The 286,401-nt window shown below is 46.2% G+C and overlaps 6 protein-coding genes, 2 long non-coding RNA genes, 3 other non-coding genes and 2 pseudogenes across 16 annotated transcripts; 3 read left to right on the forward strand and 10 right to left on the reverse strand.

Annotated features, from left to right (window-relative positions):
* Positions 1-5,892: 5,892 nt before the first annotated feature.
* HNRNPR (heterogeneous nuclear ribonucleoprotein R) lies at positions 5,893-52,405 on the reverse strand. 2 transcript variants are annotated; one of them, XM_066375398.1, is made up of 11 exons: positions 52,274-52,405; positions 48,931-49,096; positions 46,581-46,699; positions 45,530-45,637; positions 38,851-38,964; positions 22,125-22,301; positions 19,425-19,560; positions 15,769-15,974; positions 9,558-9,707; positions 7,303-7,424; positions 5,893-7,163 (listed from the first exon to the last, which is right to left on the reverse strand). In XM_066375398.1, the coding sequence occupies exons 2-11, from the start codon at positions 49,085-49,087 to the stop codon at positions 6,551-6,553; spliced, it is 1,902 nt and encodes a 633-aa protein (XP_066231495.1). In that variant the 5' UTR covers positions 49,088-49,096; positions 52,274-52,405; the 3' UTR covers positions 5,893-6,550. The 2 variants fall into 2 exon arrangements, with proteins under 2 accessions (XP_066231495.1, XP_066231496.1); XM_066375399.1 differs by lacking the exon at positions 48,931-49,096 and having other exon boundaries at positions 52,274-52,362.
* On the forward strand, positions 41,271-41,363 carry LOC136401945 (U6 spliceosomal RNA; annotated as a pseudogene).
* A 3,816-nt stretch (positions 52,406-56,221) lies between the features above and the next one.
* Positions 56,222-56,478, reverse strand: LOC136398279 (small ribosomal subunit protein eS27-like; annotated as a pseudogene).
* Positions 56,479-61,827: 5,349 nt separating this feature from the next.
* TRNAI-GAU (transfer RNA isoleucine (anticodon GAU)) lies at positions 61,828-61,903 on the reverse strand. Its single transcript has one exon. It is a non-coding gene; the product is annotated as a tRNA-Ile (tRNA).
* A 752-nt stretch (positions 61,904-62,655) lies between these two features.
* On the reverse strand, positions 62,656-62,731 carry TRNAT-GGU (transfer RNA threonine (anticodon GGU)). The gene has a single exon. It is a non-coding gene; the product is annotated as a tRNA-Thr (tRNA).
* An 8,751-nt stretch (positions 62,732-71,482) lies between these two features.
* On the reverse strand, positions 71,483-85,393 carry ZNF436 (zinc finger protein 436). 3 transcript variants are annotated; one of them, XM_066375401.1, is made up of 4 exons: positions 82,986-85,392; positions 81,633-81,725; positions 79,759-79,885; positions 71,483-76,183 (listed from the first exon to the last, which is right to left on the reverse strand). In XM_066375401.1, the coding sequence occupies exons 2-4, from the start codon at positions 81,663-81,665 to the stop codon at positions 74,931-74,933; spliced, it is 1,413 nt and encodes a 470-aa protein (XP_066231498.1). In that variant the 5' UTR covers positions 81,666-81,725; positions 82,986-85,392; the 3' UTR covers positions 71,483-74,930. The 3 variants fall into 3 exon arrangements, with proteins under 3 accessions (XP_066231498.1, XP_066231499.1, XP_066231497.1); XM_066375402.1 differs by lacking the exon at positions 81,633-81,725 and having other exon boundaries at positions 82,986-85,393; XM_066375400.1 differs by lacking the exon at positions 82,986-85,392 and having other exon boundaries at positions 81,633-82,022.
* Positions 85,394-92,632: 7,239 nt separating this feature from the next.
* On the reverse strand, positions 92,633-140,131 carry TCEA3 (transcription elongation factor A3). The gene is made up of 11 exons (XM_066375408.1): positions 139,999-140,131; positions 134,314-134,376; positions 133,448-133,553; positions 132,849-132,990; positions 120,872-120,934; positions 107,466-107,632; positions 107,191-107,252; positions 104,512-104,661; positions 97,146-97,292; positions 95,000-95,071; positions 92,633-92,745 (listed from the first exon to the last, which is right to left on the reverse strand). Exons 1-11 carry the CDS (start codon positions 140,065-140,067, stop codon positions 92,737-92,739), a joined length of 1,050 nt encoding a protein of 349 aa, XP_066231505.1. The 5' UTR covers positions 140,068-140,131; the 3' UTR covers positions 92,633-92,736.
* Positions 98,410-98,573, reverse strand: LOC136401695 (small Cajal body-specific RNA 2). The gene has a single exon (XR_010750703.1). It is a non-coding gene; the product is annotated as a small Cajal body-specific RNA 2 (non-coding RNA).
* On the forward strand, positions 115,348-118,299 carry LOC136399767 (uncharacterized). Its single transcript, XR_010750203.1, has 3 exons — positions 115,348-115,417; positions 117,720-117,789; positions 118,169-118,299. It is a non-coding gene; the product is annotated as an uncharacterized lncRNA (long non-coding RNA).
* Positions 138,130-139,251, forward strand: LOC136399768 (uncharacterized). Its single transcript, XR_010750204.1, has 3 exons — positions 138,130-138,202; positions 138,693-138,789; positions 139,119-139,251. It is a non-coding gene; the product is annotated as an uncharacterized lncRNA (long non-coding RNA).
* Positions 140,132-143,225: 3,094 nt separating the features above from the next.
* ASAP3 (ArfGAP with SH3 domain, ankyrin repeat and PH domain 3) lies at positions 143,226-199,961 on the reverse strand. The gene is given in 28 exon segments (XM_066375407.1): positions 143,226-145,172; positions 145,175-145,208; positions 146,116-146,172; positions 146,174-146,207; positions 146,760-146,985; positions 148,861-149,056; positions 149,183-149,290; positions 149,381-149,448; positions 150,577-150,692; positions 150,851-150,936; positions 151,864-152,041; positions 152,271-152,365; positions 152,593-152,726; positions 152,888-153,078; positions 153,185-153,233; positions 154,604-154,691; positions 154,979-155,048; positions 155,931-156,040; positions 156,208-156,294; positions 156,455-156,530; positions 157,341-157,426; positions 157,657-157,768; positions 157,995-158,153; positions 166,012-166,061; positions 167,208-167,282; positions 169,788-169,933; positions 170,028-170,100; positions 199,725-199,961. Coding segments are annotated over 28 exon segments (2,871 nt in total). The 5' UTR covers positions 199,854-199,961; the 3' UTR covers positions 143,226-145,134.
* A 15,892-nt stretch (positions 199,962-215,853) lies between these two features.
* On the reverse strand, positions 215,854-240,208 carry E2F2 (E2F transcription factor 2). Of its 3 annotated transcripts, none has more exons than XM_066375405.1 (7): positions 239,554-240,208; positions 233,854-233,959; positions 229,240-229,459; positions 228,258-228,411; positions 226,549-226,662; positions 224,078-224,273; positions 215,854-219,140 (listed from the first exon to the last, which is right to left on the reverse strand). In XM_066375405.1, the coding sequence occupies exons 1-7, from the start codon at positions 239,803-239,805 to the stop codon at positions 218,875-218,877; spliced, it is 1,308 nt and encodes a 435-aa protein (XP_066231502.1). In that variant the 5' UTR covers positions 239,806-240,208; the 3' UTR covers positions 215,854-218,874. The 3 variants fall into 3 exon arrangements, with proteins under 3 accessions (XP_066231502.1, XP_066231500.1, XP_066231503.1); XM_066375403.1 differs by having other exon boundaries at positions 228,258-228,417; positions 239,554-240,207; XM_066375406.1 differs by lacking the exon at positions 239,554-240,208 and adding an exon at positions 235,656-235,795 and having other exon boundaries at positions 228,258-228,417.
* A 28,190-nt stretch (positions 240,209-268,398) lies between these two features.
* ID3 (inhibitor of DNA binding 3) lies at positions 268,399-270,018 on the reverse strand. The gene is made up of 3 exons (XM_066372051.1): positions 269,632-270,018; positions 269,435-269,517; positions 268,399-268,887 (listed from the first exon to the last, which is right to left on the reverse strand). The coding sequence occupies exons 1-2, from the start codon at positions 269,929-269,931 to the stop codon at positions 269,458-269,460; spliced, it is 360 nt and encodes a 119-aa protein (XP_066228148.1). The 5' UTR covers positions 269,932-270,018; the 3' UTR covers positions 268,399-268,887; positions 269,435-269,457.
* Between the last annotated feature and the right edge of the window lie 16,383 nt (positions 270,019-286,401).

A 286,401-nucleotide genomic window follows, 5' to 3' on the forward strand; every position in this document is an offset into this window, starting at 1 on the left:
CCCAACTCTAACTCCTCCAGTAAAGCTACTTTCTGACACTTTAACAAACCCTCTTGAGTTCAGTCCTTTTTATTTTTTACTATCTTACTCCTTTTTACTACCTTCCCTTTAATAGATACCCAACTGAGTACTAAATTTGAGGATAGGAATTCCATTTGACTACAAAAGTTTCAATTACAGAATTACTGAATCTGATTTGCACAATTGAACCATCAAACCCCACCCAAAATCACCAACACAACATTTTGAACATGTTAAGTTTTATTAAAAATATTTAACATTGTACAAATATTCCAATACAGTTATGGTACCTGAACGCTGTACCAAAAACATGACTTTTATTAAACTGCTGATTAAATGATCTCGCAAATGTTCCTATTGTAATACTCTCATGTTACTGTATGCATATCAGCAATGTAATGTTTGCAGGAGCTTTCAGCTCAATTACAGAAACAGCCTTGAAACACAGTGCTAAAACATCGTAATAGGAATCATTAAAGTACAATTCTACCTATGTTAACGCACAGGCTACAGAAGTCCCTTTTATCCAATCATCGTAAAAGAGAAATATCAAGATAAGCAATGTTCACGGGATCCTGACAAAGTTACTATATAAAAGGAAAGCCCTTATTTATATTTGAGAAATGTAAATTTTCTCCCACAATGCCTTCTTCTTTTCTGGACCCATGAAATGTATTTTGTTGCTGGTGTATAATAGCCCAACAAATTTGCACTGCATTTTCCTTAACTTATATGAACTGCTCAAAACTACTTGAGTGTTCCTACTACTTACTTACTATAGAACTTGCCAAGCAGCATTAATAATTATTAAGTGCAATCTTTAAAGTTCTATACTCTGACCTTTCCTATTACTGATACATGCATAAAACATGTCAGGAGAGTAATTACCTGAACATAATGACACAATCTCTAAAATTCTTCAAGTATTTCACCGCAGTGATGTTCAGCTAGTCTACAGCAAACTTACAAATAAGGTGTTATACTCATGACATCAACTAGCACATGTTTAACACCTAGGAGATTCTTCCTAGACTGATACATGCAACCAGCAAAGAAGGTACAGGAATACTGAGGGGGTTCTCCAGGCATGAAAATCCAAAACTATTTTTAACCTGTGCTTATGTTCTATTACATTTTTATATAGTATGGTCAGAAGTGCCTAGTTATTAAATTTAATTTCCTCGATTTATAATTTATCATCATGGAATTTCCTACTGAGTTTAAGATTTTAATCTTTAGTAATAATCTAAAAACTGGCTCAATTCTACCAATATCTACTAATCTCATTAGCTGTCTCAGGTTTCAAGTGAAAAACAAGTTATTAATTTGTGTTTCTATGTGCAAGGTCCTAAATTTTCACCTATGTAACTTCCTTTTGACTTAATTATCACAGCAAACCTATCTTTATACTGAGTCGATTACAGGGGGTTGTTGGGTTACAACATACTGCTCATAAAAATTAGGGAATATTTCAAAATGAATATGAAGCAATAAAATATCCCCTAATTTTTGTGAGCTGTGTAGTTCCGTTCCTATGACAATGGCGTAACCCAAATTTTGGTCTAAGTCGAAACACACCCTAGCCTAACACATGTAACAGAACACTTGCACTTTTAACATATCTTTATAGTGAATCAATTACAGGGGGTCCTTGGGTCAGGACACAGTTCCGTTTCTATGACAGTGAGGTAACCCGAATTTTGGTGTATGTCAAAACACACTCTAACCTAAACACAAACAGAACACTTGCGCTTTTAACAGTCAAAAATGATGTAGGTAAGCGAACTGGAAGATGCCAACTCTCTCACTCATAGGCTGCGTTACTGCGTATTCTTCCGCTGCATGCAACCAAACTGGTTAGCCTCCGTAGTCCCTAAGTACGACGGTTAATAGTGTAAACTGAAACACCCATGTCTCAATTTTTAAAAGTTTTTATGGGAGTGAGCATCATGAATTCGAAACATCGTATGTAGACTGTCGTAACCCCAGGACCCCCTTACTGTTTTTCAAATTGCTAAAACTTTTAAGTTACATTTTACAATGTTAAGATGTCTTTTGGAGGATTTAGAAAAATAAGTTCTCCTAGTGTCTAAACCCTCCATCTACCTCGCCTTCCCATTTTTACTAATATTAGTGTGCAAAAAACATCTGTTAAGACGTATTATATGCTAATAAACCAAATAAAAAAATAAATACAATGAAGATATGAGAGGGACTGAAATCACAGTAAAATACAGCAAATTTGTCTCTCCACATGACATGATTTAAGAGTCTATCTTGTAAAGAGTCTATCTAGAGCTCTTAAAACATACCCTGAGTATTTATTTCATTATTTCATATTTGTAGGTCTTTCCTGTTCATTTACCAATTTGCAAATAAAGAGAACAAAGTACTTATTATATGTTCCTATAAATAATAGAATTATTTAAAGTCTTATTTTTCTACAAGGCCAACATAAATGCCCACTTATAGGATATGGGCATTCTCCCCACTTTATGTCCCATTACTGATTAAAAAAAAAAATAGGAAAAAAAAGTTCTTACCAACAATTCCACTGGTTATCGTCCCCAGCGAACCCCACCTAGCAAGTCGACATCATGACATGTCAGGTCAGGGCAGCCTCAACCTCGCTTCCCTGATAGTCAGGTGATAAAAGGAAGGAGTTAAAACAGGAAAAGTACACTTGCAGATTTCTGGATAACATCTGAAAATGATTAAAAAACAAAACAAAACAAAAACCCAGAGCTTCTGGTAACCTCTAAATAAAAAAATATATATATATGTATATACATTTTAAAAGGAAAAAAAGACTTTTCTACAAAGATTAACAGTAACTACTTCAAATTAAACATCCATATTTAAATTACTGACCCATACATTAAGTATGCAATATTTTTAAATCTTGATGTTTGTATTTCAAAAATAGGAACTAATCAACAAACTTCTAATGCAAAAGTAAACATGCTTGATTAATGGACTTGTCATTCTAGATTCCGTCACCCAATCCACTGGCTTACTCAGAACCAAGTTAACAGAAGCTCTCATTCTTAGAGAAACATAAATACACTTTTAAACCCAGTGCACTCTTTCTATAAGGCTTTTTCATAGCTCCTCATTTAAGAGACTCCACATAACAAAGGACCATCACTAATATTAACATTTCCTCCACATACTTTGGTTTTAAGAATACTGGATAGCTCAGTATTATAAAATTCTCTTTGGAAAATGAAAACAGTAAAATTTTAACATAATTAGAAGTCTTTATAATTGACAACTAATAAATAGCCTTATAGCAAGTATTACTGGAAAGGTTTGGTTTTACAAATAATACACAATTAAAACGTAGGTATGATTATCCAAATGGGCAGGAGGCAAATGATGTCATGAGTTTCAAGATTATTAGATGGCTTTACGCTAGGAATGGAATTTTATATCCCTTCTCTTTTGGAATTTAAAATACACATCCGTTTTGATGCATGCTGACCTTTTTAAAAAAGAAGGTGCCTTAAATCTGATTTCAAAGTCAAATGAGGGAAAAATGATTTACTAACAGAAAGCATTTGGGCTATCTTATGCAGAATGACCTCAGTAACTAAGAAAACTGAAAATTATCCTGACCTATTATTTAAAAAAACTAACTACAGAATCGTATTAACTTAATTTCCATATCAATTGACCAAATAAATCTGTATTTATTAAAAATCTGGCAACTTATTAAAACATTTTTGCTTTTAAAAAATTAAAACACCATCATATAAATACATACATTTAAGCAACTGCTATAAATGAGTGATCAAATAAAAATTAGCATTCCATTATGGCAAAGGGGTATATTTGTCAATCTTAGAAGGGTTCTACAAAGAAGTCTATATCAATATATAGTAAATATTGCCTAACACACATTACTATAGCAGGCTTATTTTTAAAAAACCAAATGAATTAGATTGGGGGACAAAAAAGATGGCAGGAGTGCAGAAAATCAAATCTCCTAGAACTCATAATTTGTGCCTATTTTTAAAAAATGCAGCTGTAGAATAAAGATCTCCCTCAACTGACATTTTTCAGGTTTATATATTAATATTATACTGTTCCATTTCTGTGAAAAATTGAGCTCCAGATCTATTTTTTCTGAATGCTGCCACAGCAATAGTTTATAAGACATCAACAAGGGTAAAGCTCTAAAGTAAGATTTAATGTTTATACAGGTATGTTTTACTTCTAATTAAAAGACAAAAAACCTATAAAGCATTACTAGAGGAACATTTCCACAGATATATTTTTAGTTGGTAATAAATATAATTTGCAATTAAAGAAAAGGATTTTGACATGGAACCCAAGTTTTGTTCTTATGTTTTTGCTGGGGTTTACATTTTAGGATGGGTAGTGAAGGCCTAATAAATTATTTTCAGAATCACTTCTATTACAAGTCTTAATTTTCTTCATGAGTGGGTAGCTGGTACCATCCAATTTTTAAGAAATATAAACAACTCAAATTTTATTTGTAGACCCTTTCTTCTTTACAAGAAAACTCAGGGTTTCATTCAAGACTAATTTAAATTTACAATTATAGCTTCAAATTGTATTTCCAAAGTTTAAAAGCAGTATTTAAAAAATGTTTGGTGTCTTTACTTTCATACATGGGCATTAAAAATAAAATCTGGATCTAAAGCTTTATCAAATAGATACCCACGTTGACCTGAAACTACTCTAAAAAAGACTATATAATTCCTGTGTCAGTCTATAAAAATGTAATAGAAATATTAAGGCCGCTGAACTTATTGTACTATGTAGTAAGTGCACTTTTAAAGAGAAATAAGATGTACTTTTATCAGCAAATATTTTCTTACTCAAAATAAAAAAAAACTCATGAAACCCAAAATATAATCTAACCAAATGTGCAAAAATTAAGAGGTTTATGATTTTGAAGTCTAATTACTTCTGTTATAATAGACACCAAACAGGAAAACCAACACAAATAAAGGTGTGTTGTTTTTAATTATTCCCCAATGGCTTATTTTTATAATTTCAAAACATTTAGACCCACCTAAGAACAAAACAGAAGGGCAAGCTCTGTGGTTTTAAGTGATCCAGACTTTTCTGTACTGTCAAGTTTGGATTCTTTTGTTCCTCTTATTTGCAAGCAAAAAGATCATTCCAATAAAAATCAGAATTTCTAAAGGAAACAGGGACAGAGATGTTATGACTTGGCCAACAAAAACTTCAGCCATTAGGGATAGTTAAAAAAAAAGGAGGTGTTAACAGAAAGTCAGAGAAGTATGTTTACTAGATGTTTAAAGCCTTGTATAAGGCACGTGTTTCTCAAAGCAAATTTACATAGCAATATAAAATTATATTACTAAACCAGTAACTGAAGTGGTAATACCAATCATGTATATTAAAACTGAGTTTAGTCTGCAGTGCAATTGACGCCACAGTACTAACATTTTTCCTGTTAAACATTCATTTATCCAGCAAATAAGGTCTTCGGACAGTAAGTTATCCTTTATAGAAAGAATGTGGGTCACAATAAATTGCAGTCTGCTTCCCTAACCCCACTTTAATTAACGCAAATCATCCAATGCCTGCAAGAGTGTTCAAAAGCCTTTGAACCTGTTTTATAAAAACAAAGGGTAAGATTTCAAAATTAGAAGAGACTCTGAGAGAACACCAATCAATGAAGTGCTATTTGGAATAAATACTAAAATTTAGACTAATCCTCAGTCTGACAGCCACGATACATATTGGAATAGACAAGAAATTTTGCATGAATTTGATCACTCACATAGGCAGTTATAGTTTGAAAACAATATTCCTTGCAAGGATTACGAATAAAATAATATTTTAGGACACAATTGAATTTGAAATAGGTGATGTTTTGAATAGATTTTTGAGTTTTATTGAAATCTTACATGAACAAGAAATTGGAAATACAATCACATCAAAGAACAAATTGTCACGGCTTTGACGTTTAAGCCAAACAAATTTTGTAGGGCAGATTTCAAAAAGGTGTGAAGTTATAACAATTTAAAAACACAGTTAACCTACTTCTAGGAATGCAAAACATACAATCATAGGTTATTTTCAATACAAGAAAACTTAAATTTGTTTGCTTTAATTTCTTAAAACTACTAAGACAAAGCACTAGCTTATATTTATATTTACAGCATACTCCATAGTCCTATGTAATCTATCTCAAATCCAAAAAATGAAACTGTCCAAAACCAAAGGTTCTGCAAAATCATGATTTAACAGTGTGCTCAGCTTGTTTTGAAGCTAAAATGAAGCCTGAAACGATAAAAGCATTGTAATCCCCAGAGTAAGGGAACTCTGCAAGCCCAATAATGTCCAAGAGCATTTATGAAAAGAGGAAAAAATAAAAAGACTTGAGTATATACACAATAGTGATTTCTTCAGCCCAATACAAATGGCAGCAAATTGCTAAAGATGAAACAAGCCAATTTTTTTGAAGAATGTAGTAGATCTAGAGCCAATCGTGTCTTGCCAATATCATTTTCAAGCCCTCACTTGTCTATTTCCACTGTTGCCCATAAGTATCCTGATAAAATTCCTGGTTGTCATTATTGTAACCATAGTTACCAGAATAGTCACCACCTTGTTGAAGCGGCTGCTGAGCGATGGGTTGGGAGCCCCAGTTCTGTTGGTTGTTGGTCTGACGGCGCTTGGAATCAGGTTGGTTGTACCCATCTGCCTTTCTCTTGCCTCCTACATTGCCCCCACGATTGCCCCGAGCTCCACGGGAACCACGGCCTCTCTGCTGTTGTGCAGGACCCCCTCTGCCACCCCTAGAGCCTCTTGGTGGTCCCAAAGGTGCCCCCCGCTGTGAATAGCCAGCTCTACCTCTTGGAGGTGGTGCTCCCCGCCCCCTTGGTGGTGGTGGAGCACCTCGCCCTCCCCTTCCTCCTCCTCTTCCTCTTACTGCATAGCCATCATCATAGCCGTAGTAGGGATCTTCATAGCCTCCACGATAGTCGTGATAATCATAACCATAGTAATCATCATAGTAATCTTCATAGCCATAGTAATCTGGAGGGTAGCCATATCCACCTCTCCCCCCACCACGACCCCGACCTCTAATTGGAGGTGGCATGCGAGGAGGAGGGTGATAGTAATAATCTTCATACCTAACAGTGGAGGGAAAGGGAGAAAAGAAAAAACAAATTAGTTTACTTCAAGACTCTTCTTGATTTTGTTTTGTTAACCTGATCTCCACTATCAAGTTATTGTCTGTTCAAAGATGTATTTACTAAAATGCAGACTCACGCAGTGCTTCTGGAGGCCTGTCTAGCAGCTTGGCGTTCTTTCCTTTTCTTGTCTGGTGGCTTAGCCAAGACTATTTCAATTTCTTCCCCTTCTATTTCTTTGCCATTCATTTCATCCATGGCCTATACAAAATTAGAAAAATACATTTATATTACAAGTAATAATACTGTAAAACATAACTACATTAACGTATCTGTGCCAGTTAATACACCAATAAACCATTTACTTAAATATTTTAATTTGTAAAAGATGAATTAAGCCACAAATTAAAAAAACACCATGTACTTGTTTCCCTCAAACTTACCCTCATATATATAAACTATTATATACTGAGAACAAAACTGATGCCCTACTATTATATTTTAAAAGGTAAAAGAGCTACCTATTGCTGTTCCTTATTTCCAAATAACTAATTCTTCAAAACTTAGCCATTCCAAAGAAGCAAATCCACATTATCATATGAGGAAAATGCCAGTATCACAAACTTTTCACAGCATTCAAAATGTAGGTCTTACATTATTCTTCTATAAAAAAATTTAATGATTTGAAACACAAATGAAGTTACTGAATGAGGCAGCAATAAGAGTCAACAAAAAACTGACCAAAAAAAATAAAGCCTAGGTTTTCCTCACATTTACCCCGAACATACTTTTTCCGTCAACAGTTAACGCACAGAGCCCAGAAAAGGCCTGACTGAATGAGACTCAAGTACTCTCCTGGAAGACAGTAATCAAAAGCATTCTATGTGCTAGTCCTTGATTTAAGTCGTTCCACAGAACAGCCTCTGCCATACTACAACATTCAGACAACTCAGTAAAACATCATCACCATACTACAGCTTTTGTATTTCCCTATACAATACAAATACAACCTTTTCTTCTCTGGACACATGTAAATGCATTATCCATAAAGAGAAGTTAGCGATTTACAAGTATCCAGAGATTAAACCCACTCTTCTCTAGATAACTGTTTCTCCCTTCACCATTTTAGCTTTCAGTGAAGAAACTAAATGAGGATACAGAAACTTCCTGATAAAAACAAAAGAATGGAGGATCTTCTCTCTCACCTGCCTTACCAAAGAATGTGACCCCAGTTGTTGAGCTAAAATTTTATTTTATAGACTGCTTGGACAAACCACTCAACCAGTTATTATACAACCAGTTATCTAATATCAACTGAATCAAAGGACTACTTAGAAGGTATCAATTTGTTAGTTATCAGTTATCAATGTTTAATACCCCTGGCAATTTCAGAAGGCATACATTCAATCTTATACTAAGCTGTGAATTTTATAAACAGTATTGTCTCACTAATTAGTTAGCTGCCATCAAAAAGCAAACCAACAGATTCTAACTAGTCAAAGATTCTATTAAGCACATTTTAAAACAGTATTGTGGGCAAGAAACAAAATCTGCTCAACTAAATGTGGCGCCACTCCACCAACAAACATGGAGAAAAACAATCAAGCCTGAGTTACTGAGGATTTTGGATTCATCTTCCCAATTACTCCCCCCCACACACAAACACACAAATAAGCTTTTATGTGTGTTGTTCCCCTACCTCTCACACTGCCGCCAAAGGAGAACAAGAGGAAAAAGAAACTGGCAATTTCTCCCATCAAAGATGGTGCTAATCCATTATTAACTGAAAACAGCAGAGTACACTTTTCATTACTAGCATCAAGGAATTAACTACAAGAAATACCTCTAACAACTATCAAAACCAGCAAAACATAGTCAATACAATTAGATTTCTAAAATGACTAAAGACAGGCAAAACTATGAAGAACTAACCATTCCCTCAGAAAATATCTACTGAATTAACTATGCTGTTATTGTATATAACACTATTTAATTTCTTCCAAAGGTCTGCAAACCAAGGTAAACAAAAAAGTTCTAATACATTAATTACCTGTTTAGTGTTTACAGCACCTAATTACTATACCTCATAATATTCCCAGGCATCCTGCTATCAAGTTTAGGCTAACAAAAAGAGATTAAAAATAATTTGCCAAAAAAAAAAAAAAAAATATTTGCCTGAGATCACAAACCCAATTAGTAATAATCAGGCTTTGAAATATGATGGAGTCTTACCTGTTATATACTATTACCACTTCAGAGATTATTAAAAGAAAGTTCCAGAGTTCGGCAAAGCTGAAAACCAATTTTATTTCAGTTTTTAAAGTCACTTTATGTGTTTATCAAGTTTCAACAACAGAATTCAAATATCAAGAAGCAAAATTTCAAAATTACTACCTTAACAGCTGCTCCTCTGTCTTCAAAATGAACAAATGCATAATCTTTCAACTTCTTCACCCTTTCAAGTTTTCCAAATTCAGAAAATGACTTTTCTAGTATTTCTTCTGTCACTGTAGTAGCCAAGTTCCTCACAAATAAAACTTTCACCTAATACAACAAATACACAAAATTGGCATTGACTGGTAAATTTTAGCTGGTCTGACATTAAAACATTTCTTCCTATGCATAAGCTTCCCCCCCCCTTCTAACATAGTAAGTGCTAAAAGTGCTATCAGAGATGGTATAAAAATTGCCAACAAAATGACTTTGCTATTAGTTGCCAATTTAAATAAATAGCAGTTCCTTCGCCTGTCCTACCGTTACTTAACACTGTGAAAAAGACCTTCAAGAAACCGGTACATAATTAAAACTTAACTTACAAATTTAACATGGTTCCTAGGTCTCCCTCAAAACAAAATTTTGTTCCCCCCCCCACTAGAACTGGATTAGCTGATTCTAAAGTTCATATGAAAAAATAAACAAGCAAGAATAGCTAGGAAAAAGAACAAAATTTAGAGGCTAGCCCTACCAAATGTAACAAACTACAATGCTTAAATCATTAAATCAGTGTAGTGTTAATCTGGGTAAAGATAAAAGCTAGATTCACATCTCACATGACACACCAGGATAAACTGGAGCTGGAAACTGAAAGTATTAGAAAAAAATGTTTTATAACAACACACTCGAGAAGGCTTTGTAGCTTAAAATTTATAAACTATAAAGGAGTAATTAAATAAAAAAAAACCCAAAAAAACTTTTATCACAAAAAGTTAATCTTTCTGATCAATCAGAAAATAAGAAAAGAACTCAACAGAAAAACTGAATAAAAAAATAGGCAAAATTTATGATTATATCGTTCACACATAAAAAAGCAAATGAGCCTTGGCTGATTAACTCAGACATTTCAAGTATCATCCGAACACACCAAGGCTGCGGGTTTGATCCGCAACGAATACACAATTAAATGGAACAACAAATTAATGCTTCCCCACCTCCCCCTTCTTCTGTCTCCCTAAAATCAATTAAAAACAAACAAACAAACAAAACCCCACAAATGGTCCTTAAGAGTAAAAATGTTAACTCATGCCTTATAAGGGAAGAAAAACCTTAACAGCTTTGAGATACCAACTGTTATCAAACTGGCAAAATCCAAGAGTTAAACCATACAGTATTTTGACAAGGATGAAAAAAACAACAACCCAGCCTCTTATATTTTGCAGGTAGTAGGGTCAAGTGATTTACCTCTCAAAAGAGGATAATATGGTATTCTTAGTAATAACAGATGCATCTACCCTTGGCCCACAATTCTATCTGTGAGATTCTATCATACAGATAAAGCTGCACTTGACATGATACAAGCTTATTCTTTAAAAAAGCAACCCAAGGCCCTGGCCAGTTGGCTCAGAGGTAGGATGTTGGCCTGGTGTGTAGAAGTCCTCAATTCTCAGTTAGGGCACACAGGTAAAGTGACCACCTGCTTCTCCACCCTCCCGTTCTCTCTCTCTCCCTCCTGCAGCCATGGCTGGATTCCAGCAAGTTGGCCCTGGATGCTGAGGATGGTTCCATGGTCTCTCCTCGGGCATTAAAATAGCTCAGTTGCAAATAGCCCCAGACGGGCAGAGCATTCGCAGTAGGGCGCTTGATGGGTGGATCCCAGTTGGGGGCAAATGTGGGAGTCTGTCTCTCTGCCTCCCAACCTCTCACTTAAAAAAGAAAGGCAACCCAAAAAGATGAGAAACCCAATATCCAGCTGGTTGAATATACTATAGTATATCCACTAAATGGAATATTATGTAACCACAAAGAATGAATTGCTCTAAGACTGACATGGGAGAGATGGGCAGGATACATGTTGGTAAGAAAATTGTTTTTTTCATCTCTAAAACAGGAACCCAACTTACAGTCAATGTGACAGGCAAGCACTGTGTCACAGTTTAATTGACAACATTTTATAATTTCTTAGTGGTACATATAATTATGGTATATCTTCCTTAGAGATAACGAAGTAGAATAGTAGATAAAACAAATATAAACCAGTGAAAACAGTAAGTTACTAACTAGCAACCACTTGTATAAGAAGCAGGGAATGAATATATCCTCATATTTGAGGCCCTAGCCAGTTGTTCAGTGGATAGAGCATCGGCCTGGAGTGTAAAAGTCCTGGGTTTGATCCCTGGTCAGGGCACACGCGAGAAGCAACCATATGCTTCTCTTCTCCTCCCTCTCTCCCTTCTCTCTCTCTTCCCCTCTCACAGCCAGTGGCTTGGTTGATTTGAGCATTGGCCCCAGACGGGGGTTGCCGGGTGGAGCCAGGTCTGGGCACATGTGGGTGCTGTCTATCTTCCCTCCTCTCACTAAACACACACACACTCTCTCTCTCATCTGTCTGTATTTGCCCAAGAAAACACTAAAATGATAGCCTGGCCACACAGTGGCACAGCGGACAGAGCCTCAGCCTGGGGCGCTGAGTACCTAGATTAAAAGCCCTGAGGTCGCCAGCTTGAGCACTGGCTCAGCTGGAGTCTCCAGGTCAAGGCACATATGAGAAAGCAATCAATGAACCACTAAGGTGCCGCAACTGATGCTTCTCATCTCTTTCCCTTCCTATCTGTCCCTGCCTGTCTCTCTCTCACTAATAAAATAAACAAAAAAAACCAAATAAACAAAAAACATTAAAATGATAGAATACTAAAACTGGATGCATATATGGACCAAGGGGGATATAGTCAATGGAGCAAGGAGTGTAAGTAAGACTTCTTGTCTATACCTTTCTATAAAGTTTTGATTTTTCATGGTGTGGCACGATGCGGTGTGCAGAGGGTGTTGTTATACTGAGTGGGACATTTGAAACCATGTCAACACAATAAATTAAAATTTAAAATAAAAAAATTTTTTTTAATTCTTTTGATTTTTGAGCTAAGGAAATATATTATATTGCCCATTCAAACAAAAAATGAACATACCCACTAAACAAACTGTTGCCTGAAGTTAACAGCTATCTTAAGAAAAAAAAGATTTGGGGAGAAGATCTTAATTCAATAGGTGAAAAAAATTTAACATTTTCTAATTCTATCTCTATTCCCTTTATTTTCCTCAATGTTGTCAATATCAGAGTATAACTACATCAGAAGGCCTCGCCTCCACTTCTTTTTTTAACTCAACATTGGCCATTTTTTGAGATGAAACCATAACATATTATATAAAAATTATGTTAAGACACATTTAAGTGCTTAGGTTCTGTTTGATTTTAAAATTGACCAACTTGGCAAAAGAGCTTCAATAAATTATACTGCTCACAAAAATTAGGGGATATTTCAATAATGAATATGCGATTAAAAAAGGATTTGATTTTTTTTAATTTAAACAAGAACATCAGAAAAGCGAACAAGTCAAAGAAAGTTGTTCGATTATGCAAATGAGACACAAAACCAACTTTTATTTCAATGGTGAAAATGCACTATACAAACGGCTGAAAGTACTGGAGTATCTGCACGTTCCCTGACCCCCTAATTTTGTGAGCAGTGTATAACACCAACAGAGTGAAGTAAGAGCAGAAGCTTTACGTAATTATGTAAACTCCCCCTCATTAAAAAAACAGTAGCCTGACCAGGCGGTGGTGCAGTGGATAGAGCGTTGGACTGGGATGCCAAGGACCCAGGTTTGAGACCTCGAGGTCACCAGCTTGAGCGCAGGCTCATCTGGCTTGAGCAAAATAAAAAATGCTCACCGGCTTAGACCCAAGGTCGCTGGCTTGAGCAAGGGGATACTCGGTCTGCTGAAGGCCCACGGTCAAGGCACATATGAGAAAGCAATCAATGAACAACTAAGGTGTCGCAACGAAAAAAACCTGATGATTGATGCTTCTCATCTCTTCCCGTTCCTGTCTGTCTGTCTCTATCTGTCCCTCTCTCTGACTCACTCTCTCTGTCCCTGTAAAGAAAAAAAAACACACAAAAAAAAAACAGTAAAGGACTCAGTATTATTCTATCAAGTTGACTCAACTAGTATTAGAGGCCAGTTAATAGAGGCCGCCTATTCATTCTGAAACTTGTTTCTAATGCAGAAAGAATACTTAGTAGAACAAAATTCTGAAGTTTCCTAACCCTATGGAAAGATTTAGGATAAATTTCATTATGAAAGGTTATTATCGGCCCTGGCCGGTTGGTTCAGCAGTAGAGCATCGGCCTGGCGTGCGGGGGATCCGGGTTCAATTCCCGGCCAGGGCAAATAGGAGAAGCGCCCATTTGCTTCTCCACCCCCCCCCTCCTTCCTCTCTGTCTCTCTCTTCCCCTCAGGCAGCCAAGGCTCCATTGGAGCAAAGATGGCCCAGGCGCTGGGGATGGCTCCTTGGCCTCTGCCCCAGGCGCTAGAGTGGCTCTGGTCACGGCAAAAGCGACACCCCGGAGGGGCAGAGCATCGCCCCCTGGTGTGGGCAGAGCGTTGCCCCTGGTGGGCGTGCCGGGTGGATCCCGGTCGGGCGCATGCGGGAGTCTGTCTGACTGTCTCGATCCCCGTTTCCAGCTTCAGAAAAATACACACACACACACACACACACACACAATAAAAAAAAAAAGAAAGGTTATTAGAGGTTTGTGAAAAGTGGTTGATAAGCAAGTTAGTAGCTATACTTAAGATTTTCTGGGGATTTGATTCCCCTCTTATAATGAGAAATATATCTATAATGCTATTTTAAAAATGTTTTTTATCTAAATGCTATTTAAAATTATTTTATTTATAATGACAGATATCTTCATCTATAATGCTAAATTTTAAAAAATGTTTTTATCTGTATTTTTAAAATATTTTTTTATCTATAATACTATTTTTAAAATGTTTTTATAGCCTGGTCTGTGGTGGTACAGAGGGAAAAGTGTCAACCTGGAACACTGAGGTTGCCAGTTCAAAACCCGAGGCTTGCCTCGTCAAGGTACATATGGGAGTTGATGCTTCTTACCCCCCACTTTCCCCTCTCTAAAAATAAATAAATAAAATCTTTAAAAAAAAATATTTTATAGCCTCTCTTCATTCATTCTCAATAGATCTTTCCTCTGCTTAACACAAAGATGTTTTCTGACTACAAAAATTTTATCACATGCCCTGGCCGGTCAAGTCAGTCAGTTAAGAGCGTCATCCCAAACTAACAAGGTTGCGGGTTTGACTCCCAGTCAGGGCACATATGGGAAGCAACCAAAAATGCATGACTGAGGAGAACAACAAATACTGCCCTTCTCTCTCCCTTCTTCTCTCCAAAGAAGAAAAAAAAAAATTATCACACAAGTATAAACTGGGGCTCTCGTCCAAACTAATCAGAATAAGGACTATCTCCTCAGAACCTAGGAGATAGGCAAAGGTTTTCGTCCAAAGACTCCAATCACTAATTTATGACCATATATGGAGTTGTTGCCTTTGTGAGACAGGAAGAGACATATGCCAAAAACTGAACTCACTACAAGCAGCGGAGATGCAACTCTGATGTGTCTCTTCAATCATAGGACTCACCCAAAGGAAAGCCTGAGAACGAAAATTCACGGCACCTTCAGTTACCAGGCAAAGATCTTGGCAATGCGAATACAGAAAACCGGGGGGGGGGGGGGGGGGGGATGAGGTCTCTCTACAAGACCTGCCATGAATATTTCATCACTACCATTCTTCACAGGGACAATACCCTAATGGAGCTTGATAACTTAAAAAAGAAAAAAAAAATTTTACATAAGAGAAATAATAAGCTATAAGTCTAAATAAAATGATTCACGGCCATTTAATAAAAGTCATAGTATGACTTTTATTCATACTATGGATGAAGATTATATGTCATAATCTCTCAAATTTCACCTCTCTCCTTAATAAAGCCTTGGTTTTTCTTTTTAAACCTCCGTATTCCTCGTATTTAGCACAGAACAAATTCTTAGTATGTATAAAAATGTTTAATGGAAGGGATTTTATTTCAGTTCCTTTTACACATTTAATCTGCAGAAAAATGAATGGTTAATGGAAATTCCTGGATACCAAGACAGGCTGTTAAGTTTGGTGTTAAAACAGGTCCTTGCGTAAATAGTTAAGATCAAGAGCTGTAATTTGTATTTATTATAAAACTCAAAAATATGTGAGCTTCATATTGAGTATAAAATTTAAATAATGATCGCACTATCACCCAAGCAATTGCATTTACCTTAGCCATGACTTCTGGATCTGGTTCTTCCACAGGGTCAGCCCATTCAACTGTAACTACATTTCCCCAGACTTTTACTTTTCCACTCATCAACCGGCGTCTGGCTTGTGCTGCTGACTTGTGATCCTCGTATTCAAGGAAGCAGAACCCCCGATTCTTCTTTTTGTCATCGGGTTGATGATAGAGAATAACGTCCACCAAACCCTCTGTTAAACCAACAGCCAGATATATAAGCCAAAAGCATCCACCACACATCTAGTGATTAGGTAGACCTAAATCCACTTGCCAGAAGGGCAAAAAATAACTGAAGCAACTTCAAAATGATTCACTAATTACCTAGTAGACAATTAAATCAGCATTATTAAATATGAGGTTTGGAACAGTATTTTTATGTTCTCTTGTCATTTTAGGGGTCATAAAGATACAGCCACAAACAACAGGTATAACTGCATTTTGATATGTAACATTCTATAATGTTTTACAGTGTTTGATATAACATGACCTCATAATTTATAAAAACACTACCAAGAAACTTAAAAGCCAAATTACTGATATAACTCTAAGAGAACTAACATTCAACTAACCATCGACCAAAAACCATCCTTGGATCTAACCTAAAAGTTTTTACCAAATGACTGAAAATAACTGTTAATATTGGTATCCCTCTGGTCTTAGACCTGTGCCTTCATCTTTCCACATATGTTCTTTCTGGGTAATACCAGCTAGTTTCTACTTTTAAACACTATGTATCCTTAAGAATGCTTAGATTTTGCCTGACTGGTGGTAGCACTGAGGCCCCAAGTTAGAAACCCAAGGTTGCCTGCTTAAGCATGGGGCTCAACTAGCTTGAGCACAGAATAACCAGCTGGAGCAAGGGCTTATCCACATGATCCCAAGGTCTCTAACTTGAGCAAGGGGTCACTGGATAGGCTGGAGCTGCTCCCCCCACCTGTCAAGGCACATATGAGAAGCAATCAATGAACAACTAGTTATACACCTCTCTCCTTTCCTGTCTCTGGCTCTCACTTAAAAACAAAAACGCTTAGATTTTATTTCTAGCCCAGACTTTAAGATGTCCAAAAACGGCAACACCATTCTCAAACTGTCTTCTCTAGAGTTCCCTATTTACTCCTGTGTTTCTCAATCCAAAAAGTAAGGACTAGTTCTTGAGTATTTCCCCCCACCCTTCACTTCATCTTCTCTATCCAATCTACTTTCTGCATCTCCACTGCTCAATCTTCTGAACACTATGAAAGCTTCTATTATCTACCCCCTCTACGTTATTATCCATATAGCAATAGAAATAATATTCTGTAAACATAACACGCTATTTCCTGCTTAAGAACTTCAAGTACCTTCTCATTATGCATACACTAAAATCCAAACTCCTTATATGGTCTACAAAAGCCATGCCTACATCATTTCATATAATTCTACCTTTTAAAACACCAGCCTTGTTAATTTAATATACCAAGCTCTTTCTTGTCTTAGGACAGGGGTCCCCAAACTTTTTATACAGGGGGCCAGTTCACTGTCCCTCAGACCGTTGGAGGGCTGCGACATACAGTGCTCCTCTCACTGACCACCAATGAAAGAGGTGCCCCTTCCAGAAGTGCGGGGGGGGGGGGGGGGGGGGGGAGGTGCGCAGCGGATAAATGGCCTCAGGGGGCCACATGCGGCCCCGGGCCTGTAGTTTGGGGACACCTGCCTTAGAACATCCGCATGTATTGCTTCCCTTGGAATGCACATTCCTTGGCTCTTTGTATGCTACTTTCTCCTCATTCTGCATGTCTTGGATAAATTGTCACCTTATCAGAAAAGCCTTTTATATCCATCAAAACCAGAATAGTGGCTACTCTCTAGCTAAATAGTCTTTTAATTCCCTCTTCACAGTGCTTACCACAGTGTGTAAATATTTCTTTAAATTTTTTTGGTCCTCTCCTTTCCCAGAATGTAAGCTCTACAAGGACAGAGAATAGATCTTTCTTATTCACCACCATATCCCAGCACCAGCACTTAACAGGCGCTGGATAAAAACTTGAAGGAATAAATGGATAGAAAGCCAGAAAGAAGTTGGTAGGTAATGAACTATAGAGGTAAAAAAATTGAGCCGTTAGGAGTATCTGACCAGCACAATTAATGATGAATACTGGCAGTGGTTACAATATGGGAAGATAGACATAAAAAATTCTAGAGTGGCTACAATTTGAGGCGACAAGATCCAGAATGTGATCTGGATGTGGAGGAGCTGAAGTAAAGAACTGGAGATACAAATGGGAGCCTAGAGTACTGATGGTTCATACACAGATGTAGAAGTATGAAGATTAAGTTAATTGAGGGCAGAAGAAAAAGACAGTGAGCCAGAAGCACTCTTTAATTAATAGAAGACTAAAACTGAAACCAGAAGATGGCTTGAAGGGAAAAGGAAAGCATATATGGAAGACAAAAATGTAAAGGAATAGTGCTTTTTTTTTTTAGAGGAAACAATAGCCTAAAACAGATTTTGCTGTTGTTGTTTTAAATATTTTATTCATTGATTTTACAGAGAAGGGAGGGGGGATGGAGCTTATAAGTATCAACTCATAGCTGCTATACTTTAGTTGTTCACTGATTGCTTATCACATGTGCCACAACTGGAAAAGCCCAGGGTTTCAAATCAGCAACCTTAGCATTCCAGGTCAGCGCTTTATCCACTGCTCTACTGCAGGCCAGGCCTAAAACAGTGATTTTTAAAGCACAGCTAGCATTTAGATCTCCATCAACATTTTAAAAAATAAAACAGTCCCAGGCCAGTTGGCTCAGTGGATAGAGCATCAGCCCAGCATATGGACATCCCAAGTTCGATTCCCTGTCGGAGTACACAAGAGAAGCAACCATCTGCTTTCCTTTCCTGTCCCTCTCTTCCTCCCACAGTCAATGGCATGATTAGTTCGAGCATTGGCCCAGGCGCTGAGAATGGTGCGGTTGGTCTGAGTGCATTGGCCTCAGGCGCTAAAAATTGCCCAGTTCATTTGAGCATCAGCCCCAGACAGGGGCTGCCTGGTGGATCCTGGTCAGGCCCATGCAAGAAGCTGTGTCACTTTCTCCCCCTTCTCTCATGAAAAAGAAAAATAGGAAAAGAGAAAGAGAAAGAAAAGAGAGGGAGGGAGGGAGAGAGGGAATAGGAAATATAAGACTAATCATGTACAATAGTCAAAGTATGGTTTCATTAAATTTTGTTTCAGTTATAAACTGTATACAGACCTGTGATATAAAATGTACTTCTCAATTATTTCCATGAATTTAAAATTGGGATTTTTGAAAAATATAATCTAGACAAGGCAACAGGAATAGGATAAGATTCTAATCCCCTTGGCCCTAAAGGACAATGAATGCCAAGAGGGGAAAAGCCTTTGCTTGAACACCACAGGGCCAAAAGCTCTGGCAAAAGCCAAGGTTCAATTAAGGTAAAGAAGTGAAGGGGACGTTCCAAGATATTAAGGAAATGAGAAAACTTCCTTAATTAGTCCACACCACTATAAAACAGAAAGGAGGCAATTTAAACACTGAATAGACATTTGAACTCTTGGATTACTATACAACTTTTTTTTGGTTTGTACTTATCAACAGTACCACAGATTTCCAAAAATTAGTTTCTAAATACATTTTTGTTTTACCTGTGACTTTACTGAATTCTTCCAGAATGTTTTCTTTAGTCTTATTCTTCGGAATTGATCCAACAAAAAGCCTGTTGTTTGCCACGGAAATGCACACTCCGAGGTGTTTACCAGGGCGAATTTCATAGCTGTCACACTGCAAAGAAGAAAAGAACCAGACACCCCACAACCACCCCAAACTCAGGACAGCTGATCTTAATCTAAAAAATTCAACAATTTAAGGTCAAACACTTCCTATTTCATGAACTCACCAAGTACCCTTGGGTTTGCCATAATATAAATGTGTAGTTTTAACCTTGTTGTAGTCATTCTCATTTTAGTTTGGTTTGTTTAACCTTTACTGTTCCTCCATATTAGAAAGGACTTACTTGCACTTCATTTTTAAAACTATTCCATATTTCAATTTTATCTATCTAAAAAAATTTTCCAGAGATTTTCAGAAAAAATACCTGAGATAAAATTAGATATAGACAAATCAATGGAAAAATAATAATATATAAAAAGTAACAAACATGTTTAATCAATGAAGAAATTTAAAACTTCACATTATACACAAACCATAGAAGTCTAAATATATACATATAGTATCACACATAGTATTTTCAAAATTATATAAAATACATATAAAAATGTTTTACTTAAATTACTATAATGGTTCCCTTAATAAATTTTAGCTTCTCATACTTTAACATTACCTACCCATTTATTTACTAACAGATGTATCATTATTAAATAAAACCATCTATATGCTGCCAGAACATGGAAATAAAAGCTTTAAAAACATCTAAATACTAAATAAACAAACTGTAAGGACATCCATAATAATTAAAGACTAACATCTGGGTCATGCTAGAAGCGGAATGAATTTTATTTATTTATTTATTTATTTATTTATTTATTTATTGGGGAGGCAGAGTCAGAGAGAGGGACAGATAGGGACAGACAGACAGGAAGGGAGAGAGATGAGAAGCATCAATTCTTCATTGCAATTCCTTAGTTGTTCATTGATTTCTCATATATATGCCTTGACTAAAGGAGCTACAGCAGATTGAGTGACCCCTTGCTCAAGCCAGCGACCTTGGGCTCAAGCTGGCAACCTCAGGTTCTCGAACCAGGGTCCTCTCCACATCCCAGTCCAATGCTCTATCCACTGCGCCACCGACTGGTCAGGCAGAAGTGGAATGAATTTAGATGCAACTAATCAAACAAAAGCCTTGTAAAAGAGGTTACTGTTCTAGAAGGACTAGAACTAGACTAAGTGAGGCCTTTAAATGTCTGGCAAAAGATTATGCCAGAAAACAATGATATTGTTATTTTGAGTGACTGGGATGTTTGTATCTTAATACAGTAGGAGTGAAGATATACTTGATTTGCATAATTTTGTTACTACTACTTATAAGTCAGTACAAAGAGTAAAAGGTCCTACACAAAAAGTAATTAAAGACTGGTTATAAAATAGCAAAAGGGAAAGATTAAAGATAGAAAAGACAACCTGAAGACAAAAATACAGAAAAGAATTAGAAAATAAACTGTATGATTAGGCTGTGACAAAAATAAAACAGATTAAAAACTGTTTCCTGAATTGGCAACAGGGTCCTAAACCTTCACTTCACTTTAAGAATCCTATCAAAGTTTAACAGCAAGAATTGACATCCTTTTTTGTCTACAATCAAGAGAGAAATGCAGAAACCAAATACTTAAATCAAACTTTAGATCCTAATCATTCTAATTAATAACTTTTTAGAGTTATGGGAGACTTTTTCTAATATATTAATTCTTGGGGGTATTTTCATTTCTTTTTTTTACCATTATAATCAGAAAATATAGAGCAGGGGTAGGGAACCTATGGCTCGTGAACCTACGGCTTGTGAGCCAGATGTGGCTCTTTTGATGGCTGCATCTGGCTTGCAGATAAATCTTTAATAAAAAAAAAATAACAACATTAAAAATATAAAACATTCTCTGGGCCCTGGCTGGTTGGCTCAGTGGTAGAGCATCGGCCTGGCGTGCAGGAGTCCCGAGTTCGATTCCCGGCCAGGGCACACAGGAGAAGCGCCCATCTGCTTCTGCACCCCTTCCCCTCTGTCTCTCTCTTCCCCTCCCGCAGCCAAGGCTCCATTGGAGCAGAGTTGGCCCAGGTGCTGAGGATGGCTCCGTGGCCTCTGCCTCAGGCACTAGAATGGCCCTGGTTGCAACAGAGCATCGCCCCCTGGTGGGCATGCTGGGTGGATCCCAGTCAGGCGCATGCAGGAGTCTTGTCTGACTGCCTCCCCATTTCCAACTTCAGAAAAATACAAAAAAAAACAACAAACAACAAAAAAAAAACCCCAAACATTCTCATGTATTACAATCCCTTCATTTCCTACCGCTCATGTTTATGGTTGCGGGTGGCTGGAGCCAATCACAGCTGTCCTCCGGGACAACACCAAATTTTTATTGGATAATGCGAAGTGTACACGGGTCATTGTATGGCTCTCACAGAATTACATTTTAAAACATGTGGCGTTCATGGCTCTTTCAGCCAAAAAGTTTCCCAACCCCTGATATAGAACAAAGGCCACATACCAACTCAGTCAATATAAAAACATTCAAAGCAAAAACTAAAGAAAATAAAACAATGTTAACTACAAACATTAATTGAGGTAAATCTCTTAAATAATGATTTGCTAGACAGTAGGAATTGGTTTTGTTATCACATACCAGTTTAACAGCTTCTTGTGCAGCTTCCTTCCCACAGAAGGTGATAAAAGCATACCCTCTGTTCTGACCAGATAGTGGATCCATCATTAGACGTAGATCCCAAATGGGACCAGCCTTTTCAAAAAGGGGCACCAACTCATCCTCATATAAATCTCTTGGTATTTTACCTACAAAGACCTGAAATAAAATCTCTGTATTAGAATACCAAAGCATCTGCTTTTAGAGCCATAAAGCCTAACAATCTTTTCTTTAAGGAGAAATGAAGACAACTGAATCTTGAGAAACCAATCCTAATTTTTATTATAATGACTTTAGGGTCATCAACATAGACTAATATTCTGTATTGAAAAGTGGAAACTGATTAGTAAGAGTGTGCAAATTATGCACTAAATTTGAATAGTTATTTGTCTTTTCCTAGAAAAACAGAAGGGCACATACAATTTGTATCTTCATGGAAATATGTCTCCATTTTTATAAAAACAATAACTAAAAAAATATTAATGGTTCTTCAAGTTTCTCAACACTAAAATTTTTATTATTTAAAACTCCAGACTTTCAATCCATCCCTTTTTTCTATCAGAACATTACATGTTAAAGTATTAAAAAGACTCTTCACCATATGAAGACTGGGTGTTCTATCTTAATTAAAATTATATAGTAGGACTAAATTATAATATACAATGATAAATTAGAATGAAATAATCGGTCTTGGCCAGTTGGCTCAGTGGTAGAGCGTTGGCCTGGAGTATGGATGTCCAGGGTTTGATTTCTGGTCAGGGCACAGAGAAGAGGCGACCATCTGCTTCTTCACCCCTTCCTCTCTCTCTCTTTTCCTCCCGCAGCAAAAGCTCATTTGGTTCGAGCGCATCAGCCCCAGGTGCTGAGGATAACTCTGTGGAGCCGCTGCCTCAAGTGCTAAAAATAGCTCGATTGCAAGCATGGCCCCAGATGGCAGAGCATAATAGGCCTCAGACAAGGGTACCCAGGTAGATCCGGTTGGGGCACCTGTGGGAGTCTGTTTCTCTATCTCTCCTCCTTACTTGGAAAAAGAAGAAAAATAAATAAATTAAATAATCAGAAACGCTTAGTATCTATTATTATACCACAATTTTCTTCAAGCTTCCACAAACATTAAAAAACAATCTTTTATGTTAAAACATTTGTAATCCAAACACAGTCTTAAAGATTAAATCAATGTGTACATGAGATACATTTTCTAGCGAAACTCTCCTACATCAATGTGTCATATTCGGGCCTGACCTGTGGTGGCGCAGTAGATAAAGCATCGACCTGGAATGCTGAAACCCTGGGCTTGCCAGGTCAAGGCACATACAGGAAACAACTACTTCGAGTTGATGCTTCCTGCTCCTCCCACCCCTCTTTCTCTTCTCTCTAAAATCAATAAAAAACATTTCATATTCTGAAAAGTTACCTTATTAAGGAAGTAATAATAGCAATCCAAAAGATGTCAAAATTATACTGGATATTAAGTTTCTGATCTCTACAAAAGTTGTGCTATCTTAACATAATCCTTTAAAAAAACTTAGACCCACCTTCACTGCTTTTGGGTAAAATTTGATATTTTCTACTAAATCTCTAGTATGATTCTCACAAAACAACTAATTCAATTCTTCTGTCTCCTTCAAGTTCACCAAATGTCATTTTAAGGTCATCTGGGAAAGTTACTCGTTTCCTCATATTCTTTCCTCTCAGCTTCAAAAACCTTTCTCAATATCTATTTTCACTTATATCCTTTATACCTCACAGAAAGAGATTTACTTCCTTTCCAAGGTTAACTTCTTAACCCTAGGAAAGAAGCACATTTCTTTTCACCACCTTCTTCTGGAAATAATTACAAACCTTTATTTCTTCAACTCTCCTATTTTGCTCAGGACATCCTTTCCTACCAACTGGTTCTTTCCTGTCTTCAAACATGCTAAATCTCCCACAACAAAACAAAGTACAAACAAACAAAAAACATTTACTTTAGTGCCTGACCAGGCGGTGGAGCCGTGGATAGTGTCAGCCTGGGATGCAGAGGACCCAGGTTCGAAACCCCAACGTCACGAGCTTGAGCATGGGGTCACTGGCTTGAGAGCAGGCTCGCCCGGCTTAGCCGCAGAGCATGGGGTCACTGGCTTGAGAGCAGGCTCGCCTGGCTTAGCTGCAGGGTTTCAGGCTTGAGGGTGGGATCATAGACATGACCCTATGGTCGCTGGCTTGAGCAAGGGGTCACTGGCTCGGCAGCAGCCCCCTGGTCAAGGCACATATGAGAGAACAATCAATGAACAACTAAGGTGTGACAACGAAGAACTGATGCTTCTCATCTCTCTCCCTTCCTGTCTGTCTGTCCCTCTCTCTGTCTCTGTCACACACACACATACACACACACACTTTTACTTTAGCTTCTATATCTTTCATTTTTATATTCTTTGAACACATGCCCCATGTTTTATTCTACTCATGCAATTTTTCTTTTCAACACATCCCTATATGCTTAGTACTGTGCAGCTACAGAGAAGTAAAAATATCCATAGAAAACCATCTTTCTAATAAAAACTCACTCTGAAAAGCACTTGGCATTTATACTTTAACTCTCTAAAATTGACTTCTTCCTCTAACACTAAACTGCATGCCCAAATGTCACTTATGAACTTCTAATCACCAAATTTTTTTTCCTCTGTCTCATCATCCCCACCTTCTCAAGCATGAACAGTGATGATGCTACCCTCTGAAAATCCTTAAATCTTCAGGATCCTCCACTAACCTGGTTTTCTTACCTTTAATTATTTCTCTAACATTTCCATGGTGCTTCTTCTATCCACCTAATAAAAATCTGCGTGTTTCTTAAAGTCATGGCTCTACTATTCTTTTCTGTTTTTTCCTTATAATGATGATATCCATTCCCAAAACCTACAACTACAGTCATCTCCCAGATCCTCATCCCAAGACCTAATTCTGTACCTCCAACTGTCTACCAAACATTTCCTCTTGACTATCTTGATTTTACCCCAAATCATCAATAAATCTAGTGGTGCCAACTTGTTTTTTGATTTAGATATATGTATAGTATAGACAAGAATGACTATCAGAATCTAAGTTTCTCAATATATAAAAAACCTGTTTTAATTTCATTTTTTTCCTTATTATAGTTTCTAAATATTCTACAATAAAGATAAAATACATTTATAACAAATGCGTTTTTCCAAAAATCAAAATAACTAAAATCTACCCTTCTCAACTGGCTCCTCTGATTTTTCACCATCTCTCTTGGAAGTACATAATTTCTGCTGCTCCCCAAACAAGATGACTAAGGAAATATTATTCCTATAAACAAACAAACAAACTCAAATATTTTGAATCCCTCTCATTCCTATCTACATCCAATTAATCTTTTCATATCACCTTGAAGTTGCTCCAATGCACAATGCCTAGCCTATACAGACAACTGCTTCCCTCTCCTAAGACATGGAAATGCATATATACCTTTACTCACGTTAAATGTATTTTTCTAAGTCCTAGGGATACAGTGAATACCAGATAAGGTCTAGGCACTTATGAGGCTTACAATACAAAATAAAAATATAAACAGTATAATTTTAGGAGGTGTTAAAGGCTAACAAAAGCAATAAAAGAAGGTAAAAATGAGAAAAGATTGTACCGTATTTCCCCATTTATAAGATGCATCTTTCCCCCCGAAAAATTTGGGGTCTAAATACTAGGTGCGTTTTTTGTTGGTTTTTTTTGGCTAGAGATTTCCTTGTCAGAATCCCATGCCGAAAAGGGAGAAAAGCTGCATTTAAAAAGAGAAAAGATATCTATGTATGTTGAAGACCTAAACATGCCACACTGTAATTCCTGAAAATAAAAAAACCCTCCGAGGGAAGAATGCCCTGATGCTGTTTAAAGCAGGGGTCCCCAAACTTTTTACACAGGGGGCCAGTTCACTGTCCCTCAGACCGTTGGGAGGGCCGGACTATAAAAAAAGGTATGAACAAATCCCTATGCACACTGCACATACCTTATTTTAAAGTAAAAAAAACAAAACGGGAACAAATACAATATTTAAAATAAAGAACAAGTAAATTTAAATCAACAAACTGAGCAGTACTTCAATGGGAACTACGGGCCTGCTTTCGGCTAATGAGATGGTCAATGTGCTCCTCTCACTGACCACCAATGAAAGATGTACCCCTTCCGGAAGTGCAGCGGGGGCCGGATAAATGGCCTCAGGGGGCTGCAGTTTGGGGACCCCTGGTTAAAGGCTTTCTGCTGTTAGGCATGGCAGAACCAATGAGGAGTCATCCTGTTCTTTCTGCTGGAACACTTTCCCTCAACTCCCCTGCCTGGCTAATTTCCATTTACCTTTCAATATTCAGCTCAAACATAAAACTCTTTCTGGAATTCATTGTTTCTTCTGACTTTAATTTCAAGAATGCCTTTCCCCATGGCTCACTCCTGATTAGCTGAGTGACAATCCTTCAAATACCCACCATACCTTCCTTAGTCCTTGACATTTTGCATTGTTTTTTTAAATTAATTTTAATGGGATGACATTGATAAATCAGGGTACATATGTTCAGAGAAAACATCTCCAGGTTATTTTGACATTTGATTATGCTGCATTCCATCACCCAAAGTCCAATTGTCTTCCGTCACCTTCTAACTGGTTTTCTTTGTGTCCCTCCCCTCTCCTCCCCCCCCACCCGTAACCCCCACCCTCTTGTCCATGTCTTGAGTCTCATTTTTATGCCCCACCTATGTATGGGATCATATATAGTTCTTAGTTTTTTCTGATTTACTTATTTCACTCAGTATAATGTTAACAAGGTCCATCCATGTTGTTGTGAATGATCCGATGTCATTATTTCTTATGGCTGAGTAGTATTCCATAGTATATATGTACCAAAGCTTTTTAATCCACTTGTCCACTGACGGACACTTGGGCTGTTTCCAGATCTTCACTATTGTGAACAATGCTGCCATAAACATGGGGGTACATTTCTTCTTTTGAAACAGTGCTATGGTGTTATTGTGATATATTCCTAAAAGTGGGATAGCTGGGTCAAAAGGCAGTTCGGTTTTTAATTTTCTGAGGAATCTCCATACCGTTTCCCACAGTGGCTGCACCAGTCTGCATTCCCACCAGCAGTGTAAGAAGGTTCCCTTTTCTCCACATCCTCGCCAGCACTTATTCTGTGTTGTTCTGTTGATGAGTGCCATTCTGACTGGTGTGAGGTGATATCTCATTATGGTTTTAATTTGCATTTCTCTAATGATTAATGATGTTGAGCATTTTTTCATATGCCTATTGGCCATCTGTATGTCCTCTTTGGAGAAGTGTCTATTCACTTCTTTAACCCATTTTTTTATTGGATTGTTTGTTTTCCTGGTATTGAGTTTTACAAGTTCTTTGTAAATTTTGGTTATTAACCCCTTATCAGACGTATTGTCAAATATGTTCTCCAATTGTGTAGTTTGTCTTTTTATTGTTCTTATTGTCTTTAGCTGCACAGAAGCTTTTTAGTTTGATATAGTCCCATTTGTTTATCCTGTCTTTTATTTCACTTGCCCGTGAAGATAAATCAGCAAATATATTGCTGCGAGAGATGTCGGAGAGCTTACTGCCTATGTTTTCTTCTAAGATGCTTATGGTTTCATGGCTTACATTTGTCTTTTATCCATTTTGAGTTTATTTTTGTCAATGGTGTAAGTTGGTGGTCTAGTTTCATTTTTTTGCAGGTAGCTGTCCAATTTTCCCAACACCATTTGTTGAAGAGGCTGTCTTTACTCCATTGTATGCTCTTACCTCCTTTGTCAAATATCAGTTGTCCAGCATGACCAGGCAGTGGCGCAGTGGATAGAGCATCAGACTGGGATGTGGAAGACCCAGGTTAGAGACCCCGAGGTTGCCAGCTTGAGCACGGGCTCATCTGGTTTGAGCAAAAACTCACCAGCTTGAGCCCAAGGTCGCCAGCTCGAGCAAGGGGTTACTCGGTCTGCTGAAGGCTCACGAGCAAGACACATATGAGAAAGCAATCAATGAACAATTAAGGTGTTGCAACACTCAACGAAAAACTAATGATTGATACTTCTCATCTCTCCGTTCCTGTCTGTCTGTCCCTATCTATCCCTCTCTCTGACTCTCTCTCTCTCTGTAAAAAAAAAAAAAAAACCCCAAAAAAATATATATCAGTTGTCCATAAAGGTGTGGGTTTATTTCTGGGTTCTCTGTTTTGTTCCATTGGTCTATATGCCTGTTCTTATGCCAATACCAGGCTGTTTTGAGTACAATGGCCTTGAAGTATAACTTGATATCAGAAGTGTGATACTTCCCACTTTGTTCTTCCTTTTCAAGATTGCTGAGGCTATTCGTGTTCTCTTTTGGTTCCATATAAATTTTGAGAATATGTGTTCTATATCTTTGAAGTAAGTCATTGGTATTTTAATCGGTATTGCATTGAATTTATAACTAGGTGCATCTTATACAGCGGTTATAGTTTTTTTACTTGCATCCCCTGCTTTTTCACTCTTGTTTTTGCCCTCACTGTCTGTGATTCGTCATCAGACACAGATGAGGACAAGCTACTGGATAAGAGTTTTGACAGTGATGAGAAGTTGTATGAACTTTATGATGAATAAAACGAGTTCAATAACTTCATGTAGTATTTTTTTTTCCAAATTTTGGGCCCCAAAATTAAGGTGCATCTTATACATGGGAGTGTCTTATACATGGGGAAATACAGTATTTTAATTAGGAAAGCCTCTGTAAGGAGGTTAAATATGAATCGAAACCTAAGAAGAAAATTAAGAGAAAACGGGAGGAAAAGAGCATTCCAAAGTGCAGGAACAAGTACAAAAAAAATGGGAGTACAACTGACATAGATGAAAAAGAGCAAATAGGCCAGTGAATGGAATTACAACGTCCACACAGGAGACAGTATTGAGAAAAAGAGAACAGAGCCAGATTAAGTTAAACCAAGGTTAAGAATTTGAGTTTTAGTACAAATGTGTTGGAAAGACATCAGGTTTTTTGTTTTTTTTTTTAATTCAGTGAGAGGAGGGGAGGCAGAGACAGACTCCCTCATGTACCCCGACTAGAATCCACCCAGCATGCCCACTAGGGGCGATGCTCTGCCCATCTGGGGCCCTTGCTCTGTTGCAACCAGAGCCATTTTTTAGCACCTGAGGTAAAGTCCACGGAGCCATCCTCAGCACCTGGGGCCAATTTGCTCTAATCAAGCCATGGCTGCAGGAGAGGAGGAGAAGAGGGGGGTGGGGGTTGAGAAGCAGACGGGTGCTTCTCCTGTGTGCCCTGACTGGGACAGAACCCTGGACCTCCACACGTCAGGCCAACACTCTACCACTGAGCCAAATGGCCAGGGCCGACATCAGAGTTTTGAGGAGACAAGTGAGCAAGTATGACATATGTTCTAAAAGGAATAAATAGCCTGACCGGGCGGTGGCACATTGGATAGAGTGTTGGACTGGGATGCGGAAGACCCAGGTTCAAGACCCTGAGGTTGCCAACTTGAGCAAGGGCTCATCTGGTTTGAGCAAAAGCTCACCAGCTTGAGCCCAAGGTCGCTGGCTCAAGCAAGGGGTTACTCAGTCTGCTGAAGGCCCGCGGTCAAGGAACGTATGAGAAGGCAATCAATGAACAATTAAGGTGTTGCAACGCGCAACGAAAAACTAATGATTGATGCTTCTCATCTCTCCGTTCCTGTCTGTCTGTCCTTGTCTATCCTTCTCTCTGTCTCTGTAAAAATAAGTAAAAGGAATAAATATTCTGGTAAATGGTAGAAAATGGGTTGTATGGAAAAACAGGCAGACTGATCAGGTTAACAGGGCAATCCCAGCAACAGATGATGTGACTTGGTGTAGTAAGGTGAAGCTATGAAGATAGGAAAAGTGTGAAAATAGTTTCAAATTACACTGAATTCAAATCTATATTATAGTTACCTTGCTTAAGTTTCTTAATCAGTGAGACTGTATCTTCATCTAGGAGTAACACCAGCAAGAGGATTCCATTTCCATGTGAGTGAAGACCTCACAACTTGCTCCTCATTTTATTTCCAGCACTGGACACAGTGACTACTGAACTCTGAATGGATGTATGAGTGAGCATCTACCACACACTAGTAACTCCCTGCACTAACCAGACCCCATCCCTCCTTTCCTACTCAAGGACACATGGGCCAGCAAAAATTTTATCAGTTTCTCCTCTCATATGTGGATCAATTCCATCAGCACGCAAGTATATCATATCTTTCTTCCTTAAAATTTAAACAAAATATATCTTGACTACACACCTTCCAGCTATTGTCCCATTTCTCTGCTACACTCTGTAGCAAAATTGTTCCAAAAAACCGTATGTACTTGCAATCTCAAATTCCTCATCTCCCACACAATTGAATCTTTTCCAAATCTTGCTTTACCATCCTTTCTGTCAAAGTCACAATGACATCCACATTGCCACAATCAAATGTCAATTCACAGTCATCACCCTGGAAAGTTTGATGTAACTGACTAGCACTTCTCCTGTGTAAATTTTCTTAACTTCTGAGACACCACATTCCTGCTTTTACTCACACCTCGCTGGCTTGTTCTTCTCAGTCCTCTTTGTTAGTTCCTCATCACCTCTCCAAACTCTAAATTGTAGAAGGGCTACAGGGATCAGATCTTAAACCTTTTATCTAAGCTACACACACTTTCTTGGTGACTGCATCCAAACTCATGGTTTTTAAATACCATATTCAACAGATGCTTATGTCTACCCACATTTACAATCTCTAGCCAAAACTCTCCCCTCAAATCCCCATTCATATGAGCAACTGATCATACAATAGCTAGACTTGGTGATCTAAGAGACAGCTAACTAGTAACATGTCCAGAACTGAACTATTTTTCAATCCTGCCAATTTGCTCTCCAATGCACCTTCCTCATTTTCATTATATGGCAACTCCATCTTTCCAGGTGCTCAGGCCAGAAGTCTTCAAGTCATCCTTGGCTCCTTTCTCTTTTTTTTTATTTTTTTAAATTCATTTTAGAAAGGAGAGAGAGAGGGAGAGAGACAGAGAGAGAGAGAGAGAGAGAGAGGAGAGAAAGACAGAGAGAGAGAGAAGGGGGAAGGAGCAGGAAGCATCAACTCCCATATGTGCCTTGACCGGGCAAGCCCAGGGTTTCGAACCGGCGACCTCAGCATTTCCAGGTCAACGCTTTATCCACTGCGCCACCACAGGTCAGGCGGCTCCTTTCTCTTATGTCTCCATATCCAAACTCATCAATAAAACAGTGTTGGATCTGTCTTCAAAATATCCAGAATTTGACCATTTCTCATGAGCTCCAGCTATACCAACCTGCATTCTCAACTCTATAAATAAACATTCATTAACAGGGCACAGCACTAAAAAAAAAAAAACTACTAATAAAAAGTGTCCTAAGAAACACACGAAGATAACTGATAATAATTTTAAAATACATTTTTAAAGAATATTTTTATATTCAAGAGTATCTGTGTCTAAATATTTTAAAGCTGGTCTGGGGAGTAAATTTTGCTTTATATAGTTTCTATTTAACAAAATGCAATGGTGCTTCATAATCACATTGTTCATCATCCAAACTTTCTCCCTACCCATTACAAATACATAGAAAAGCAAAGAAAGAGCACATGCGGTGGCACTATGAAATGATATATCTGACACAACTAAGTGAGGAAGATAAATATCAGACTAGAGTATATTTTCAGAACCAGACTGGTTTGCTTCATTAAGTATACCAAAGTAAAACACCTGTATTTCAGCAAAAGTAATTTAATGTTTCATTAATCACTTTATAGAAAGGATTCCTAAGAACGAGCTCATTGTACTCTACCGTTTGAATGTCAGGAGTCCAACTTACAGATTTTCCGAGAGAATATTCTCTAAAAGAAACATCTATGAATCTATGGTCAACGAAGTATCCAATATTTTAAGTCACCAGGGTCCAAGAATAGGCCAAAAATACTGTTTTATCTGAGAAATAGGAGGTGCTTCATTTCAAGATTAGTTTAACTTAGGACATTAAAAGAACTTAAAAAGGGCCCTGGCCGGTTGGCTCAGTGGTAGAGCGTCGGCCTGCCATGTGGATGTCCTGGGTTCAGTTCCCAGCCAGGGCACTAAGGAGAAGGGACCATCTGCTTCTCCACCCTTTCCCCTCTCCTTTCTCTCTATCTCTCTCCTCCCTTTCCGCAGCCAAGGCTCCATTGGAGGAAAGATGGCCGGGGCACTGAGGATGGCTTCATGGCCTCTGCCCGCCTCATGTGCTATGGCTCCAGTTGCAATGGAGCAACGCCCCAGATGGGTAGAGCATCACCCCCTAGTGGGCATGAGGTGGGAGGGGATCCCAGTCAGGCTCGTGTGGGAACCTGTCACTCTCTGCCTCCCTGCTTCTCACTTCAGGAAGAAAAAAAAAACTTAAAAAGGCTAAAACTAAACAGTTTTCAAAAACAAATTAAGCATCACTCCTTTTAAAGTTCTATAAGCTCCATTTTTAATCAACTAAAATGAAATAGAATTTTTTTTTATTAGTTGGTTGATCCCTGAGCCATTTGGGCTCCATACGAGCTATTCAGAGTATGCCTGTGTACACAGGTAATACTCCACCCCCAATCCAGAACCAACACAATCTGATGAATACCATAACATTTCTTCCTTTACTCACTTGGCATCAAGGCTTGGAAAAAGTTCTAGTTGTCTATTATCTATCCATCAAATACTTCAACAGTAATAGAGGAAGTCCTCCGAGACTCCGGAAGCAATCAACAGAAGCAAGCAGACAGCTCAACAAAGTCTTTGAGTATCTACTGGGGTTTTTTCATTATTCAGCTCTTTTTTACAATTTTACAAAAATAGCAGCTTTTCTTTATACATAATTCAATTCAGGTGCTACATAGTCATACACTTTTAGCTCTTTTACTGGTTCTGTAACACTTCCATTAGTTAATAAACCAAAGAATTAGATCTCAGTCTGCCATTTCCTCTGAAATCCCAAATAGAGTATCAGTGCTTACTCACTTTAAACAAATAACAGCTTATTATATATCCATAATCTTCATGGATGTTACATTTTTGTCAGTGGAAATAAATTAAAACAAAACTGTCTTCCCCAAACCGTTTTATAATACCATCTAAAAACTAAAAAGATACTATGACTAGACTATGTCTAAGAGCCAAGGCACACTAAAAACTCCATTCCTGAGCGTCGGCATGGCGTGCAGGAGTCCCGGGTTCGATTCCCGGCCAGGGCACACAGGAGAAGCGCCCATTTGCTTCTCCACCCCTCCCCCTCTCCTTCCTCTCTGTCTCTCTCTTCCCCTCCCGCAGCCAAGGCTCCACTGGAGCAAAGTTGGCCGGGGCGCTGAGGATGGCTCTGTGGCCTCTGCCTCAGGTGCTAGAATGGCTCTGGTTGCAACAGAGTGATGCCCCAGATGGGCAGAACATCGCCCCCTGGTGGGCATGCCGGTGGATCCTGGTTGGGCGCATGCGGGAGTCAGTCTGACTGCTTCCCCGTTTCCAACTTCGAAAAAATACAATAAACAAACAAACAAACAAACAAACTCCATTCCAAAATGAATGCCTAACATTCTTGTGTATTTCTCAACTCAAGAATTGCTTAGTAACAGCATCTGCTAATAAGTGTTCATATATAAAATTAATTTACAGTCGATTTTATCCAAAGACAAAACCTCACAGTTTTCCCATAACTTAATTTCAATATTATCCGCTTCAGGCCTTGACCCTAATTTCAATCAAGAGCTAGAAATTTTTAAAGGCCCTAATTCAGTGGTAGTCAACCTGGTCCCTACCGCCCACTAGTGGGTATTCCAGCTTTCATGGTGGGCGGTAGCGGAAAAACCAAAGTACAAATAAAAAGATAGATTTAACTATAGTAAGTTGTTTTATAAAGATTTAGTCTGCCAAACTTAGTGAAAATCCAACATAAAGTACTTGGTAAGTAATTATTATTATATGCTTTAACTTGCTGTAACTCTGCTTTATAAATTTTATAAAGTAAAGTTACTTCCCTACTTTATAAATCACCATTACTGTGGAACTGGTGGGCAGTTAGAAAATTTTACTACTAACAGAGATACAAAAGTGGGTGCTAGGTATAAAAAGGTTGACTACCACTGCTCTAATCAAGCAAAAGAACAAAAACACCAAGTCTCACAGTATCAAAAATGACACTAATTATAACCAACTTATTAAAAACGACCAGCCACCCAATGTATTAAAAATCTATTATTCTTGCTGTGCACCTTAAACTAATATAAAATATTGACTATCAACTATAACTTAAAAAGAAAAATAAAAACCACCCATTTTTCTAATTTCCCAAAACTTTTTTTTTTTTTAGGTGAGTGAATGGGAGATAGTAAAGCAGATTCTCACATGTGCCTCAACCAGGACCCACCTGGCAACCCCATCTGGGGCCTATACTCAAGTACCAAGCTATCCTTAGTGCCTGGGGCTACGCTCAAACCAATGGAACCACTGGCTGTGTGAGGAGAGGGAGGAGAGAGGGAGGAGCGGGGAGGTGTGGGAGTTGGGGGTAGAAGCAGATAGTTGCTTCCTCTGTGTGCCCTGACCAGGAACTTAAACCTGGGACATCCATATGCCGGACCAATGCTCTATCCACTGAGCCCCTAGCCAGGGCCTAATTTCCCAAAACTTTAATTTTTCACAAGCATAGGTCAAATCTCAAAATCTAAATTTATGGGTAGAATCCAAAATTTTATACTGCGATTGTGTTGTAATAAATTCCTTGACAGGAGTGGCTTAAGCTGTTAATCTCACATAGGGATTTGCTACAACAGTATCATACAACAGTATGTAATGATATCTAATATACAGAAAGCTGCATCTTTCTCCTAAAGAGGCACTGTACTGGCCTGACCAGGGAGTGGCGCAGTGGATAGAGCATCTGACTGGGATGCCAAGGACCCAGGTTCGATACCCCTAGGTTGCCAGCTTGAGCGCGGGCTCATCTGGTTTGAGCAAAAAGCTCACTGGCTTGGACCCAAGGTCGCTGGCTCAAGCAAGGGGTTACTCGATCTGCTGAAGGCCCGCAGTCAAGGCACACATGAGAAAGCAATCAATGAACAACTAAGGTGCTGCAATGCGCAACGAAAAACTAATGATTGATACTTTCTGTCTGTCTGTCTGTCCTAGTCTATCCCTCTCTCTGTCTCTGTAAAAAAATAAATAAATAAATAAATAAAAGGAAAGTCTTAATTAAAAAAAGGCACTGTACTGTAAGAGAATGATAACATGTTTTACAAATACTGTACCAACTATTTGTTTCTAATTGGATACTATTTAAAAATAGTTTATTAAATTGTTCAAATGCTTCCAGTGAAATCTTAAGAGTACTAGCAAAACTCCTCTTATCTATATAAAGCAAAGATAAAACAAGTCTCCATTAATGAAACTAATCTAATGGGCTAAAAAAATGGTCATTTCTATAATTATGAAATATATACAACAAATTAAACTTACGCCAGACTATATTGAGCATTGTGAAGAACAGTATTATACACTTAATTTTTATTCCTAAGGATTTTAATTATTTATTTTTAAGGAGTATTTATTCATTTTAGAGAGGAGAGGGAAGGAGACGGAGAGACAGAGAAAGAAAGAGAAAAAGGTATGTGTGTGGGAGAACCAGGAAGCCTCAACTCATAGCTGCTTCCCAGTATGTGCCTTCATCAGGCAAACCCAGGATATCTAACTGGTGACCTCAGTGTTCCAGGTCAACACTCTGTCCACTGCGCCACCACAGCTCAGGGATTTTGTAACTAGTTGAAGAAATAAGACTAAGGTAAATGTAATAATTCGTAAACACTAACATGGATTATCACATGCTCAATGGTATACTAGATAACTTTTTCTGTATTCTCCTCTTGGAGGTGTTCTAGGCTGCCTCAAGAACAAAAAAAAGACAAAGGAGCAATTCTATTTCAATCATTTCATATGAGGGTTTAAGGCAAGGAAAAAAAAATCCTGATACAATCCTGAACAAAGTCTAAAACCATAGAACCCTGGCCGGGTTGCTCAGTGGATAGAGCGTTGTCCCTGTGAGCCAAGTCTCAGGTTCAAGCCCTAGTCAAGGCACATATGAGAAGCAACCAATGAGTGCACAACTAAATGAAATACCTAAATGGAACAGCTAAGTGGAACAATGAGTTGATGTGTCCCTCTTTCTTTTTCTCCCTTGCCCCTCCCCCCTCTCCCTTTTATTCTCCCTCTCAAATCAATGAAAAAGTTTTTAAAAAGAAAAAAATTACAAAAAAATAAAAATAAAACCATTAGAAAAAAATACAATATGCTATAGGATAGGAGTTCAAGTAAGAAAATTGTACTATATTTTATATTTCTATATTGTTTAAAAATAAAATATAAATGTAGATTTGAAAGAGCTCACTACATGAGCAGAACATTAAAGATAAAGGATACCAGGGATAAAGGATACCAGGGAGGGGATCAACGGAAGACAAAAGTAGGAAAAAAAACCGGCCAAATTATTACTCACTTGTACACTACATTTAAATGACACTTGCTCCTATAAGAAATGTAGATGGCTTAGAGTCCCAATTCCAACTCTATCATTATATATAACATTAGGTTATATATATACTTAATGGAGTTATAGGCAAATTAACTTTCTAAAAACACATCACATTTTTGTTACAAGGAACAGGGAAAGGATTATTAAAAAATCAACATAAGGCCCTGGCCGGTTGGCTCAGCGGTAGAGCGTCGGCCTAGCGTGCGGAGGACCCAGGTTCGATTCCCGGCCAGGGCACACAGGAGAAGCACCCATTTGCTTCTCCACCCTTCCGCCGCGCCTTCCTCTCTGTCTCTGTCTTCCCCTCCCGCAGCCAAGGCTCCATTGGAGCAAAGATAGCCCGGGCGCTGGGGATGGCTCTGTGGCCTCTGCCTCAGGCGCTAGAGTGGCTCTGGTCGCAACATGGAGACGCCCAGGATGGGCAGAGCATCGCCCCCTGGTGGGCAGAGCGTCGCCCCTGGTGGGCGTGCCGGGTGGATCCCGGTCGGGCGCATGCGGGAGTCTGTCTGACTGTCTCTCCCTGTTTCCAGCTTCAGAAAAATGAAAAAAAAAAAAAAAAAAAAAAAAAAAAAAATCAACATAAGCTGATTCCAGGCTACCATTTCATATTTACGTACCACATTATATAATTTAGTTTTAGAGACTCCAAACAATCATATGTAGCTGATTCAGGAATCATGAAAAATAAAAATGCTTAGAACTCCTTTAATAATGCTAAATATAAATAGAATATTAACTGTATAATGTTTAAGAGAAATTCAGAGCCCTGGCTGGTTGGCTCAGTGATAAGAGCATCGGCCAAGCATGTGGATGTCCTGGGTTCGATTCCCAGACAGGTCACAGAGAAGTGACCATCTGCTTCTCCACCCTTCCTCCCCTATCTTTCTTTCTCTCTCTTCCCCTCCCATGCCATGGCTTGACTGGTTCAAGTGCGTTGGCCCTGGGTGCTAAAGATGGCTCCCTGGAGCCTCCACCATCAGGTGCTAAAAATAGCTTGGTTGCAAGCATGACCCAAAATGGCCACAGCCTTGGCCTCAGACAGGGGTTGCCAGGTGGATCCCAGGTGGGCACATGCGGGAGTCTGTCTATCTCCCCTCCTCTCACTTGGAAAAGAAAAAAAAAAAGTTCAGGAAACAAAGACCTATGGATATAAACTCTATTCTATATACAAAGAATACAACTAGAATTAGTTCTTATACAGACCTAAAAAATTACATTAAATAGTCATGTCTTTGTTTATTTACAAATTAGAATAATCTTTGCTATGGCCACCTGAAGAGTTAAGTTTTAACTCTTAGGAAGGTATCATTGATAATAATTTTAGTAAGATGTTACTATTTCCTTTCCAGCTATTCAAATGGAAGTTTGAGTTAACTCTGAAAATTTCTTAGACTTCTAAAGTAATTGGAGATACATATCAATACCACCGATGGAAGCCACTGCCCCATCACTTTGTTTTAAAGAAAATCCCATAAAATTCTCCTTTAATCTAGTTTAAATTTTAAATTAAAAAGCCACAGTTTTAGTAGCCAAAGAAAAAAACTGTAACCAATTATTCAAAAACTGTGTCTACTACATTCCTGACATTATGCTAGGCACTAAATATGAACAGTGAAACAATCAATCTGTAAAGGCCCCTGCTGTAGCATAGCTTATATTTTGGCACATAGTCTTCTTTCAAAGGATTAGGATAGACTAGCATTAAGAGATATGAAGAAACCTTTATGAAATAAATCTCTTAATGCTACTGAATACTCCCTATGAGATGGAAGGACGAGTCTGGACGAAGGACAAGCACTATACAAAATTAGGTATAAAACAAAACTAAAACCAGAATATAGAAATAAATCGTTTATCCTTAATAACCTCACCTCAAGCACCTAAAATGGCGTGTTGCTAGTTGCATAGTTTTAGCAACCAGTTCTACATTCTCTTACAAAGTGTTTGGGTATCTACCAGTCACATAATTATCTTTGCTTATGATGACAGCAAAATACAGATGGATATCCAAAACAGTAATAGCTCAACCTTGAAAACAATCAAGTATTTTTTTCTAATCACATAACAGATAGAATAGTCTACAAACTGGAAAGATTCGGCAAACAGCTGAACACTTACTTCTGTTCCAATTCCAGGTTGCATGCCAGAGTATACGCTGTCTGGTGGAGGACCACCATACTTCCTCTGTCCTGTGGTCACATCCAGAGTATAACCAGTCCTCTCAAGCAAGGCCTAAAGATAATTAAACATCTGTTTATGTTTATACTTAAATATTAAATATTACACAAAAACCAGTATATTAGTATTTTATAAAAGGCACCCTAAATTCTTTAGGCTATGTTTCTAACTAGAGTACTTTTTTTTTTTTTTTTTTTAATTTATTTATTTTTTACAGAGAGAGGGATAGATAGGGACAGACAGACCGGAAAGGAGAGGGATGAGAAGCATCAATCATCAGTTTTTCATTGGGACTCCTTAGTTGTTCATTGATTGCTTTCTCGTATGTGCCTTGACAACAGGCCTTCAGCAGACCGAGTAACCCTCTGCTCGAGCCAGCGACCTTGGGTCCAAGCTGGCGAGCTCGGGGTCTCGAACCTGGGTCCTTCCGCATCCCAGTCCAACGCTCCATCCACTGCGCCCACCGCCTGGTCAGGCTAACTAGAGTACTTTTTATTTATTTATTTTTTCACAGAGACAAAGAGAGTCAGAGAGAGGGACAGATAGGGACAGACAGACAGGAACGGAGAGAGATGAGAAGCATCAATCATCAGTTTTTCGTTGCGACACCTTAGTTGTTCATTGATTGCTTTCTCATGTGTGCCTTGACCGCGGGCCTTCAGCAGACCGAGTAACCCCTTGCTTGAGCCAGCGACCTTGGGTCCAAGCTGGTGAGCTTTTGCTCAAACAAGATGAGCCTGTGCTCAAGCTGGCGACCTCGGGGTCTCGAACCTGGGTCCTCGGCAACCCAGTCCAAGGCTCTATCCATTGCGCCACCGCCTGGTCAGACTAACTAGATTTTTTTTAAAAAGGACAAAATTCACACTGGTTTTCCTCACATGTTGCTCCCACTTTATTTTACTTCTTTTCCATACACCTGATGGAAAGAGTTATAGGCAAATTAACTCTGTAAGGACACACCACTTTCTCATTATGAGAACAGAAAAAAGGGAAAAGGACTATTAAAAATTCAACATAAGCTGATCCCAGGCTGCAAATTCATATTTATATACCACAGTATCCTCATCTGCACCCCCTCAACTTCAATTAGACCCTTTCTTACTTGTTCCCTTTACATACCATGTTTATAACCAACAATGATTCTTTTCAAATCAAGTATATTCTCTACCCTTAAAAAAAAATAATAAATCAGGCCCTGGTCGGCTTGCTCAGTGGATAGAGCATCGGCCAACATGTAGATGTCCCAGGTTCCATCCTGGATCAGGGCACACATGAGAAGCGACCATCTGATTCTCATCCTCTTCCTCTCCCCAATCTCTCCCTCTTCCCTTTGCCGAACCAGTGACTCAACTGGTTCAAGTGTTGCCCTCAGGCACTGAGGATAGCTCAGCTGAGCAATGGACCCAGACAGGGTTGCTGGGGCCACACATGGCCCCAGGTCAGGGCTCATGTGAGAGTCTGCCTATCTCCCCTCCTCTCACTTAAAAAAAAAAAAAAAAAAAAAATCAAACCTTACCTCTCATGCAGTTTGCCTCATTTCCTATGTACTTCTCATATCTTTACTACTATTTCTATTGTAGTCAACTTTTTCCTCTTCTTTTCCAAGTGACAGGAGGGGAGATAGACAGACTCTCACAGCGCCCTGACAGGGATCCAACCCGACTGGATGCATGCAACTGAGATATTTTTAGCACCCAAGACAGAAGCTCCATGGAGCTATCCTCAGTGCCTGGGACCAATGTGCTAGAATCAATGAGCCACAGCTACAGGATGGGGAGGGGGAAAGGGGGGAAAAGGTAGAAGGGGAGAGAAAAAGGAGAAGGAGAGGTGGAGAAGCAGATGGTCACTTCTCCTGTGTGCCCTGACCTGAAATCGAACCCAGGACATCCACACGCCAGGCTAATGCTCTACCAATGAACCAACCGACCAGGGCCTGTATGCAAATAATTTAACCTGTTTCATTCGGTCCATTTGTTTTATATTCCAGTTATACCAAAAGCTCTTTAAGATCCAAGCAATTTCTCATACAGCACACACTCAAAATATGTATTTGACAATTACTAAATGAACATACTCAGGTTTCAAAAACAAACAAAACCTCACGTTTCCTAATTTCCAACCTTCCTCATATTATATTATATTAAATATTAAGGGGAATCACAGGAAAAAAGATAATGCTCTTGCTCTCAAAGGTTTGTGCTTACATGAAAGATCTACAGAACAAAGACACAATGGGGAAAAAAGAAATGCAATGTACCTAGAAAGAGGAATTTTACACTTTAGGTTTTTAAAACTATACAATGTCAGGACAAGATTTTAGAAACCACCGAGTACACTGGTATTCAAAATTATCTTTGGAGGTGCTCACTTCGGCAGCACATATACTAAAATTGGAACAATACAGAGAAGATTAGCATGGCCCCTGCACGAGGATGACACGCAAAATTATCTTTGGAGAAAACCTGGGATACCAGTTACCTTACTAGGGGTCTCAAACTCGCGGCCGTGCGGCCCGCCCACCAATTTTGTGCGGCCCGCAGACTAATCAAACTTCGTGGATTAATCTGCGGGCCAGTCTGCAGCCACACAAAATTGGTGGGCGGGCCGCGAGTTTGAGACCTCTGCTAGACCCTCCATTCTTTTACCTTGACTCAAACAGAGCTGCTCTACTTTTAAACATAGAAATACATGTAACATGTAAAACACACATAATATATATATTTACACATGATGGCATCTGCATAGCATACATCTTACCAAGGAACAAAATGTCAGCTTTAGAGAAATAATATAGGCCAATTCAATAAAGAGTAATAAGATTTTAAAACAGCCTGACCAGGTGGTGGCGCAGTGGATAGAGCGTCGGACTGGGATGCGGAAGGACCCAGGTTCGAGACCCCAAGGTCGCCAGCTTGAGCGCGGGCTCATCTGGCTTGAGCAAAGAGCTCACCAGCTTGGACCCAAGGTCGCTGGCTCCAGCAGAGGGTTACTCGGTCTACTGAAGGCCCACGGTCAAGGCACATGTGAGAAAGCAATCAATGAACAACTAAGAAGTCACAACACGCAACGAGAAACTGATGATTGATGCTTCTCATCTGTCTCCGTTTCTGTCTGTCTGTCCCTGTCTATCTCTGCCTCTGTAAAAAAATAAAAATAAAAAAAATTTTAAAAAGATTTTAAAACAAACACTCCTCTCCACTTTAAAATGAATCAAGTCTTTTAAAAAGAAATTGCCTATTCAAGGCACATATGGAAGTTGATGCTTCCTATTCCTTCCTCTTTCTCTCTAAAATGAATAAAGTAAAAAGAAACAAAAAAAACTCCCACTATTACATCAAATAGAATTTTTACATATTTAATTATTTAAAAAATATAAGAGCCTGACCAAGCGGTGGCGCAGTGGATAGAGTGTACGTAGGAATGGGATGCAGAGGACCCAGGTTCGAGATCCCAAGGTCGCCAGCTTGAGCGCGGGCTCATCTGGTTTGAGCAAAGCTCACCAGCTTGGACCCAGGGTTGCTGGCTTGAGCAAGGGGTTACTCGGTCTGCTGAAGGCCCGCAGTCAAGGCACATATGAGAAAGCAATCAATGAACAACTAAGGTGTTGCAATGAAAAACTGATGACTGATGCTTCTCATCTCTCTCCATTCCTGTCTGTCTGTCCCTATCTATCCCTATCTCTCTATCTCTGTAAAAAAAAAAAAAGGTAAAAAAATATATATAGAAGAATGGGGTTATGCCATTTTACAGATGAGGGAAAAAAGGTACAAAGAATTGCTATATAAGCTAGTTATATGGCAGAAACTACTATTTATATTTCCTATCTATAAAAAACTGTATAACTTCAACATTAAATAACTATTTCAAAATGAAAAGTCTAAACCCTGGCCAGATAGCTCGGTTGGTTGGGAGCACTGTCCCAAAGAACAGAGGCTGCCAGTTCAATCCCTGTGTGTGCTCAGGGCACACACAGGAACAAATCGACATTTCTGTCTCTCTCCTTTCCTCTATCTAAAAAATAAAAAAAATTTAAATTAAAGAATGAAAAGTCTACCACTGCAGCAAAATATCCATGCTCATTTAACAAAGGAATGAGGTTCATTAGTCTTTTACCAAATGCCCTGTATTTACCTTTCACAGCACTTTATCTAAATAGCAATAATAATGGCTCATAGTTATACAGGTTTTGCTACATTACAGGTACTATTACAAGCACTTCCTCACAAATCTATGTAGTAGGCACTATTTCCATTTCCAGTTTATAAATAAACTGATGTCAATAAAAATTCAAAAAGAAGAAAATGGCTACAAAATCACTGTTTTACAAAAGAAAAGAAAAAGAAACAAAGTGCTTGGAAAGAAAATGAACCAGAGACATAACTGGATCAATCCAGAAAAGTATTATAAAAAGCATCAATAGCCTGACCAGGTGGTGGCACAGTGGATAAAGCGTCGGACTGGGATGCAGAGGACCCAGGTTCAAGACCCCAAGGTCACCAGCTTGAAGGCAGGTTCATCTGGTTTGAGCAAAGCTCACCAGCTTGGACCCAAGGTCGCTGGCTCAAGCAAGGGGTTACTCGGTCTGCTGTAGCCCCATATGTGCCTTGAGAAAGCAATCAATGAACAACTAAGGTGTCGTAACATGCAACAAAAACTAATGACTGATGTTTCTCATCTCTCTGATCCTGTCTGTCTGTCCCTGTTTATCCCTCTCTCTGACCCTCTGTCTCTGTAAAAAAATAAAATAAAATATATTAAAAAAAAAAAAAAAGCACCGCCTGACCTGTGGTGGCGCAGTGGATAAAGTGTCAACCTGGAAACACTAAGGTTGCCGGTTCAAAACCCTGGGCTTGCCTGGTCAAGGCACATAATGGGAGTTGATGCTTTCTGCTGCTCCCCCCTTCTCTCTCTCTCTCTCTCCCCTCTCTATAATGAATAAATTAAATCTTTAAAAAAAAAAAAAAAAAAAGCACCAATAAATATATAGCATTCAGAGAAGACAAGATGACGCTGGAGTAGGCAGACGTACCAACATCTACCTCCCAGAACCAAAGTGGATTACAAACTAATTTTAAGAACTATCATCTGGAAAAACCAACTTTGGACTAAACGAAGAGGACTCTTTAAACCAAGGAACACTGAAGAAGCCACACCGAGACTGCTTAGTGTATCCCAAGGTTCTCTTTACCAAGCCACAGTTGCAGAGCTCCAGGGATAAGCACCCTGGTCTATCTCTCCAGGCAGAGGAGAACAGAAGCTCCATATCCACATATGCTGCAGTTGGCTGTTCCAGGCTACCTGAATCATTACCAGCTAGAAGCAGCAGTCATTGGGACTTGGATGTGAGCTGCAAAGTATAGAATTGTGACAATTCCAGTGCCATGCGGACTTTTCCTGGACTCCTGCTCCTTGTGGCAGCTCCTAACAGACTGAACTGTGGTTGGGTTGCATTTTTCAGGGATTTGGCATGGTGTTGGGGCCAACTTGGACTTGGTGAACATGTTAAGGACACTACTCTTTTATGGATTCTTGCTGTATTGGCCAAGAGTTTGCTTAAAGGCTTTAATCACTGTAAAAAAAAAATAGAAGACTAGATAAAGAAGATGTGGCACATATACACCATGGTATACTATTCAGCCATAAGAAATGATGACATCGGATCACTTACAACAAAATGGTGGGATCTTGATAACATTATACGGAGTGAAATAAGTAAATCAGAAAAAAACAAGAACTGCAGGATTCCATACATTGGTGGGACATAAAAACGAGACTATGAGACATGGACAAGAGTGTGGTGGTGCCCTGGCCGGTTGGCTCAGCGGTAGAGCGTCGGCCTAGCGTGCGGAGGACCCGGGTTCGATTCCCGGCCAGGGCACACAGGAGAAGCGCCCATTTGCTTCTCCACCCCTCCGCCGCGCTTTCCCTCTCTGTCTCTCTCTTCCCCTCCCGCAGCCAAGGCTCCATTGGAGCAAAGATGGCCCGGGCGCTGGGGATGGCTCTGTGGCCTCTGCCCCAGGCGCTAGAGTGGCTCTGGTCGCAACATGGCGACGCCCAGGATGGGCAGAGCATCGCCCCCTGGTGGGCAGAGCATCACCCCTGGTGGGCGTGCCGGGTGGATCCCGGTCGGGCGCATGCGGGAGTCTGTCTGACTGTCTCTCCCTGTTTCCAGCTTCAGAAAAATGAAAAGAGTGTGGTGGTTACAGGGGGTGGGGGGAGGGAAGGAGGGAGAGCGGGAAGGGGAGGGGTACAAAGAAAACTAGATAGAAGGTGACAGAGGACAATCTCTCTTTGGGTGATGGGTATGCAACTGAGTTGAATGACAAGATAACCTGGACATGTTTTCTTTGAATATATGTACCCTGGTTTATTGATGTCACCCCATTAAAATAAAAATTTATTTATTAAAAAAAAAAAAAAAATTCACAGCCTGAAGAACAAGAAATGAGATTCTGAATTGGGGTTTTTCACTAAACATACAATTCAATGTTTGCCTCCAAAATTCTTATATAATTTCCCCTATATTATTTCTTTTCTAAACACTATTTTTTTTAATAAAGTAGAACTACAAAATCTTTCTAGATAATAAGAAGCATTTGATCTCATCATTAAGTTTTACCTTGATTTTTGCTTCATCGGGTCCCTTTGTAGACTCTTGCACCTTGCTCCCCTGTTTCTCCCTTTGCCTGTAGGTCTTCATAACTCCACATAAAAATGCACTTTTGTTCTGTAATAGGTAAATAATTCGATAAAAAATTACTAGAAATCACTGAAGGGTCAAATATGCAATTAAATTTAATTTCAGGGGACTAGAATTTTAACAAATTTACTTATTTTTTCACTCAATAAATATTTGCTGACTGGTTATTGGAGCAGAAAGCAGGGCAGTCTTCCATTTGTTGATATTTAAATATATCTGGACTATCTTTGCCACATGGTCTGAAATGATTTCTCCTACCTACATTATTTCCCTTCAAGATAGTAAAACAGAATCAAATGGCCCAAAGATGTTTAAAATCTAAGTAATTTAAACACGTAAAAAACTAATAATTAGTAAACTTTTAAGTTTTTATAGTAACTTACTACAAAGGAATGGGGGGAGATTTTTACTTTATACTTGTGTTTTGGAAAACTTTGCCATAAGCAGACCTTTTTCCCCTCTAAACTAAATTTTAAAAGAAATAGAGGTAACCACAGGCCCTGGCCGGTTGGCTCAGTGGTAGAGCATCGGCCTGACGTGCAGGAGTCTCGGGTTCAATTCCCGGCCAGGGCACACAGGAGAGGCACCCATCTGCTTCTCCACCCCTTCCCCTCTCCTTCCTCTCTGTCTCTCTCTTCCTCTCCTGCAGCCAAGGCTCCACTGGAGCAAAGTTGGCCCGGGCTCTGTGGTCTCTGCCTCAGGCGCTAGAATGGCTCTGGTTGCAGCAGAGCGAAGCCCTGGATGGGCAGAGTATCGCCCAGTGGTGGGCGTGCCGGGTGGATCCTGGTCGGGCACATGCGGGAGTCTGTCTGACTGTATCCCCGTTTCCAGCTTCAGAAAAATACAAAAAAAAAAAGAGAAAGAAATAGAGGTAACCACAAACAAACAAATACCACTTCTCCACAGAAAAAAAGTAACAGTAAAATAATCTCAGGTCATTAGTTGTTCAGACATTTCTGAATGGCCTTACCTGAACATGTGATAAGTCACTTTCCTTGAACTGTTGTAGTACAGACAGAGCTCCTTCTTCATTAAATTCCCTGAGAGCATCGATTGCTCTTTCATCAAGATCGACATAAGCTACCAATCCTACAAATTAAATTGAAAAGAGGGAACATTATTGCAAAAGGGATCATCTAAACTGTGCTATCAATGTTTAATCAAAAAACGTATGCAGTATTATCACTAACAAACTACATTTTCATTTACTATAGGCATATAGGCAGCTATAAAACTACTACCTAGAAAGGTTAAGAGCACAAATACGAAAATAAAAGATAGTATGTCAACTATAAACATGAATTTCAATCCCATCACCTCACAAAAAAACAAAACTCCTAACCAATTTTCCACTCCTCAGAAGGTTTAAGTCTTGGAAGTTAAATCTGATGTATACACTATACTACAGATTGAACATTAATATAACACATTCTCGTTTGTTAGAGTGGTAAGAATACACTCTATTTCCCAAGGATCAACCCTCAAATTATATGGACTGCTGTAGTTGTTGCTAACCACACAAGAAGTGGGGGAAAAAGAAAGAACCACTTTTACTAAATAATTCTTTCGCTCTCCAAATGTCAAAAGTTTTTCCTCCTTATCATCAAAGATAACAGAAACATTTGTTTATCAAAGCACCTACTTTGCTGCAGTCAGAATGTGGAAAGGCATAATTTTAAACTTTTCTACAAATGCAAGTGCAGCTTGATCAATCAATTCTGAAATTCATATTTTTAAGCATTTTTTGTTCTTCTGAAGGGTCAAGCTGAGATTTAAAAGATGCTGTAGCATTAATGACTGTCAACAATGACAATCTTTTTCAAATAGCATTAAGAACTTTACTATCAACTTAAAAGTAAATACATATAGAAAATACATACTGCATTCTATGTATGTTGTATATATATTTAACTGCACACAGAACATCTAGTAAGTTTAAAATATAATTACTTCCATCTAAGTGTTATATTTCTCTCCATATATAAGGAATATATTTCAGAATTGATCCTATGTAAAACAGAAATACTTGGCAGATTAGACAAACCACCATGTCCATATGAACTACGTAACATCAAAAATGACTCCATTTTGGTAAAGCCAAAAAGAACTTTATTCCATACAGTAAATATATTTTAAATAAATGTAATGCCACTTGCAAAGCTACCTTTAAAAAATGTTGCCATGATTTGTTTTAAAAGCTCAAAATGAGCATATCTAAAGAATTGGAGTTTCCTTACTTGAATAGTCCAACCACCACCCAAAGCCACACCTCATGACACCCATCAATCCATTCTATCAATCCAACCCTACACTTAAAAACCATCAGCCTTTTCTCAATAACAAAACACTCTACAAGAGAGCATCTCTAAGCAAATCACTGCCAATTCTCTATGGCAGAATGTCACACAAAGTTCCTGAGGACTGGTTTTCAAACGGGACCATCACTCAGGAGTCATTTTTAGACGTCATCTTAATGTCTGAAATTACCCTGAGCTTTTCATATTAAATATATATATATAAACAAAAAAACAGTATATGTAACTATGGTACTTAAGACACATTTGTGAGACAATTCAATTCTCTCCCAAAATCTGGATAGGCACACAAAACACTGAGGAAGAAAGCTTCAATCTATGGCCCCAAAGGGGGAGGACACATTTATTTATGAACATCACTCCCTAAGGGTAAATATTTCTCTCTCTTTAAAACTTCAAACCACTTACAACCAACCATAGTAAGATGTTCAAATTTGCTTAATCACTTAGCCATGGGATTCTAGATGCTAAAAAGCAGCTGTTACAAACCAAACACTTCCATATTACTGAGAGATGTGGATTTCTGTCTAATAGAAACTAGACAGGCACAAGCTCTCAAGGAATCTGACTTTATTATCATTTCAGACAATATAGTCTAACCAATCCTCTTACTATGCCATCTAATCAGACCTAAGCTGATTTAACAAACACTTTAAGAAGCTAAAAGTAGAAAAGTAAAAGCAAAATGATGACTGATTTAGATTAAGGGAAAAAAGTAAAATTTAGTATGCTGAAACATACATTTTAATTGGTGATAAATCTAAGACAAATCGAACTGTCGTCTGAAACAACTACGGCTGCATATTCAACACTAAGAAAGCTTCAAAATAATGAGATAAGAATATCAAAGTCAAACCCAATATGCCCTCAGTGAAGGGAAAGTAACATTCAGCTCTACATAGATCAGAAAATTAAGTATTATTTAACCTTAAAAAAATCTATGAAATTCAAAGTGGTTTGCCCTCACTTTCATAACCAGTCAGAAACAAGAAATGCATATTATACCTGTCTGAAATATTTCATCAAGTCTTTCTGCCACCTTCTGTGGGAGGCCTGCCTCTATCAGTGTCTTGTAGTGTTCTGTGTGAGTTACACTGGAAGTATCCATTGGTTCTTCCTCTTCTTTTAACTGTACCGCATTACCATTCACCTGATTAGCCATTTTATTATGCTGCTGGAAAAAATTCAGGAGCTATATTACATTAAGCCAAAAATAACTACTTTGTAGGTCAATGCATGATTTATCTAAACTAATTTGTACACATGCTGCTAATAACCTCTATCAAAACAATATTTTATGCCTTTTGTGATGTATCTGATCTAAATTGGCAATAATAATCCTGTAAAACTATAAAAAATGTACATGGAAGCATTATATCCTTAAGGAACTTCATGTACACTACCATTATATAAAGGCTTGAATTTACTTAAGGCAGAATCTCTGATTAACAAAAGCAGCTGTTGTGTCCTGACAAGCATATCAACAAATCACCAGAAAATCCTAAAAAGCCCCTCAGCACTCAATTCTTACAGTTTTTAAAAGTTCAGTTTAAAAACATAATGAACACCCACAGACCACTTAATCAAGGTTTAAGAACATTCAAATTTTCCAGCTCTGCTTGAAATCCAAGATAGGTGTAAAATAAATGCCCTGTTGTCTAAGTTCAACACACTAGTGGTTTGGGTTTTCTCCACCTCACATAAAACAAAACAAAAAAACACAACTTGACATTGTTTTTTGTTCTAAAATTAATTTTCTATTCCCATTCACAGATTTAAAAGAAAAAATGACCAAGTTTAAAAGCTAAAAGATTGTTTTGTCTACATAAAATAGTAAGCTAGAGTTGAGGTTGCCTCATTTAAGAAAAAAATCATGTGACTACATAATGAATTTTTCACATCAGTAAAATAAAGCTTCAGAAACAATGAAGAGCGAACAACTTTCTCCAAATAGTTTCAATAAATATTACTTAATTAGGATAAACTTAGGTCAGCTGTCTCAGATTAACCTACCCAAATCATTTCGTATGTTCAACCTGTATGTAATGCTGAAACAAACCAACTCCCTGGAGAGAGAAAATAGTAAAACCATACATGGCCAGTCTCTATACTGCCTCAAAAGAGAGAGAATTAAAGTGCATTTGTCTGTGATGAAATTACAATGTGATGAAGATAATAAGCAGCAGAATAAAGTCCAAATACTGAAATAAAGGACATGAAGGTGATCTCAAGAAAAAGCCTACTTTTCTTGATGAGACTCAAGATACCTAGTCACCTATAAAGAAAATACAAGTTTCCTTAAAAAGCACTGAAACTCCTAAGATAACCACACTTCCAGACTGCTTGTCAAACACTCGTGCAAATGCACCAGGTGCAGTTTTCTGAGTTAAAACAAGTTTTCATTTCGAAGCCCACTGATATTTAGTTGAAGTTCATGAAAAAGGCGAGGAAGACTGAGAGGAAGGAGGTAACAGTCAAAAGAGGAAAATGCAGAAAGGGTTATTCTGAAATGAGATAATATCATGACTTCTTATGATTACAAGTTATTAAGACTTGATAACCCACTAATGTCTATACAGACACAGACTCTGTGGTTAAACTCTGGGTTGATAAATGTTTCTCAAGGCAAGACTAAATTCTGATGAACTGGCAATTTGTTTAAATGTTTTTGTTAACATTCAAAACTGACACACTTTTGATCAAAACACTACTTATAGTGTAAGATGAATACGGTTACTGATCAGTATAATTTCTACAAAGATGCATCCTAAAGTCCAAAGTCTCTTTGTGAACTTAATAGTTCTGTTTTCCCATGCTCCCCCACCCTCAAATACTGTACCAAAGTAAGATCATCAGAACTCGAAAGTTCTCATATCACAAGACCCTTACAGTATTGCAGCTGGAAATACTATTAGTCACAGGAAGAAAGCAAATTTTTAACAGGAAAAGTTTCAATGAACATCTGTCAAAGTGGTATGTTTTTAAAAGTATATGTAAAGAAAATAGGACAAGATAGAAATATTTATGACTACTTTATTGCAAAGGCTCTCTGCAAGTTGATTCGGAAATTGGTTGACATTTTAAAAAAACTGCAAACTTTAACAAAAAAGTAAAATAATTAGATATAGGAAATAAAACCTTTCAGATCAAGGAAAAACCTCTTCTTTCAAGCCAAATACAATGTGCTCATTAAAAAAAAAAACTTTTAGATCACATGAGACCACTTAAAACTCTTGTATCAATTCAACACAATGCCACACAGCCAAACCATATTTCTGATGCAGCAAATATACTAATCTGACTAGAGTCATTTGATCTAAGCATTGTTGCAAAAAGTAGAAATTTCATTAAGATTTAAAAGGGCTGCTGGGAGATTTGGGAAGTCGGCACTAGCCCCTCCCTGACTTTTTCTAAACATCTCTACAAATTCTTCGCATTAAGAGACGGGTTGTAGAAGAACCAACGAAATGAAAACTAACGGTTATCTCATGGTTTAAGAGTGCCAAACCCTTATCCTATGACTGACTCATTGAGACACAGATTCAGCCTCTTGAGGACAGCAAAAGTCTCAAACAGGCAGTGTGAAAGGACTGACCTTTCAAGAACCCCGTGGCTGTAAGTTTTAAATTTTGGCAATACGCTTACTGCCGTATAAGAAAAAGAATGGCCTATCCAATTTAGTGCGCCCAAGACATTCTTAGAATTCTGTATCTCGGGCGCCGCTCGAAGCCTAAGTTTCATGGCCTCTAGTAGTCATTTTTTCCTTCAAATCTCGGTTCGCAGCATGCAGAATGGGGGAGGGGAGGGGAGGGAGGCTGTCTGTACACATAGGCCTTTCGGCTTTTGCTCCCCACAAAAGTTTTCTCTTGGTTCTAGTAACCCCGAGTTGCATCTCACCCTCTGCCCACCATTGCCCCTTACGCCCGTCCCGACCGTCGACACAGCGCCCCGGTGGCTAGGCCGGCTGGAACGACAGCAAGGCAGCTTCGGCCGGGAGAGGCGATGGGGCGGCGGGCACCTTAGGCCGCCGGCCGGGCCGCGTGGAGCGGCGGGCGGAGGCGGGAAATGTACTGCCAGCCGTTGCAGGCCGCGAGGAGGGCGCCCGGCGGGCCGGACCGCGGGCCGGGGCTTGGAGGAGCGGGGGGAGAATCAGCGAGGGCAATGAAGCGCCTCGGCGGGGCTAGGCCCTCAGCCGTGCGCCGGGACCAAGCAGAAGCCGCCCCCAGCCCATCCCCGCCCCCACCCCGGGGCCTCGGTGCGAAGACGCAAATGGGGACCAGGCGCCGAGTTCGGGTCGGCTCGAACCGGAGCTCCCGGCCCCTCCCCCACGGGTCTGAGAGAGACTCACCAAGGAAGAGCAGGGGCCCACCGTCAGGCCCGTGAGAATCAGCGCGAGGCGCTTTGAAAACGACTAGAAATGGCGCGCGCGCCACCCCCTCCCCCCGTCATGGACTGAGATGCGATCCCGGCAGCACGCGGGGTTTCCCGGAACTGCTTCCAGGGACTCCGAGTGGCCGAGCAATCACCTCGCGCAAAGGCCTGAGAGGCAACTCAGGCGACCAATGGGAGCAGGAAGAGAAGTACCACGCTAGAGGACTCGGGAGCCAATCGATAAAACCATCGGCTGAGCCAATAAGGGAACTCAGCGCCGCTGGCTGTGGCGCCTCCGGGGCGGGGGCAGAAACACAAAGGGGTCTGTGAGGAATCCCGCGTTAGAGGCGAGTCTGCGGAGCGCCAGGCTATGGTAGGCCGGCACGCCTCCCTTTTTGCCTGCCGCCGACGCAAGATCGAAAATGTAGGCCTCGCGCCGGGTGGCCGCGTCCGGAACCACGCCCCCTGCCGTCCGCGCGGGCCCCGCTTCGCCGCGGCCCTCCCGCCCCTCCGCCGATGCCGCAGCCTTCCGAATCCCCCCTAGCGGAGGTGCAGCCGCCGCCGCTGGCGAGCGCTCCAGACACGCCCACCGCCACGTGGTCGGGCCTCGCTCTAGGTCATATTTTGGGTTCTAGTTAGAATGCGATTGAATAATGACTTGGCTGGTCGATTGGGGAATTTCGTGTAGAAAATTGTCCCCTTGGAACGATCGGAACACTGCCCCTCTGTCTCACTGGCTCCCTTCCACTCATCGTTCGGAGCAGCAGCTCAAAATGTGAGACAAATCAAGCAAGCGGGCAACACTCAAAAGCAACGTTATACACAAATTATAGAACAGGGACTTTCCTCCACAGGGTTTAGAACCTATATAAAGTAAATAGGGCAGATACATGCATGCATCGATGAAGCCTTTTCCGTGCTGGTAAAAGGGCTAATTCCAAAAGGAGACTAATTCCCGTTATCTCACCTTCCACCCCTATTTGTTCTGTTACCTGTTCCAGCCCTAGTCCAAACCTGTTTCATCCTACTGCCCTCCAAGCTCACTTCTGTAGAGCCAGTCCCAACGCCCCACCCCTCTTAGAAAGTGGAGAAGTCAAGCAATGTTCTGAAGCATTTTCAGATACACTCGAGTATCATTTAAATTTCTCAGACCCTACCACCAAAAATTATTGGAAACCTACTATATGTGCCCATTACCAAGTTAAATGTCTCGATGGATCCAAGTTTTGTATTATGATGTGTGAAACTTATACAAATGCTTGGATCTTTAGGAAAAATAATACAAAATGTTGAATACGGCCTGACCTGTGGTGGCGCGGTGTATCAAAGCATCAACTTGGAGCTCTGAGGACCCAAGTTCAGAACCCTGGGCTTGCCTGGTCAAACCACATATGGGCATTGAAGCTTCCTGCTCCTCCCACCTTCTCTCTCTCTCCCCCCCTCTCTAAAATGAATACAGTCTTTTTTAAAAAGTTGAATACAAATTTAGGGACAGAGTTTAGGAAGAACACGGTAAAAGGGAGAGACCTTGAAGCTTAAAATTTATTATCCTTTCCTCACCAGGTGGTGGCGCAGTGGATAGAGCATTGACTTGGGACGCTGAGGACTCAGGTTTGAAATCCTGAGGTCCCGGACTTGAGTATGGGCGCATCAGCTTGAGTGCCCTGGCTTGAGCGTGGGATCATAGACATGACCCCATGGTCACTAGCTTGAGCCTAAGGACTCTGGCTCAGCTGGTCCCCACCACAAGCACATATGAGAAAGCAATCAATGAACAACTAAAGTGCCGCAACTGATGCTTCTCATCTCTCTCCCTTACAGTCTGTCTGTCTCTCTCTCTCAAAAAAAAAAAAAAAAAAAATTATTAGCCTCTAGGTCAAGGGTTCTTAACCTTTGTGCCATTTGACCAGTCTGGTAAAAGCTGTAGTTCTTTCTAGGTTTTAAAGTAAAATATATAGCATTACAAGAAACTTTATGTTGACATACAATCAGAAAAAAATATTTTTAAAACAAATTTGTGATATACAGGGTGTGGCAAAAGTAAGTTTACAGTTGTGATTCACAAAGCAGTTTATACTTGTATTATTATTTATTATTTTCCATATGAACAACTATAAACTTACTTTTGCCCACCCTGTGGTATTCTATTTATTAACACATGAACTGTTAAGATCTTGCAGTGGATCAAATAACTACTTAATTTTTTTTTTTTTTTTTAGAGAAGAGAGAAAGAGAGAGAGAGGAGAGAGAATCAGAGAGAGAGAAGGGGGGAGGAGCTGGAAGCATCAACTCCCATATGTGCCTTGACCAGGCAAGCCCAGGGCTTTGAACTGGCGACCTCAGCATTTCCAGGTCAATGCTTTATCCACTGCGCCACCACAGGTCAGGCAACTACTTAAATTTTAAAGCAACTAAATCCATAATAGCCTGACCAGGCAGTGGCGCAGTGGATAGAGCGTCAGACTGGAATGCGGAGAACCAAGGTTCAAGAGCCCGAGGTCGCCAGCTTGAACGCAGGCTCATCTGGCTTGAGCAAAAAGCTCACCAGCTTGGACCCACGGTCGCTGGCTCAAGCAAGGGGTTATTCAGTCTGCTGAAGGCCCGCAGTCAAGGCACATATGAGAAAGCAATCAATGAACAACTAAGGTGTCACAAGGAAAAACTGATGATTGATGCTTCTCATCTCTCTTCGTTCCTGTCTGTCCCTATCCACCCCTCTCTCTGACTCTCTCTCTCTGTCCCTGTTGAAAAAAAAAAAGAAAGAAAGAAATCCATAATAACTAAAATGTGATATGAAAATGTCTAGGATTTCTATTGACAGTGAAATGTACTGCTAATTCAACTGTAGTTTGTTGTCTACATTCACAATGGGGAAAATGCCAAATTTCAGTTGAACATTAGTTAAAATAAAGAGCTTCCGGCCAGGGCTCACAGGAGAAGCGCCCATTTGCTTCTCCACCCCTCCGCCACGCTTTCCTCTCTGTCTCTCTCTTCCCCTCCCGCAGCCAAGGCTCCATTGGAGCAAAGATGGCCCGGGCGCTGGGGATGGCTCTGTGGCCTCTGCCTCAGGCGCTAGAGTGGCTCTGGTCGCAACATGGCGATGCCCAGGATGGGCAGAGCATCGCCCCCTGGTGGGCAGAGCGTCGCCCCTGGTGGGCGTGCCGGGTGGATCCCGGGCGCATGCGGGAGTCTGTCTGACTGTCTCTCCCTGTTTCCAGCTTCAGAAAAATGAAAAAAATAAAAATAAAATAAAATAAAATAAAATAAAGAGCTTATTTTTTTATTTTATATTTTTGTATTTTTCCGAAGCTGGAAACGGGGAGGCAGTCAGACAGACTCTCGCATGCTCCCGACGGGGATCCACCTGGCATGCCCACCAGGGGGCGATGCTCTGCCCATCTTGGGGCATCGCTCTGCCACAATCAGAGCCATTCTAGCGCCTGAGGCAGAGGCCATAGAGCCATCCTCAGCGCCCGGGCAAACTTTGCTCCAATGGAGCCTTGGCTGCGGGAGGGGAAGAGAAAGACAGAGAGGAAGGAGAGGGGGAGGGGTGGAGAAGCAGATGGGCGCTTCTCCTGTGTGCCCTGGCTGGGAATCGAAACCGGGACTCCTGCACGCCAGGCTGACGCTCTACCACTGAGCCAACCGGCCAGGGCTATAAAGAGCTTATTTTTTCACCCTGGTTGCAAGATTGTGAAATTTCACTCAGAGACCTTTTCAGGGCATTAGCCACAGCATAGAACCCCTTAAGCTAAATACTGTAATTTCCTGATATTTTCTAGGATAATATTTCAAGTATTTAGCCATATATTTTTATTTCTTTATTTGGAAAATATGGTCATCTGAATTTTGCATTTTTTCTATTTTCAAAAATGTATTTATTGACATGGTTCCCCATTCATCTTGATTTGAGGTGCTTTTAGTGCTACTTCCTTCTGAAGAAACATCCTTCTGTAAGCTTTGCTCTTCCTCCTGTAGGCTGACGGGACTGAGGGGCAGGCAACACACAAAACTACCGTTTGTGCATGGCTACAGACAGTGGTGATTTTATAGCATCCTAGGCATTTCATATTTACGAAGTAGAAGTTAGGGTTCTGCACCAGGCCCTTCTTCTTGTGTTTCCTTTACTCCTGACGGATGAAGGAGGTCCTTGGTGAAAGGTATGTTGTTGTGGGAGGGTCGTCACCACTGGAAAGGTGAGCTTTGCATCTTTTTTAAAAAATTGTGTGTGTGTATTTGTGAATTCAATATGCCACAAATATTTGTATTGTTTTTTTCTTTGTTTTGTGACAGAGACAGAAAAAGGAACAGATAGGGACAGACAGGAGAGAGATGAGAAGTATCAATTCTTCGTTGCGGCTCCTTACCTGTTCATTGATTTTTTTTTTCTCATATGTGCCTTGACTGGGACAGTACAGCAGAGCGAGTGACCCCTTGCTCAAGCCAGCGACCTTGGGCTCAAGCCAGCGACCACGGGGTCATGTCTATGATCCCACGCTCAATCCAGCAATCCCACACTCAAGCTGGTGAGCTCGTGCTCAAGCCAGATGAGCTTGCACTCAAGCCAGTGACCTCAGTTTAGAACCTGGGTTCTCCGCATCCCAGTCTGATGCTCTATCCGCTATGCCACCTCCTGGTCAGGCGACACAAATATTTGTTGCATGCCCTTTACATACAAATCACTTTGTTAAAGTAGGGAATATAAAATGAATAAAACAATCTCTGTCCCCATAGAGCTTACATTTGAGCAGACAAGGCAGGCCAAGAATACAAATAAATATAATAAAAATGAATTGTTAAGAAGAACTCCAGGTGCCTGGCCTGTGGTGGCTCAATGGATAGAGTGTTCACCTGGAACACTGAGGTCGCTGGTTTGAAACCCTGGGCTTGCCAGGTGAAGGCACTTATGACAAGCAAGCAATGAACAACAAAAGTGAAGCACCTATGAGTGGATACTTCTCGCTCCTTCCCCCCCCCCCCCCCGCTCTCTATAAAATCAATAAATAAAATCTTTGAAGAAAAAGAGGAGGAGGAGGAGGCGGAGGAGGAGGAAGAGGAACTCTAGAGCTCTGGCCGGGTAGCTCAGTTGGCTAGACTATCACCCTAATACACCAAGGGTACATGTTTAGTCCCCCCATCAGGTTTCTCTCTCTTCTTCTCATTCTAAAAAATAATAATAATAATAAGCCTGACCAGGCGGTGGCACAGTGGATAGAGCATCAGACTGGGATTCAGAGGACCCAGGTTCGAGACCCTGAGGTGGCCGCCAGCTTGAGCGTGGGCTCATCTGGTTTGAGCAAAAGCTCACCAGCTTGGACCCAAGGTCGCTGGCTTGAGCAAGGGGTTACTCGGTCTGCCAAAGGCCCACAGTCAAGACACATATGAGAAAGCAATCAATGAACAACCAAGGTCTCGCAACAAAAAACTGATGATTGATGCTTCTCATCTCTCTCTGTTCCTGTCGGTCTGTCCCTGTCTATCCCTCTCTCTGACTCTCTCTCTGTCCTTGTAAAATAAAATAAATCAATAATTTTTTTAAATTTAAGATAAAGTTTAAAAAAAAAAAAAAAAGAAGAGCTCCAGCTATATCCTTAATCTTCTGAGATTAGATAATACAGTGCAACCAGGCCATTTCACAATCCCTCTCTGTCACACCAAATTTGTGGTCTGAGTTGGTATGTCAATGAACATGCTCTGGTTTTTTTTTTGTGGGAGAGAGAGAAAGGAAGAGAGATGAGAATCATCCACTTGTAGTTGTGTCATTTTTAGTTTTTAGTTTTCCATTGATTGCTTCTCATACATGCCTTAATGGGGATGGAGGGGGAGCTCAAGCCAAGCCAGTGACGTTGGGCTCAAGCCAATAACCAGCAACCTTGCACTGAAGCCGGTGAGCCCATGCTCAAGCCAGTGACCTCAGGGTTTCAAACCTAAGGCCACAGCATCCCAGGTCAATGCTCTACCCACTGCACTACCACTGGTCAGGCAACATGCTTTTGCTTCTTAAAACAATTAGAAGCATGCCCTCACTGGATAACTTGGTTGGTTAGAGCATTGCCCCAATATGCAGAGGCTGCTGGTTCAACCCTTTGGTCAGGGCACATACAGAAACAGGTCAATGTTTCTGTCTCTCTCTCTCTCTCCCTTCCTCTCTATCTAAAATCAATCAATAATTATTTTTAGCCCTAGCCGGTTGGCTCAGTGGTAGAGTGTCGGCCTGGCATGCAGGAGTCCTGGGTTCTATTCCCGGCCAGGGCACACAGGAGAAGTACCAATCTGCTTTTCCACCCCCCCCCTCCTTCCTCTCTGTCTCTCTCTTCCCCTCTTGCAGCCAAGGCTCCACTGGAGCAAAGTTGGCCTGGGTGCTGAGGATGGCTCTGTGGCCTCTGCCTCAGGCACTAGAATGGCTCTGGTTGCAACAGAGCGATGCCCCAGATGGGTGGAGCATCGCCCCCTGGTGGGCATGCCGGGTGGATCCCAGTCGGGCACATGCAGGAGTCTGACTGCCTCCCCATTTCCAACTTCAGGGGGAAAAAAAAGAATATTTTTAAAAGGCCCTGGCTGGTGGTTCAGTGGATAGAGCATCAGCCCGGCATATGGATATCTCAGGTTTGATTCCCAGTCAGGGCACATAAGACAAGCAACCATCTGCTTCTATCTTCCTCCCTCTCCCCCTTTTCTCCCTGTAAAGCCAGTAGTTGCGGCCACCATCAGAGCCACCTGGCCCGTGCAGGTTCACATTTAATTCGGACAGACGGTAATGAAACAATGGAGCCAAGAACTGGTGGGCCATCCTAGCTCGCACCCAGCAAGCAAGTAAATATACACAGTGGGAAAACACTTCCCTTTCTATTCAGGACTCCCAAAGCCACTGACTCATCTGAGTTTTCCTAGAATCAAAGGCCCCACCAGCCTTATTCACCTCTGTTTCCTATCTCCTTCTCTTTGCACAAACTCTGCACAAACTGGCTTCTATCTTGGCTGCCTCTCCTCTGCAATGCTGATGGCAGGAACCGAGCAAGAGAACCCCTGGTCTGCTTTATTTTATAGTGTAGAAAATTAAAGCCTTTAAGCCAATATACAAATAAGAAAGTCTCTGATACAAAGCCACTTATCTGAGGCATAAATGGGATTCCTCATAAGAGTGTACCACCCGCCATCATGTAACAGTCAAGGGTGTGGGGAAAAGCTTAGCTTTGAGAAGATCTTAGTATTAGAAGGATGTTGAAAAGATCTTAGTATTAAAAGGATGGGAAAGGCTTAGTCTTAAAACTAAGCCTTAGACTATAAGGACTATGCCAGCTTACAGCCTGTCTCCCACACCCAATGCAAACTATAAGCAAGCAAACATATACATCATATTTACAAACTTATTTGACCAACACTCCGTCTTCCCCTCCTGTAGCCAGTGGCTCCATTGGTTTGAGTGTCAGCCTCAGGCACTGAGGATAGCTTGGTTGATTCAAGCATCAGCACCAGATGAGGTTGCTGGGTGGACCCTGGTAGGGGCACATGTGGGAGTCTGTCTCACTGTCTCCCCTAGAAAAATAAAAAGAGTTTGAAAAAAAATTACAGGGCACGATTCTCAAGTTGAAGCTTTGACTTTTACTGCTTATAGCCTAAAGTTAAGAGGATGTTTTAAATTATCAAACTCTCTTTCTGTATCCTTAGATTAATCTTCACGTACTTGTCCCCTTCATAACATTTAGTCTATTCCTCAGACTCCAAACATGATTACATGTATTCAGCCTCTCCAAAATGCCTTCACTCACTACTAACAAGGATAAGCCACCCAGCCACAGTTCAAAGGCACAGACAGGAGAAAGGAAAAAAGAAACAACATAGAAAGGAAGAAAGAAGAGAGAGAAATGGACAGTGGAGAAATACCATGTGTATAATGTTAGCACAAGGGTATCAAAAACCAACCTGTTGACATTTAGGTGCCAAGAGTCCTCTACTCAGCTTTACTTGAAACCTTCAGTTATACCTTGACATGTTCCATTGTCAAATAAAACTATTTTTTTCATCAAAAAAAATTTTTTTTTTACAGAGACAGAGAGAGAGTCAGAGAGAGGGATAGATAGGGACAGACAGACAGGAATGGAGAGAGATGAGAAGGATCAATCATCAGTTTTTCGTTGTGGCACTTTAGTTGTTCATTGATTGCTTTCTCATATGTGCCTTGACCGTAGGGCTACAGCAGACCAAGTAACCCCTTGCTCGAGCCAGCGACCTTGGGTCCAAGCTGGTGAGCTTTGCTCAAACCAGATGAGCCCGCACTCAAGCTGGCAACCTTGGAGTCTCGAACCTGGGTCCTCCACATCCCAGTCCGACGCTCTATCCACTGCGCCACTGCCTGGCCAGGCTCATCAAACTTTTTAAAATTTATTGATTTTAGAGAGAAAGAGAGAGAAACATGGATTAGTTGTTCCACTCATTTATGCATTCATTGGTTGATTCTTGTATGTGCTCTGACTGAGGATCAAACCTGGAACCTTGGGGTGTTGAGATGATGCTCTAACCAACTGAGCTACCTTGCTGGGGCCTCATCAAACTTTAATGCCATATTTCTCCACATATAAGATGTTCCCATGTATAAGATGCACCTTAATTTGGGGACCTGAAATTTGGAAAAAATATATTACATAAAGTTATTGAACTCAAGTTTATTCATCATAAAATTCAAACAACTCCTCATCACTGTCAAAAAAGTGGGAAATGCAAGTTAAAAAATCTACAACCACCGTATAAGACGCACCCAGTTTTTAGACCCCAATATTTTTGAAAAAATGTGTGTCTTACACATGGGGAAGTACAGTATTTTTTATTATTTTAAGGCACTTTCCAAAATGGTGGTGCTCCAACTGAGGCTGACCAGAACTGAAAGCTGTTTGTCTTTCTTTTTTTTTTTTCAGGGACAGAGAGAGAGTCAGAGAGAGGGATAGATAGGGACAGACAGACAGGAACGGAGAGAGATTAGAAGCATCAATCATCAGTTTTTCGTTGCAACACCTTAGTTGTTCATTGATTGCTTTCTCATATGTGCCTTGACCGCGGCCTTCAGCAGACTGAGTAACCCCTTGCTCGAACCAGCGACCTTGGGTCCAAGCTGGTGAGCTTTTTGCTCAAGCCAGATGAGCCCACGTTCAAGCTGGCGACCTCGGGGTCTCCTGGGTCCTCTGCATCCCAGTCTGACACTCTATCCACTGCGCAACTGCCTGGTCAGGCTTGTTTTTCATTTTTTTTTCCCTTGTATTTTTCTGAAGTTGGAAATGGGGAGGCAGTTAGACAGACTCCAGCATGTGCCCACCAGGATCCACCTGGCACACCCACCAGGGGGCGATCCTCTGCCATCTGGGGCGTCGCTCTGTTGCAACCAGAACCATTCTAGCACCTGAGGCAGAGGCCACAGAGCCATCCTCAGCGCCCGGGCCAACTTTGCTCCAATGGAGCCTTGGCTGCGGGAGGGGAAGAGAGAGACAGAGAGGAAGGAGAGGGGGAGGGGTGGAGAAGCAGATGGGCGCCTCTCCTGGGTGCCCTGGCCAGGAATCGAACCAGGGACTCCTGCACATCAGGCCGACACTCTACCACTGAGCCAACCAGCCAGGGCTTGTTTTTCATTTTTAAAAAAGGTGCCATATGGCCTGACCAGGCGGTGGCGCAGTGGATAGAGCTTCGGACTGGGATGCGGAGGACCCAGATTCGAGATCCTGAAGTCGCCCGCTTGAGCACCGGCTCATCTGGTTTGAACAAAGCTCACCAGCTTGGACCCAAGGACGCTGGCTCGAGCAAGGGGTTACTCGGTCTGCTGAAGGCCCACGGTCAAGGCACATATGAGAAAGCAATCAATGAAAAACTAAGGTGTCGCAACGAAAAACTGATGATTGATGCTTCTCATCTATCTCTGTTCCTGTCTGTCTGTCCCTATCTATCCCTCTCTCTGACTCTCTCTCTGTCTCTGTAAATAAATAAATAAATAAATATCTTTAAAAAAAAAAAAAGGTGCCATTATGGCTGACTTGCAATCAACTTACCTTAAGACCTTATTAAATGCCTACTTTGTTATATTTTTTTTTTTGTATTTTTCTGAAGCTGGAAATGGGGAGGCAGTCAGACAGACTCCCACATGCGCCCGACCGGGATCCACCCAGCACGCCCACCAGGGGGCGATGCTCTGCCCATCCGGGCATCGCTCTGTCACGACCAGAGCCACTCTAGCGCCTGGGGCAGAGGCCAAGGAGCCATCCCCAGCGCCTGGACCATCTTTTGCTCCAATGGAGCCTCGGCTGCGGGAGGGGAAGAGAGAGACAGAGAGGAAGGAGAGGGGGAGGGGTGGAGAAGCAGATGGGCGCCTCTCCTGTGTGCCCTGGCCGGGAATTGAACCCGGGACTTCCGCACACCAGGCCGACGCTCTACCACTGAGCCAACCGGCCAGGGCCATTGTTATAATTTTTGTAGCATTTTTCTTTTGAAGGTTATCATTGGGCTAGTTTGTTGAATTCCCTTCTAATTCTCAATTTTGCCAAAGCTGTTTTAATGGGAAGAAAGTGTATTCCCTCTCAGTGGCACAACATTTTAAACAATAATCACTACCATTTAGTGAGCTACTACTTTGTCAATTGTATTATGTATACTATTGCTGATCCCTACATGAACCATATGATTTTTCACATTAACTTTTTAAAGATTTTATTTATTGATTTTTAGAGAGAGAGAGAGAGAGAGAGAGAGAGAGAAGGGTGGAGGAGCAAGAAGCATCAACTTGTATGTGCCTTGACGGGGCAAGCCCAGGGTCTCAAAACGGCAACCTCAGTGTTCCAGGTTGATGCTCTACATCAGGGATAGTCAACCTTTTTATACCTACCGCCCACTTTTGTATCTGTTAGTAGTAAAATTTTCTAACTGCCCATCGGTTCCATAGTAATGGTGATTTATAAAGTAGGGAAGTAACTTTATAAAATTTATAAAGCAGAGTTATAGCAAGTTAAAGCATATAATAATAATTACTTACCAAGTACTTTGTGTAGGATTTTTGCTAAGTTTGGTAGAATAAATCTTTTTTTTTTCTAGAATAAATCTTTATAAAACAACTTACTATAGTTAAATCTATCTTTTTATTTATACTTTGGTTGCTCTGCTACCGCCCACCATGAAAGCTGGAACGCCCACTAGTGGGCGGTAAAGACCAGGTTGACTACCACTGCTCTACATGAACCTTAAAGATTAGTAATATTGGACCCTGGCCAGGTAGCTTAGTTGGTTAGAGCATCATCCCCATACACCAATGTTGCAGATTCGACCCCCAGTCAGGAACATTCAAGAATCAACCAATGAATACACAAATAAGTAGAACAATTGTTTCTCTCTCTCCCTCTCCCTTCCTCTCTTTCTAAAAAAAATCAACTAAAAAGTTTTTTTAAAGGATTAGTAATATTATCCCATTTTATTGAGGAAATAAGGCTCAGAGAGTTTAAACCTTTGCTCAAAGCCACATAGCTGAACTAAGACTCAAATTCAGGTCTGTGTGACTGCAAAGCTACTTCACCAAGCTATTTTTCAGTTTAGAGTGTCAGCGTTGGCAGTCTTGTAAAGGTATATATCTTTACTAGTCAAAAAATCATCACAATAAATCTGATGAATAAGTTGGAAAATACTATTTAGGGTCCAAAGCAAACTGTGATATACGGTAATATGAACATGTCATCATGCGGTTTGCAAATTGCTTCCTCAATGCAATTTGAACTTGTTCTGAGAAATGACAGTATCTAAGAACAAAAATATGGCCTTACAAGATCTCAGCATTGGGGAGCAATAGTCCTTTGGATAGGTTTGTTAGAAAAGAAAATGTCTCATAAGCCCTAGTCACATAGCCTGGTTGGTTGGAGCGTCGTCCAGATTGCTGAGGTTGCCAGTTTGATCCCCAGTCAGGGCACATACAGGAGCAGCTCAGTGTTCCTGTCTCTCTCTCCCTGCCTCAATCTCTCTCTCTCTCTCAAAAAAAAAAAAAAAAAAAAAAAGTCTCATAAAGATTTACATATATGGACTTCATAATACTACTAAGCCTGACCAGGACAGTGGATAGAGCGTTGCATTGGGATGCGGAAGGACCCAGGTTTGAGACCCCAAGGTTGCCAGATTGAGTGCGGATTCATCTGATTTGAGCAAAAAGCTCACCAGCTTGGATCCAAGGTCGCTGGCTCGAGCAAGGGGTTACTCGGTCTGCTGAAGGCCCGCGGTCAAGGCACATATGAGAAAGCAATCAATGAACAACTAAGGTGTCGCAATGAAAAACTGATGATTGATGCTTCTCATCTATCTCTGTTCCTGTCTGTCTGTCCCTATCTATCCCTCTCTCTGACTCTCTCTCTGTCCCTGTATAAAAAAGAAATGCTACTTAATACTTGCTAATAACTTACCATGTTATCATATATAATGCTCATAACAATATATGAGGTAAAGTACCAACGGGTATCATCTCCCTTTCACAAATGAAGAAACAAAGGCCCTAGTCAGAGTTAAGACTCAAAATTCTGCTGTAATTCCAATTTCCAGTCTCTTTATTATTATGCATACACAGCCAGAAGAGATGAGTCAAAATCATAATGTTAAGCATTCCTCTTTTTAAGCCTTCATATTTCCAAACCTGATGTTGGTAGTCTCTTTTGAAATTCTTTTTGTCGCCTGACCAGGCAGTGGCGCAGTGGGTAGAACATTGACCTGGGACCAGAGGCGAATTTAACAGCTGGCACACCAGGTGCGTGCCCTGGGTCCCGACTTCTGAAGGGCCCGCAAAATCCCAACTTTACACTTTTTAAAAAAATTTTATTTATTCATTTTAGAAAGGAGAGAGAGAGAAGAGAGAGAGACAGAGAGAGAGAAGGGGGGAGAAGCAGGAAGCATCAACTCCCATATGTGCCTTGACCAGGCAAGCCCAGGGTTTCGAACCGGCGACCTCAGCATTTCCAGGTTGACGCTTTATCCACTGCACCACCACAGGTCAGGCTACACTTTTTTCTAATGACACTAAATTTGGTTTCATATATGCAATTTTAACATTAATAGTACATAATATTTTTTATTTATTTTAAAATATGATTAACATGTATTTTTATTTTCCCTGTCTTTTTTTAAGGGGCTCAATATTTTATTCTGTGCCTGGGGCCTCACTGACCTTAATCCACCTCTGTCTGGGACACTGAGGACCCAGGTTCAAAACCCTGAGGTTGCCAGCTTGAGCGCAGGTTGCTGCCTTGAGTGTGGTCATGTCATCATAGACATGACGCCATGGTCGCTGGCTTGAAGCCCAAGGTCACTGGCTCAGCTGGAGCCCCCTTAGGTCCAGGCACCTATGAGGAAGCAATCAACGAACAACTAAAGTGCCACAACTATGAGTTGATGCTTCTCATCTCTCTCCCTTCCTGTCTCTCTCTTGCAAAAAAATAAAAAATTAAAAAAAATATTTTTGTCAGCCCTGGCTGGTTGGCTAAGTGGTAGAGTGTCGGCCTGGCATGCAGAAGTCCCGGGTTCGATTCCCGGCCAGGGCACAAAGGAGAAGCACCCATCTGCTTCTCCACCCCTTCCCCTCTCCTTCCTCTCTGTCTCTCTCTTCCCCTCCCGCAGTGAGGCTCCATTGGAGCAAAGATGGCCCTGGCGCTGGGGATGGCTCCTTGGCCTCTGCCCCAGGCGCTAGAGTGGCTCTGGTCGCAACAGAGCGACGCCCCGGAGGGGCAGAGCATCACCCCCTGGTGGGCAGAGCGTCGCCCCCTGGTGGGCGTGCCAGGTGGATCCCGGTTGGGCGCATGCGGGAGTCTGTCTGTCTGTCTCTCCCCTTTTCCAGCTTCAGAAAAATAAATTTAAAAAAAATTTTTGTTCTTAACTATTTTTCATGAGTTCTCTGTTCTTCTTGGGTTATGTTAAGGGAATATGGAAAAAGCAAAGAAAAAAAAAAGATAGCAAAGTGAGCTCTCCTTTTCCACCTTTCCACTCCCCCAATCAAATTCAAGAAAGCAAGAGTCAATTCAAGTCCAATTAGGATTGTTAAATTCAATTTAAGAATGATGAACACTTGGTTCTGTGGAAGAATTGAACACAACATTCTCCCCTTGGTAACAGTGGTTCCCTGTTGACTTTCCTGGTGACTCACCAACAGGACCTTGGCGCTCCTACCCACTGATACTGAACTCCGCAGCCATTTAGAAATGAGCACAGACAGTAGCATCTGCCACTGCCTAAATTCCAGAAATCAAATTCTAGGAGACTATTGAACATAACATTTGGTCCATTGAGTTATTTTAAGGCTTCCCTCCAGGCCGGCAGAAGAGCTATGTACTACAAATCGTTTATGGAAGTATTTCTGTAAACTTTTAACCACATTCCAGAATTCTAAGGTAAGTATTATTACCCATGTTCAAATATACAAATTAAATATACAAATAAGATTCACAGGGATTGTGCCTGACCAGGCAGTGGCACAGTGGATAGAGCATCAGCCTTGGAAACAGAAGACCCAGGTTCAAAACCCAAGGTTGCCAGCTTGAGCGTGGGTTCACCAGCATGAGCATGGGAGCTCTGGCTTGAGCGTGGGATCATAGACATGACCCCATGGTCAGTGGCTTGAGCCCAAAGGTCTCTGGCTTGAAGCCCAAGGTCGCTGGCTTGAGCAAGGAGTCACTTGCACTGCTGGAGCCCTCCTAGTCAAGGCACATATGAGAAAGCAATCAATGAACAACTAAGGTGCTGCAATGAAGAACTGATGCTTCTCATCACTCTTCCTTCCTGTCTGTCTGTCCCTATCTGTCCCTCTGTCTCTCTTGCACACACAAAAAAAATTCACAGGGATTGTGGGTAATGCTCCCTCAGTAATAAACTATGTTCAGGTTTTACTTTTAAATTTTATTTATTGATTGATTTTAGAAACAAAGGAAGGGCCTGACCAGTGGTAGTGCAGTGGCTAAAGCATCAACCTGGAACCCTGAGGTCGGTTGGAAATGCTGGGCTTCCCTGGTCAAGGCACAAATGGAAACAACTAAGAGTTGATGCTTCCCGCTCTTCCCTCTACCCCTTTCTTGCTCTCTCTCCCTTCTCTCTAAAAATGAATAAATAAAATCTTTATTTAAAAGAGAGAGAGAGAGGAAGGGAGAGAGAGAAATATTGATTATCTGCTGAAGTGGTTCGAAGCCCTGAGGTTGCTGACTTGAGTGTGGGCTAATCAGCTTGAGGGCAGGATCATCGACATGATCCCAAGGTCGCTGGCTTGAGCAAGGTGTCACTGGATCAGCTTGAGTCCCCTGGTCAAGGTACGTATGAGAAGCAATGATCAACTAAAGTGATGCAACTATGTTGATGTTTCTCTCTCTCGTTCTCTTCTTTCTATCTAAAAATCATTAAGGTTTAAAAAAAAACACAAATTTTTGTTAAATGAGTGAATCTTTATACCGATCCTAGACTCCTCCTTTTTGTGAGCTCTGGTTCCATTGATAGCATACTCATTCATCCAAGAGATCACTCACCTCAGAAATCTGGACTTCATAGGTTCTATCATAAATCACTCGTGGAAATGTTTGATAGTCATACCTGGAACCAGGACTGGAACAAGAGTTCAGATGAGGCCTGCCCACTTCTTTTCCTACTCTGGCTCTGTCCCATTGCAGAAGGGCCCTCATGCCCACAGATGGCTGCTCATCCGGCAAGTCCAAGCTCTGTCCCTCTTCCTAAACCTAAGGTGTTGGGGGTACACACTTTGCCCTCAAGGGAACAAACCTGGGGAAGAGGCTAGTTCATGAGCTGTTGGGGCAAAGAACCCCAATGTCCTGGACACTTGGGGTGTTGTGATCTAGAATGGGAGGAGGTGTGAGCTCTGGGTGGATATATCCCCTTGGCCCCATGGGAAAAAGTACAATTGGAGATGGGCCAGATCAGAGCCCTCTAAAGAGCAGGGCTGGGGGAGGAGAGGGTCTTTACTCTTGTCTAATGGCAACAGAACCTGGGCTAAAACCCAAACTCCAAAAAATGTGGATGTAACTGAACAACAGTGAGATCCAGAAAGCATGCTTCTTCCCTGCCTTGCCTAAAAACCAAAGATTTAAGTTTTATGACTCAAACACTATCAATGTAAAGATTTAGAAAAGGAACTCTTGGGTAAAAACTCTTATCAGAAAACTGGACTTCATTAAAATTTAAAACTTTGGTTCTTTGAAAGACACTATAAAGAGAACTATAAAAGGCCAGAGACTGGGGGAAATATTTGCAATCATATATCTAATAAAGGAATTATATCCAAAAAGTATAAATGACTCTAAAAACACAATAACAAGAAATTCCAAAACTTTCATTAGACTCTCAAAGGAATCTGATCCTCTCTAAAATATTAACCATTCATTTATGTACTCAGCTTGGAGGATTCAGAGGTTAACCAGATTCCAAACCTAGAGCGGGAATCTTAGAATCCTGACCAAACTTCCTGTATTGAGAGCCTGACTTGCAGCACATCTCCAAAGTTACATAGAAAGATCTATTCCTAGATAACCCACCAAAGATGACAATGACCCCTTCAGAGGCAGGTGTCTTTATCCCAGCTTTACCTTGGAGGGGTGGGGTAGGGGTGTCTCTGATGGATCACCTTGCCTCTGGGAGCCTTCTTCCTTCTGCATAAGGCCCCACTAGATACCCAATGACAGAATTTCTAGTTCTTTTAATGAGCAGTGTTATCTTGTGACAAATTAGAAATGAAGTCACCAGCCCTGCTTAAGGGAATAAAATTTATATATATATAATTTTTTTTCCTTTCTCATTTACCCAAGAACTATTTGTTTGTTGCTTGCCTACTCTAAGTAAAACATTTGCTATGGGTTGAAGATGCAGTAGTGAGCAAGTGCAGTGACTTCTTCAAGGATGTTAAAGTCTGAGAAGATGAAAAAGTAAACAGGCAATAAAACAGGGATAAAGTGCCTCGATTGGGATAAACCCAAGGAACACCAAAAGAGATCAGGAAAGGTTTCCTAGAACAATTTAGGTACGAGATCTGAAGGATGAGGGGAGTTGGCCAGAGAAGTAGAAAGAGATGCACCTCGGATAGTGTTGCAAGTGTAGGAAGAGTACAAAGAATGGAAGCTAAGGAGAGCCACGGAGGCCAGATCACGGGTGGCCTCCTCCTAAGTCAGAGTGAAGGAGTTTCGCTGTGTGCTGCTGGAATTTGCCCTTTAGAGAGCTCATTCAAGCTGCAGCGAGGGAGAAGACTGAAGGAGTTTGAAAATAGTAGAAACTCATTAGGAGGTTGTTTCCATGATGAAGACGTGGTCTGGTAGTGGTCTAAATAATGGCAGCTAATATTTTGAGCCCCGTTATCTCATTTAATCTTTGGAACTCTTATGAAGTAGATATAATTACCCTCATTTAATGGATGAGGAACCCAAGGAACAGAAGAGCTAAGTAATTTGCCCAAAGTCATATGGTAAAGTGGTGACAGTAGAGCAAAGTAGATCCAGTGGAGAAATATTTAAGAGATGGTGTGGTCATACCTGGATGACAATTCAACTAATGTTATTGATTTTGGGAGAATGACTAAGAGCGCAGGAATTGTCAGGTATGATATGCATGTTTCTAGCTTGGCTAACTAGGCAATGAGTGAATAAGGAAACATAGAAGCAGGTGGGGGTGGTGGAAGAAAGTGGTAAGTTCAGTTTGAGGTTTGATTTCAAGGTGCCTGGATACTTTCTTTTTTTTCTTTTTAAATAAATTTTTATTTTAATGGGGTGACATCAATAAATCAGGGTACATACATTCAAAGAAAACATTTCCAGGTTATCTTGTCATTTAGTTCTGTTGCATACCCATCACCCGAAGCGAGATCATCCTCCGCCACCCTCCATCCAGTTCTCTCTGTACCCCTCCCCCTCCCTGGATACTTTCTAAGTGGAGATGTTTACAAGGCAGCTACCTACAGGGGCTAGTGTGTAACGCACTGTGAGGATTTGATGTCATCAACCTCCATCTTTTCCAGGAGTGTAAACAAAACCACCTTTGGAGGAGCTGAAAATGACATAAACTTTGAACATGAAGCACTTAGGAAAATATATTATAATGGTTTTGATTACAAAACAATTTTAGATCATTACAGGGTAGTTTTCTTCTATTAATTTTACTCTTCGCCCTGGCTGGATAGCTTGGTCAGATAGAGCAACCCCCTGAAGGGCAGAGGTTGCCGGTTCAGTCCCAGGTCAAGGCACATGCAGGAACAGATTGTTCCTCTCTCTCTCTCTCTTCCCTCCTCTCTCTCCAAAGTCTAAGTAACATAAACATTTTTAAAAATTTTACTCTTCAGTTGTTTTTTACTTAATAGCCCTTTATCTTGAAATCTGCTATAGCAAAGCAGGGCCCAAATCAGCCACTCCACCAGAGATGGGATCTAACCAATGCTGCAGAGGCCTTTCTCCCAGGGCACAGGAGCTCCTTTTTCAACAATACTAACTTTTGAAACACTAGGGAACCATTTAACAAATTATCATTTCAGTGCACTCAGTGGGGTCTGAATATCCTGAAAGCAGAGCCCTAACCAACCCCTTGCTTCCTAGAGAACAGAGGAAATTGGCTTCTTTATAATAATGGCGAATTATTAACATATCAAATAGCCTTAGAGATGAGAGACTCCAGGTGAATTTCTTCAGATAAACTGGCATTTTCCTTCCCAGAAATTAAAAATGCTGAACATATAGATGGGAGTATTAGAGTTTAAAAAATGTTTTGATAAAATATCCAAGCCTAACCGGTGGTGGTGCAGTGGATAGAGCATCAACCCAGAACACTGAGGTCCTTGGTTCGAAACCCTGAGGTCTCTAGCTTGAGCCCAAAGGTCACTGGCTTGGCTTGAGCCCCCACATCAAGGCACATATGAGAAGCAATCAATGAATAACTAAAGTGAAGCAACTATGAGTTGATGCTTCTCATCTCTCTCCCCCTTCCTGTCTCTCTCTAATCAATAAATTTTTTTTTAATTTAAAAAGAAGAGATAAAATATCCAAGTCTTGGCTATAAGATTAATTCAAGTTTTCTTCTATGTTTGTATTTTTGCCCAATTTAAAGCACTTCCACTCCTTACTTCTGCCTAGACTGGCCCTTCATCTAAAAACCTGGCTGGGTAGCTTAGCTGGTTAGTGTCATACCAATATGCCCAAGTTGCAGTTTCGATCCCGTCAGGGCACATACAAGAATCAACCAATGAATGCATAAAGAAATGGAACAATAAACCATTGTTTTTCTCTCTCTTCCTTCTTTCTCTCAAATCAACAAATTAAAAATAAAAATTTTAAGGTTTCATAAGAAAAAATTACTCGTAAGTAATTTGAAATTGTGGCCACACCCTGGTAATACATAATCACTGCCTTAGGCAGAGAATGTAACTCTATTTCACAAATAGAGTTTTTGACTGTTTCTAAGAGCTATCTGTTCTAGAATCCCAATACTGATTCAGTAGAAATTGTTTTAGTATTCTCAAAAGAAACCCAAAAATATCTCAAAGCAACAAGGCCTCCTTTTATTTTTCCTTTTGGATGTGGTTCTTTTTCCCTTCTCCAAAGCTAATGAGTCACTCATACCAAATATGCCCATGTTGCCTCACCACCACCAGCTTAATCTTCACAGAAAATTGTTCAGGTTTTTGCATCTACCCAAAATATGGTAAAATCCAAAGGGCTCACCAGTGCATGAAGACAATATACTCTCAAATCTCCACAAGAACATACTATTTGTACAAATGCATGAATGAAAAGACAATTGTGTTCAATTTTAATGAATCTGATTAAAAAAAACCCATTTTATGAATCAGAGATGGATTACTAAAACAATTCTCAGTTTTTTGGATTTAAAAATTATACTTTTAATTATAGATTGTTAGAATGATACAGATATAGAAACTAGGATAAGTGTGACCAATACCATAAGGAAAACTGCTCTACATACTTACTTGTTCATTCACTCTCCACAACCATAGAAAACAGGCACAAAGTGTTCAAGGTATGTGCAGAAGCAGCCAGAGTCTTGAGAACAGAAGACATGCAAAAAGCATTAGCAAAGAGAGTTTGATGCATAACTTCTACACAAAGTTCAACAAATGGGCAGCATTTGACAGAAAGAGACAGAGCTGGTCTGGCCCCTGCCCTTCCAGCTTCCCAGCTGGAATGTATACGCATGGTGAGATGGCTGGGGTATTTAGAAGCCAAAAGCAGCAGCAGCCCCAGGTTTGGGGTGGGGCAGGAAAGAAGGGAAGGAAAAGGGGGTAAAATATAGTTAGGTCATGAAGATGCTGTCTTCTATGGCCACTCCAAAGGTGATGCCCTAGTGGTTCACAGAAACAGAACTTTCATATTCAATAAAACCATCAGCAACACTGATACGTATGGTAAATGACATATTTGAGTTTAGTCATCAAGAATGTGTAAGTCATTCAACAATCAAAACATGAATACCCACAGTTGGCTAGATTTTATACAGAACAAAAAACATGCTCCGTGCCTGAGTTTGTATTTAAATAGGAATGGGAACAGACAGAAAGCTCCTTGGTGGAGTGGTTTTTTATTTTGTTACTTTTGAGATCGTGTCATTTGAAAGGGATGCAGTCCCACAGGGTTGTGGGTCATAACTCACTACAGTACACTACCCTAGAAAGACCACTGGCTCTTTTAACACCAAGTCCCAAAGAGCTACGGCAAAAATAGTTTTCAAATGTTACAACTCTCACAATAAAGCACAGTAGAAACAACTTGAGGCACACTAAAAAAAAATTTGCTTACTTGAGTATTATCTCTAGGGCATCAATTCCCTTCCATTCACACTCCCAAATAGTTGGACAAACACCCAACATTTGAGGTATTTCTTAATTCTTGTTTGGGCTGAAATAAGGAAAACTGACACTACTGGGCTTCCACTGAGTCAACTCTTTTTTGTGTGTGTGTGACAGAGACAGAGAGAGGGACAGATAGGAACAGATAGGAAGGGAGAGAAATGGGAAGCATCAGTTCTTTGTTGCGGCTCCTTAGTTGTTCATTGATTGCTTTCTCATTTGTGCCTTGACCAGGAGGGCTACAGCAGACCGAGTGACCCTTTGCTCAAGCCAGCAACCTTGGGCTCAAGCAGGTGAGCATTGCTCAAACCAGATGAGCCCACGCTCAAGATGGCGACCTCAGGGTTTTGAACCTGGGTCCTCCACGTCCCAGTCTGATGCTCTATCCACTGTGCCACCGCCTGGTTAGGCTACACTGAGTCAACTCTTATTTTAACCACTTATATCTGTAGGCTGAAAGGATAAAAATATATTCCTATAGGTTTATTAACTTCTTGTGGCTATGCCAAAGAGAGGTTATTCAGTTTGAGAACCGGACAAACTATTTCTCCAGTCATTATCTCCCACACTGACTGATACATATAAACAAGTGCTTAGCTCTGTTCAAAGACAGATCTTACAAAAGAGTGCACACTAGAGCACTAGTGTTTAAATTTTTTCTTCATAAAGAATGAAAAACAAAGGGCATTTCTCACATTAGAGTTAGGTCTGTAGTTCTGTCACATGATCAACATCACTCAAGAACATGCTAATTCTGTGTGAATTCTGCTATAGGAAAAACCACAGGAATACACATTTCACTTTACATACACATGCTGTTACACAAACTAAGAGAAACACTGGGATGTGGCCCTTATCAAATCCTAGAGTTAGCAGTATAGGAAGAATCAAACTTAATGGGTAGAAGGGAAAAAACACAGAAATGACCTGTGTTCCTTGGGAAGGGCCTCTGTGCTTCCTTCCCTAAAGTGGGTAATTCCACTTGCTCCTTAACACTCCACCATCACTTATGGTCCTATCGTTCCTCGAAGATATTTTCCCTACAGGTTTCCTAAAGTGATCTCCAAAGAAAATAAATTCTGATTAATGACAATAACAACAGTGGGCATCACTTGCTAAAGTCACTACCATTGATGAGTCCTTAGTCCTCAAACCTGTTTCACTTTTCCTTGCAATCTGTATCTTCAGTTAGCTTTCACAAAGATGCAAGCTTTAAAAAAGTTAATTTAAAATAATGAGAAAAGTTATGATCATTGCCTTCATCATGAAGAATCCAGCTCTCAGAAGTCAGAAGGATACAAGTGCATGAGCAACTCAAGGAAAAAACCCTTTGAAGGGGAAGATATGTGTGCCCAGCTACTACGGTAAGTTGGCAATTCAGGCAGTCTCTCATCTTTTCCCAAAGCAGCTGTGACTACCCTATTACAGTCCAACATTTCCCCTAGAACAGTTTTTTGGGCCAAGGCTAGGAGAAATCACTATAAAAATTTTACTCTATTTCCAGGCCTGAGCATTTACCAGCATTTATCCCCTAGACTTCAGTTTTCTAAATTCTTGTGGGGCTGATATTGATGAAGTTACTTCATTAATATCGAGTGAACAAAAATCACTATTTTAGGAAGGGGATAACACTCCCAAAGCCATGGGCCAGAATTTCAAATGGCTTGTCTTCAAAGATGTTTGAAACTGTGGCCTACAACAAGGAAATTCAGTATGGTATAAGAAACTCAGTCTTGAGAGAGCTCCTTGATGTAAAATCAAATTGTACCTTCAAATGAACCATCTCTGTCATAATTAACAGGACTTAGTCAGTGTGAACTCTCTTATGTTTAATAAGAGCTGAACTCCGGCTGAAACTCTTCTCGCATTCAGTACATTCATAAGGCTTCTCTCCCGTATGAACTCTTTGATGTGTGATGAGGTTAGAGCTCTGGGTGAAACCTTTTCCACACTGCACACACTCATAAGGCTTTTCTCCTGTGTGGGTTCTCTGGTGTTTAATTAGATCTGACCTTTCACCAAAGCTTCGCCAACACTCATTGCACTCATAGGGCTTCTCTCCAGTGTGAATTTTCTGGTGTGTGATGAGATGAGAGCTCCGGCTGAAGCTTTTCCCACAAGCGTTACATTCATATGGCTTTTCCCCAGTGTGGGTTCTCTGGTGCTGAACTAAGTGTGAGATGCGGCTGAAATTCTCCCCACATTCATTACAGTGGTATGGCTTTTCTCCCGTGTGGGCTCTGCGATGGCGTACAAGGTCAGAGTTCTGACTGAAATTCTTTCCACACTCATCACACTTGTAGGGTCTCTCTCCTGTGTGGACTCGGTAGTGTTTAATGAGATCAGATCTCTCACTGAAGCCTCGCCCACATTCATTACATTCATAAGGCTTCTCACCTGTGTGGGTCCTCTGGTGCTGAGCTAGGTGAGAGCTCCGGCTGAAGCTTTTCCCACATTCCTCACACTCATAGGGTTTCTCCCCACTGTGGGTCCTTTGGTGCTGAATTAGGTGAGATAGCCGGCAGAAACTTTTCCCACACTCATTACATTTGTGGGGCTTTTCTCCAGTGTGGATTGTCTGGTGCTGGATGAGATGAGAGCTTCTTCCAAAACTTTTCCCACACTCATTGCAGTCATAGGGTCTCTCCCCAGTGTGTGTTCTTTGATGTTGAATAAGGTGTGAGCTCCGACTGAAGCCCTTGCCACATTCATAACACTTATAGGGTCTGTCTCCAGTGTGGGTTTTCTGATGTCGATTAAGGTCTGAGATCTGACTGAAAGCCTTTCCACAATGAGAACATATGTGATATTGGATACCTGTGTGAACTTCTTTGTGGACAAGCAGATCCGTGACTTGTTGGAGAGGATAGCTTACCCACTCTTCTGCTGTTATATCTCCCCATTGTCTTTCTGATCTATCCCTGCTTTCAAAGGCCTCTTCATTTTCAGGATTTCCCTCAGTATTCCCAACAGGTCTTTCAGATGTGGTACCAAACTCTACATCTTTACTAATCTCTTGCTTTGAATTCACCTCGTTCTCACTCCTGATCTCAAAATCTGTAATAAAGAGGAAATAAATGAATAATAATACTGGTAAATGTACATGAGATTGTCTGCTTTGTGCCAGGCACCATGCTGCTATTTACATGAATTACTTCAACTGCTCTGAGAGACAGGCATTATGATAATTTCCACTTCATAAACAAAACACCCAAGCCTGAGAGAAGTAACTTTCAAAAGGTCATACTCATAGATACAGAGAACAGACTGTCGGCTGGCAGAGGGAGGAAGGAGGGGCTGGGTGAAAAAGGTGAAGGGATCGAGCAGTACAAATTGGCAGAGATGCGGATTGCAGCGTAGAGAATATAGTCAATAATGTCAAGATAGCTGGGTTTGGGGCCAGGTGGGTGCTTGGTGCAGTAGGGGGACCACCCTGAATAGTGCACTTTGCTATACATCTCAAACTGCTACAAAATGGTACTGAATATAAATTGTGGTTGGAAAAAAAAAACAAAAACAAAACATAAAAGGTCACATAGTAGTAAATGTTGAAGCTAGGATTCAGATTCAGGTCTGTCTGATAAAAGTTAATGCTCTGTATCAATACAGTAAATAGTTCCTTATTAATAATTGTATATATTCCTGTTTTTTTTCAAAAGAAGAAAACCAAAAACACAGAATATAAAAGACTCTAAATTAGAATCTCGAATGGCCAAGGACTAGATATTTTATGTGTGAATGCATGTGTGTATGTGTTTGCTCTTAAAGTCATCAAACCTTAAACATTACCATTATATAATACTTAATGAGAACCTACTGGTTTAGCATGGAGAAAAATGAATTTTTATCTATTTATATCAAGTCTGAGTTGACTGAAAAAGTGACTGCCAAATGCTACTTTCTAGTAACCTTTTAATGAAAATAGGGGTGGGAAGGTTGAAGACAAAAAAATGCCTAGCTTACAAGATTCTTGGCATTGACTAAGTACAGTCTTAAAATGGAAATCAAAATATATGACCATTATGCACAAAAAATACCTTTCTACCAGACACTGCAGTTTCCAAGTTGTGTTTCTTAGAAACTTACAACTCTTCAGAAAGAGGTTACTAGGAATGCTGGGAGAAAGGGGTCGATGGATAAATCAGTTTGGTAAATGATGCACACAACATCTTCTTCTTAGAAATTCATAACACTTGGTAACACATTCGAGTTTTAAAGCGTCTTGGGGTAAAGAAGCCTTGTAAACATTAATAACTTCTATTTATTTATCTTTTTGGTGCTTCCATCCCTAAGTGCTCCTTGGTCTGAACCACAGACATGTAAATTCATATATCTTTAAGATTCTCATTTCTTATTTTTGTTGGTTTGAGTGGAATATTTGGGTAACAGATTACAATAGATCTGGGTAGATAGCTTAATTTCTAGTTGCTTTTCTAAAGACAGGACCCAAGAAACTTGGGACATCAGAGAGTGCTCAAGTTAAAAAAAAACATAAACCCTCATATTTGCCTTTTGGCTGTTGTCTGGAAAAGATGATAGGAATAAAGAATTTAAAAAAAAGGGCCTGGCCCTGGCCGGTTGGCTCAGCAGTAGAGCGTTGGCCTGGCGTGCGGAGGACCCGGGTTCAATTCCCGGCCAGGGCACATAGGAGAAGCGCCCATTTGCTTCTCCACCCCCCCCCTTCCTCTCTGTCTCTCTCTTCCCCTCCCGCAGCCAAGGCTCCATTGGAGCAAAGATGGCCCGGGCGCTGGGGATGGCTCCTTGGCCTCTGCCCCAGGCACTAGAGTGGCTCTGGTCGCGGCAGAGCGACGCCCCGGAGGGGCAGAGCATCGCTCCCTGGTGGGCAGAGCGTCGCCCCTGGTGGGCGTGCCGGTTGGATCCCGGTCAGGTGCATGTGGGAGTCTGTCTGACTGTCTCTTCCCATTTCCAGCTTCAGAAAAATACAAAAAAATAAATAAATAAAAATAAAAATAAAAAAATAAAAAAATAAAAAAAAGGGCCTGACCAGGTGGTGGTGCAGTGGATAGAGCGTCGGACTGGGATGCGGAAGGACCCAGGTTCGAGACCCCGAGGTCGCCAGCTTGAGCGCGGGCTCATCTGGTTTGAGCAAAGCTCACCAGCTTGGACCCAAGGTCGCTGGCTCCAGCAAGGGGTTACTCAGTCTGCTGAAGGCCCGTGGTCAAGGCACATATGAGAAAGCAATCAATGAACAACTAAGAAGTCGCAACGAAAAACTAATGATTGATGCTTCTCATCTCTCTCCATTCCTATCTGTCTGTCCCTGTCTATCTCTGCCTCTGTAAAAATAAATAAATAAATAAAAATTTAAAAAAAGGGATTGGGCTTTAATGAGTCGCAGATGACCCAGTGAACCATACATGATTGCTACTTCTGTCCAGTCTGAACAGAAGACAAAGTGAGTGTAATGGCTGTTCAGCTCAAGAATATACTGTTTGTTTTGGTTACACTCAGACCAAAGATGAAAGACAGGTTTGCAGATCATCAAAAAAATTAGCTTCTCTCACTAATATAATTAGTGATCTCATTGAGTTCAGAATTTTCCTGGAATAACATTTGACACACTCAAAATCTATGATCAACTCTGAAACATCTCTCACCAAGCACCTACTTCAGATAAAAGACCTGAGGCAAAGCTAGGGCTCTGAAGCCAAAACAAACACAGAAGGCTGGTTTTTGCCCTCCCATGAACCTGGGTCAGAACCCTCTCATCTTTTACTAAAAGCACCATTTATATCTTGGCAAGCATCATTATGTCAGACTTGTTTGGTCAGTGACCTAAACAAACAGGCTGGAAAATGGCAAATGACTCAGGACACAAGAAATAGGAATGTTTCTAAATTGTGCAGAAACATCCCTTCTTTTTAGACAATACGAACCTGATGTTTCTACACTCAAAGATTTGTCTGAGAACTCAACTCCAGCCAATATCTAATTAAGTGCATTAAAAATGAAACAACTAGGAGGCCCTGGCTGTTTGGCTCAGCAGCAGAGCATCAGCCGGGTGTGTGGAAATCCCGGGTTCGATTCCCGGCCAGGGCACACAGGAGAAGAGCCCATCTGCTTCTCCACTCTCGCCCCTCCTTCCTCTCTATCTCTCTCTTTCCCTTCTGCAGCCAAGGCTCCATTGGAGCAAAGTTGGCCCAGGTGCTGAGGATGGCTCCATGGCTTCCGCCTCAGGTGCTAGAATGGCTCTGACCACAACAGAGCAATGCCCCAGATGGGCAGAGCATCGCCCGCTGGTGGGCATGCCAGGTGGATCCCGGTCAGGTGCATGTGGGAGTCTGTCTGCTTCTCCGCTTCTAACTTCAGGAAAAAAAAAATCATCAAACAACTAGGTTGTGTTGAAAGAGCTAAGCCATTTTTGACATAGTCTCAAAAATGTAAAGTAGCCTGACCTGTGGTGGCACAATGGATTAAAGTATCAACCTGGAATGCTGAGGTTGCCAGTTCAAAACCCCGGGCTTGCCTGATCTAGGTATATATGAGAAGCTACTACTACAAGTTGGTACCTCCCACTCCTCTCCCCCAGTTTGTCTCTCTCCTCTCTCGAAAAAAAAAAAATTAAAAAAAAAAAAAGGTGGGGCAAAGAATGGTAGAAAATCCTTACTTACCTAATGAGACAACATTTCCATAATTCTCCTGCATAACGTCCCTGTAAAGGTCCCTTTGTGTAGGGTCCAGAGGTCTCCATTCTTCCCTGGTAAGGTACATGGCCATATCTTCAAATGTCACTGGTGTCTGAAATCACAAAATGCTTCCTCATTACTTGGTACCTTGGAAGTTAGTACCAGATTTCCTCCTTGAAATTACAGACATGGCTAGAATTGTTGAGGAGGCAAAAGGTATTAAATCTGATTTGTAGAGTCCAAAGAAGAAATAAAAAAAGCTAAAAAGAGATATTAGTAAAGAAGGGAGCACTCTAGCCAGATAGCTCAGTTGTTTAGAGCATTGTCCTCATAAGCCAAAGTTGTGGGATCGATCCCTGTTCAGGGCAATCAACCAACGGCCTGACCTGTGCTGGTGCAGAGGATAGAGCGCCCCTCTGGAGCACTGAGGTCCCAGGTTTAAAACCTGAGGTTGCCAGTTTGAGAGCAAGCTCATCCGGCTTGAGTGCGGGCTCACCAGCTTGAGCATGAGATCATCGTCGTGATCTCATGGTTGATGGTTTGAGCCTAAAGGTCGCTGGCTTGAGCCCTCCCCCGAGATTAAGGCACATATGAAAAGCAATCAATGAACAACTAAAGTGCTGCAACAATGAGTTGATGCTTCTCATCTCTATCCTTTCTTGTCTCTGTCTGTCTCCTATCTCATCTGTGCCTAAAATAAAAAGAATAAACCGGCCCTGGCCGGTTGGCTCAGTGGTAGAGTGTCAGCCTAGCATGCAGGAGTCCCAGGTTTGATTCCGGCCAGGGCACATAGGAGAAGCGCCCATCTGCTTCTTCACCCCTCCCCCTCTCCTTCCTCTCTGTCTCTCTCTTCTCCTCCCCCAGCCAAGGCTCCATTGGAGCACAGTTGGCCCTGGCACTGAGGATGGCTCCATGGCCTCTGCCTCAGGCGCTAGAATGGCTCTGGTTGCAACAGAGCAATGCCCCAGATGGGCAGAGCATCGCCGGATGGATCCCGGTTGGGCACATGCGGGAGTCTGTCTGACTGTCTCCCCGTTTCCAACTTTAGAAAAATACAAAAAATAAAAAAATAAAATAAAAAAATAAAAAGAATAAACCAATGAACGCATAACTAAGTGGAACAACAAATTGATGTCTCTCTTCCTCTCTCTCTAAATCAACAAAGTAAAAAAGTGATAAATAAATAAATAAAAAGGGAACAGTTTACAATTTTACTAACAACGTTTGCCTTTCTGTGGAATATCTTTCTCAAACTACAGAAATACTGCTATTCTTTTTTTTTTTCCAGATGAGGAAAGTCTTTAATTGACAAATATTTAAGTGATGAAGGGTTTTAAGAAAGAAAAAGAAAACACAAAGCAAAATAAATTATAAATGGAAGCACTGGGCACCCCCCCTCCACAAATCCTATTATTCTCTCTCAGTCCCTGTTTCAGTACCAACTATTCTTCAGTGCCCCCCCATTCCTTTGCTGGCCCCACGCCCCCTCGGACTCTTCAGAAAGAATTAGTCCCACTCCTTCGGTCCCACACCACAGCACTGTTCCTACAGCAAATAGAGCTCTTATCACGTCGTCTCACGGTTAACCGGATGCATCTGTCTCCCTATGGATTGTAAACAGGAGGGGAGGGTCCGTTTATCCATCTTTTGTCTCCCCAGTATTTAAAGGCATACAGCAGGTGTTCCATAAATGCTTGTTTGTGGCTAAAATGGTCTGGTACTGGGTCTCTGGGGGCAGAATACAGAAGCGAACTAATTACTAATCCCAGGGAATTTCCCACAGGGATTTGCAGAGCAAAGAAACGCCGGGATCAGGTGGGTAAGCAGAGGCAGGGTCCGCGAAGCCACCCCCGGCTTACCTGGGACCCAGCCATGAGCAGGGTGGCTGCCATCTCGGGCTGAAGGATTCGCCTCCCAGGAGAGAGAGCAGGAAAAGCAGCTAGCAGACAGCACTAAAGGAGGCGAAAAGCAGGGCGTGAGGCACAGAAAACAGGCCCTGCCCACTCCCCAGGGCTGGAGTTCTGGCCGCCAGGCGGCTGGGGAGGGCCCTGGACCCGGGCAGGGTCACTCTCCTCCTTGACCCCAGAGCCCGACCCGCTCTCTGTGTCTCCGCCACCATGAGGTGGAGGCAAAGCTGGAATTTACTAGGACAGCTCCCTGCCTCCGTCCCTCCCCGGCCGGGGGTCAAGCAGCTGCAGTCAGTCTTAGGGAGGAGGCTCTCAGCCCAGCCCACAGAGCGCCTCAGCTCTTCCCCCTCGAGGCTGGGCCCTTTCCGGCAGCTGCCTCAGCCAATCAGTGAGCGAAGCTCGAAAAATACTCTGCCAATTAGAAGCCGAACACTAGGCCCGCCTCTTGTAGCATGGTCTGGCGCTCTATCACGCCTGCGCCTGCCCCTGTAGGCTGCTGGGAGTTTGAGTTCCCTTCTGGCTTACAAAGGCCATCAGGGGCAAAAAGCCAAGGAGGGAAAAGAACAAAAGGGTTAAGAAAGAAGCGCGTTCTCCTAGCCATGACAGAGTATCTTCTGCTTTCTTCTATTGGAGACAACAACCCGATTAAGCCAGGGAAGTTTCCCTGCTTTTCCTGAGGTCCCTGGAAGCTTGAGTCGGACCTTAATTGCGACGTCGGGCCTAATTTAAGTGCTAGTCTGTGTTGGGTGCCGCTGGGATTAGCCCGCATTTGACAGCCGAAGCCTAAGAGGAAAGAGGCAGCCGCCCACTCCCCAGGGTAGACTCCGCGGCCGCGCCGGAACTTTGAGCTCCGCCCACGCACTACATCTCCCAGCAGTGCCTGCGGTGTTCACACCCTGCTTCGTAGACTACAATTCCCAAGAGGTCCCGCGCCAGCGGAGGGCTAACGAGTGCGGTCAGTGGCTGGGCCAGACGGTGTCCAAGCACCATCACTATTAACCCTGTAGGGGAGTCTGACCACGTCCTTCTAAAGAGCGCGCCCCTTGAGGGACGGGCTGAGTTGCACCTAGCAGAGGGGAAGCCAAAATCCTGAGCGAAGGTGGAGGACAGGGCGCATAGAGTGAAACCAGGCCCCAGCGCTGGGGAAGGCCGACCTTATCATATCGAGCTTGTCTGCTCAAAGGGTTCCTGGCGGCCTCCAGGATGGAGGAGCCTCCGAGGAGGGCCTGAGCTGGGTGGGCCCTCAGGATACCAGCAGTCCCTTATCGGAAGCCGAAAACCCGAGCTGACAACGAACAGACTTACCTCCTGCCTGCAAAAGATCCACTAGATCGCCGGCTCCGAGATCCGAGAGGTCCGCAACAGATTTCAAAACCGCAGGCAGAATTCTTGGAGATTTCAGGCGTTCGGAGAGAGTCTAGAAATCACTACTGGCAGATCCCGGATATCTCAGACCTGCAGGTAGTCTCGAATCTGTAGACTAGCAAGCAAAGCCCAGAGATCGTGGGCGGATCCCAAAGATTCACACAGATTCCTGAGACCTCAGACTCTCAGGCAGCTCAGAAACCACAGGCTCATAGGCAGATCCCTCCGAGACCGTAGCAGCTAGCCAAGAAACACCACCAGCAGCTAAACTGCATTCAACTGGATTTCTTCCGAGCGGAAGGACTTGCAGCCTTCCCTTTCCCCAGCCAGGATGAGAAAATTAGACAATGGAAGCCCAGCGCTAGGAAAAGCAGGCATTCTGCGTGGGGAAGAAGAACTCTGAGCTCGCTGTAGCCTTGGAGAGGGAAGTGATGGAAAAAGAATAGCAGCTTATTAGGGACTCCCACCCTCTTCAAGTTATAAATATCCCCAGAACCTTGGCTACGTGCCCAGAAGCCTGTTGTCTCTAACTGTACAGGAGACTTCTCTCCCTTCTCTGGGAAAGGGGCTTGTCTTTTGTCTTGCAGATACATCCACCCACTGAGTGACTTGAATTTTTTTTTCTTGAACATGACTCCAGGCTATGCTTTTATTAGTGAGTGTCCTGTTCCCAGTGCCCAGTTATTTATGGTTAAATTACTCAAGTGTCTAAAAAGAACTAGGACTCTACCCAGCCATGAGACAGACTCTCCCACTCCTCAACCCCAACTGTGAGGCTAGGAATTTTTTAGATACCACAGAATTGTACCGTCTTACCCCATCTAAAATTGATATGGGTAACACACACACACACACACACACACACACACACACACACACACAAAGGAATCACAGAGGGTCTCCAAAAGGCAGTCAAGGTCAGACCTGGGTTGAGATCCAGGCTGTGATTCCTTTGGAAAGTCATTTAATCTCTCCAGGCCCATTTCCCATTTCCCTTTCTATAAAATGGGGCAATCACACCTACAAGCCGGTGGTGAGCATTAAGCAAAATGACTTAAAGTGAACAATCAAATGATAGCTAATATTAATTCTGCCTTAGGTGGTAAGAGAGACTTCCAAAAAGGCCTGTGGATATTTTCACTAGCTCAGAAAATCTGGGAAGTCGGAGTGGCTCAATAGCTGTGAGGATCTGCTAGTGACCGTATCCTCACATAATGTTTCTGCTGGAAATCCAGAGGGAACTGGAAGTTGGACCAGTTTGATGGGTTCAAGCAAATTAGTGAATTGAGCCCAGTAGAGCAGAGGTATTTGGCGCTGCCAGAAACACAGCAAGTTAAAGCCTCACCCTTAGGGAAACCTCTGGGACAGGAGGAGGGAGATCGGTTCATACTTTGGCTGAATAATTACAGGTTTCTAACTGGGCCTAAGGTGAGGTGAGCTGAGCGGCCCAAGCCCCTCAGCCCAGCAGGGCTCCCTTTTCATACCTTCTCTGACAGATTGCTTTGTATAAACTTTCTTAGGCCTTTTCTTTCCCCTTGCTCTAGTGCTTTAAATCCTTCTTTGTCCTCTGTTGTTTCTTTTATTCCTAAGCCTGGCTGGGGGCAGGGTGACTCTCTAAACCCAGCTTGGCTGCTTGCCTCCTTCTGTGAGTAAGTGCTTTTCTCTTTCTTCACCTGGGACCCTCCAGAGGGCGGAGAAGAAAGAGCAATGGAAAGCGTGGCTGCTTTTGGTGCCCCAGGGGAGGTCAGGGTGGGAAGTGGAAGAGGGGAAGGAAAGAAAGTGGGTGAGGGGCTTCCTGTTGCAGCCTTCAGCTGGACTCTGAGGGTTGGGGTCACTGGAGGAGGAGGCAGCTTCCTGCCTCATTGTTCAGGACTTCATGGTTTCTAAGGAATACCTATTGTATGTGAGTTTTCAATAAGCCACTTGGAAAACTGTCCCATCATTTAGCAAATAATGAGTACCAACTATGTGCAGAGACAGCAGTACAGTTTGTCACTGGGGAAAGGGACCAGGAGAACCATTTGTCCAGGGTCTCCAGATGGAGTTATGGAGTGTGGTTATGTCACATCCACTGACCAATTTGATCATAGACCCTCCTTGTATATTATTATTATTATTATTATTATTATTATTATTATTGCAATTAGCAATAACCACACCTTGGATAAACCTCACCAGCTGCAATATTGTCATTGTGCAAAGCTCTCCTGTATATTCTTAAGCTTGTTTCTTATTAATAGACCCACTGTGCCTGTGGAGCACTATAAATTATGTTTTAATAAATCCTATAACTATCTTGTGAGCTGCCACGTATGCTGTATTTTTTTTGCATTAGAAACATTAATTTGTTAAACCTTGAAAAATATGCCTCAATATTTGTGATCTTGTTTTGTCATCTCTTCATTTTCAAATATATCAATAACATTTTAAAAATTGAAACGATCTGGGCTTCTCTCTGGACCCTGCTAGGAGCAGAGATGAAGCCTCAGCACAGCACAAGGAGTTGGGGACATAGGGGACACATGGCCTTGCAGTCACTGCAGTCCCACTGCTACATAGTGTATGGATGACGAGCTAGCTAGTCTGCACCAAGGAGAGGGGCGGAATCCTAGCTGGAGGGGGTGGGAGGAGGCTTCACAGAGGAGATGACAACTGAGTTGGCTTGCAAAGACTGTAGGAGTCTTGGAGGTGGAGAACAAGGGGAGGGAGAGCATTCTGGTCTTCAGGAACAGCATGTGCAAAGTCAGAGGCATGAAAGGGCAGAGCGTGTTCCAGAATGGTTAGGGTTGGGTATGGCTAGAGGGTAGTGTGTTAGTACGCGCATGTGGGGGACGGTGGCAGGGGAGGAAGCAGAGCAAGGACAGTCTCTTATATCCCCTTGCTTGCCTGCCTGTTTGTCTCTGCCTTTGGCTGTGGATCAGCAAAGCTGGTGATGAGGTGCAGATGGAGGCAGCTGGGTGCTGGCCTGGGTGAGAAGAGCAGACTGAGCCTGCAGGAAGAGAGGGGGAGTGGAGAGGATTGGGAAGATCTTTATGACCGCGTGCATTTTAGCTGGTTTTCTCCTGGAAGAATGACCATTTTCAAGAAATGGAAACAATTGCATTAAAAACGTACAACAAACTTATTTAAACTTATAGGCATCAAATAAGTCCATATTCACCGAACGTGTGTACTATGGCTCTATTCCGTACCAGACACTGTGCGGGGAGTCAGGACACCACCCCACACAATAACTGCAGGGCTGATGGTGAAGGGTAAATGGGAGAATGTCTGCAAACACATGGACTCAGAGGAGGGCCTGGGTCCACAGTGGCCGTCATTGTTATGGGGGAAGTAGAACGCTGCATGCTTTGTGAGGTGAAGCCATATTTTTCAACGTAGTTCAGAGCCTGGGTTCCAGTTTAGATTCTGTCTCCTGGTTCAAATTACTCTCTGAACCTTGGTTTTCTCAGCCTGTAACAGGAGTATAATAATACAATTCATAGAGACTGGAAGAAGAATAGTGCTTGCAAGGGGCTGGAGGAGGGGAAATGGGGAATTGTTTAATAGGTATAGAGATTTAGTTTTGCAAGATGAAAAGAATTCTGGAGATTGGCTGGACAATAATGTGAATGTACTTAACGCTACTGAACTATATGTGCCCTTAAAAATGGTTAAGATGGTAGATTTCATGTTATGTGTGTGTGTGTGTGTGTGTGTGTGTGTGTGTGTATCTAATATATTTAAATTTATTTGTTGATTTTAAAGTGAGATGAAGGGAAGGGGGAGAGAAAGACAGAAACATCAATTTGTTTTTGTATGTACCTTGACCAGGGACCGAACCCGTGACCTCTGGGCATTGGGACAGTGCTCTAACCAAGTAAGCTATCTGGTCAGGGCTGTTATGTATATTTTACAAAAAAAAAAAAAAAAAATCAAGGCCCTGGCCAGGTTGGCTCAGTGGTGGAGCGTTGGCCTGGCGTGCAGGAGTCCCGGGTTTAATTCCCGGCCAGGGCACACAGGAGAGGCACCCATCTGCTTTTCCACCCCTCCCCCTCTCCTTCCTCTCTGTCTCTCTCTTCCCCTCCCGCAGCGAGGCTCCATTGGAGCAAAGATGGTCCAGGCGCTGGGGATGGCTCCTTGGCCTCTGCCCCAGGCGCTAGAGTGGCTCTGGTTGCAACAGAGCGAAGCCCCAGATGGGTGGAGTGTTGCCCCCTGGTGGGCATGCAAGGTGGATCCTGGTCGGGCGCATGCGGGAGTCTGTCTGACTGCCTCCCCTTTTCCAACTTCAGAAAAATACTAAAAAAACCCAAAAAACAAAACAAAACAAAAAAAATCATAATAATACTAACCCAGTTCATGGGGTATGAGGGTTGGGTGAGCAATATAAAGTACTCCCCTCTACTTGTAATAATAATAGCTAATGTTTGCTAATCAGGTACTTTGTGTCAGGTGTGTTTCTAATGAATCCTCACAACAATCCTTTGAATTGGGTACCATTACACCATATTACAGATGAAAAGAGGAGGCATGGAGATGTTACATAAGGTGTCCAAGATACCCAGATAGCAAATGCTTAAGAACTAATATAGTGTGTCCATAAAGTCATGGTGCACTTTTGACCGGTCATAGGAAAGCAACAAAAGATGATAGAAATGTGAAATCTGCACCAAATAAAAGGAAAACTCTCCCAGTTTTATACCTATTCAGTGCAGTTCGATGTGGGCTCATGCACCGATTTTTTAGGGCTCCTTAGGTAGCTATCCCGTATAGCCTCTACAGACTCGTCACTGACTGATGGCCTACCAGAACGGGGTTTCTCCACCAAACTGCCGGTTTCCTTCAACTGCTTATCCCACCGAGTAATGTTATTCCTATGTGGTGGCGCTTCATTATAAACGCGCCAATATTCACATTGCACTTTAGTCACAGATTCAAATTTAGCGAGCCACAGAACACACTGAACTTTCCTCTGTATTGTCCACATCTCGACTGGCATGGCCGTGGGCTGCTCCGCTGTATTCATGGTGTTACATCATCATCTGCACATGTGCACATGCTGCCACATCATCCTACAGAAACTGGGAGAGTTTTCCTTTTATTTGGTGCAGATTTCACATTTCTATCATCTTTTGTTGCTTTCCTGTGACTGGTCAAAAGTGCACCATGACTTTACGGACACACTGTAGATTAAGCCCTGGCCAGGTAGCTCAGTTGGTTAGAGTATTGTCCCAATACACCAGGGTTGTAGGTTTGATCCCCGGTCAGGGCATATGCAAAAATCAACCCATGAATGCATAAATAAGTAAAACAACAAATCCATATTTCTCTCTCTCTTCCTATTATGTTGAAATAATAGATTATTATCAACAGACAGTCATACAAGGAAATCATCATCATTATCATCATCATAGGAGAATACAGGGTAATTATTAGAGTTTCTTAGCACTGTGAGAGTTCTGAGGAGCCATCTCTTGTGGCCTGAAGACCTCATAGAAGACATGCAGTACATTTGAGATGAACCTGGGAGAATGGGTAAGATTTGGATGGGATGAGGAAGAGAGAATCAGAAGAGGTAGTCACATTTGGGGAGGTCCATCAGGTTTTTTGTTTGTTTGTTTGTTTTTTTCTGAAGCTGGAAACGGAGAGAGACAGTCAGACAGACTCCCGCATGCGCCTGACCGGGATCCACCCGGCACGCCCACCAGGGGCAACGCTCTGCCCACCAGGGGGTGATGCTCTGCCCCTCCGGGGCGTCGCTCTGTCGCGACCAGAGCCACTCTAGCACCTGGGGCAGAGACCAAGAAGCCATCCTCAGCGCCCGGGCCATCTTTGCTCCAATGGAGCCTTGGCTGCGGGAGGGGAAGAGAGAGACAGAGAGGAAGGAGGGGGTGGGGGTGGAGAAGCAAATGGGTGCTTCTCCTATGTGCCCTGGCCGGGAATCGAACCCAGGTCCCCTGCACGCCAGGCCGATGCTCTACCGCTGAGCCAACCAGCCAGGGCCCCCATCAGGTTTTTAAGAACAGGACAATACTTTTCTTAGGCTGGAGCAAATGGACAGCAGGGGTGGAAGATAAGCCACCAAAGACAGGCAAAAGGCAGATGGAGGAGAGTTTTGAAAGCCCAACTAAAGGAGTTTGAATTTTCTTTGATAGCTAGTGGAAATGCACTGAAGGTGATTAGGGAAGTGATGCTCAAAGCCACGCAAAAAAGATGCAGGTAAGATAGGGAGTGCTTTGAATTGGGAGACCAGTAGAAGGTCTTTGCCTAAGTCCAAGAAAAAAAGAAAAACTAAAAGACAGTGTTGATAATGATGGCAATGGAAAGAAGTGTTGGACAGGCAAGACACTACACTATTGGTCACCGGTCAAATTAAGAAGGCAAGGGAAAAGGTGGTCCTACATAATGAACTAGTAGTTGACAAACAGGGAAAAAAAGGCATAAGAGGGGACTTAAGAAAAAGAAGATGAGTTCAACTACAAACTAATTGTAGAAAGAGTGCCAGAGGAGGTGTTTGGGGGAGATATTCAGACACTTGGTGACTTAAGTCTTGAGCTCCAGAAAACTCAGGGCTAATGTTAGAGATTTGGTAGTCTGGATGAGACTACTAAGAAAGACTTCTCATTCCATATAGTATTTCAGGTTCCTGTAACCTTCTGAAACATCTTCTATATTTGTCACAAGATATTGAATGTGCTTTTGCTTTCAAGGTCTTTTGGCTGTAACATTCCTGGTGAGACCTTCTCTCCTCCATCCCAAGCATGTTGCCTCCCTGTTTCACCTCTCCTGACCTTGTCCTTTTCCTCCCATAAGGCAGCAGTCTCCCCTCCCCTAGGAAGCCTTCCTGGGTGGCAGAAGTGGTTGCTAGCTCTTGCTAGCTCACACCTGTGTTGTCTTTGAGATCAGGCTACTTCAGGACAATCTAACACGCTGGAGGCGGCTTCTTGTTGTCTTTGCTACAATGGTGAAGATGGGGTTAAATCGTGTGTTGCAGCCAACAGCCTGTGCAAAGATTGTGAGACAAGGAGGAGCACAGTATGGCCAGGTGGCTAGAGCACAAAGTGTGGGGGTGAGGCAGAGGCCAGTCATGCGGGGCCTTGTAGACCCTGCCGAGAGCAGTAGAGACAAAAATGGAAGGTTTTTTATGTGTGTGTTGGGGGGGGGGTAAAGTGGGGGGCTGTAACATGACCAGATTTGCAGTTTTGAAACAGCTGTTCTGGTCTGCACAGTGGAGTACATGAATTGGAGCGGGCCCGGGTGGGCACAGGATGACCAGTTGAGCGGGTATTGACGCCTGCTGGTGAACACAGTCTGAGGCCCATTCAGGCTGTTCTGGGTCCTTTAGTGAATGTAGACGTGTGCTGGAGAGATGTGCAGACCTATTCTAGTGCTGTTTAATCTGACTCATCTCCTTTGTAAACAGTAAGGTTATTGAGGATGGAGATTCAGCTCTGTATTTTTTCCTAGGCTGCAGGCCCTGACACTGGGAGCATAATGGATATTTAGACTGTGGCTACTGAAAATCGCCCCAGGGCACCACCTTTAAAAAGCCCCAAAAGTAACATTTATTGACATTATTAAATTAATAGTAGTGGCTATTTTGTTCTCCATTTGTTTTCTAGACATTTAGCTAGAGGATTAGATAATGCAGAGAAAAATACGGATATCGAAACCCTTCTTCCTCAAGTGTGGACCAGCAGCATGGGTGTCACCTGGGAGCTTGGTGGAAATGAAAAATCTCAGGCCTCACCCCAAACCCACTGTATCAGAATTTGCATTTTAACACGACCTTCCAGGGGATTCCCACCCACATTAAAGTTTGAGGAGCTCCTGGGTATCTAAGCAACATCCCCCCACACTTGTATGGGTAATATTCATACCTCGGGCATAGATCACAGCCTGTCTGCTGTGGAAGTCTGTGTCTGTGATTTCTTTCCCTGCCAGGCGGGAATTCCTGGAAGGTCCACACCAAATATTGTGTGTGGGCCTGGATCTCTCTCTGCACAGACCACAGTGACAGGAAGTAGAGGACTTGGGTTTTGGTCCTGGTTCTGCATGTATGGGTTGGGGGTGTTGTATCTTCGGTGGGCTTTTCAAGCTTTCCAAAGGACCCACCCCAAATCCAAATGTTGAAAGACAAGATGGTGGCAGGTGTCCATACAGTTTATTCACAGGCTTCATCTAGGACAGTGGTAGTCAACCTGGTCCCTACCGCCCACTAGTGGGCACTCCAGCTTTCATGGTGGGCGGTAGCGGAAAAACCAAAGTATAAATAAAAAGATTTAACTATAGTAAGTTGTTTTATAAAGATTTATTCTGCCAAACTTAGCAAAAATCCTAAATAAAGTACTTGGTAAGTAATTATTATTATATGCTTTAACTTGCTATAACTCTGCTTTATAAATTTTATAAAGTAAAGTTACTTCCCTACTTTATAAATCACCATTACTGTGGAACCAGTGGGCAGTTAGAAAATTTTACTACTAACAGAGATACAAAAATGGGCGGTAGGTATAAAAAGGTTGACTACCCCTGATCTAGGAGGAGGCCCTTGGCGGGAGTCAGGAAGTGATAACCAGTTCAGAGTGGATGATGCCCAGGGCATGTAGAGAACTTGGGCTGAAGTGACTCTGAACAGCTGCCCTAGGAGCAGGAAGGGAGGTGGAGACCCAGCAGCCTCTGCACCACCACCCTGTAAGGCAGGCGCTAGTACCACTCCTGTGTTTCAAGGTAAGGAGACAGCTCAGAGAGGATAAATGACTTCCCCAGGCTCCCAGGAGTCCACAGGCTCCTGCGTGTCAGCCATTTTAGGAAACATAGGGCCCAGAAGGCTCAGGCTGGGGCTGCAGGAAGGCCAGGGACAATCAGAGACCAAGACCCAGGACAGGCCCACCAGACCGGCTACCAAGGCTTTTCCAGAAGATTCCAACTTTGCATAAAGTTCCTATCAGCTTAGAAAGCAAGCTGATGTCATCACGGGAGAAGCACGAGAAGGACCCTCACTCTGCCGACGCCCCCTGAAGCTCCGGCACAGAAGGAGCTGTGAGGAGCGCATTGTCAGTGCCTGGGCAAATTCCAAGGCCCGGCACCTTCCGGGGGCCGTGGCAGAGAGGCGCACCACTGTACCACACCAGACCCTCGGGCAGAAAGACTCAGTTCAACGTGTCTGTTCCCTGACTCAAAGGTCCCCCAAAGCCAGCGATGAACAGGGAATAACAGAGTTTGGGAAAAGATGCAGAGTAGGGAAAACCTCTTTCAACATGAGGTGGAAATCATATCTGCCTGAGCCAAATCGTGTGTCAAGTGTTCTGTGTGTGTGACTCTGGGGCGGGGTGGGGTGAGATTTGTACCGTCTGTTACTTTTCAATTCAGAAAAGGCTGAGAGGTTCTGACGTGGAGGGAAGGGACTCAAAGCAAAGGCCCGCCAGCCCACTGTCGAAGATTTGACCCCTGAGTCGCAGAGTTTGTACAAGAGGTTTTGTCAACACGGACTCTTAGCATGGTGCCCCAATTAGGTTCCCTCTATTAGCCAATCATTATGAGTAGCTGGGATTAACTTGCGAAAGGATTCTCCCTCTGATCCCTAGTACCCCATTCAGAGTTCAGCATTTTTCATCATTTTAATTTTTATTTCTTTTTCTCCAGTTACGATGGCTTAGTGCTTTCTCGTCGTTCTTCAACTTGTTCACTGAAATCCTGGCTGGCAGTTCTATCAGCAGAACTAAAAAACCAAAAAAAGGCAACAAAACTTTAGAACTTTCCTTCTGTCACCCAAGGAGGCTAGGGGCAGGGGGAGGGAACAGGAGAAAGAAGGTAAGGTCTAGAGCCACACAGACCAGCATCCAAAGCCCAGCTCTGTCATTATTTGCTGTGTGACCATGAACAAATCACTCATCTGTCAAATGGGATCATAACGCTGGCCAGTGCGAGTAGGATTTCAGGTAATAAATGAATGGAAATTTGATGCCAGACATGTGGTGGGCTCTCAATTCACGGTCAAAATATCACAGTGATTATCACTAAGCGCTTGATTAGACATTAGGCCTTCCACATGGCAGTGGACACGAGCTGAAAATGTCAGAAGCCATGTAGCTGCCACCGCTGGTGGGCCCAGCCTCTCCAATTAATAGGGATAAGGCAGGAGGAGCTGGGTTGAGCAGCAGGCAGAATGTCTTTTCCCCAACAGTAGCGATTACAAGAGCTATCATTTATTGAGCACTTATTCTGGGCGAAGCTTGTACTAACTCATTTCATCCTCACAGTCACCGTAAGAGGTAGGTACTGTGTCACTCCCATTTTCACAGGTAAAGAGGTGAAGTGATCTGCCTAAACTCCCCAACACTAGTAGATGACAGACTCAGAATGATAAGAATGGTGGTTTCTATGTAGCAGGAACATATGTGCCCAGGGCTTCTGTGCACGGTTATACAGGTGGTTCACTGCCTACAAGAGCCTGGCGTGATGAGGCTGAAACTCAGCCTCCGCTCTTTTTGCCAAGCTCTGTATCCTGGTGCAAGGTTGTGTCTACCTGGAGGCAGGGACATCTTTTCGTAATTGGACAAAGATACCATATGAGCTATCAAAGGCCCTGATAATGCTTCATGTGTGTTACCTCCCTGAGTCCCCACAACAGCAGTGTGGGCTAGATACGAACACCCACCCCCATGTTACAGAGGAGGAACGCCGGGCCCAGAGACTTCAGATCACTTAGCTAAGTCACTCTGTCAGGGATAAAACGAGGATTTGAACCTGATGCTGAAGCCCATGCTCTAATCCACCACGCCACTGTACTGGCCCTATCCCTGAGTGCTCAATAAATGAAGGGAAAATACGCAATCCTCTGACTTTTAACATTAAAAAATATATATGGCAGTTCTAATGAGGCCCCAGGGCTACCAAGGCCCTCAGTAAAGTTATAGAAACTCAACTGATCAGGAATTTGGAACATCGTTTTTAAGTGCTCCAAACTGTGTGACCCTATGCTTGTTAAGCATTTCGGTAGCTCAATTTTCTCAACTGAAAGTAAGAGTAGTTTTAATAAAGGAACATTTCCCATAGCTATTTGCAGAGTGTGCGTGCATATGTAATCATCTTCACATCTGTCGTTGGAGAAAGGCGTTACCATCACCCTTTTGCGCAAGGTGGTGAGTGAGATGCTCAGGGTCACACAGCGAGAAAAGCAGAGGGGAGACGTGAAACCGGGGCTCCTGACTCCCAGGCCCATGCTCAGTCTGGGGCTCCTTCCTAAGTACCTGAGAACTTCTGGAGTACCCGCAACCTGCCTGCTGGCCCAATCACCACACAGTGCACATGCAAGTCAGATGGAACTGGAAACTGACATAAATCGCATGAGCACACTGAGATCTTTCAGAGGAAGACATGGCGGGAAGGAACACTCTGGAGGAGTCTTTGCTTGGTTCCTCTGTCTGGAAACAAAAGCTCTGCCTTCGCAGGAGCTGGGGCAGCCCAGGTGACAGCCTCGGGTAGTGTAAGGTTTCCAGCACTGCCTTGGGAAGGGAGGGTGACCTGGGAGCACTGGGGCCGGGGCCCATCTGATGGGGCTCAGCCTTCCTCCTGTGGCCAGGTTCAAAGGAAATAACATGTGTTAGAGCACTTTGTAAAGAGGTGTGGTCCAAATGCAGAATGTTGTTTTTCCTCTGTGGATCTGGAGGGGGGGGGGGGTGAAGGGAGAAACAACTGATTCCATCTGTGCTCAAATGACAGACTTGCCCATCCTCTGATGAAATGTGGGCTGCTGCTCCCCATCCCAGATGGGGTGCCGTGCAAAATGAAAACATGCACATGCCCTCTCCCTGCCTCATCACCAACAACCCACCACCATCTCCAGCTCCGCAGACACACTGTGCACAGGCTGGTAAGCGCCCTGTGCACAAGGTCCCTCCTTGACTGTGGGCATACTACTCCTGATGTGGGATCGTATGAGGGGAAGTGTGGACAGACAGAAAGATACAGACCTTCCAGCGATTGCCGCACTCATTGCATAAGACAAAGGTAGTCATGGGCTCATCAGCGCTGCGTGTCTGCACCTGAGACAGAGACCACTCATGAAGTCCCTTCACTGCTCTCAGCCCTGCCCCAGCTCCCACTGTCTGCAGGAGTAGGTCTAAATCCCAGAGCTTGGCACTGTTATTCCCACCCCGCTCTGGCAATTCCCTTCTCACTTCCAACTGTCTGTGACTCTACAGTTCTGTGCCCTGTGAGTCTGGTTTCTCTTTGTCTTGCTTCACTGAGAACCCTATAATGTATCTTCTCCTCTCCTCTTGTAGGTCCATCAGCTCACTTCCAGTATCACACAGGCTCAGCCTGACCTTTGCCCTTTCAGTCTTGTTGATCCTTCTAAACTGATCTCTCTTTTGCCTCAAGACTCACCTCCCGCCTGACCAGGCGGTGGCGCAGTGGACAGAGCGTCGGACTGGGATGCGGAGGACCCAACCCTGAGGTCGCCAGCTTGAGCGTGGGCTCATCTGGTTTGAGCTTGGACCCAAGGTCGCTGGCTTGAGCAAGGGGTTACTCAGTCTGCTATAGCCCCACGGTCAGGGCACATATGAGAAAGCAATGATTGATGCTTCTCATCTCTCTTCGTTCCTGTCTGTCCCTGTCTATCCCTCTCTCTGACTCTCTCTCTGTCTCTGTAAAAAAAAAAGAAAAGAAAAAAAGAAAAGACCTCCTACAGGAAGTGTTCCCTGACTCAGCTCTGAACACACCCTATCAGGTAAGCTGAAAGCACCCTAGAGGTCACCTAGTAGTTCATTCTTTATTTAACTGGTGGAAGAACTGAGACCCGCAGAGAAAAAGAGATTTGAGGATCATTGAGACTATTTATTGTTATGTTTTCTAGTTTCTCACCCCCTTAATCAAACCATTCAGGTGCAGGAACTGGGTTTCCCTCAGCAAATCCTTGGTATTTCCAGATTCAACAATTGCTGTTCTGATTTTCTATGTGTCATGGACGGCCATGACATATAGCACATTGTTACTTCGCTGACAAGCAGCTATGAATGCTGCCAGCTGGGAGTCTATAGGATAGGAGGCAGACCCCCAGCTAAGGAGGGACACAGCAGTCGGCCTTCCAGCAGTGGCCATCCCAGCAGGAGGACACAGCCTAGCACAGCCTTGTCACTGGAGAGCAGCGACTCCTGGGGAAGAATACCATCGGGATTCCGCTGTGTGGAGAAAACTTGGCTGGTGAGCAGTTCACTTCTGGTGGGAGGCCAGGTGCAGGAAGCGCCCTCCTCCACATGGACCTGTGCTTACAGGAGAGCAGGAGCTTGTACAAACACCTCCAAATTCCCAAATTGGAATTCTCTGAGGGACAATTCCTGAGTGGCAAGGCTGATTGTATTTCTGCTGTAGCCAAGGACCCCACGAGCGAGATGCTCAGGGTAAATCTTCCTTACTGAGCAGATGGAGGAATTAATAGCGTTCCAGAATGACTAGATACCAATTAGAATCCAAGAACATTGGTATCCCAAGGATATAATATGTGCCACCCAGAAACAGAAGGTGGTTCTCTGGGTTTAAAGTCTTCCAGAGAAGGGGCCCCCATAGCCTCACATGGCTCCTCATACAGGGCAATGGCCTTCCCCTTCGAACTTGGGGCTACATTTCTTAGGCTTTCCACACCAAGCTGGCTATAATGAAGGCAGAAAGGTCTTGATCTAGATGTATTACTATCTCTGCCACTGACCATCTTGGCCATCTTGGACAAAGCTGCAAACCTTGTCCCCTGTCTGGGCCTCAGGGTCCCTGTGTGTAAAATGAGGAAGCTGAGTTTTATTAATATATTGCCATGTTCCCCTCCTGCCGTCTGTGACTCTGGAGTTCTGTGCGCTGTGAGTCTGGTTCCTCTCAGTCTTGCTTCAAACCCAGCCTGAACGTGCTGGCCAGGCCTCACAGACACACATCTGGGCGATCGTACATGCAGAAGAATGTTTTCTAGAGGCCGCGGGCACATATTGGTGAACCAAGATTTTCCCTTTTCTCTGCAGCCTGGAGTTTTAACCCTTTCCCCCTCTGGCTCTTCCCTGAACTCTCTCTGGTTCTCCATTTCCGTGCCCCTGTAGCTTTCTCCACCAAGGGTCCCTCCCGTCCTCTCCTTACCTGGTTATAGGTACAATTCTTTTTCTTGCATCTCTTGCACTGGAAGAGGCCGGTGGTGGTGCCGCCCGTTTTGGCCATCTGGTGCTCACGGATAGCTTCCTGGGTCATGGCGTTCCGCAATTCCCTCAGCTCGTCGCTGGCCATTTCCTGGAGAGAAACAAGTCTGCCCTTCAGGGCCGGGGAGCCCCAGAGGTCCTGCCCCAAGCCTGGTTTCTAGGGAGGGGAGGGGGACATGCTGGATTGAGTACAAGGAGTGGGAGGGAGGCCTGGACTCCTGGCCCTGCCACAGCTGGGGAAAGGCTATACCCAAAGAGTCTCCATTCTGCCTTCCGGTAAAAGGACAAACCTGGGGGCTCAACACTCTCATACGTATTTCCTCCGATCTGGTGCTCACCCTGCTTGCCGGGATCTTGGGCAGCTGCCTGAACCTTCCTGCTACAGCTGACTTGACCCGTGACCACTGGATCTACGACATTCTCCTTATCTTTCCAGTCTGGACGTGACCCGGGGCTTGTCTGAGTTGTGCTCACTACCGAGCCCATTCTGCCTGTGGGAACCTTGGTCTCACTATGACCTGCTGTTGCTGCCCCCCCCACGCAGGACCTGACACACCTGGGTTCACCCCACTTAACTGCTCACCTGTGAGTGGATCACAGAGCATCTTTAAGTTCCTACAGAACAGATCCGCCCATCTCGTGTCAGCTCACTGCAGACACTCAGTGTCCGTATTATCGGTCCTTCCTTCCTTTATCCATCCCCCTGGCCATTTGACTCCCCCTACACCTTTACCAAAGGACAGTAGAGAGGGGGACACTCAATCCAGGGAGAGTCCAGTTGAGATTGGTTTAGGGGAAGAAGGAAGGCAGAGACTAATCCTAAACAGTGATGATTTGGTACTGGCTATACATTTCCATTGTTGCTCTCTACCCTGACTCTTTAAACCACAGAGAACAGAGAGTTGGCAAAAAAAGGCGAATGACTTTAGTGACCACTAAATCTAATGCTGACGCCTGGCCTGTGGTGGCGCAGTGGATAAACCTTCGGCCTGGAATGCCAAGGTTGCCGGTTCGAAACCCTGGGCTGCCCTGGCCAAGGCACATACAACAAGCGAGCAATGAACAACTAATATGAAGCACCTATGAGTTGATACTTCCCAATCCATGCTCCCCTTTCTCTCCTGTCTCTGTAAAATCAATAAATAAAGTATTTTAAATCTAATGCTGACCACTGCATTATAATCACTTGAGGCTTTTTTTTTCTTTTCCAGATCAGAATCGCCACAATAATCATCAGCCCAGGATAAGCCCTGCATCGTCTATCTGAGCACCAGGCCCTATAGGATTGGCTCTGGGGCCGAACTGCTGCCACCCACCCAGGGGGCCTTGCTGCACAGCGTCCCAAGGGGGGGGGGCTTCGCAGGAGGGCAGCTTTCATTTCTGTTTCTTGAGAAAATGCAGATTCCTAGGAATCTAAAACTTGAAGGGCAAGCCCAGGAATATGCATTTTTACTAGCACCCCCAAGTTATTCTGGTGCACACGAATGTTTAAATTCTTCAGTGTTATATTCAGGGAATAGGTCTTAACCATTGGCAGGGTATATAGAAAAACAAGTCAAGCCAACGCCACATCAGCAAAAAGCAGCTGACTTTAATTTGGGGGGATTTCCCAGAACATAAAGCATTCGTTCATTCAAAATCTATTGGATGCCAATTTATTGAATGTCTTTAATTGCATTGGTATGCTGGTAAACCAGTTTTGACCATAGGGCTGGCTGATTTGTAGTATATACCAGTTTCCTTGGTGTAAAATGTAAATATTTCCATCACAGTCAATTTCAAGCTACTAATTCGATGTATCTGAATGCAGAGTTGGGCATGGCTACACATAATAATCTCTCCTGAGCTGGTAGGAGCTGGTTTGAGTAGACCACTGCCTCTAAGCCAGTGGTTCTCAAAGTGTGCACCCTAGAAGATTTCCAGGTGTGCCCTATGGTATTCCAGAGAAATATGTGCCTGTTGGGGACCAAAAAACCAACAGGGTTTTGGAGTTTAGAGTTCTGGGGGACAGAGGTATGGGGAATTGGCTATAAGCTGACAGTCTCCCCAACCCCCCACCTCACTTACCTGATTAGGTTGCAAAAGGCTGTCAAGCTGTGGTGCTAGATTGTTTACACTACCCCCCATGTTCCCTGGAAAGACTGGAGGCAAGTTTCTTCTATCCTTTGTTTGGTGTAAAGTTAAGATGATATGTATGGTGGGGGTTTTCTGCACTCAACACAAGGGTAAAAAGAGAGGAATTTTTCAATGTATTGACGAGGAAATGAGAGTTTGCCTTTCAAATATATGACCAAACACTGAAGAAATCACTAGGACACATCAGGCTCATGTTTCTCATAAACACAAGAAGGAAAAAACTTAACATATTTGTGCCAGGACCTGCCGAATTTGCTAAATCTTACTAAGAATGTATCTATATATATAAAAAGATAACTTTTTTGTCTTTTTTAAATTTTTAACCCCTCTTTTTTACAAATTCTAACAAGCATAACTAAAAAAAGTAACAAAAATGTTTTTAATGTCAGAATTTAATTTCGTCGTATTTATTTAATCTAATTACCATAAAAACACGCTTGGACTTTATATTTTTTCGTTAACATTTGACTTAATTATTTTAACATATTTCTCAGAAATTTGTATATAGTGCACCTATAATTATTTGTAGGATTTTAAATGTGCCCTGACTTCAAAAAGTTTGAGACCACTGCTCTAAGCCCTCAGGATTCAGATAGGATTTGGTTCCTGTCCCCAGGTAAATCTAATCTGGTGTAGTCAAGCATTTACACAAGACAGCAAGATAGTACACAAAGTACTAAAACAAAGGCATAGGTACCAATAAGCCAAGTTTGCAGGTTTGAACCCCAGTCAGGGCACATACAAGAATCAACCAATGAATGCATAAATAAATGGAACAATAAATTGATGTTTCTCTCTCTCTCTTCTATTCTCTCTAAAATTAATAAAAATTTAAAAATAATAAAATAAAGGCATACAAAGTGCACGGAAAGTCTCCCCACCATGTGGAGGCCAATTGCTTGGGGGCAGGGGAGGCTCATTAAAGAAGCTGACATCTTAACCGGTCTTGAAAGGTAAGCAGGACTTCCTGGGAGGATGGCACATTCTAGACACAGAAAATAGTCCATGCAAAAGGTCAGAGGACAAGAATAACATGTTTGGGGAAAAGTATTTAGAGTGGGGCTCAGGGTGAGGAGTGTGGGAGAAATGGCTGAGGGACAGATTGTGAAGATAATGTTGTGTGCCACCTAATACAAAAAGAAAAAAAAAATTAACCAAGCGGTGGCGCAGTGGATAGAGCGTCGGACTGGGATGCAGAGGACCCAGGTTCAAGACCCCGGCAAGGCTCACCAGCTTAAGCCCAAGATGGCTCAACTGACCCCCAAGGGGTCACTCACTCTGCTGTAGCCCCCTGGTCAAGGCACATATGAGAAAGCAATCAATGAGAAACTAAGGTGCCACAACAAAGAATTGATGCTTCTCATCTCTCTCCCTTCCTGTCTGTCTGTCCCTATCTGTTCCTCGCTCTCTCTCTGTCCTTGTCACACACACACAAAAACAAACAAATAAAAATTATGTTAAAAAAAAATCTAGCCACTCACCCACCAATCCATTACCTAACTCTGACCTGACTCCTTTAGAAGGGAGCAGCACCAAAGACACATAGAGTAACTATGGTCATATAAAAAATAAGGTAGAGCCCTGGCCAACTGGCAACTGGCTCTGTAGATAGAGCGTTGGCTCCATGTACAGACGTCCCAGGTTCAATTCCTGGTCAGGGCACACAAGAGAAGTGACCACCTGTTTCTCTCCCCCTCCCTCTCCACCTTCTCTCCCTCTATCCCTCTGACAGCCAGAGGCTTGATTGGTTCGGGTGGGGATGCTCAGTTGGTTTGAGCATTGCCCCCAGACAGGAGTTGCCAGGTGGATCCTGGTGGGGGCACATGTGAGAGTCTGTTTCTTTATCTCCCCTCCTTTCACTTAAAATAAATAAATAAATAGATAAATAAATAAATAAATAAGGTAGAAACATGAGGAAAATAAAGGTAGGAGTTGCCATGCCTCATGTTGTATTCACTGTTAGAGAAGGCCCCAAATGTGAATTTGATAAATACTCGTTGAGCACTTATGACATGCCAGGCACTGGTCTCAGTGCTGGGTGAACAGAGAGCAGACAAAACCTCTCTCTTTGTGGGGCTCAAAGTATGTCCACTGAACAGTTCTAATGGGTATCTCAGAAGAAAGACATATCCATTCTTTGAAATGTCTGGGAAGAGAGGAAAAGAGAGAAGGAAGATTGAGAGAATCAAGCGGACAAGGAAAGAGATGCCAAAAGGGAGTTAGGGAGACAGGGACGCAGAGAAGGACGTCCCCTCCATGGGCATCCACTGTCCCAGGCTTTCCCTGCCAGGAGTCCCCCGTCCTCTATGCCACCGCACAGCAAGTAGCCCAACCCCAAGCTGTTATTTTTCTTTTTTTTTTTTTTAAATATTTTATTTATTGATTTTTTTTAGAGAGAGAGGAGTGAGAGAGAGAGACAGAGAGAGAGAGAAGGGGGAGGAGCAGGAAGCATCAACTCCCATATGTGCCTTGACCAGGCAAGCCCAGGGTTTCGAACCGGCGACCTCAGTGTTCCAGGTCGACACTTTATCCCACTGCGCCACCACAGGTCAGGCCTATTTTTCTTATTGGAGCAAAAATGGTCCTATATGTCTGAGAGAAACTTCCTCCCTGGAGCAAAAGATGACCCCAGGAAGATTTCCTTGGCATCCATGCTGCCTGGGTTGCTGGCAGGGGTGGGGTCCTTGGCAACTAGCCCTGGCAGCCCCTTGTTGAGGACTTGCTAGATTCCTGGCTTGCTCTCCTTGGCCTGGTCAGCCTCTTTTTGGGCCTGGGTTGATCACCTGATTCTCTTGCCTTGTTCTAATGAACAGTTCTTGGGTGGGGCCTGACTTCATCCACATGTTTGGCTCGGCCGATTGCTTTGCTGGGACTTCTGGGGCCTTTGTTCTAATTCAGACGCACAGCTCTGTTCTGACCTCCTGCTTCTGGGAACTTGCTGGGTTTGGCTCAGATCTGTGCCAAACCTTGCTCCTGGTTCTCCTGGGCTTGGTTTCCCAACATGGCTCTGGCATTGCTTGTAAGACAGTTTCTTGATAGCATTCCCATAACACACACACCAAAAGAAGCAGAGGGACCCCTGAGCCATGGAGTGAGGGATAGAGAAAAACAGACACAAGGCTGGGCTTCCATAAAAGCCACAGCTTCACCTTGCAGGGAAGGAGCATACGCTATAAAGCCAAGTTGCAATTTGTAATTCTGGGCATATATGGCTATTGGCCTAAAAAAGATCAGATATTTTATAATAAGAAGAAAGATAATACTGGTCCACCTGTGTCAAGATCCCCATTTTTTTTGGTTTTGTTTTGGTTTGGTTTTTTATTCACTCTGCATTTGTTTATTTTTTTAAAAATTAATTTTAATGGGGTGACATTGATAAATCAGGGTACATATTGTAAGGTTGGTGGATAATGGGGGATGGTCACGTGGGGAACCCAGACCTGCGAACTTTGGCTAGGACCACCCACAACCAAGCACGCCAAAAGAAACTTCCCTGGAGCCCTTTGGAAAACAGCGACCGTCTGCCAGCCAGTGAGATTTCACTACGTCATATTAGCCCGACTTCCCTAGAGGACCCCTTTAAATTTGCCCACGTGATCTCTCCATGTGTGACTTCCCTAGCCTCCATCTTTCCTTGGGGCCAGAGAACCTCGCTGGGCGGGATGTGTGCTCTGTACTCAATAAAGCCTTTTACTATTCCACACTTCGTGGCTCTGACCCCTTCCTTCCTTCTTGGTGGGGAAAAATACTTTACACATATGTTCAGAGAAAACATCTCTAGGTTATTTTGACATTTAATTATGCTGCATTTCCATCAAGTTCCCCATTTTTATCCTAAAACTAAGGATATCATCTTTCTTATTTGGGGTATTGGAGGAAGTCAGTGAACCCTCTCCTCAGAAAAGCGCGCAAACACAGTACATAACACCCCCACACACACACCACACACGTAGACTAAATACACACACAGTACACATATCATACACACCCACTACACACACACACACACACAAACACACACACCACAAACACAGAGGCCCACACTTGCCAACAGTTTTTGAGGATTCCCAGAAACCTCGAGGCATACCCAGTCTCCAGGGTGCCATGCACCCCCCTTTCCGTCTCTGCAACACTCTGTTTCCTAGTGCTTAGTGGTACCCTCTCCAGGTTTTGTGGGGAATCCCTCGGGTAGCTCTGCCATTAAAGAGCTGCTCATACCTGACGTAGACTCTGGGTTCACATCCTTAACTGTCACGTACGAGTTGTGTGTGACCTCACTTTTCTCATCCATAAAATGGGGATATTTCCTCTTTAATAGCATTGTGCTGAGGGTTACATGAAATGATGGGTGACTATACTAATTCTGGGGAGGGCTTTTCATCTATTAACCTTCTAAACTCATTCAATGCTTAAGAGATGGCTATTATTATTCTTCCCACTTTACAGATGAGAAAACTGAGGCAGAGAGGTTAAGTGGCTTGTCTAAGATCCCACAGCTAAGTGGCAGAGGCAGAATTCAATCTCAGGCAGTCTGGCATAGCCCCCAAGTTTCCAACTTCCTCCAACAGGCTTGTTCCCCTTTCCTTCCCTTACCGACCCTTGGATGCTGGATCAGTCCTTCCTTCCTATTAGTTCCCATCATGGCTCTGTCATGGCACTTGCCACCTGTTTCATACATATCTGTAAGTGTGTCTGTCTCCCCACCTTGGACTGTGCTCCATGGAGACAGGGATGCCTGTTCTGGCTTGAGCTCAGAGCAGGGTAATGGGATGTAGGACTGAGGGAGGCAGGTAACAAAGTGTGAAGAATTGGTGCTCTGAGACCCAACAGCTTGCCTCCTGGCTTGAATATTTCCTAGCTGCAGGTATAGGCCAATCAGTTAACGCCTCTGAGCCTCAGCTTTCTTATCTATAAAATGGGGATAATAAACACTTCTACCTCAGTTGATATGAAGACAGAATTGGCCATTGTGTCTAAAGTGCTAGCACAGTGCTGAATATGCATTAGCCACGTTCTCTATAATGATGTTCCAGAAGCCTAGAGAGACAAGGAGTTAGAGATGGTCTCATTGTAAGAGCCCCTCGGCCCATCTTCATGGGATCACAAGCCTTGGACAAAGCCAGAGGGGCCTGGCCCCCCACCCCACCATGCAGAGGTCCCAGCCCGGCCCTCACCTCGGCTGTCATCTTGGCGATGAGGCTGGTGGAGATAGCCCCGCTGAGCACGTTCCTCCGCAGGCCAGGGTTCCGGGGGTCCTTGAGATTACTAATTCGGCTGCGCACACGGTTCCGGTACTTCATGTCTGTGCTCTTGAGCTCCTGGTAGATATGTGACATGGTCAAGGGCCAGTCAGCCACTCGTGGAAGGGCACAGGAGGATGGCGAGCCTCTCCCTGAAGGCTGGAGAGACCCAGGGTCACCTCTTCCTCTCCTTGGACTTGTATAGGGGTCAGGCACTTTTGTGGCATTCGAGGAGATTTCAGCTGGGCTTTGGGGTCAGCCACATATCAGGAACAGGAAACAGCCTCAATGGTGAGACCAGATCATTGCAGGCACTGTGGTGTCCGGGACTCCAGGAACGGGCACCCCAGGTTTACCTGAGCCTCTCATATGCCCACAGATGAGTCACATGACCTCTTTGTGCCTCAGTTTTTCTTATTTTTAAAATACAGGCTGTTATGAGGACTCAGTGAGCTAAGCTGCATGAGGCACTAGGGTGGTATCTGGGACATACCAAGAGCTCAACATTTGGGAGTTGTTAAAATGATAATAACGAAGGTCACCTCTAGTTATCTGGAGGTTGTGGATCCATTGGGCAGAGAAAAACAAGATTAGGAGCCACATGTTTAAGGCTCTAAGAAGTACTGCAATAAAGAAATCGCTGAGTTTTGTTTAATTCGTTGCTCCCAGTTCTCTAGAAAACCCCTTTTCTCTAGTAGCACTGTTTTACCGTCTCCTGGAACCTGCCCTGGGAATTGCGGGTCCGAATTGCATCTCTCATTAATAGATGAGGAAGCTGAGGCTCAGGAAGGGTGCAGGCCCTTGCTCAAGGTGACAGGGCGAATTCCCAGCAGAGACAGGGCGGGAAGTCAGACCCCCTCCTAACAGTACTGCTCTTTCCACTCATGCAGCAGGAAGTCGCCCTGGCCACACACCACAGTGACTGCTCTGTCCAGATGCTGCGTCCCAGACAGGCCTCCGCCCCCTCCCCTGGAGGAGCCCAGGGAACACAGCTGCATTTTCCCGGTCTCCTAAGCCAAGGAGTGCCAGGAAGATGGAACCAGCTGGCAGAAGCCATCTATGAGAAAGAGACTGGGGGGAACACAGACGAGTGGCAGCAGCTGACTTGCAAGAAGTGGAGGGAGGTCGTATTGTTTGTTTTTGTTGTTTTAATGTCACCTGTATAATAAAAATGCAAAAAGAAAAAATATGACACAGCACATTTGAAAGCCAAAATGTTTGTTTAAAAATCTGTGTTTGGGATTCCTGGAGGTGTGTATCTGCTTATGTGGGGAAAGGAGGGCTGGCAATTTTTTCCATCAGCTTCTTCCCAACTCTCTCGGTTTCCTGAGATCAGGGAAGGACGGGGCAGAGCGCCGACCCAGGTGTCACCGACCCCTCAAAAGGGCACACGTGAGCCATGTAGTCCAGGGTCGCTCTGAAGAGGACGGAGCTTAACCGGAAGACAAACATTCAAGCCCTCACACCTGATCTCCCACCATCTAAGAACAAAGAGCTAAAGGCTGCATGCAGCTCTGACTTCCTCTCCTTCAGCAGAGGGCCATTCAGGGGAGGAAGGAAACAAGGAAAGAGTTCAGGACGGGAATCCAAAGACCGAGGTTTTCAGTCCAGCTCTGACACCAGTAGTTCCTGAGCCTCAGTTTCCTCATCTGTGAAATGGGAACAGCCCTTGCCTCACAGAGATTGCTATGAGAATTAATGGAGGCAGGAAGTGTCAGTGACCTATCACAGTGCTTGGTGCATACTGGGGAGTAAAAAGCAGGAGCTGTTCTCTTCCGAGGTTGGAAGCAGGGGAAGGCTAAGCCTGAGAAATGCTGTCTTCTCTGTCCTCTCGACTGCTTGACGTCACAAACTCGGCATGTTATGACACAGCCTGTCTGGCACAGCAGCTGAGCCTTCAGGTTCTGGAATCACACTTCCTGGGTTCCAATCCCCACTATGCTACTACTACTACGTGGTGGGTGAGCTTTGGCAACTGACTTAATCTCTCTGTGCCCCGGTTACCTCATCTGTAAAACACGAAATGAGGAAACCTACCTCACGGATTGTTCTCAATGCTGAATGAGGTACTGTTCTTAAACCGCCTAGCATGAGGTCGGCAGGTGCAAGACTTAATAAATGTTAGCTCACATTAAGAACTCTGGTTCAGCCTGACCAGGTGGTGGCGCAGTGGATAGAGCGTCGGACTGGGATGCGGAAGGACCCAGGTTCGAGACCCCGAGGTCGCCAGCTTGAGCGCGGGCTCATCTGGCTTGAGCAAAGAGCTCACCAGCTTAGACCCAAGGTCGCTGGCTCCAGCAGGGGGTTACTCGGTCTGCTGAAGGCCCGCGGTCAAGGCACATGTGAGAAAGCAATCAATGAACAACTAAGAAGTCGCAATGCGCAATGAGAAACTGATGATTGATGCTTCTCATCTCTCTCCGTTCCTGTCTGTCTGTCCCTGTCTATCTCTGCCTCTGTAAAAAAAAAAAAAAAAAAGAACTCTGGTTCAGGGGCAGAGCAGGGGGCTGTCCCCGGAGCCCCTTCCCTTCTTGCTCGCTGTCCTGGGTCCCCTGCACTTGGGACACCTGCTGCTGGGCAGTCCAGGCACCCACAGCCTCGGCAAAGCCCAAGGATATGATCTTCGATTTCTGATGCCATCTTGTCACAGTTAACTCCACAGTCCTTGTAATCATCTAAAAGAGATGGGAGGTGGGGGGGGGGGGGTAAATAAATAAATAAATAAATAATAAAAGAGATTGGGAAACACAGGCATCAACCAGACATGACTTCGACCGTGAGGCCTGCCTGAGCTGGGATCTATAGTGTCCTGTACCACTCCCACGGCACTGAGAAAGACCACATCTCATCTGCCCTTGGGAAGCCCTTCCCGCCCCCATCCCTCTCACCATCCGCCTTCAAGGCCGCTGAGAGCATCTCCACACACTTGTCCCGGACGGAGTCCCCTGTGAGATAGCAGGGAGCCAGGAGACAGATGGAGGGGGCAAAGGTGGGGCTCGAGGGGCTGCTGGGTGTTTTGGGGGAGGTTTCCCCTTTCGACTTGCTGCTGTTTGATCTGAGGATGACAATCAGTAATCAACATTCTGACATAAGCAAATAAAGCATTTATGGAGCAATGATCTGCTTTAACCCTCATAACAGTCCTATGAGGTAGGTACTATTTTGAGTACTTGATATGGATCATCTCACATAATCCTCATAACAACCCTGTGAGCAGAGGATACTATTCTTATCTATTTTAGAGCTGCATTTTAAAGTGCATTTTAGAGACAGATGTATTTAAAGTTGCATTAAAAAATATATATTTTTAAAATTTTTGTTTCCTGATTTTAGAGAAAGGAAGGGGGAAACAGAAACATCAATCTGTTCCTGTATGTGCCCTGACCAGGGATCAAAACCACAATCGTTGTCTATTAGGATGACACTCTAACCAACTGAGCACTTGGCCAGGGCTAAAGATCCATTTTAAATAATGCTACTTAGGTCATATATCTGGAAACCAGTAGAACCAGAATTAAAACCCAGGCAGCCTGGCCAGGTGATGGAGCAGTGGATAGAGTGTCGACCTGGGACACTGAGGACCCAGGTTTGAAACCCTGAAGTCAACGGCTTGAGCACGGGCTCATCTGGCTTGAATGTGGGCTCATCCAATTTGAATGCAGGCTTACTAGCTTGAGTACAAGGTCGCTGGCTTGAGTATGGAATCATAGACATGATCCCATGGTCACTGGCTTGAGCCCAAGGTCACTGGCTTGAGCAAGAGGTCACTTGCTCAGATGGAGCCCCCTGGTCAAGGCACATATGAGAAAGCAATCAATGAACAACTAAAGTAATGCAACTATGGGTTGATGCTTTTCACCTCTCTCCCTCTTTTCTCTCTCTCTCTCCTTGCCTGCCACTAAAAAAAAAATAAGACAAAAAACCACCTGATCTGTAGTGGCATAGTGGATAAAGCATCGACCTGGAATGCTGAGGTCACTGGTTGGAAACCCTGGGCTTGCCTGGTCAGGACACGTACAGGAAGCAACTACTATGAGTTGATGCTTCCTGCTCCTCGCCCCACCCCTTTTCTCTCTCTCTGTCCTCCTTCTAAAATCAATAAATAAAATATTTTAAAAAAATAACAACAGCCTGACCAGGCAGTGGTGCAGTGGATAGAGCATCGAACTGGGATGCCGAGGACCCAGGTTCGAGACCCTGAGGTTGCCAGCTTGAGCTCGGGCTCATCTGGTTTGAGCAAAGCTCACCAGATTGAACTCAAAGTCACTGGCTTGAGCAAGAGGTTACTTGGTCTGCTATAGCCACACGGTCAAGGCACATATCAGAAAGCAATCAATGAACAACTAAGGTGTTGCAACGAAAAACTGATGATTGATGTTTCTCATCTTTTCTTTCCTATCTGTCTGTCCCTATCTATCCCTCTCTCTGACTCTCTCTCTGTCTCTGTAAAAAATAAATTAATTTAAAAAAAATAACAACAGTTGAACTAGAGTACCCAAGCTCTTATCCCACCACTGGTTACAGACCAGTGTAACAACAGCAAAAAACTATATCCATTAGGCACTGTGTGAGCTTCTCTCTCTCTCTCTCTCTCTCTCTCTCTGCTCTCATTAAACCATTTATTCACTCATTCATTAAGTACTTATTAGGCAGTTATTCTCAGGTCCTGTGCTAAGAACAAGGGATAAGCAGACAAGTCAGAAAAGTCAGACAAACTCCAAGTCAGAAAAGCTCCCTCCTTCAAGGAGCTTACAGTCTAGTGAACAGTGAATGTACTGCCACCATTTTAGAAGGCTGGCTTTTACCATGTGCCAGGAACTGTGCCCAGCCCTGGAGGAGCGCTTTCTAATTTAATCTTCACTCCAGTCCTGAGGTAAATACTATTATCATCCCTATTTGCAGATGATCTAGGTTTGTTTCTCTAACCTAGAGAGTTACACCAATGAGATCTGAACTCAGGCCTGATTCCAACCCTTACATTTGTAACTCCTATGATACATTACCCAAGAATGATCCCCTTTTCGTTTTGGCTTAACAAACCCACAAATAAATAAATAATAAGTATATACATATATATCCATAGGTGTATACGCACAGATGATTGTAAAGATTAACTGTGTGTCTTAGTCTGCCTGGGTTGCCGTAATAAAATACTAGACTGGGGGTCTTAAACAACAGAAATTTATTTCTCAGAGTTCTAGAGACTGGTAAGTCCAAGATCAAACTGCTGGTCAGTTTGGTTTTCAGTGAAAGTTCTTCCTGGCATGAAGATGACCTTCTCTCTAGCCGTACATGGCAGGGAGAGAGTGATGACACTACTATTGGATCAGGCTTCCACCCATATGACATCATTTAACCTTAATTACCTCCATAAAGGCCATACTTCCAAATTCAGTCACATTGGGAGCTGGGGCTTCACCATGTGAATTTGGGGAGGGAGGAGTCAATAACATTCAGATTAATAACAATTATCTCTCTCAGATGGGATTATATATTTTAATTTTCTTCTTTTTCTTATATTTATTTTCTAAGTCTTCTATGAAACATATATCTACTTGTATAATGAGAAAAACTTTTTTAAAAAAAATTGACAATTATGAGTGGTAATTATGCTGATGGCTCAGACAGGCCTCTTGTCTTCCTGTTGTCAGTGGGTTGCTACTAAAAGGTGGAAGAAACCCAGCTGTCCACTGATGGATGAGTGGATAAACAAAATGTGGTATATACATATGGTGCAATACTCTTCAGCCATAAAAAAGAAATGAAACTCTGAAACATGCCACAACATGGATGAACACTGAAGATACCGTGCTAAGTGAAATAAGCCAGTCACAAAAGACAAATACTATATGATTTCACTTACTTGTGACATCTAGCAGTCAAATTCATAGAGACAGAAAGTAGAATGGTGGTTTCTAGGAGCAGAAGGAGGGGACTTGGGGAGTTAAGGTTTAACAGGTACAGTTTCAGTTTGGGATGATGGAAGGGTGTTGGAAATAAATGGTGGTGATGGTTGTACAACAAAGTGAATGTACTTAACACCACTGAACTGTACACTTAAAATGATTAAAATGAGTAAATGTTATGTTACGTATATTTTACCACAATAACAAAATCTATATAGTAAGTTCAATGTTTAAGAGTAGCCCAACCTAACCTATGGTGATGAAGTGGATAAAACATTAACCTGGAGGCCCTGGCCAGTTGGCTCAGCAGTAGAACGTTGACCCAGTGTCTGGAAATCCCAGGTTCGATTTCCAGCCAGGGCACACAGGAGAAGCGCCCATCTGCTTCTCCACCCTTCTCTCCTCTCTTTTCTATCTCTCTCTTCTCCCCCTTCAGCCAAGGCTCCATTGGAGCAAAGTTGGCCCAGGTGCTGAGGATGGCTCCATGGCCCCCACCTCAGAGGCTAGAATGGCTCCAGTTGCGATGGAGCAATGCCCCAGATAGCCAGAGAATCGCCCCCCAGTGGGCTTGCTGGGTGGATCCTGGTTGGGTGCATGCAGAAGTCTGCCTCTCTGCCTCCCTGCTTCTCACTTCAAAAAAATACTAAAAACAAAACAAAACAAAACAAGAAATGATCTGGAATGCTGAGGTTGTCAGTTCAAAACCCTGGGCTTGCCTGATCAAGGCACATAGGAGAAGCAACTACAACAACTAAGAAGCAACTAGAAGTTGATGCCTTCCTTTCCTCCTCCCCTTTTTCTTTCTCTCTCTTCTTTCTAAAAAGAAAATCAATAAATAGTCTGATTGGTGGTGGTGCAGTGGATAGAGTATCAGCCTGGGATGCTGGGGTCCCTGGTTCAAAACCTCAAGGTCGCTGGCTTGGCACATATGAGAAGCAATCAATGAGCAACTAAAGTCCCGCAACTGTGAGTTGATGCTTCTCATCTGTCTCCCTTCCTCCCGCTCTCATTCTCTCTCTCTCTCTAAAATAAATAAATAAATAAAATCTAAAAAATAAAAGAGTAGCCAGAAAACCTGAAATATGCAATAATAACCTGTTTTATACATTTGTTAAATCTTGATTGGTTGACTGATTGATTTTTAGAAAGAGAGGAGGGGAGAGAGGGAGGGGGGAAAGAGACAGAGACAGAGAGAAACCAACTGAGCTATCTAACCAGGGCCATATTTAGTAAATATTAATCCATTTGAAATTATAAGTCCTGACTGGTTGGCTCAGTGGTAGAGCATCAGATCGGCACGTGGAAGTCCCAGGTTCAATTCCTGGTCAGGGCACACAGAGAAGCAATCATCCGCTTCTCCACCTCTCCTCCTCCCCCTTTTTTTTTCTCTCTCTTCTTCTTTCATAGCCATGCTTGAATGATTCAAGCAAGCTGGCCCCAAATACTGAGGATGGCTCCATGGCCTCGCCTTAGGCGTAAAATAGCTCCGTTACTGAGCAACAGAGCAGCTGCCTCAGATGGGCAGAGCATTGCTCTGTAAGGGGCTTCCTGGGTGGATCCCAGTCAGGGCATATGTGGGAGCCTGTCTCTCTGCCTCCCTGCCTTCCTGCCTCCATCCTAAAAAAAGGTTAAACTGGCAAATTTTGTTACATATATTTACCACAATAAAAAATATTTTTAAAAGGATGAAGTAATGATAAATGCAGCCAAAAAAATAAACAGGCCAAGGTTCAAATTTGCAACTGTTTGTTGGTTCCTTTTGTGTTCTTGTGCAGAGGATGCTAGATGATGCAATGAGAGGCATCCTATAGGATCCTGGTGGTGGCCTGTGACAATCAGGATTATGATACCAGAACTTACCACATGGTTTAAGAAAGATCAAACAGGTCTTCTATGATGGAATTTGGTCCAAGAAACTCAGCAAGGGATGGGTAGCAGGGTTGGCCACTGGAGGAGCAGAAGGGAAAATGCATTCTTGGCAGAAATGCATGGAAGTGTGAAAGTTCATAGTTTGCATGGGCAATGTTGAGGGGCTCAGGGCAGCTGGAACGTGAGGGTGAGGGAACTGGAGAGAAAAGATTTGGCCAAATTCTTGGGCTTGTCAAGGATGGTAAGTATAAAAGCCACCGTTTACTGCCTTTTGCTATTTATTCCTCCTAGCAAGCCTGATAGTTCACAAGTTGCTGGCCCCATTTTACAGATGAGAGGATGGAGTGATAGTTGTACAACTCCCTCCCTTTCCGAGTTGTTTCTGCACTGCTCTTGGGAAGGGCAGTCAACTTATCTCTGCCTTCAACTCTTGGCTCTTCTCAGTCTTCTCTTTCAGTAATCCATCAGGATCTGTTAGGCAGCCCAGCCCGCATGCGTCCTAGGGAAAACTGACTCACCAGAGTGGAAGAAATTAGGGACCCCTCCTCCCTCCACTCCAGGGTCTTACCATACTGATCCCTTGTGGAAGGTCCCAAAGGGCTGCTGTGTTTCCTACCTCCAGGGGGCGCCATTCCCATTGTTTTCTGGGTACCTCCTGGAGTTGGACACCGAAAGCAAAGCACAGCTGGGCAGCTGCACCAGGCAGCCCTGGAGCTATGGATGCACTTCTTCCCTTCAGGAAGATGATGATGGGCTTCTGAAAAATCAGGCCCAAAGAGCTGTGTCTGACAGTGAGGCTGACAGAGTAGCCCAGACTTCCCTGTGTTAAAAAGCTGGGGTTATGAAAGAATCCCATCCACCCCTCTGAGCACTCCTCAATGTAAATACTGCCAGTGACCTTTCCATCTCCCAACCCTTGCTGTTTGGCCTGACCTTGGATCCCCTCTGTCACCACAGATGCCCTTGGACCTCTGTGATTGATGTGTTCTTTGGAGCCTTGAGGTTCCTCCAAGGTGTCTCAGTGCTGCCACAGGAGTGGGGTGAGCTGGGGAGGGAAGGCTCTGCTCTTACAGGGTGTGTGTGTGTGTGTGTGTGTGTGTGTGTGTGTGTGTGTGTGTATAATTTTTTGAGAGAGAGGAATGGAGAGAGATGAGAAGCATCAACTCATAGTTGTGGCACTTTAGTTGTTCACTGATTGTTTCTCATACTTGTCTTGACCAGGGGATGGAGCGCAAACTGAGCCAGTAACCCCTTGCTCAAGTCAGAGGCCTTGGGGTTCAAGCTAGCAACCTTTGGGCTCAAGGCAGCAACCTCGGGATCATGTCAATGATTCTGTGCTCAAGCTGGTGACTTTGAGGTTTCAAACCTGAGACCTCAGTGTCCCAGGTCAATACTCTATCCGCTGCACTATGACCAGTCAGGCTAAGGTTTATATTTTGAATTCCGAAAAACTTTTTCCAAAGGGACCTCTAGTTTTTACATATTTTTATTTATTTATTTATTTTTTGTATTTTTCTTTAGTTGGAAACGGGGAGGCAGTCAGACAGACTCCCACATGCGCCCACCGGGATTCACCCGGCATGCCCACCAGGGGGCGATGCTCTGCCCATCTGGGGCGTTGCTCCGTTGCAACCAGAGCCATTCTAGCATCTGAGGCAGAGGCCATAGAGCCATCCTCAGTGCCCGGGCCAACCTTGCTCCAATGGAGCCTTGGCTGCGGGAGGGGAAGAGAGACAGAGAGGAAGGAGAGGGGGAGGGGTGGAGAAGCAGATGGGTGCTTCTCCTGTGTGCCCTGGCCGGGAATCGAACCCGGGACTCCTGCATGCCAGGCCAACGCTCTACCACTGAGCCAACCGGCCAGGGCCTAGTTTTTACATATTTTTAAAATGCCATTTGAACTTTACTCTTCTAAGACTAACATCCTGAACTCTACCCAGAGACAGATTTAATAGCGGGTGCACCAGGAGTGCGCCCTGGGCCCCGACTTCTGAAGGCCCCACAAAACCCCAACTTTACACTTTTTTCTAATGACACTGAGTTTGGTTTCCTATGTGCAATTTTAACATTAATAGTACATAATATCTGTTATTTACTTAAAAATATGGTTAACATGTATTTTTATTTTCTGTCTCTCTCTCTTTTTTTTAAGGGACCCAACATTTTCTTCTGCGCCTGGGGCCTCAACCAGCCTTAACCAACCTTAATCCGCCTCTGACTCTACCCAACCCTGCCTGACAACTGGGTGGCCTGGCAGCAAGGCACAGGGATGGAGGAGCTGCAATCTAACCAGCTCTCTCCTGGAGTCAGATTTCAGCTGGAGGGAAAGGTGTGGGTCAGGGGAGGCTGGGAAAGGTATAAACTGGGAAGTCTTAGGGGTTGCAGGTTCCCAAGATGAATCTCTCTGCACCCAACTCTCATCCTGGCCACTGGGCTCTCCCTTGCACAGCTATGAGAGCCCCAAGGACAGTCTCCCTGCATCCTCTTGGCCTGCTTACAATGTATTCACCATACAGCAGCTTGGCAGGGGTAAAGGAACTTTCAAAAACTCACACCTGATCCTATTACTCTCCTGCTTCTGACATTAATGACTTCCAGTTATTTTCAGCACAAAGTCAAACTCCTCACTGTAGCTTCCAAGCCCTCCACATCTGGCCCCTGCCTCCCCTCTGATCTGATCTCATCTCATGCAACACTGTCCTCACTGCTAACTGAAGCCTTTATTGCCCTTCTTTCTGTTCCTTAAAAACACCTGTCATTCCACCACAGTGCCTTTGTATGGCCCTTACTCCTCTAGATTTTTCTGACTGGTTCCTTCCCATCAGTCAGGCCTCAGCTCAAAGATCACATCCTCAAGGAGGCCTTCCCTGACCACCTTAGCCAAGCAGACTGTCCCTGCCCTAGCACATGACCTAATTTCTTGCATTCACAGCACTTATCCAAGTCTATAATTAACTTGTTTATGTGTTTATAAACATTGCCTCCATCTCCAGATTACAGGTTCCACAGTATAGGGACCCCACTGGCTGGCTCTCCCCTGTCTTCCAGCACCTGTACCAGTGCTTTAGGTAGGTACTTGATGAACTTTTGTTGATGAATGAATACAGAATGAGTTGAGGGAGCTGGCCACAGAGAGATGAAAGGTACATGCGAGGAGTCTAGCCAAAGATGAGCTGGGTGGGGGCTGGTCCTCTTTGGAAGGCCAGTGACTTAAGAGAAGGATCTCTCTCTGAGCCAGTCTCCGTCAATTCCTATGACCTGGGCCAACTCATTTCCTACAACTGTGATGGAGTTCCAGATTCTTCCTGGCGCTGGCCTACCCTCCACTGACCCGTGGGCCCCGTCACCACATCCTCAACGTCTAGGGCTCAGCACTGGGGAATGCCCAGGGGGCACCTGAGGATACTGCTCGGAAGAAGGCATAACAGCAAACAACAGTCATAACATTGTCATTTAGGGAATGTCACCACTGAGGTGGTATAAATATTAAGAACCCAAGTTTCAAAGTGAAACTCCCAGGTTCAAGGCCCGATGCCACCACTTTGAAGTTAGGTGACCTTGGGTGAGTACCTTCATTTCTAGGTGCCTCAGTTTTCTCACATGTAAAATGGGAATAACTATTGTATCCATCTTACAGAGTTGTTAAGAGGATTAAAGCACCTAAGAGAGTTCTAGTGATGAAGTATTAGGCAATTTACATAGGTTACCACATTAAGCGTGAGTATTATTACTAAACATTATGTACTTATTGGGCACTTACAAGGATTAGGAACAGTGCTAAGCATTTCATTACCTCATTTGATACTCACAACAACTTTGAAAGGTCATAATTATCCCCATTTTACAGGTCAATAGACTGAGGCTCAGAGAGCTGAACTGACTTGTCCAAGGTCAGCCAGCTAGCAGACGGCAGAGTCAGACTACAAATCTAGTTCTGCCTGCCCCCCAAATTCTTTTCTATACATTTCACTGTGTTTCTAAAAGACAGAGTTTTGCAGAATCCTCTTACCTGGGCAAGGCTAGGCTGCTTGTTGCATTGCCCCCCACCTTCCTGGCAGGGCACCCCCAGTCCTCCTCTTGGCTGCAATTCATTTCCAGGTGGCATTTCAGGCAGCCACACTCGTTGTGCTGTCAATGCACAGAACTGGGAACTGAGTCAAACTGCAGAAAAGGCATCACTGGTGACGGTAGTGGTGGGGGCTCGGATGGATCACAGCTTTCTTCGCTTCCCGGATGTGTCAGCGTCAGCGCTAGCCTGTGGTCTGATACCACCACCAAGCTCTTAGAAAATCCTCCCGCCCCAGGTCAGAGCAGAGGCACCAGGAGGCCTGGCTTACTGCTCTTGCACGCCTCCTCGAGGGCGTTTCAGTTACTGCACCATCAAGTACTTGTAACTGCTCAGGTAGAAACAAGTCAACCAATTCTTATAGCTTGGTCCTAGGGCAGCTGATAAAGGGGGACCATCGACCCTCGCACAGTGGCGCCCTTTGTGGTCTGTTCCCTGGTACTCTGTCTACAGTTCGTAGAGTGCCATGCGCACTCATGCTGCCACAGCTTTGCACGTGCCATTCCCTCTGCCTGAGACGGCCTCTCTTGTCTTGTCTACCAAGCAAACTCCTATTCATTCATCTGTCAATTTCTTCCATGAAGTCTCCTCTGACTTCTCAAATCATAATGAAACACCACACCCTTCTGATGTTCCCACTGGGCATTATATCTTCAAAAAACCAAGTATTTTTTTGTGTCTGCCTCTACACTAGTAAATAGCTGTATGAAGGCAGAGATCATAAATTTAAATCTTTGCCTGGCCGTAGAAGTTGCAAGCTGGGTTATTACAAATACATTTTATCTGCCCTGCTGTCTTAGAAAAAAATATTTAAAATTGGGAGTCTCCTGTGAAAAATATAGTTGCCCAGAGTCCCTTACAAAGCTGGAAGACATTGCCCTGGCTGGATAGCTCCGTAGGTTAGAGCATCGGCCTGAAGTGCAGAGGTTGCCAGTTCAATTCCAGGTTAGGGCACATACAGGAACAGATCGATGTTCCTCTCTCTCTCTCCCTTCCTTTCTTTCTAAAATCAATAAAAAAGTAAATTAAAAAAAAAAAAAAAAGCTGGAAGACATGGCACACGGGGCCTGCATTTCCAGAAACAGCAGCTGAGGCCAGGTAGCGGTGCCGCCTAGATGTGCCTTCAGGGTGTACACATGACCTTGAGCCCCGGAGGATATTGTTTGCAAGGAATGGATGGATGGATGAATGGAAGAGAAAGATGAGAGGCAGAGAGTGCAGGAAACAGTCTGGGTGGTAGATAAAATGAATTTACAAGATTTTCTTCTGTCCCTTCGGGTTGCCCACTCCCAATACTGAACCAGCTGAAAATGACATTATGGGAGGGAGCCAGGAGACTTCAAGGCCACAGGCAGTCAGGAGAGGAGCCTGAAGGTAGGTATAAATCCTTCCATAAAGGTTGAATGTTTATATTATAGCATCAAACCCAGAACTGGATTGGTGGTGTTTCATTTTGAGATAGGACAATCCTTCATTACACATGGCTGCCCTCCATGCTCCAGGTTGTTTAACATCTCTGACTCCTGCCCACTGAATGCCATAGTGCTCCTCCCCCACTCCCATTATGGACAAAATATTTGTATCCCCCGAAATCCATATGTTGAAGTCCTAACCACCAGTGTGGTAGTATTTGGAGGTGAGGCCTTTGAGAGATAATTAGGTTTAGATGAGAGTGGGAGCCCATTATAGGACTATAGTGCTTATACGAAGAGGAGGAAGGGCCCGAGGGCACTCCCCCCACAATCATGTGCAGGCAGAGCAAGAAGGTGGCCATCTGCAAACCAGGAAGAGGGCCTTCATCAGGAACTGAATCAGCTCGCACCTTGATCTTGGACTTCCCTGACTCCAGAACTATGAGAAATAAATGTCTGTTGTTTAAGCCAATCAGTCCGTGATATTTTGTTACAGTCAGCTCCAGCTGACTAAGATACCCCCCAAGTCATAGTGACAATCAGAAAAGCTTCCACAAATTTCTAAATGATCCTCTGTTGAGAATGGGTGGTTTAGGGCCAGAATGACACCAGAGCCTCCTAAGCCTCACTCATGGCAGACATTACTAATGGACCACAGAACTCTCTTCTGCAGAGGCAGGATGCAGCCCCAGACTCCCTCTCCAAGCAGCACTCTGAGAGCCTTCACTCATCAGCTGGTGCTGGCATCCAGCTGCCATGTTGGAATTGGGCAAGACAACAGCCCGTCAACATCTCAGGCCTGTTAAATCCTCAAAAAGCCTTATGCAACCTAATTTTTATGCCTCTTCTTTCCTTTCCTTTGGTAATCTTAGGCCTAAAGTAGCTGTGCATCTCACACTCATACCTGCCTAGAAGCCAACCTTACTGTCCCACCTGGTTGTCCCAACCATTCAGTATGGCCCCTGAACCCTGATCATCTACTTTGATCCACCTCCAACCCACTTCTTGGCCTGTCCTGCTCTCTGTTGGCCCTGCTTCTCCTGCTTTGACCTCTGAAGTCCCTCCTGGACTATAATTCACACTCACTTCTTCACCCACAATCTCGCCATAGTGATCTCACCCAGCTTCAAAGGCGAGCTACGTGTTAATGTGTACTTCGGACCCAGACTTCCCTCTTGAATTCCAGGCTAGTATCACCTAACTGCTCATTCAACTTCTCCATCTGAATGACGAGTGCACCCTCAAATCCAACGTATCTCAACCTGAACTCTGGGCCTCCCACTGCAGCCTGGTCTACACAGCCCCTTCCCCCCCACCAATTAATGGCAACTCCACCCGTGCAGATAGGTGCTCACAGAAAACGTCTCGGACTCACCCTGACTCTTTTATTTCTCTTGTGCTCTACATCCAATCTGTCAGGATACCCAGTCAGCTCTGATTTTAAAATGTATCTGCAGTGAAGTCCACCCCTTCTCCCCACCTGCTGCCACCCTGAGCCACAGTCATATCTTGTCTGAAATAATCGAAATCGTCTCTTGGTCTCTCTACTTCTGCCCTGACAACGCATGCTCAGCACAGCAGCCAGAGCGACTTTGATGTTTGATCACATAATTTACGCACTTAATACCCTCCAGTGGCTCCTGTTTCACTCATCCTTTACCTCTCCCCCTCACTTATGCACTTAGGTTTGGATGACCCCAATGTCTGCAGGGCTAATTCTCTAATCTTCTTTCTTTTTTAATTCTTAAATTAAATTAAATTTATTTTTTGGAGAGAGGCAGAGAGAGAGAGAGAGACAGGCACATCGAGCTGCTCCTGTATGTGCTGTGACCAGGGATCAAACCCACAACCTTGTCGTTTTGGGATGATGCTCTTAACCGACTGAGCTAACCGGCCAGAGCTCCCTCATCTTCTTAAGCTTTTGCTCAAAGGTCACGTCCTCAACAAGGGCTCTTCTGAGCACCCCAATGACCATTTTTCCCTAATCCCCTTTGCCTGCTCTATTGTTTTCCATAGTACTTGTCACTTTCTAAACCGTTGTATAATTTTCATATGTGTGTCGCTGTTTCCCGTTAGAACATAGGTCTCATGGCTGCAGTGAGTTTTGCTTCTTTTGTTCACTGCTGTATCCTTGGCACCAAGAACAGTTCCTGGCACATAGTAGGCCCTCAGTAAATATTTGATGAATGAATGACTTGATGATATATGCTATTCTCGGGTAGATATCCTAACCAGTTCAGACCCAAACCAGAGATCCCACTCCAGATACATGCTCTCAAGGCCTCCGTCCTCTCTGCTAACCTTGAGAATATTCCCCAGACAGTGTTGGGACAACAGTGACTGGTTAGCCCCCTATGAAGGAGCCACACCTCTGATTCAGGGGTCCCCTTAGTCTTTTTTAAAAAATATTTACTTATTAAAATTTTTTTCAATTACAGTTTACACTCACTATTATTTTGGATTAGTTTCAGTCATGTAGCATAATGGTTAGACAATCATCTACTTTACAAAGTGTTCCCCCTGATATTTCCAGTACTCACCTGGCACCAGACATAGTTATTACAATATTATTGACTATATTTTCTCTGTTGTATTTTGCATCCCTATGACTATTTTGTAACTACCAATCTGTACCTCTAAATCCCTCTATCTTTTCCTTTTCCTTCCCCCCCCCTTTTTTTTTAAGAGAGAGGAGAACGGGACAGACAGAAGGTGGGGAGCAGTGGGAAGCATCAGCTTGTAGTAGTTGCTTGTCATTTGTGCCTTGACCAGACAAGCCCAGGGTTTCAAACCGGTGACCTCAGCATTCCAAGTCAATGCTTTATCCGCTGTGTCACCACAAGTCAGGCCCCCTCCACCTCTTTCATCCAGTCCCCCAACCTCTCTTCCTTCCTGCTTAGTCTTACTGTGTGGATCCTAGATTTTGGAAGCATGGTAACATATGAGGTTTCCTCCTTCCCCCGCCTCAGGCTCCCACATTAAAGCAGAGAGAGGGAACACGCTGAATAGGACCTCTGGGGTGGAGAAGTCTGTGGCCTCCTTACCTTTCCATCGATGGTCTTTTTGGGGATGAAGTACCTGAAGACTTGGAATCCACAGAATCTCTCCTGAAAGAAGAGAAATCAGAAATGAGACTCTCTCCTAGGCTCACATTACTACTGATCTAGAGAGATCAGCAGCAGGGAGAAAGCATCCTGGAGCCAGGCCTGCTGGGCTGAGGATGATAGAGCCCACCTGGACCACTGCTCCCGGGAGAGGAAGCTCCAGGTGGTGCTGGTTGATCGCTGTCACCTACCCTCCAACCAATGAAGCAATACAAGAGAAGGAAACAGAATGTGTACCAGATATGTTACATGTGCTACGTAATGTACTACTAGTTATGAATAGCTAATTCTCAGAAGGTCCTTCTCCTCCTGGCTGTCAGGTCGGCCTTGGTTAGCTGGAGCCCACAGAGATTGGAATTCCTGGGACTGCCTAGTCTCAAGAGGAGCTGGAGATCATCCCCAGCCTCATGTGCAGGCACCTTAGGAGGAGAGGAGAAGAACGCGGGCCTTGGAGATAGAAGAGCTGAGCTAAAATGACAAGTGGAGAAGCAGGATACAAAATTAGATGCACAGGGGGCCCTCGGGTTACAACACTGTTCTGATCCTACGACAGTGATGTAACCCGAATTTTGGTGTAAGTCAAAACACTCCCTGGCCTAAGTCACTTACCTATCCTAACACAGCTGTAAAATCATAATCTAGAACATAAAAACACAACTAAGCCACAGAAAAAGGACATAAATATACTGTACTGTACACTGTACTGTAGTACCAGAAAAAAAATGACAAAAATTGAGTGTAAAAAAAAGTACAACGCTAACAGTGTAAGCCGAAACACTTACGTCTCGATTTTTTTAATGAGCATAGTAAACTCGAAACGTCGTAAATCAAGATTGGCATAACCCGAGAACCCCTGTATACTGTGCCTGAAGTCTTGCAAGAAAATGCTGAGGAGGAAAAAGATTGAAAGATAATACACCCCCATATGCTCACCATGATAATAGTAGGCTGACAGCATTATAGCTGACATTTTCCCCCCATTTTTCAAAATGCATGTAGTAGCTATATCCTTTTTTTCCCAGTTTATTTTGTGGGGTTTTTTCCACTTAGTGATTTTTAATTAAATTATTGGGGTGACATTGGTTAATAGGGGCATATAGGTTTCAAGTGTGTAGCTACATTCCTCTTGATACAACAATGTATTTTTATAAAATTAATCTGTAAATTGCAACCTCCACACCCCAGCTCATTTACCTAGCTCTCCTTTTAATTCCAACACAGGTATCACCTTCTTCTTTTTTTTTTTTTGTATTTTTCTGAAGCTGGAAACGGGGAGGCAGTCAGACAGACTCCCGCATGCGCCCGACCGGGATCCACCCGGCACGCCCACCAGGGGGCGATGCTCTGCCCATCCGGGGCGTCGCTCGGTCGTGACCAGAGCCATTCTAGCGCCTGGGGCAGAGGCCACGGAGCCATCTCCAGCGCCCGGGCCATCTTTGCTCCAATGGAGCCTTGGCTGCAGGAGGGGAAGAGAGAAACAGAGAGGAAGGACTGGGGGAGGGGTGAAGAAGCAGATGGGTGCTTCTTCTGTGTGCCCTGGCCGAGAATCGAACCCGGGACTTTTGCACGCCAGGCCGACACATGGTATCACCTTCTAACACAGTGGTCCCCAACCCCCGGGCTGCGAACCAGTACCAGTCCGTGGGCCATTTGGTACTGGTCCGCAGAGAAAGAATAAATAACTTACATTATTTCTGTTTTATTTATATTTAAGTCTGAACGATGTTTTATTTTTAAAAAATGACCAGATTCCCTCTGTTACATCTGTCTAAGACTCACTCTTGACGCTTGTCCCGGTCACGTGATACATTTATCCGTCCCACCCTAAAGGCCGGTCCGTGAAAATACTATTTTCTGACATTAAACCGGCCCATGGCCCAAAAAAGGTAGGGGGCCACTGTTCTAACAGACCATAATCTTCTTACTTTTTTTTTTTTTTTCTGTATTTTTCTGAAGCTGGAAACAGGGAGGCAGTCAGACTGACTCCCGCATGCGCCCGACCAGGATCCACCCGGCATGCCCACCAGGGAGCGATGCTCTGCCCATCCGGGGCATCGCTCTGTCGCGACCAGAGCCATTCTAGCGTCTGGGGCAGAGGCCACGGAGCCATCTCCAGCGCCCGGGCCATCTTTGCTCCAATAGAGCCTTGGCTGCGGGAGGGGAAGAGAGAGACAGAGAGGAAGGAGAGGGGGAGGGGTGGAGAAGCAGATGGGCGCTTCTCCTGTGTGCCCTGGCTGGGAATCGAACCCGGGACTTCCACACACCAGGCCGACGCTCTACCACTGAGCCAACTGGCCAGGGCCTCTTCTTACTTTTTACGTGTATATATATATATATATACGTATTGTCCAACCACTTCCTTCCATGTAAATGTCGCAAGAGCAGAGTTCGGTGGCTTTTGTTCACCATGATGGACACAGTCCTGGCTGAGCCCATGACCCTTGGGCGCTCATGCTCCCAGTTCTGGGACACAAGGACCTTCTCCTGCAAGCACCCCGAGGCGCAGTCTGCCTGAGGGCATTCTCTGCTCCAGTTAGCACCAGCAGGCCAATAGGCTGGTGGTGCTGGGTGGATACACGCCCCATATTCCTCGGCCCTCAAGTGGGTCAACCCGAGGTGTTCTCCAGTCACACAGGATTCCCAAACAGGATTTAAGCCCTGGTCGCCCACCCACAGCAGCAACCAGCTCACTATCACACTTCCTCCCCTTCCCCGTCTCGCTTCCTCACTCCACTATCTGTATTTCCTGAAATCACTTCCCAAATAACCCCCTGCACCAGAATCCAAGTCTTCTGGGGAACGCAATCTAATATATTCACCTATTTATCCCAAGCAAATAGACTAGCGCCTGGCACAGAGCAGGTGCTCTGTAAATATTTGTTGTCAAGTGCTGTGAAGTCTAACAGTACAGAAATACAAAAACTAAATAAGTGGGAAAATACACCCGCCCAGTGGTAACAACTATTAAGTTTAATGTCTTTCCTTCAGATCTTCTTCTACATACATACAAACATGTAACATTTATCATTCCAAAAAGGAAGGCAATGACATGAGTTGTATTCCCAGCTCTGCCTCCGGGGCAGGTCATTTTCTCTGAGCACCGAGTTCCCTCACCTGTCAAACGAGAAGACAAGAATCTATGTCTTTGGCTATTTGGGAGGAGACATTAGATCATTCATGTCCCTACAGCAGTTCCCAGCACAGAGAAATCCTGATGCTCCATAATCCCAGGCATCTGATTTCTTGTCCAGACAGTGCAATGTCTCTGCACGGATTTCCAGCAACCACCTTATCCTCCAGATGATCTGAGAGACAGGAGGTGAGGCAGCTTTAGGGGCAAACCCTCATCACCCTGTGGACCAGACCCGTCCATCTCTAGACCTTCACTCCAGCTTGAACACCGGGGAGACAGCAGCAAAGGAGAGGGGAAGTGATACCCCCCTTCACATGCCCCTCCCATCCCACACCAGGCTCTGGAGCTCCTGTGTGGAGTTCTTCCCCGAGTGCCCATGCAGATGAACACGTGCAGACCAGAGTAGGAAGCTGGAAATCTTACAGGCGGAGAAAAGAGAGAAGACATGAACCTCTATACCCAAACCTCGCCATTTTCTGACCCTTCCTCCTTGCTACTCTTTTTAGAACAAACCAGAACTGTCCTGCAGTTATTGTAAATGATCATTATGAAAACTATTTAGGAACGTGAAAAAAAATGCCTAGAATACAACAGAAAGATAAATAAATAAGAACAGAGCAGTTGGTACATTCCACCTACAGAAGTGAAAAAAAATTACGTATGTGAGTAGCTCAGGACTGGAAGGAAAGAGGAAACAATTAAAACTGCTTCATTTGGCCCTGGCTGGTTGGCTCAGTGAATCGAGTGTGGGCTCAGTGTGTGGACAACCCAGGTACTATCCCGGGTCAGGGCACACATGAGAAGCAACTATCTCTTCCCCTTCCTCTCCCCCTTCTCTCTCTCTTCCCCTCTCACAGCCAGTGGCTCGGTTGGTCCGAGCATCAGCCCTGGGCACTGAGGATAGCTTGGTTGATTTAAGCATCAGCCCCAGATGGCGGATGCCAAGTGGATCCTGACTGGGGAGTCAGCCTCACTCTCTCCCCTCCTTTCACTTAAAGAAAAACAAAACTGCTTCATTTGTTGGATTGTGGCACACTAGAGGCAAATATTTGTAATTCTTATTTTTAATTTTACAAATGTGGTTATAGTGTTTATATCATAAATTATTAAGAAAACTAAAAAGAAAAGAAGTTCACCAATTGAGCCATAATAGGACCCTTGCCAACTAGATTCACCTAGCAAGGTGGCGAGACAACCATCCCACTCTCCGCTCAGCCCCAGTGACAGCTCCCCATCGTCAGAGCGCCATGCTGTGAACAGTACGCGAGCATGAACAACACCTCCCAGTGAGACGTTCAAGGTGCTGTTAAATGTAAAATGCTGGTTACAAAACCGTACATAGAGTGTGCTTTCAACTTTATTAAGAACATATGTTTATATGTTCTTAAAAGAAGAGAAAGACATACATCAAAATGTTAACTGGTTGTTTCTATTATTCTCTTTTTGTGTTTGCTTTCCTAAACTTTTTACACTAAATATGATTTACTGCCTGAATTGTGAGAGCTCAGTGGATAAAGCATCCACCTGGAATGCTGAGGTTGCCGGTTTGAAACCCTGGACTTGCCAGGTCAAGGCACATACAGGAAGCAACTATGAGTGGATGCTTCCCGCTCCCCCCTCCACCTCTCTTTCTCCTCTCTCTAAAATCAATCAATAAAAAATCTTGCCCGATAAAACATTGACCTCGTAGCCAGTTTGAAACCCCGGACTTGCCTGGTCAAGGTACATACAGGAATTGATGCTTCCTGTTCCTCCCCCACTTCTCTCTCTCTCTCTCTCTCTCTTTCTAAAATGAATAAAGTCCCCCCAAAATAAAACATCTTTTAAAAAAAAGATGACCTCTACTGTTGAAATAAATAAATGTGGAAAGGTTACAAAATAGTATTTGGAGTATAATTCTAATTTTTTTTTGAGACAGAGAGAGAGTCAGAGAGAGGGATAGATAGAGACAGACAGACAGGAACAGAGAGATGAGAAGCATCAATCATCAGTTTTTTCATTGTGACACCTTAGTTGTTCATTGATTGCTTTCTCATATGTGCCTTGACTGTGGGCCTTCAGCAGACCGAGTAACCCCTTGCTCGAGCCAGCGACCTTGGTTCCAAGCTGGTGAGCTTTGCTCAAACCAGATGAGCCTGCGCTCAAGCTGGCAACCTCGGGGTCTCGAACCTGGATCCTCCGCATCCCAGTCCGACGTTCTATTCATTGCGCCACTGCCTGATCAGGCTAATTCTATTTTTAAAAATGGATTTTTAGAGAGAGAGAAAGGGAGTGAGACACAGAGAGGGAAACACTCATTTGTTGTCCCACTTATTCATGCATTCATTGGTTGATTCTCATATGTGCCCTGCCTGGGGATTAAACCTGCAAACTCGGCATATTGGAATGATGCTCTAACCAACTGATACCTGGCCAGGTAATTCCATTTTATTAATACAATAAATATTTTATGGGTAGTGATGATGAATAGGTAAAATCTAGAAGGCAATATACCGTATTTTTCGCTTCATAAGACGCACTTCCCCCCCAAAAAAAAAGTGAAGGGGGAAATGCCGGTGCGTCTTGAGTGAAAAATATGTTTTGGTTTTTATTTTAAGTTTTATTTTCTTTATTTTTAAAGATTTTATTTATTGATTTTAGAGAGAGAGAAAGGCAGGAGGAGTAGCAGGAAGCATCAACTCATAGTTGTTGCTTCTCATATGTGCCTTGACTGGACAAGCCTGGGGTTTTGAACCAGTGACCTCAGCATTCCAGGTCAATGCTTTATCCACTGTGCCACCACAGGTCAGGCAGAAATATGGTGTTTTATTAAATATTTTAACACACCATTTGGTTCAGAATAATTTTTTTATTTTGCTCCTTAAAACCCTAGGTGTGTCTTATGGTCAGTTGTGTCTTATGGAGCAAAAAATATGGTATGTGATTTTATATATTATATGATATATTTATACACATTATAATATATGCATGCCTGACCTTTGGTGGCGCAGTGGATAAAGCGTCGACCTGGAATACTGAGGTCGCTGGTTCAAAACCTGCACTTGTCTGGTCAAGGCATATATGGGAATTGATGCTTCCTGCTCCTCCCCCTTTTCTCTCTCTCTCTCCCTCCCTCCTCTCTAAAATGAATATAAAAATAAAAAATATATAATATATGCATAATTATATATACAAATATATGTCTGTTTGCTTCTAGATAATGAATGATTTTTAATTTTTCTATTTATATTTTTAAAACTTTCTACCTTGAGCAAGTAATTGCCTGTATAATAAAATAAGTATAATACAAAATAGTTAAAATAATAAATATAATTAAAATATATTACAAATAAAACATTTTATTTCTAAGAAGAAAAAACTTAGGTAATGATGCCCATTTTTCAGGCCACAATACTGAGACTCAGAAATTAAGGGTGTAAGTGATCAAGTTCAACCTAGAACTTAGATTTCTGCTTTCCAACTGTCTCCTTGATCACACCTGTTGTCCTTAGAGGCCATAAAAAAAGCTCCTCTACTGATCATTTGGTGGGATTCAGGGATGGAGCAGAAGGCAATGCATGTGTTTAGGCTGCCATCTTTTTTGTGTGTGTGACAGAGACAGAGAGAGTCAGAGAGAGGGACAGATAGGGACAGACAGACAGGAAGGGAGAGAGATGAGAAACATTAACTCTTCATTACGGCACCTTAGTTGTTCATTGATTGATTTCGCACATGTGCCCTGACTGTGGGCCTTCAGCAGACCAAGTGACCCCTGGCTTGACCTTGGGCTCAAACTGGTGAGCCTTGCTCAAACCAGATGAGCCCGCGCTCAAGCTGGCGACCTTGGGGTCTCGAACCTGGGTCCACTGCATCCCAGTCCGACACTCTATCCACTGCGCCACCGCCTGGTCAGGCTAGGCTGCCATCTTTACCCCAATGTCTACAACCTTATTTTACAGCTTACTTCATATCCCATTTGGTTTCCTTTCCTACTAGTCCAGCCTCTAATCTTTCAATTTCATCTCACAAGACCCCTACCTATCTTGGTCTTTCATTTGTCACAGTGCTCAAAACCAAACAGGTGGTCCAGATGTGGCCAGACCAGCTAGAGCATAAATGTCCACAGGGACTGCACTGGTACAGCTGGGCCTAGCAATATTCATTAAATGTTCACTCATGTTGGGATCTGTGGATCAGAGGATTCCTGCCAGCCAACCCCTTTGGGAAAACAAAATACAACATGGAAGAACAAATGCCAATTAGGATTTCCCCGAATGGGATACATTTGCAAAATGAGCAAGAAAAAAATGTGAATGATTTTTTCCCCTATTTTTCTATATTTTTCATGATTTCTACAACCAATTTTTATCACTCTTGTTTTTTAATTTTTAAAAATTTTATTTATTGCCTGACCAGGCGGTGGTGCAGTGGATAGAGCGTTGGACTGGGATGCGGAGGACCTAGGTTTGAAACCCGAAGTTCACCAGCTTGAGCGTGAGCTCATCTGGTTTGAGCAAAAATTTACCAGCTTGGACCCAAGGTCGCTGGCTCGAGCAAGGGGTTACTTGGTCTGCTGAAGGTCCGCGGTCAAGGCACATATGAGAAAGCAATCAATGAACAACTAAGATGTTGCAATGTGCAACGAAAAACTAATGATTGATGCTTCTCATCTCTCTCCATTCCTGTCTGTCTGTTCCTATCTGGCCCTCTCTCTGACTCTCTCTCTGTCTCTGTAAAAAAAAAAAAAAATAAATTTTATTTATTGATTGTAGAGAAGAAAGGGAAGGGTGAGAGAGAGAGAAAAAGAGAAAGAAAAAAAGAGAGAGAAACATTGATCTGTTGTTCCGCTTATTTATGCATTCATTTGTTGATTCTTGTATGTGCCCTGACAGATAAGACCTGCGACCTTGGCATATAGGAATAATGCTCTAACTCAGTGGTCCCCAACCTTTTTCGGGCCATGGACCGGTTTAATGTCAGAAAATATTTTCACGGACTGGCCTTTAGGGTGGGACGGATAAATGTATCACGTGACCGAGACAAGCGTCAAGAGTGAGTCTTAGAATGCCTGACCTGTGGTGGCGCGCAGTGGATAAAGCGTCGACCTAGAATGCTGAGGTCGCTGGTTCGAAACCCTGGGCTTGCCTGGTCAAGGCACATATGGGAGTTGATGCTTCCAGCTCCTCCCCCCTTCTCTCTCTCTCTCTTTCTCTCTCTCTCTCCCTCTCTCTCTCCTCTCTAAAAAAAAAAATGAATAAAAATAAAAAAAATTTAAAAAAAAGTGAGTCTTAGACAGATGTAACAGAGGGAATCTGGTCATTTTTTAAAAAAATAAAACATCGTTCAGACTTAAATATAAATAAAACGGAAATAATGTAAGTTATTTATTCTTTCTCTGCGGACCGGTACCAAATGGCCCACGGACCGGTACTGGTCCACGGCCTGGGGATTGGGGACCACTGCTCTAACTAACTGAGCTTCTGGTCAGGGCTTTGTTTATTTGTTTTAAGTGAGAGGAGGGGAGATAGTGAGACAGTCTTCCACATGTGCCCCAGCCGGGATCCAGCTGGCAACCCCAGTCTGGGGGCTATCCTCAGTGCCCTGGGCTGATGCTCAAACCAATCAAGCTACTGGCTGCAGGACTAGAAGAGGTGGAGAAGGGGGAGAAAGAGGGGATTAGAAGCAGATGGTCGCTTCTCTTGTGTGCCCTGACCAGGAATCAAACTCAGAACATCCATACACTGGGCTGATGCTCTATCCACTGAGCAAGCCAGCCAGGATGTGTTTATTTTATTTTTTAAGTGCTATTATTTATTCTGATTTCAAAAGCAATATAGCATCATTGTAAAAACAAAAAAGGACCAACAATACAAATTTACAAATTTTCGTGTACAATATAGAACATGAAGCTCTTAATTATAATTACATATAGTTTTGCATTTTTTTAATATATTTTTTTGTATTTTTCTGAAGTTGGAAATGGGGAGGCAGTCAGACAGACTCCCGCATGCTCCCGACTGGGATCCACTCAGCATGCCCACCAGGGGGCGATGCTCCGCCCATCTGGGGCGCTGCTCTGTTGCAACCAGAGCCAATCTAGCGCCTGAGGCAGAGGCCATAGAGCCATCCTCAGCTCTTGGGCCAACTTTGCTCTAATGGAGCCTTGGTTGCAGGAGGGGAAGAGACAGAGAGGAAGGAGAGGGGGAGAGGTGGAGAAGCAGATGGGTGTCTCTCCTGTGTGCCCTGGCCGGGAACCAAATCTGGGACTCCTGCATGCCAGGCTGACGCTCTACCACTGAGCCAACCGCTAGGGCTAGTTTTGTATTTTTAAATGATAGATTCATTATTTTTTCTCATTTCAAAATTAATACATGCTTTATTGGAAAAGCATGTAGAAAATTTCTATTTTGCAAAATAGAAATTTGCAAAATTAAGAAAAAAACCCTTCTCAATCTTAATCTATTAAAAAAATAGTCACCATTACCAACCTGATGTATATCCTTTTCATCTTTTCTCCTATGTAAAATTCACTTATTTAATTTTTATAAAAATGAGATCACACTGCCTGACCTGTGGTGGCACAGTGGATAAAGTGTTGACCTGGAATACTGAGGTTGCTGGTTCAAAACCCTGGGCTTGCCTGGTCAAGGCACATATGAGAAGCAACTACTATGCGTTGATGCTTCCTGCTCCTCCCCCCCTTCTCTCTAAAACCAATTTTTAAAAATATTTTTAAAAAAATTTTTAATGGGATAATGCTATCTATACCAGGGGTCGGGAACCTATGGCTCGCGAACCAGATGTGGCTCTTTTGATGGCTGCATCTGGCTCGCAGACAAATCTTTAATAAAAAAAATAATAACGTTAAAAGTATAAAACAATCTCATGTATTACAATCCATTCACTTCCTACCACTCATGTTCATGGTTGCGGGTGGCTGGAGCCAATCACAGCTGTCCTCCGGGACAACACCAAATTTTTATTGGATAATGTGTAAGGTACACGGGTCGTTGTATGGCTCTCACAGAATTACATTTTAAAATATGTGGCATTCATAGCTCTCTCAGCCAAAAAGGTTCCCAACCCCTGATCTCTACTATAGAGCGCACAGCTTCTCTTCAGACTCGGTGAACATTTTCCCAGGTCATTAAATGTTCTGTCCTGCAGTACTTCTCCATTGGGGCCCTCTTTGCATTTTGAACATAATAAGTGGCTCTTCAATGTGCAGGACTCTTCCGTGCTTTGCCGGAACCGTGCCTGTAGCACTCCCTCTGCTCCTCAGTTACTCCTACAACCAAAACTGGGAGTAGTGGGATAGAAGCCTCTCTCCCTCCCGGTCAAGAATCACTCCTCTTATAGCATTATTTCCTACAGTGTTTTTCACAAAAGGCTTAGAGTATAGGATTATTTATTCATTTTTTTTATGAGAGAGAGAGAGAGAGAGAGAACAGGGGGAGGAGCTGGAAGCTTCAATTCCCATATGTGCCTTGACCAGGCAAGCCCAGGGTTTTGAACCGGCGACCTCAGTATTCCAGGTCAACGCTTTATCCACTGCGCCACCACAGGTCAGGCTTAGAGTATAGGATTATAACAAACATTCATTTTTTAAAAAATTAAAAAATTTTTCAGAGGAAAAATTATTTCAGAAATGCCAGCTGAAAAATGCCACATAGAACATATCACCTTTATGTTTAATCTGATTAATTTAATGTGATTAATACACTGGATATACTGGGTGAGAAGGTGTGTACATTAAAAATGTTGATATATCATGGATGGTATTGTCCAGATTATCTAGTATTATCTAGAACCATGCTTTATCTATTAGATGAACAATGAAGGATCCCCCCCAAAGGAATGAAGTGATCTGTCTTGTCACATACAGAATAGATAGGACTTATCTTTACAGCCAGAAAAGCTTTTTATCTATTGTGAGAGATAGGTTTTCTGGCTCTATCTGAAAGTCATGCAATTTTGGGGACCCTGGTTGGGGTGAGCGAGGGGGAATGGGCATGGAGTTGAGACAAACAACTGTTCTATTCTTCTGGGGTTCCGACAGACAAAGAGTGGATTCCCACTCTGTCACATAACAGTTGTGTGATCCTGGGAAAGTTCCTGCTCCCCGAACTTCAGCCTTCTCATCACTAAATGGGAACTCTGAATGAAGAGCCAACGAAACACTTCCTTCTCTCTTGGGCAAGTGAGTTCCTAGCACTATTCACCTGCAACCCTGACCGACGTGGCATGTCAGCTGCATTGCTAGGCATCATGGCTTCTCGTACAAATGAGCCCTGAGTGGTAAATGATGTCTAGACAGGAAGGGCTATGAATGAACTATAAATAATTAGTGAAAAACCGCAGCTCTTGGGCTGCCCCAAGTGCAGTGAATCTGTATCTGGTCAGTGCCTTTGCTGGGATCCTGGAAGCTTTGTCTGTAGGACTGCTATACGATTTGGGACACCAGGTTTCTGAGTCAGGCAGTTCTCACTCATCTCCTGCATCTGGAAGGACACTGTGTCATCACCTATGAGAATTCTGAGTGTACCAGTAACACTGCGTTTCCTGTCCCTGCGTCCTCCTAGATGAAGCCAGTGCCAAGGATGGCCTATCTGGGTCGTTCTTTTTTTTCTTCCTATCTGGGTCATGTGAGCCCCCCTGGTTGAGCTCCAGAGGGGGCCTGTGGGAGATAATAACAATAACAACCTCTGGGGTGGTGAGGATTAAGGGAAGTTACAGACAAACAGAACTGTGGACAGAAGATGCGCCAAGTGTAAGCCCCCTTCTCTCCATCCCAGAAAAAAATACCTGTCTTTGGGCTCTCCTTGTTTTTTTCTTGATGGAGAAAGGCCTGCCTCTAGCTTCCAACTGGAACAGTCAAGTTCTTTTTCTTTCTTCTTGGCTTTTTCTCTTGCCTCTCCTTTCCCCCCTTTGTGGGAGGTGGGGGAGTCTGAAAGCAAAAAGTGGCAGTACTGCTCACTCAGCTGATCCCAGCACGGCTTTGGGGGAAAAGGAGCATGGGGCAGGGGCAGGGACAGCGGCACACTCCCCCACCACACACACATTTATACACAGATGCATATACAATCTGCGCATATGTGTGCAAATCCACACTCACACCCGGGGACAGAAAGGCATTGCACACACACCTATGCACATGTTCATATATATTTGCATATATAGACATGTACAAACACATAAGCAAACAGAAATACACACATAGGCAGATGTACACAAACTCTTACACATCTACAAATCTCGCCTTTGAATAGACAAACACTGTCACTCCACACTAAAGACCATCTGTTATTTATTAAGTCACTCAACAAACATATATAAGCCAGGCACAGTCCTGTCCCAGGTGCTGGGAGGAAAACGTGATCCAGGTCGACCTTGCCCCCTCTCACCCAGCAGCCGCTTCCATTTTTTGATGAGGACTTTGGCCAAGGACACCACCTCCTTGTCTGAGCAGTGCTTCCGGACTCCGTTAACAGCGACTCCAATCCTGGTTGTCTGCAAAGCCAGAGGGTTAGGGATTGGTCTGGGAAGGGACCCATCGGACTGGCTGCTCTAATTGACAAGACCTGCCACGGCTCAACCACTCTCTTCCCTTAGCTTCAACTTCTCCAGAGCCCCAGCCCCAACCTATGGCTGGGATAATAACCCTGGTCCTATCCCTGAGGCCCTTGCCTGCCATCCTTCGTGAGGGCCAGCGCCCCAGACGCAACCCTCCCCCTCTCCCACCAGCCAGATGGATTCTAAAGCTGAGGTGGGGGTGGTGGTGGTGGTTGTGGGTTTGGCTGATGATGAGGACCCCGCCCCAATCCCGGTCCCCTGATATGGTGGAGGCATATCTTTGAGCTCAAGTTTCAGCTCATGACACAGCTCTGGCTACTAAAGCTTGGATTTTTTTTTTCAGGGCCAAGAGTATCTGGTAATGTTTGGGGGTTATATGGGCAACACACAGAGGATTGAAAAATGGGGGACTTTTCCCTGGGTTATTGACCTCTTGGATCCCACAAGCCCAGGGCCTTGGGGATTGGGGTATTCAAAGAAAGCACACCAGTCTTCCTCCCAGACCCAAAGGGCCCCCTGCGCTTGGAAGGTCCGCTGTCCCCACCAAAATGCCTGTCTCCACCCTCAGAGCACCTCCAGAGTCCCCAGCCTTTCCTTGGAAATTGCTCCCTGACCCCACCCTTGGAGGTTTTCCCCCCAGCCAGACACCCGCCCCCGCCCCCAGCACTGTCCCCAAAGCTTTCCACCCCCACCCCACCTGGAGCAGCTGGATGGACATCTGACAGCTGTTCAGCTTCTTCAGAAGGTCGAGGGCCCCTTCCTGTGGGAGGCCAAGGTGAGGACTGAGGCCCCTGGGTTCTGCCCCAGGGCCCTCTCTGACCACTGTGTGGTCTCAGTAGGAAGTAAGAGGAAAAGGGTAGGGAGGTGACTGTTCCAGCTACAGGATCAGGCAAGGGACAGAAAGAGGAGAGAGAAAAAAAGATTCCGGCCCTGATCAGCTCTCTACTTCATCCCTCCCACCCTGGGTCCCGGCCCCCTCTGAGCCAGGCTTCAGCCCTAACCATTCACCCCGACCCCTAGCTGTTGGTTCTGCTGTTCCTTCTACCGAATATGCTCTCCCCTTCCCCATCTCTTCCTCCAAAATTAATTACTTTGCAACTTATTATTATTGCTTTTGTATCTATATATCTTCCTCTTCTCATCTTTCTTTTTTAAACTTAAAAAAAAATTAAACTCATTTGGGTGACACCGGTCAACAAAATTATACAGGTTTCAGGTGCATAATTTTGCAACACCTCTTCTGTGCACCATATTGTGTTCACACCCCCCCTCAAGTCAAGTCAAGTCTCTGTCCATCACCTTTTATCCCCCCCAACACTCCCCCACCTCAGCTCCTGACCTCCCCACCTCTGGCAATCAGCACATTGTTGTCCATGTCCATGAGTTTCCTCTCTCTCTTTTGTCCTTTTTTGCTCACCCCCCCCCCCATCTTTTTCAACTGTGAGCTACTGCAGGGTAAGGACTGTGGATTTTCTTTTTCTTACAGCTTTATTGGGGTATAATGAACATACAATAAATTGGACATATTGTCGGCTGCAATTTGATAAGTTTTGACATATGTACACACCCATGAAACAATCACCACAATCAACATAAGAACATAGCCATAACCCCCCGAAGTTTCCCAGTTCCCCTTGGCAATCCATCCCTCCTTGCACCCCCAACCAGCTGCCCAGGCCACCACTATTCTGCTTTCTGTCATGATAGATGGGCTTGCATCTAAGGGATTGTATGTCAAGAGTACTGTAATAGACCCCTTCTGGTCTGGCTTCCTTCACGCAGCATAATTATTCTGAGACTCATCCATGTTGCTCTGTACTATATATCAATAGTCCTGTTTCCTGATGAGTCGTTTATCCCATTGTGTGTTTATACCACAATTTTTTAGATTTTTTTTTATTGATTGATTTAAGAGAGAGAAATAGAGAGAGAGAAAGAAAGGCGGGGTGGAGAGGAGCGGGAAGCATCAACTTGTAGTTGCTTCTTGTATGTGCCTTGACCAGACAAGCCCAGGGTTTTAAACCAGCAACCTCAGTGTTCCAGGTCGATGCTTCATCCACTGAGCCCCCACAGGTCAAACTACCACAATTTGTTTATGCATTCACCTGTTGATGGACTTTCGGTAGTTCCAGTTTGGGCCTACTACAAACAAGGCTGCTAGGAATATTCATGCACAAGTGTTTGTGTGAGCATACACTTTCGCTCCTCTTGGGTAGAGAGGACTGTTTTAATCTCTGAGACCTCAGGGTTCAGCACATAGCCTTGGCTCCCTGCACAAATGAATCCAGCAGAAAGCAGAAGGCGGCAGGGGAGACTGGGAGGGGAAGGAAGGAAACTCAGATTTGAAAATCTGTTGGCTGCCAGGGCCTGAATCACTCCTGACCCATTTCAGCTTGCTCCTTCCCCCAGCCCCTTCCTAGGAGCCAGCCCCTGCCTCCTGTCCTGAGTTCGGTTCCCTGGGGAGCACCAACTGACTGTGTTCTGTATGCTCCTGCCAGGCTTCCCTGACCACGTCCCAAGGCCTGCCAGTCCTCAGCCTCCCTTGGAGCTTAGGTTTTTTCCAGAGGTGTGACCTGTGGGCTTGTGTGTGTGTGTAAATTTGTGGGCATATAACTCTGTGTGTAACATTAATTAAAGGTTTACTATGTGCTGGACACTCTTCTAAGTATTTTGCGTGCATTATCTTGTTTAATTCTTACAATGACCCTATGAGGTAGGTTCTATTACTATCCCCATTTTTATAGACGACCCCACTTTCACAGAAGAGGAATCCAAAAAATGGAAAAGTTAAATAATTTGCCTAAAGTTACAAGGAACAGAGCTGGGATTCAAACTTCTGACAATTTCAGGCTTGAACCACGATATAACTCTGTAGGTATGAACATAGAGCTATCCAGACTCGTATAGTCATGGAATATCAACACGAATAAGTACACTGGTGTGCTGGCCAATGTTTAACAACCGGTTCTCAAGGAAAAAAAAAATACACCCGGATTTGTATTGTTTGCCAATTTCTGGTGTAAATACTCCTCCCATGGCCAATTTCAAGTTACCCACATGCCTTGGTGACCTGAAGGAGGTGCTGGGGAGTGGCACGCTAGTACTATATTTTTCGCTCCATAAGACGCACCTGACCATAAGACACACCTAGGGTTTTAAGGAGGAAAATACGAAAAAAAATATTCTGAACCAAATGGTGTGTTAAAATATTTAATAAAATATCGTATTTTTCGCTCCATAAGACGCACAGGCATTTTTCCCTCCACTTTTGGGGGGAAAAAGTGTGTCTTATGGAGTGAAAAATACAGTATATAGCCTGACCTGTGGTGGCACAGTGGATAAAGCGTCGACCTGGAAATGCTGAGGTCGTCGGTTCGAAACCCTGGGCTTGCCTGGTCAAGGCACATATGGGAGTTGATACTTCCAGCTCCTCCCCCCTTCTCTCTCTCTGTCTCTCCTCTCTCTCTCTCTCTCTCTCTCTCTCCTCTCTAAAATGAATAAATAAAAATTTTAAAAAATACAGTATATAGCATTTCCACCACATTGATGTAATATAAGTAAATTACCTCTAGACCACAGATGATAGTAAAATGTAGTCAGTAATTAGGAAGTGATGATTTCAGAGTATTTATTACCTTTGTTTTTTTATATAATTTAATTGCAAGCTTATAATTTTTAAAATAATGGCTGCATTTAATAGCAAGATTGCAAAATTCCTGAAAGTGCAACCACCAGTGTTATGCCGGATCCATCTCACCACTGGGCACGTGTCTCTCTGTCACATTGAGTAGCTGGGTCATGGTGAAGAACAGCTGTGAGCCCTGCTTGTAGCCAGGCTCACAAAGCTTTGTGCAAAGACTGTATTGCCAGGCGTGTCTCTCTGCACGCCTGTATGAGATGTGTAGCCAGCAGTATCTGTTCCAGGCGTGGAGCTGTGGGTATGCAGCTAGAAGCGCAATGTGTTTGTCTTTGTAGAATGATGCCTATGTTATAACGTCTGAATGTGTAAGTGTGGCTGTTAAGTTTGTAGTTTTGCATGCCTGGGCACTGCTTACTGTCTGCATGCACACGTGTGCCCATGTGTGTGGTTGTCTTTGTGTATCTTCTGTAAATGTAACAGTGTATCGGTTATGTCAGGGTCAGTGGTTATGTCTCCTATGCAATTATGTTTATAGTTGCTTGTTTAGTTATTGTTGTGTGAGGCTGTGTGCATACAGCTATATTTGTCGTGTGTGATTGTGTGTATGTGTAGCTGTGACTTGATATGTCTGAAGCTGTTTCAATGCGTGCACGCTGATGGCATCCGACAAAAGCCCTAAGTTGCTGGGACTTTGGTAACTGGCAGTAGACCCTGGGCCTGAGCTGCAACGTGGAGGATCCGTCTTATTACAGGAAGTGTGTCCTCCTCTCCCTAACCACCCCTGGCCGGGCTCATTTTTCACTCCCAGCGCAGGCCCCACCTTTCTTGATCACATGCCCAGAGCTCTGTGCCCACTCAAATGCTGCGAAAAGCCCAGGCACAGACGTGGCTGCAGACTGGCTCTGAGCTGCAGGGACCCTGTGGCCAGACTTGCACCTTTCCAGGGGTGAGCTCTAAATACTTCCACAAGAGTGCATTCTAAGGAATACCATTCCATAGGAGAGAGGGCAAGGACAGTGGTGGGCCAATGGCCATGGCGGAGTGAGGGGAAGCCAGGGCCAGTCCTTCCTCCTCAGCCAGAGCTCCACTCCCAACCAGGCTGCCTTTCTCAGGTCTCCCAAGCTTCCCCACCCTCCACTCTTCTCACCCAGACACGCAGAATCTCCTGGCCCAAACCCGAGTCAGCAAGGAGCAGGGTTGGAATAACCTGTCTACTTTCCATGGAATTTAGCTCGGAAGACCTGCTGCCCACCACCACCACCACCACCACCACCCCGTTGGGAAAGTGCCCCCATGCCTTGTAGCTCAGTTTCACTGATTTTGGAAGACCCTGGAATGGGGGCGGGTGGAGGCTGGGCTGGAACCGTGAGATTACAGCACTCTGCAGGGTCCTGTTTCATCTGATTGTGCAGAAGCAGCTCTCCTCTAACTCTTAGCTAGCACCACCCCCAAGCCCTCCTAAGGATTTCACATCTCTTCCAACCTCACAACCTCCAGCAGAGACAAAAATCCAGTGACACTCTTGCCCAGGAGGTAGGTAATCTCAGCTCCTTCTTACAGATGAAGAAACCAAGGCTCTGGCCTTTATATCAACATTGACTCATTACTGCTCATGTCTACTCTAGGGCTTCCTGACATTCATGGCTCCAGCGACCCTTCTCTCTCTTCTGCTTATTTAAAACCTCCCTTACCGTCCATCCGTATCCCAAGTTCCTAGGGTCAGATAAGGCCCTGGAAACGCCATGTTCTGCTCCAGCACAAGGCTATGTATGGTGGGAGGAGGAGGGTCCTGGGACTGGGCGAGATGGGAGACATGCCCACTGGGCTACCCTCCCTTCTTTTCCCTCCGCGGGTGTGTCCAGATCCTCCCTGGACGAAGGCCAAGTTTGCTCTGGCCGAGAGATCCCGCGGCGCCAGCCTGAGGCAAAGATCACGGGAAGGATCAAACATTAACTTCAAGTCGGCTTGCGCTCCGGGCTTCGGGGTAGCCACAGGTAGGACCGCCAGTCCTGATTCCCCTTAAGTTAAGGGCTTTAACCTCGGGGTCTGTGCTGGAAGCCCAGGCCTCCGGCCCGCCGCCCTCCCCCGACCCCGTGGGCCCAGAGGGCCGCGGCTGCCCCGCACCTGTTCGGCCCCCGCCACCGCAGGCCCCACCCTGCGGCCAAAGAAAGGGAAAATTGCAAACAGAACTGCCTTTGGCGCCCGAAACTGTGGGGTCGCGGGATCTGTGGCCCTTCGTTTCTTTTCCCCAGATCCACTAAGAGTGCGGGGCAGACGCGGCTCCGCACCCCCTCATCAGCTCAAGTTACTTTTGACACTTCAAGGGCCACCAGGATTTTGTTCCCTCCACCCTGCCGTCGCCGTCACTCCTCTGGCTGTGCACACGTCGTCCGTCCCGGGACTCGGAAAGTTCTTTTCCAGGTCCTGATCTCTTCACTCGCTTGCCGGGACCATGCGCAAACTACCGAGGGACCCCTGAACCTTACGCGTCCAGACGGACGTGCACAAGCCTCACCTTCGGGGTCCACACGATTCCCACCCCCGGCGCCCCGAGCCATGCACACGCCCACTCCGAGGCGCCCAGCAGTCCCCAAAGGGGCGCTGAGTCCTGCACCAGCCATGCCTCCCCCGGGTCTCGAGTCCCGCACGCGCCTCCCCCGCACCCGCCAGCACGCTCCCCCCGGACTCGCCGCGCCGCGCCTCCCGGGGTCGGACGCTATGGCCCAAACTCTGCAGCCTCACCGTGTTCTTCCTGGCTACCATCTTCTCCAGCTTTTTGCTGATTCTCAGAAGTTCTTCCTCCTGGCCCATGTTGGCCCACGACGCCCGGCGGGGCGAGGGGCGCAGGGGCAGCCGCTGGGCCTCGGGGGCGGGAAGCGCAGAGGCGGAGGGCGTGCAACCCGCGCGGGACGCAAACACACACGACACACACGCCTGGCGGGGGCGGGGTCCCCCGGGCGGGGTCCCCCCCCTCCCCGCCCGCCTGCCTCCCTCCGACGTGGGGGAGGGGTGGCGTGCGCTAAATATAGATTTCAAGGACTTGCTGGGGCAAAGATTGCCCGCGCCGGCTGGTCGGGCCTCCCGAGCGGGACGAGGCTCCGAGAGAGGGCTTTTCTCCTCGGGCTTTTCCCTGGGAGGAGACGAGGGGGTCGGGAGCTGACGGGAGGCTTGGGGAGGAGGGCTCTCTGGCGAGTCGGGAGGCCGTCGTCCCGGGACACAAAAGGCTGCGCCAGTGAGAAGGCGCCTGAGTGAGCTCCGGGAGCTCCCGCGTATCTGTCTGCAACTGTTACAGCTCAAAACGGGCGGACCTAACTCCGAGCCTGTGCCCAAGTGGAGGCAACGTGGTGCACTCGGATCACATTTTGGGGCCTGATCGTTAAATCCAACTCCGCCTGACCCTGTGCTCACTCACATCCGTGCGCCAGCGTATCCAGGCCCTCTGTTTCCGACTATTTTGTAAGGGTGAGATTTTGCATTTCTAACAAGGTCCTGGAGAACTAAGTCCGGTGCTGCCCGTCCTAGGACTGTGCTGAGCAGGGAGGGCTTGGGAGATCCTCAAGTCCGCCAAACTTTAGAAATAGTGATCCAGGTGCATGGGCATGCTCTGTTTAGGGTCAGGGCACTGCCTCCCCAATGGGATGGAGTTTGGAAGGGTCATCTTGGGTGGACAGGAGAAAACGGAATTGTGCTGCTACAGCTGTGCATACATCTGTGTTTCTGAGGAGGGACCTTCCAAGGGTCCGCAGCAGACCCATGTCACTTCCTAAACAAGGAGTTTACTTGACAGAAAATTATCTTTGGGGGTCAGGGGAGGTGCTTAGGGACCTGGAGGGGAGGCCTGAAAAGTCCACAGTGTGGGGGGTGAGGAGTTACAGTTTGGGATGTTCAGTAAAATCTTCAGACTCTCCGGAGAGAACCCCACTCCAGGCAGTCACAGAGACAGTGTGGTGTGGACTCATTCGGCTTCTAACTGCTGAAGTGTGTCCTGGTACTGAGGGAGGAAGGGGTGAGGTTTTCATTCATTCAACAAATGTGTTGAGTGTTCAAGCAATGAACAAGACAGACCCAGTTCCAGTAAGCTTGAGATTGGGTCTGTGGGTAAGAGAAACCTTGAACAAATATGGACACAATCAATTCTGGATGATCACAACTGGAGTGAGGGGCAGGAAGATGGGGAGGATACCTTAAGGACATATTTGAGAGGGTTTTATCTCTTCTGAAGAAACAAAATTTAAACTTTGGGGAGAAGTGTACAGTGGGAGTTGGAGGGAGGAGGAAGGGAGTGTTCACATAAGAAGAAACATTCATTCATTCAACATGTATTTATTGAGCATGTACTATGTGCCAGGCAATTCCAGCCCTGGGCATCCAGAGAGGAACAAAGCAGTCCTCCTAGAGTTTCAAATGTGCAAAGCTTAGGGATGGGAGGGTGCTTGGCATGTCAGGGTTGGAGGAACTGAAAAATTGGTGTGGCTGCAGCACAGAGGTGAGGGAAGTGTGGAGAGAAATGAGGTGGGAAATCAGGGATAGGTGGGGCCTGACCACGCAAAGCATTGTAGGCAGTTAGATTAATGTTTTGGGATTTGGGGAAGTCTCTTGGCCAACCCCCTAAGCAAGCCCCTCTAAGTTGAAGGGACAGCTATCTGCAGTTACTTAGGATTGTTTTAACAAAAATATTTGCCTTCTGCTTTTCGCCTGGAGGAGGCCTAGGTGTAACTTTCTCCAGTTATCCTGAATCCAAGTTCGTCCGATACCAGTTGCCTTCACCATGCACCAGTGCAGAAGTCGATGCCACATCTGCCCTGGCCCCTAAGATCGTCCCCCTGGCTCTGTCTCCAAAAAAGGTTTGTGATTACATCACCAAAACAGCTGTGATTGGAAGAGTCTGAGCCAGTGAAACTGACCATTCAGAACAGAGAGGCCCAGACTGAGATAGTGCCAGCTGCCTCTACTCCGGTCATTAAACCCTCAAAGAGCCGCCAAGAGACAGAAAGAAGCACAAAAACATTAAGCACAGTGCAACTGTCACTCTTGGCGAGACTGTCAACATTGCCCAACAGATGTGTCACCAATTTTTAGCTAGAGAACTGCCTGGAACCATAGAAGAGATCCTGGGGACTGCCCAGTCTGTGGGCTGCAATGCTGATGGCTGCCACGCTCATGACATCACAGATAACATCAACCGTGGTACAGTGGGATGCCTAGCTGGTTAAGAACTACAAAGAAAATGTTACATTTGAAGATCATTTGATAACAAAAATCAAACAAATTTGATTTTCCTCAAACTCCCACCCAGTTCCCACTCTGAGTTGATTCACAACAAAAGTACCCAAGACTCTTACATCATCAGGGCTCAGAGGACCCTAAGAAAATGAGTCCAGCCTGACCAGGTGGTAGTGCAGTGGATAGTGTTAGCATGGGACGCAGAGGACCCAGTTCCAAAACCCTGACATCAAGAGCTTGAGCACTAGCTCATTCAGCTTGAGTGTGGGGTCACCAGCTTGAGCGTGGGATCATAGACATGACCCTATGGTCACTGGCTTCAGCAAGGGGTCACTGGCTCAGCTTAAGCCCCTTGGTCAAGGCACATATGAGAAGCAATCAATGAACAACTAAAAATGCCACAACTACGAGTTGATGCTTCTCATCTCTCTCCCTTCCTCTCTGTCTCTTGCTCTCGTTAAAGAAAGTGAGTCCAACCATTGTATTGATAGGAAGACTGAGGCCTGGGAGGCCCAGGCTTGCATTGGCCTACTGTTTCAGACACTGTTGGCAGCCATTGCATTCCCTCTGCCTGCCTGTCCTCCCTGGAGGTCACCTGCAATCAATTCCTGGACACGTTTCTGACATCTTCCTACATCTCTCTGAGAACTTCTGGATAGATTGGAAGAGGCTGGGAATTGACATCCCCAGTAAGAACCCTCCCAACCAACAAATTTGTCAAGACTTTAGTTTACCAACAGAATTGGTAAAGACATTAGTTTCTTCACTCAGTAGGACAACTAACTTGAAGGCATATTCTAAGCTTCATGGTCTCTCAAAGGCCACCAATAAGGTAAGCTATAGATACTAGTGGTGACAGCCCCACATGAACACACCCTTTATTGCTTCTTGATCTTCTGTTTCACTTCCGTAGTTCCTCATGCAGCATCCAGATAAAGAATCCCAAGCCTTAAGATTCCATCCCCGGCCCTGGCCAGTTGGCTCAGTAGTAGTGTCGGCCCTACATGTAGAAGTACCAGGTTTGATTCCCAGTCAGAGCACACAGGAGAAGCGCCCATCTGCTTCTCCACCCCTCCCCCTCTCTTTTCTCTCTTATCTCTTTTTTCTCCTCCCGCAGCCAAGGCTCCACTGGAGCAAAGTTGGCCTGAGCACTGAGGATGGCTCCATGGCCTCCGCCTCAGGTGCTAGAATGGCCCCAGTTGCAACCTAACAATGCCCCAGATGAGCAGAGCATCGCCCCCTGGTGGGCATGCTGGGTGGATCCTGGTGGGGCGCATGCAGGAGTCTGCCTCTCTGCCTCCCTGCCTCTCTGCTTCTCACTTCAGAAAAATACAAAAAAAATAAAAAATAAATTAAAAAAAGACTCCCTATCTTTCCCTACTACTGTTCAGATCACATAAATAAAACCACTGGGATTTACTAAAAAAAAAATATTTTATTAGAGATGAGTGGAAGAACAAGTCAGATATGAACAAAACCCGACACAGGCTCAGAAGATAGCTCTGTACTGTGGGATCACAGAGCAGTCCGGTCTCCAGGGTAAACAGCCCAGCCCTGGGCCAGGCTGCTGTGTTGGCTGTTGGCACCCTCTGGCTCCTGTTTGGCCCGGCCCACCGGCGACTATAAAGCTGAGGTGTTTGAGACCAATGGTGGCACAGGAGGATCTGTTTTCCAATGAGGGGCTGAAAGCCAGGGCAGACTCGCTGGCACTGGGGGGCAGAAGCATTAAGTCTCTGCTCCCGCCATTTCTATCACCCTCCCTGTCTGTGACCCTTTCCTGCCCCAAGACTGGAAGGCTCCCGAGTTGCCCGAGAGAAAGGAGAGAAGTGAGGACCAATTACCAGGACCATTCCTTTCTTGCTTGCTAAGTCAAGGAGAGTGGGCAATGGGGGTGAGTCCTACTCTGCTTCTTGACTGGGGACGGGATAGAGGTCCCTGGGAAGGCTGTGCAAAAGGAGTGAGAGTCAGAATAGTTAGTTAACAAGCAGTACGGCATGGACACTGACCAGACCAAAAGGACATGAACTACAGACAACTTGCAGTGTCATATGGCTGTCAGTCTGTCCCCAATCCCAGAACCATCTGCCCTGCCCATTCCCAAGTTCAACCTTTGGGACCAGCTCCCAGCAAGGGACCACATCTGCAGGACCCTTGTCTTATTTATGTGGTGTCTGCTATGTCTAGTACAGGTCTGGATATCAAGTCAGAACTCAGTAAAGAAATACTAATGGGTGGGTAGAGAGACGGTCCCTAGCCTGGCAGAATCCCTGCTCTGGAGAAGGAGGAAGTCTGGCTGGTCCTACGCTTGTGGAGTCCCCAGACAGATGGAAGAAACAGGGTCCTGGCCAGATGAGGGATTAAGGGTTCTGCAGCTGAAGCTAGCCAGGAACACTCAGATCCAGTCAAAGGGCTCCCTGCTCCCCGGGGGGTAATGAGAGAGAGGGGAAAGAACCACCATCAGCCCTAACATGGAGGCACCCAGCGTCCTTGGCAGGGCCCACGACAGGGAGGAAAGCCAGACGCAGAGGCACAGGGACAGAGAGAGCAAGACCCAAGGAAATGAACACCTCAGTTCCCAGTCTTGTGGGTTTGAGTCCTAGCTCTGAACTTCGGGGTCCAGCATGAGTGTGGTTCAGGCATGCAAGGGCCGGGGAGCTAGTCTTGCAAAAGCTGTACAGAACTTGCTGGGAGACCCCGGTTCTTGAGCCCTCTCCTTCAGTGAAGCCAACCTGGGGAGAGAAGGATGACAACTGACATTTGCTAAGTGCTTAGAAACAGCTGTTGATCTCACTCAGTTTCACAACTGTCCTAAGGTGATGGAATTATATCATAATATGGGAGTAGATGAAAGTATCCCCATTTTACAGATAATGAAACTAAGGCTTGAAGAAGTGAAGCCACTTGCCCTCTCCTCTCCCTAAAGCTGGAGCTCTTAGTATCGTACATGCTTCAATAACAAGCACCCACTAAATGCTGGGTGAGGGATACCTGGCTGTGGACACAGATTTGTGTCTGCATCTGACTTTGATGGCTTGAGGGTGACAATTCTCTGGAGAGGCCCAGCTCCTGCCCCTGCTTTCACCCACTCCCAACGCAGACAACTGATGCCATCCCTGAGGAGTCCCGGGGAACAAGGCACAGAGGTGGCTTCCGTCCCAACACTGCCGGCTCTGTCCTATGCCACTCCCCGACTGAATATATGCACATCCTCCGTGCCTGGGAGCAGGCAGTCTCTGCAGATCCCAAGAGACTCCTGTACAGGGGAGCATAGGGCAAACCGAGGGCTGGTACACAGCCACCCCAACCCTGCTTTGACCGCAGGGAGGTGACTCCTTCACTGAGCAACCGGCCCGGCTGACACAGCCCTCCTCATCCTCTTCTGGGGAGAGCCAGGGCTCGGGCCTCATCACCTCTACCATCCCTTAGGGCCTGGGCTCTCCCCAGCCTCACCCATTCCGGGCTGGAGTGGGGAATGGCCAAACTGGCCACCTAGGCCGGTATCTACTCCCATCAGGGGGAGAGGTCACCCATCTCAATACACCTACTTTTTTTCCTCCCACTACACGTACGCTTGACCAACTCTGCCTCCCAGGTACTCTGCTACCCCCCTTACACCAGTCCTGAGCTCCTACTTACCAACATGTTCCTTCTGGGTAGAGGTTGCCTGGCTGAGGGACAGTCTTCCAGCTTCCGGCGCCCCCCGCCTATAGGAGCGGGTGCTCTCGGAGCTGGAAAGCAGGGAAAGGCCACTGTGACTCCCATGCCCAGAGAGACCCCACGAGCAAAGAGAAAGGGCTCAGATGTAGAGAAAGGCGAGGGGCTTAGGACGGGTGAGTAGAGTCCATGTCCACGAGGCCCGCTGGCTGGGTCCATCACAGGCCCTGGCACCGACCTCTCTAGAGCTCTGGAGATCTTCCCATGTCTACTACCAAACTCCAAACTGAAAGGGTTGCAAGGAAGAGAGGACGGGACACTGGGCTGAAGGTGGGGATAGAGTGAAGACTCCACTAACCGCCTCTAGAACAAGCCACACAGATAGGACTAAGTCCTTTCTACTCCAGCTTCAGCAGTTTGGGTCCCAGATTCTTAATCAGCCTTCCAGGCCAGATGTGGAATGGGGAAAGTGGTCCACTCACTCTCCATTTAAGGTCTAGCATTTCTGCATTAGTCAGAGCTGGAAGGTACCCAGTCTTCAGGCAGACAGTTTAGAGGTGGGAAAATAAACAGATGCTCAGAGGTCAGGACACTTGCCCAGAATGCACAGCTGGGCTCTCACCAACCTGAACCTGACAGGGGGATGCATCTCCGCAGGCGTGGTTCCAGATGTCAGGCTGGGTCGGGAGGTGCCCGGAGGCTCCCAGAGGCCCTCTTCAGAGCTGGGGGGGCTTTGGTTGGTACTCCCAAGTTCCACAGGGCTTGTAAGGCTAGAGGAAGAGGACGCTGGACTGCCCTGGCTCTCAGGGGCCCCGGGAGACTCGGAGCTCAGGCTGGGGACTTCGGAATGATCTGGAATCAGAGGTGATAAAGCCTGTTTTTATCTCTTATTCTGCTCAGTTTCAAAGTGGTCTCCGGGCCCTGGCCGGTTGGCTCAGCGGTAGAGTGTCGGCCTAGCGTGCGGAGGACCCGGGTTCGATTCCCGGCCAGGGCACATAGGAGAAGCGCCCATTTGCTTCTCCACCCCTCCGCCGCGCTTTCCTCTCTGTCTCTCTCTTCCCCTCCCGCAGCCGAGGCTCCATTGGAGCAAAGATGGCCCGGGCGCTGGGGATGGCTCTGTGGCCTCCGCCTCAGGCGCTAGAGTGGCTCTGGTCGCAATATGGCGACGCCCAGGATGGGCAGAGCATCGCCCCCTGGTGGGCAGAGCGTCGCCCCATGGTGGGCGTGCCGGGTGGATCCCGGTCGGGCGCATGCGGGAGTCTGTCTGACTGTCTCTCCCTGTTTCCAGCTTCAGAAAAAAGAAAAAAAAGAAAAACAAAAAACAAAGTGGTCTCCGGCCTCTAGGACCTCCCGTTCTCCACTCCCCATCTACTGCTGCAGCACTTTCCTTCGACTCTTCCCCATCATGGGGCAGTCTTATCCGTCCATGACGTTCATTCACAACGGCCATGGCCAGTGACACACTGTTTAGCTTCTGCTTCCACCTCTTCCTCCGTCGGGGCCCTCCTGTGCATCACCTGCAGGCTCAGCTCAGAGGCTGTCCCTGCCAGGAAGCCTTTCTAACCACCCTCCTGTCCCAAGAGGACATGCTCTCTCCCTCCCTTGAACTCCCAGAACAAGCCTATTCATTCATTCAACAAATACAGTGTGTCCGTAAAGTCATGGTGCACTTTTGACTGGTCACAGGAAAGCAACAAAAGACGATAGAAATGTGAAATTTGCACCAAATAAAAGGAAAGCCCTCCTAGTTTCTGTAGGATGACATGGTAGCATGTGCACATGCGCAGATGATGACGTAACACCATGTATACAGCGGAGCAGCCCACGGCCATGCCAGTCAAGATGTGGACGGTACAGAGGAAAGTTCAGTGTGTTCTGTGGCTCGCTAAATTCGAATCCGTGACCAAAGTGCAACGTGAATATCGGCGCGTTTATAACGAAGTACCACCACATAGGAATAACATTACTGGTGGGATAAGCAGTTGAAGGAAACCGGCAGTTTGGTGGGGAAACCCCGTTCTGGTAGGCCATCAGTCAGTGACGAGTCTGTAGAGGCTATACGGGATAGCTGCCTAAGGAGCCCTAAAAAATCTGTGCATGAGCCCACATTAAACTGCACTGAATAGGTATGAAACTGGGAGAGTTTTCCTTTTATTTGGTGCAGATTTCACATTTCTATCGTCTTTTGTTGCTTTCCTGTGACTGGTCAAAAGTGCACCATGACTTTATGGACACACTGTAGTTCTTGAGAACACCCAGGCACCATGCTAGGTGCTGGAAAAATAGTAGTGAACAAAACACTTGAAGTCCCTGTCCTTTTGGGATTTACATTCCACATCACATTGCGCCTTATATGGTAAGGGACTGCATTCTAGTTTTCATCTCCCCCATTTGACTATGTCTCAGTAGTCCCCAGAGGCCTCAGACATAGTGAATATATGTCTCAATATATATGCTCAATATATGCTTCTCTCTCTTTTTAAGTGAAACATTGATAAATTTGAAATAAAACAGACCCACATAGGGAACTTATTAACTGTGGCATCTTGGGTAAGTTACTTAACATCTCTGTTCCTATACTTTTAAGAGGAAGAAGATAACCCCAACCTGTCAGGTGATTATGAGGATAATTTGCACTAACATAAGTACTCTGAGCTCAGTGTCCTAGCATGCAGTAGGCCCTCAATGAATGGCACAATGAGCATTTTTCTGGGCAGCCAACCATACCTCCACTGGTATGTCCTGTGCGGCCTTGGACCATGGTCCGAGAAGGATTTTTGACCGGTAGGGGTGGGGGGCAATCCTCACTCTGGCTCTGAGGGGTAGCTGATCCCAGGCTGGTGATGGTCTCATAGGTCTTGTTGCTGATGTCCATCCTCCCACCAGTCCAGTGGACCTGGGCTGGGATCTTCAGAGGGCAGCGCTGCTAGGGTGGAAGTGTAGGAGTAGCCTGGTTTCTCCAGTTTAGCCCCGCCCTTTCCCACACCCAATCCACCTGGCTCTTTCCTTCTGCTGTCTACAGGCCTGAGAGGCAGAGGCTGGGACCCACCTTCTCTTCCTCATCCTCCTCACTGTCAGAGCCAGGCTCTGTGGAAATTCCCCAGGAGTAGTTCACGTGTAGAGGAAAGGCCAGGGTCCCCGCCTGGGCCTGTTCCAGCTGCCAAAAACAGACCATGGCAGTTCAGAGGGTCCGGGCTCAGAGGAGGGAGGGAAAGGGTCAGGGTACCCCTCCTTCCCTAGACCTCACCAGCTCCGCACACTCCTTGTGCCGCTTCTTCCTGGCTATGTCCAGAGCTGTTTCTCCATCTTCATTCACTGTGAGGGGAAAAGTCAGGGTCGTGATCAGGGTCAAAGCCGCATTTAGTTTAGAGGTTAAGATGGGCCTCTGGAATCACATCGTCTGGGTTTGAATCCTGGCTCTGCTACTTCCTGGCTGTATGACCTTGGGCCTTAATTTTCTCATCTACAAAATGAGTATAGTACTTTTAAGTTCCTAACCAGGTAGTTGTGAAAAATTAAATAAGTTAATATATGTAAAGCACTTGGTACATTACTGGGGACCGAAAGCCAACAGGGTCTTTGCAGTTTAGATTTTGGGGGGACAGAAGTGTGGGGAACCGGCAGTAAGCTGACAGTCTGCCCAACCCCCCACCCCTCACTAGTTCTGTGAAGTTGCTAAAGGCTATTTTTTTCCACACCTTTATGTTAGCTGTGGTGCTGGATTGTTTATACTTGTCCTACCCCCATGTCCCACCCCCCATGTCCCTCTGGAAAGACTTGAGGCAAGTTTCTTTTTATCCTTTGTTTTGTGAAGTGAAGATGTTATGTATGGTGGGGGTTTTCTGCACCTGGGAGAATTCTTGGGATGCCTTGGAAATGTGACTTTGCTTTAATGATCTCTTTGATTTGCTAATGGCTCACTTTGCCCTATAAATAAAGCAGGTTGGGGGATGGAGGGTTGCTTTTTGCAAGCTATCCCTTGCGTTGTAAAGAGACCTCCTGAGCCCATCCTTTTTCTCTTTAAGCCAATTTTCTTAATTCCGCGCCGTTCCCACTCAGGACCTGGAATTACTAGCTGCGCTGGTTCGCACATTACCAGGCACATGTTAAAGAGTAAGTGGTGGCTATTGTAACAACTATAATTCAGGTTTGGCTCACATTGTTTTGATCAGTTACTTTCAGAAACCTTTTATTTCACCCTCTTAGCAGGCCTGCTAGGTCAGTGGTATTATTCCCATTTTATAGATGAGGAAGCTGAGGTTCAAGAGATGAATGGACAAATCCTAGCCACACAGGTGGTCAGAGGCAAGCCAAGACTAGCACATGTCTGACTACAAAGTCCATGCTTGTGACCAGTGCTCAATGTCTGGGGAAAAGGCAGCGGGCCCCACACAAGGAGTAGGCAGGGATGGGAGTCTGACGGAGGGGATGTCTGAGCCCTACCTGTGCCAACCGAAGCTCTCCCTTTCAGCAGCAGCTTGAGGCAGTCGGGTTGGTTGTAGAGAGCAGCGTAGTGCAGAGCACTGTTCCCATCAGCAGCCTTGGCGTCCAGGTGACCGCTGGGGAGGCGTGGTCGGGGAGGAAGGGAGGGAGTAGACAGGTGAGAGGGTCATTGCAGGGGACAAAAGAGTTAGAGGAGAGGGGGAGGGGAGTGGGAGAAGAGCAAGGCAAGGGGAGCAGTGTGGGGACAGGGACAGGCAGGCGTGGAGGTTCTCACCCATTCTGAATGATGAAATCCACCAGGGGCAGGGAGGCCTGGTTGGCGACTCTGACAGCCAAGTGCAGCGCGAGCTCTCCAGGTACCTGAATGCACGCCCACACCTCTGAGTCTCCCCCAGCTCACCTGCCTCCAGCCCGTTTTCACCCTCTTGAACTCTTGCTTCCCCCTGACACCTCCAGTTATGAAGCTGCAAGACCCCTGAGAGATGAGACTGGATGAATAGACCTCATGTTTGAAGGGGGGTGAGAGACCGTTCCTTCATCTCTTCCTTCAACGCTCTGGCTCCTCTTGCCCCATAGATGCTTCCCGGATGAGGTTCTTGGCCCTGGGCTCCTCTCTCTGCCACCCAGGACCTCAGCTAACCTCATGCTTTCGGCTACCACTCACATAGGCTGTTCCAAGTCCTTACCTCCCCGGCATACTGCAGCTCACTGCCCACTGGACAGCCCCACAAAGATGTCAGACAGCTCAAAGATATGCCATCCAATTTGTGATGTCCAAGCGGTCAGCAATTCCTGTTGATTTAATCTTTCAGATGTCTCTGATACCCCACCAGTTCACATGATGTTTGTTATTGGAAAAGCCATGTGATGGCCTTCCCTTCCCTGATCTAATCTCACCTACCTTTATCCACTTCTAAGGGCAGTCAAGGAAAGAGATACTAATACTTTATTGCACATATATTATGCACTAAGCACTTTACATATATGACTTAATTCTCATTTCAGCACTGTAGGTGCTATCGTAAACCTGTCTCACAGAGGAGAAAATGAGACTCAGAGAAGTTAAGTAACCTGCTTTAGATCACATAGCTAGGAAAAAACAGAGCCAGGATTATGGCTCAGGTCTGCTTGACGGAACTTGCACTCTTTCCCATTTACTCCTCTGATGGGTGGGGCTTCAGCAGATGTCAGAGCTTGGCAGAGGGGAGTGATAACAGCTGGTTCTTGTAGAGCTGGGGAGTATATGTGTGCGAGTGGGTTGTAAGTACCCTTGGAGGGGGTTCTCACCTGTCCGTCGGGCACTGGCAGCAGCTGTCCGAAGTCCTGCCCATTAGCGAAGGCCTCCAGTAGGGACAGGAGATCCCCATTACAAATGGCTGTCCAGAGTCTCTGAGGTTCAGGTGTAGACCGCTGGGCAAACCTGTGTTCCACATACTTGGCCACGATATAGTCCCTGCGGGCACTCCTGCCAAAGACAACCACGGGAAATCAGAGCTAAAGTTGTTTCCACCAGCTGACCTTTGGCACCATCCCACAGGAGGTACAATCTCCTTTTCCCCAGAATCTGTCCTGGACTCTTCCAGATCTGAGGCTCCCCTCTCCCCAGACCTCTGGTCCAAGGCCCTTCTGAGACCTTGGGAGATGGGAAAGTAGAATTCCCAGCCAGGACGCCCTCCATCTGAGAATCCCCTTACATGTCACTGTCAGCTGAGGGTTTAGGGCCGCCAAGTGAGGGCAGCTGGGCTTCCATGACTTCATTGAAGCGCGTGTTTCCAATGTTCAAAGCCAGCTGGAGTCACAGAAGTTAAGACTGGATGGTTAGGATAGCGCCCCCTGGAGGACTGAGCCCCCCCCCAGGTCCCGCCCCAACCTTCCCCTTTACTGGCTCGTCTTGTTTTTGCCTCGCCTGTGTGACGCCCCACTCGACCCCAAAAGCTCCCACTGAGCCAATCTGCCCAAGCCCGCCTCCTGGTCAGACCACACTCCTAACCTCCTCTGGCGCCCCTCTACCCTCACCAACAACTCGGAAGGGCCCAGGAGGTCCAAGGTGAGGGACTGCATGCGCGAGAAGCGCACGCCTAGCTCGCGGTGGACTCCAGAGCACTGGATGCAGGTGAGCACGCCCAGATTGGTGCTGAGCCACGTGGGGTCTGCAAAGGACAGCATCTCGTTGCTGGAGGTGTGGGCCCCACCCCTCCACTTCCACCTCCCTCCTTGCCCTGGCCCCACCCCTCCACTTCCACCTCCCTCCTTGCCATGGCCCCACCCCTCCACTTCCACCTCCCTCCTTGCCCTGGCCCCACAGCCGGACCTGCAGCTGCACAGTCGCAGCACTGGCTGTTCCCGGGTCTGCTCTTCACCTCGGCGATGAGGAGCTTGGTGAGGTCCTGGAGCTCCCCGTCCAGCCCCGTGCCACCCCAGGACCCAGGGCTGCCGCTAGACTCCCCAAGGAAGGCAGTGCTCAAAGCTTCGTCCTTGCTGTTCTGCAGCACTGACACCCACCTGCAGAGAATGTATGGGGTGGTGTGGGGATGTCACCCTTGGCCTTGGGGGCCGTCCATTGGGCTCCCCGACTCCCATCCCAGGCTGGTCGTGGGGGAGCACTCACGCCTCACACTCATGTTCGTCCTCCGCCTGGAAGTGGTACGTCCTGTTGTCTGTAGGGAGAAGAGGACATGTCTGGCCCACAGAATTCCTGCCAGCCTTTCCTGGGCTCAGGGAGCCCCCACCCAAACCACTGGATCCAGAGGGAGCTTCTGTCCCTGTGGGTCCCGGCTCTACCAAGCTAGGAGTGGGCAGGTCATGGCAGTGGCCAGCAGAGGGAGCAGTTTCTCAGAAGTCACCTACAAAGGAGGATCCCAACAAAGTTCTCTGTGTGAAGCCAGGTTTCCAGGGTCAGTGGAGATCTTCAGGGCACAGGGCCCCACCTAGCTCAAAGGCAGTGTTTCCTCTGAACCCAAAGCCACCACCACACCTGGCCCAACAGCCTCTATCTGTTCTCCCTGCATCCCATCTTGTCCCCTTCCCCCAGCCCATACCAGCTGCCACATTGTTGTTGCCTAAGGTTCTGCTCTAACCACACCATTCCCCTGCTCCAAGACCCCCCTTGGCTCCCTACTGCAAGGAAATAAGATCAACTTTTTTTTTTTTTTTTTTTTTTTTTGACAGAGACAGAGAGAGAGTCACAGAGAGGGACAGATAGGGACAGGCCGACAGGAAGGGAGAGAGATGAGAAGCATCAATTCTTCATTGCAGCTCCTTAGTTGTTCATTGATTGCTTTCTCATATGTGCCTTGATGGGGGGGAGGGGTTTACAGCAGACTGAGTGGCCCCTTGCTCAAGCTGGTGACCTTAGGCTCAAGCCAATGACCTTGGGATTCAAACCAGTGATAAGGTCCAAACCTTTAAGAGGTATTCCTAGTCCTCATCTCCTAATAATCCTATGTGAACCCTACACTTTGGCCAAACTGGCCAAACCCTCTCTCCTGTTTTAATGTCTTTCCTCACGCCAATCCTGACTCCTAAAATGCCCTCCCCAAACTCTACCTCCTGTCCTTCAAGGCTAATGTCAAATGCTCTCCCGCCAAGCAGCCCTTCCCGGTTCCCCACAGCAGGGCAGGCCTTCCTCTTTTCAGTCTCCACAGCGCCATATCCGCCCCTCTCTCTGGACACTCCCCCTCATCTTTCAGTCCTGGGTCCCCAGTCACATGCCTGCCTGCCGGAGAGGGCTCCCTAAGGATGAGACCTAGGCCTTTCTCAGCCTATGCCTGTCTCCAGGAAGGCCTGATACCAAAGGCCCCAAAGAATGAAAAGTGAACATTTTAAAGTAATAATAATTCTAAAAGCCAAATTACCCAAATCCACTCAAATATGCTTTACAGAGCATCCAGGGCCTAAGGAATCTTCGGCCTGCAGCTTGATAAATGTGCGGAATTGGACACAGGTCCCTATTTGCAGCCCCCTGGTTGCTGACAGGTCTCTCAGAGAAGCCTTGGGCAGTTGTGGGGAAGGGGCAGGGACTACTCACGAGTCACTAGGTCAAAGCACTTTTTCTCCTCAGGGTTTGGCCTCACTTGGCATGTCAGCAGGGTCAGTTTCACTGGGGGCCGGTTTATCTGTGGAAGGTTGGGGATGGAGGATGTCCATGTTACCCTCTGGACCTCCCAAACTCTTAGGCCTCTGTTTGTCAGTCTGTTTAATGGGCATAATTCTGTTCCAGTTATGTCTGCCTTCTCCCAGCACCTCAAGCTTGTGGAGTGTGGGCCAAAACCAGAGGTCTCCAGCAACCTGGATCCAGGTTTGGGGGTTGGTCTTAGAGCAGAGGGCTGACACCTGTCTGCTCAGAACACTAGGAGGATAAAGGCCCCATGGTGCTCTGAGTCACCCTCCCACCGGGTCTCACCATGCTGTGTGAGATGGTCAGGCAGCCGTACTTGACTCCACACTTCCTCTTCTGCCAGACTCTTCGAATTCTAGGGCCCAGAAGGATAGAGAGACAGTGATCCACAGCTCTCCCCTAACTCCCCAATATCAGACCACCGAGTCCTGGACCAGATCACCAGCCCCACCAAATGAGCTCCTGCCACACCACTTCATCCCTTCTGGCCCCTGACTCCTAGACCCCACTTTCTGGTGCTCCCTCTGAAGGAGGAGATGCAGCTCTGCCTATAAGCAGCTTCCAGTCTGATGGGGGAAACAGCCTCACTTTCTTGGAATCCTTGTTCTAAAGGGGCCCATGTGACCTTGAGTCTCTGAGAGCTTCTAGTCTGATGGAGGAGCCACAGCCCCCAACCTTAGGGAGCTCCTTATCAGACAGGAGGAGCAGCTTGACCGCGACAGATGAATTATGGTTAAAGACAAAGCAAGATAAGTATGGCGACCCAAAAAATACAAATAGCAAATCTGTGCTCCAAAGCTACTTAACACTTTTAACTGGTTTAACAGTGTTATTCTTCTCTCATAAAAACTGATTAAAAAGTAGAAAGATCAGCCTTTGCATTTCACAGACTGATTTTTCTACACCGGGGAGCAAGACACAGGCAACACTTTCCTTTCCAGGTATATCCAGTATATCGTGGAGGTTGAGTGAGGGCATGGAGACTGTCTAGGGCACAAGTGCTCAAAAAGTGTTAGCTGCTGCGGTTCTTCTTCAAGGTAAGAACAACTGGTGACTTCTAGAAGTTCACGTGCCCAGGATTGTGAAGATTCTACATCGTCACAGTGGAGGGTCTTAGAACCCTCAGGGTTTATATAAATGATAATTAAGTATAGTCCCTTTGGTCAGCAACTCCAGCCTTGACAATTATTGGCTATGTGGCTTTGGGCAAGGTACTTCAGCGCTTCAAGTCACTTACCCATCACTTTTCTTGTATAGAAAGCCCACCTTCTCTGTCCCAAATTGCTTGTTGCCTTGGTGCTGGTGGATGCTGTAGCCACCTCCTGAGTTCTTCCGGCTCATATTCTCCTGTTCCTCAGACATGCAAAGGAGACCTCAGGTCAGGAAGAGCCCCATTCTGCAGGTGTCTCCCGCAAGGAGATGGAGGGGGACACTGAGAAAGCTTCTTCCTCCCTACTCCCTGCATTCTGTGCCTTGGGGGAAAGCACTCCTTTTGGGATGAGCCAGGGGCTGACCTCTCTGTTCTCAAGCTGCAGTGTCCCTCGGAGGGAGTCCCGGAGCTGGGTCAGCTTCTGCAGCTCCTCCTCTTGGGCTTGACGCAGCTGTGGGACAGAGGGCAGGACCCCGTCACCGGCCAGCAAATGTGCTGGGTGCAGAGCCCAGAACCAAAGAGTAGGGCAGGAGCCAGCTCTTCTGCATCCACAGATTCTCCCAGAAGGATAGGGGGGTTGACCACATGTCAAAGGGCGAGGCCCAACTTACTTCATGTACCGAGGCTGCCAGCTTCTCGATGAAGGGGGACAGGCTCTGAGCAGCCTTCCAGCCATCTTGGAAAAAGCTAAGAGGTGCAAGGCCAAACAAGAGACCAGAGAGAAATGAAAGGGAGAGATGAAACATGAAGTATGGAAGAGGTGCTCCAAGGGTCATCGGGCAGTATACTCTGATAGTCAAGAATAGGCACTTCAGCCCTGGTCGGTTGGCTCAGTGGTAGAATGTCGGCCTGGCCTGCAGGAGTCCGGGTTCGATTCCCGGCCAGGGCACACAGGAGAAGCACCCATCTGCTTCTCCATCCCTCCCCCTCTCCTTCCTCTCTGTTTCTCTCTTCCCCTCTTGCAGCCAAGGCTCCATTGGAGCAAAGATGGCCCGGGCGCTGGGGATGGCTCTGTGGCCTCTGCCTCAGGCGCTAGAATGGCTCTGGTTGCAACAGAGCAACGCCCCAGATGGGCGGAATATCGCCCCCTGGTGGGCATGCCGGGTGGATCCCGGTTGGGCGCATGTGGGAGTCTGACTGCCTCCCTGTTTCCAACTTCAGAAAAATTCAAAAAAAAAAAAGAATAGGCACTTGGAGTTTGAGTGTCCGGGTCCAGATCCCACTTACTAGCTGTGTGATCTTAGTAAGCCTAAGCCTCAGTTTTCTCACCCGTAAAATGGGATGGTAGCAGTACCTGCTCACAGATGAGTAGAGGACTTAGTGCCTGACACACAGAGAGTGCTCAGTAAAGGAGAGCTGTGAAAACATTTCCGACAAGGTGCAGACATACAGAGTCCTTGAGGTCTGCTAGGCCCTTGGCACGAGACTGTTTTCTGTGCCTGATGGCTTAAAGGGCAAGGAGTGTGGGGTGGGGTGGGGACATGGGGGGAAACCTACTTGTGCTGGGCGTGGAAGAACTTGATGAGGCTCTGCAGGAAATCGGGGCCTTGCTTCATCTGGCTCTCCCCGGCTTTGAGCAGATACTGGGGGGAGGGCAGGGCAAGATGTGCCATGTGAGCAGAAGCTGAACCCTCGGGACAAGGGGCTGCAGACCCCACCCAGGCTAATCCTCTTGGCCATGACTGAAGGTTGGTGGCACCCTAAGGGCCATGTGACCAGGACCTGAGCTGAGCCTGGGTCTGGCACCTTGGAGGTTCAGGAGAGGCAGAGAGGCAAACACATGCCACCCCACCCTCCCCGGAGCACCCGTTACCTCGCACATGTGCAGCTGGAAGACACGGCGCTCTCTCTGTGTGTCCTTGGCCACCTCCCCAGGGTATCCTTCTGTCACCCTGGCCCGGTCCCTCTCCTTCTCCAGCCTGGCCCTAGGCCCCAGGAAAGAGAGGCCTGAACACCTCCGGCTAGCCCCTTTCACGCCCCACCATCCCTACATCCTCTCTGCCACGGGCACACAAGAGAGAGGGGGCCTCCTGTGTGCCCACTGGGTGGCAGGGCTGGGGTACACGAAACCCAGAGGCTCATGGGGGAGAAACGGATGAAACAAATCATAGCTGTGAGGAGAGCGGTGGGGGAGTAAAATGGGGACTCGACCTTTTCCGGCTGCTCAGGAATTGATGTTTGAGCTGGGATCTGAAGTCTGAGAAGTTGCCTTGGAGGAATCTAGGGCTGGGTAGGAGGATCAGAGAATGTGACGGCCGGAGGCAGGAGGGACCAGGAGACCAGATGGAGAGGGAGGTGGTTCCAGGTGAGCTAAAGAGGGTCAGACCATGCGGGGCCTAATTCAGACCCTGTCAGTGTTCTTGGTCTTTATCCCAAAAGCAATGGGAAGGACTTAAGGGTTTTTATGCAGGCAGGTGACGGGCTCAGATAAGGGCCAGGAGGGAATTGGGATGACCACTTCGGATTTTTCTGGAAGTGATTTAGTACCATGTGGGCTAGACTACTAAGTACCTTCATTCTCTGAGCCATGGAGCTCCCATTTAATGCTTAGAAAAGCTTTGTTATTTTCTTTGTAAGGGAAAATAGAAAGCGCTTCCCATCCTTGTAAATGAAAGTAACCTGGTTCTTCTCCCTATAGATCTCAATGGTTGTCTGTTTTTCTCCTTGGAGATGGGTGGAACTGTGTATAAACAGTTTCCTGGAAATCCCACATCCATCAGACCCCTCACTCCCAGCCAGGTGAGTATTTCCATATCAGAAGCTGGGCATCTGTAACCACGAATCCTGTATAAAGGCTTCACTGAACAGTTCTGCTCCCAAGTGGGTGCCAGCCCTGAGCAGAGAAGACAGACGTGGGACACATTACGAACTGCATTATTTCCCTGATTCGAGCCTCAGTCTTCTCATCTGAAAAATGGGGACCGTTTCCTGTACCCAGATGAGCTAATGTATGGAAAAGGTTTAGCACAGAGAAGACACACTAGCTATTATTACTATAGGCCCCTGTAGGCCTCCGTTTCCCATCTGTAAACTGAAAGAGCAATGGGCTGGAAAGGTCCCTTCTGGCACTAAGCTCCAGGCCTTACAGAAGTCAGACCTCTGGACAGTGTTCACATGCAGAACCTCTACCCGAAGCAGTTTCTCAACTTTGGAACTAAAGACATTTTGACCACAAAATTCTCTGTCGTGGGGGCTGTCCTGTGGATGGAGGATGCTTAGCAGCATTCATGACCTCTACCCACTAGATGCCAATCTCCCCAATTGTGACAACCAGAAATGTCTCCTGGGGTGAGGGTGGGGGTACAAAATCACCCATGGGTGAGAACCACTGCTCTAGCGCAGGGTACTGTAGGCTTTTACATTTTTACTTAACATTTCTCATAAGTGGTTAATTTTCATTCTCAGTGGACGTTGTGGCAGGGTGGTGGACTTGGGGGGTAAGTACCAGCTCGGTGAAACAGGCCTGAGGCTAGGGTTGGCACTTCTTTTTAGATCTGAAGATGAGCAGCAGAGAGAGAGGCAGTGGCTGGGCCTGCAGTGCGTTAGCAACAATGTACCTGGCACCTTGCTGAGGAGGGCAGGGGGCTAAGTGGGCAGAGCAGCTGGGAGGGGGCGTGAGTCGTTACTAGATCTTTCAATAGTGAAAAATGAAAAATAAGCTAAATGTCTATCTGTAGGAAGCGGTTAGATCAATTATGTTACGTTCTTATGAAGGAATACAGCTCTTCAAAAGGATGGGGCGGCGCTGTGCACTGTAGCATGGGAAGATGTCTGCTGCAGGGTAAATGCATAGGCAGGAGGACAGTACAATACACTGGCCAGAAGTGTGGTCTGGATCTGAATGACCGCTCCCTGATTTACTTAACCTTTATAAATCTTTCTAAACTTCAGTTTCTCCATTTCAGAAATGAGGCGAATACGATCTAGTTCTCAGATGATGTGATTCCAGGGGACACATTTAGCACAGTCCCTGGCATTTGGTTAGCCCTCAATAAATGGCAGGATTATGAATGATGCTATGCTAATGATATTAATGATTATAATAATAACTATTGGTGATTCCTTTGCAGAATTCTTTTTTAGTATAGGGCACTTCCTTATTTATTTATTCAATATTTAAATATTTGTTCAAGTCACACAGGCTCTAGTATGGCAAAACTAAAAAGAAAAAAAAACACACGGTCTAGTAGAGATTAAAGGACAGAGCTAGTTAGCTCAGGATGAAGATAAGCTGTAAAGTACCATACATAACTGTGAATTACCATAGTTCCATCCCACAGCCTCAGCTCTGGTAATTTATAGAGATCTATTCTACAAAGTCTGACACAGTCACCTAAGATGACCTGAGACACCTCAAACTAATAGCTGGGGAATGCTTTTTATTCCATTACCCCCCCTTCCCATAAAATAGCAACTCCCGCTCCTTCCCTGTTCATAAACATTTCAAGCATTGGGAAGGTTTTATTTCCTTTGAATGGAGTGGCAGCAGAAGGAGTGGAATGAACTAGTGAGTGAAAAGTGCTGAATTGCTAGTTCTGAGAAGAGCGAGGTAACTAGAGAAGGAGAGGACAGCAACAACATTCAGGAGATGGGAACAGATACTCTGGGGGCGGGAGGGGGTCAGGGGGGAGGGAGATGGGAGAGAAGAAGAGAAAAGGAATCAAAACGAATGATGCACCTGCCAGTCTGACCTTGACCCACCTGTCCTGTGACGCCTGTTTCATTCTGACCACCCTTCCCTCCACCCAAACAAGACTGCCTGCCTCTGCTGCCACCCTGTGCTGAGACTTTCACTATGGCACTATTCCTTTGTGCTCTCATTATTCACTGAGCCACCTCTCTTCTTGTTATAAACCTTAGTGAGATTTCCCCCCCTCACTACTTACCTATAGGTTGGGGATAATAACAGCACCTTTCCCTGCCAAGGGGAATAAATCTGATAACAGATGTAAAGGGCTTATCTCAATGTCAGGTACAAAGGAAGCTCTTAAGTAAGTATTAGTATTAACTGCTATTATTACTAATTCTAGTTTTTAAGCACTGTAGTTATAACCCCATTTTACAGATGAGGGGCCTGAGATAAGTCATTTGTTCAAGTCACACAGCTGTTCAGTGGTAGGGCAGGATTTGAACCCAGGTCTATCTGGTGCTAGTGCCCTGGGAACAGCACTGGTACTCAACACTGTGCTCAGATTTCTTCCATCCCCCCTTCCCAGCCTGGTTCCCTTAGCTGGTGACAGTCACAGTATCTTTTTTGATAGAGCATGATCAGGGACTAGTTTACAGATAATGAAGCTGAGACCCAGACGAGGACCATGATTGCCCACGATCCCAAGCTGGCCAGAGGAAATGCTAGGGGCAGAGGTCGGGGCTTCTGCTGCCTCTCAGCCCCTGGCTGTGTTATTCTGGTCCCAGTTCGGGCTCAGAAACATGGCCAATAAATACATGTTGAACTGCAGTGACAGGCGCTTTATTTGCGCTGCACTTATGTCATCCCTATGTCAACCCTGCAAGGTGTCACTGGCCCCACTTTGCAGATTAGGAAACAGACCTGCACATGGAGCAGCCTAGACAAACTTGGCCCCTGCACAGGGCCCGGGATGCCTTTCTCAGCAGCCCCAGGTACAGAGGGGAGCCCTTCTCCTATGTGAACAACCCAGGGATGAGACTCCTGGTGGCATCAGACAGATGCACTCAGGGCCCTGGGCCCTTCCAGCTGCTGCCCAGACTGGTTTGGTAGGAATGAAGTGGAATTACTCATTGGCTCATGGCTCATCAATATCTAGCTGTACCTGGAGTGCTCATAAAAAGAAATATACACAGCCTGACCAGGAGGTGGCGCAGTGGATAGAGCGTCGGACTGGGATGTGGAAGGACCCAGGTTCAAGACCCCGAGATCACCAGCTGCACATGGCGATCTCCCCTCCCCCTCTCCTTCCTCTCTGTCTCTCTCTTCCCCTCCCACAGCCGAGGCTCCATTGGAGCAAAAGATGGCCCTGGCGCTGGGGATGGCTCCTTGGCCTCTGCCCCAGGCGCTAGAGTGGCTCTGGTCATGACAGAGCGACGTCCTGGATGGGCAGAGCATCGCCCCCTGGTGGGCATGCCGGGTGGATCCCGGTCGGGCACATGCGGGAGTCTGTCTGACTGCCTCCCCATTTCCAGCTTCAGAAAAGAAAAAAAAAAAAAAAGCAATCAATAAACTAAGGTGTTGCAATGAAAAACTGATGACTGATACTTCTCATCTCTCTCTGCTCCTGTCTGTCCCTATCTATCCCTCTCTCTGACTCTCACTCTGTCTCTGGAAAAATAAATAAATAATTTTTTAAAAAAAGAAAAGAAATGTACACAGACACCCGCACCAGGACATGTAGCTCCACCAGTGTAAAATGCATATCAGAAGCCAGGAGACCATGTAGCATGGCTGCAAGAACACTGGACTATGAAGCTTTGGGTTTTATTGCTAACTCACTAGATAAGCTCAGCCAAGCCCCTTATTCCATCAATTACACAGAATCTTTTGTTTAAATGAAATCTTACAGGCAAACTTAATAAATAAACCTGGTAAAAGCAGAGCTTCTTGCCTGACTTGTGGTGGCGCAGTGGATAAAGCATCGACCTGGAACACTGAGGTTGCCGGTTCAAAACCCTGGGCTTGTATGGTCAAGGCACATATGGGAGTTGATGCTTCCTGCTCCTCCCCCTCCTCTTTCTCCTCCCTTCTCTAAAATGAATAAATAATAAAATCTAAAAAAAATAAAAAATAAAATAAACCTTTAAAAAAAAAAAGCAGCCTGACCAGGCGGTGGCACAATGGATAGAGCGTCAAACTGGGATGCGGAAGACCCAGGTTCGAGACCCGGAGGTCACCAGCTTGAGCGCGGGCTCATCTGGTTTGAGCAAAAAGTCCACCAACTTGAACCCAAGGTCGCTGGCTTGAGCAAGGGGTTATTCGGTCTGCTGAAGGCCCACGGTCAAGGCACATATGAGAAAGCACACATATGAGAAAGCAATCAATGAACAACTAAGGTGTTGCAACGCGCAATGAAAAACTAATGATTGATGCTTCTCATCTCTCTCCATTCCTGGCTGTCTGTCCCTGTCTATCCCTCTCTCTGACTCACTCTCTCTCTGTCTCTGTAAAAAAAAAAAAAAAAAAAAAGCAGAGCTTCTTGGGGAAGGTTTATTCTTCCCATTTGGTAGACAATGGCCTGAATGGCTAAAGGCTTATTTACGGTAACTCAGGAAGGCCAAGTGACCCACATCAAATTATAAAGAAAAAGACAGCCTGTGTGTCCACACCCCTCCCTCGGCTCTAATGAGAGCAGATGGCCATGCCCATCACAGTTCCCACATCCATCACCATAGGCTCGGCATCCACAGCTGGCATGTACATGGAGATGCTGCTGGTGTGGGGAGAAGTCATGACCTTCATTCAGACTCGGGGAGGTCCCCATGGCTCTGGAAGCTGGAGGAAAAATAAAGCTCCAGGACTACTTATTGGAATTGAATCTACAGAAATAATCATGGGTGGGAGCAAAGATTTAGTTCCAAGGATGCTTCCCCAATGATAAGAGCAGATGAATTACATTGTGGATTATGCAGATGATGCCACTGTTTAAATGACATTATATAAAAATATGTAATGAAAAAAAAAAGAATATGTAATGATGGAGAGAGATGATCACAATGCATTTTAAACTATGAAAAAAGATTACAGCCTGACCGGGCGGTGATGCAGTGGATAGAGCATTGGACTGGGATGCGGAAGACCCAGGTTCGAGACCCCGAGGTCGTCAGCTTGAGCGAGGGCTCATCTGGTTTGAACAAAAGCTCACTAGCTTGAGCCCAAGGTTGCTGGGTCGAGCAAGGGGTTACTCGGTCTGCTGAAGGCCCGTGGTCAAGGCACGTATGAGAAAGCAATCAATGAACAATTAAGGTGTTGCAATGCACAATGAAAAACTAATGATTGATGCTTCTCATCTCTCCATTCCTGTCTGACTGTCCCTGTCTATTCCTCTTTCTGACTCTCTCTCTCTCTGTAAAAAAATTAAAAATTAAAAAAAAAAAAGAAAAAAGATGACAAAACAGTATGAATATTATGACCTCAGGTTTTTATTTTCTTTTTTTAAGTGAGAGGAGGGGAGACAGTGAAGCAGACTCCCACATGCGCCCCCACCAGGTGATCCTGGCAACCCCCCCTCTGGGGCTGATGCTCAAATCAACAGAGCTAGACCAACCGAGCTATCCTCAGTGCCTAGGGGGACGCACTTGAACCAAGAGAGCCATTAGCTGTGGGAAGGAAAGAGAAAGAGAAGCAAATGTTTTTTTGTTTTTAATTTGCTTATTGATTTTAGAGAGAGGAAAGGAGAAAGAGAGAAAGAGAAACATCATATGCATCCTGACCAGGGATCGAACTCAAAACTTTGGCATATGGGGACCAACTGAGCTACCCAGCCAGGGCTATGATGTCAGTTTTGTAAAAATATTTCCTTATATATAGAAAAATAGCTAGAAAGATGTTAATAACATATTTCATGTTTAAGACACATTTTTTTCCGAAAAATTGGGGGTCTAAAAACTGGATGCGTCCTATCCAGTGGTTATGAATATTTTTACTTGCATTTCTCGCTTTTTTGCTCAGGTGAGAAATTGTATGAATTTTATGATGAATAAAACTTGAGTTCAATAACTTTGCAATACATTTTTTTTCAAATTTTGGGCCCCAAAATTAGGGTGAATCTTATACATGGGGAAATATGGTACTTTTGCCTTGGGAATTAAGGATTTTCTTCCCAGAGTTTAGTAGTTTCTCCTTCCCCTGCTCTTTTTTTTTTTTTTTTTTCTGAAGCTGGAAACAGGGAGAGACAGTCAGACAGACTCCCACATGCGCCCGACCGGGATCCACCCGGCACGCCCACCAGGGGCAACGCTCTGCCCACCAGGGGGCGATGCTCTGCCCATCCTGGGCGTCGCCATGTTGCGACCAGAGCCACTCTAGCGCCTGGGGCAGAGGCCACAGGGCCATCCCCAGCGCCCGGGCCATCTTTGCTCCAATGGAGCCTTGGCTGCGGGAGGGGAAGAGAGAGACAGAGAGGAAGGCGCGGCGGAGGGGTGGAGAAGCAAATGGGCGCTTCTCCTGTGTGCCCTGGCCGGGAATCGAACCCGGGTCCTCCGCACGCTAGGCCGACGCTCTACCGCTGAGCCAACCGGCCAGGGCCCCCCTGCTCTTTTTAAGTGACAAAATTATTGTGCTACCCACACCATGTAAAAAAAATGTAAAGAGACATACTAGATACTCCCCACACAATCTTAATCCTCTCCTTAATATAATTAAACTTTTTTCTTCTTTTACTTCATAGTTTCGAAGTTATTCATAACGAACATGTATAGCTTTTGCAAAATGCAAGAGAAAATAATTTTACAAAAAGAGCTAATGTTGCTCTGAGGTATGGTGGACCTGGCTGGGCCCTTGTAGAGGGTTGGGCTAGGACCTATCTAGAGTCCAGAAGACAGAGCATGAGGTATCTCCACTCAGAGTTTGTCACTGGGTACCCAAGGCTCCTTCTGCCCCCATGATGACATCGGTGGTACACACAAGAGGCAGGGTATGACATCAACTCCCTTTGCTCTTCAATGTCTAACTAAATGTTTATAGATTCCACCTGGTGTTGCAGAAAGAGGCTCAAGGAACATGTGCCCAAGTTCTGCCTCTGCCTAGCTGAGTGGCCTTGGGAAAGTGACTTAACCTCTCTGAGCTTCCAATTCCTTCTCTGTTAATTGGGATACTAACGTCTCCCTCACAGAGCTGGGTGATTGTGAGGGTGAAATGACCAGCATATGGAGGTGTTCAGTAAATGGTAGCTCCTCGCTGTCTCTGCCACACCTGGCCCGCCAGGGAGATGGGTCTCCGAGCAGCATTCTGAGGTCCCTTCACAATGGCTCCCCTTTGGCAGTCTTATGCTCCAGCCCCCAGACTCTGGTTAGGCCTGCTCATAAACCACCACCACAACAACATTTCCCACGCCCTGGAAACACCTCTAAAGAGCAAGATGTCATGTGTTTTGGGGTGACATGTCCTGGCAGTGTTCAGGTTCTTCCCAGATCCAGCCTCTTGCTGCAACATAAGAGTCACTCTCCCAGGCAAGCCACCCTGGCTGCAGTCACTTACATTTTGGCTTCATAGTCCTTCCACGCCTTCTCCAGCTGTTTTTTGGAATCCTGTGGTTTAAAAAGAACAATTTGCCCAACGGCGCACTTGGGATGTGGAATCAACTGTACACTTTGCTACCTTTATGGAAACCCTGCACTTTCGTACTCCCCTGTACCCGTCAAAGCCATACTCCAACCAGGTTGCAGGCTGACTGGCAAACCTGCCCCCCCCCATAGAAACTAACCCTATTTCTCAGGGCGAGCCCCTTCTCTCACCTGACTACTTCCCACAGTTGCCAAGAATCAGCTGGATTTGGTGGACCCAAGACTGGTTATGGGAATATTTTGGGGGTCTGTACTGAATTATCTCCCTCAGAAGATGAAGGTCACCATGAGGGTGAGGATGGGGGGGTTAAAGGTCAGACCCCCCACCACCACAACTTTATCCCACCATTACCTCCCGCCTGGGACTAGATCATCCTCTCAACAGGAAGGGTATAGTTAGAGGGGACACAAGCAGAGAGAGGCTAAGAAGTCTACCTGAGGCCACACAGCAAGCCAGTAAGACCTGGCTGATCCCTGGCCTAGTTTGCCTGGGCCTGGCTGCTCACACCCTCAGAACAGCCCTGACTTCCGGGTGCCCCAGCCAGCCAGGTGAAAAGCTACCTGTCTGGTTTGGGTGGGTCCCAGTCTGGTGTCTAGCCGAGGGCGAGGAGGGAAGCCTCTGTGGGGAGGACAGCTCCCCTCGGGGCCCTCTGGGGCAGCCTTTCCACAGAGATCACTCATCATTATTCATCTTCTCGGGGCTCCACTGCCTCATGCCGGGAGCTGCCAGGTGCAGAGCCAGCAGCCAAGCCCGGGAGCGAGGCAGGAGTCCGGATCCCGCACTGGTCCCCCCACTGACAAGCTGCGTAGACGGTAAACAGGTCGCCAAACTCCCTGGGCCCCTATTTCCTCAACTGCAAAATGGGGATGACAGTACCTAGACAATCTAGCTCACAGGATTGTAAGAATTCCGTGAGTTATTCCACATCGGGCCCTGGTGGCCAGCAGGCCAGCCGCCCTAGGCTGACGCCAGAGCCAGGTCCTCTGTCCTTCCAAGGGTCAGTAGTGTGGAGTCGGTACTCCCACCGCGACAGCCTGGCTCGGCCTCCCCTGTGGTCTCCTGCCCACCCCAGCTCTGGGTATCCTGCCCCCACTCCCACAGAAGCTCACCTGTCGCCCGTCCCTTAGTTGCCCCTTCAACAGACTGTCCAGTGGGAAAGAGACAATGTTGTTCAGGTTCTGAATCTGGAAAAAGCAGAGACCCCCACCTTAGGTGACCATCTGTCCAGCCCAAGGGGCTTGAGAACAGGGAAGCATTGTGAGGCACGGGACACCGCTGGGGTCAAGGAAGCAGGGGAGAAAAGGATGCGAAGGCGGGAGGATGGAAGGGGGTGGTGAAGTCGGCCTCCCATAAAAGCTGTTCCATCTCCCCCGACTAACCAGACTCAGCGCCTCACTGCCCCGGGAACGCCCATGGTCAGTCTCATCGCCTCTCTTTGTGAGGAGCTCCCTCCTCCCCTTTCTGGCTCTCTGAAGCCCCCTTGTCATGCCCACCTGTTGTTTTTGTCTGCCTAGTTCCTGTCTCCCCTTAATGTGGGAACCCTTCCCCTGTGGTCACATGGGGTGAACACAAGATTCAGAGCTGACCAGAGAGCACCCCATCTTTAAGCCACAGTGGTTGGATCAGGAACAGGCACATGACCCAAGCCAGCCAGTCAGATCCTTTCTGGGACTTTTCTACCAAAGACATAGGAGAAACACTGTGTCTTTCCTCAGGTAAGACATGAGCCTGGGCCTGCTGGGCCTTCCTGCCCACTAAGCAGAGACAGAAAGTATCGGAGAAAAAGAAGGAGCCGAAAGCCAATTGCTCTCCTGGACTTTCCATCACAGGGGCCAATGTATTCCCCTTTTAAAAATTAACCTAGTTTGGGTTGAGTTTCTGTCATCTGACAACCTCAAATGACCCATCTAATATTTCAGTCCACTTTTCAAGGTACAGCTCAGGTCTCCCCTCTTCCAGGAAGCCTTCCTGACCACTCTTGCTCATGGTCTATGCTGACTTCTCCTTTTCTGAATGATGGCACCACTAGGCCTCTGATCTAGTCTGCGGGGTCCTTGAGTTCATGCCATGCTGCTGGTATTGCTTAGTATCATCCCACATCTCAGTTCCTGTCTCCCTTCTAGATTGCGGCTCTCTGAGGCAGGGCCTGACTCTTTCCTGTGTCACCAGCCCCTGGTACAATACCTACCACAGAGTAGATCCTCAGCAACCACCAGTGTGAGTGGCACAAGGGAAAGAGAGGTAGAGACAAAGGAGGTCACTAATTCAGCTGCACTCACACACTGTGACAGGCCTCTGTGTGTATGCCCGTGTGCGAGGCAATGCCACACACAGATACAATGACAGATGGCCACACTAGCTAACACTTCCTAAGCGCTCACTTCAGAGTAGGCACCTAACTTGTTTGCTTCTTCATTACCACTCTGTGAGGCGGGTTTCACTACTATCCAGGTTCTACAGATGAGGGGCCCAGGCTCAGGCAGAGTGACTCGGCCAGGGTCACACACAGTGAGCAGCAGAGCAGGGGGTCGAGGCCCCGGTCAAAGCCTGAGGTCCGGGTACTTAACCACTGAGCAAACTGCTTCTTGGAGACCAAGAAGGCACTGGAGGGCACTGGTGGGACTCAAGCCAGGAGAGCCACGAGCTGAGAGCTGGTCCAAGGAAGCCTAGAGGGAGAGGGGCTCTCCAGGAAGGGCTACAGCCAGGCTATGCTCGGATGCTTGAGCCAGACAACCAGGGTTCAGATCCAGCTGTCTGACCTCAGGCAAGTTGCTTAACCTCGTGTCCTAATTTCCCAGCCTGTGAAGGGGAGACAATAGGAAAACCAACCCCACCAAGCTGTGCTCGTGAATTAAATGCATTAACCATAAGGTATTGAGAACCAGGCCCACACACAGGAAGAGCCTGCATCTCAGGTGGCCTCAAGGCAGCAGCTCAAGAACAAGGGAGGCGGCCACCTGAGAAAGGAACCTGAGGCCACTGGGTCCCTGCAGAGCTGAGAGGCTTGTTGACACAAGGCAGGCTCTAGGCTTTGATGACAAAGCAGATGTGGTTGGGAAAGCAGAGGACAAGGAGGGCTCAGGAGAGGTGGTGGCATTAAAGCAGGAACCCCAGAGTCTGCCCTCCCCAGCCTCCTCCAGGGAGCCCTCCCTCCTCCCCAGCCTCCTCCAGGAAGCCCTCCCTCCTCCCCAGCCTCCTCCAGGGAGCCCTCCCTCCTCCCCAGCCTCCTCCAGGAAGCCCTCCCTCCTCCCCAGCCTCCTCCAGGGAGCCCTCCCTCCTCCCCAGCCTCCTCCAGGGAGCCCTCCCTCCTCCCCAGCCTCCTCCAGGGAGCCCTCCCTTCTCCCCAGCCTCCTCCAGGAAGCCCTCCCTCCTGTGGTGCTCTTTCTGGCTGTAAGACCCCCTCTGCTCCCGGGTAGTGACCAGAGAAGACAAAGAGGAGGGCAGAAATGGAGGAAGGGAGAGAGACAAAGAGAGACAACATGGGTGAGAGTCTGGGGAAGAAGAATGCAAAGGTGTTCAGAATTAGAAAGGGACCTCAGGTCATGAGTCAGAGGTCAAGGGAGACTAGAGGTTAATGACAACCTGGGAGAAGGGTGGAAACCAACCCTTTCCTGGCCAAGTTCTTAAACCCACCAGATTTACCCTGAGCTGGGGCTAGGGGCTGGCTGAGGAAGGGTCAGTGGCCTCACCAGGTTCTTGAAGAGTGCAGCTACCTCGCGAGTGAACACGGCCAAGTTCAGGAAGCCAGTGGATAGCTCATGACTGTTTTGGGACAGATGGCTATTGCCTAAGGATTCCACGGCCTCTCGGTACTGCTCCTCATTCTCCACATGGCCTGTGGAGACAGAGAGGGGAGCTCCGAGTTAGCTCCAGGCTGGAGCTGGGGGAGGGGCGGCCTGGCCAGGCCGGCATCGGGCACACTCACTCACCGAGGCCAGAGCTGTGGATCACCCGCACAGCCTTCTTGATTCGCTGCAGGATGGCCTGATCGCCTTCCAGGATCTGGAAGCAAATGTGGACAGAACTTCAGGGATGCCCAGCAGGAGGGGTGCCTGACTCCACAATCCTACCCTCCAAACACACAAACAGTTTCCTCCCTAAAGTCGTCCTGCACCCTCCATCAATCATAGACCACCCTCTTCTACCCAGACCACACAGGAAGCCGTAGACTTGTCACACCACTCCAGGAGGACCATAGACTTCTCCTCAATTCCCACGCAGGCCGAGTAAACGCAGCAATCCTGCAGCATGTGGCGTAGTGGGACATGCCAGGCCTGGCTTGAATCGTGGCTCTGGTACTAACTAGTGTGTCAGCCTAGACAAATCTGTTATCTCCTCTGAGCCTTGGATGCCTTGTCCACAAAATAGGGATGATACTGATGATACTGTGGACTCGAGGAGTTGTTGAGGGAATTAATGATTTTATGAATATGTACAAAATGCTGAGCAAAAGGCCAGGGAGAGAACATGGACATCTCTATAATCTTGAAAGACACAGATGGGGGAACGCTGGTTCCCCAAATCCCAGCCTCAATAAACAGCCATGTAAGAACAAGGAGGCGGAGGTGGCATGCCATGGGCAGTGAGACCAGAGAGGGCAGAGGGGACACACTCACTCACCACCCCACTGGAGAGAACTGGTGGGATGGCATCAGGCAACCTCAAAGTCCCGGGACGGCAGAACAAACAGCAGACTGGGGAAGGCCAGATGTGATGGCGAGAAGCAGACCTCAGGGCCCAGGTGGACTCACCCCACATGGAAACCCCCACTCTTTCAGTGGGGTGTGGAAGATGCCAACCTCATGAAACCCTTATGAAATACATAGTTAAATTGGAATGTTAGGGCTGCAAAGGGCCCACGGAGCCACAGATGAGGAATTTGAGGCCAAGAGAGGGCAGTACCCAGAGTCAAATAATGGGCAGGCAGCAGAGCTGGGATTCCAGGGGTGCCCCAGGATAGCGCTCCACCCATGGCCCCGCCCAGCCCCCAGCCCCACCTGTTTTGTCCAGTGACTAAAATGGGATCAGAGTTTCATCTCCAAAGAGTTACTGCTACGTGACAAGAGCTAACAAACACATTGGGATGGTATTTCTAAAGATTCTAAACAATGCTCACAGAAGGACATGCACAGGGCAGAACTTAGAGGCCATGTAGAATGTCCTCAGAAGCTTCTGGCATGTGGGAAGCCTCTGAAAAGATGGGGGTCTGGTTTTGAAGCCCAGCTCCACTGCCTAGATGTTGTGTGACCTTGGGCAAGTCACCTAATCTCTCTGAGCTCTCTGATCAGCTACCTGTAAAAGAATAGAAATAATGCCTACCTCTCAAGGTTGTTATGAGGATTATTTTGTATGAAATTATGCATATAAAGGGTTTACATGGTGCTAAGCAGAGTGCATCCTTGATGAATACTACCTGTGATCATTATCAGCAGCTGCTGCTGATGATAAAAAGGTCCAACCAATTCTGGATATGCCTGATCGGTGGTGGTGCAGTGGATAGAGCGTTGGCCTGGAATGCTGAGGTCCCAGGTTCAAAACCCCAAGGTCACCAGCTTGAGCATGGGCTTACCAGCTTGAGTGCAGGGTTGCCAGCTTGAGCGTGGGATGATCAACATGAGCCCATGATAACTGGCTTGAGCCCAAAGGTCATTGACTTGAAGCCCAAGGTCACTGGCTTGAGCCCAAGGTCACTAGCTTCAGCAAGGAATCACTGGCTTGGATGGAGCCCCCCATCCATATATAAGAAGCAATCAATGAACAACTAAGGTGCCACAGCTAAAAACTGATGCGTCTGATCTCTCTCCCTTCCTGTCTCTGTCTCTGTCTGTCTCTAAAAAAAAAAAATCTAGATACTTTTCCTATATGGCTTAGAAACCTAATATCCTCCTTCCTGAGTATGAACTTGAGATACATACTTTCATGTTTGGGACCAGTGGAGACTCATACAGGGCTGAAGAAAGAAAGCCAAGGGCTTAGGGAGATTGGGGAGAGGGGCCATAATTGAATCAGCTAAAGAACTAAGACTTCTTACTGGAGAGACAAAGGTAAGAGGAGAGAACATGGATATCTCTGTAGTTTCCAAAGACCCAGATAGGGAGACACGTGTCTGCCAAAGCCTTGAGTTCCACCTTGAAACTTGAAAAGGGAAAGCTATGTAAGGAGCTATGATTTCACTCCAAAAGACAGTGCATGGTAAAGATATGAACAGATTCCAAAGAATTTAGAAAACTCCCTAAAAGGTAGCTCTGTGTGCCTAGCATTCAGAAGATGCTCAAAATTGGTTACCTCAATGAATGAATGATAGTTTGCAAAGTTCTGGACATGGACCAGAGAGGTCTACTATGTCCATGTCCATGCTCTAGATACCTTTTGGGGAGTCTTCACATCCCATGATACCCATTCTCTGAAAACTGCTTTCCTCCCTTCTAGTGGTGAACCTTTGCTGCTTTGTTTTTTCCAGCCAGAGTTGACTGGACCAGGATGGACACTTGACCCAAGGTGGGCCAATCAGATTCTCTCTCCAAAGAATCTGGATTGGTAAACTAAAAACTGTATGATTTCACGCATAGGTGGGATACAAGACTGAGACTCGTGGGCATAGATAAGAGTGCAGTGGTTACCAGGGGCAGGGAGATGCAAGGAAGGGGAAGGGGCTTGGGGGAAGGATATAAAGAGGAACAAATATAAGGTGATGGAAAATGATTTGACTTTGGGTGATGGATATACAACATAATCAATTATTCAAATGATGTGGTGATGTTTATCTGAAATCTATGTATACTTGTTGCCCAATGTCACCCTGTTAAATTTAATTTTCTAAATAAAAAATAGTAAATTAAATTAAAAAAGAAAGAGAGAGAGAATTTGGAATTGGGCTCTGGGAAGCTAGCTAATTGATTGGAAGTGGTTAAGCTGGGACATCTTGCCCACCATGTACAAAGTAGAAAGAACAAGGCAGATATTCGTATAGAAAGAAGCATGAGACCCATGCTGCCACAAAAGGCAGAAGAAAAGAGCTTCCCTGGTTTCTGGGAATCTTCCAGCTCCTCTTATATTGGGTATTCTGTCACTTGTATCTGAACATGGCTCTAACTGGTAAAGGCAGGTAAGTCAGTCACTCTACTCACCCAGAGACTGTCCCTTGATGGCCTTGTAAGACATCTCTCAGGAAATGGCTCCCCAGAAAGATACCACTCCTGTCCCTACTGCTTTTAACAACCAAGGTTCATACAGCTATCCACTCATTCATTCATGCATGCATGCATACATTCATTCACTCATTCAACTACCTATTGAGTGTCTCTATGTATCCTACCCTATGTAAAAGACACAATCTCAGCCCTCAGGACATCACCATCTAAGGGAAGAAAGAGCCAAGTAAATAGATACTTGTAAAGCAACATGATTAGGGCCACAATGTGAGCTAGACAAGATACCTGGGAGCCCAGGGGAAGCAGAGCAGTGTCGGCTTAGGAAGAGCAGGGAAGGCTTCCCTGAATCTATGATGCTTGGCTCTAGGACTGGACAGGAAGAAAAGAAACTGAGAGCCTGACCTGTGGTGGCACAGTGGATAAAAGCGTCAACCTGGAATGCTGAGGTGGCTGGTTTGAAACCCCAGGTTGCCTGGTCAAGGCACATATGGGAGTTGATGCTTCCTGTTTCTCCCCACCTTCTCTCTCTCTCTCTCTTTCAAAAAAAATTAAAATATGAATAAATAAAAATCTTTAAAAAAATGGAATTAGAACAATTCAAGTTCTAATTTAAAAAAAGAAAAGAAAAACTGAGAGACTGACAGCACTGAGGCAGTGTGGGAAACATGAGGTATGGCAGTAGGATTGCTAGAGGGGAAGGCCCGCTCTGAGAAGAGCGGCAAGGAGATAAACATAGTTTGCTCATTCATTCATTCATCATTCATTTATTTCAACAAGCATCTATTGGTGCCTCCTTCAGCCAGGCACAGCCCCTTCCTTCAAGAGACACACAGACATATAAACACACAAGTGGCTGAAGGGTGTGCAAAAGGAAAGAATTATTTTTATTTATTTAAGTGAAAGGAGGGGAGAAAGACAAACTCCCGCATGTGCCCCAACTGGGATCCACCTGGCAACCCCCATCTGGGGCTGTTTCTCTGCTCATCTGGGGCCATGCTCACAACCGAGATATTTTTAGCTCCTGAGGTAGAGGCTCCATGGAGCCATCCTCAGCGCCTGGGCCTAACGTGCTCCAACCAATCGAGCCATGGCTGCAGGAGGAAGAGAGAGAGAGAAAGAGAAGGGATAAGGGCAGAGGAGGAAAGGGGGAGGAAAAAGCAGATGGTTGCTTCTCTTGTGTGCCCTGACTGGGAATCGAACCCGGGATTTCCACATGCTGAGTTGATGCTTACTGCTGAGCCAACCGGAGAGAATTCTAATCACACCCTTTTGAAAATTATTCACACTGAGATATAAATAATAATGCCTACCGGCCCTGGCCGGTTGGCTCAGCGGTAGAGCGTCGGCCTGGCATGCGGGGGACCCGGGTTCGATTCCTGGCCAGGGCACATAGGGGAGGTGCCCATTTGCTTCTCCACCCCCCCTCCTTCCTCTCTGTCTCTCTCTTCCCCTCCTGCAGCCGATACTCCATTGGAGCAAAGATGGCCCGGGTGCTGGGGATGGCTCCTTGGCCTCTGCCCCGGGCGCTGGAGTGGCTCTGGTCGCGGCAGAGCGACGCCCCCCTGGTGGGCAGAGCGTCGCCCACTGGTGGGTGTGCCGGGTGAATCCCGGTCGGGCGCATGAGGGAGTGTGTCTGACTGTCTCTCCCCGTTTCCAGCTTCAGAAAAAATAATAATAATAATGCCTACCCTCTATGATACAATGGGCAAAGATTTAAGCTAAAGAAATATAGTGTTAAGGAGGAAATTCTGATCATAGCCTGGGAGTGGGAAGGTATTAGGGGAAAGGCACAGAGGTGTCCAGAACGCCTGCAGTGATGAGTCACAAGCTGAGATGCTGGCCCAGTCTCTTAAAAATGATCTCCCAAGGAGTCACTGGCCCAGCCAGTTCTCCAAACCTCCTTGTCTTTAAAATGGGAGAAAAATAATGAACATGGGGGAAAATCCATTTTCCACTTAACTCACAGAGCTACTGTTAGACTTACATGAGATTGCAGACATGTGCCAAGGCTTGAGGCATTGGAAAAAATGAATATGATTCCTACTGCGGTTTGTTTTCTGTCTCTGTGTAAGATCAAGCCTTATTTCCCATGCCTGAGGCTGGGTAGATTGTGTGTGTGTGCGTGTGGGGGGATCAGGTCTGGATTCAGGTGGGTCCTTTTAATCTCCAATAGTCATTCTCAGAGTGGGGTCCCTGAACCAGCAGCATCAGCATCACTGGGGAACATGTCAGAAATGCAAATTCTCTCTAGCTGTATCAGAGAATCTGGGGGGGGGGGGGCCCATCCATGTGAGTTTTAAAGGCCCTCTGGGTGATTCTGATACACACTGAAGTTTGGGAATCACTAGTCTACTTCCACCCTTCAGAGATGCAGTAAATTATCATCACTAAACGACCTGGGTTTGAATATTAGCTCCATTAGGTACTTGCTGTGTAACCTCTCTGTGCCTGTTTTCCCCTTCATAAAACAAGGATGATAATAGTTCCTACTACATAGGGTTGTTGGGGAGATTAAATGAATCCACATAAGTAGAGTGCTTATAACACTATTATTTGATAACTAATAATGTTATCTATTTCAAAATTAAACTCAATTTGGTTTAGGAATTTCTCACCTTTTCTTGAGCTAATTAAAGATACCTCTCCCCACCCCCCAGTGATCCTGCTCAGCAAGACGCGGGAACCACAGGTGCAGAGGGGCCACAGAGTGCAAGATGTAACATGTCCCGACTGCCGGCTCTGTGCCAGGAATGTTACGTGTCACTCTCCCAGCCACCCCCTGAGATAGGCATCAGCTTTTACATTTTAGAGATGGAGCTGCCTGGGAAGGAACATCTCCAGGTAGTATTTGGCAGAGTCATAATTTAAACCAAAGTTCTGGCCAATCCAGGGCCAATGTTCTTTCCATACCAACAAGCTGCCCCACAACGCTTAGAGGACACCACTTCATTTATCCTGGGACCAGATCTGCCACTGCACCTGAGCCCCAACTCCACCACCTCTACCATAACCTCTCACCATCCTCTCAAACTCAGAGGGAGGGAGGGAGGGAGGGAGGAGAGAGAAAACAAGGTTAACAACAGTGGTGGGGCCCCAACTACAAATACTCCAAGGGCTGTCCTACTGAAGAGAAAATAGACGTGTTGAGGTTGGCCCTGGCGAGGATTCCCAGGACTGCGAAGTGAAAGTTGGGAAGATAAAAACAGATTTCAGCTCAACCAGAGAAAGAAGTTTCTAAAGACAAATCCTTGGAGGGAGGGAGCTTCCCATCATTTGAAGCATTCAAGGACTTGAGGTGCTAGATAGTGATTCAGGAACTGGATTTGGAATTAATATTAATGGCCACTTAGATTTCTCTCAAAGCTGAGTCAATGACTCCATGCAAGAGCTTAGGCAGGCACTGGAAAACAGAGCATCAGGGGCATGTCTGAACTTGAAAAACGAATTGGAGGCCTTCAGATAGCCTTGCCTAGCTGGTCCTAGACAAAGCCTCCTGAATTCTAGCTGGTGGCACTGCCCCACCACACCCAAACACACCAAAACACACACACACACACACACACACACACACACACACACACCGTGTACTGGCTCTCTGGTTTGTCCTCTCTGCAGGCAAAAGACCACAGATGGCAGCACTAGGGCCATGCCCGGCTGTCCTGCTTGGAAAGGCCTTCTGCATGGCCCTCTCCTGGGTCAGGATTCATCAATAGGACCCATTCTTCATTCCTGTGATCTCTCAGAGCCAGCTGTGGTTACTATGGCAACTTAGCAAAGAGGGCAGAGCTGCTAAAGCTAAAGCCTTGGGAACTGCAGATTAAATTCCACTATTAGACATTCATTCCTTTGGACTATTAAAATAGAAGGCATGAGCACCACGTTTGTGACATCCCTTGACCATTACAGCCATCGTTAATCAATCACAGTATTTCCCCCACTGACACTAAGTTTGGTTCATCATTCTGCAAAGACAGCTCTACCAATTAAACCAGAGTTGGCACAGAAGATGAAACCATTTCATCTATCTTTGCTTTGGACCCTGATGCTGTCCCTTGAGAGATGAAATCACAGAATATTAGAGATCATCTAACATTACCTCCTCATTTTACAGACTGCAGAACCAGGACTCCGATGAGTTTGTTGCCCCAGGTTTCATTGGAAATGCGAACAAACTAAAAAAGAATACATCCCAAATATTGTACAGGGCTTTACAGTTCGTAAAGCAGTTTGACACCCACCCTTTAAGACTCACAGCATCCTGATGAGGCTGTCGTAGCTTTTGTTCCCATCTAGCTGATGGGTCAGTGAAGCCCAGAGAAGTAAATAAAGTTGCCTGATCTCACACAAACAGAAAATGGTAGAAATGGACCTGGACCCAAACTGTTAGACTCTAACCCCCCCCCCCCCCAGTTCCTTTCCAGTCTGTTGGCCCTGGGCCCTGGATATTCACAGAGTTACTTCAAGGCCCCTAGAAGATGCATTTTACAGTGAGCACTATAGACCAATAAAAAGTTCTCACAAATCAGTAGGACAACTATGAATGCAGCTGTTATGATCAGAAAGACCCAGAAATCTTTAAAAGCATTCTTAAATGCATGGTAGTTTTTTTGGATCCTTTTCCATTTCTAAATCAATTAATACTAAAAGTACAACTGTTGTGGGGAAGTCAGTGCATCTTTGACATTAAAAAGGGTCCTCCCATGAGGTGGCAGAATCCTGGCTCTTATAACTTTGACTCTGATGCCCACAAGAAGAGTAAATGATGTGTAATGTTAAATGTGAAAATGAAAATACAATATTTTAATGAGCAAACTAAAGTTAGACTTAAAATATTTAATGAAAGGATGTGTAAAAGACAAAAACAAAAACAACAATCCTGGGGTTTCACATTCCTAGATCCAACTACCAATTTCCGGGAAGGGCAGGGAATGGAGACACTTGTTAAACTACATGGGATGCAATAGTGAGCACAGGCAGTGTGAAACCACAGGACAAGCCCCCCACTCCCTTTAACAAGTAGACTGCAAGAAACAAAAGCGCAAATGATGGAGCGGGACTCTTAAGAGACTTAAAACACACACCAACCATCAACCAATGGACACGCGTGGGCCTGACTTGAAAATTAACTCTAAAAAAAGTTAGGACAGGCCCTGGCCAGTTGGCCCAGTGGTAGAGCGTTGGCCTGGCGTGCAGGGGTCCCGGGTTCGATTCCCGGCCAGGGCACACAGGAGAAGCGCCCATCTGCTTCTCCACCCCTCCCCCTCTCCTTCCTCTCTGTCTCTCTCTTCCCCTCCCACAGCCAAGGCTCCACTGGAGCAAAGTTTGCCCGGGTGCTGAGGATGGCTCTGTGGCCTCTGCCTCAGGCGCTAGAATGGCTCTGATTACAGCAGAGCGATGCCCCAAGATGGGCAGAGCATCGCCCCCTGGTGGGCATGCCGGGTGGATCCTGGTCGGGCACATGCGGGAGTCTGTCTGACTGCCTCCCTGTTTCCAGCTTCGAAGAAATAAAAAAAAAAAAAAAAGAAGAAGAAGTTAGGACAATTATGAGACAACTGGAAATCTGAAAACTGAATAATTGATGATTTAGGGATTATTATTAATATTTTGGAGTACAATAATGGTATTGTAGTTATGTAAACAGAAAAAGAAGTCCTTAATGTTGACAGAGATATATTGAAATATTTAAGGATAAAAGTGATATGTTTGGAATTTGCTTCAAAATAAGTCGAGAGTCAGGGAAACAGGTGGGGATGTAGGAAGAGCAGGATGGGTTATGGGTAAATGGCGGAGGGGGGGCATCATTCTGTTCTGTTCATTCTTTTCTGAATATTCTAAATTCTCCATTATCAGAAAAAAGTGAGCACTAGTAGATGAAAAGATAAAATTGGCAGAATAGCATTGTTGAAACTGGGTGAGTCTACTTTTGTGTATGTTGGAAAATTTTTACAAAACTAAGTTAATAAAAGAAGACAAGCAGTTCTTATACTTGGAAAAGTTGGGAACCATTCATTGCACTAAGTTACCTGAAACTTGTCCTGGACACCTTAGTATATTGACCTGGCCCCTTTCAATGAACAGTGGTCTGGGCATGGATTTCAATGGAGGGATGGCATAGGAGAGTGGATTTTGGACAAGTCAGCCTGAGAGCTTGGAGCCCATGACCAATGCAATGTAAGGACTAGGTAGGAGGGTCCTTGAGGGGGAGGCAGGAAAGAGTTAAGACCAACCTGCTGGCTAAAGATGGCTGCCAAGCTCATGGCATAAATATAAAGAGGACACTTTAGTAGAAGAGCACAGGACATAGTGAGGAGACCTGGCTTCTATTCCTTACTAGCTCCAAGACCCTGAACAAGTCCCCTGCCTCTCTAGGTGAATTTGCACCTGCAAAATGGGAGTGACAGTCACTGCTGCTCCAGCCTCCTCTCACTGAGAATCAAATCACATAAAGACTGGGAATGTTTGCAGCCCATGCAGACATGAGGTGTCCTGTTCATGTCAGGCTCTAAGTTTGCTTTTTCTCACCCACCTGCCCAACCACCAGACCCAGAGAAAGGCTGGGAGCCCCACAGGGCCCTTCCTGGGTGGCCAGCAAGGAGGGGAAAGGGTGGGACTGGGAAGTATTTGCTAGTATCCCTCCTCTGGGCAGTCCCAGCTCAGCTCCACTCCCTTAATAGTGTCTACTCCAGAATCGCAAATCTGCAAGCCTGCTTCTCTCCACCCAGCGGGGCAGACAGGGAGTAGCCGGGGTCAAGTCTCTGAGTCACTGGCACATAGTAGGAGCTCATTTACACATCCTGAGCACCTGGGTGTACCCGAGGCCCTGTGCAGGTGCTGAGGGAGAGGGCTGCCAGGTTCGGGCACTGCCCTGAAGGCGTTCACAAGGAGACAGGGATACGCTTGCTAAGGGTTGGGGAGGCCTCCGCAAACCTGGGGCAGAAGAGAAACCTGTGTGGGGTCACAGATGAGGAGAATCCCCCCGCCCTGGGATGAAGGGGCTCTTCACCAGAGTCTGGAAAAATGAGAAGATACTGATGAACAAAGTAGGGCGGGGAAGATGCCTTTAAGAAAGGAGAGGTGCCTCAGCAAAGTCCTTGGGTAGGAGCGCTCAGCACATCTGGGAAACAGCCAGGAGCCCCCCCCCCCCCAGGAGGCATCTGCCAGGGCCTGTGGGGAAATGGCCAGCAGGGAGGGGCAGCAGGGCCCGGAGTGGCCCGCTGGGAGACCAAGCTGGTAAAGAAAGCTGCGCAGATGCTTCTATAGCATCACTGCCACGTGCCAGGTTTACTCTAAGTACATGACATTGTTTACGTAATTGCATACAATCCTGTCAACAACCCAGGAGGCTTTACCGATGAGGAAACTGAGGCCCAGTTTCCTGAGGGAAGTTCTGGCATTTGCCCAGCCTCACACAACTCACAAGCAGTGGAACCTAAACACACACCCAGGGGATCGGGCTCCAGAGTCCGTGCTTTTAACCAACACCCTTACACATTATCCCGCACGTGATGGTGAGCTCCCGGAGGGCTCCTAAACAGGAGAGGAGTGACTTGCTAAATTCTCCTTGTAGAAAGATCAACTCTGGGGCTCAGCCGCAGACTCTTGTTCAAGTGGGAGAAAGGGGGTGGGTCTTGTCTCCCAGGCACAACAGGGTGATGGGGGGCACAGCCCAGCCCGCACTAAGCACATCACCCAACAGGAAGGACTCGATTCCAAGCTCTCAAGGTGAGTCCACGTACTACCAGGAACCCAACCTCTGCCCCACTTACTGAGTGCTGGCTCCGGGGCAGGCACCTCGTTGATTCCTCCCAGCAACCCTGGGAGGTAGTTATTATTATTATCCTCCCCCTTTTACAGAGGAGGATACTGGGGAGGGGGTGGATTAGGCCACTGGCTCAAGGTCACGAGGTAGCTCTAGGAAGTGCAGAGCCCTCTGCCTCCAGAGCCCTCCCTCACTGCCATGCTGAGCAAACCATGAGGTAAATACCACCTCACTGAGCTCCAGTTGCTCCGTAAGGATTTAAGTTAAATTAGGTCATATTTTGTCTAAAGGTACATATTAGGCAACGTGAGAGGCAATGAAGAAACATTGTGAGGGAAGAGGGTTGCTGAATTTTAGGCCTGCCTCAGTTTCTCCATCAGTGCAATTTAGAGCTGATGGGTGTGAACTCTAAAAACCCTTCGAGGTCAAGGCTCTGGGACTCAGTCAAGGTTAAATGTACCTGCAAGGCTGCTCCAACCTCAGCCACCAGCAGGAGCAAAAGTCCCCAAATGGTTTCCATCTGGATAAGCCCCCACCTTCAGCACCCGAAAGTCCAGGCTGGGCCAGTCAGGAGGTGTCAGGAGAGCAGGGCTCCTCCTGGCTGTCCTCTGCATCACCCATGTGGAAGGGCCCCAGCCCTGCCTGCCCACCCACTGACCCTGCAGCGGCTGCAGCGCAAGGCCTGGGAGCCAGGACCGGGGCCAGCCCAGCCTCTGGTGTGACCTCGCTGAGTCTCCTTCCCTCCCTGGCCCGACTCCTCATCTGGACCGAAAGGGTTGGGCGGTGATGTGGAAGGCTCCTGCCAGCTCTGACATTTGTTATTTCAGAATCCCTCGGCCTCTCGGCCTCTTGCTGCTTTCCTTCCTGCCCTGCTGGAGCCCATGGCTGGCCGTGCACCCCTCGCCCCTCGGTGGGGCCCCCACAGACTTCTCCCCAGCCCGGGAACCTGTCCGGTCTTGCCAGCTCAGCCTCATCAGCTGCTCCTTGCAGGGTGGTGGGAAGGGGAGGAAGAGGAGTTGCAGGAAGGGAGCCTCACCCTCACTGTATGCTGAGGCCTCTGCAAACCCCCAGTTTCCTGGCTGGGACTTTCCTCAGGAGACCGCTCGGCAGTGATGAGCTAAGAGAGCAAGAACTCTGCAGACAGACCGCTGAAGATTCCAGTCCGACCCCAGCCTGGCCCCGAGCCCCGAATTCCACCCAACCCTGGGAGGAGCCCGGCCTGCCCTCCTGGACAGAGAGGCAAAGGGTCCCATGCCTTCCCATCCTCTGGGCCCCCTTGTAGGCCTGGATGAATCCCTCCCTGCCCCGCACTTATACTTGATATCCACTAATCCCATCCCTGTCCCACTTCTTACAATTTCCTCAGTTTGCCAGATCTTCACTCATGTTGCTCCCACTGCCTGGAGAGCCGTCCCCATTCTGCCTAGTGAACACCTCACCTTTCCTGCCTCAGCTCACAGGTCACCCCCTCCCTACCACACAGAACTGACCCCTCTAGAACTCACCACCTTAAGCCACTATGCCACCCTGTGCCCATTTTTATCAGGGCACCCATGGCCCTTATTTACCCACATGTCTGGCTTCCAGAAACTGCACAAGAGCAGGGATTGGCTCACTTGCTTTTGCATCCACAACATCCAGTGTAGCAACCAGCACATGAGTAGCAATAAACGTTTGTGGATGAATGAATGAGTAAATGAATGAATAGATATTAGCAAAGCTGTATGGAAACACACGATACACAGCAGGAGTTAAGGACTCAGCTTTAATATCACACTGTTCAGAGGTCCAAAATCTGGTTCCAATACTCTTAGCTGTGTGAACCAGGGCAAGTTCTCCAAACCTCCATTTCCCCATCTGTCAAATGGGATAATAACAGCACCTATTTTATAGGACTGAATGTGAGCAGGCATTTAAGCACCTAGCCCAGTGCTGGGCATACTGGGAGGGCTGCATGATAGCTATCCTGTTCAGCAGATAACTCTGTATTCCTGGGCCTGGAGTCACACATTCCCAAGCTGCCCAGTGGAATCACCTGGAGCACTTTAAAAAGCAAGGATGTTGCCTGACCAGGAGGTGATGCAGTGGATAGAGCATCAACCTGGGGATGCTGACATCCCAGGTTCAAAACCCAAGGTTGCCAGCTTGAGTGCCGGCTCATCCAGCTTGAGCGTGGGGTTGCTGGCTTGAGCATGGGATCAAAGATTGAGCCCAAAGGTCGCTGGCCTGAAGCCCAACATTGCTGGCTTTAGCCCAAGGCCGCTGACTTGGCAGGAGCCCCCTGGACTAGACACATATGAGAAAGCAATCTGTGAACAACTAAAGTGCTGCAACTATGAGTTGATGCTTCTCATCTCTCTCCCTTCCTTTCTGTCTCTGTCTCTCTCTGAAAAAAATAAATAAGGATGTCAGAGTCTCACTTCAGACCTGTTAAATCAGAGTCCCTGAGGAGGGGGAAAGGGAGCCAGGCATCACCAGTGGAATGAGGTGAAGCACTCTCAAGTGCTTTCCCAAGTGTTTCCGATGGCCCAGGTTTAAATCCTGGCTCTGCCACTTACTGCTGGTAAAGTTGCCAGATTTAGCAGAAATAAATACAGGACATGCAGTTATATTTGCACATTAGATCATCAATGAGTAAGTTTTTAGTATAAAAATGGCCCAAATACTACATGGACACCCTATATGTTATTTGGCAACCCTGTTTACTAAGTTCTTTTATCTCTCTGTGCCTTTGTTTCCTTATGGAGATTATAAGAATCAATATATGGGAAATGCTTACAATACTGCCTGGTGTTTGTCATTCTTATTTTTATTGTTTTTTAAAGCAACCCAGATCACATGGAAGAACCCTGAAAACATCATGCTAACTGGAAGAAGCCAGACACAAAAGGCCACACACTGCAGGATTCCATTGGTATGACATGTTCAGAATAGGCAAATCCATAGAGACAGAAAGTTGCCAGGGACTAGGGGAATGGAGTGGGGAATAACTACTAATGAGCACAGTTTTTCTTTGGGGAGTGGTGGAAATGTTCTGGAATTAGATAGTGGTGATGATTGCACAACACAGTGAATAAAGACCACTGAACTGTACACTTTAAAATAGTTAAAATGGCCTGACCAGGTGGTAGCACAGTGGATAGAGCAGGGGTCCCCAAACTTTTTACACAGGGGGACAGTTCACTGCCCTTCAGACCATTGGAGGGCCCCCACATACAGTGCTTCTCTCACTGACCACCAATGAAAGAGGTGCCCCTTCCAGAAGTGCGGCGGGGGGCTGAATAAATGGCCTCAGGAGGCCGCATGCGGCCGCGGGCCGTAGTTTGGGGACACCTGGAATAGAGCATCAGCCTGGGACGCAGAGGACCAAGGTTTAAACCCCAAGGTCGCCGGCTTGAGCGTGGGCTCATAGACATGACCCCATGGTTGTTAACTTGAGCAAGGGGTTACTGGCTCGGCTGCAGCCCCCTCGGTCAAGGCACATTTGAGAAATCAATCAATGAATAGCTAAGGTGCCGCAACAAAGAATTGATGCTTTTCATCTCCTTCCCTTCCTGTCTGTCCTTATCTGTCCCTAACTGTCCCACTCTCTGTCTCTGTCTCAAAAAAAAAAAAATCGAAACAACAACAAAAAAGTTAAAATGGCCCTGGCTGCTGGCACGGTGGATAGAGGGTCATCACAGAGCACCAAGGTTGACAGCTTGATCCCAGGGCCACTGGCTCAATCCTGAGGGCACCAACTCCACCCCTGAGGTTGCCAGTTCAAGTCCTGGTCAGGGCACATATGAGAAATAATCAATGGAACAACTAAGTGGAACCATGAGTTGATGCCCCTCCCCCCCACCTTTCTCCTTCTCAAATTAAAAAAAAAAGTTAACATGGCAAATTTTATCTCAATATTTGAAAAACTACCTAAAAGCAACCCAAGGGACTATAATGTGCAGCCGGGACTGAGAACTGGATATGCTCTCAACAAATGTTTGGCGAAGAAATGAATGGATGGGAGAGAGCGAGGGCAGAGCTTAGGGAAGAGCCTGCCTTGTCCAGAACTGGGGTCAGCTACTTATTCCTGGTCATCTTCATGGCCCTCAGGATTTCTCTTTTGCTCCGGGGCAAGGACTGCACAGACAATTTTAAGCACTCACTCGTAGTATCTACCTCATCTCTGTTGCAATTATCTCCCCCTTTTCTCTGTGTGATTCCTGGTCTCTTTAATTGTTCCATGTGCAGGTGTACTTATGTTTTTAATAAAAGAGAATTTTAAAAAAAATTATTAAATATGTATTATGTGCCAGGTATAGCCAGGTGATTTATATGTAACCCCGTCAAACAACCCCACATGATTGTTATTATCACCCCTGATTAACAGATGGGGAAATTGAGATTCAGAATGGTTGAGTTATTTGCCCAAGGTCACACAACCAATAGGATTCAAACCCAGGTCTGTCTGATTTCATTTACTATACTGTCTCCATAAACCTCAACCACGAGCCTAGATGCCGTGGGTTGTTAATCATCTTTTTATGGACATGAGTCCTTCTCCTTCCCTACTCGGGACCTTGTCTTGTCATCTCCATGCCCTCAAAACCTACCATCTCACCTTTGTACGCAGAGGGTGTTCAGTAAATAGAGTTCAATAGACTACTAACCATAAGTAATAACTCATGACAATAATTTTCATCATGACTGCTCATCAGAATGGCCTGGAAACTTCTGAACTGCTCCCTTGCCCAGGCCTCACCCCCAGGGAGATTTTGATTCAGTAGATCTGCGTGGAGCCTGAAGTTCTTAAAAGCATGGTCAAGGTAAAAAACCAGCCTTTAGCAGCTATTCCCAGATCAGCCTACCAAACCCACCACAGTGAGGCCCAATTGCAATGTTCCCTGGACAAACAGAGTCCAGAGTCCTGCCCTAGAGTCTCAGGGAACTCACTATGCCTACATGGGCCCCACCGCTCATGTGCTCTGGGCCCAAGCACTGGGCCCATCAGAGGGAACTTCTAAAGACACACGTCATTTTATCATGCTTCACTTTACTATGCTTCACAGATATTGTACTTTTTATAAACTGAAGGCAAGACCTACACTGGCAAAAAGATTATAACTCACTTTATTGCCATAATCGCTTCATTGTGGAAGTCTGGAATCAAACTCTGAACATCTCTGTGGTACACCTGTACTACCAAACTGCCTTTGGGGAAAAGCATTTTCCTTCTGCTCTGACTTAAAAGTTTCTAAACCTGCCGATGTCACCGTGTTGGCCAGAAACAGCTGAACACCGGGCAAGCAGGTAAGCACGGAAGACTGAAATTTGAGGGGAGGATACTTTGGGAGACTGAGCTCAAAGCTGACAACTCTGGAAGACCCTCTGCCTTTGTGCAGAGCCAGCCTGGTCTGGTTCGAGGCTGGGCTCAGTGGAGCTGGGTTCTAAGTCCATCCCCAAGAACCCTCTTGGCCCAGGTCCCTGGTCACCCTCCCATGTCTCTGCTCCTTGCATGGGGGAGAACTTCTCATCTGCCCCCTCCTGAAATTAGTCCATGCCAGTGTAGTGAGGGAAATAGGACTAAATCTGTTCTTTAAGCCATCAATGACTTTCATGTTGTCAAAGCCAGGAGCCGTGTCTGTCATTTTCTTATTTTATCTCTGGACATGTAAGCAGCATCTGACAGAATTCCCTCATCGAAATATTCCTCTCCTGGCTTCGAGACACTGTACTCTCTTGATTTCCCTCCTTCCTCACTTCTCGGTCTCCTTGATTAACGCCTCTTCCCATCCTAATCTCTCAACTCTTGAGCTCCACAGAGCTTGGGCCTAGGACCTCTTCATCTCTCTCCTTGGGTGATCTCATCCATTCCCACGGCTTTAAACACCAGCTAATGTAATGTATGCACATGTGGTTATGGACCACCTGCATGAGCATCTCCTAGGGTTCTGGTTAAAATGCAGATTCCCAGATACTTTTCTGCATACTGGCTAACCTGCCAAGGACATTTGTCAATTTTTTTTGCAAGCCTGGGAAATTACCTGCTGTACAAGTCTTGGTAGAGTTTGCCTCCTATAAAAGCTGATGGGACCAAATTCTTGCTTTTCCTACCTCCCATGCAGCTAGTGTGTATGAGCTAGGCTTGGCCAATCAGAGGCACTCACTACAAACTTTGAATCAGGAGCAGAGAGAGTAGATCTGTTCTTATGCTGGTGGCAACAGCACTAAAAATGCCCAGTATCCAGGGGACAGTGGCAGTAAAAGCTATGACATTTAGTATGTGGTAGCAGCATCCTTGCCAAACTAGCTCAGTCCAGTGATTTTGACTCAGATCCTGCCTGATGCCTCACCCCAGTCTCTAGCATCCCAGAATTTCTGCGAGCTGCTGAATATTCCCTTTCAACGAACTCCTTTTCTGTTTAAATCAGCTCAAGTAGGTTTCTGTTACTTGCAATAAGAAGCCCAAGTGAGATGCAGCTACTAAATTGGACTCTCTGGGAATGATGCCAGGTGATTCTTAAACAGATGCAAGTGTGAAACCCAGTACTGTATCTCAAGGCTGACAATCTCAAATGCGTATCTCCAGCCCACTCCTTTGATCTCCAAACTAGCTTATACCCAAAAACCTTCCTGACATCTCTGCTTGGATGTCTCAATCGAGATGTGCAACAGAATTCTTGACTTTCCTCCAAACCTGCTCCTCTCCCAGATTTCCTCTTCCTAAGAAGGGTAAATGACAATCCCCCATTAGGAATTTGGGAACCATTTTTGACCACCTCTCACATACAGTCCATCAACAAATCTTGATGTTACTATAGTCATGTGTCACTTAACAACGGGTATACATTCTGAAAAATGTGTTGTTAAATGATTTTGTCATCGTGCAAACACCATAAAAGGCACTTACACAATCTTAGATGGTATAGCCTACTACATGCCTAGGTTATATGGTCTAGCCTATTGCTCCTAGGCTTCAAGACTACACAGTGTGTTACTGTACTGAACACTATAGGCAATTGTGAATGCACCATGCTATCACATTACAGTGACTATGATGTCACTAGGCAATAGGAATTTTTCAGCTCCATTATAATCTTATGGGACCACCATCATACACATAGTCCATCATTGACTGAAACATTGTTATGCAGTACATGACTGTACAGTTGACCCTTGAACAACACGGGTGTTAGGGATGCTGATCTATACATCCCTGTACAGTCAAAAATCCACATATAACTTTTGGCTTCCCAAAAACTTAACTGCTAATAGCATACTGTTGACTGGATGCCTTACTGATAACATTATTCATATTCCCTACCATATTCTTATAATAAACTAAGCTAGAGAAAATGTTATTAAGAAAAATCATAAGGGCCTGACCAGGCAGTAGTGCAGTGGATAGAGCATCAACCTGGGATGCTGAGGACCCAGGTTCAAAACCCCTAGGTCCCCAGCTTGAGCGTGAGCTCACCAGCTTAAGTGTGGGGTCACTAGCTTGAGTGTAGGACCATAGACATGACCTCATGGTCACTGGCTTGAGCCCAAAGGTCACTGTCTTGAGCCCAAAGGTCACTGTCTTGAGCCCAAGGTCACTGGCTTGAGCAAGGGGTCACTGGCTTGGCTGGAACCCCCTGGTCAAGGCACATATGAGAAAGCAATCAATGAACAACTAAAGTGACACAACTAGAAGTTGATGCTTCTCATCTCTCTCCCTTACTGTCTATCCCTGTCTGTCTGTCTCTCCCACTAAAAAAATATCATGAGGAGAAAATATATTTACAGTATTTATTTTTAAAATTCCATGTAAAAGTACACCCACACAGTTCAAACTTGTGTTGCTCAAGGGTCAACTATACTTATAAAATACTTGTAGAATCTGCTGACCTCTCCCCCACCAATCATGGCCCTATCCACACCACCATCATCTCTTCCATGAACAACTGCAACAGCCTCGTTGGGTCCACTCCTGCCTGGGTCCACCCAGTCTCTACACAGCTGATGCTATGTCTCTCTAAAGTATAAATTGGATCATGCTGCTTGCCTGCAAAATAAATAAAATCCAACTTGCTACCGACACCTAGAAGGTTGAATATAATCTAGCCCCTGCTTACCTTCTGGGCTTATCTGGCACCAGCCTTCCCTTGCCCATTGCTATGCTTCTGCTCCTCCGGACTCCAGTCAGTGTCACAGACACTTTAGGCCAGGCATGACCAACATACAGGCCGCGGGCCGAATCCAGCCCATGTAATGAGTTTATGCGGCCCACTATTAAATTTTTAATATTCTCCGCTACTTTAAAATCTCATGCCTGACCTGTGGTGGCGCAGTGGATAAAGCATTGACTTGGAATGCTGAGGTCGCCGGTTCAAAACCCTGGGCTTGCTCAGTCAAGGCACATACAACAAGCAATCAATGAACAACTAAAGTAAGCAACTTCTTGTTCTCTCCCCTCCTCTCTCTGTAAAATGAACAAATAAAATTTTTTTTTTAAATCTCAGCTACTCAGAAGCAGAAGCGTCTTCGATTAGAAATCGAGATATTTAAGAAGATAGTGATACGTGGAAAAGAATTCCGCATGTGACTACTCTAGGGTTAATTTCCAATAATTGGTCAAATGGATTCGCGATACTTCTTTACTTTTTAAAAAAATTCCATTATAGCTTGACCAGGCGGTGGCGCAGTGGATAGAGCGTCGGACTGGGATGCGGAGGACCCAGGTTCGAGACCCCGAGGTCGCCAGCTTGAGTGCCGGCTCATCTGGTTTGAGCAAAAAGCCCACCAGCTTGAACCCAAGGTTGCTGGCTCCAGCAAAGGGTTACTCGGTCTGCTGAAGGCCCGCGGTCAAGGCACATATGAGAGGGCAATCAATGAACAACTAAGGTGTTGCAACACGCAATGAAAAACTGATGATTGATGCTTCTCATCTCTCTCCGTTCCTGCCTGTCTATCCCTCTCTCTGACTCTCTGTCTCTGTAAAAATAAATAAATAAATAAATAAAAAATTCCATTATAGGCCCTGGCCGGTTGGCTCAGTGGTGGGGCGTCGGCCTGGCGTGCAGGAGTCCCGGGTTCGACTCCTGGCCAGGGCACACAGGAGAAGCACCCATCTGCTTCTCCACCCCTCCCCTTCTCCTTCCTCTCTGTCTCTCTCTTCCCCTCCCGCAGCCAAGGCTCCATTGGAGCAAAGATGGCCCGGGCGCTGAGGATGGCTCTGTGGCCTCTGCCTCAGGCGCTGGAATGGCTCTGGTTGCAACAGAGCAACGCCCAGATGGGCAGAGCATTGCCCCCTGGTGGGCATGCCGGATAGATCCCGGTCAGGCGCATGCGGGAGTTTGTCTGACTGCCTCCCCGTTTCCAACTTCAGAAAAATACAAAAAAAAAAAAATTCCATTATAAAGATTTACAACTTTTGTACTCGTCTGTACTCAATATGAACTGTTTGACGTTTAGCGGCGATGTGAAACCCACATTCTTTTAGGCGGAGTTTGCCAGTTCGCACCCAAGGTCAAACAATTCGTTATTTTTGTGGTCAAGTGTGCTGAATCAAGTGGCATTGTAGCATAGACAATAGCTGCAGTTGATAACTGAAAACTGTCCAGGCTGTTTGTAAAATGAAATAATTGTTTTATTTGCGATATAACCCCTTCAAGCTCATTCTATTCATTAAATATTGTTTCGACTGATTGCAATATAGTTTGGATATTTATACGGTATGTAATTATATTTTTATTAAAATAATATTGTATATTAAAAAACTGTTTCACTCACATTTATTCATAAACAAATTACGTAATAAAATTTTGTTTACTTAAACAAATCGTTTTTGTATTTAACATTTTTTAATTTTAATATTTCATCCAGTCCATGAAAATAGTTTTCTTTCTAATCTGGCCTGGGGGAAAAAACTGTTGGCCATGCCTGCTTTAGGCTCTTCACTGCCTCAGAGCCTTTGCCTAAACTGTTCCCTCCATCTGGAGCACATAGCAACATTATTCTCTATTAATGCTCTCTTTTAGTTTTCTTCTTTTACTTTATTTTGTTCAACCAATGTTTTCTTTCTCTTTTTTTTTTTTTTTTTGTGACAGAAACAGAGAGAGTATAAGAGGGGGGCAGATAGGGACAAACAGGAAGGGAGAGAGATGAGAAGCGTCAATTCTTTGTTGTGGCATCTTAGTTGTTCATTGATTGCTTGTTTATTGATTGCTTTCTCATATGTGCCTGGACTGGGAGGCTACAGCAGAGCAAGTAAGCCCTTGCTTAAGTCAGCAACCTTGGGCTCAACCCTGCGACCTTGGGCTTCAAGCCAGCAACCTTTGGGCTCAAGCCAGCAACCATGGGGTCATATCTATGACCCTACGTTCAAGTCAGCGACCCCACGTTCAAACTGGTGAGCCCATGCTCAAGCCAGCTACCTCGGGGTTTTGAACCTGGGTCGTCCACGTCCCAATCCACGTCTCTATCCACTGCACCACCACCTGGTCAGGCTCTTTCTCTTTTTTTAATGTTTATTTTATTAATTTTAGAGAGATAGGGAGAAGGAGAGAGTCAGGAACATGGGTCTATTCCTGTATGTGACCGGACTGGGGATCAAACCAGCAACCTCTGCGCTTCAGAACAATGCTCTAACCAACTGAGCAATCCAGCCAGGGCTCAAGCAATGTTTTTGAGCACCTGCTATGGTGCTATGGTAAACACTAGGGACACAAGAGTGAGATGTATTCTATTGTTTTGGTAGTAAAATAACTAGTGAAAAAACAGATTTTAATAAAAGAATTATATAAATATATGTAAACTTTATCTATAATGTGCAGCAAAAGATAGAGAGATAGTACTATTAGGGAGAACTAAGCTAGAGTAAAAGTAGAGACAAGTGAGGAGGCCACGTAGTGTTCCAGGGGAGAGATGGTGGTGGCTTGGACTAGGGCAGAGATACGGAGAAGTGGGTAGACAGAGATGCAGACTCCTAGCTTGTATAACAGAATAGAGGAGGTACCACTCACTGAGAAGGGAACACTGGAAGGGTCAGCCTGAAGGGACAGTCAATGGTTTTAGCCCTGGCTGGATAACTCAGTTGTTTGGAGTGTCGTCCCAATATACAAATGTTGAGGGTTCAATCCCTGGTCAGGGTACATGTAGGAACAGATTAATATTCCTGTCTCTCTCTCCTTTCTTCTCTCTCTCTCTCAAATCAATCAATAAATTTTTTAAAAAACATGTGTTTTTGGACATGTTGAGACATCTAAGTGAAATAACCAAATGAGCAGCTGGACATGAGGGTCTGGGCTGGAGGTACCTACATGTGAGTCATCTAAAGACGGGAGAGGACTGAAGCCATGGCTATGGGTGAGACTGCCTGGGGAGAGAGGCTAGCATGGGAAGAGATCGGGACACAGGGCCAAAACTCAAGGGAGGCCTTGACCAGTAAGCTAAGCCTTCATGCCACTTATCACAAGGTGCAATTATTGACTTGTTTACTTCCCGTCTTCCCAGAAGACTGTAAGCTCAAGGAGCAAAGACTGCACTTTAATGAGCTATGTGTTACCCAGTGCCTAATACCGGGCTTGGCATGGAACAGTCCCCAGGCACTATGCTGGCTGCCGCATTCCTCAGCAGGGCCACCCTCATTCATTCCAGCATGATTGGGTTTACTGCTCCCTACTATCCAGCAAAAAAGCCCAAATGCCTAATTGACATTCAAGGCTCTCTAAGTCATGCTGTATCCTCTGAGCTCTCTAATCCATCTTTTTAATTCTCTTACACCTGAGCCTTCCAAACTGGGGTTCATCTACACCTGGATAAGTAGGTGAGCACAAAACAGGATGAGCACAGCGCCTCTCCTGGATCCTAGATTTGTAAACTAAACGAAGCAGAACTGCCGTGGATACATGGAGGGAACTTTCTAGGCCCTGCCCCTCTTCTCTGAGAAGTATACCCCTCCACAGTGTAGATCGCTGTCCATGTTTACCCTGCCTAAATCTATACCTTCCTGACCTCTGTTGATGACACCAGGGTGGAGACCTGGCTTCTGGAACCAATCCAGAACTGGGCCAGGCCATTAAGCTCTCGGTCAAGAACTTGGATGTGGATCACAAGACTGGCTTGATTACCTTTAGATGCTGGACCAGTGAAGTCACGTGAATATAGGGGCTAAAGGTGCCTGTCTTCCACAGAAGACTGTGTTATGCCCTTTGGGGCCTGTGTGATAACAAATGATCGAAAGCACTGTTCAGATATGCAGAAAGAAACAGAAGGGAGCGACAGAGAGAATAATGAATGAGGCAGCCGCCTTTGTTCCTGATGACTTCCCAGCCTCCACGGAGGCCCTGGGGACTTTCCAGCCTCCAGTGAGGCCCTGGCGAGGTCTGCCTTTACTGACTGCCTTCAGTCCCACCAGGCACCTCTAATTCCTTAAAACAAATTTCGCTTCAATGTAGAGAAGCTTGAGAGGGTTTATATTCCTCATAAACAATCACTAAGATTACATCATTTTTATCATTTTTTGTACAATTAATATACATTAAGCAGAATATACAATTCACAAGAATATTATGAAATCCTTTTTAAGCAAGAATCAAAAAAGCAAAAGTCACAAAGAAAAAGATAAATTTGATTCCAATAAAATGTAAAACTAAGTATTATAAGACAAGAAGTAAAAAAAAAAACAAAAAAACATAATACCGATTTAGACAAATATTCTCCCTAACTACCACTCCCTCTAGGGTAATACATTCTCTCTGAGGACACACGTGGAAGCACGCACATTTCCATAGCACTTACCTCTGGGGAGAGTATAGGGATTGTGAGAAACAGTCATTAGGTTTTTCAGTTGTGTTTTTAAATTTTTTTTTCTTTCTTTTTTTTTTTTTCTGAAGCTGGAAACGGGGAGAGACAGTCAGACAGACTCCCGCATGCGCCCGACCAGGATCCACCCGGCACGCCCACCAGGGGCGATGCTCTGCCCACCAGGGGGCGATGCTCTGCCCCTCCGGGGCGTTGCTCTGCCGCGACCAGAGCCACTATAGCGCCTGGGGCAGAGGCCAAGGAGCCATCCCCACCGCCTGGGCCATCTTTGCTCCAAGGGAGCCTTGGCTGCGGGAGGGGAAGAGAGAGACAGAGAGGAAGGAGGGGGTGGGGGTGGAGAAGCAAATGGGCGCTTCTCCTATGTGCCCTGGCCGGGAATCGAACCCGGGTCCCCCGCACGCCAGGCTGACGCTCTACCGCTGAGCCAACCGGCCAGGGCCTGTTTTTAAATTTTTTAATTAAAAATTAGGTCCTGCCTGGCCCGTGGTGGCACAGTAGATAAAGCATAGACCTGGAAAGCTGAGGTTGCTGGTTCGAGACCCTAGGCTTGCCCGGTCAAATATGACAAGCAATCAATGAAGAAGAAAAGTGAAGCAACTATGAATTGATACTTCTTGTTTCACTCTCTTCTGTAAAATCAATAAATAAAATCTTTTTAAAAAATTATGTCCTTTGTACAATTAAAACTTTATTAAATCTCCTGGCTTGTGGTGGCACAGTGGATAAAGGAAGCGTCGACCTGGAACGCTGAGGTCGTGGGCTCGAAACCACGGGCTAGCCAGGTCAAGGCACATAGGACAAGCAATGAGCAACTAAAATGAAGTAGCTATGAGTTGAAACTTCTCACTCCCCGTGACCCTCCCTCTTTCTCCTCTCCCTATAAAAATCAATAAATAAAGTCTTTTAAAAATAAAACATTATTAAATCTCAAAGTTTTATATAAAAATATTGATATAAAACACAAGTCTTTTAAAGATCTACTATTTGTAGTGGACTGCTTCATTTGAGATCTACTAGGAGATATAAGTTCACTAATAAGGCCCTTGCCAGTGGCTCAGTGGATAGACCATCAGCCTGGCACATGGATGTCCCAGGTTCAATTCACAGTCAGGGCACACAGGAGAAACAACCATCTGATCCTCTCCCCTTCCCTCTTCCCTCCTCCTTTCCCCTCTCTCTCCCCCTTCAGTAGCCAGGCCCCAGATGCTGAGGATAGTTCAGCTGGTCCAAGAGCATCAGCCTCAGGTGCTAAAAATAGCTCAGTACTCGAGCATCAGCCCCAGGTGGGGTTGCAGGGTGGATCCCAGTCTGGGTGCATGCGGTAGTCTGCTGCTCTATTTCCCCTCCTCTCACTTAAAAAAAGTTCACTAGTAGTTTGAGATGCACAATATAGCATGAATTCTCAGGACTGGTCAAAATGGCTTACTTGGTTTGTAAATATGCTCTCTTCCCACCAGTCTCAAAATTCTCTCACTTATCTCTTTCAGTTAATGGAGTTCTTCTATCCTTCAATACCCATCTGGAAGTGTCAACTCCTTTAAGAAGCACTCCCTGATTGCACCAGTCCTCATTGCTCTCTCCCTACCCCACTTTACTTGCCTCTTATGGTACCGACTCTACCTTCACTCAGGACAGATTCCTAGGGTTCCTACTTATCTCTCTAAGATAGGCTACATCTCCCCAACCAGCCAGCAAATGAGAGCAGCACCTTTTTTTTTTTTTTTTTTTTTTTTTTTTACAGAGACAGAGAGAGAGTCAGAGAGAGGGAGGGATAGACAAGGACAGACAGACAGGAATGGAGAGATGAGAAGCATCAATCATTAGTTTCTTGTTGCACATTGCAACACCTTAATTGTTCATTGATTGCCTTCTCATATGTGCCTTAACTGCAGGCCTTCAGCAGACTGAGTAACCCCTTGCTCGAGCCAGCGACCTTGGGCTCAAGCTGGTGAGCTTTTGCTCAAACCAGATGAGCCCTTGCTCAAGCTGGCGACCTGGGGGTCTCGAACCTGGGTTTTCTGCATCCCAGTCTGACACTCTATCCACTGCGCCACTGCCCGGTCAGGCGAGAGCAGCATCTTAATGTCTTTGGTGCCTAGCACAGAGATAGCAGGAAGAACTGGACAGGTCTTAGAGTCAGACAGACCTACTATGTGAGACAAGGCAACTGCCTTAACCTCCCCAGGCCCATTTTCACCTGTGTTATTGTGAATATCAATGAAATGATGTATGTAAAGGGACCTAGGACAGGATAAAGGTGTTTGACAAAATGGTGATCTATTTTAAGACTCCCTCACATTTGTAGTGTTTCACAGTTAAAAACAAAAGACTTTACAACCTAGAGAGGTAAGCAAGGAGGGATGATTAAACTCATTTTAAGGTTAAAATAACTGAGATTCCGAGAAGTTACATAGAGAAGACAGTTACATATTTGAACTTTAGAAGGAAAGAGAACAGGACTGACGACTGTGCTGGCGCAGTGGATAAAGTGCCAATCTGGAATGCTGAGGTCACTGGTTCAAAACCCTGGGCTTGCCTGGTCAAGGCACATACACAAAAAGCAACTACTACTACTATGAGTTGAAGCTTCCCGCTCCTCCCCACTTCTCTCTCTCTAAAATCAATCAATCAATCAATAAAAGAAGGAAAACAAATAGGACCAGGGGTTAAAACATTTGGATAGAAATGCCAGTCTTGCCTGACCAGGTGGTAGCACAGTGGATAGAGCGTTGGACTGGGACGCAGAGGACCCAGGTTCGAGACCTCGAGGTCGCCAGCTTGAGCGCAGGCTCATCTGGTTTGAGCAAAAGCCCACCTGCTTGAACCCAAGGTTGCTGGCTCCAGCAAGGGGTTACTCGGTCTGCTGAAGGCCCGCGGTCAAGGCACATATGAGAAAGCAATCAATGAACAACTAAGGTGTTGCAACACGCAATGAAAAACTAATGATTGGTGCTTCTCATCTCTCTTCGTTCCTGTCTGTCTGTCCCTGTCTATCCCTCTCTCTGACTCACTCTCTGTCTCTGTAAAAAAAAAAAAAAAAGAAATGCCAGTCTTTCCCCTATCCAGCTGTGGCAGCTGGACAATTTAATTGCACTCTCGGGACATCAGCTTCCACATCTCCAATAAGAGCTTTCCTAAGCGATCTCTGCCTTTTGGTCCCTCAGTGCTGATATTCTAGATTCCTGTGACCTGCGCAAGGTCCTTCCAGAAGGACTGCAAGTCCCAGGACAGAGTACCAATTTACTTCCAGGATACCAGCTGGGACTGGGAGAGTTGATTTAAGAATCAGTTGCATTTTGATTCAGCCAAATTCACCCCCCTTCAAGCCTGGGGGTGACTAAAACAGAGGAGGAGATATGCCAGCTTCAAACTACATGTAAATACAGTATGTCCATAAAGTCATGGTGCACTTTTGACTGGTCACAGGAAAGCAACGAAAGACGATAGAAATGTGAAATCTGCACCAAATAAAAGGAAAACCCTCCCAGTTTCTGTAGGATGATGTGGCAGCATGTGCGCTTGCGCAGATGATGACATAACACCGTGTATACAGCAGAGCTGCCTACAGCCATGCCAGTCGAGATGTGGGTGGTACAGAGGAAAGTTCAGTGTGTTCTGTGGCTCGCTAAATTTGAATCCATGACCAAAGTGCAACGTGAATATCTGCGCATTTATAACGAAGCACCACCACATAGGAATAACATTACTTGGTGGGATAAGCAGTTGAAGGAAACCGGCAGTTTGGTGGAGAAACCCTGTTCTGGTAGACCATCAGTCAGTGACGAGTCTGTAGAGGCTATACGGGATAGCTACCTAAGGAGCCCTAAAAAATCTGTGTGTGAGCCCACATCGAACTGCACTGAATAGGTATGAAAGTGGGAGAGTTTTCCTTTTATTTGGTGCAAATTTCACATTTCTATCGTCTTCTGTTGCTTTCCTGTGACCGGTCAAAAGTGCACCATGACTTTACGAACACACTGTATAAACACAAATGCAAAACCAAACAGGAAACTTTCAACCTTAGGAAAGTTCAATCCAAAGGTCAGAGTCTAACTTTTTGGGCAGTGAAATGCTGAAGAGAGACGCTGTGTTTGGGTGCCACAATCTTTTTGTTGTAAAAATGAACCTTGCATGCACCAAACTAAAGTCCCAAAGGCAAAAGAGACCAGATTTTGTCAGGCCTGAATTGGGTCAAAGCTGAGCCCTTACCAGAGCCTGCTTCAGCCTCCGGACCCATTCCAAGGGCTCCCTGTCCCCTCTGCACAAGTGTGCGCACACACCAAGCCAGGCCAAGCCAGATGCACAGGCATAAATGAGCATATCTGTCCCTGGAGAAGTGTTCATAATACAGCCTCTTCTGCTGTGGCTCTGATTTAACATTTTAATGAACAATACAGAGAGGAGGGTGAACTGTGTGTGACAGCCCTAAGGGTGTCAGTAGCGCTGAACTCTTCCAGGTCATGAATTGTGAGACTATGAAGACAAACCACAAGACCCTCCCTCCTCAGGATGAGGTTCTATGGCAGCTTTCCTGTGAGCCTCCCAGTAAGACACAATCCATATTCATAGGTGGTGGACTCCAAGCTACTTGGTTCTGCCCAAGGAAGGAAGCCAAAGACCATTGGCTGATCCTTATTTTAACTAAAACCTGTATCCCTACCATGTTCAAAGCACTAGGCAGGGCTCTGTGAGAAAAATGGGCAAAAGAGACCCAGTCACTGTCTAAAGATGTCCATCAATTAACCTGATCATTATTCCATTTATCAAGACGCATGCCTTACATGTATTAGCTCATGTAATACCACAGCCCTGTAAGGTAAATATTATCTCCATTTTACAGATGCCAAAAGTGGGACTCAAACAAATCAGGTCACATGCCCGAGCTGACAGAAATGGCAAACTGCAGAGCCAGAATCTGAACACACTCTGCCTCCCCCAAAGTCGATGCTCTTTCCACAATGATCTATTACTACAAAGTGAAAGACACAGGCTCTGAGACGGAGGTTCAGCCTGCCAGAGGAGAGTAGGAAAAGAAATTTCCCAGGACATTGATCCAGGGTATTATGAACTATTGAGCTTTGTACCAGCCACACAGTAGGTGCTCAGTGAAGGATGGAAGGTGAGAGCCAAGGCTGAGGTCCAAAATGTCACCCAAATTCAGGACATCCTCTGAAAGGGAGCTGCAAAAAGACATTACTGTCCCTTGGCCCAAAGCTGCAGGGTGTCTGCCCTAGAATATTCCCTGCAGTGGAGGCCCAGGAAAGTGCAGCAGGTCCGAGAAGAGGAATGAACTCCAAAGAGGAGGGGAATGGGGTGGAGCAGCCTGCAAGGGTGAAAGAAAAGGCCTGGGACGCATTGCTGGGAAAGACAAAGAGGAGAGGGGAGGGGAGGAGGAGACGAGAAACTTGCCAACAGCCTGGCCAAGGTGAACCCCGGCTCCTGGCGCCTTCTCATTCGCATTCATTCCACAGAACCGGCCAAATCACCCAGCCAGCAGCTAGGGGGAGGGGGCCTCCCTGCAGCCAGGAGAAGTAAGTTCCTGACTGAGGCGGGAAGGCCTGCTTCCCAGAAGCGGAGTGACTTGGGAGCCAAACTCATGGGGTTCCGAAGATGAAAACCCAAACAGACGCAATGAGGAGCTGAGCAAACTCATGCGATGGTGCAACAGCATCGGGGTATGTCTCCCGACCTGTGAAGTGTGTCATCGAGGTGAACTCGACGCCCCCTGCAAACGGTCCCTCCGGTCCCCCCCCCCCAAGGCCTCGACGGTGAGGACGCGGATGTTTGAGATGCACTCGGTTCCCACAGATCTAGGGAGAGGGGAAGGTTTGGGGGGAACAGTAAGGGCCAGCGCAGCTCCAGTCACGCCTGTGAATGTCAAGGCGAAACCATGCCGGGACCCTAGATCCTTCCCGCCTTGGCCCCCTCACCTCCTCCCGTGCCAGTGCCGCCCCCCGGTACCGGGGCATCTTGGCGGCGAAGGCGGCGGCCCCGGCCGGGGAGCCGAGGTCCTCCGCGGTGACAGCCAGGAACTCGGCGACGCTGAGCTGCTCGGGCATGATGGGCGCGGAGCGGGAGCTCTGGGGCTGCGGGAACCCGGCGCGGGGCGCGCTGACTACACAGCGTTGGGCTGGCCTCACAGCCGTCCGCGGGCTCCCTCCGTGCCTCCGCACGCCCCACCCACTCCGCCCCGCCCCGCCCCCGACTGCCTTCGCCGCGTACCGCCGAGGCCCTTCCCGTCCCGGGAGCCCTGAGCTTCCTCACCCAGTTCGCTTCTCGGCCCCGCCCCGGGCTTCCAGCCTCTCAACCCAGCTAAGCTTAGACAACCGTCACAGACCCTTCTGGGGGCTCCTCGGCCCCGCCCCCTGGCCTCCCAGCCCCTCAGAGCTACGCCCCTGGCTCACTGCCCCGCCCTTCGCTGGACTCCTCAGTCCCGCCCCCTGGTCTCCTAGGCCCGGAGAGCTCCGCCCCTGGCCCAATACCCCGCCCCCTGCCCCTCGCCGGACTCTTCAATCCCGCCCCCTGGTCTCCCAGCCCAACAGAGCTCACCACCCTACCGGGTTAAAGACTGCTACTCCTCCCCACCTGCTAACTTCTTCCTCTGGGGAACCACTTATAGCTTTGGGTGGACGACAGATTTCAGTATAGAAATCTCAGGTTCTGGACCTTGAGGCCCTCTGGGAAAGATTCCTTCAGGTAAAATATCTGGGAAGCAATGAGGTGAAGAACATTTGCTTTGGAGTCTGATAGATCTGAGTTCCAATCCTCGTGCTACTATTGACCAACTATGTGCAGCTGGGGAAATTGCTTGCTTCTCTGAGACTGAATTTCTTCCTCTAAAATGGTCCAATGGGCCTGACCAGGCAGTGGTGCAGTGGATAGAGCGTCGGACTGGGATGTGGAGGACCCAGATTCAAGACCCCGAAGTTGCCAGCCTGAGTGCGGGCTCATCTGGTTTGAGCAAGGCTCACCAGCTTGAACCCAAGGTCGCTGGCTCCAGCAAGGGGTCACTCGGTCTGCTGTAGCCCCCTGGTCAAGGAACATATGAGAAATCAATCAATGAACAACTAAGGAGCTGCAACGAAGAATTGATGTTTCTCATCTCTCTCCCTTCCTGCCTGACTCTCTCTGTCTCTCTCTGTCTCTCTCTCTCTCTCACACACACACATACACACACTCACATACACAAAGGCCTAATGGTATTTTACCCCATAAGATGATTAAGAGAATTATATAGTTTAGCCCTGGCCGGTTGGCTCAGCGGTAGAGCGTCGGCCTAGCGTGCGGAGGACCCGGTTCGATTCCCGGCCAGGGCACATAGGAGAAGCGCCCATTTGCTTCTCCACCCCTCCGCCGCGCTTTCCTCTCTGTCTCTCTCTTCCCCTCCCGCAGCCAAGGCTCCATTGGAGCAAAGATGGCCCGGGCGCTGGGGATGGCTCTGTGGCCTCTGCCTCAGGCACTAGAGTGGCCCTGGTCGCAACATGGCGACGCCCAGGATGGGCAGAGCATCGCCCCCTGGTGGGCAGAGCATCGCCCCTGGTGGGCGTGCCGGGTGGATCCCGGTCGGGCGCATGCGGGAGTCTGTCTGACTGTCTCTCCCTGTTTCCAGCTTCAGAAAAATGAAAAAAAAAAAAAAAAGAGAATTATATAGTTTGTGTTGAAAAAGAAAACTTGGGTCCTGGTCAGTTTGCTCAGTGGTAGAGAGCATCCATACTACATGTGGAAGTCCCGGGTTCAATTCCCAGTCACGGCACACAGGAGACGCGGTCAGGGCACACAGGAGAAGCGCCCATCTGCTTCTCCACCCCTCCCCTTCTCACTTCTCTTTCTCTCTCTCTCTCTCTCTCTCTCTCTCTCTACCCCCCTCCTGCAGCCAATGCTTGATTGGAGCGAATTGGCACCGGGCTCTGAGGATGGCTTCATGGCCTCCACCTCAGGTGCTAAGAAGAACTCGATTGCTGAGCAATGGAGCAACACCCTAGATGGGCAGAGCATCGCCCCCTAGTGGGCTTGCCGAGTGGATCCCGGTCAGGGAGCATGTGGAAGTCTGTCTCTCTGCCTCTGCCTCCCCTCCTCTCACTGAATAAAAAAAGAAAAAGAAAACGTGAACAGATATACAATAAAATATTACCATCTAAAGACATGAATAATTTTTTTTTCTTTTGGCTAATCTGTGTATCTTTTCTGTAAGGAACATAAACTACTTGTGTAATAGAATTAAAAGTTGAACAAATATGCACAATCTGGTGGAGGAGACAGGACAAATGTGCTGTGAAATACAACTCTGCTTCACCCTTCAGTCCCCTTTCAACCCACTCCAGTCTGTTTTCAGCTCCAACTATCCAGAGTTATTTCAAGGTCAAGTAGGATCTCCTTCTCTTAAATCCCAGTAACCACTTCTCTTGCTTGACTTCTAGGAGCATTTAGCAGCGTTAGCCACTCTCTCCTTCTTGAAACACATTTCGCTTGAATTCTGGGACAACCATTTTCCATGGTGGTCCGTCCTCCTTCCTCTCTGACTGCTTCTTCTCAGGGACCTTTCTGAGATATTCTTCCTCTGCATGTATCTTAAATACTGGAGTCATTGGGAGCCCTCTACTGGATCCTTTGCTCTTCTCACTCTACCCAGGCTTCTTGGACACCATCCAACCCCACCAGTTTCCTTTGCACGGTAAATGTTGATGTTTTCTGTATTAGTTTCCTATTGCCGTTGTAACAAATTACTGCAAATTTGGTGGCTGAGACTAGGATGAGGCAGGTGAGGCACCTCTCTTGCCTCACCCTACTGCCTCACATTATTCATGGTCCTGTCCACCACTTCCAGCTGTGTGACCCTAGGAAGGCACAACTTCACCTCTCTAAGCCTTGCTGAGAACAATAAGATCTATTCAATAAGGTATTTGGGCCTGACCGGGCGGTGGCGCAGTGGATAGAGCATTGTACTAGGATATTGAAGACCCAGGTTCGAGACCCCAAGATCGCCAGCTTGAGTGTGGACTCATCTGGTTTGAGCAAAGCTCACCAGCTTGTACCCAAGGTTGCTGGCTCGAGCAAGGGGTTACTCGGTCTGATGTAGCCCCACGGTCAAGGCACATATGAGAAAGTAATCAATGAACAACTAAGGTGTCGCAACAAAAAAACTACTGATTGATGCCTCTCACCTTTCTCCATTCCTGTCTGTTTATCCCTATCTATCCCTCTCTCTGACTCTCTCTCTGTCTCTGTAAAAAAATAAAAATAAAATAAAATAAAATAAAACCTGACCTGACCAGGTGGTGGCGCAGTGGATAGAGCATCAGATTGGGATGAGGAGGATCCAGGTTCGACCCCAAGGTCACCAGCCTGAGCGCGGCTAATCTGGTTTGAGCAAGGCTCACCAGCTTGAGCCCAAGGTCGCTGGCTCGAGCAAGGGGTCACTCAGTCTGCTGTAGCGCACCCCCCCCCCCCCCCGTCAAGGCACATATAAGAAAACAATCACTGAACAACTAAGTTGCCGCAACGAATAATTGATGCTTCTCATCTCTCTCTCTTTCTGTCTGTCCCTCTCTCAGACTCTCTGTCTCTGTCACACAAAAAAAGAAAAAAAAGAAAGAAAGAAAAGAAAACCTGGTCCTTAATGATCCTTAACAGTCTTAATAAAGGGTAGTGGTGTTTTGTTTTTGATTTTTCAATTTTTGCATTTGTCAGAGTGGCCACCAGAGGGCAGTGGTCTCCATGCTAGGAAAATAACCTGCCTGGTGATCAGTGATTCCTTTGAAGGAACACACACACGTGTGCCAGGAGGGTGTTAATGGCCTTCATGGGTCAACATAGAAACCGGCCAGGAGATACACTGGGCATCCTATCCTACTGGTCACTTTTCTACTCTCCGCTATAGTCACTTGAGGATTGGCATGAACTGAGAACTGTGAATTGAGATTTACTGGGACATTATAATTATTTTTTTAGCATGTGAGACACAGAGACACAGGCAGACAGACAGACAGGGAGGGAGGGAGAGAGATGAGACGTATCAACTCATAGTTGCTGCACTTTAGTTGTTCATTGATTGCTTCTCATACATGCCTTGACCTGGGGGCTTCAGCAGAGCCAGTGACCCCAAGGACCTTGGGCTCAAGCTAACAACCTTGGGCTTCAAGCCAGCAACCATGGGGTTTCAAACCTGGGTCCTCACCGTCCCAGGTCGTCCCAGGTCCATGCTCTATCTCTATCCACTGCGCCACCACCTGGCCACGCAGGGACACTCTATTTTATATATTCTAACCATGTAGCCACCTGGCCTTTTCCAGAGTGGTTCCTTCTGCCTGCTGTGCAGCCTTCTCCCTCTCTCCTTTGACAAATGTCTCCTTCAGGTCTATCCCCAGTGTGACCTCTCTGAGTTCATTCTTCCATAGATGGAGTCCATCTGGGCTCCCAAAGCACCCAATTTTTTCTTTAATGGTGGCATTTATAACACATCATTAAATCACTTATTTAGGTGCAGTTTAGCTAGAGGTTAAGAGTAAGGACTCTTGGGGACCCAGAGCCTGGGCTCTGTCACATACTTGTAAATGTGTATGCATTGCCTAATCTCTCTGAGTCTCGGTTGCGTCCTTTGTAAAAATGGGATAATAACAATATTCAGCTCATAGGGTTTTGCCAAAAACTAATGATGTTATGCATGTCTGGCCCTGGTTTGTTGAACATATGAATGAGTGAGTGAATATCTATCAAAAGCCACTGAACTGTAAGCTCCTTGCTGGACTATTTTATTTCTTTTTTATATTTTATAATTCCTGAATCCCAATGTGGGCATATGGCTGGTGCAGGGTTCTGCCCATGACCAGGATCCCCAGTGTTACCTCGGAGCTTGTCAGAAATGCACATTTTCAGGCCCAACCCCTGACCTACTGAATCAGAGACTCAGGATGGGGCACAGCAACTCATGTTTTAATGAGCCCTCAAGTGATTCTGCTAAATGATAAAGCCTGTGATCCATCAGCCTAGAACAGAGGCTCTAGTCTAAAGTATTTGTTTAAATGAATGTACAAATCTTTAAAATATGTGATTTGAATTAGTGCATGAAGGCAACAAAGGCCATAGTTTCCCCAGCACCTAGCAGGTGCAGGCACATTGTAGGTGCTTTAAAAATGTAAAACAAATGAGTGACGATCCCTTCTGGTTCTTTTTGTAGTTCTAACACTTTTCAAACTTCACCAGACCAGGTGGTGGCACAGTGGATAGAGCATCGGACTGGGATGCAGAAGACCCAGGCTAGAAACCACGAGGTTGCCAGCTTGAGCATGGGCTCATCTGGTTTGAGCAAGGCTCACCAGCTTGAGCCTAAGGTCACTGGCTTGAACAAGGGGTCACTCATTCTGCTGTAGCCGCCCTGTCAAGGCACATATGAGAAAGTAATCAATGAACAACTAAGGTGCCACAAGGAAGAATTGATGCTTCTCATCTCTCTCCCTTCCTGTTTGTCTGTCCCTATCTGTCCCTCTGTCTCTGCCACACACACACACACACACTCCCCCCAAAAAACAAAAAAACTTTCCAAACTTCAGTTTTACTATCTGTTGTCCTAGGATTGATGGAAGGATCAAGAGGCAAACAAAATAAATGAATCTATATAATAAAATAGTACTTTCATCTGGTGAGCCCTGTGAGAAACTCTCCATTAGACCCCCAGAGAAGTCTGGTCATCTATTTCTGTCAGAATCAGAACTTAAGGTACCTCATGAGTTCTGCTACACACACACACCTGCCAACCCTTGTCCATCCATGGAAGTAGGAAGCCAACTCTTAAAGCACGTTGAGTAGTAGTTATGACCTCACCTTGGCACAGGGTAGATGCTCAATAAATGTCTGATAAATAAATGACCCTTGTCCAAGAGAGCACGTTAGTTAATTGCATGAGTTTGGGGCAGTCAGATCTGGCTTTTCTCTCATCTTATTGCTTTGTCTGGGATCACCAGGATGATGTTGATTTGTAGGAGTGGTAGTCGGTGTCTTTGTCTTGTTTCTAAGGCTTTACCATCAAGTGTGCTATTTTCTGTAGAATAATTATTCCTGTATTTGCTCATTTATCCATCAGATTTCTAAAAATCATAAAGGAGTCTTGAATTTTTCAAGTGTTTTTTTCCTATATCTATGGAGATGGTCACATGAATTTTTTCTTTTATTTGTTAATGTAGAGGATTGTAACAATTGCTTTCTTTTCATTTTTGAGGGCAGGAATTTGTGTTATGTCCTGGTGTCACAACAGCGCCCAGCACTTAATAGGCACCCAAGTATTTGCTGAGTGAATAAATGAGGAACAGATCCTTGGGCAAACATCCATAAAATAGCATTTTACCTCACATTCTACACATGAGAAAAGCTTGGAGTCTGGCAGCAAATGTGCTAATAACATGCTTGTATTCCTAGGATCAACCCAACTTGGCTGTGATTTATTTTTATTGCACAAGGCTACATTTCACTGGATAATTTTTATTTAGGGTTTGTGTCTCTATGTTTAAGAGAATGACTCTAATTTTCTTTTCTTGTATTCTCCTTTTCTTGTTTGGGGATCAAGGTTAGTCTACCCTCATAAAACAAGATAAGTAACTTTGTTTACCGTTCCCTGAAAAATGTCCAAGTTCAAGATTAAGTTTTAATAAAATTTGGCAGTAAATACACCTGGCTCTGACATCATTTGGAGTAAGAAACTCTTGAATGCCAATTCAAGTTAGTTAATGATTTCTATTTTTTCTTGAGTCAATTTGGGTGAATTTAGCCTGACCAGGTGGTGGCGCAGTGGATAGAGTGTCAGACTGGGATGAGGAGGACCCAGGTTCGAGACCCGAGGTCGCCAGCTTGAGCACGGTCTCATCTGGTTTGAGCAAAGCTTGGACCCAAGGTCGCTGTCTCAAACAAGGGGTTACTCGGTCTGCTGAAGGCCCCCGGTCAAGGCACATATGAGAAAGCAATCAATGAACAACTAAGGTGTCGCAACAAAAAACTGATTGATGCTTCTCATCTCTCTCCCTTCCGGTCTATCTCTCTCTCTGACTCTCTCTCTGTCTCTGTAAAAAAAATATATAAAAATGGATGAATTTATTATTTTCTAGAAAACTGTCTCTTTCACATACATTTTCAGCTCTGCCTCTCATTGGCTGCATTACCTGGAAACTTTTTTAAAAAGCAAATTTATTTAGCTTCATATTACAAAATATAAAACTCAGCCTGAGCAGGTGGTGGTGCAGTGGATAGAGCGTTGGACTGGGACGCGGAAGACCCAGGTTCGAGACCCTGAGGTCGCCAGCTTGAGCACGGGCTCATCTGGTTTGAATAAAGCTCACCAGCTTGGACCCAAGGTCGCTGGCTTGAGCAAGGGGTTACTCGGTCTGCTGAAGGCCCACGGTCAAGGCACATATGAGAAAGCAATCAATGAACAACTAAGGTGTCTCAATGGAAAACTGATGATTGATGCTTCTCATCTCTCTCTGCTCCTGTCTGTCTGTCCCTATCTATCCCTCTCTCTGACTCTCTCTCTCTGTCTCTGTAAAAAAATAATAATAATAAAAATAAAATAAAATTCACCTATTTCAGGTATACAACACAATGATTTCTAAAAAAATTTTTTTTTTCATTTTTCTGAAGCTGGTAATGGGGAGGCAGTCAGACAGACTCCCGCATGCGCCCGACCGGGATCCACCCGGCATGCCCACCAGGGGGCGATGCTCTGCCCCTCTGGGGCATCGCTCTGTTGCATCCAGAGCCATTCTAGCGCCTGAGGCAGAGACCACAGAGCCATCCTCAGCGCCCGGGCCATCTTTGCTCCAATGGAGCCTCGGCTGTAGGAGGGAAAGAGAGAGACAGAGAGGAAGGAGAGGGGGAGGGGTGGAGAAGCAGATGGGCGCCTCTCCTGTGTGCCCTGGCCAGGAATCGAACCCGGGACTCCTGCACACCAGGCAGACGCTCTACCACTGAGCCAACCGGCCAGGGCCTCTAAAAATTTTAACAAGTAACTACAACCATTACCATATATAACTTTTTGAACATTTTCATGTCCCTAATAAGATCCTTCTGTCCATTTCTAAAATAATAGCTTTATTGAGATATAATTCATATAACCATACAGTTCACCTACTTATAGTATACAATTCAGTGGTTTATAGGATATTTATAGGGTTGTGCAACCATCACCACATCAATTTTAGATTTTTTTTTCTTTACTTCTTCCCAATAAAACCCTATCCCCATTAGCAGTCACTTCTCAAAGCCTTCAACAACCACTAATCTACTTTCAGACTCTATAGATTTTCTTATTCTGGATATTTCATATAAATGAAATATGTGGCCATTTTTGTCTGGTTTGTTTCACTTAACATGTTTTCTTTCTTTTTTGTGACAGAGACAGAGATAGGGACAGACAGATAGGAAGGGAGAAAGATGAGAAGCATCAGTTCTTCATTGCTGCACCTTAGTTGTTCATTGATTGCTTTCTCATATGTGCCTTGACCAGAAGGCTACAGCTGAGTGAGTGGACCCTTGCTCAAGCCAGCGACCTTTGGGATCAAGCCAGCAACCATTGGGTCATGTCTATGACCCCACACTCAAGCCAGTGACCCTATGCTCAAGCTGGTGAGCTTTGCTCAAACCAGATGAGCCCATGCTCAAGCTGCAGATCTCGGGGTTTATAACCTGGCTCCTCCTCATCCCAGTCCAATGCTCTATGCACCATGCCACCGCCTGGGCAGGCTCACTTAGCATGTTTTCAAGTTTCATCTATGTTGCGGTATGTATCAATACTTTGTTTTTATTGCTAAATAATATTCTATTGTATGGATACACTACATTTTATTTATCCATTCAACAACTGATAAACATTTGGGTTGTTTTGCTCCTGCACTATTATCAATAATGCTTATGAAAATTTGTGTACAAGTTTTTGGACATATGTTTTGGGTTCTTTTAAGAATTTATTTATTGGCCCTGGCTGGTGGCTCAGTGGATAGAGCATCATCCCAGCATATGGACAATCCAGGTTCCACACTTGGTCAGGGCACACAGGAGAAGCAACCATTGGCTTCTCTCCCTCTCCCTCTCTCCCTTACTCTCCCCCTCCTGCAGTGAGTAGCTCGACTGGTTCAAGCATGGTCCCAGGTACTGAGGATAGCTCAGTTGGTCCAAGCATGGCATACTCGGGCACTAAAAATGGCTTGATACTCAAGCATCGTCTCCAGACAGGGTTGCCAGGTGGATCCTGGTTGGGATACATGCAGGAGTCTGCCTCACTATCTCTCCTCCTTTCATCTAAAAAAAAAAGTTTTATTTACTGATTTTACAGAGAGAAGAGAAAGAGTTGGGGGAAATGAGAAGTATCAACTCATAGTTGCTTCACTTTAGTTGTTCATTGATTGCTTGTCATATGTGCCTTGACTGGGAAAGCTCAGGATTTCAAACTGGCAACTTAAGCATTCCAGGTCAACACCCTATCCACTGCACCACCACAGGCCAGGCTGGAAATATTTTTCAAGTTCTCTTGGGTATATACCTAGGGGTGGAGGCCTGACCTGTGGTGGCGCAGTGGATAAAGCATCGACCTGGAACTCTGAGGTCACCAGTTCGAAACCCTGGGCTTGCCTGGTCAAGGCACATATGGAAGTTGATGCTTCCTGCTCCTCCCCCTTCTCTCTCTTGCTCTCTATTCCTCTTTCCCTCCCTCTCTCTCTCTCTCCTCTCTGAAAAATTAATAAAGTCCTTAAAAAAAAAGTTATACCTAGGGGTGGAATTACTTGGATTGCAGGGTGGTGCCATGTTTAACCTTTTTAAAAATATTTTTTATTTACTCATTTTAGAGAAAGACAGAAAGAAGTATTGATTGTTCCTATATGTGCCCTAACCCAGATACTGAACCCACAATCTTTGCATTTGGAAATGATGCTCAATCAACTGAGCTATCTGGCCAGAGCTGTTTAAACCTTTTTTAAAATTTTTATTTTAGCCCTGGCCGGTTGGCTCAGTGGTAGAGCGTCGGCCTGGCATGCAGGAGTCCCAGGTTCGATTCCTGGCCAGGGCACACAGGAGAAGCGCCCATCTGCTTCTCCACCCCTCCCCCTCTCCTTCCTCTCTGTCTCTCTCTTCCCCTCCCGCATCCAAGGCTCCATTGGAGCAAAGTTGGCCCGGGCACTGAGGATGGCTCCATGGCCTCTGCCTCAGGCGCTAGAACACCTCTGGTTGCAACAGAGCAACGCCCCAGGTGGGCAGAGCATCGCCCCCTGGTGGGCATGCTGGGTGGATCCCGGTCAGGCACATGCAGGAGTCTGACTGCCTCCCCATTTCCAACTTCAGAAAAATACAAAAAAAAATTTTTTTTATTTTAGAGTGAGAGAAACATCAATTTGTTGTTCCACTTATTTATGCATTCATTCATTGTTTCTTATATGTGCCCTGACTGGCACAAACCCACAACTTTGCCATAGTGGGACAAAGCTCTAACCAACTGAGCTTCCTGGCCAGGGCTATGTTTAACCTCTTGAGGAACTGCCAAACTTTTTTCCAAAGTGGCTGCACCATTTTACATTGCCACTAACAGTGTGCAAATGTTTGAATTTCTCCACTTTATCGCCAGCACTTGTTACGTCTTTTTTATTATCGCCATCCTAGTAGGTATGAGGTGGTATACTGTAGCTTTGATTTGCATTTCTCTGGAGGGTGGCTATGGTGTTGAGAATATTCATGAGCTATTGGCTATTTGTATAATATATCTTTGGAGAAATGTCTATCATATCTTTTGTCCATTTTTAAATTGGGTTATTTATATTTTTGAGTTGTAAGAGTTCATTTTATTTCTGGATACAATTTAATTAAATGATTTGCAAATATTTCTTATTCTGTAGGTTGGGTTGTCTTTTCACTTTCTTGATATCTTTTGCAACAAAAGTTTAATTTTGATGAAGTCCAATTTATCTGGGGTTTTTTGTTTGTTTGTTTTATTGTTTGTGCTTCTGGTGTCATATTAAGAAATTTGTGCCTGACCTGTGGTGGTGTAGTGGATGAAGTGTTGACCTGGAATGCTGAGGTTGCTGGTTCAAAATCCCGGGCTTGCCTGGTCAAGGTACATATGGGAGTTGATCCTTCCTGTTCATCCCACCTTTCTCTCTCTCTCTTTCTCTCCCCTCTTTAAAATAAATTAAAAAAAAAAAAAAAAAGAGAGAGAAACATGGCCTATCCAAGGCCATAAAGATTTATGCCTACACTTTTTTCTAAGAGTTTTATAGTTTTAGTGCTTGTATTTAGGTCTTCGATACATTGAGTTAGAATTTGTATATGATGTTGTTAGAGGTCCAACTTCATTGTGTGTGTGTGTGTATGTGTGTGTGTATGTGTGTGTATGTGTGTATATGTGTGTATGTGTGTGTATGTGTGTATGTGTGTATGTGTGTATGTGTGTGTATGTGTGTATGTGTGTGTATGTGTGTGTATGTGTGTATGTGTGTATATGTGTGTATGTGTGTATGTATGTGTGTATGTGTGTATGTGTGTATGTGTGTATGTGTGTATGTGTGTGTATGCGTGTGTATGCGTGTGTATGTGTGTATGTGTGTATGTGTGTATGTGTGTATGTGTGTATGTGTGTATGTGTGTATGCGTGTGTATGCGTGTGTATGTGTGTATGTGTGTATGTGTGTATGTGTGTGTATGTGTGTATGTGTGTGTATGTGTGTGTATGTGTGTATGTGTGTGTATGTGTGTGTATGTGTGTGTGTATGTGTATGTGTGTGTATGTGTGTGTGTGTGTGGCAGAGACAGAAAGAGTCAGCGAGAGGGACAGATAGGGACAGACAGACAGGAAGGGAGAGATGAGAAACATCAATTCTTCATTGTGGCTCCTTAGTTGTTCATTAATTGATTTCTCATATGTGTCTTGACCGGAGGGCTACAGCAGACCGAGTGACCCCTTGCTAGAGCTAATGACCTTGGGTCTAAGCTGGTGAACTTTGCTCAAACCAGATGAGCCTGTGCGCAAGCTGGTGACCTCGGGGTCTCGTACCTGGGTCTTCCACATCCCAGTTCGATGCTCCACCCACTGCGCCACTGCCTGGTCAGGACCAACTTTATTCTTTTGCATTTGATATCCAGTTATCCCAGACCATTTGTTGAAAAATTTTTTCCTTGAATTTGTCTTGGCACCTTGTAAAAAAATCAATTGTCTGGCCCTGGCCGGTTGGCTCAGTGGTAGAGCGTCAGCCTGGCGTGCAGGAGTCCTGGGTTCGATTCCCGGCCAGGGCACACAGGAGAGGTGCCCATCTGCTTCTCCACCCCTCCCCCTCTCCTTCCTCTCTGTCTCTCTCTTCCCCTCCCGCAGCCGAGGCTCCATTGGAGCAAAAGATGGTCCGGGCGCTGGGGATGGCTCCTTGGCCTCTGCCCCAGGCGCTAGAGTGGCTCTGGTCGCGACAGAGCGACGCCCCGGATGGGCAGAGCATCGCCCCCTGGTGGGCGTGCCGGGTGGATCCCGGTGGGGCGCATGCAGGAGTCTGTCTGACTGCCTCCACGGTTCTAGCTTCAGAAAAATACAAAAAAAAAAAAAAAATCAATTGTCTGTAAATATACGGGCTTACTAGACATTCAGTTCTAATCCATTGAGCTATGTCTTTTCTCATTTTTGTCTTGACTACTGTAGCTTTTTAATAAGTTTTTATAACTCCAGATGTGTGAGTCCTCCAACTTTCTTTTTTTGAGATTTTGGCTATTCTGGGTCCCTTGGATTTCCATATGACATTTAAGATCAGCTTGTCAATTTTCTGCAAAGAAGCCAGGTAGAATTTTTATGAAACTGCATTGAATTTGTAAATCAATTTGGGGATTATTGGCATCTCAACACTAGTAAGTCTTTCAATCCATGAACATGAGATGTCTTTTTATTATTTAAGTGAGAGGAGGGGAGATACAGAGAAAGACTCCCACATGTGCCCCAACTGGAATCCACCCAGCAACTCCATCTGGGGCTGATGTTCATAACTGAGCTATTTTTAGTGCCTGAGCTGGGGGCTCCATGGAGCCATCCTCAGCACCTGGGGCCAATGCACTCAAATCAATTGAGCTATGACTGTGGGGGAAGAGAGAGAAGGGGGAGGGGGAGAGAAGCAGATAGCCACCTCTCCTGTGTGTTCTGACCAGGAATCAAACCAGGGACTTACCCATGCCTGGTCAATGCTCTACCACTGAGCCAACCAACTAGGGCCTCTTTACTTATTCTTTAACTTTTTTCAATGATGCTTTGTAGCTATCAGAATGCAAGTTTTGCACTTGTTAAATTTATTCCTAAGTATTTTATTTTTGAGGTTATTATAAACTAAGTTTTCTTACTTTTATTTTTTGGCTTGTTCATTGTTGAAGTATAGAAGTACAACTGATTTTCTTTTTAAATTTTCTCTAGGTCTTTGCCTCTGTCTCCCTATTGTCTCTGGATTTCCTTAGAGACTTCTTAAGTAGGGTGTGAGGTGTAGTTTTTTGTGTTTTTTTTTTAAGATTTTATTTATTGATTTAACAGAGAGAAGGGGGGGAGAGTGAGAAGTATCACTCATAGTTGCTCCACTTTAGTTGTTCAATGATTGCTTGTTGTATGTGCCTTGACCAGGCAAGCCCAGGGTTTCAAACCTGTGACCTCAGTGTTCCAGGTTAACGCGTTAGCCACTGCGCCACCACAGGCCAGGCGAGGTGTAGTTGTTTTTTTTTTAATTTGTATTTATTGATTTTTTTAAAGAGAGGAAGACAGAGCCTGACCAGGCAGTGGTGCAGTGGCTAGAGTGTCGGACTGGGATGCCGAGGACCCAGGTTCAAGACTCCGAGGTTTCCAGCTTGAGCACGGGCTCATCTGGTTTGAGCAAAGCTCACCAGCTTGGATCCAAGGTCTCTGGCTCAAGCAAGGGGTTACTTGGTCAGTTGAAGGCCCGTGGTCAAGGCACATATGAGAAAGCAATCAATGAACAACTAAGGTGTCGCAATGAAAAACTGATGATTGATGCTTCTCATCTCTCTTCGTTCCTGTCTGTCTGTCCCTATCTATCCCTCTCTCTGACTCTCTCTCTGTCCCTGTAAAGAAAAAGAAGAAAGACATTGACCTGTTGTTCCACTTATTCATGCTGTCATTGGTTGATTCTTGTATATGCCCTGACTTGACCTAGGATCAAACCCACAACCTTGGCATGTCGGGATGAAGCTCTAACCAACTGAAAAACCTGGCCAGTGCCTATAACAGATTTTTTTATGTTGAGATTGTATCCAACAACCTTTCCAAACTCATTTATTAGTTTTATATGCTTTAATGAATTACTTAGGACTTTTTTTTTTTGTTAAGTATCCACTTTATCAAACTGATTTACGGACTTTCTTTATAAGAGATTATGTTATCTGCAAATGGAACTAGTGTTCATTCCTCCCTTCTGGATGCCTTTAACTTCATTTTCTTGCCTAATTGCCCTGAGTAGAACCCCTAGCACCATGTTGAAAGAAATGGAAGGAATAGACATCCCTGTCTTGTTTCTGATCCAGGGGTGGGGGTGGAAAAAGCTTTTGATATTTCACAATTAAGTGGGTTTTTCATAGATGCTGTTTATCATGTGAAAAACTTCCCTTTTATTCCTATTTGTTGAGTTGTTTTTTTTTAATCATGGAGGGGTGTTAATTTTTTTTAAAAATGTGATTTTAGAGAGGTAGGGGGGAGAGGGACAGAAACACTTATCTGGTTCCTGCATGTATCCTGACCAGGGATTGAACCAGCAACCTCTGCTCTAACCCAGGGGTCCCTAAACTTTTTACACAGGGGGCCAGTTCACTGTCCCTCAGATCGTTGGAGGGCTGGACTATAAAAAATACTATGAACAGCCTGACCAGGCGGTGGCGCAGTGGATAGAGCATCAGAATGGGATGCAGAGGACCCGGGTTCAAGGCCCCGAGGTTGCCAGCTTGAGCGCGGGCTCATCTGACTTGAGCAAAAAGGGGCTCATCTGGATTGAGCAAAAAGCTCACCCGCTTAGACCCAGGGTCGTTGGCTTAAGCAAGGAGTTACTCGTCTGCTGAAGGCCCACGGTCAAGGCACATATGAGAAAGCAATCAATGAACAACTAAAGTGTTGCAACGCGCAAGGAAAAATGATTGATGCTTCTCATCTCTCCGTTCCTGTCTGTCTGTCTCTAACTATCCCTCTCTCTGACTCTGTCTCTGTAAAAAAACAAAACAAAAAACTATGAACAAATCCCTATGCACACTGCACATATCTTATTTTAAAGTAAAAAAACGAGAACAAATACAATATTTAAAATAAAGAACAAGTAAATTTAAATCAACAAACTGACCAGTATTTCAATGGGAACTATGGGCCTGCTTTTGGCTAATGAGATGGTCAATGTGCTCCTCTCACTAACCACCAATGAAAGAGGTGCCCCTTCTGGAAGTGCGGTGGGGGCTGGATAAATGGCCTCAGGGGGCCGCAGTTTGGGGACCCCTGCTCTAACCAAACGAGCTATCTGGCCAGGGCAAGGGGTGTCGAATTTTGTAAAAATACGTTTTCTGCATCTATTGATGATCATGTGGTTTTCATACTTTATTCTACTAATATGGTGTATTGCATTAATTATCAGATTTTAAATCAACCTTGCATTCCTAGGATAATCCCATAGTGTCCAATTATTTTTATTTATGTGGCCAGATTTGGTTTGCTAGTGTTTTGAGAATTTTTGCATCTATGCAGAAGAGCCCTCATGCCCATTTATAATTCATTCCTACCTCTAATCTCAGGCAACCACTAATTTACTTTTGTCTCTATAGATTTCCTTATTCTGGACTTTTCATGACAATACATTTGTCTCTGTTCACCAGATGATAGGAATTTAGCTATTTCCCGTATGGTGCTGCCAACTTTTCAGTGTCCTCATGGTGAGAATTCAGGGATGGTAATAAGCCAATGTGGAAAAGGGAGGCTGTTTCTCGGGAGAAATCAGCCAGTTGGTCAAGATAGTCCCCACACCCGACCTGGGAGGACCAGACCCACACTGGTAATGAACTTCAGAAAGCACAACACAGACAAGGCACCCAAATTGCTGTTTATTTAATGCCCAATTATCACAACACAAGATTTATTACATGGTGCTCATCAAAGTGGGACCCAGAGCAAAACCAGGCCAGAGGTAAGTGACCTGTACAGGGTCCCAGCACCAAGACCAAGATCCTCGGGTTTGCTCATCCTCAAGCTACATGTGACACATACAAGGCTTCTTCATTTACCCAAGATGGCCGAGCTTCTGGTTATGGAGGGTCCTCATGGGAGAACAGGGTCCCAGGATGAGATAGGGACCTCAGGACACAATGACAAGAACCAGAAAGCAGCTTGCAAACAATCCCAAAAGGCTTTCACTTCAAATGCACTAAGCCACACAACGCTCAGATGCAAAAACATCCAAACTCTTCCACTAAAATCTCTAAACACTGTGCAGAACTGATGCTGAGAACACTTAGAATAGAGCCCAAATCATCCCAGAGCCAATTTTATGGGCTTCACCATCTCCCTTTCTTCCCTGCAGCCATGCCAGTAAGAGCAACATTGCAGCGGAGAAAAGGACATCACGCCGGTCTAGCTAACACTTTCAACAGGAAGGGACACAGCAGCATGTCCCTGGTTTTAAGAACTCTTTTAGAATCTTCAATTCTACTCAACAACTTAATGTTACTGGGCTCTCTGGAGCCCTGAGCCTTTGATGTCCCTGAAGACACAGGTGACTTAGGGGCTACAGTGGGGCTGGGGAATTTCTTGGCAGAAATAAAGTACCTTAGAAAGAAACTGGCTTTATTTTTGCCCTAGTTTTAAAGTTTACCTGGCCCCTAAAGGAAATACCCCCTCAAAAATGCATTCTTAAAGCACTTGAGTGATACTTGATGTTTCAAGTGTCACTGTTAAGAGGCTCAATCTTGAACTTGTTTCCTACCCCGAGCCTGAGGCCTGACCTGGGTGAACCAGCCCCTGAGCCAGGCAGGGGACAAGACAGGAGGGTCAGCTGCTCAGGATACATGCCATGGGTCCAAAGGCCAGTCCCTCCAATCCTATGGCTGGGCATTTGGAGAATGACCTTGAATTCTAGCCAGACTTTACCACTGAACTCATTCCCGGTGGGTCCTACAGGCCTCTTCTTTTCTTCAATTCTACGAAAAAGCTCTGAATACAGCCCAAGGCATGGACGTCAAACACCCGTCCTCAGAGATGGTGAGTAGCTAAACAGTAACCCAGCAAAGAGGTCAGAACAGCAAGGCTGTCTCTAGACCCACACGCCCCAAACCAGATCTCATGTAATACCCACTTCTCCCGCAAGGGCCCCAGGGTCCATTGGCCCTGGGCACGCTCTGCTTCAAAAAAGGCTTTTTGAGGAGAGAGCCCTGTGGAGCTGTGGTGGAGGTGAGGCCAAAGGCATGTCTGTAAATTATACAAAATGAGCTGTTTATAGAGCTGGGCACCTCTGACCTGCAAATGACAAGGCACAACTGTCCCCAGCTGAACATTAGCTCACATTGGACCCACCTGCAAGAAGCTGACCTCCCAAACTGCAGATGCCCATAGGTCCGCTCAAGAGCAATCCTATGAGACCAAATTCATATTTTAAACCAACTTAATGCTACAAACTTTAAAAAAAAAACCCACAAAAAAACAAATAAAAGTGCTGTCCAGCTGAGCCCTGAGGAAACCTAGCTCCCTGAGGATGGGGAGTGAGACCCCCAGACCGCCACCCCTGCCGCCGCCCTCTGGGAGGCACAGCCTTGTTTCTGGCCAGGGGACCCCCACCCTAGGTTGAGTGGGGGAGGAGAGCTGACCCCCACCCCACCCCACCCCACCCCAACGAGAGCCACAGGAACAATGTGGGAATGTCAAGTCTCTGGGAGGGGACGGTTAGGATGAGGCCAAAAAACCTTCTCAGAACCCCAGGTCTGAAGAGGTCACACAAACCCCATTAGCTGCCTAAGTCTGGTCTGCAATAAAGACCCCTCTCTGTCACCCCTTCTGCATTCCCATGACAAAAGGAGTCAACATGCCATCAAGTCCTGGTCACCTCTCTCCCTGAGGGTCTGTGTAAGAGCTAGGGGGGAGGGGAGGACACCGGGAAGCAGAGGACACGGCAGCGACACAGGGGGTGCGTTCTGGAAGTTTCCAGTCTGGATCTCACTCCTCTGCCTCTCAGGTCCTCAGTGTAAAACTGTCCCTGTCCCAGCGAGAGGCAAAGCCAGAGGAAGGGTGCCCGCAGCAGCCATTACAGCTGCGTCCATGTTCCTGTCCCTGTCTCCTCAGGAGCTCTTCCTGCTGTCTCCCTGGGGGGTCAATTTTTACATACATTCTAAGGGGGAGAAATAAGGAATTCCACTAGCTGGGGGCTCCTTCACTGGCTGGTCCTCTTTCCGCAGGAGCCACCTGCAACTCACGCTGGGATGGCTCCCGGGACCATCTCTGGGATGAGGGGACCCAGACTCCCAGGTTGGGGCCTCAGCCGCAGCTTACTACAATCAGAGACCTAAGTGCAATCAACGTTCCAGCAGACTGGACGGCTTCCCAGAGACCCAGCCCCCAGCGCGGCGGGGAAACCAGGGCGCCGGCCTGGGACCCTGGAAGCCAGGTCTGCCTGAGAAGTCTTACTAGAACAACATCCCTGCTCAAACTCAGGGAAGACACACAAACAAAACTCCATCTGAAATAAATACAAAGGCATTAAGTGCTTTCCAATACACTGAGGATCCCAGTTACCCCTCAAAATGTGGTGGCAGGGCCTTTCCCTGGACCTGTGTCTCCTTACCTGCAAGGGCCTTCAGGTTAGAGGTCAGAGGTCATAAGACTAAATGGGCCTTCCCAGGCCCAGCTTCTACTAGGAAGGACAGGACTCCACCCCTGATACAATCCTCACACATACCCTTCACAAACCCCCCCGAGAGCTTTGGCTGGAGGGGGCCTGACAGGAAGGAAGACGCCATACCCTAAGGGTAGCACTTCGTGTCCAATGTCCCTGTGCAGGCAGAGGGCTTGTCAGTCTGTGAGGAGGTAGAGACAGTGGTGGGCTGTTGGGGGCAGGCAGAGTCATTTCAATTAATCAGCAGGTCCCCAAAGTCATAGGAGTCAAAGAGGTCAATGATGCCCTCGCCCCCATCCAGGCCCCACAGGTAGTCATCCTGGTCCAAGGGAGGAGAGAAGCCGATCAGAGGAGAGCTTTCTGTCAAGGTTGGGGACAGGAACTGGTCCTCGGTCTGCTGCAGAAGTGGGTGTGGCAGCTCCAGCATGCTGTCGGTGGCCTCCAGAGGGACAAGGGATGGCAGTGGCGGCAGGACCTGCTGCGAAGTCAGTGATGGTGCTGGAGACAAAAAGACAAAGGTGATGACCGGCTCGGGTACAGAAGCCTCTGGTCAGACCTCAGATGACAAGAACAGGCCCCTGGTTCTCTGGATGACTGTGTACCCTTCTCTCCCTCCCTTTCCCAGCACCAGCTCTAACAACCGCCCTCTTTCTCCCTCTCTTCTCTCACAGTGGACGGGGATCTCCTGCTCTCAAAACTCCCCCTCTTTCCCCATCACGGCCCTTGTCCCCAAAATCATTTTCTCTTTTTTCTGCATCATCAGTTTCTCTCACTCGACTATATCATTCCTGTCAACACAGACACATACTTAAATAACTCCTGTCTTTAAAAAAGCATCTTCCTTGGCCTGTGGTGGCACAGTGGATAAAGTGTCGACCTGGGAATGCTGAGGTCACCAGTTCAAAACCCTGGGCTTGCCTGGTCTTTAAAAACAAAACAAAACAAAACAAACAAACAAATAAAAAATAAATAAAAAGCATCCTCCTCTGACCTTATGACTCTCCAATTACCAGCCCATGTTACTGCTCTCTTTCAGAGTAAGATTCCTCAAGAGCTGCCTGTGCTCACTCTCATAATGAATAAACCAGCACCCACTCAGTTGCCAAAGCCAAAAGGCCCAAGAAGCGTGCACTTGGCCATTGTCCCTGCATCCAATCCAGCAGCAAGTTCATCGCCACAACCAAGGGAATTCCCCAGTTGCCTAGTTCTCTTCCGTTCCACTGCTGTGGCCCTGGTCCTGGCCTGTTCCTCTCTCACCTAGACTGCTGCATCCGACCAGGGCTGAGAAGAGCCTGCGACCTGGCCCCTGCCTACCGGCCCTCTCAGCTCACCCTCAGCCGCGCTAGCCGCACTGGGCACCAGCTATTCTTCAGAAACCAGGTTCGTTTCCATGTGGAGGGAAGAGGTGATTTCCTACACAGAGATGTGGAGTAGGGGCCGGCAATCCCCTGCCAAATATACCCCGATGCCTAGAATCTCACCATTTGGAAATGCAGCTGTGCAGGTAAGCCTGACTGCCTGACCTTTCTGGCCACGTAGCCGTAGGCAAGTGACTGACAGTTTATGAGCCTCTGTTTCTTTACGGCAAGAACGATTATCCCCACCTCAGAGGGTTGCTGAGAGGATAGATGGTAAGTGCAGGTATAGAACAGCCGGTGTGCAGAACCCCCCGCACTGGGTCTGCGTACTGCCCTTGCCAATAATTACAATGGCTCCCATTTATCGGGCTTACCGGGGGCCCAGCTCTGCTCCCAGCGGGAGACATGTTTCACTTCCTGAGACACTCAAGCGTCAATGTTGTTACCCCTGTTTACAGATGAGGAAACTAAGGCTCAAAGAAGTCAATTAAGTACATTCAAATGAAAAAACAAAAAAACCCATCCAAATGTTGATTGTGTTGCAGCGGCCTGCAGGTATTCCAGTAAGAGGCCTGGCTCAGGACTGGGGAGGAGGTGCGGCCTCAGACCCCAGCCCCACCTCACCAGCTATAGGATGCGATGCCTCAGTTTTATCACAAAGAAAAGTAAGGATCCACCTCAATGAGCTGCTGGAAGCGGTAGCTGGGATAACACATGTGAAATTCTCTGCCACAGGCCGGACCTGCTCTCTCTCGGAGTTTATCACATCCGGAAGAGAACTCCTCTTTCCAATATCTGCGCCTCCACTGAGCTCTGAATGGCTCGTATTCACTTCCATATCCCCCAAACCACAAGTAGTAAGTGTTCGGTTCACATAAGCTTTAAAATTTTTTTTCTTAAATGCTTATTTTTATTGATTTGAGAGAGGAAGGGGCAGAGAAAGAGAGAGAAACAGGAACATCGATCTGTTCCTGTAAGTGCCCTGACCAGGGATCGAACCAGCAACCTCTGTGCATTGGAATGATGCTCTAACCAACTGACCTATCTGGCCAGGGCTTCATATAAGTTTTTTAATATTATATTCACACATACATATCATCTCCATAACCCAGCCAATAATCATGAGGGAGTTTTAGGTGTCTCTACTTTAGAGATGTGGGAACAGAGGCCCAGAGGAGTTAAAAATGACATGCCGATCGTCACCAAATCACGGGAGGTGAGGTGCAGACTCAAACCCGAGCCTCTCAATTTTAACTCCTGTGTCATCAGCCACATTTAGGTTTACCTCAGAACATCAGAGCCCGGACAGATATTAGAGACAACCCCTTTCATTACGGATGGAAGAAACTGAGGTCCCAAAGGGTTAGCCATTCCCCTGGTGATGCCAGAACCTGGGCCGCAGGACTACAGTGGCCTCCTCTGTGGGTGAGGTCTTGACACTCAGACCTCACAGTGATCCGCTTCAGGCCAGAACATGGAGCGTGCGCACGTGTGTACACCATCCCAAAAGTCCCTCCTGCTTCCTCCAGCAGGGATGACACTAAGAGGCCACATGGCAAAGGTGGAGAGGGATAGCCCTGGCACGAGCCCTGGCACAGAGCTGGCTTCACCACCGACTGCTCTGTAAGCCTCTACTCCCTTCAGACCTCAGGCTCTTCATCTGCACGACGGAGGTAGAAACCTCACCCTTGCTTACGTTGTAGGGTCCCCCGACTCTGCCCAAGGTCTCAGAGGACAACTGAAGTGAAAGTGGTTCTAACTTTGGAGAGCTGTGCCCTTGTTGACAGAGGAGTGAGAAGGCAGACGAAGCAGGAGGCAGAACAGGGTGGGGCACAGGTCTGGAGTGAGAGATAGGCACTGGGAGGTGCCCGGAGGGACAGATGGCTGGTATAGTGAGAAGCCCTGGTCCCTGGACCAGGGAAGGACACAGGAGATCACTAGAGAAGAGTTGTGAGTGTGGGCTGTTGCCCTAGCTCTACCACCAGCTTGCTGTGTGACATTAGGGAAGTCACTTGCCCTCTCTGGGCTTGTTTTATTCATACGTAAAGGTTGAATTAAAAATGGGTCCACAGCCCTGGCCAGATAGCTCAGTTGATCAGAACATTATCCCAAAGTGCAGAGGTTGCTGGTTCGATCCCTGGTCAGGGCATATATAGAAACAGCTCGATGTTCCTGTCTCTCTCTCTCTCTATCCCCTCTCCTCTCTCACTAAAATCAATAAATAAAATTTTAAAAAAATAATAAAAAAAATAAAAATGGGTCAAGCCCTGGCCAGTTGGCTCAGTAGTAGAGCGTCGGCCTGGCGTGCAGGAGTCCCGGGTTCGATTCCCGGCCAGGGCACACAGGAGAAGCATCCATCTGCTTCTCCACACTTCCCCCTCTCCTTCCTCTCTGTCTCTCTCTTCCCCTCCTGCAGCCAAGGATCCACTGGAGCAAGGTTGGCCCCAGGCGCTGAGGATGGCTCCATGGCCTCTGCCTCAGGCGCTAGAGTGGCTCTGGTTGCAGCAGAGCAACGCCCCAGATGGGAAGAGCATCGCCCCCTGGTGGGCATGCTGGGTGGATCCCGGTCGGGCGCATGCGGGAGTCTGTCTGACTGCCTCCCTGTTTAGAGCGTTGGAAAAATACAAAAAAAAAAAAAAAAAAAAAAGGGTCCACAAACTTCTATAAACAGCCAAGAGTATTTTAGGCTTTGTAGGACACTTATGGTCTCTGTCAATCACTTTATTTTCTTCTTTCTCCCAATGACTCCTTAAAAACATAGAAACCATTCTTTTTTTTTTTTTTTTTAAAGACCCCCGTCCTTTTATTTATCTTTTTTAATTTATTCATTTTAGAGAGGAGAGGGAGAGACAGAGAGAGAGAGAGACAGAGAGAGAGGAGAGACAGAGAGAAGGGGGGAGGAGCTGGAAGCATCAACTCCCATATGTGCCTTGACCAGGCAAGCCCAGGGTTTCGAACCAGCGACCTCAGCATTTCCAGGTCGACGCTTTATCCACTGCGCCACCACAGGTCAGGCCATAGAAACCATTCTTAAGGAAATTCTACAATTTCTCAGAACAGAGAGTGGAATGCTGTCCTATGCAGCCCCGAAGAATCCTGCCGGTCTGGCCTGATGTGTGATCCCAGTCAAGAGCAAAAACCATTCTAGCCAAGGGCCCTTCACAGGTCCTCATTCCTACTTCTTCTGGACACCCCCTCGCTGGGAAGCCCCTGGGTACCTCCCCCACCTCTTTCCCTGGCAGCTGCCTCATGTTACTTCCTGCCAAGTGATACCAGCTTTTAGCTGGACCATCCCCCTCCCAGCCATGGCTGAGCCAGGATCCCCTCCCCTGGTTTGTTCTGTGACTTGTGGGGACAGCACTGGGCTAGAAATGCAGAGACCAAAGTTCAAGACACAGCTCTGTCGCTGCCCAGCTGGGAGACCTGGAGCAAGTCACATTACCTCTCTGCCTCCGTTTATGATCTCTAAACTGGGAAGAATAAAACCTACCTCAGGAATGGCTGTGGGGAGTACTGTAAAAATGGGTGTACCTGGTATAGTTGTGGCTCAAAACCCCTTAGTTGTTACCATCCAAGAAAGTGTTGTGCCTTCCTCGAGAAAACCCGTAGTTCCCATTTACTGTGCACTTGCTGAGTGCCGGGATCACTGCTATTAGCTGTCCCAGAAGCAGCACTCATCGCAGTGCCAGTAATAATGATAATGACAGCTAACATTTATTGCTAGGCACATTTCAAGTGCTTAGCATATATTAAAATCTCACAATCTATAAAGTAGGTCCTATTAAATACTAGGCCCCACTTACAGATGAGGAAATTGAGGCAAAAAGAGGTTATAAATAACTTGTCCAAGGTCACACAGCTGGGTAGGTGGGAGAGCCGCCCTGCGGCAAGGTCAGCCTGCCAATGAGAGGACGACTGCACACGTGCTTCATCAAGCGTGGAGTGCAGTGCGCACACATGCGGGAGGCCCGTACCCCCACTGCGGGGGCGACGCCCAACAAATGTTGACGTGGGGGAGGAAACTCAGGCGGGTTGGTTGCTCTCCCATCTCCTGTCCCTCTGAACAGAGGGCCCTACCTGGGGATGCCGCGGGTTCCAGGATCCCAGGGTTGTTGGTGCTGTTGCTGGGCTGGGCAGAGTCAGGGCTGGGGCCAAGGGTGGAAGTGGAGGGGGTAGGCTCCTTGGCAGGGCTATCTGGTTCCTGCATCTCCTCTGGGCACAGGTAGACTTCGATGGGCCCCTGAGTGCTCTTTAGATATATCTGCAGGGTCTCCTGAAGGAGGAAGAGAAGCAGGTCATGGCTTGGGCAGTGTATATGGGAGGACACATGTAGCTTCCACCATTCATGAGAGCAAGCCCAACCCCTGAGCTGGGCACTGAGGCCTGCTCCGTCTGGCCTATCTCGAACATCTGCTGCTTCTGCGTGTCTGGCCCCCAGGCCTCCTTCTTTTAGGGAGAATGCCTGGATTTTCCTTTGGGAAGTCGCTCTTCCCCCACTCTCACATCATGGAGTTGGGGTTAGGAGGAGAGGCAGCGGGATGAGAGTCAGAGTGACAGTGACTGGTGCAGGGCGCCAACCAGCAGCAGGCCCAGAACCAGGAAATGGAGGCTCCCTCCCACTGCGGTGGCTGAGCCACAAGCAGAGAGCCCACCTGGGGACAGAATCAGCACAGACAACCACACAGTGAGAGATGGAGAGCGTGAGGGGGACTTGAAGCCATCATGTGAGCCCCTGCGTCCAGCCAGCCCTGCCTACAATCTCCACATCTTCCCCCCCCTCCTCCTCACTTAAGCCATTTGGACTAGTCTTTCTGTTACTTGTAACCATGAACCCTGACACTTGGCTTTCCCACCCCTGCCTCTTGTCCACCACACACAGGCAGTTTAAGCCAGGACTAACGACACACGTGCCACCTGGCACGCACTCAGCCCCCCAGGCTGGTGCCCCTGCAGTACCCCTTCCCCGACTCCACCTGGCAAAACCCTGTTCAATAATATTGAGACAAGTTTGCACAGTGACAGATGATTACTAAGTTTAGCATGGCGACCACAATGTAAGGTATACAGTTGCCGAGTCACTATATTATACACTGAAACTGACAGAATACTGTATACCAATTATATGTAAATAAATAAATGACTTAATTTTTTTTAAATCCTATTCATTCTTTAAGACCCGGTTTAGGCCCTGGCCGGTTGGCTCAGCGGTAGAGCGTTGGCCTGGCGTGGGGGGGACCCAGGTTCGATTTCCGGCCAGGGCACATAGGAGAAGCGCCCATTTGTTTCTCCACCCCCCCCTCCTTCCTCTCTGCCTCTCTCTTCCCCTCCCGCAGCCGAGGCTCCATTGGAGCAAAGATAGCCCGGGCGCTGGGGATGGCTCCTTGGCCTCTGCCCCAGGCGCTAGAGTGGCTCTGGTTGCGGCAGAGCAAAGCCCCGGAGGGGCAGAGCATCGCCCCCTGGTGGACAGAGCGTCGCCCCTGGTGGGCGTGCCGGGTGAATCCCGGTCGGGCGCATGCGGGAGTCTGTCTGACTGTCTCTCCCCGTTTCCAGCTTCAGAAAAAAAAAAAAAAAAAGACCCGGTTTAACTGTCACCACTTGTGGGTGCTTCCTCCAACTCGCCTTTCTCCCGGCCCTCAAAGCACACCTTCAGTTTATAAATCACAGCGTCACTGCTTGCTTGGGTCTTTTCCCCTCTGGATTCTCAGCTCCTCCAAAGTGGAGGGGGCAGGGCCTTATTTATCTTAATGTTCTTCCATTAGAGAAATCATTTCTTTTTTCTTTTTCTTTTTATTATATTTTTCTGAAGTTGGAAACGGGGAAACAGTCAGACAGACTCCCGCATGCACCTGACCGGAATCCACCCGGCATGCCCACCAGGGGGCGATGCTCTGCCCATCCGGGGCGTCGCTCTGTTGCGACCAGAGCCATTCTAGCGCCTGAGGCAGAGGCCATGGAGCCATCCCCAGCGCCCGGGCCATCTTTGCTCCAATGGAGCCTTGGCTGCGGGAGGGTAAGAGAGAGACAGAGAGGAAGGAGAGGGGGAGGGGTGGAGAAGCAGAATGGCGCCTCTCCTGTGTGCCCTGGCCGGGAATTGAACCTGGGACTCCTGCACACCAGGCTGACGCTCTACCACTGAGCCAACCGGCCAGGGCCGGGAATCATTTCTTGAGCTCTTATCTGGCTCTGGGATGGGGGTACCACACAAGAGGAATGCACTTAGTTTACACTCCAATCTAAGACAGCATGGTTAGAACGAAAGGGTTATCATGAGTACTACACTGCTGTGTGTGGGCACAGGTACGTGTATGCAGGATCATAGGGGCTGGTGGGATGCAGAAAGAAACCAGGAACAGAGGTTTTTCTCAGGCCAGAATCTGTTGCCCTTTACAGCTTCTGTCATTTCTGCCCAAGCTCAGACACTATCGACCTGGCCGTAGGCACCAGCATGGACCAGGAAAGCTTGGGGCTGGGCAGTGCCAGGGATAGAGCCTGCAGAGCCGCCCAGGACCTTCTGAATCCCGCTGTCCACCAAACGCTTCCCCTCTCACCTCGCTCTTGTCAGGCACTTCCAGTCTTGTCTGCGGAGGGGCCTTGACAGCTATCACTGTCTGCTCCTTAAAGGTGCTAATTGCACGGATGTCCTGGTAAGTCACATAGGCCAGTGTAGGGGCCAGGAAAGTCAAGGGAAAATCAAAATTCACACCTCCAGCCCACCAGGCAGGGATCCAACCCACCTCTCCTAAGCCTCTGAACATCATTTCTCACTTCTTATATAGTTTAGAAATAACCCAAGACTATAACCTGTTCTTTTAAATTTTTTTTTTTTTTAAATACAGGGACAGAGAGAGAGTCAGAGAGAGGGATAGACAGAGACAGACAGACAGGAACGGAGAGAGATGAGAAGCATCAATTATTAGTTTTTCGTTGTGACTCCTTAGTTGTTCATTGATTGCTTTCTCATATGTGCCTTGACCGTGGGCCTTCAGCAGACCGAGTAACCCCTTGCTCGAGCCAGCGACCTTGGGTCCAAACTGGTGAGCTTTGGCTCAAGCCAGATGAGCCCGCACTCAAGTTAGCGACCTCGGGGTCTCGAACCTGGGTCCTCCACATCCCAGTCTGACACTCTATCCACTGCACCACCGCCTGGTCGGGCCCGTTCTTTTAATATTAGAAGCTACTCTGGCCCAGGCAAGCTAGCTCCGTTGGTTAGAGGTTCACTCTGAAGCAGAGGTTGCTGGTCTCTCTGGACCCCACACCTTTCCCCCTCCATCCCCCAGGTGTGTCCTCTCTGCCTTTCTCTCTCCTAAGCTCAAGGGCCCTTCTTTTGCCTCTGAAACTTGTTTCCTGAGCCCCTACAACCCAGCTGGCTGGCTGACTTTTTCTACTTTTGTGACTTACTGAATAAATTTTCTTATAATTTGAAGGAAAAAAAAAATCCCATATACAAAGACATTCATTGTTTTGTTGCTTCTTAAAAGCAGCATCTAGAATAGATTTAAATGTTGATTTTAGGCCTTATCAATAAACCAGAGTGTAGTCTCAGTAGGACAGTCTCAAACCATTTTAAATATGAGGTTAAACCATATGTGATTGCTATTTTTGTAGATGAAAAATGGTTCAATATCAATAATTTCAAGTGGATCAACCAAATAGGCAGGATTTATAACCACATAAAAACTGTCTACGGTAATATATGCAGTGGAGAAAAGCAGGACATAAACTGTTATATATAGCCCGACCAGGAGGTGGCGCAGTGGATAGAACGTCAGCCTGGGATGCTGAGGACCCAGGTTTGTAACCCTGAGGTCACTAGCTTGAGTGCAGGGTTGCAGGCTTGAATGTGGGATCACAGACATGATCCCATGGTTGCTAGCTTGAGGCTGCCTCCCTCCCCTGTCAAGAAGCATGTATGAGAGGCAATTAATGAGTTGATGCTTCTCATCTCTCGCTAAAAAAAAAAAAGTTCTATATAGCAGTCACATACTATATTTGTAACACACAACCTGTGTGTGGTTAAAGACCAATGGCTATGTTATGGTGGCAGCTATTTCTTTTCTCCATTTTGCAGATTTAAAGAAATATCCTTGTCTTACTTTTACTATAAGAAAGTAACTTCAATAGTCAAGAGAAAATGCCACCCAGAAAGGAAAAAACAGACATGCCAGACCCCGAGGGAGGTATTTCATTAACTCTGGACAGATATGAGCATGCAACAGGCCCCAGGTCCCTGACAACCTTCTCCCAACCAAAGAGGATATTTCTTGTTGGCCTTGTCCTCGGTCAGGTTCTTGAAGTCTAGCGTGCAGCTCTGGATGAGCTGGTCCAAGGCCTGCTCCGTGCGCATCAGCTCCTTCAGCTCCTGCCCCAGCTGCTGCTGCTTCCCAGGCCGGGTCGGGTCTTCCAACAGTCCCCTGCCTCTGGGAACAGAGCAGGCCCCAGCGTCAGTCTCAGTCCACACCCAGGGACCCCAGCCTGAGCGCTGCTGCGCAGAGCTGCATGGATGGCGTAAAACCCCAGGAAGAGGCCGCTCACATGGTCTACAACAGTACTCCCGGCCTGTGTAAATCAGCAGTCCCTGTCTGTCCCCCGGGGAGCTGCCAGGGACTGAACCTTGAGGTCTGGGGTTGGGCTGGGGAAAAGAAACAAGCCAGGGTCTGACCCCACTTGTGGAAAGCTTCCAATTCTGTCCTTCCTATGCCCCAGACTCCACCAAATGGCAGGGAGCTGGAATGGCCTCAGTCCTGACCCCCTGCCTGGGTTCTCATAGGGTTCATGCTGGGGGCTGTAGATCTGCTCTTTAAGACCTTGTAGAAGTGAGGAGAGGAGCCTGGAGTACTCAAATCTCCGAGTTGGAAGGAGTCTGGGTTACTATTGCTCAGCTCCCAGGGGACTTTCCTAAACTAGAAGAGGGCAGCGTGGGATCCCCGACTCAAAATGATGCAGTCCTCCTAGGTCTTCACACGTCCTAGAAAGCATTCTCCACCCTGCCCCCGCCATGCTCTCCTAATAGAACTCCAGCATACACACGTGCTCTTCCACTCTGTTCTTAGATACACTGGCTCTGCCCCTAGCAGAGAAGCCTATTGGATGTTGCTCTTGGTTTGCCCCTAGAACTTGACCCATTGGATGTTGCTCTCAGCTCCACCTGACATATACACCCACTGGATATTTCTCCTGGCTCCCCCCCACCCCCAGCATGTGCACCCACTGGTGCCACTGGCACCAGCCCAGGTACTCACACCCACTGGATGTTGTTCTTGGCCTTCTTGCGGATGAGCTGGATGCCCTCCAGCACGTTGGTGATGTCATAGATGCGCCGCTTCTGCACGTCCAGCACCTCCGCAGCCCAGTTCAGGTCCAAGACCCCATCCTTGGACTCACTCAGGAGGTAAATGAACTTCTTGGTGAGCAGTCCCAGTGACGTGTCATACCGAGTCTTCTCCCCGGGGGACTTGGGTGCTGAAGAGGAAAGGAGACCGCTCACTGCTCAGAGGGCCAGCCTAGGGAGCCTCCTCCAGCGACCTGGACCCACCCAGTACCATCCTTCACATGAGCATCCGCTTTCCAGGTACTGCGAGGCAGGGGGCATTCGCTACCACTGTCTACACAGGGAGCCTGATACCTTGAGAGGGAAGGTGATTAGCTTAAGTCTCAGCCAAAGGCAGTGTCTGGGCTGGAAACCACGTGTCCTAATACCTGGTTGGAGCACCTTTCCACCACAACCAACAAATGTTTGCTGTGTGTGGGCCACTGTTCTAAGCACTTTCCACACACAACAAGTTTAATCCTTAGCATACCCTATAAATTTGGTGTACTGTATAACCATCCCGATTTTGTAGATAGAACACTAAGGCAGAGACAAGTTAAGTAACTTGCTCAGCTCACTCAGCTAGGAAGTGGCAAAGCTGGGATTTAAATCCAGGCAGTCTGGCTCCAAAAGTCCTCCTTAGTAACCTACCCTATCCTGCCGGTTATGTCAGGAATTTGGAATTAGGGTAGGGAGGGAATGACGAGCTTGGATTTGAGAACATTTTTATAGACTTGCCTTATCTTTCTATGTGCAGCCCAATTGTTGTGAGAGGAATAAGTCCTACAGTATCAAATGGGAAATGTCCCTTTCTTTTTTTTCTTTATTTATTGATTGATTGATTTTAGAGAGTCAGAGAGAGGAAAGGAGAGAAAGGGGAGACATTCATTTATTGTTCCACTCGTGCATTCATTGGTTGCTTCCTGTGTGTGCCCTGACCAGGGATCAAACCCACAACCTTGTTTTTTGGGGACAACGCTCTAACCAACTGAGCTAACCAGCAAGGGCCTGAAAAGATCCTTTTCTTAATGAATCTGATGTCACAAGACCACATCTCAGCTGCATCATCTTAAACCACAAGAGAACTTCTGCAATCAAGTGACTTGCAAGTCATATAGCAAGTAAATGTCCAAATTAGTTCAGGAAACTGAGTTTTAGGGAGTCACAGATTCCCTTAGAAGGAAACTTTAGAATCCCTTAATATATAGGTGACAAGTATTTGGCACAGAGCCTGTTTTTCCAACTTTTGTACCCAGGGCAGACATTATCTTTTTTTTTTTTTTTGTATCCTTCTTAAATTGGAAAGGGGGAGGCAGTCAGACAGACTCCCGCATGCGCCCGACCGGAATCCACCCGGCATGCCCACCAGGGGGTGATGCTCTGCCCATCTGGGGCGTCGTTCTGCCGCAATCAGAGCCATTCTAGCGCCTGAGGCAGAGGCCACAGAGCCATCCTCAGCGCCTGGGCAAACTTTGCTCCAATGGAGCCTCGGCTGCGGGAGGGGAAGAGAGAGACAGAGAGGAAGGAGAGGGGGAGGGGTGGAGAAGCAGATGGGTGCTTCCCCTGTGTGCCCTGGCCAGGAATCAAACCCGGGACTCCGGCACGCCAGGCCGATGCTCTACCACTGAGCCAACCAGCCAGGGCCTATCTTTTTTTTTAAGATTTTATTTATTCATTTTAGAGAAGGGGGGAGAGAGAGGAGGGAGAGGAGCAGGAAGCATCAACTCCCATATGTGCCTTGACTGGGCAAGCCCAGGGTTTCAAACTGGCAACCTCAGCGTTCCAGGTCAACGCTTTATCCACTGCGCCACCACAAGTCAGGCCCAGGGCAGACATTATTAATTGATCAGTGCACTTAGGATCCTTAAGATCTTGAGGCAGCTTTTACCAATCAATTGGAAGGAAACTTTCTTGCTATTCCTAATCGAGCTGTACCTCATTTTACAGGTGAGACAACTAAGATTCATAGAAGAGGGGTGGCCAGTCAGGTCAGGGCACAGTCCTGCCCAGACCCCCAAATTCCTGACTCTCATGCCTCCCACCCAGTCACATACCTTCTTCATTAGGTCTCTGATCCCCCAAATTAGCATTCTTCCCCTAACACATCTACTTCCCACTGAAACTCCTACTTTACCCAGAATACTGACTGCAAATATTGAGATAGAAAAATCTCTCCCACTTAGTTTTAGAAAGTCACTACCTGGGCAGCTTATAGATATTAAAAAATTCTTAAGTTAGACCTGACCAGGCAGTGGCGCAGTGGACAGAGCATCGGACTGGGATGCAGAGGATCCAGGTTCAAAAACTCGAGGTATCTGGCTTGAGCGCGGGCTCATTCGGCTTGAGTGTGGGATCATAGACATGACCCCATGGTTGCTGACTTGAGCCCAAGGCCGCTGGCTTAAGCAAAGGGTCACTCGGTCTGCTGTACCCCCCGGTCAAGGCACATATGAGAAAGCAATCAATGAACAACTAAGGTGCCACAACAAAGAATTGATGCTTCTCATATCTCTCCCTTCCTGCCTGTCTGTCCCTATCTGTCCTCCCCTCAAAAAAAAACACCTCGCCTGACCAGGCGGTGGCGCAGTAGATAGAGTGTCGGACTGGGATGCGGAGGACCCAGGTTCGAGACCCTGAGGTCGCCAGCTTGAGCGCGGGCTCACCTGGCTTGAACAAAAAGTTCACCAGCTTGGACCCAAGGTCGCTGGCTTGAGCAAGGGGTTACCTGGTCTGCTGAAGGCCCGCAGTCAAGGCACATATGAGAAAGCAATCAATAAATAACTAAGGTGTCGCAACAAAAAACTGATGATTGATGCTTCTCATCTCTCTCCATTCCTGTCTTTCTGTCCCTATCTATCCCTTTCTCCGACTCTCTCTGTCCCTGTAAAAAATAATAATAAAAACAACAACAAAAAAAAAAACCCTCTTGCCCTGGCCGGTTGGCTCAGCGGTAGAGCGTCGGCCTGGCATGCAGGAGTCCCAGGTTCGATTCCTGGCCAGGGCACACAGGAGAAGCGCCCATTTGCTTCTCCACCCCACCCCCCTCCTTCCTCTCTGTCTCTCTCTTCCCCTCCCGCAGCCAAGGCTCCATTGGAGCAAAGATGGCCCGGGCGATGGGGATGGCTCCTTGACCTCTGCCCCAGGTGCTAGAGTGGCTCTGGTCGTGGTAGAGCGACGCCCTGGAGGGGCAGAGCATCGCCCCCTGGTGGGCAGAGCTTTGCCCCTGGTGAGCGTGCCGGGTGGATCCCAGTCGGGCGCATGCGGGAGTCTGTCTGACTGTCTCTCCCTGTTTCCAGCTTCAGAAAAATACAAAAAAACAAAACAAAAAAAAAAAACACCCCAAAACCTCTTAAATTAGCACGGGTTGGATTAAACAAAGCTTCACTTTTCTCCAAATCACGTATTTAGCTCTGTCTGCGTGTAGGGGGAAAACCCTGCTCCTCTCTGAGCTGGATTCCTGTTTTAGAAAATGTCAGATTGGACTAAATATAAAAACTTTTAGAATATAGTCAGCTCCCAAATAAATTGTTGGCCATCACGTTTAGCACCCAAGAGCAGCCTGACCAGGCGGTGGCGCAGTGGAAAGAGCACTGGACTGGGACTTGGAGGACCCAGTTTTGAAATCCCAAGATCACCAGCTTTAGCGCAGGCTCACCAGCTTGAGCACAGGGTCGCTGGCATGAGCATGGGATCATAGACATGACCCCATGGTCTCTGGCTAGAGCTCAAGATTGCTGGCTTGAGCAAGGGGTCATTTGGTCTGCTGTAGTCCTCTGGTCAAGGCACATATGAAAAAGCAATCAATGAACAACTAAGAGGCTGCAACGAAGAATTGATGCTTCTCATCTCTTTCCTTTCCTGTCTGTCTGTCCCTCTCTGTCTCTCTCTCTCCCTGTCACCATAAAGAAAAAAAATGTCGCAGTGAATAGAGCATTGGACTGGGATGCGGAGGACCCAGGTTCAAGACCCCGAGGTCGCCAGCTTGAACGCGGGCTCATCTGGTTTGAGCAAAGCTCACCAGCTTGGACCCAAGGTCACTGGCTCCGGCAAGGGGTTACTCGGTCTGCTGTAGCCCCACGGTCAAGGCACATATAAGAAAGCAATCAATAAACAACTAAGGTGTTGCAATGAAAAACTGATGATTGATGCTTCTCATCTCTCTCCATTCCTGTCTGTCTGTCCCTATCTGTCCCTCTCTCTGACTCTCTGTCTCTGTAAAAAAAAAAAAAAAAAGAACCCAAGAGCAGTGTGTGGTGTGAGAGAAACAGTTCCAGACTAGGGTGTGGTCCTGACACCGCTTACCAGCAGTGCGACATTGGGCAAGCCACTCAAGCTGAGTCTCATGTTGCTTCATCAGTAAAATGGGGGTAATCCTACTTACCTGGCAGGATCCAGGCAGAGAACACACAGGAAACTGTTTTATACACCAGGAAGCGTGCTACAAATACTGCTCTTGGTCCTTTGGGCAGAGCTGCTGCCCTCTGTCCCTGCCCACCCACCCCCAGTCTCCTGAGTCTGTCCCAGATGCCCCATGAGCACAACTTACTTTTAGGGCTGGGGAGGCCATCCACTCTAATGAACTCCCCCTTGGGAGTCTGGAAGTCCAGGACCGCAGGCCTCCCGACCCCCTCCAGGTTCAGCTTCCTTTTGGCCTTGGAGAGAGAGGGGAGAGGGAAGCGGTGTGAGAAGCATTCCTCCTTCAGCCTTTCCCCAACCTCAGGCAAAAGCACTGAGGCCTCCAGCAGCCACTTCCTGCCTCAGGTTAACCACCAGTCCTAGTGAAACATTACTGTACTAGATAAGGAAATATCAATATCCTGAAAAGTGACCTTTCAGGGGAGGAAGTCCTTTTTTCTGAGAGGCACACAACACTCCCATCTTCTGAGGCCCAGGCACTTGAGACCCTACCAAAGCCAGTCTGGCCAAGAGCTCAGAGTTCTTTGATAACAGGCCACAAGATCACTTCTACATCTGCACCCCCCACACATACACAGGATGATGTAGGGAGGAGTAGGTGGGGCCTAAACCACATCAGACTGGGAGAGGTGCCTCCCCACTTCAGAAGCAGCTGGCCCAGCCAGACTGGGTGCCCATCACAGCCCCACAGCTGGCCCTTATCAGGGTGGGGCTGGGCATCCGCCCAGGCTCAGGGGACTTCCTGGATCAGTGCCACACCCCAGGGAGGTGCCCACATCGGGAAGCAGTGCAAACATCCCCCACCCCCATGTTTGGGCTCCAGCTCAAGGGCCCCAGGGCCTCCTGAATAGACTCCATTTGGCATTTTTTTCTTTGTGGAGAGGGGCAGACAATGAACCCTTCCCCTGTATCTTAAGGACAAGCAGCTGAGGTCCCCCTGCTCCCCCTCCTTGTTCCCGCCAAGCTTGGGAAACACCTGCTGGGGAAATCAAACCACAGACCCATCTGCTCCTCTACACCCTATTGCCACCGGGCCCCAATTAGGCCCAGAAGCTGCACTGGCCCGGAAGGGGCCTCTCTCCGGGTTAGGGTTGGGCAGGGGCAGGGCGAGGTCACTGGGGCACTGGGGTAAGAGACCTGGGCTTGCATCTCCCAGCTCCTTCACAGGCACACTGTGTGACTTGGGAAATGCTGCACATTTAGGAGCCTCCGTTTCCTCCTCTGTAAAATGGAGCAGAAAATACCTCTAAGGGCCATTGTAAGAATTTAAGGAGATAAGTGCTGCAGATTGCTCAGCCTGTGGCTCAACACACAATAGATATTCAGGAAATGCAGAGTCCCTTCTCTGAAATCCAATCTCAGCCTCTTCCTTGACACACTATTCTGGGGTCACCAAGCCTGTTTTCTTCTTCTCCCTCTCCCCTAGCTAGCACAGAGAGGCCTATTTTAACCTTTGGTGGTGAGGTCATGCTTGGTAGGGCGGAGACTTCTAACCGCTGCTGAGCACAGCTGGGCTGACAGGTGTGGGAGGTGATGACAATTCTTCTTGCTCTAAGCTCCCTTCTGTGTTGCCCCCCCACACACACACACAAACACTTCCTCCAAGAAGTCTTCCTGGATTGATTTGAGGAGCACTGCTCCTTGGTTTGTGGAGCTTGAATATGATATCTCTCTCCTCCACACCTACCCAGACCTGGACATGATCCAAACCCCTCCCATTCCTCCTGAAGTCTCTCTGGATTATCCCTTTTCTAACCTCCCAGGTGGTAACATCCTAGATGCTAGAGAAGGTGACCTGCTCTGGCCCCATTGTGTCACTAGAGAAAGGCTCAATCATTCACTGAGACCTTCAACAGGCCCTGGTCCAAGCCCAACATGCACCCCACTGACTCTTCCCAATACCAGTAATCCCCCTTTTAGGGCTGACGTCACTGTGATTTGGTGAACCCCAAGAACTTTATCAATCCTGGTCAAGGTTATTGACTCCAGCATCCTTCATCCATTCCGTTAACAGGAACACCAAGGGAAGTCAGGCTGAGTACTTCCTGATGCAGGGGTGGGGACACCCAGACTCGCTCCAACCCCAACTACCTTCCCTACCTGACAGAAGCCTGCTGAGTTCACAGAACACACCAGGAAGCACCTCACTACCTGCAGAGCGCGGTGAAGGAGGGCAGGACCTTGAACAGAGTAGCTGTGCTGGCCTATCACATGCTCATCAGTCCTGCAATATCAGTATTGGCAATCTCTCTTGGCTGAGAAGTGTAGACTCAGAGCGTTTCAGCCACGTACCCAAGGTCACAAAGACAAAAGGCAGAGCCAGAGTGTGAACCCAGGTCTGTCTGCTCCAAAGCCATGTGCCAGGCTGCCTCAGCTCTATCCCATACAGTCTCTCAGAATATGCTAGAATCGGGGCCAACACCTGGTTATACCCACCTGCCCCCTTCACTGTATTTACTTTATAAGCACACACACACCAGCCCTCTCCCTTTACTTATTCCTAGTCTGAAAATAAAGGGGTCCTCTCTATTGGGGGTATTGGAATGTTCTGGAGGTGAAAGCTCCCCTTCTCTCACGCTTATCCCGCACTCTGAGTCCCTAAGCGGCAAAGTGTCCGCCACCCAAGGACATCTCTCTGACACCTTTGTGCCCAGAGAAAGGTCAGCCCATGGATGACCCTGGGCCTGCAGGGACAAGTCCAGGAGGACAAGCCCAGGACAAGCCCAGGAGGATGAGGACCAAGGAGAGGCGGAGCCCGGGCCTTGGGGTCAGACCCACCTGGGTTCCTATCTGGCCCTCCCGCCCTACTTCTTAGCTGGGTGAGCTGGGCTGGTCAGATGACGTGGAGTCCTGCCTGTAAAATGGGGATAAGCTTCTCGACCTCGGCTGAGGAGGCAGCGAGACAGGGCAGCAAAGCACTTTGCTCGCACAGGGGAGCTGTTAACACTGAAGCGCCAGGGGCACCAGAAGGGGAAAGTAGGCTGCAAAGACAGGGAAGTGCCAAGAGCAGAAGTCTGGGACCACACCCAGAGGCCAGCTTGGCTCTAACCTGGACCCTCTTAGGTCACCCCTTTGGCTATTTCTTAAAGGCCTGGTTAAGATTCAAGCTCCCCCCCACCCCCCACCCCTAATGCCGTGAGAGAAGAGCAGAGCTCCTTTCCTTTCTCAGGCAGCCCCAGAAGTGAGAAGGTCAGAGCCCACCAGACACAGCCCAGTTACTGTCTGCAAGGTGATGAAACCGCGGCTTGGAGAGGGAAAGCAACTTGCCCAAACTCACACAGGGAGGGAAGCCAGGCCTCTCCTAAGCCCCAAGTCCTGAGCGAGTCCTGAGAGAGACAGTGGGGGTAGGAGCAAGCGTAAGGCCTTGCCTACGAGCCTCATTTCCAGATCCCAGCTCGGAATTCGCTGCCTCCCCTCTCTGAGCCTACATCTCCTCATCCAACCCGCCTGGTAGCGTTATTTGTTAAAATGTTCGTTTTCTTTCATGGTTCTCAGAGGAAATTTAGAAAATCTAGACAAATCAAAAGGAAAGGAAAACAGTGCAGAATCCCACCCTCCTCCCAGGTTCCTGCAGGAATGAAGGACAGTGATGCAGTGAGCCTGACTGGAGTAGGGGCTCAACAGATGACCCTCCCAAGGCTGCTCCAAACAGTAAAAAAAGCACTAGACCAGGAGTGCAGAGAGACCTGGGCTTTGGCTTCATTCTGCCATTGAACTTGGTTGCCACCCTTGGGCAGTGCCTGAGGTCCATTTAAACAGCAGTTTGCAGACAAATCCTGCTCACCCTGCACTTTGCAGCCTGGCGACAAAGCAAGCGGCCACACCCAGGGTTGGGTTTGGAGCTGTTCCAGGTCACACCCTGGTAAAATGAGTAAGCAGGGGGTCAAGGCCAGCCCACAGGGCTGGGGGAAGCGGGCAGGCGAGGATTGACAGGAGAGGGAGCTCAGGGCCTGGTAGGCCTTTAGGGTGGTCTGATGTAAGGAGGCTCTCCCACATTTTGGCTTGTTACTTAGACAAGTGACTTCACATCTCTGCTCAGTTTCATCTGTAAGATGCCTCATCCCTGGCATCCTGACTAAGATAACAGATGTGAAGAATGCCAAGCAGTGCCTGGCACACAACAGGCATTCAGTAAAGAGAGCCATTCTTGCTGTGATTACTGAGCCCCTCTGGGAGGGAGGTACAAACAGATACACTTGGGCTCCTCTGGGAGGGAAGCAGCTCAAAACCACAGCTGTCACTGTAACTCTGCTTGGGCGCCTGACAGCAGCTGGCCAGAGGAGACAGGGCCAGCCACCGAGAGCCCCTTCCCTGGAAGCACCCAGCTCCCAAGTCAGGCAGTACTGGGGCAAGTCAAGGCTACAGAGAAGAGAATGATCACCTGCCTGTGGGACATACATCTCCCTGTACAGCCTTGGACAGGTCACATCCCCTCTCTGAGCCTCAATTTCCCCTGCAACATGGACCTACTAATGCCATCTACTTCATGGGGTTCAATAGTGTTTTAGGCTGTAAAATGCTGAACACAAGGCAGATACCCAGTCCCAGCTATCCTTGGCTGCTGGACCTGTAAAATGGGAATAGCTCTCCTGCCTCCTTCCTCCTACTGGGGATTCCCAGAAATAACATGCAGGAAGGGCTCTGGGAAGGTTGAATATGGGCAAAGCATGATTGCAGTAGCAGGGAGTAGGGGTTCCACCTGCATCCAGAAATAGTTGGGGGTCTGTACCTATTGAATGACACAGTTCAGACCAGATGCCTCTAGGGGTGTGGTCTTATTCCTGTACCTGAACTTATTCACCACTCACAACTAAACAAAACCAACAACACCCCCACCCCCTCCTTGGAGCCTGCTTCCAAAACTCAGGACCTGGAGCTGGAAGTGACCTGGGATGAGTCAGCTCCGCAGCTACTCCATGCACACACATACTCTCAAGAAAATGAAACTGAAGCCCAGACTGGGGCTAAGACTTGTTCAAGAACACACAGTGAATCAGTGGCAGGTAAAACCAAAAACCAGGCTCTATAACCACCACCCTCATTCCCCTAGGGCTTTTCCCACTCCACCCTCACCCTATTATTGTTTAGATTCTCATGGGCTCCATCCAGGAATTCCACTCCCACAGAACACACCCTGTGCCTAGTGCCACCACACACCACACTTTGGGCCCTCCCTGGCAACAGGCTTGGGGGCTTGAGGAGGGAACAGTCAATTTGAACAGGAACCTTTGGGAGTTGCCCTCAACTTGCACTTGAAATAGGCTGTCTGGGAGGGTGTAGGGGGGGAGACTGGGCCTCCGGGAGGACTCAGGGCACAACATTGGAAAGGAGTTGACTGGATGGAAAATTTGGAGTATGTCCAAGCCATGTTGGACCTGAGAGCCTCCCCCGCATTTTAACATCCCTACAAGTCTCCGCAGGCACAATACAAGTATCTGTGCTGGGACAATAGCAGGTGCCCAGTACTGATGTCTGGCCCAAACAATGAATGGAGAATGAATGAATAAGGGCAAAGCTGTCTTCCTAGATTCCCCAAGGCCACAGGGTACACTACGGTAGTGGGTTGGGTCTCCAAACTCCCAATCCAGTGTTCATTCCACTCCACTCCAATAGAAAAGGTTATTTCATCCCAAACTGAAAATGAAGGGCTTTTCTCCATTGGAGCATTGGATTGTTTTGGAAGGTGAAAGCTCCCCTTTTCCCTCCCCAAACTAGACCTGCTTCACTCAAACGAGGTAAACTGGGTCCCAGGCGCCCCTCCCTCCTTTTCCACCCCCGGAAAACATGAGAAGCGGTGGGGGGTGGGGGTGGAAGGGATACCCAGAATTACCGGCAGCCGGCCAGCCGGCACGCATCGAGCAGCTTGGCCCTCGGGTCCGTGGGGGGTGGCGTCGAGGCAGGTGCTGGGTAGCGCAGCGAAAGTCACAGTCTGCGGGTACAGCGGGGTGTAGTAGGTGGTGGTGACCGGGCAGAGCTGGGGGCTACCGAGGCCAGGCGGCCCCAGTTCAGTGGGGTTCATCGCGGACAGCCCCTTCAGGGGCAGCCCAGAGGCCGGAGCCAGGGCCTGGGGCCCTCGCAGCATGGCGAGCGCAGAGCCCCCTCCCCTAGCGCGCCCGCGGGCACCAGCGGACTCCAGAGTCAGCGGCGGCTCACACGGCCCGCGGCATGGTGCAGAGGCCGGGGGAAGCCGCCAATAGACGCCTGCGGGGCAAGACCGGACCCTCCCCTCCTGGCCCGCGGCCGAGCCAAGCAGCGCTTGGAAGTCGCCCCACGGCTGCGACTGCGGTCGCTGCACAGCCAGGGGCTGCCCCGCCCCAAGGGCGGCCGCGACCCAGGACAGCCCCACGCCCCTGAAGGCTTCGGCGCCTAGAGTCCGGCCCGCTCCGGGGAGGGGTCTCTAGTGGGCCCGCGGGCTCGACCGAGACGCGTTGCTCTTGGATGGGGGAGGGGGACCGATTGCACCGACTCCCTCTCGCCTCGCTCTGTGGTTCTCGAGCCTTTCTCTGTCTCTTGTGTTTTTCTTCTTTTTTTTTTAGCGCCAAACTGCGTGCCGCGAAATTCAGATCTCCCGCGGAAAATGCCGCGCTTCCGTTGGTCGCTGCAACAAGCATAGGCTCCACCTCCCGGAAAGGACCGGTCTCCCAGGCGGTGATTGCAACACGAGTTTTGCTGCTTAAAGGGGCAGCCACACCTGCTGTTGATCACGAAACAGACTGGGAGAATGGTTCCGGTATGTTGCAGAAGCAGCGGAGCAGTGCGGAGCGCTGTGGGAAATGGGCCCGAATTATCTAGGGATAGAGCGGAAACAAAATTCCGATCTGAGCTCAGAACCGGCGGTACATTACCCAGGACGGAGGGTCTTTTGTTAGTTGGCATGGTTGCTTAGCTAGCATATATTCATTTCTGTCTTTTTTCTCGCTAAAATGAAAGCCAGGAATTTGTTCTTTCTTGACGAGGTGGAGGGAAGGGGGAGAATGAGGGACTGAGCCTAACATTTCTACCTCTTAGTAGGGGGATACTATTGAGCGCCCACAGTATGCCAAGCACCCTAGTAGATGATAACATGTATTTTTTAATTTAATTTAATCCAACAATCCTGGGAAGAAGAATGGGGATCTTCCTGGTGAAGATGGAGAGTCTGAGAGGCTGGGTAACTTGCCCCAGATCACATGGAGAGATTTGCTGATTTGAGAACTGGCAGTCCAATCTGGGACAGGCCAGCTCCTGAGTCCTTGTTTTGTTCCAGTAAAAGATTCCTCCCTACCTCTCCTAAACTGTGCCCTGCCCTTTGCAGGCATGGGTGGGGGTGAGTGGGGTGGGTGGGGGGCCAGAGTGCAAACACTCAGAAAGTACTTGAATGTTTCCAGGTTTCTCCTAAACAATCCTTTTGTCACAAATCTCCCTCCTTCACTTAAAACCTTCATTGTTGATAATCCATTTACATTCCTCTTCTCTCCAGTTTAGAGACGGTGGAGCTCAGAGAAGTGACCTTGGCTAGTGAATGGTAATGCTGCTAGCAGCTGCTGTTAGATTCCAGGTCTGCTGATTCCTGCCTGGTACTTTGATTCTTTCTTCCTCTGTGTGATTTTTTGCATGTCTGAGCCTGGTATTTATAACCCTTCAGAGACAGTCCCCAGCCTAATACCCAGTCATCCTCAGATAGTGGACTGTGGTGGCAATAATGCATGGTGATTCAGAGCCCAGACTTTCCTAGCCAGGTAGCTCAGTTGGTTAGAGTATTGTTCACATATGCCAAGGTTGTGGGTTCAATCCCTGCTCATGGCACATACAAGAAGCCACTAAATAAGTGGAACAAAGAAATCTCTCTCTAGGGCAGCAAGTTTCAGCTCCGGTAATTGTGGTCATTATTAGGATGGAAGCATAGTACACCCCCCCAAAAAAAAAATTTGCACTCTCTCTCTAAAATAAAAAAAAATTAATTAAAAAAAGAAAAAGAAGAGCCCAGACTTTGTAGTAGACAGTCTTGGGTTTAAACCCAGGCCCTATCACTTTGCTAGGTGTGTGACTCCAGGCAAGTTTTGTAAACTCTCTAAGCCTAGATTTTCTCATCCCTAGTAACACCCACCTTGTAGGATTCTGGGGAAAATTTCAAGAGATAATGCATGTAAGGTTCTCAGCATAGCCCTGGCCGGTTGGCTCAGTGGTACAGCGTCAGCCTGGCGTGCAGGAGTCCCGGGTTCGATTCCCGGCCAGGGCACACAGGAGAAGTGCCCATCTGCTTCTCCATCCCTCCCCCTCTCCTTCCTCTCTGTCTCTCTCTTCCCCTCCCACAGCCAAGGCTCCATTGGAGCAAAGTTGGCCCGGGCGCTGAGGATGGCTCTATGGCCTCTGCCTCAGGTGCTAGAATGGCTCTGGTTGCATCAGAGCAACGCCCCAGATGGGCAGAGCATCGCCCCCTGGTGGGCATGCCGGGTGGATCCCGGTCGGGCGCATGCGGGAGTCTGTCTGACTGCCTCCCCATTTCCAACTTCAGAAAAATAGAAAAAAAAAAAGTTCTCAGCATAGAGCCTGGTTCATAAGGAACTTCAGGAAATGGCAGCTGTGGTTACATCTCTGTCATCTCCAGTACACAGACCCTTTCACTCCAGTCTACATATTTCACTGGCCCTTCAAGGCCCCGCTTAAACTTCAACTCTTCCAGGAAGCCTACTTTGCCTACCTCCCCTTTACCAGAGTATCTCTTACACTTTCAACCCTTACTGTGTTCTGTCTCAACAAGGCATTGTTTTCATACCTTGTTTGTCAGTTAGGTTTTAAGCTCCCTAAAAGGATGAGGTGAGAACTCTCTCTGAATGCCTCTCAGCATAGGGCCTGATTTTGCATGCAGAAGGTGGGTAATAAATATTGACTATATTGAGGCAGGATAGTAAGCTAGGAAAATTCCTTGGCAAGTGTAATAGGGAAACTCAGTAAAATGGCCAAGCAGTTTACAGCCATCTAGTACAGTGGTCGGCAAACCGGGGCTCGCGAGCCACACGCTGCTCTTTGGCCCCTTGAGTGTGGCTCTTCCACAAAATACCACGTGTGGGTCCGCAGGTACTGGCAGCGCTGTCAGTGGGTCCGGCGACCAGAGATGCAGCGCAGGCAGGCCACTGGATAGGCGGCGCCGGGGAGGCGCACGCGATTCATGCTCCAGTTGAGTGAACCCATCAGTCAGCAGGCTGATTGTGCAGTGGTTAGTGGTTTAGGGAGCGTAGTGGGGCGAAAGAAGATGTAGTGTCAAGGATTGAGAAAGGTACGTTGAGATCGTTTGGACATATAGAGAGGATGAACGAAAGGAGATAGATGAAGCAAGTATATACAAGATGAGTGTGGATGGGAGAGTTGGAAGGGGTCGACCTTAGCAAACGTACCTCAATCAGATTGAGGACGTTTTTAGCAAAAACCAGCTTAAGAGTACCCTAATTAAGTTAATAACAATGTACCTACCCATATAGTTTAAGTTTAAAATATTTGGCTCTCAAAAGAAATTTCAATTATTGTGCTGTTGATATTTGGCTCTGTTGACTAATGAGTTTGCCGGCCACTGATCTAGGAAATCGCAAAATCCTGTCTTCAGGGCCTAACCTGTGGTGGCGCAGTGGATAAAGCGTTGACCTGGAAATGCTGAGGTCGCCGGTTCAAAACCCTGGGCTTACCTGGTCAAGGCACATATGGGAGTTGATGCTTCCAGCTCCTCCCCCCCTTCTCTCTCTCTGTCTCTCTTCTCTCTCTCTCTGCCTCTCCCTCTCCTCTCTAAAATGAAAAAAAAAAAAAAAAAAAAAAATCCTGTCTTCAGTAACCAAGGGCTCTTAAACCCTTACTCTTAAAAGTAAAGGTTCATTCTTCTCCCCGACCAGAGGGTAAATAGCTTAAATCACCCTATTCAGGGCTATAGATAGCAAAAATCTAATTAGTGCTATTTGTGCCAGCCACATCCAAGGACAGATGAAGTTAAGGGAATAAATCTTATTTTGATATATCAGCATAAAGCTGCTGAATATTCTATTGAGATCCTCCCCTAAGACCACCCCTAAACCTTCAGCCTTTAAAAACCCTCAAAAAACAAAACAGCTCCTAGTGCACACTCTCCTTCCCTGGAGCACACCCTTGCCTTTCCCTTCTCTCTCCCCCCACCCCCCATGCATCTAAACTCTGAGGGTCCTCATGAGACTTGTAACCAGGGGAGCAATGGGCAGTCACAGCTCATCCTGGGCTAACCCCCAGAATCAGAGTCCAAGGGCCCCTTTTCTCTGACTTCCCTGTGAGCCTAGGCTCTCCTGTTGTCTGTCTGAAACCCTTGTTGCACTGTCCTCAGCTTTAATAAACATACTCTTAAAATCAGCTGGACTTGTGTTGTGAAATCTTTCCTGTGTGAAGTCAAGAACCCACACACTGCCTAACCAGGCAGTAGCGCAGTGGATAGAGCGTCGGACTGGGATATGGCGGACCCAGGTTTGAGACCCGAGTTCACCAGCTTGAGCGCGGGCTCATCTGGTTTGAGCAAGGCTCACCTCAAGCAAGGGGTTACTCGGTCTGCTGAAGGCCCACGGTCAAGGCACATATGAGAGAGCAATCAATGAACAACTAAGGTGTCGCAATGAAAAACTGATGATTGATGCTTCTCATCTCCTTCGTCCCTGTCTGTCTGTCCCTATCTGTCTCTCTCTTTGTCACTGTAAAAATAAATAAATTAATTTTTTTTAAAAAACAAAAAAACCCCACACACAACTGGCCAGCCCTAGGAAGACCTGCTAAGGGCCAGGTCCCTTTTCAGTAACAGATAATGCTCCTGCTCAGCCTATTTCACAGGAGTTCAGATATACTATTTAAATGGTGGTGGTAAAAAATTTAAAAGATCCTGACCAGGCGATAGCGCAGTGGATAGAGCATCAGACTGGGATGTGGAGAACCCAGGTTCAAGATCCTGAGGTCACCAGCTTGAGCGCGGGCTCATCTGGTTTGAGCAAGGCTCACCAGCTTGAGCCCAAGGCCGCTGGCTCAAGCAAGGGGTCACTCGGTCTGCTGTAGCCCCAAGGTCAAGGCACATATGAGAAAGCAATCAATGAACAACTAAGGAGCCGCAACAAAAAATTGATGTTTCTCATCTCTTATCTCTCTCCCTTCCTGTCTGTCTGTCCCTATCTGTCCTTCTCTCTAACTCTCTCTGTCTCTGCCACAAAAAAAAAAAAAAAAAAAATTTAAAAGACAGCGGTGGTGATAGCTTGGTTGGTTACAGCATTATCCTAATATGTGAAAATTGCTGGTTCAATCCCCAGTCAGGGCACATACAGATGAATTAAACATGCAGATTAATGTTTCTGTCTCTCTTCCTTCTCTCTCTAAAATTAACAAATTTTTAAAAATTAAAAAATATATATAGCCTGACCTGTGGTGGCGCAGTGGATAAAGCATCAACCTGGAAATGCTGAGGTCGCTGGTTCGAAACCCTGGGCTTGCCTGGTCAAGGCACATATGGGAGTTGATGCTTCCAGCTCCTCCCCCCTTCTCTCTCTGTCTCTCCTCTCTCTCTCTCTGTCTCTCCCTCTCCTCTCTAAAAAAAAAATGAATAAAAAAAAATATATATATAGAAAAAAATGATGGTGGTAATGATGATTATTGATATTTATAAGAACCTATTGTGTGCTGGGCTCTAAGCTCATGGGCATCTCTCCTGATCCTCACCACGTCCTCCTGAGACAGGCACCGTGTTTATTCCCATTTTACAGATGTGGGAACCTGGAAGGAATTGTAGCAGAGCAGGTTTGGGAAAGAAGCAGTGCCCCAGGGCCAGCAAGGGAAATGGGGGTGGCAGGGTGGGGCTGAGAAGAGAGCCAGCCAGGGGGCTGAGAGCTCTTTGCGGTTGAGTTTCGGGCAGCTGGGGCTGGCTTTTGAGTTTCACTGCCTGGGAACTAATTCCTGCAAAAGGTGTGGGACACAGATCTGCAGTCTGTCTTCCGGAACTTGAATTCCTGCCCAATCCACCCCTAGCGTTGTATTCTTGGTCTGGCTTCTTGGCCTCTCTGAACCTCAACATCCTCAACTGTTTAATGGGAATGGCAAAAGTGACCTTTCCATATATTGTGAGGATCCATAAGGTGTTGGATGGAAAATCCTCAGAGGGGTGCATGCATAGTGAGTACTCAATATGGTTTGTTTTTTGGGTTTTTGTTTTTTTTTTCAGAGACAGAGAGAGTCAGAGAGAGGGACAGATAGGGACAGACAGACAGGAATGAAGAGAGATGAGAAGTATCAATCATTAGTTTTTCATTGCGCGTTGCAACACCTTAGTTGTTCATTGATTGCTTTCTCATGTGTGCCTTGACCACGGGCCTTCAGCAGACTGAGTAACCCCTTGCTTGAGCCAGAGACCTTGGGTCCAAGCTGGTGAGCTTTTTGCTCAAGCCAGATGAGCCCGCGCTCAAGCTAGCGACCTTGGGGTCTTGAATCTGGGTTCTCTGCATCCCAGTCTGACGCTCTATCCACTGCACCACCGCTTGGTTAGGCTCAATATGTTTTAGCTAAAGTTTTTGTGAGATGAACCAGACAAGGCTGTGACATGGAGTCAAACTAAAATATTTACAGTTTTTCATTCATGTCTACATATGGAAAAAAAGGAAAAAAGGAAGGGTTTCTTCTTTTTCAAGCGAGATTCCCAAATGTACCCCAGCTGGAATCCACCCAGCAACCCCTGTCTGGGGCTGATGCTCTGCCCATCTGGGGCCATGCTCGCAACTGAGCTATTTTTAGCACCTGAGGTGGAGGTTCCAGGGAGCCACTCTCAGCACCTGGGGCCAATGCGCTCAAACTGTGATAAGGTGTTAAGGAACTGTAAAACTTAGCATTAACAACGCCATTTTAAAAAGGAAAAGTCAGGCCCCCTTACCCCCTCCTTTCTGTGGAGAAAGGAAAGAAGAATGCAGGAAGAAAGGCTTACAAGGGCAACTGGGTCATCTAGTCATAGTTTAGCTAATTCCTCTAGTTCTCTGAAAGGGTGCCTGGGGCCACTCGCCACACAGAGCAAAGAAGATAGAACTTATCTGAAAACCCCTTCCTCTTCTCTTTTCTTAAAAGCCTTTAGAAAAGAATGTTTATGTATCTTAATCAAGAATTCCTATACTGGGACTCACCCTAAAGTCATGAGTGACGAAAACCTCTAGACAAAGGGATCATGAGCTCCTCCTTACCCACCCCAACCAGTATGTGATTCTGTGTATAAAAGCAGACCTCTGAACTATAGGGGGGGGCTGCAGGATTTGGAGTTGTCTTACCCCCCTGTAGTTGCTGGCCAATAAACTTCTCAAAATTTTATCAGGACTTGGTGTCTTTGGGGAACTTGCTGGTCAGTTTACAACAAAACCAATCCAGCCATGGCTGTAGGAAGGAAAGAGAGAGGAGAGGGAGAGAGAAAAGGGGGGAGGTGTAGAGAAGCAGATGGTTGCTTCTGTTGTATCCCCTGACCGGGAATTGAACCCAGGATATCCACATGCTGGGCTGATGCTCTACAACTAAGCCAACTGGCCAGGGCCAAAAAAGGAGGAGTTCTATGGAAAGTAACATCACAGGGCAATCTTATCATAAATTCCTAACTGGGAAGGTCATGGTGAACAGTCATGCCCCAGGCTTGTAACTTTTTTTTTTTTTTGTACTTTTCTGAAGTTGGAAACGGGGAGGCAGTCAGACAGACTCCCGCATGCGCCCTACTGGGATCCACCCAGCATGCCCACCAGGGAGCGATGCTCTGCCTACCTGGGGCGTTGCTCTGTTGCAACCAGGGCCATTCTAGCGCCTGAGGCAGAGGCCACAGAGCCATCCTCAGTGCCTGGGCCAACTTTACTCCAATGGAGCCTTGGCTGTGGGAGGGGAAGAGAGAGACAGAGAGGAAGGAGAAGGGGAGGGGCGGAGAAGCAGATGGGCGCTTCTCCTGTGTGCCCTGGCCGGGAATCGAACCCGGGACTCCTGCATGCCAGGCCGACGCTCTACCACTGAGCCAACCTGCCAGAGAAACTTTTTTTTTTCTTAATTGATCAATTTGGGAGAGTCAGAGAGAGAAAGAAAGAGAGACAGAGGGAGGGAGGGAAACATTCATTTGTTGTTCCACTTAGTTGTGTATTCATTGGTTGTTTCCCATATGTTCCCTAAACGGGAATTGAACCCTTAACCTTGGTGTTTAGGGACAACACTTTGACTGAGCTAACCAGCCATGGAGGATTGTAACTTCTTTAGTAAAAGGTGTTTTTTTGTTGTTTTTTTTTTATAGAGACAGAGAGAGAGTCAGAGAGAGGGATAGACAGACAGGAATGGAGAGAGATGAGAAGCATCAATCATTATTAGTTTTTCATTGCGACACCTTAGTTGTTCATTGATTTCTTTCTCATATGTGCCTTGACCATGGGGCTACAGCAGACCAAGTAACCCCTTGCTTGAGCCAGCGACCTTGGGTCTAAGCTGGTGAGCTTTGCTCAAACCAGATGAGCCCGTGCTCAAGCTGGCAACCTTGGGGTTTTGAACCTGGGCCCTCCTCATCCCAGTCCAACACTCTATCCACTGCGCCACCACCTGGTCAGGCAGTAAAAGGTTTTAAGCAAGCCCTGTCCATTGTTCTTGAGTAACACACCTTTGTAATACCAGAAGTTAAAAAAAAAAAAGAATACCAGAAGTGGGTAATACCCCTGCAAGGAGGTTTTAATCTTCAAGAGAGTGCATAATGTTGTTAACTATCCTATAATATAATCCTCATGTTGCTTTCTTCTACCTCCATGTACCTATGTTCAAATGCATAAAAGAAGCTGCAAAACTGTTATTCTCCAAAACACCTGAGATCTGGCTCCCCGGCATATGTCGTCAGTTTGGCTCAAATAAACTCATAAAGCCTGACCAGGTGGTGGCGCAGTGGATAGAACATCAAACTGGGATGTGGAAGGACCCAGGTTCGAGACCCCGAGGTTGCCAGCTTGAGTGCAGGCTCATCTGGTTTGAGCAAAAGCTCACTAGCTTAGGCCCAGGGTCGCTGGCTCGAGCAAGGGGTTACTCCATCTGCTGTAGCCTCACAGTCAAGGCACATATGAAAAAGGAATCAATAAACAACTAAGGTGTCCCAACGAAAAACTGATGATTGATGCTTCTCATCTCTCTCTGTTCCTGTCTGTCCCTATCTATCCCTCTCTCTGACTCTCTCTCTGTCTCTGTAGAAAAAATAAAAATTAAAAATAAACTCATAAAGATTCTCTGCAGGTTTGGACATCTCTTAATGTCAACATGCTTTACATCAGGGATCCCCAAACTTTTTACACTGGGGGCCAGTTCACTGTCCCTCAGACAGTTGGAGGGCCGGACTATAAAAAAAACTATGAACAAATCCCTATGCACACTGCACATATCTTATTTTAAAGTAAAAAAACAAAACGGGAACAAATACAATATTTAAAATAAAGAACAAGTAAATTTAAATCAACAAACTGACCAGTATTTCAATGGGAACTATGCTCCTCTCACTGACCACCAATGAAAGAGGTGCCCCTTCCAGAAGTGCGGTGGGGCCAGATAAATGGCCTCAGGGGGCCGCATGCAGCCCGCGGGCCGTAGTTTGGGGACCCCTGCTTTATATTTTCCCGTTTCCCAGGCTTTGCTTACATGGCTTCAGATCCACAAGGCCCCTACTCCCTTCATCTCAAATCGGATCCATCCTTCAAGGCCCAGCTCAAATGGTGGGGTAGCAGGAACAAAGAGTCCAAAGTCAGACGTCCAGGGAAACTTCAAACTCCCTGGGAGCAGGCCCCAGGCTCTGTTTTCACCTTTGTGCCCTTCTTGCGGAGAGTGCCCAACATACAGTAGGGCTGCAGTCAGTGAGGATGGTGGTAATAGCTCATATTTCCCAAGCACTTTCCCAGTGTAAAGTACCCAGCTGGGCACTTTGCATGCATTATTATGTTGAGACCTCCCAACTACTCTATAACATAGGTAAATTTGGACAAATGAGGAAGGAAGGTGAGGCTCAAAAATGTAAGAGGACTTGACTGAGGGCTGATTAAAAATGGAATCCGGGGCCTGACCTGTGGTGGTGCAGTGGATAAAGCGTCGACCTGGAATGCAGAGGTCCCGGTTCAAAACCCTGGGCTTGCCTGGTCAAGGCACATATGGGAGTTAATGCTTCCTGCTCCTCCCCCTGTTCTCTCTCTATCTCTTCCTCTCTCTCTCTCTCTCTCTCCCTCTCTCTCTCTCTCTCCCTCTCTCTCTCTCTCCCCTCTCTCTCTCTAATAAAAATGAATAAATAAAATCTAAAAAAAAAAAAAAAAATGGAATCCAGATCCGAACTCAGATTGGAGGCACTAAGGCATTTTGAACAAAGAGCTTCAACCAGTACCCACGGAAGGGAGGGTATGTTCTGCCAACGAACCAGTGCTGCAGACATTGTTGGGCGTGGAAAGTACACCCCACAACAAGATAAGTTAGGGGTGCAAAGTCCCATTTTCCAGATGAAGAAGTAAGGCATGGAGGCCACGAAGTGATTTGCCCAAGGTTGCACAGCTGGTAAAGGAGGAAGCCCCTGTTCCAGCCAGGCCCAAAGCCCTGGAATAGCCCCGAAAGCAGACTCCCTCATCCCTGGTGTATCTTCTCCCAAAAAACACCTTGGGTTTCCTCTGCTCAAAGTCCTATACCTCACGATACAAAATGCTGGCTATCGGCTTACTGAAGGCTCAGATCTCTGTTCCGGTGCTCCCAGTGTGCTACCTCAAAATCCGAGAGAAGCCCCATCGGAGCTGAGGGAAGGAAGGGAGAAAAATAGCCTTGCTCCATCTTCTTTGTGCTTCTCTGTATAGTGTTTTCTACCTATTCTATAATAAGCACATATTACTTTGGTAACTGGAGAAAAAAGGTTATTGAAAAAAGAACAGAGAAGTTGCTGCTTTAAGGAAATTCTGCTAGTGATAATAATACTTTTACTGACTATTGTTGGAATGTTAATGGGTTCTCTGAACTGACATGTAGTAAATAATACATAAATCTTGTTAACTAATCAAAATTCTGGGTCTGACACTCTTGTGTGCCATGCTTTGGAGCATCATATCAATGCACTACTCAGGGCCTCAATTCCTTCACCTAGGAAGAACAGCTAGCTGATTATGGCAGCCTCATGGGGCCATTGTGGTAGGTGGTATGTGAATATACCGTGCGTGTGTGTGTGTGTGTGTGTGTGTGTAGCATAATATTATCAAAATGTGTTGAGAAGGTAAAGGATTTGAATAAACAATTCTCCAAAGAAGATATGCAGAGACCAAATAAGCACGTAAAATGTGTTCAACATCAATAGTCATTAGGAAAATGAAAATCAAAACCACAATGAGAGTCACAACCACTGTGATGGCTATAAAAGACAATAACAAGTGTTGGCCAGGATGTGGAGAAACTGAAACTTTCATATATTGCTAGTGGGAACATAAATTGGTGCAGCCATTTTGGAAAACAGTTTGGCAGTCCCCCTAAAGTCACCATATGACAACCGAGGAGTTCCACTCCTAGATATATATATACCCAAGAGAACTGACAACACATGTTCACACAAAACCGTGTATGTGACTGTTCAGCAACATTATTCATATTAACCAAAAAGTAGAAACAACCCAAATATTCATCAACTGATAAATAAACAAATATGGTATATCTATACAATGAAAAATTATTCAGCCATAAAAAGGAATGACATGCTGATATATGCTACAACAAGGATGAACTTGAAAACATTATGATAAGTGAACAAAATCAGGCACAAGAGGCCATATAGGGTATGATTCCATTTATGTGAAATGTCCAGCATAGGAAAATCTATAAAAACAGAAAGGCCATTGTTGCCAGGGATGGATCAGTTTCATCTCACAGATAAAGAAACTGAGGTCAGACCTGACCTGTGGTGGCGCCGTGGATAAAGTGTCAACCTGGAAACGCTGAGGTTGCCGGTTCAAAACCCTGGGCTTGCCTGGTCAAGGCACATATGGGAGTTGATGCTTTCTGCTCCTCCCCCCTTCTCTCTCTCTCTCTCTCTCTCTCTCTCTCTCTCTCTCTCTCTCTCCCCTCTCTATAATGAATAAATAAAATCTTTAAAAAAAAAAAAAAGAAACTGAGGTCAGAGCAGAGTTTCTCTGTGTCTGCCTATCTATATGACTTTGGAAAGTGGCTTCACCCCTCGGAGACTTAAATTAGAGATAATGAGGTGCTGGCCCAGTAACTCAGTTGTTTAGAGCGTCATGCTGACATGCCAAGGTTGCAGGTTTGATCCCTTCTCAGGGCACATACAAGAATCAATCAATGAATGCTTCAATAAGTGCAACAACCAACCCATGTTTCTCCCTCCCTCCCTCCCCCCCTCCCCTTCTTCTCTCTCTCTCTCAAAATTAATTTTTAAAAAGATTTTATTGATTGATTCTAGAGAGAGGAGAGAGTGGGAGAAACGGGGGTGGTGGGAAGCATCAACTCATAGTAGTTGCTTCTCCTATGTGCCTTGACCAAGCAAGCCCAAGGTTTTGAATCGGCAACATCAGCATTCAAGGTTGATGCTTTATCCACTGTGTCACCACAGGTCAGGCTCTCAAAATTAATTTTTTAAAAACTGCTTTCAAAATTATTTTTAGACCCTGGCTGGTTGGCCCAGTGGATAGAGCATCCGCCCAGCTTGCGGACATCCTCAGTTCAATTCCCAGTCAGAGCACACTTGAGAGGAGACCATCTGCTTCTCTTCCCCTCTCTCTCCCCTTTCTCTCTGTCTTCCCCTCTTGCAGCCAGTGGCTCAATTGGTTCAAGCGTTGGCCCTGCGAGCTGAGGATAGCTCAGTTGATTTGAGCATTAGCCCTAGGCGGGGGTTGTCAGGTCGATCCTGGTCTGGGTACATGCGGGATGACACGCATGTGAAAGGATGTTTCACATCCTTCCTAGGTGTTAGTTCCTTTTCCCTTTTCTCTGGCCTTTGGATGGAAGCTGATGGTGTTTAAGGAATAAGGCTGCCATCTAGAGGTGAATTTCAGCACCTGCCAAAAACCTGCGAGGTTGTCTAGTCAACAAGTTAACCCCTTTATGGGCTTGGGGAGGAGGAAAAGGATGTGAAAGATGCAACCCCGGTGGGAAGCCCAGGGCTGCCAGAGTGGCCGATTCTTTCCAGATGTTCCCAGACCCTGGAGAAGTTTTTCACAGATGTTGGTCCTGTGGTGGTGGCCTCACATTGGGAGGGGGCAATCAGATTTGGGTCCCAATAATGGAGCCAGAGGAGCTTGGGGGAAGCCACTATAATTCCTGTGATTACCAATGTATTCCTTCTTTTTCCTGCTAGAACTCTTTTTTATTTATTTTATTTTTTATAAAGATTTTATTTATTCATTATAGAGAGGGGAGAGAGAGAGAGAGAGAGAGAGAGAGAGAGAGAGAGAGAAGGGGGGAGGAGCAGAAAGCATCAACTCCCATATGTGCCTTGACCAGGCAAGCCCAGGGTTTTGAACCGGCAACCTCAGCATTTCCAGGTTGACACTTCATCCACTGCGCCACCACAGGTCAGGCTCCTGCTAGAACTCTTTTAAATGCACATCTCACCTTGCTACCCTCTAGCTTAAGGTCTGGCAAATTGTTTCCCACTGAGGCTTGGCCATCTCATCGGCATCTGCCTTCACAAGGGGGACCTTAGGATCTGATCATATGCAATTTTTCACACTCCACCTCAGACCTCCCTGCTCTTCCTGTTTAGACATGCTGTTGTTTTTGCTTGGGGTGTCTCTCTCCACCTCTTCCACCAGGAAAATAAGGCCTTCCCTCCAACACAAGTTTCTCAGACACACAAGTCATTGAGAATGCTTATGTACACCCCATATGCACACGTGATCTCAGATCACATCAATAAAAAAGGGTATATTTTAACCCTTCAGACTGACAGAATTGAAATCTGGGACAGCAAAAATCAAGAATCCAGGTCAATTACACTGAAAAATAAGGCTCAGAATTCTTTTGAAATAAGCAAGACACTCAGTCTTTGGAGTCCAGGAGGTGTTGACAGCTTATACCACCGGTCACGCAGAAGCTGACCCTGACCTTGCTTCCCCCTCTTGTTAGGAATCTCAGTCTGTCATCATTTCACATTGCATTGACAGTTGTTTTTCTGTCCTAACTTCTCTGCCAGATTTAAGATCACTGCTGCAGCAGGGGCCTGTGTGCTTTTCTTCTTCTTTTTTAAATTTATATATCGATTGATTTTTAGAGAGAGGAAGGGAGAGAAACAGACATACAGAAACACCTTTCTGTTTCTGTATGTATCCTGACTGGGGATAGAACCAGCAACCTTTGCATATTGGGAAAAGGCTCTAACCAGCCGAGCTATCTGGCCAGGGCATTCTTTTCTTCTTTATCTTCACACCCCAATACCGAGCCCAGTGCCCATTGCAGAGAAGTTCAACCATTGATTTTTTTTAAATTATTTTTATTTATTCATTTTAGAGGAGAGAGAGAGAGAGAGAGAAGGGGGGAGGAGCAGGAAGCTTCAACTCCCATATGTGCCTTGACCGGGCAAGCCCAGGGCTTTGAATCGGCAACTTCAGCATTCCAGGTCAATGCTTTATCCACTGCGCCACCACAGGTCAGGCAACCATTGATTATTGAAGTGAACTCAGCGAAAGGTTTTTGGAATAGTTGAAAGACCACTCCCAGTCTCTTCTCAGGAAAGTCTCTAGCCACACCGCCAGTCTCTTTGTAACTAGACGGGGTTAAAAATGGGGGCCCTGAATACTCAGGTACCTCCTTCTTCTGGCCTGTGGAGGGGCATAACTTCTTTCTTTTTTTTTCTTTAACTTTTTTAAAGGTTTTATTTTTATTTTTAGAGACGAGAGAGAGAGAGAGAAGGGGGACAAGAGCAGGAAGCATTAACTCCCAAATGTGCCTTGCCCAAGCAAGCGCAGGGGGTTTCGAACTGGTGACCTCAGCGGTCCAGATTGACTCTTTTTTTTTTTTTTTTTTTCTTGTATTTTTCTGAAGTTGGAAACAGGGAGGCAGTCAGACAGACTCCCGCATGCGCCCTACCAGGATCCACCCGGCATGCCCACCAGGGAGCAATGCTCTGCCCATCTGGGGCGTCACTCTGTTGCAACCAGAGCCATTCTAGCGCCTGAGGCAGAGGCCATAGAGCCATCCTCAGCACCCGGGCCAACTTTGCTCCAATGGAGCCTTGGCTGCGGGAGGGGAAGAGAGAGACAGAGAGGAAGGAGAGGGGGAGGGATGGAAAAGCAGATGGGTGCTTCTCCTGTGTGCCCTGGCTGGGAATCAAACCCGGGACTCCTGCACGCCAGGCCGATGCTCTACCACTGAGCCAACCGGCCAGGGCCCAGATTGACTCTTGATCCACAGCACCACCACAGGTCAGGCAACTTCTCACTTTCTAACCTCACCTATCCTTCTGCCCCCACGATTATTCTTCCCCACAAAGGCAAATCCCCCCCCAAAAAAAACACAATGCTAATAGTAGCAAAGTGAGGACAGTCATACCCCCAAATCCACTTCAGTGATTACCACAGCCCTATGAGGAAGTCATGATCAACCTCATTTTACAGCTGAGACAACTGAGGCCAGGAGTAGTTCAGTGTTATGCTTGTAGGCACATAGCTTGAGTGTCAGGGCCTGGAATTTTAGTTATTAACTATGATCCAGTACCCATTCTGAAGGCTTATAAATCTTAACTCATATAATCCTCATAACAACCCTATGAGGTATGTATGTTATCACGCCCACTCTACAGATGAAGAAACTGAGACTCAGAATTTAGGTAATTTGCCTAAGGTCACAGGGCTGGTGATGGTAGAGCAGGTTTTGAGCCAGGGTAGTGTGGCTTCTCTCTCCCCGCCCTTCTGCTCTGTATCCTTCCATCTGGATATCCTCTGAAAGCCTTGGCTTCAGCGTGTCTGAGTAAGATAAGAACACCCACCTCACAGGGTGGTTATGATGATTATATCTAGTATGTGTAAGCATCTGGGGCACAGTAGACATCTAGGAAAAAGTAATAATCTCTTCCTCTCCGAAGCCTCAGTTGACAACTGCAGCAACTGGCCACCAGAGGGGAGTCAAGCGCTGAAGACCTAAGTCCTTCCCAGGGACTGTTCAACGCTTAGGGGTTCTGCGGAGCCCTTTTTCCCCTGTGCTCAAGCCTAGGACTGACAACATTATCTCACCAGGGCAGAACCTCTCAGAACTGACTTTCTCACAAAAGAAATAAGGTTTACACCTTAAATGCATCCAAAGCCCCTTTGCCAACAGCAATTCTGGGAGTGGGGTGGTACAGGGTGGGAGAATGTACGTTGAGGGGAGCCCAGCTGTGTTCTATTTGGTGGTGGCAGTGGTGGGGGTTGGCAATTATCAGCCATGCCCCTTCTGCTGGAGGCTGGGTTCCTGGAGCCCCAGCTGCAGGGTGGAAAGTGGCAGAGAGGGCTTTGGAATTGTCTCCCTTGGGGTTTCCATGGTTACAGATCGATGCAAGCAGCCCAACTAGGCTGGGTCCTTTATCTGTATTGTCTCCTGGAGAGACAATGGGCTCTGGGGATGGAGGGGGGCATTCCATGCAGATCACTGCTGCAGCAGGGGCCTGTGTGCTCTGCTCTGTGAAACCCCTGACCCCAGCTGCTGGGGCTGAGAGAGTGGGGCATGGGGGTCAGCCTCGGTAATCACTTCTTGCGTTAAGGTACAACCTTACTGCTGCAGGGACTTTGAGGGGCCTTTCTGAGACTCCCAAACAGCCAGGCTGCAGAGGCCTCAGGGTATTAAATAAACAGCACACATCTTGGAGTCAGCCCCGATCAAATCATGAGTCTGACCCTTACTGCTATCTGACTTGGGCAAGTTATTTTACCTGTACAAGTCTCAGTTTCCTTATCTTGAAGTGGCGACAACGCCTGCTTTACAAAATTACTCGAGGAAGTGCCAAGCCCAAAGCCTGGTATCAAGAAGGTGCTCAGAGAGTCCCTGGGTTCAGACAGGCTCGTGGCATGCTTTGGATCACTGGTTCTGTCACTCCTGTGTAGCCTTAACAAGGCCCACTTCTCTCTAGGCCTTAGCTGCCCTATCTGTGACTTGGGGACTTTGAAAAGTTTATAAAAGATAAAATGAGCCTGACCAGGTGTTGGCGCAGTGAATAGAGCATTGGACTGGGATGTGGAGGACCCAGGTTTGAGACCCCAAGGTCGCCAGCTTGAGCGCGGGCTCATCTGGTCTGAGCAAAGCTCACCAGCTTGGACCCAAGGTCGCTGGCTCAAGCAAGGGGTTACTCGGTCTGCTGAAGGCCTGCGGTCAAGGCACATATGAGAAAGCAATCAATGAACAACTAAGGTGTCGCAATGAAAAACTGATGATTGATGCTTCTCATCTCTCTGTTCCTGTCTGTCTGTTCCTGTCTCTCCCTCTCTCTGACTCTCTTTCTGTCTCTGTAAAAAAAAAAAAAAAAAAAAAAGATGAAATGAGATGATGATTAGAAACTGCTTGAAGGCCCTGGCCGCTTGGCTCAGTGGTAAAGCATCAATCCAGCATGTGGAAGTCCTGGGTTTGATTCCCAAGGGGAAGCGCCCATCTGCTTCTCCACCCTTCCCCCTCTCCTTTCTCTCTATCTCTCTCTTCCCCTCCCGCAGCGAAGGCTCCATTGGAGCGAAGTTGCCTCCGGCTCTGGGGATGGCTCTGTGGCCTCCGCCTCAGGCACTAGAATGGCTCGGGTTGTAACGGAGCAACGCTCTAGATGGGCAGAGCATTGTCCCCTAGTGGGCATACTGGGTGGATCTCAGTCGGGCGTATGCGGTAGTCTGTCTCTCTGCCTCCCCGCTTCTCACTTCAGGAAAATACAAAAAAAAAAAAAAAAAAAAGAAAAGAAAATGCTTGAGAAAATAGAAATCAAACCCCTCACGGACAATCCTGCCTTCCAGGTCTTAAAGCTACTTGAAATATGCAACACATGATTAAAGGGGCAGGCATGTGGCATCTGGGTGAGTTGAATCTTTGGTGCTATGACAGATTAGGGAGATTTTCTGAACGACAGAATTGCCAAAAAGAAACAAAGGGTAAAGGGAACTCAGCTCTTTGCTGCCTGTTCTAATCATCTTCTCCAAGGGAAGGGTGTGTACAGGTGGGGAGGAGTAAGGGAAAGTTATTGTCATTTATGCAACACATTTATAAGAGGCAAGTTGATCATTAGCCCCATTAAAAAAAATTTGTTAGGCCCTGGCCGGTTGGCTCAGTGGTAGAGCGTCGGCCTGGCGTGCAGAAGTCCCAGACTCGATTCCCGGCCAGGGCACTCAGGAGAAGCGCTCATTTGCTTCTCCACCCCTCCCCCTCTCCTTCCTCTCTCTCTCTTCCCCTCCTGCAGCCGAGGCTCCATTGGAGCAAAGTTGGCCCGGACGCTGGGGATGGCTCCTTGGCCTCTGCCCCAGGCACTAGAGTGGCTCTGGTCGCAACAGAGCGACGCCCAGGAGGGGCAGAGCATCGCCCCCTGGTGGGCAGAGCGTCGCCCCCTGGTGGGCGTGCCAGGTGGATCCCGGTCGGGTGCATGCGGGAGTCTGTCTGACTGTCTCTCCCCATTTCTAGCTTCAGAAAAATACAAAAAAAAAAAAAAAAATTGTTGATTTTAGCCTGACTGGGCGGTGGCGCAGTGGATAGAGCGTCGGACTGGGATGTGGAGGACCCAGGTTCGAGACCCCGAGGTCGCCAGCTTGAGCAAGGGCTCATCTGGTTTGAGCAAAAGCTCACCAGCTTGAGCCCCAGGTCGCTGGCTCGAGCAAGGGGTTACTCGGTCTGCTGAAGGCCCGCGGTCAAGGCACGTATTAGAAAGCAATCAATGAACAACTAAGCTGTTGCAACGCGCAACAAAAAAACTAATGATTGATGCTTCTCATCTCTCCGTCCCTGTCTACCCCTCTCTCTGACTCTCTTTCTGTCTCTGTAAAAAAAAAAAAAAGTCCTGCTCACAAAAAATAGGGGATATTTCAAAATGAATATGAAGCGATAAAAAAAGTATAAAAAATTTGTTGATTTTAGAGAGAAGATGGAAGAGAGAGAGACAGAAACATCAATCTGTTCTGTATGTGTCCTAACTGGGTATAGAACCAGCAACCTCTGTGCATAGGGATGATGCTCCCTCCAACCAACTAAGCCATCCAGCCAGGGCCTTAACCCCATTTCATAGATAAGGAAACTAAAGGTTGCTATTATTGTTATTCCACTGGATTGGCCAAACAACGTACAAGACCCAGGAATAAAATTTGTTTGTGGTATAGAAGAGAGAATTTGTCCAAGGGAAAAGTAAAACAATCTCTTCAGTTTTAAATAATCAGCAAAGAGAACCAAACACTTTTAAATGTCTACCACTCATGTTTCCATTAATTGCACTTAGCTCAGAGTCCCACACAAAGTACGTGTTCAAGAAGTGAAAGTTCTTATCACCATCGCCGTTATTATCACATTTATTACTACGCAATCAAGCTGGGGGTACAAAGGTAAATAAAACTCCTTCCTGCATTTGAGGAATTTAGCCTGGTGAGAGGGAAGGGGGAATGCAAGAAAATAGTCTCTTACACTTGTTCAACTCTACAGTTTACAAAGCCCTTTTACATACACCATCTCATTGAATTCTTACAACAACCTCGAGTGGAAGGCATGTTCTCCATGTGGAGATATGGATACATAGGCTCACTGGGCTCCAAAACTTGCCCAGCTGGCCTGACCTGTGGTGGCGCAGTGGATAAAGCGTCGACCTGGAAATGCTGAGGTCGCCGGTTCGAAACCCTGGGCTTGCCTGGTCAAGGCACATATGGGAGTTGATGCTTTCAGCTCCTCCCCACCTTCTCTCTCTGTCTCTCTCTCCTCTCTCTCTCCCTCTCTCTCTCTCTCTCCCTTTCTCTCTCCTCTCTAAAATGAATAAATAAAATTAAAAAAAAAAACTTGCCCAGCTGTTGTAAAATATGAATAAAACATGAAATAAAATAATTTTAGGAGGAAAAACACCTTCATTGGGTTAACAGAGGTGTTATAAAGCAATAAAGTATATATATTGGCCCTGGCCGGTTGGCTCAGTGGTAGAGCATCGGCCTGGCGTGCAGAAGTCCCGGGTTCGATTCCCGGCCAGGGCACACAGGAGAAGCGCCCATCTGCTTCTCCACTGCTCTCCCTCTCCTTCCTCTCTGTCTCTCTCTTCCCCTCCCGCAGCCAAGGCTCCACTGGAGCAAAGATGGCCCAGGTGCTGGGGATGGCTCCTCGGCCTCTGCCCCAGGCGCTAGAGTGGCTCTGGTCGCAACAGAGCGACGCCCTGGAGGGGCAGAGCATCGCCCCCTGGTGGGCGTGCCGGGTGGATCCCGGTCAGGCGCATGCGGGAGTCTGTCTGACTGTCTCTCCCCGTTTCCAGCTTCAGAAAAATACAGAAAAAAAATAAATTAAAAAAAATAAAGTATATATATATATATATTAATTATAGAAGACACAGAGACCATGGCCCTATTTTACTAAAGAATATAGAAGAGATAGCTTTTACAGAATTAAAAAAAAAACCAGCCAGGCTTTTAAGAGCTCTCATTTATGGAGCAATGACTATGTGTCTGGCACTTTTTATGCATTTTTCTAATTCTCACAGAGACCCTGAATGATAGACATGGTCAGCTGCCTTTCACAAATGAGAAGGCACGGCTCAAAGGGGTGAAGCTTATGTGCCCAGGGTTGCACAGCAAGGAGGCGAGAGAGCCGGAACTGGGCTCTGACACTGAGGTTTGGAGATGGAGCCAGGACTTCCTCCCCAGTTTTGCCAGGGACTAGGCTCCTGCTAAGAGGCGAGCATCCTTTCTTGTCTCACTCCACAGAGCATGATGAGTGGGAGGGAGAGCGCAGGCTGTTCTCCAAGGTAAGAGGGCTTGTTTCAGCCCATTTGGGAAGCAACACAGCGTAGCAAGGCCTTCTCAAGGCATGTGCTTCTACGTGCACATGTGTACACACATGCACATGTGTGACTATGTGAGAAGTTGGCTGGGTACCAGGCTTCAAAAAGCCATGTGATAAAAATCTGTACATCTTCCTGAAATGTCAGTTTTACTAAAAAAAGAGAGAGAGAAAAACATTATGATTTTATATTAAAACACAGATGGCCACAGAATGTATGAGAACACACACTTTACATAATATGCTAAGAGAGTAGATGACAACTGGCATTTTGGGGTTCCTATTTATGTGCCAAGCACTTGTCTAAGAGTTTTATATGTAAACTAATTTAATCCTCACAGTAACTATTTGTGGCAAGGACTTTTATTATCCCCATTTTATAGAGGCAGACACTGAAGACAAAAGTAGTAACTTGCCCAAGTTCACATAGCTAGTAAGTAGAGGAGTTTGAGCACACAGGCATTTCAATCGCCAATATTAGAGCATCTGTATTGTCCATTGTTTGTTCTATTAAGAGGTTACAGCCTGATCTGTGGTGACACAGTAGATATAGCATCAACCTGGAATGCTGAGGTCTCTGGTTCGAAACCCCAGGCTTGCCCGGTCAAGGCACATACGAGAAGCAACTAGTATGAGTTCATGTGGCCTGCTCCTACCCCCCTTCACTCTCTCTTTCTCCTCTCTATAAAATCAATAAATAAAATCTTAAAAAAAAAAGTTTGCAAACAGATTTGAGTGGAAAATGATGATGAAGCAGTAGCTGGCGTCCACTGGATTACCTCTTGGTAAAATTATAAGGCTGCCAATTCCTAGCAGCTCACCTGTGCCAGGTTGTCTACCTCTATTGCCTTATTTTTTTCTACAACAACACTTACTAGAGTTTATAGATGAAAGAGTGAAGCTCAGAGAGGTTCAGAGAAGTTGTGTTACTTAGCTATGTGTGGTCACACAGCTGTGAAGGGGCAGAGACAGTATTTGAGCACAGGTCTGTCTGGTCACAAAATGTTGCTCATGCCCATGATTGCACCACCTCTGGTCTCCACACACAGCCCCCCACCCCCACCCCCCGCCACCACTCCTTTTCTTCTAGATGGGGATGCTTTTGTAAGTGAGGTGGTTCTGGATCAGGCCGAGCCTGGGCTGGCTCACGGGGTCTGAAGCTCTGTCCTTCCACCAGCTGATGACACATTTGCCATGAAATAATTACAAATCCCAATAATGAGAAAGTAGCAGCTGGGCCCTGACTGGGAGCCGGAAGATCTGGCTTCTAGCCCCCAGGGTATGAGGGCATCTTTCCACATGACTTTGGGTGAGTCACTTCCTCCTTCTGGTACTCAGTTTCTCCATCTGTGAAATAGGAATAGTAACACTCACTAGCCATGGCGTACTGAGGGCCAGCCACATGCCAGCAGCCTTCTAGGTGCTTTACATCAGCTCCTCCCTAAATCCTCACCATGACTCTGTGGACAGGTTCCAGGCAGTATTATGGGGAGAGGCTGAGGCTCAGAGAGATGAAGAGCTTGCCCACGGTGGCAGAGCCTAGGAGTGGAGGCACTGGGCTAGAGCACTACTTTTAGTCCCTGTGCTATTCCCCAAGGCACGGGGCTGTCCTGGGCGTGCGTGAAAGAGCTGAGGAGCACAGTGCTTAAGTGCTGTGACTAGATTATGCCAACAACACTAAGGAAGGATTTGTTAGGAATCTGACAATGATGCTCAGCTAGCTAGGTTGGGGTCATACAGGACCTACCAACTGCCAGGTGCTTACATATGCCATCTAATTTAATCACCACAGCAACCATGGGAGGCTCTGAGAGGACAAATAACTTACCTGTAGTGGCAGAGATGACACAAGACAAAGCTAGGATTTCAATCAGCATCTCTCTGATTCTCAGACTAACAGAAAGTACCAGAAAGGCTGCGGTGGCTAGGTGAGGGAAATTCTATATGACCCATTAGTTTGTACAAAGTTTTATTTATTTTTTTAGATTTTAAGTTATTGATTTTAGAGTGAGAGGAAGCAGGAGAGAGGGACAGAAACATTGATCTGTTCCTGTATGTGCCCTGACCAGGGATCGAACCCTCAACCTTCACATTTTGGGATGACGCTCTAAGCAACTGAGCTATACGGCCGGGGAAGTGTTGTACAAAGTTTTGAAAGATTTTTATTTATTCATTTTAGAGAGAGGAGAAAGAGAAGAAGGGGGAGGGGAGTGGGAAGCATCAACTCCTAGTTATTTCCCCTATGTGCCTGGACCAGGCAAACAGGGGGTTTCAAACCAGCGACTTCAGCCTGTCAGGTCGGTGCTTTACCCACTGTGCCACCACAGGTCAGGCAGTTTTGTGTCAAGTTTTAAAAGAGCTGCAGATAGCAACAGCACTGGATTGCAGGTTGTGTTGGAGACCTGGGCTCTGACACTTACTCCAGGGTGAGCTTTGGTGGTCTCCTAATATCTGTGACCTCATAGGGGTGAAATGTAGGCAGTACCCCCGCTCCACGCTCTGTTACCAAATAGACACTTTCTTGCCACTCTCTTTGTATATGGAGTCAGATCTATAGTGAAAAATGCAATTGACAGGATGTGAGACCAATATTTTGGCTCCTGGGGGCCTATCTGGATGAACACTCTCAATGGAAGCTGGGATCAACCCTTCATACATCTAGATCCACAGCAAGACCTGCCAGGGACCCCGGTATGAATCAGGGTATGTGTGGGGTGGGGGGCATGTGTTTGTCCTGATGGTCCCCAAATCCTCTTCTACTCCTGCATAACCTATAGGTCCCATATCCAGGTGTGTCTTGAACCCCCCACTCACTCTTTTTTGAGGCTAAAAATGGCAAAGGCTGAAAACAAAACCAGGTTTAGGAAGAACCTGGGTCAGTGAGCGGACAGATTATTCTGGGGAGTCTGCCGTGCCTTGGGTACCATCACTGCCACACAACACACACTTTTAGCCCCAAACCAACTTATTGCCAGCTGGCCAGCGACCACCTCGACTTAGGGTAATGAGTTCCATATGTTTCCATAAGAAACCAGCTAAGCTTTCCCCCAGCAGTTCTTAAAAAGTGTTTTCTCCCCTCCCAGGCTTCCAACTCATGCTTGGCCACCCTTGTTTCATTTGCTCCTAATTGAGAACGGGAGGGAGGGGGCTGGGTGGCAATGACAAGGAGACAATGCCTTAGGGAATCACCATTCCCTGACTTTACATTTCCAGATTCTCAGAGTGAGGGGCTGTGCAATCCACCAGCCCCTTGCAGTGTCTGTAAGAGCGATGGGTGAGGCCTCAGCTAGCCTATCTCGAAAGTGGGAATAACATTCTGCTCAGGTTAGGCAGAGTATCACAAAAAGAGCCCTAGAGGGGAAGCTAGGAGGCCTTGACTACTAACTTGCTGTGTGTCCCTGAATAGGCACTTTCCCCTCTCAGGTCTTCTGACCTCTAGGGGCTCTTCCATCCCTGGCAGGCTTTAGATTGATGAACAGATGACAGAAGGCACAGGGAAAAGCACTAACTTACCTGTTATATATGGGTGACTCCAGGCTTGGATCTGCTGAAGCCTAAGGCCTCCCTACCATGGCCTGTGTTATTGCCAGTCTGAGCTCCCTTTGACCACAGTCTGGCCCAATGAGGGCTTCTGTTGCCAGCTTCCGGCACAAAGCAGAAGCAGGATGGTGTTGAGGAGAGGGAGCATCCCCAGTCCCTAGCCAGCAGGTCAGCTCCACCGCTGCTTGGGTGGTGTAGGGGGAGACTGTGGTTGGCAGTCAGCAGAGAATGTCAATTTGAGTTCAGAGGGCTACAGCACTCCTCCCCTTACCTGGCTTGCCAAAGGCAACCCCCAAATCCTGGTCTCAGGGTGACTTACTACCCTGATTGGGACTGTCCACTGACCCTACCCAATGACTGACTCACTAACCTTGGCCACTAGTGCTACTCAGACTAACCCACACACCCTGTCTATTAACCCAGGCCACAGGCTGACTGCTGCCAATTTCTACCCACACTTATCCCCAAATCCTGCCTTAATCTGGCTGAACCCCAATTCTGGTCCCACTCTGACCCCTCACTCTTTCAGATTGACCCTTGATTTTGGTCACAAAGCAACCCCTTGACCCTGCCACTGACTGACCCATAACAGGAAAAATAATCAGAGAACAATTAAATGCTAAACTCTATGAGTGAAATAGGACATCAGAGAGGAGAGACTGAGGGGAGTGGGGAGGGAGACCGGGATGGAGGGCAGAGGCTTCCCGGAGGACCCCAGTGGGCCTGGGGCCACACTCAGAAGGTCGAGAGGCCTTGTGCGGGGCAAGTCGCAGGCGCTCGAGGAATGCGAGTTGCCTGACAGAATGAAGGAAGGAAGGAATGGGGTGCGTTCCAGGGCTGCCGCCAGGCCAGGACAAAACTGCAAAACTGCCGAGGCAGGAAGAGGAGTGGGGGCGCGCTGAGGCTGCAGCGGCCCGAGCGCAGCTGGGGGCAGCGGGAGAGCAGTCGGGTCAGCGACTCGGCTGGGTGGGGGACCCCCCAGGCCAGGAGGCTGGGAACCGGGAGGCCACGCTGCTGGCAGAGCGGCGGGGGCGCCGCGAGACTCCGGATGGGCTGGGAGCCCCGCCCGCAGGCTGCGGAGGGAGCCGGAGCCAGAGCGGAGCCAGAGCTCAGACATCCGGGCGCCAGCGAACACCTGCGAGCGGCCCCCAGGGCCCGCGGGGGGAGCGCGGGTCGCCGGGCCGGGGGCGGGACGAGGGGCGGGGTCAGTCGGTGGCGCTCTGCCGGGCTCGGGTCCACGTGGGCCGAGGCTCCGCCCCTGCCCGGCTGCCAAGAAGCAGTCCGTGGGGAGCAGCTCTCTTCTTGCTGGGCGGGGAGCAGGCAGAAAGGACCTTGAGAAGCATCTTTAAGGGAAAGAGCGACAGGAGGTGTAGCCAGGGAAATGGAGAAAAGTGGTGCTCATGAATGCTGAGACTGGAAAGACAGATCATTGAAGGTTGACCGGCGCGTCCACAGCTAGGAGGGCTGTAACTGGCCTTCTCGAAAGGGCACCACCATTTCCGGTGTCACAAGCATGGATTCGAATCCCTGCTTGATTGCTTAGGAGCTTTGTGGACACGGGCAAGTTACTTTGCCTGTTCTGAGTCTTTTTTTTTTTTTTTTCAGTTTATAGAATAAAAAATCCTTCCAAATGCCTGTATTTCAGAGCTGATATGATAATGAACGTTAAGACACGCAATTAATAGTGAACTTTGTATTTCAGGGAATCTGGTAGATGCTTTAGGCGTGTTATTTTTTATCTGAACCACAAACCTGCAAGGGAGGTATCATCATTCTTTTACAAATGAAAGAGAGACCTTGGGTGGCCTTATGTCTTTCGCTCAACAAGCACCCGCTGAGGACCAACTGTGTGCCCAGCCCCAGAATGGCTAGGGAAAAGAGATGGCCTGGAGTGGAGGTGAGAACATGGGTTTTGAAGCTTGATGGAGATAGGTTTACTAATAATCCTTGCTGTGTGACCAAGATCAAGTTAGTCAGCCTCTCTGGATCTGTTTCCTTTGTAAAATGGAAATTATACTTTTCTGGATTGTGGTGAGGATTAGAAAAAATTAAGATAGCCCTGGCCGGTTAGGTCAGTTGGTTGGAACATTATCTGGAAGTGCAGAGGTTGCAGATTCCATCCCCCATCAAGGCACAGGAGCAGACCAATGTTCCAGTCTCTCTCTCTCTCTCTCTCTCTCTCTCTTGCTCTAAATGCAATAAACATTTTTACAGAAGGAAAAGTTTAAGATAAAGTAGAGCCTGGTACTTGGTAGGCACTAGATAGGTGATTATGACAGAAGACACTTTCCTCTTTCTGAGAGTTTCCCGACCAAAGGCCAAATTGCTTTCACTCTCTAAGGACTAATGAATTGGTATGCTGGTTTCAGCTTTTGTCTCAGCCACCTGAACAGCTCAGTCTCAGCAAACCTAACAGGCAACTTCCTTGGAATTAGCTTAATAATACCTTGTAGGTGTGTGATGCATTTCAAAGAACTTTCCCACCATTATCTTCTGTCCGGAGAGGCAGCAATAAAAAAACCATCAGCTACTGGGCAAAGGAGTGTCTAGACAGGCTTGGGGAGGTGAAATGGCTTGCTCTTTCTAACCTTCCAAAGCCCTGCAACTTCTGAGCAAGCAGGAAGCAGCATTTTGTGGCAAAAAGTGTACAGAATGTTGAGTTCAGTGCCTGGCTCTACTGCCATTAATGGTGTAAGGTGGGGCCAGGTGCCTAAGAACTGTACCCTGAAGATCAGCAATTTTACACAGATGTGAAAACTGAGACTGTTACATAGCTAGTATGTGGCAGAGCAAGGATTTGCACACGTGTGTGGCTGTCTCCAGAGCCAGCACAACACAGGTAACTAATGACCCAAGGTAGAGCTAGCCTGGGTCTTTCACCTCTTGGTTTGAGGCAAGAGTTCCTCACGTGAGGATTGAAGGCTCCGAGGGAATTGGAGATCTGCTATTGCTCTGCAAAGTTGTGTGTGTATATTTGTGTTTATTTTCTGAAGAGAGTGTTCATACCTTCCATCAGATCATCAGGAGACCAGGAAACAAGTTGAGATCCACTGAATGGCAGGGAGGATGGTTGGCAAAGACAGGTTGGTTGCCTTCCCACCACATGCCTCTGTTCACCCCTGAAAGCTCACCAGGGTTAAGGTGGGAAGGGTGATGACGTGAGCTGTTTGTTTTAAAATATTGAGCTAACTCATGCCAGGGGCCAACACACAGATGAGATCATATCATAAACAGGAATCTACTGAGGCCAGATGCCGGTGGAGCCCACCTGGGGAGCTGCCAGGTAGGGAGGAAAATGGTATAGGTTGGGTATCTGGACCTGTGGAATATTCGGTCTCAGTTCCTGCTCCTGTTACAATGTTAGTCACTGCAGTTAAGATTAAAATTCCATTTGTCTCTTAAGGGGTTGTGATAATCTGGCTCAGACCCATTATCCACTGAGCCTCAGTTTCTCACTTCTGAAATAAGGATAAAAATGCTCGCTCACAGAGTAGGCTGGCAAAAAGGAAACACCAGAAGGAATGAGGCTGTAGGGCCTCTTCCTCCAGCTCCCAGTCTGGGGTCAGTCTTCAACTACCTGATGGTAGAGAAGAAATTGGTTACCATCACTTCCCAAAAAGCACCAAAATCCTCATCAGAGTGTCTAGGGATTTGAGGGAAGAGACCCCTCTGCTGTTTTCCAATTTTGGAAGCCTAAGAAGCCTTATCAGAGAATCTGAGAAGGGAAATGAAACCAGACCCTGTGACCCATTTATTCATCTCTGAAATGGGTCTATGAACCACCACCCTGTCTGGGCACCAGGTGAGGCTCCAGTCTTCCACATCCTCTGCTAGAAAGACATGAATAATTAACAGCATTGAAGACAGCCATCTGCTAGTGTAGCCCAGAAGCCCAGGGGACATAAGAACTGAGACTTAGACCGGACTTCTATCCCAAGCTCCCAACTTGCTGGGTGAGCTTACACTGGTCACATTTCCTCTCCAGTCTTCCCCAGATAAAATGAGGGGCCAAAGCAAGGATATTCTCTGTACTCAACCCTCAATGGATCAAAGGCTCCCATCATGAGCCCTTTCCACTCTCCTCCCTGGGCATTTTCCCATCTCCCTTTTAAGGGAATAAATAAGTGTGCTTTTCCCAGGCTCCAAGGACATTTATTTCTCCCAAACTCAGCCTGTGAGAATGTTAGCACTGAAAGAATCAAATTATATACACCAGTGTTTAAAAAATGTTTATTATGCAAAATGTTAACTTTTATAAAAAGTTTAATAACATACATCACATGGTTACAGAAAGTCACCTTCCTGCAAAAAGGTACAAAAGCTATATACTCTATTATAGAGTTCATAATCAGGGCAACAGAGCCTTTTTCCGAGAAGACCAGAAGACCAGCTCTACTGCTGCCTTGGCAGAGTTTGGAGAGCAGCCACTCTACCCCACTCCACATCCCTCCACTCTGAAAGACAGTCTTTAAAACTTGGGGGTGGGGTAGGGCTGGGTGACGTTGCCCAGCTGCTGCCCAGAGCTAGCTCTGGTTCTTAGGCCACCCAAGTTCACAGTCCTTCGCTCCCGGGCGCCAGGTCCAGAACGAGGCAAGGGTTTGGGGGAAACGAGTGGGTAGGGATATTCTGGGGCCCATCCATGCCCTCGGGCTTCCAGCCATCGAGTCCCAGGGTCCCAGGCTGAACGGGCGCCAGCACCTGCGTTCTGGGCGGGGGAGAAAAGACCAGAGAGTCGTCAGTTTCCGCCCAGCGCGCCGAGGCGGGGGCCGTCCGCAGACTGGCCGGCGCCAGAGAGGAAACTTGGTCTCTACCTCCAGCTGATAACTCCGCGCCCCACGCTGCCCCCACCCAGTTGGCGCCAAAGGACCACAGGCAGGGCTTGCATTCCCTCTTGGAATTGACACTAGTTGGGAGGGGGCTGAGGAAGACACAGCTCCCTTTAACGACTCCAAACTACTAACAGAACGGCTATTTTATTTAGTCGGATCCGCGCGTAATTTCTTGGGTCTTTGGCCACTGGGGGGAGGGCAGGAGTAACAGGCGTTTGAGGTTTATACGCACACAGGATGAAAATTGGATCCGTCATTCATTTTATGTGACCAGGGGCAAGTTACTTGCTCCTCACTGGCCTTGATCTCTCTAAACAGAGGAGGTGGTAACCCCTTAAAAGGTTTAGCGACTCCCAGATTTACTGTTTAAACACCACCGCGCCACCACACCCCCACACTGCCCTAAAAGATGGGGATACTCACCTGTAGGCGCCAGGACGGCCAGGTCAGTGGCAGAAGCTCCTCTTGTCGTTGGAGATCACAAGTTCCGGGGAGAGATCGGCTGTCTAAGAGAAAAGGAAACGAGGTGCGAGTTACGCATAACGCTTGGGAGTTCGAAGGGTCCAGCAAGCATCCCAGACCTGGAGCCTCGCTCCGGATCCTCACACGCCCACACGTACCTGGATGGGAAGATGCGGGCCGTCTGGGGGTCCAGGGGCAGGCTCGGCCAAGACGACCTGTAGGTCGAGGATGTAGTCGATGACGCGCTGCAGGATTTCCACCTGGCTAAGCTGAGTGCCTCGCGGGACTCCGGGTACCAGTTCCCTCAGGCGCGAGTAGCAATGGTTCATATCGTCAAGCAAGCTCAGCGGCTCCTCGGCTGTGGGGCCCTTGCCTCGGCCCCTAGCGATGGCTAGGCTGCGTTCGGACAGGCAGCACACCGCCTCGTAGCAGCCGCGCACCGGGCTTAGCGCCTTCATGTTGAGGAATGAGGTTGGAGGGGCCGAAACGACTGAAGAAGGAAAAAAGAAACCCTACCGCAGCTTGCTAAACGCGCACGCTCCTCCGGGAGTACTTATAGAACCCGCCTGGAAGACACGACCCTTTATGCAAAACAGCCAACCCTGGCCCCGCCTCCTCCGACCAAGGGCGTTCACAGAGCGGTTAAATTGCAAACAGGCTTTCTCCGGCTGGTCTGACGCCGAATACCGCGGAGTAGTGGATTCAAAGAATGAGGAAGCGCAGATACTGCGGAGAGGAGGCCCTCTTTGCCAGCAAGGATTTTTAAAAATCACTTAAAACCATTAACTTTAAGAATTTGCCTTTTCCTGGCAGAGCCCCAGATCTTTGAGCTTCCCTGCCCCCTGCCAGTCCACCCTCAGCTCAACACTAGTTCGAACCCACAGCTCCTCTGAGGTCATAAATCCCTGAACAGCAAAGAAGCTTTTTTTTTTTTTTAAGCAAAAGATTTTTCAAGGGAAACTTGTAAGGAATTAGTGCCGCCTTGTTCCCCAATTTGCTGTTCGTCTGACCTCCAGACTCACTGGCGTCAGGAATTATCTTGTGACCAGAGGGGAAAAAAATTAATTGCGGTGAAGCTGAGGTTACAATGAAGAAAACAGATTTGGGCTAGGCGCTGAGATTGCAGAAGGAGGGGGGTGGAAGGGGTTTGAGCAAAAAACACTATTTGAGCAACAGGGGAAAAGAAAAAAAAAAAGTCTGAATCGCTCCTTTTTGCATGGGGAAGGAAAAGAGCTCCCACCCACTGACCCCCGTGCACTCCATAAGGAGCCAAACTATATGCCCAGTTAGGTTTTGGAAGTGAGTTTGATTAAAATTTTTGACAGGGTTTTGAATGAGAGGAGGAATGACAAGGGATGATTTCTATATATTATTTTTAGGACCGCCCTCCCCCCACCATGGCCTCAGAAAATCTCTTAACTCTTGCTTCCTCCTTTCTCCCCAATCTTCAAACACCTCTATGCAGAATACTGTACGATGATACCATAGCTCTATTGTCTATCCCTTTCTGCTATGGAAGGTCAGGCCACCTGGACTTGATTATTCTTAGCCTTGCTGAACTAGCTCCAGCACTATCTGAAGGCCCAGGAAAGGGACCAGAGGACAGGCAAGTTAAGTCCTGTATTGCAACAGGATATTCCATTCAGTATTCTTTGCTTGTCTTATCACTTCCCAGAACTTTTGGGAATTTGCAGCCTTAAAATGCTGGTTTCCATCATGGCACTGACAAAGTGGGATCCCCTAAAGATTGCTTCCTTAATCAGTCAGTTGGTAAATATTTATGGAGTCTGTTCACATAAAGCTGTGGCTCCTGCTCTCAAGAATCTCACAATTTGGGGAGACAAGATTAACACAGGAAACAATTAAGAGTTCTACAGTATGTGGCACTGATGAACAGGACAATGACAGCTCAGAGCTAGAAGAGTTTCAAAATAGTCATAGTAAAAAGTACATGGGACTGCAAATCAGGATCCCTGGGCTCAACGTCCCAGCTCTGCCAACAATTTGTCATGTGATCTTGAACAAGCCCAACTACCCTGGCCTCATTTGCCTTGTGAATAAATTGGGTAGATGGTGATTAGTGTTTATTTTAAATTTTTTCCAACTCTAGAAGTCTAAGGCTTTATGATTTTGGACAGGCAGGTGTGGTGTAGTAAAGTGTGCAGACAACAGCTATAAAACATGTCTAATGTCATACCAAAAATAACGGCAGAGTTTTGTTCTCTGCCTCCATATCACAGGGCTCTGTGTCCCACAAAAGGTCTTTAAAAGATATGTTTTCAAGGACAGCCTCTTTAGTATAAGAAAAAGGAAAAAAATAACCTGTGAGTAGACAAATCAGTCTAGATATATACTACATATATGAAATGAAGAGCATGCCAGTTATTTGGTCATGGGAAGGGAAAATGGTGGCTATGGGAACTACTGAATGACCAAATAGAAAGCCCTTTCCTTTTCTATCATACAGATTTCCGTGGTTTGTGCAAAATGGTGAAACCCAGGAAGTTTTGGAAAAATCTCGGTCTTCAAGGCCAGGGTAATTTCATGTTCAAATCCCCATTCTCTTTTACTAATAATGTGAACTTTGGGTAGGTCACTTCTCTGTGCCTCAATTTCCCAGTTTACAAAATGGACCTAATTAGACCAACTTCATTCCCTTAACACATTTCGAATGCCTCTTCTCTGCGAGGCGTTTGGCATACTCTCTCCATCAGATCTGTTTGTCTCCTTGGTGCCTGGGGACCCAGCATGGGTCAGCTGTGTGGTAGGGGCCAGCTCACAGATCCTCACAGGTTCTCCTCAGGCTTGAAAAGCCATTTTCAAAACACCTTCACATTTATTATTTCCCCAAGATGCTTTCAGACTGAAATGCCTCTGGGCTGTGTGACATAAGGCAAGAGAGGGAAGCAGTGGGATTAGCAAACAGAATTCTGTTCTGGCCATGGCAATAACTTGCAGTTGTGGCCTTGGATGAATTTCCTTATTCTGGGGCCTTATTTTTATTCATTTATTTTTGTAAAATTAGGGTTGGGGGGAGCAAATGACCTCTAAGGTTCCTCGCCAGTCTAAGATTCTAATTCTGAAAGAAGCAGGTTACAGTTGGAACACTGAATTAAGTTTGAATCCCAAAGACTTTTTCCCAACAGCGGACTGGAGAGCTAGCTCAGGCCTTCTGCAACTTGTTTAGTGGTGGCGGGGCCTCAGCCTCTTATTCCAAATGCCTCTGAACTTTCTGTTCCCAGTTCTGCTCCTTTTACCAGCTTTTTCCCCCCCTCTTGCATTTTTTATTTTTATGAAAGGATGTCATTAAGGCTTTTGTCTGCGCTGTTTTTGTTTCAGAACTTTTCTCACAATCCTATTTTTTGTTGAGGAATCCGCTCCTTTGCCCAGCTGTGGGTCCCGGTCCCACAGCTGTGTTGATCTAAGACTCAGCCCCAGACAGCCTGGCGCCAGGGTGGGACGTCATGCGTTCACACTGGGATGCGTGTCCCAGGCAACCTTTCCTCGGGCAGTCACCGGCCGGCGACGGCCGCCCCCACCAATGAGCGCCCGACACCCGAGAAAGGGGCGGGGTCTGCGCCGCCCCGACCCGCGGAGCGGCTAGTGAATTGCAGATGCTGAGAACTTGATAACGTCCCTTGAATTGGTCCCTTTTAAAGTGTTCCCCCCCTTTCTTTTCTTTCTTTTGTTTATTCTCTTTCTTTTTGCCATCTTCCTTTATCTATATATGTATATAGTTTTTGGTCGTGGTCGTCTTCTTCCTTTTTAAACTATCTCCTCCCAGTGTCAGGAATTATTTTGTAAGCATTTCCAGGAACTGAATCTTCCTTTGCCAAAATTAAAAGAGAGAGGGGGGGAGAGAAAAGAAAAAAATCAGTGTTGTGCTCTGATTTTTTTTTTTTTTTTGAAGAATTGGCAGAACTATTAAGTTATACTGTTTTGTCTTTAAAATTTTTTAAGTGGGGGGGGGGTCTCAGCCGTCGATTTAAAAGCCAACGTAATAATGATGAGAGTTCCAGATGTCTTTTTGCATAAACAGAGCTTCTAACTTTTTTAATTTTTCATTATTCATTTATTTATTTATTACCTTTTTTTTTTTCAGAGACAGCGAGAGAGAGAGAGAGAGAGAGAGAGAGTCAGAGAGGGATAGATAGGGACAGACAGACAGGAACGGAGAGAGATGAGAAGCATCAATCATTAGTTTTTTGTTGCGACACCTTAGTTGTTCATTGATTGCTTTCTCATATGTGCCTTGACGGGGGGCTACAGCAGACCAAGTAACCCCTTGCTTGAGCCAGCAACCTTGGGTCCAAGCTGGTGAGCTTTGCTCAAACCAGATGAGCCCGCGCTCAAGCTGGCGAGCTCGGAGTCTTGAACCCAGGTCCTCTGCATCCCAGTCCAACTCTTTATCCACTGCGCCACCGCCTGGTCAGGCTATTTATTACCATTTATGTTGAGAGTGAGGATCAATGAAACTTAAGAAACTTGCCCAAGGCTACTTGAGTTGTCAGCTGCCCACCTGTGGCCAAACCCAGGCCACCCCCTCATTTGGCTCTCTGTCCACAATGCCGTCTAACTAACTCTCATTTGCATTAGAGTGATCTGCTGTGGTCTCAGAACAGCCCCAGATACTACATTTCCTAACATGTAACTGTTTGCTCACAAAGTGCCTGTAAAGGTATGCTGAGGACTTCCCAGATGTATACGTAGAACATCTCCATCCTTTCTCCTCCCCTCAGCAAAACTACATATCGAAGTACTACTTGAGACTTGTGTAATACAAGAAAGCACAGGGAGGCCCTGGCTGGCTAGCTCAGTCAGTTAGAACATCCAGTAGGTTAGACTATCGTCCTAAAACACCAAGGTTGCAGTCTGATCAGGGCACTTACAGGAAGCAACCAATATACGCACAACTAAGTGGAACAGCAAATGAATGCTTCTCTCTCCCTTCCTCTCTCTGTCCCTCTTAAATCATTCAATCAATTTTAAAGAAGGGAAAAACACAGGGAATTCAGAAGCAAGTCCAGGTTCAAACCCTTGCATGGACTACTTACACTCACTCTGCCTGTTGTCCCCTTTGTAAAATGGGGAGGCAAGACTATACTTTTAGAGATCATTTCTATAGTTCATAAAATTAGGAGGAAAATGATATCCATCTTCTTCACAGCTGGGAGGGTCAAAAGGGACAGGAGATGGAAAGGTTTGTAGGAACCAATTACCAATAATTATTTTTATGTGCTATGATATAAAGTAGCCCCTGGTGAGTGAGAGGTGGTACCAAGTGAGTTTAATGGTTCTTGCTGAAACTGTTTTCAGGGATTTGGGCAACACTGAGAAGGGGAATGTGGGGGAGCATCTGAAGTTAAGGCTTGAGGCCTTATAAGGGTGGAGGTTTTGGGAGCTTCCAAGATGGCCTACTCTAGAAGTACTTGGTGTCAACTGTTTGCCAAGTCCTGTTTGCCTTTTCTCACATTATCTCATTGCCCCATTTTATGGACAAGGAGACAGAGGTTGCAAAAGGTTAGTGTGCTTGCCCATGGTCACATAGCTTGGAAGTGGTAGATCGAAGACTTGCAATCTGGCCTGCTGTCTCAAAGAACATGTCCTTTTGTGCCTAAGCTTTTCATTCTGTTCCTTCAAAGGATCTCCTGGGAAGGTAACTTGAGCCTGAGAGGGTTTTATTCTACAAGATAGAGGAAAGCAAGGGGGGAATGATTAGATAGGAAGACAGACACTAAGGTATTGGGGACATTCGGGGAAAACATTGTTTTTTAAGTAGAGACTCAGAGAGCATTGAAGTTAACTAACCCCTTGTTTCAGCAGGTAGGCAGTGACCATGGGATGTCCAGGGGCTAGCTTGTCATCCTGGGTGAGGTACAAGATGGAGACCCACAGGAAACTAAGAAGGGAGTTTATTTTTATTTTATTTTATTTACAGAGACAGAGAGAGAGTCAGAGTGAGGGATAGACAGAGACAGACAGGAACAGAGAGATGAGAAGCATCAATCATCAGTTTTTCGTTGCGCATTGCGACACCTTAGTTGTTCATTGATTGCTTTCTCATATGTGCCTTGACCGCGGGCCTTCAGCAGACCGAGTAACCCCTTGCTTGAGCTAGCGACCGTTGGTCCAAGCTGGTTAGATGAGCTGCGCTCAAGCTGGCGACCTCGGGGTCTCGAACCTGGGTCCTCAGCATCCCAGTCCGACGATCTATCCACTGCGCCACCGCCTGGTCAGGCAAGAAGGGAGTTTATTTTCTGAGAACCTATGCTCTGCTGGTGCTTCACGCATTCTACCTTGTATAATCTTCTCTAGTCTTTAGGGATATGTATTATTATGACAAAGATACTGAAGTTCAGAGATTTGTTGCCCTGGCTGGATAGCTCAGTTGGCTAGAAATGTCTTCCCAAAGCGCAGACCTTGCCGATTTTACCTGGCACATGCAGGAACAGGTCAATGTTCCTGTCTCTCTCCCCCTCTCTCCCTTCCTTTCTCTCTCTCTCTCTCTCTCTCTCTCTCAAATCAATAGACATTTTTAAAAAGAGAGAGAGAATGAGAGAGAGAGAAAGTTGTCCACACAGCTGGTAGGGAAAAACCTTCAAGAGTTAAGATTTCAATCCAGGTGGGGGGGAGGGGCTTAAAGAGAAACAAAATATAGGGCGATGGAGGATGATTTGACTCTGGGTGATGGGTATATGGCATGATCGACTGTCCAAATGATATGGAGATGTTTTTTCTAAATCTCTGTGCTCTGGTTGACCATTGTCACCCTGTTAAATTTAATTGTCTAAATTTTAAAAAAAGAAAAAGATTTGAACCCAGGCCTGTGGCTCAAACATTGACACAGACAAGGATGGAGACTGACATTCAAACTGCACAGTGTCCAGACACACAAGGACTAGTTCCCTCACCCTAGCATTTCTAGGCTAATGAGGACAGACCAGGAAAACCTCATTTCTCTGTTAAAGGAAAAATTTGGAACTTCTAGACTCTGGAAAGCATCAGTAAGTTAAGTAGATCTTACTTAAGAAATATATTGCAGCCTGACCAGGTGGTGGCGCAGTGGATAGAGCGTCGGACTGGGATGCGGAAGGACCCAGGTTCGAGACCCTGAGGTCGCCAGCTTGAGCGCGGGCTCATCTGGCTTGAGCAAAAAGCTCACCAGCTTGGACCCAAGGTTGCTGGCTCCAGCGAGGGGTTACTCATTCTGCTGAAGGCCCGCGGTCAAGGCACATATGAGAAAGCAATCAATGAACAACTAAGAAGTCGCAATGCGCAACGAAAAACTAATGATTGATGCTTCTCATCTCTCTCCGTTCCTGTCTGTCTGTCCCTGTCTACCTCTGCCTCTGTAAAAAAACAAAAAACAAAAAAAGAAATATATTGCAGTAGTTTTGCTGTTTACAAAGCACCTACATTCATGGTTTTATTGAACACTCCCAAGTACCATACAGGGTGTAGAGCCCACCTGCTTTGTAGTCAAGCCTTGTTTCCCCAGTCTCAGTGTCACGGTGCCTGAAAGAAAGTGAACACTTAGTAAGTAAAAATGTACTGAATTAAGTTCCATCCCAGTAATCACTTTTGGGAGACCACTTAGAGAGGAATTTAAAATTCAAACACAAGTTGTGCTGGATGACTCTCTGATCGTGACTCTCAGGCATAATGTTTGCTGTAGACAGATGCTGACATTTGGATTTGGACTCCCACAAATGGGGTTAAGGAAATGCTTTAGAAAGATGATGGAGTCCAAGGCAAGAAAAGATGAAGGGGGACAAGGGGCCTTGAAAAGCACTGTTTACCCTGCCTAGATATTGTCTTGTGTTGGCCTACGTTACAGCAGCAATTCAAAGACTTTAAGGGTAGTAGGTAGGAAGGTGTGTGTGTGTGGGAGGGGCAGGATCTGGCCTGGGGACATGGCTGACCCTGCCAGAGAGGAAAGGGCTCCTCCACCCCTAACCTGGCCACAGCTCTGCAGTGAGTTCTGTGGGCCAAAACTGTCCTTGAGTGTAATCATTACAGTGGCAACAGTAAGCCAGGCATCTTATAAGTATTATCTCCCTCAATTCTCTATGTATAGCTTTTTTGTTTTTATTCATTGATTTTAGTGAGAAGAAGGGAGAGAAGGAAGGGGAGAGTGAGAGAGAGAGAGAGAGAGAGAAAGAGAGAGAGAGAGAGAGAAACAGAAACATAGATCTATTCCTTTATGTGCCCTGACTGGGGATCCAACTGGCAACTGCTGCGCTTCAGAATGATGCTCAACCAATCTCCAGCCAGGGCTCATTCTTCATATTGATTGAAGCTCAGAGAGGTGAGGTGACTTACCCAAGGCCACACAGCTGTCGGGAGGCAGAGTAGGGCTGCCTGAGCACAGAGCGTTTGCTTTGAAGCATGAGCCAGACTACCAACTGGAAGGAGAAAGGGAGCAAAAGCTGGAGAATGGGCGACTGTCTTAAGGAGAAACTGGGGATGGAAGAAGGAAATTCGTATTTGAAATCCATTTTGCTCAACAGACTATTATGGTGTCAAGCAGTGTATGTGTGTGTGAGTCTCTGAGTGTATGTTGTTGGTCTCTCTCTGAGTGTGGGACCCTCCCAGAGGCTTGTGTGTCTAGGCCCCTGGACAATGTGTCTCTCCCTGAGTGTTGCAGTCTATTTAAATGTGTAGTGTGTCACAAGTGCCTGTGGCCCCCTGCCTGGGTATATGACCCCCTGTGGGTGTACAGCCTCTGCTTCAGTAAGTGTGCTTCTTCCCCCCATCTCCGGGCCAGGTGCAGAACAGGGCCAAGGGGACAATGGGCTTGTGCGCCCGGGTGGCCTTTTCCTCCACGCCCTCACCCAGCTCTACACAACCCCGCCGGGACCCCGCGCCTAGCAGCCCCCACTCCGGCCCTGCCCGACCCTCCCGGCCCTCCCCGCCCGTGCCCCGCGCCCCCCACCCCGGCGGCCCCAGGCGCGCAGCTGCGGGACACACAATCGCCTGCACCCCCTCCCCGCCCCCCGCGCAGCCCCTCTCCCAACAAAAGCCGCTTTCTTTCCCCACAACAGATTAAAGACCGGGAGGGGGTGAAAAATAGCTTCTCCAGCCCTAGCGGGGGAGGGGCGCGGAAAAAGCTGGGGCTTTGGGGACTCTTTGATGGCGAGTGTGTGGGAAACCGGAGGAATGTGGCTGCTGGGACCAGCGCGGCGGGGCGAGCCGCCGGGAGGAGAGTCCACCCCGGGGACCCCCAAGTCCCGGACCCCGGCGCCGGCCGGCCGCGACCCCACTCGCCAAACTTCTCCTCGCGCTGGTTCTCAGTCTCTCTCCCCGTTTACGCCCCTGCCCTTTCTGTCTCCCCTCGGACAGTTTTCTCAAATTCTGTTTTCTATCTTCTTCTCCCTATTTCCCTTCTAATTTTCCTTTTCTCGAGTTCCTTCCTTTTCCTCCTCTTTCTCCTCTCAGTCTCATTTCTGTTCTCTTTTGTCTCTCTCTGTGTCTTTATCTTGATCTAAACATCCATCCTTTATCTTCTCTTTGTCTCCGGCACACTCTCGGTCTCTTTGTGCCTCTGTTTTTTGGTGGCTCCTTCTCTCCGTGCCTTGGCTGGCTCACAGGGATGCGCCTTGTCGCCCTTTCTCCTGTCTGTTTTTGTCTGGAGAGGGCTGGGAAGAGGGAACCTGGAATGTGGGCAGTTTGTCCAAACACCCCTAGCTCTACACACGTGTGAGTGCAGATGGGAGCTGGCAGGGGAAGTCTGTGGGAGCCCAAAAAGCCCCAGGGAGACTTGGGGAGGCCTGGCCCCCTAGATCAGGGTTGAGTAGAAATAGGGGCTCTTGGAGGCCTCCAAGGGCTCAGAATTATTTTCAGCTCAGTTTAATTCAGTCTTTGAAAGGAATTCCTGGCCCAGGACCGGATGGTGGCCTTGGGACCCTGATGGGAAATGGGTTGGGTCTCCTGGCCCCCTCCTCTCTGGTCCTTGGGGGAGTAGGGGGGGGGGCTGGTTCAAGACAAAGGGCTTCCAGGTGTCTGGCGGCAGGGGCTATTCGTGAGGTACATGCCGCCGGGAACCTCAGCCTGGGATCCTGGAAACTCAGAGTTTACACTTGGCTCTGCCAGTCGCTGACAACCCTGGGCACATCCTTTCTACTCTTTGACATTAGTGTCCTCACCTGTAAAATTACGTATTTGTTTAGATGAGTGGTTCTCAACCTTTTCTTCCACCCACAGATCTCAAAATCAGATTTATTCCAAATGTGTCGCTTATATTAATTAATCTGCTTTCTCATTTTGTATTTATGAAAGACAAGCATTCAGTCAGAGCTTCTGATTAGCATGATTTATTACCATGCAAAGCTGTTCTAATTCCAGCCAAAGACACCCCAGGGAGACCCCCCTCAAAGCCCTTGTGCTTTAGTAGTCTGTGTAGCAAAATCCCATGGAAGACTTGGGTTTGAATCCTAATCTGCTAGTGTCCAGCTGTGTGACCTTGGAGAGGTCACACCCTCCCTCTGTTTCCTTATCAGTAAAAGGAGATATTCATAATATCTACTCTCCCAGATTATGCTGAGCACTATATCGGATAACAGCTATAAAAATGTAAGAAATATGTGCCCAATAAATAGCAACTGTTAGAATGTTGATGGTCTGTACTAGCAATTTTCAACCTGTGTGCTGCAAGAATTTTTAAAACATGTAATACCTGACCTCTTTTCCTTTAGAGTGTTAAAAAAAAATAAAAAGACAACAGCCAACACAACAGTAGCCATCCGGTGTGAATGAATCAAACTTATACCTATTATTTTTTTGTCAGATCAGCAAATGACAATATATTTTCTGCTGTGCCACAGAGTTTATGTGTGCCATGAGATGAAAAAGGTTGAAGATCACTGGTCTACACCAATGCTGTCCAAGAGAACTATAAGGCAGTCACAAATGTGAGCCACATATGTAATTACAAATTTTCTTTTTTTTTTAAATTAAATGTACTCTTTAATTTTTTTTTAATTTTTTTTTTACAGAGACAGAGAGTCAGAGAGAGGGATAGACAGGGACAGACAGACAGGAATGGAGAGATGAGAAGCATCAATCATTAGTTTTTTGTTGCGCGTTGCAACACCTTAGTTGTTCATTGATTGCTTTCTCATATGTGCCAGACCAAGTAACCCCTTGCTCGAGCCAGCGACCTTAGGTTGAAGCTGGTGAGCTTTTGCTCAAACCAGATGAGCCCATACTCAAGCTGGTGACCTCGGGGTCTCGATCCTCGGTCCTCTGCATCCCAGTCCGACACTCCATCCACTGCACCATTGCCTGGTCAGGCTAAAAAAAATTTTTTTAAAGTTGATTTTACAGAGACAGAAAGGGAGAACAAAAAAGAGAGAAACATTAATTTGTTGTTCCACCCATTCATGCATGCATTGGTTGATTCTTGTATGTGCCCTGACTGGGGATCAAACCTGCAACCTTGGTGTATCAAGAGGACATTCTAACCAACTGAGGGAGGCGGAAACTGTGTGTGTGTGTGTGTGTGTGTGTGTGTGTGTGAGAGAGAGAGAGAGAGAGAGACAGAGACAGGGAGAAGGACAGATAGAGATAGACAGGAAGGGAGAGAGATGAGAAGCATCAATTCATTGCAACACCTTAGTTGTTCACTGGTTGCTTTCTCATATGTGCCTTGACCAGGGGGCTCCAGCAAAGTGAGTGACCCCTTGCTCAACCCAGCAACCTTGGGCTCAAGCCAGTGACCTTAGGCTTCAAGCCAGTGACCTTTGGGCTCAAGCCAGTGACCATGGGGTCATGTTGCTGATCCCCCTCTTAAGCCAGAGACCTCACACTCAAGCTGGTGAACCCATGCTCAAGCTGGTGAGCCTGTGCTCAAGCCAGTGACCTTGGGGTTTCGAATCTGGGTCCTTTGTGTCCCAGTCTGATGTTCTATCCACTGCGCCACCACCTGGTCAGGCAGCAGCGGAAACTCTTTAAAAAACGAAGAGAATTCTCCCAACAACTTTTGTGGTAGATACCTAGTATGTCCATAAAGTCATGGTGCACTTTTGACTGGTCACAGGAAAGCAACAAAAGATGATAGAAATGTGAAATCTGCACCAAATAAAAGGAAAACTCTCCCAGTTTCATACCTATTCAGTGCAGTTCAATGTGGGCTCACGCACAGATTTTTTAGGGCTCCTTAGGTAGCGATCCTGTATAGCCTCTACAGACTCATCACTGACTGATGGCCTACCAGAACGGGGTTTCCCCACCAAACTGCCGGTTTCCTTCAACTGCTTATCCCACCGAGTAATGTTAGTCCTATATGGTGGCGCTTCATTATAAACACGCCGATATTCACGTTGTACTTTGGTCATGGATTCGAATTTAGTGAGCCACAGAACACACTGAACTTTTTTTAGAAAATTATTTTATTTATTTATTTTTTTACAGAGACAGAGAGAGAATCAGAGAGAGGGATAGTCAGGGACAGACAGACAGGAACGAAGAGATGAGAAGCATCAATCATTGGTTTTTCGTTGCGCGTTGCAACACCTTAATTGTTCATTGATTGCTTTCTCATACGTTCCTTGACCACGGGCCTTCAGCAGACTGAGTAACCCCTTGCTCGAGCCAGTGACCTTGGGTTGAAGCTGGTGAGCTTTTGCTCAAACCAGATGAGCCCAAGCTCAAGTTGGTGACCTCAGGGTCTCGAACCTGGGTCTTCTGCATCCCAGTCTGATGCTCTATCCACTGCACCACCGCCCGGTCAGGCTGACCTTTCCTCTGTACCGTCCACATCTCGACTGGCATGGCCGTGGGTTGCTCCGCTGTATACACAGTGTTACGTCATCATCTGTGCATGCACACATGCTGCCACATCATCCTACAGAAACCGGGAGGGTTTTCCTTTTATTTGGTGCAGATTTCACATTTCTATCATCTTTTGTTGCTTTCCTGTGACTGGTCAAAAGTGCGCCATGACTTTACGGACACACTGTATTATTATCCCACTTTATAGGTGCAGAAACCTCAGAAAGGTGAAGTCCAAGACTAGGAAGTAGAGAGACCAGGTTTCAAACTTGCAAAGCTGTGCTCCTGGCCTATGGGCTCTCCCACTTACTGGAGGTTGCTTGGATAGTGCCCTCTGTTTCTCTGAGGCATTTAGCTCACAAGGTTGATGCCAGACATGTTTTTAAAGCTGCAACAACTGCTTTTTAGATGACGAGGGCCAGGAGGAGGTGGCAGATGGCCTGGGACTCTAGGAGAGTCTCCTTCGTGAGAAAGCTCAGGCAGCAGCTCAGCCCTGGTCATCGCAGCAACCCTCACACTCTGACACCTCCTCCTCCCCAACACTGTCTCCCTCCCAAGGGACAAAGAAACTTGGCTCCATAGCTGAAGGCAGAATATGTGCCAGAGACCTGACCTGACCCCCACCTTGGAATCTACTGGATCTGAGGCCATGATGGGGGAGGGACTGTTCCCAAACCAAACTGACAAAACCAAAACCAACTGTTCACTCTACCTTGTTGTTTTATAATCACATCATAGGACAGACTTGAGTTGAAAGTCACCTAGAGTCTTGAAAACCAGGTTCAAACCCCTATCTTATCTCCAAAGTCAGTGTGCTTAAGCAACTCACTCAACTTCTCTAAGCCTGTTTTCTTACCTATGAAGTGGAGGTGCCCTGGCTGGATAGCTCAGTTGGTTAGAACAGGTTTCCCCAAACTACAGGCCCGCAGGCTGCACACGGCCCCCTAAGGCCATTTATCCGGCCCCCACTGCACTTTGCACTTCTGGAAGGGGCACCTCTTTCATTGGTGGTCAGTGAGAGGAGCACATTGACCATCTCATTGGCCAAAAGCAGGCCCATAGTTCCCATTGAAGTACTGGTCAGTTTGTTGATTTAAATTTACTTGTTCTTTATTTTAAATATTGTATTTGTTCCCGTTTTGTTTTTTTACTTTAAAATAAGATATGTACAGCCTGACCAGGCGGTGGCGCAGTGGATAGAGTGTCGGACTGGGATGCGGAGGACCCAGGTTCGAGACCCCGAGGTCACCAGCTTGAGCACGGGCTCATCTGGTTTGAGCAAAGCTCACCAGCTTGGACCCAAGGGCGCTGGCTCGAGTAAGGGGTCTCTCGGTCTGCTGAAGGCCCACGGTCAAGGCACATATGAGAAAGCAATCAATGAACAACTAAGATGTTGCAACGAGAAACTGATGATTGATGCTTCTCATCTCTCTTCGTTTCTGTCTGTCCCTATCTATCCCTCTCTCTGATTCTCTCTCTCTCTGTCCCTGTAAAATAAGATATGTGCAGTGTGCATAGGGATTTGTTCATAGTTTTTTTTATTTTTTAATTTTATTTATTCATTTTAGAGAGGAGAGAGAGAGGGAGAGAGAGAGAGACAGGGGAGAGGAGCTGGAAGCATCAACTCCCATATGTGCCTTGACCAGGCAAGCCCAGGGTTTCGAACCGGTGACCTCAGCATTTCCAAGTCAACACTTTATCCACTGAGCCACCACAGGTCAGGCCCATAGTTTTTTTTATAGTCCGGCTCTCCAATGGTCTGAGGGACAGTGAACTGGCCCCCTGTGTAAAAAGTTTGGGGACCCCTGGGTTAGAGCATCATCCCAAAGCACAGAGGTTCCCGGTTTGATTCTTAGGGCACATACAGGAACAGAGTTATGTTTCTATTTCTCTCTCTCAAAGGAATCAATAAAATAAACATTAAAGAAATGGAGGCAATGATACCCTCTCAAAGGGTGGTTGCAAGGATTTGAGGGACCAGATATAAAATTCACTTCATTTTAGACCACTTACATTATGTATCTTAAGTAGTTATGCTTTTCTTTTTAATGTTTATTGTATTGATTTGAGAGAGAGAGAGAGAGGAAGGGGAAAGGGGAGAGAGAAACAGGAACATTGATTTGCTCTTCCTGTATGTGCCCTGACCAGGGATCTAACCGGCAACCTCTGCACTTTGGGATGATTCTTGTTGTAGTAATATAATGTTACAGTAATTAAATATATAGAAATATTAAAAATGGAAGATATATAAAAGTAATTAAGATATAATATTAAAATTAATTAAGGAAATTAAAGTTATGCCATCTGGATAGGAATTAATATACTGTGTGCAGATGTGATAAACTCTGACTTTCGTGCGGGGCCCAGTTAGTATGTGTGTGTGAAGTTATACATAAATAAGAAGTGGCTTGATGTCATAACTCTGTAAGTTAAGATAAACAAGAAGCTTTCCTAGGAACATCTTAAAAGTGGCTTGATGTAACATTTCAGTAGATTAACATAAAAAGGGCTCCCTGCAAGCAACTCCTAAAAAGGGGGTTTGAGGTGATAATTCTGTAAATTGACACCTGTTAGAAGATGGGTTGAGATGATAATCTGTAGATTGACACCAGTTAGAAGGCATTGGCCAGAAAAGGTACTAAAGCTAAGGGGACCCCTGCTGAGGTAGTTGCCCAGACTCCAACGTGAACATGGACTGTCCTCACGGCACTCTGAGCTCTGACCAAAGACAGCCTAGAAGAGCACGCCGATGGGGCCCCCTTAAGCTGTACCCAGGCACACCAGAAGGATTTGTGAGTAATAAATTGCCTGTGTGATTCTTGCAACTGTGTGTCAGTCTCGTGTTGTCTCGTGTTTTTCCTCTGGTGGCAGTTAGTGTTGGCACTGATAAGCAGAATCCTCATAGCCACCTCAAGAGTAGTCTCGAAGAGGCTGCCAGCTCTGCTGATAAGCTGGAGTGTCCCACTGCACGGGGAAGTCAGATCAGGGACGCCTGATCGATGTAGAGCTTGGGCTCTACTGGGACAATTCTCTAACAAACTGAGCTATCCAGCCGGGACAAATTGTTATGGTTTTAATAATTTTCCTATTCAAAAGAAACAAAGTTAAATGAAAACGGTAGCACTTTCCCTTCCTCCCCTCCCCACTTTTTTTCTCTTCCCCCCAGGCAGGCACGTTTTCCTTGCCCTTCTCTTTCTCCTAAGCTTTAAGGGACCCCACAAGACTTGCAACCAAGAGAGCAGTGGGCAGCGGCAGCTTGTCCTGGGTTAACCCCCTGAATCTGTTTACAAGGTCCCCTTTTCTCGGACTTGCTTCCTGCACTTCCAATAAATTCTTCCTTTACTTGCTGCACTTTTTCTCTTGATTGAATCCTTCTCTTAAGAAGACAAGAATTGAGGTTTTGTTGTGTCACCTGTAACAAACCCTCACACAAAGACCCAGTTCGGGCTCTCTCTGGTGCATGCTTATGACTTTCTTCCCTGTTAGGTGTGCATCTTTAGTTTTCTCTCCTAAACTCGAAGGGTCCTCATGAGACTTCCAACGAGGGAAGCAATGGGCAGCAGCAGCTCTTCCTGGGCTTACCCCCTGAACCTGTCTCCAAGTCTCCCTTTTTCTGACTTTTCAGTGAGCCAACAGCAACTTCACCATGGCTCACTTCTTTCGTGTAACGTTTCTGGAAAGCCCAAGCAGAGCACTGCCTAGGCTCTCTCCTATTGCTTATTCTATCCTAAGCACTTCCTTTGTTTTACTTTCCCCAGCTTTAATAAATGTACCCTCAAGATAAAAAAAAAAGAGAGAGAGACAATGGTAAACATAATTAATAATAATTATTAATAATAATTACTAATGGTAAAAATGGTTAATAATGAAATCAGTGTCAGCATTTATGGACACTGATTTTGTGCCATTTCAAGTGCTTTATATGCATTAACTCATTAATCTTTGTAACAACCCATGAAGTGGGTATCATTAGCACCCCTATTTTACCAATGTGAAAACTGAGGCTTTAGAGAGGTTAAGAAAGTTGCTCAAGGTCACTCAGTGTGGATGGGGCAAGCAGACTGACTCTATAACCTTAACATTTTGTCATTAAGAATGGAACAGAATAACCTGACCTGTGGTGGCGCAGTGGATAAAGCATTGACTTGGAATGCTGA

This window comes from Saccopteryx leptura, chromosome 3 (assembly GCF_036850995.1).
Source record: "Saccopteryx leptura isolate mSacLep1 chromosome 3, mSacLep1_pri_phased_curated, whole genome shotgun sequence".
NCBI lineage: Eukaryota > Metazoa > Chordata > Mammalia > Chiroptera > Emballonuridae > Saccopteryx > Saccopteryx leptura.

Bases quoted from the DNA above. Each gene is read 5' to 3' on its own strand.
- HNRNPR (XM_066375398.1), bottom strand. From the start codon at position 49,087: ATGGCTAATCAGGTGAATGGTAATGCGGTACAGTTAAAAGAAGAGGAA. The intron at 46,700-48,930 runs GTATAATATGCA...TTTAATTTGTAG, and splicing joins TGATGAAATATTTCAGACAG to GATTGGTAGCTTATGTCGAT. The intron at 7,425-9,557 runs GTAGTAATTTTG...AATTTTGTATAG, and splicing joins ACAGAGGAGCAGCTGTTAAG to GCCATGGATGAAATGAATGG.
- ZNF436 (XM_066375401.1), bottom strand. From the start codon at position 81,665: ATGGCAGCCACCCTGCTCATGGCTGGGTCCCAG. The intron at 79,886-81,632 runs GTAAGCCGGGGG...TTGTGATTTCAG, and splicing joins TGCTCATGGCTGGGTCCCAG to ACACCAGTGACATTTGAAGA. The intron at 76,184-79,758 runs GTAAGTAAGGAT...TCTTTATTACAG, and splicing joins TGGAAATGTTGTCTCATTAG to ATTTTGAGATCAGGAGTGAG.
- TCEA3 (XM_066375408.1), bottom strand. From the start codon at position 140,067: ATGGGCCAGGAGGAAGAACTTCTGAGAATCAGCAAAAAGCTGGAGAAG. The intron at 133,554-134,313 runs GTGGGGTGGGGG...CTGGCTTTGCAG, and splicing joins TGTCCATCCAGCTGCTCCAG to ACAACCAGGATTGGAGTCGC. The intron at 97,293-104,511 runs GTGAGGGCCGGG...GTTTCTCTCCAG, and splicing joins TCGCCAAGATGACAGCCGAG to GAAATGGCCAGCGACGAGCT.
- E2F2 (XM_066375403.1), bottom strand. From the start codon at position 239,805: ATGCTGCGAGGGCCCCAGGCCCTGGCTCCGGCCTCTGGGCTGCCCCTG. The intron at 228,418-229,239 runs GTGAGTACCTGG...CTCTGTTCCCAG, and splicing joins AAGAACAACATCCAGTGGGT to AGGCAGGGGACTGTTGGAAG. The intron at 224,274-226,548 runs GTGAGAGGGGAA...TTCCTCCTTCAG, and splicing joins AAGTGCCTGACAAGAGCGAG to GAGACCCTGCAGATATATCT.
- ID3 (XM_066372051.1), bottom strand. From the start codon at position 269,931: ATGAAGGCGCTAAGCCCGGTGCGCGGCTGCTACGAGGCGGTGTGCTGC. The intron at 269,518-269,631 runs GTACGTGTGGGC...CTTTTCTCTTAG, and splicing joins GCCCGCATCTTCCCATCCAG to ACAGCCGATCTCTCCCCGGA.